We start from the raw sequence: 269716 nt of genomic DNA, 5'->3' as shown, positions 1-269716 counted from the left end.
ATTTAATTCTAATCATTTCTTCTACATATTACATATATTCAGCAATACTGTGATTATACTGATTATGCAGTTTCATATCCTGCTTTTTCTCTTAATTATGTAATGAGAGCATTTTCCAATGTGACCATTTGTCACCAAGGTATTTTACTCTCGGTTACATTTAGACCTAAACAGGAATTGTTTAAAAAATTTATACAAGAAAAAATCAAACCTTCCATTGATGAAAATACGCTTGTTCTAAAGAATTAACAAGTACCTGCTTTACATAAGTACTATACTTTTTACCTTAAATTTAAAACAAATGATAGTGCTTATTTACCTTCACAATAATAAAGTAGCTATAATTTGGCTGCAAGTTACAAGGTACTTCTCCTTAAGACCTCTTCCTAGGTGATGTTTATGTCATCTATACTAGTAAGCTATTTCTTTGTTTGTTTGTTTGGGGGGGAGGTAATTAAATTTATTTATTTACTTATTTATTTTTTAATGGAGGTACTGGGGATTGAATCCACGACTTCATGTATGCTAAGCATGCTCTCTATCACTGAGCTATACCCTCCGCCTACTAGTAAGCTATTCTAAACTTTAAAAATAAAACAAAATCATTTTCAGGTATGAAAAGTCTCATATTATGTACACCAATATGCACTTGGAGTGATTTTTGTTTTTAGTTTGGAAATCCTATTTATTTACAAAACTGACTTTGAGAGAAGGAGGCATAGTTCCATAAAAATTCTGTCAATTGATTTACCCATATAAAATGTTTTTTTAAACCTTTAGCTATTTTAAAGAGTGATTAACATTTAAATTTTGAGGTTCAGGATACTTTATACATTCAGCATATAACCTTAGTGAACTTTTTTGATTAATTTTGAGTTAATTTTTTTTGTGGTAAAGTATACATGTTGCGGAAAAATGTGTTACAGCTTGGTGATACAGCTCAGTTGTGACAGCAACCTGGATCCAGGCGAGAGACCAAGCAGCACTCGGAGAGTTGGACAACTCAGGTTTATTATGCCAGCGGGCCCAGAGGAGTTAACACTTTAAGCTCTGGACCCCATCTGTAGGTTTACACAGGCCTTTTATAGGCTGCCAGTTTTACACTTTGTAACATCATATGCAAATAAAGTGCAACAGAAGTTGACCAACCAGGAACACGCTTTGTAGAAATAGACCAATCAGGAGTGAGATAAATAACCAATCAGGAGTGAGCTCCATGCAAATGAAGTACTACAAATGGACCAATCAGAAGTGAGGGAAGTGGACCAATCAGAAATGAGAGTAATAACCAATCAGGAGTGAAGGAAATAACCAATCAGAAATGAGCTCAGGGAACCAATAGAATTTTAGGTGGAAGTTAGCCACTTTAGAGGCAAAGAGATAGAGCCTCTGGGCCAGGGAACCGGTCGGTGCTGGGAGGAGAGCAGCGGCCCTAACTAGGGGTCCTGCCGGTCTTTTTATGGGGCTCCCTGCCTCATACATAACATAAAATTCACTGTTCTAACCATTTTTAAGTGTAAAACTCAATGGCCACTTGTGTAATCATCACCACTATCTATTTCCAGAACTCTTTTACCATCCCAAATAGAAAATCTGTACCCATAAAGCAATGACTCCAATTCTCCTCTCCCCCAGCCCCTGATATCTTCTGTTTTACTTTTTGTTCCTATGAATTTACTAGGAATAATAATTTTTCAGAAGTCAGGCGGAATGCAATTCCAATTTTTCTGTAAAGAATAAGACTGTTTCTTTTTATTACAGTGTTCTGTTTCTGCCAGTTTGGAAAGTTTAAAAACGTTGCCAATTCTGGATTTTCTTGTGAAGTAATCAATATTTATATTTCCATTTTATGATGTAATACAGTGTATACCAAGACTATCATATTCAAATACCTCCTCTGTGATCTAGGCCATATGAAACTCTAATCTTTCCCAGTACCTTGATTACTCCCTAGTTAAGAATTACATCTGTAGTGAACCTTATTAATTCTTTCAAGTTGTTAAGCTACCATTCAATGAACTGCTTCAGTAATGTTGGAACTGGTATCAAGAACTCTTGTTAACTTAAATTGGCTATCACACAGTTCCTAGACTTAGGTCACAAGTTTGATCTCAATTCAGTTAGTTTATACAAGAGGGGAAAAAAAAAATCTCTGTTACAGGACCACCGTGTCCAAATCTTGTCTTGAAGTCTATCACTAGTCACAGAACACCAGAGGAAAGATGCAGGTAGATATAGTTAACCTTATATGTTGCTTAAATGGTATAAGATAATAGATGCTGGAAAGGTTCTCCTGTCCATTCCCATCCACCCTCCATGCTTCTGTTGGAAGTTTAATGGTAGTAATTTATTGGGGATAATTTGATATAAAATGTAATCATCCTTAACAAAGATAAGGAGGGTCTGTAAGGTATCCATACCATAGTGGCATTTGCTTAATCAGCTGCATTCTTTACAAGATTGGGTGAAGAAGATCAGGGCACTGAGAAAAGGATAGCTGGGGAGGTGGGTGATTAAAACTGGAGGGGGATAAATATAGAACCTCTAGAAATCTTGAAGGAGGCATAACAATAGAGGGCACTAAGTGGCTGGTGGGTAGGAGAGAGGGAATTCTAGACTCTAAAATCTGAAGGTTAAATGTATGTAGAGTAGAAGAATGCAGAGGTTATGGTAGAGTATTGTAGGAGTTAAACATGGGGTCAAATCTCAGTTTTAACACTTATTAGCTGTATAATCTTAGACAAGTTATTTAAACTCTCTGAGCTTCTTTGCAAAGTGTGAATAATAATAATACCTATCTCATGGGGTTGTTGTGAGGAATATGATAACCTGTCATAAAATGCTTAGCACAGTGCTTATCATGGTGCCTAGCACACAGTAAGTCCTCAGTAAATGTTAGCCCAATGCTATTATTATTACTTACAGAAAAGGAGATTGAAGGGATCCAAAGACAATTCCCACCAACCAGTTTTACCTCAGACAGAAATAGCTCAATGCAAATATCTTAGAATAAAAACACAACTTGAACTAATTTCACCTACATCTAGTTTCTTACTAGCAGGGTAGTCACATTTAAAGGACAGCACAATTTATCTGTAGTGTCCTCAGTAGTCTTCTTACTGCCTTAGAGAGTTAATAGCCCTTCCTCACTATCAAAGAGCTACCATGGGAACTGGGGCGAATCAGACACATTATCTTGCAATGAATAAAATATCGATGTCATATAACATATTTCATCCACTTTTATTGATCTATTATTTGTATATGTATAGTTTTATAATCTTATATGAGCCAAACTCACTGTGGAAAATGATATTGCTTTAAACATTCATTTAACTGTTCATATAGCAAATGTTGGCCTCCAGCTTAATGTGTGTGTGTATGCAGGTGAATTTCTGACACAGATTTTTGAAATTATCTGGAGAAATTTTAGATTACTTGCTTTATTTTGGCTTGTCTTCAGTTTCTAATTAAGTGAATCAAAGAACAAATTACTGATACATGCACAACTTGGATGAATCTCAAAGACATTATGCTAAGTAAAAGAAACCAGACACAAAAGGCTACATGCTGCATTATTCCAGTTATATGAGATTCTGGGAAAGGCAAAGTATAGAAACAGAAATCAGATAAGTGGTTGCCAGAGATTGGGGTAAGGAGCAGGACTTAGATAGCAAGCTGCCACAAGGAAATTTTTTAGGGCAATAGAAAAAAAAGTGAATTCTAGTCAGTTATTACTGGTTCTGGAATATGTTAACATATTTTGTTCAAGCACATGTTATTTAACATTTGAAAACATATCATGGTTTTTCTAATTAACATGTTCTATATATACAGATAGGCTTTCTTCCAGTCTATTCATGAACAAATATTTTGCTTTCTAAGGGTTATTCTTTCTAATCAAATGCCATTTGAAAATACTTAGTTCACCCCTGTATCAAGGATTGTACAACCTGTATCTTCACTGGCACATCTGGTCAGAGGAAAAGGCTGTTTACCTTCCCGAAGGCTGTTTACTACATGCAAAGCTCTTTTAAAATCTACTAATATAGGTGCCAGAGAAATTAGATAAAGATTTCAATGGATTTATTTTCTTATATGGCCTTATAAATTTTTACATTCATTTTTCATTTTTAAGCATTAACACATCTTAACTGGAAAAACAGCAACAACAACAATAACAAAAGGTTAAGACATAAAAAGCAGGAGACCTCAGATTCACTCAAATAAGAAACATTGACCCCTTTGGACACAAATGCTTACTGGGAACTGGGAAGGAGGAAAAAAAGGGCTAGGTAAAGGAGTTTAGGAAACTCTAGAACCAAGACAATATTTAGGTCAAAATTAATACAGCTACTTATCCAATAATTAATGTTTTGCTTCATCCTAATTAGAAACTCGTAATATTCTAGGCTCTATCCTCTCCTTTTTTGGGGTCTTTTTGTAGTGCCAACATTTTTAGCAGAAGGGGCTGAAATTCTTGAGATGGAAAGTTCCAGGATCCTAAAACCTATGCCCCAGCCTCTCTTTTCTCCAATAAGACACAATGTAGTGTGGTAGAAAAGAAAGATCACTGTTTATGTGATTTTGCTCAAGCTGTAAATTCTTGAAGCCTCAATTTCTTCGTCTATGTAATGGAAATAATACTTGCTCCGACTGCCTCTCACAGCGATTGTGAGAATCATTAACCAGTTTGAAAAGCCCTTTACAACTTACAAAACACTACAGCAAAAAGATTAATATCTACTAATACTCATTGATTGCCTGTATATTCAACGCTATATAGGTTCTGGGAGACAAAGGGAAAGGGATACTTTCCCTGGCTTCCAGGAGCTTGATGTACTTTGAAAAATTCAGCTTAAACAGATAAAACATAACGTATAAGATAACATAAAATTGAGTGTTAAATATCATGATGTGATTGCTAAGGGGTTGGTGGAGAGTTGTTTGGAGGGGACCTAAACAAGGGGCAATTGTCAAAGGAAGCTTTGTGTGAAAGGGTAAGTTTGAGATGATTGGATCCAGCCAAGAATTCTTCCTTGTTGGTCACCAAAAGATGATGTGGGGAAAAATACATGATTTGTCTCCACAGGTTTAAAGATAGCTCCCAAATATTTCCCTAGCTTTCCTTGAGGCATTGTTCTTTACATATCTGTCACCTGAGAACTGATTTAACTCCTGTTTGAACATGTTTATATTTTCTGTCTGCATTCACATAACTAATATTGAATTCATATTCTGTGCAGGAAATTGTGCTGGGTGCTAGGTTCTGTGGCCTTTTGGAACAAGTTCAATTAATTTAATGTCCCTTGTGTAGATTAATACATGTTAGGGCTGAAGACCTTAGAGTTTCTCTGGATCAAATTTCTCATTGTAAAGGGAAGAAAAGTGGTGCTCAGAGATGACATCACTTACCCAAGATCTCACAAATGATAAAGGGTGAAGCCAAGACTAGACCTTAAGTCTCTTCCTACCCAGGTCAGTGTGTTTTCCATAATATTAAACTATAGAATAGTACCTTATTTTACTAATTTCAAACTGCCTCTTTAAAACAATGATTCTCATACTTAAATTTGAGTAAGAATCACTTGGGAAGGAGCTATTTAAAGGGAAAGTTCTTAGACTTCTGGAAACCTGAGACTTGGGTTTGGGTTGTTTTTTTGTTTGTTTGCTTTCTCTTGCTTTTTTATGTTTTTTTTAAACTTGTGATTTACTCAAGTGATTGTGATGTAAGTGATCCTCAGATCACACATCAGAAAAATTTTATATTAAAGTTTAATAGCTATACATAGTTCCATTGTTCTATGATTTGATGTTACTCTTATTAATAATCTTGATAATTTTAAACATTTCATTGATCTTTGGTCTTTGCATATATAAAAAGCCTGAACTTAAATTTATTTTCTAATGTTGAAGTCTTTCATAGCCTTAGAATTTTTAGTTCCTTCATCATAGAATAGGAAATGACTACCCTATACTATTAATACCACAGCAGTGGCCCCAAACTGAGTAGGCTGCTCATGAATCAATACCTGTCTGGTGTTTTCAGAAAGGATTCTGTGTTAGAACAGAATCACTGATACCTAGCTTAGACCCTAGAACCATGTTGTGATGACAATCAACAGAGGCCTCTAAGGAAAATGTAGGCCTCTAAGGTCACATTAAAATTCTATCTAAAGGAACACACATACACACACATAACAACAATCCACAAATAGGAGTGGCACTCTCTGATGAATCAGATTCTAGGAATATAATTGGGTTACCCGTTGCTAGTGAGTGGGATAACTATGTGTGAAAATATCGTTAATGTTGTTGTCTCTGTTTCTCTCTCTGGAGCTTTTGTATGTCCTCCTTCCATAAATCTAGGAGTGTCAAAAGGCATGATCCACTGATGCCTGCTCACCTCTTCTCAAGCTCATCTTTTGAATTTTCTGTACTATGTAGTCTGTTGGTAGCTGAGCTGACTGATTTGGGCTTAAGGAAAAGACCCCTGTTAGGTTTCCAGTCTAAGCTTCTTCTCAAACCAGTTTTACACAAATCTCAGCTCTAGGAATTTACAAGCCCAGTAAAATAGACAGTCACACTTTACTTTCTTATTTACCATTATTTCTCACATGATGTCTCCTTCAGTGACCTCAAAAGGAAAAGGATGATTGGTGTGGTGGGAATTTGGACATACTTGAGTCTCCAAAGCTCTCCAAACCCTAACAGTAACAGAGAAGTATTTTAGGACCAAATATCATTGAACCTCTTTTATCATGAGAAAAATAACTTGTCCAAGGTCTAAGAGTTACAGGAGAAGTTAGAAGCCAGTATAGAACCCAAGAGTGTTGTACTCACTGTCCCATACTCTTTGTACCAAACAATTACATGCTAAGAAGCTATTCGAGTTTATCTATTCCCACAGTTAGTTGTACTTGTGGGTTTTTTTTAAACACTTCCCAGAAACAAAATGGAATAACAATATACAATGATTAGGAAGCAGATTTTCTCACATTTTATCTCAAGGACTGGAAGTTTTGGGTCTTTCACCAGTATCTAATCAAAAAATTGTGGTGACAATATATCTAATATTAAAAATGACGTCTCTTTCTATCCACAAATCAAATTTTAAATTTTAACGAGCATTTTCCTATGTCAAACAGCCCCAGTTATTTCCAACAATTCCACTTTTTACTTCATAATAACCAAACTTTAAACCAGCCTGGTCACTCTCCTATAGAAGAATATCTGAGATTGTTGCCCCTGGAATGAAATCAAATTCCAGATGCCGTGCAATCAGTCAGGAGTAAAGTAGAACTACTAATGGTGTTGCTTTGGATTTCTATGTAGTTAAAGAAGACTGAGCTACATATTAGAAAAGCTAAAACACTCAAGACATACTAAAGAAGCTCTCACATCTTTTTTTTTTTAAATTCAAATTGGCATCCTATTGAAATAGGAATGCCCAATTATAGTCATTTACATCCATTGAAAACCTCTAAAAACTTGAAGGTTAATGTAAAATATACTTTCTTATACAGTCTACAAATTGCCTTTAAAAAGATGGAGGTTTTAACAATATGACTACTCCCAAAAAAGAATAAACAATAAAGAGTAAATTTTCAATGCTTTAGTTATACAGGCTAAACTAGAAGATTAAAAAATTACTAATGAAGAAGAAAATTAAACTGCAAGCAGTAATTAGTAGTTATCACAGCTGTTTTTAGAGAGTATGGGCTATTTCTAAGGAATAGTGACAATATTGAAAGTAGTAATGGTGCATATTATTGTTCAGTTTGTACACTGCACCTACATATCCAGGCAAGGGATTAAATCCAATTAGTGCGCCCTTTGTTAAGACTTAACCTGGGAATGGAAGGCAGCCTGAAAGGGTCGCCCTTTTAAAATTCACTTGGCCAGAGGGGCCACTGTTTTATAATGTTGATCTTAAATAGACTGCCAGTAATTTCTCCAGCAAAGATAGGTTTATTTGGGATCAGCAAACAATTGCAATTTGGGGTCTGCAACCATGACAACGCTTGTGCTTTACCCCTTGCCCTTCTTCAAACATTTATATTTAGATTTAATCAGCCATTAAACAGAAAACACAAAAAAATGTATAAATTTCAAAGGCTTTGTGGGAGGGTTAGAGGTGGAAAGTTCTTCCCTTTCTTATAGGTTGAAGATCAATGAACAAATATTTACAAAGTATCTACAATGTGCCAGGCATTCAGACAATTCTGAGCAAGACATGAATCATCTTTACCCTTATGGCTATTGCAGTCTATTTACTCTAGTGTGAAAGTTTATGGACCGGATTTAGGCTTTTATTTATTTATTTTTCTTTAAGTATCATCCAAGAGAGCCATCATCTTCTCCCTTATAGTCTCCCTCTATTAGTAATGTCCTAGTTCCTAGAGTGAACACCCCACCCACCCCTCACACACACACACAAATCCCGAGACCTGGAGTAATAATCTCTATCCCTTAGGGGCAGCTCTGCTACTAATGAATGTTTCAAACTCAAAGCAAAACAGATGAATTGGAGATTAGAGGAATAAAAAAAGACCATCCAGAACCAAATATGGCTGACCTGGAGCCAGCTCAATGCATTCCTGTAAATAAGGAGGCTTTGTGGGTTTTTGGTTTTGTTTTGTTTTGTTGTCTTTCACTTAAGATATCTTTTTTTCTCATTAGGTTTCTACAACAATTCTTTGAAAATTCCAGCAGCTTAACTTTAACCTTGATCCTTCTGGACATGTAGACTGAAAAAGAAAAAAAAATCCCTTTTATACCTAAGAGCATTTGGTAATTTAACAAGGGTATTCATATCCATTATTTCTTTTGATTTTTATAACAACTCCACGAGGTAGACAAAAGCAGCCTTATTTTTTCTATTTTAAGATAAAGAAACTGATGCTCATAAAGAATTAAATTATTTGCCTCTGGCCATATGACTAATAAGTTATAGAAGTGAAAATCAAACCCCAAATTCTCACTCTAAGTTCAGTGTTCTTTTTATTGACCATCACTGTGTCAGCTAACCACCAAAAACATCATACTACATATTTAAGAATAAATATAATATATTTTCCTCATTGGAGGAAGGTAGGTAAATGAGCATTTTAATGATCAGATCGCAAGGTTCATTCTAATTCTAAGATTCTTGGACTTCCTTAAAAAGAGAGAGAGAGAAGATTCAATTCAATGATTAACTACAGCTCCTCAAACAAACTGACTTTAAAAAGAACAATTTGTCTTGAAGTAATCCATTCAGTTACTGTGTATTAAAAATAAATAAAAAAATAAATCAGTGTATTGTTAAATGTTTAAAAGCTTTTAAATGGCTCCATCTATAGGTTAATATGTTTGTTTTCTATACTCATTTTAGATTTTGCATGTGGATATACTGAAAATAAATGTAAATTACCTTGTTAAGAGAAAGCACAGTATCCATAGTACCTAACATGATATCTGAAAATATACTTACTCTGTAAATGCTTGTATAATGGACACAAAGATGCACAGATAGATAGATGAATGGATGGATAGATAAACATGGCAGACATCAAGAACCTAGTTTTACATAAGAGTGAGTACACAAGGAGGAGACTATTTACAGCAACTGATCTGGTTTGCACTTTCATTTTTTAAAATATTCAATGAAAGAACAATAAAACAACAGCCTCCATTCCCAAATGTTTTACAGATAGGGGTGTGTGTGTGTGTGTGTGTGTGTGTGTGTGTGTGTGTTTGTGTCTGTGTGTGAAAATGAAGTGAAATTAGAATGAAGAAATAAAAGTCTCATTATTAAGATTTGCCAAAGAAGAGAGCAGTTTTCATGTTCACATATATTCCTGTAAAAAGGCATCAGTACCACCCTTGAAATTAGACAACCAACTGAGACTGACTCTTGTGACCTTTGTATATCTTTCTTTTGAAAGCATTTGCTCAAAATCTCATTTACATTTTCTTAGCCAGAGTTTGATACTATTTGATTTGTACACAATCTATGGAAATTAAAACACGATAAAATACAAGTAAATCTCTGATCAAAGGTATGAAGGCCACACAACAAAAGGAAATGTCTTATTTCTGCTGTTCCCTATTTTACCTCAGACTTTCCATTGCTGGAAAAACACCATTCTCCAATCATGTCAAAACCGTTTTCTATAGGGTCAGAAAAGTTCTTTGAATAAAACTGATCTTTAGGACCCTACCTTTGTTAAAATTGGATTTTAAACTAAAATAACAACACTGGCAACAGCATTAAAGGGTCAGGAAATAATGGGTCTAGGTTGAACTTGTAAGTCATCAAGTCTAATCCCTTGCTTCCCTGCAGTATTGTACAAAACTCCTCTTTCTTCAGACAAGAATATTGTTTGGCTGAATTATTCATGTATTCAAAGCCCTCTCCGGTATGGACTCAACCATTTTCACTTCCTTTGGATCCTATGCTCCAGTTATATTGAACTATCTGGATTTCCCAAGTATACCTGTATGTTCCCACCTTTTATGCCTTTGCTCCTGAAGCTACTTTTGCTTAAAATATTTTCACCTCATCTCCACTCGCCCAAATTCTGCTCATATTTCAAGTTACAGAGCAAATCCCAACTCCATGAAATCTTATAGATTCACACAGAACTTTGCTTATAACTCTGTCACCTTTTTGTTCACACTCTGCCTTCTATATTAGATGTTTGTCCATTTTCTTTTCACCTTTACATCCTCTGGAGTTTTGCTCATTACAGAGTCTTAGTAAATATTTTTTGAATACTGTCTAAAGTTCTATATATCCTCCTAGATATAGCCATTTATTCATTCATTTATTTAAAAAAAACATTTACTGGAGATACAGCATCAAACATACAGACAACATCTCTATCTTTGTTAAAGCTTTCACTCTGGTGGAAGAGACAAAAATAGTCAATATATAATTTTGGGAGTGATAAAGTGCTATGAAGAAGGTTGGAAACTCCTCTAGAGCAGGAAATGTGACAGATTCATCTTTATTTCACTACAGTGCCAAGAAATATGTGTTGAGAGTATTGAATAGTTTTCTTTTAACAACAACAAAAAAGAATTAATATCTTATATTTTTGTAACATTTAGCTATTTCAGAGCATTTTTTCAGCTTTTCCGATTTGGTCGTCACAACATGCTTTTGGACTAGATATGATTGTTAGTGTTTCCATTTCATAGATGTGGCAGATAAGGCCCAGGAAGCTCCTTTATTCAATGTTAAAAAGTGGTTCCTTCTTGGTCATTCATTCAAGAAATATTTAATGATAGCCTACTCTGTGAGAGAGATATAAAGCTAAATAAGACATGCTCATAAGGAGCTTATAATTCAAAGGTGTAGAATTAACTATAACCAAAAACAATATGACCTCAGTGTCCTAAGAAAAGTATCCATGTGGCAGTTCAGAGGAGGGAGGGTTTGCCTCTGACTGAGGAAAATCAGATAAAGTTTTAGGAAATAGTTGGGTATTTAAGCCAAGTCTGAATTTTCACTCATTTATAATGGTAATGTGGATATCACCTCAGATGAGTTCCCACTGAGAGAAACGGTCCTGCCATTTTGTCTCGCACATTATACGAGGCATGACTATAAATTGGTAGGACTTATTTCCTCATGTGGCTCATAAATTGACTGCTGGAAGCTCCAAAAGAGAAGCTCTTTGCATTGTTTAGAGCAAAAGCAGCATCATTAGAGTAAAATGTATAGCTCCTCAAAGTTATTACTTTGAAGGGAGTGCCACTCATTTGACTGTACAATTCCAATATTTTGTAATAAGTTGACATCTTATTTTCAGATAAGGAGTATTTCTGCTTAACAAGGATGTTGTCCCCATGTGTTTGAATAATATACAAGGAGCTGAGAGGGCATACAGTAATAGCATCCTAGGTCTGTAATATAATCTTCTGTATCCTATCACCTTAAAGGAAAAGATAGCGGGGTCTCAGAGGTGGATAGCTATAACACAGACCATTTGAGACTCCTGAGAACCTCCTGAGTAAAATAAAGCTTTTGTGTTCCTAGAGACAGGAGATCAATATAACAGCTTTAGAGTGAGACTGCATAACTATAATAGTGAGAATACGAGATGAAGAAATTTGAATGAATGGTAATTTACAGAAATAAAATAGTTTTACATAGATCATGTGACTAAGCCAAATGTTACAATTAAGTCATGGTTTAAAGACTGAAATAACGTATCTTAGAAATGTATACAAAGATGTGAATTTTTTCCCTTTTATTCATTGAAGTTAGTTGATTTACAATATTGTGTTAATTCAGTTGTACAGCACAGTGATTCAGTTATATATATATTTTCAGATACTTTTTCATTATGAGTTATTACAAAATATTGAATATAGTTCCTTGGGTTATGCAGCAAATCCTTGTTGCTTATCTATTTTATGTGTAGCAGTTTGTATCTGTAAATCCCATACACTTAATTTATCTACCTCCTCTTCCTTTCCCTTATGGTAACCATAAGTTTATTTTCTATGTCAGTGAGCTTGTTTATATTTTATAAATAAGTTCGTTCATCTTTTATCTTTAGGTTCCACATATGAGTGATATCATATGATATTTTTATTTCTCTTTCTGACTTACTTCACTTAGAATGACAATCTCCAGGTCCATCCATGTTGCTGCAAATGGCATTATTTTATTCCTTTTTATGGCTGAGCAGTATTCCATTTTATATGTGGAATATATATATATCTACAGATATATAGGTATAGATATATCTCGCAACTTCTTTATCCAGTCCTAATTGTCGATGGACATTTAGGTTGTTTCCATGTCTTAGCTATCTTTCAGCATTTTGAATACATCTTGCCACTCTCTTCTGGCCTGCAAAGTTTCTGCAGATAAATCAGCCTTATGGGGGCTCCCTTGTAAATGACTGTTTTTCTCTTGTTGCCTTTAGAATCTTCTATTTAAATTTTTCTATTTTAATTATGATATGTTTTAGAGTGTGTCTGTTTGAGTTCATCTTGTTTGGGACCCTCTGTCCTTCCTGTATCTGGATATGTTTCTTTCTTCATGTTAGGGAAATTTTCAACAATAATTTCTTCATATATTTTAGATCAACTTTTCTATCTCTTCTCCTTCTGGAACCCCTATTATGCATAGGTTACATGCTTTATATTATCCCATAGATCTTGTATCTTGCTTGCATTAAAAAAAATTGTTTTTCTGTCTGCTGTGTTGATTGGGTGATTTCCATTATTCAGTCTTCCAGATCACTTATTCATTCTTCTGTGTCACTTAGTCTGCTACTCACTGCTTCCAGATTGGTTCTTACCTTAGCAATTGAATTGTCTAATTTTGATTGGTTCATCTTTGTAATTTTAAATTCCTCCTTTCAGTGATCTGCACTTCTATTGATAATCTTTCTTAATTCCTTTTGTATTTTTATCACCTTCTTTTTAAACCTGGGGTCTAGTAGGTTGGAGAGTTTTGTTTCATTATTTGTTCTTTTAGGGGATTTCTCTTGTTCTTTTAATTGGGAATAGTTCCTCTCCTTTTTCATTTTACTTACCTTTCTCTGTCTCTATGAATTTAGGAGAAATAGTTATTTTCTGTGGTCTTGAAGAGGTGTTTTTATATGGGCGTATCTTTGTTGTAGACTGTGCTTGTCCAATATTTTTGGTGTGAGGCTTGGTTTTGTTATGGATATCAGCCACATCTTTCCTCCAAGTGTGCTGGCCATTATTCCCCCTTTATTTTTTTACATTTTTTTATTGAGTTATACTCATTTAACAATGTTGTGTCAAATTTCAATGTAGAGAACAAATTTTCAGTTATACATGAACATATATATATTCATTGTCACATTTTTTTCTCTGTGAGCTACCACAAGATCCTGTATATATTTCCCTGTGCTATACAGTAGAATCTTGTTTATCTGTTCTACATTTCAAAATCCCAGTCTGTCCCTTCCCAACCCCCACCCCCTTGGCAACCACAAGTTTGTATTCTATGTCTATGAGTCTGTTTCTGTTTTGTATTTATGTTTTGTTCATTATTCCCTTGATAGTGAGTGCGACTGGTGTTGCTAGGGTCTCCTCTTTGCTCTGTGGCTTTTGCCATCATGTTAGGGGTGGGGCCTGTTTCCCAGCTGTTAGAGTAGAAGCCCTGAAGATTGGGCTCAGTCAGGCTCCATTGCCCTTGAGTGTGTGCTCTTTCCCAAAGAAGGTGACTGCTGAAGCAAGTGAGGCTTATGTGATCACAAGAAACCTATGTGCTACCTGTGCAGGTGTCCACAGTTCCACCCAGAAGCAGCCTAAGATTGTGTCCCTTTCTCTGTTGTGTTCATCCCAGATCTAGTGCAAGGTTGTGGTGTGAAGGAGGCTGGGCCTAGGGGCTGGGGCACTGTGGATGGAGGAATCGAGGTGGCTGTGCTGCTCCCTGAGACCTAGGCTGCCTCTGTGGCAGACTAATCCCAGGACCTGTTAACCCCTGATCCTGCAGCAAGCTGAGTTGTGGAGTGGGTGTATCCCTCCAGGAAACAAACCACAGCATACTCTTGCCCAGGACTTGTCCGCCCAAGACTCAGCACCATGCCACTGTGTGTTCCTGGGCACACGGACAATGTCTGCCCCAGCTGGGCCCACCCCCACTGTGTACGTGCTGACCACGAGCTCCATGGCTCCCCCTGGGTAACACCCAGACCCTCCGTGCTTTCTCTGTGTAGCTAGATCGAGTCCTCTCCCAAGGCCTATCTGCTTGAGATTTAGCACCTAGCCACTGCTCGTTCTTGTGGCATTGCCCAGTGTGTGCACTGACAACATCCACCATGGCCAGACCCACCCTCACTGTGTATGCACTAACAATTGTCTTCACAGTTCTTCCTGGATCGCACCCCAGATGCCCTAGTCTGTCTCTGTGCAGCTAGACTGACTCTCTGTCCTGATCTCCTTTGAGGCTATGGTCTGGAGTGAGCAGGGCTAGGGTGTTCCCCCTTTGGATTGGGAAATGCAGTGTGATAGCATCTGCCAGGACAAATGTCTCTCTCCACCCAGATTGTTAACAAGCCAGCGAGCATGCTCCTTGTGAATAGATTCTAGGTTTCTCCAGTCCCTCTATCTGTTCCAGTGGCTTTCCTAGCAGGCAACTAGGCTCCCCAGTGTGAATGTCTGCCTGTGTGGGCTTTCTTTTCCTTACAGATCCCTCCCAGGGGTGCCAAACCTGTCCTGATGCCTTTTTTTCTCTCTGCTACCTGGTTACATGGAGATATTTCTTGAAGCTTTGATTGTATAGATCTTCTGCCAGTTTCCAGTAAATCTTCTGGGAGAACTGTTCAAGGTGTAAATGTATTTTTGATTTGTTTGTGGGGAAAGTGAGCTTCACGTCCTACCACTCCACCATCTTGATCCCCTTCCAAGGATGTGAACCTTTAAAGTACTAATTTAAATGATTTTGGGAGCATATAGCATGACATCCCATGAAAAGGATTTCTCATTTAATTATTGATAAAGTATGTTTTTAAATAAGATGATCTTTCTAGAATATTTTTTTAAATTGTGGTTAAAAGACACATAATATAAACTTCACCATTTTAATCATTTTAAGTGTACAGCTCAGTACAGTGTTAACTATATTCACATTGCTGTGTAGCAGACCTTTAGAACTTTCTTACTTTGCAAAATTGAAACTCTTTACCCATGAAACAGCAACTCCCAATTATCCCCAACCCCCCAGCCCCTAGAAACCACCATTTTATGTTTTGTTTTGAGGATTTTGCCTATTCTAGATATTTCATTTAAGTGGAATCATTCAGTATTTGTCCTTTTGTAACTGGCTAATTCCATTCAGCATAATACCTTCAAGGAGCATACATATTGTAGCATGGGACAGGAGTTCCTTCTCTATAAAGGTTGAATAACATTCCGTTGTATGTATACCCTACATTTTCTTTATCCATTTATCTCCTGATGGACATTTGGTTACTTCAACCTCTTTAGTATTGTGAATAATGCTACAATGAACATAAGCATGTAAATATCTCTTTGAGATCCTGCTTTCAATTATTTTGGATATATATCCAGAAATTAGATTTCTCGATCATATGGTAATTCTATTTTTAGTTTTTTGAGTACCCTCTGTACTGCTTTCCATAATGGTTGCACCATTTTATATTTGTACTAGCAATGCACAAGTGTTCCTGATTCTGCACACCTCATCAATGCTTCTTTTGTTGATAATGGCAGTTCTAATGGGTTTGAAGTGATATCTCATTGTGACTTTGATTTCCATTCCTCTAATGATTATTGATTTTCAACATCTTTTTATATGCTGGTTAGCCACTTGTATATCTTCTATTCAGTTCCTTTGCCAATTTTTAAATTGGATTATTTGGGGTTTTGTTGTTCAGTTGTAAGATTTCTTTGTATATTCTAGATATTAACCTCTTATCAGATATGATTTTTCAATTATTTAATTATTTTATCTTGTTCCATAGGTTGCATTTTCACTGTTGATTGTTTCCTTTGTTATGCAGATGTTTTTAAGTTTGATGCAGTCCCCTTGGTCTTTTTATATTTTGTTGCCTATGCTTTTGATGTCATAGCAAAGAAATCATTAATGATGCTAATGTCCAAAAGCATTTTCCCTATGTTTTCTTCTAGGAACTTTATAGTTGTAGATTTTAGTTTTAGGTCTTTATTCCATTTGGAGTTAATTTTTGTGTAACTTAAGAAGTAAGGTAAAGGTCCAATTTCATTCTTTGCATATGAATATTCAGTTTTCCCAACACCATATGTTGAAGAGACTGTCTTTTCCCTATTGTGTGTTCTTGGTGCCCTTGTCAGGGAACATTTGACCATATACACACGGGTTTATTTCTGGGCTTTCTATTTCATTCCATTGTTCTTTATGTCAGTACCACACTGTCCTGATTATTGTCTCTTTGTAATATATTTTGAAATCAGAAAGTGTGAGGCCTCCAAGTTTGTGTGTGTGTGTGTGTGTGTGTGTGTGTGTTTTAAGATTATTTTGGCAATTTGGATCCCTTGAGATTCCATGTAAATTATAGGATTTTCCCCTCTATTTCCACAAAAATGTCATTGGGATTTTCCTAAGGATTGCAGTGAATCTGCAGATCTCTTTAGGTAGTATGGACTGGAAATTTATTTTGAAAGAGATGTATATAGTACTTAATAGATAAATGATGTACATGTTGGTAAGATGAAATACTGTTATACATGTTATTTCCCTCATTTTACATATGCAAAATCTGGAAAATGAGAGGTAGGTTTGACTACATTTTAAGCAATAAGAAATAATTCTGCCTTCTAGTTCTTTAGATAACTAGACCACGCTACCCCAATATTCTCTCTTTCCAGTTTTAAGCAAAAAGAAATAATGATTCTGCTCTGTAGCTTCCTAAAGGATATAAAGAGGTGATGCACATGAATCTGAGTCAGGAGAGTGAATCCATGGATAGGTTAGCTCTCGGCCTGCTTGTCTGAACTGTGGTAGAATCTTTTTACACTCACCAGCAGTCGTTCCAATAGTATGATCTCAAAGGACTATTGGCTGAATTGAAAGTGACCATATTGAGGATCTGATGCTTGAACAGACATGGATGCATAGCATGCATGGATATTGAAAAATACAACCATAAAATACAATGACATCTTAGTACGGTGCTGGTATGATTTTATATTTTGTAAATGAAGAAAATAAGGCCACTCTAAGGTTATATAACTAACTCAAGGTCATGATAAAAATGGGAAGCTATGCTTGGAATAAAATCTAAAGTTCTTAATCCCCTGATATAAACAGCAGTCATTAGTTCTTTAAAAGATATTTTGTTCTCTGCCTATAATGAAATATTTTCTCTACAAGGTGCTCACTAGAAAGAGTCCCTGAAGATATTTAAACTTAGCCTACTTGATATCAAAATAACCAATCAATTCTGTCAGCTGGGTAAAAAGAATGTCAAACTAGTTGGCTATACGATGCAACTGATCAATCTGCTCAGGAAAAGCAGCCAATCTGATAGCCCTATGTATCTGCAAACTTTGGAAAGGCCAGCAAGATGATGGCAAGTGATTGATCACTGTTCTACTTTTGGAAGCCTAAAGTCTTACATCCCATTCATCTCAAGCATTTGATGAGGCTTGATTTGTGAAATTTAAAGGAATGAAACTGCTGTTCTCCTTAATCAGTTTTCTTATCTGCAGTCACTACAAGGGGGCAGCACAGCAATACAGATGCATTCACATTTCTTCTTTGGAGCTTATAAACATTCAAGGTCTCATTTCCTAAGACCTTCTCTGGGCTTTCACTTCATGGGTGTGTAAAATTTCTACTTGCACTTGAGGTAGGTGTTAAAAGATCAGCACATTTCCAGGATGGCTTTCAGGTTGATCTTTAGTGCAAAGTCAGTCTGATGTTCCGAGAACAACTTAGGAAATTGCATATTCTTTGAAAATAAGGTCAGAGTGTGAGTGGGGTGTGTCATGGAATAAATTTTTCTCCACCATTCAAGGTTCTTCTGACTGGTGTAAGAATTAAATTGACACGAGACATTTAAGATTAAGAGGATAAAATCAAACAAAAGTTTAATAACATATATACATGGAAAAGACCCAGGAAAACTAACTCCCTAAAATGGCTGAAGCCCTCACCTTAAATACCATCCTCAGCTAAAGACAAAAGAGGATGTTGAGGGTGAGGAGTCAGTTATGGGAGCCTTCCAGGAAAAGCATAGTAAATAAGGGTAAGATTGTTATGAAGATTAAAGTCTTTGCCTTTTCTGATGATAGATTTCTAAAGATTTGAGCATTCTCCTCTTTCTGTTACAGTAAGGGAGACATCCTTCCAAATGGAGATTTTTCTTACAGACGTCAATGTTTCTTACAAAAGGGTAACTGCTGCTTGGTTTTCAGAGTCTTTCCCATGTGTCTGCTGTTTCTTAGAAAATACTGGCTTAAAATAATTAACATGCCAAAGAGACATATTTTGGGGTCGCAAATTTTGCTCCCTTACAGTCCTGCATTTGAAATTTTTTAAGAAGTTTCCTGATTCAGAAGCTTAGTTGATAGATAATTAAACCAGTCTCTTAGTCCTGACAATAGGTCGGTCCAGTTAACTTCATTTCAGAATGTGGTGATGCCAGTGGGCTCTCAAAGTTATAAGGTACAAACAATCAGGTATTTAACAAGAGGCATTTCTATGGAGACAAAGAAAAACAAAGGTTAATGGTTGGAGGAAATTATAACCCCAGTGTCTGAGTTCTGAGAGTAGCCAGTTGAGACGTTTTCTAGATTCAGGGTAAAAGCATCTTTTGCAGTTTGAAATGTCTCTGAAGATGTCAATGGGTGTTCAGGTAAAGTTTACGAGTGGCTTACAAAGCAAGAGGCACAAAGATTGTCTAAACATGGGCAACTGTGGTGATCTCTTTTAAGTTTATATCAAGTTCTGCTTCATTTTTCATGGCTTCAGGAAAATTGCAGCTTTAGTTTTCAATAATTCTAAATGAAATGTGGGAGAAAAATCAGAATATTAGTTTGGAGAGTTGGAGCCAATTATTTGAGGAAACTAGAAAAAATTCAGTTCCATTTACAGGTGGAAAAACAAGACTTCAAAGATGATTGACAGAACTAGAATCTAATATCCTACAAATGTGTATTATAGTTTCTATTGAAACAGTTTTTTCCTCTAACATCACCCTCTTTTCTACCCAGGATAACCAAATTAAGACTAATTTGTTTGCAGAAGAAGATTAGCTTCATTAAAAGTGGTCTATTTACATAAGTACAACAAGAATAACGATTGACCACATAAGGCTCTTTCAAATCTGCCTTGCTGGAACCTTTCATAAAGAATCTCCAGATTGAACTTTTAAATGCCTTGAGGCCAGAAAGCCAAACTAAGGACTTGCCATCAGACTTGACTGCAATACCTACCTATAAATTTGGGTGAATTCCCTTTTTTGAGGTCCTCAAAATATCTTGAGTTTCCTGCACCTCCCAGAAAGTGCCCTCCCTTACTTATTCACCAGGTAATGCTGCTGGGTTGTAAGCAAACTACCAGGTTGTTTTTCCAAGAGGCATTATTGATTTCATAAAGTTAACCTCAGCTCCTTAAAGCTGTCTGGTCGTATCTGAGTCTATGCCTGTTCTCAAATATGACATTACATTCAAAGCCTTGGTAATATAACCATTTCCAATTGTGTCCCATTATAATGAGAACAAATTCTTTTTAAACTTAAGTAAATAAATGTTTTGTCATGAAGATAATAAATTTCTGAATTCTGGAGGGATTCAGTAAGGAGAAAAAGATTAATGTCTCAATTCTGTTTTCAAAGGAACAATTTACCAAGTTGCTATAAATCATAGTTAGCTTAAGAGGAAAAGTTTCCTTATATTTGGAAAAACAAAAGATTAAAGGCCAGCAATATTTCAAACAAAAGTCGTAAAAAGTATAATCATCTTCATCAGTTCATTCAGTGCCATATGAATAATTCTTGTTTTGTTTGAATTGAGTTTTTCCATTAGTTCTGCAATTTTTTACCCAGTTTAGTGGTATAGTCTGAAAGTTAGCAGAAAGCTGTATCTGTCAAAAAGCTCTTTCTATGAATCTTCTTGAAGATGAAGCATTTTAGCAGAAGCATCAGAATAAAACAATAACTGTCAAAAATAATAAGACTTAAAATGGTGTCATTAAAGTTGTGATTATAATGCAAATGACAAAGAAATTTGGTTATTTCTGTGTCATATAACATGAAGACAGTAACTAGAATTATGACTGATAACATTATACCAAGATATAGTTGAATTTTAAGACTTTCATACAATCTCTATAATATTTATATTAAATAACATTCATCCATGCAATGTAACCTAAGAATGTTTATCATCACGTATTTGATAACATTTCCCGTATAATTTAACATATCAAATAAGCCTAATTAGCTTACTATTTCTCTTTTATAATGAGAGAAAATTAACCTATACCACTATACCACTAAACTGGGTAAAACATTGCAGAACCAGTGGAAAAACTTGATTCACTGGGTTGTTCCAGGGGAAACCTCAAACTTATTTCCAGTTAATTAATACTTAATTAATTAATTAATTAATTTTAACTTTTTTTTGAGTTATAGTCATTTTACAATGTTTTGTCAAATTCCAGTGTGGAGCAGAATTTTTCAGTTATACATGAACATACATATATTCATTGTCACTTTTTTTTTCACTGTGAGCTACCACAAGATCTTGTATATATTTCCCTGTGCTATACAGCATAATCTTGTTTATCTATTCTGCATATGCCTGTCAGTATCTACAAATTTTGAAATCCCAATGCTTAATTTAGAATTTGATTTTTGGTACATTTGTCAAAAATATCAAAAAGATTGTATAACACTTTGCCAAATAGGATTATAGGTCTCTGTGAAGCAATACTTATTTATCACCCAACTAAAGTGACAAAAGATTGCAAAGGCAAATATAGCAAGTTGCAACAGATTACTTTAAAAGGTAAAGAAACTTTTATAATCTGTTATCAAAAACAGATCAATTGTCCAATAACTTTGTTCTCTCAACAGAGAAAACAAAATTCTAGCTTTGCACCAGTGAATATTAAAATTCACTCACTCAGTTCAGTTCATTTCAGTCTTAGCCAGCTTGCTCATGCATAAAACTCTTTTCTCAAGGTTCCTTTTCCACAAACATTCTGTAACTTTCTTTTCTGCATTTATATTGTGTCCTATGCCTTCCCTCTCTTTTTTTAACCTCTCTTCAGGACAACATTACCTTTTTCCCTTAACAAAATTCATTTCCATTCCTCATATTTTTTCTCTACATATAAAGATATTTTCCTTATTAATTTTAGCAGTTTTAATTACATACATTAATTAAAATTCTTAACCCTTAGAAACCTTAATTTCTAGTGAAAACTAAGAATCAAACTATTGTAAACTGTTTATTATACAAGTTTTTTTAATTGAAGTATAGTCAGTTTACAATGTTGTGTTAATTTCTGGTGTACAGCATAATGTTTCAGTCATCCATATATTCATTTTCATATTCTTTTTCATTATATGCTACTACAAGATATTGAATATAGTTCCTTGTGTTATACAGTATAAACTTGTTTATCTATTTTATATATAGTAGTTAGTATCTGCAAATCTCTAACTCCCAATTTATCCCTTCCCACTCCCTTTCCCCTCGGTAACCGTAAGTTTCTTTTCTATGTCTGTGAGTCTGTTTTGTAAGTAAGTTCTGAAACATTAATGGTAAACAAGCCTAAGCTTACCTACTTTTGTCTTATTACAGAAAAACTAAAAACGCTTAGGTCTGTTAGTGTATGATTTGTAACCACACTGAAAATATTTATGCTATGATAAAATGCTTATTTCTAGAAATTATGAAATGTATTCATTAGCTTACCTATCAAAAATACTGGTAAATAATATCCAAAGACTGACACACCCGTTCTTCTATGTCAGAATATTTTTCTCCCCCTCTGGGTTTGAAACCAGTATTTTTGGATAGTGGACTTTTTTTTGCTACTTCACTTATAGTAATGTGATAACCTATGAACAGATATTAACCGAAATAACTTTGTGAATCAAGCCTTTAATTTAATCCTCACGACAACCCTGTAAGGTAAGTAACATTTTGTTCCCAGTTTATAGATGATGGCAATAGTAGACAGTAAGATATTTTTAAAGTATCTTCTAAAGTATCTTTATTGGTAAGCTAAAAATTAAGCAACCCTGTATTTACACCACACTTTTTTTTTATTAGATCTGAAAAATACAGAGAGAATAAACTAATTATTTAAAAATTAAAGAAACCAAGGCCCAAATAGAGAAAGAAAATTGCCCAAGAACAAATAGCTAACCAATAGCAGAAGCCAGGACTAGAACTCAGATATTTTTTCACCTAAGCTAGCCCTTTTCCCTTGTACCCTAATTTGCCTTGCAAGGGAACTTTACAACTTTGTTCATGCACATGTTGAAAATGTTAATATTTGACTTTTTCCTACTGCACAACTCTGAGATGCTTGCCCTTGCCTCTTATAACAGTTAATTTAAATCCAGGCCCTTAAGCAAAATGTCAGAAAGTAACCCTTCAGACTTTTAGTTAACTATCACTTCCCTATGGGTGAATCAAGGATCTCTCATTCTTTGAGTCTCCCTCAACACACACAGCTGTGCCATGGGTATTTCAAATTATGCTGTCACCCAAAGTATATACCTGTCACTCCTCAGGTCCTGAAAATGTTCTGTTCTGCCTTGAGTCAAAATAGCTTTTATGCTTTTGGAATTTTCTGCTGCAAGAAGAACTCTCTGCCTGGGGCTCTGACCTCCAGGATTTGTGTAAGACACATATTATTAGTCCAGCTTTTCCACAAGTATGGTGTATTGAGAGACTTAGTCGAGAGTACTTTGTCCTCAGCTTTCTTACCACCTACATGCTTCGCATATACACTCTTGCATTTATTTCTGATTTGGGGGAAAGTCAGGATAAACTTATCATCTGTTTGATTTTACTGAACTCATGATCCCACCTGCTTCCTTAAAAATGTTTGTCTGGATTATATTTATTTCTTTCAGTTAAGAATTAAAGATAATTTCCTTTTAGAGAATGCCATGCTGAACCTGGAACCAGTTTGCCTCCCCAGGGCTGAAAAGCCCAACTCTGTGATTTTGAACCTATTACTGGAACAGTGGAAAGAAACAAATAACATATTGACTATGGTGCTGTTTAATTTGTTTGAAGTGGCTTCTAATTTCTGATTTACCATCTCAAAAACTGATTTACAGCCAATATAAAGCAGAAAATCCTATTCTTATGATAGCAACTGAATTATGAAGACTTTCCCTGGTTCACAATGGCTAGAACCACCCACAAAAGAGTTACATGAGCTAAAAATGAAAAGTACCATACATTATGGTTGTTCTCATATAATTCTTAGATGGTGCCCATCCATAAAGGCAACTAAATAGCAGCATCCAGAGTAGGGTAGGTTTGAACAAGCTGAATAATAAATGTTACATTGGACATGATTTTAGCAGTTCTAGAGGAGATAGCAAAGGGATATGTGTATGGGGAGGGTGGGGATAATTTAAGAAAAATTCTAATTATGAACTCTTCTCCTCACTGAATCTAGCCATAGCTTAAAAACTCAGTTTGATACGTTTGTTAGTCTGCATTCTTAACTCATTGTAGCTCTATTCACAGAATACAGAATAGAAAACTGGCTGTCGTGTCCTTCCTGTTAGCACTATCCAGATGGCTTTCCACTATACTGTGCCAGCCTTACTCAGAGTGAAATAGATGGCCAGCTCCATGCAGTGATGTGAAAAGCAGTAAGGGGCATCCCATTCCCAGAGTGTTGCCCCTTCCTTAGCTTGGCACTCCTTTCAGTAAAGGATTAACAGCCCTTGTTAGAATATAAATGTTCTCTGAAATGGGCAACATATTACACATTCATCAGTCTTAACCATCTCAACTAACTTTTCCTTGAGCAGGATTCTGAGAAAATGGGACAGAAGACAGGCAAATGTTGACGGTGGGAGAGGAAGGAACTGCCAGTAGTGGTAAGTAGGAAGAGAAAATTGGAAACTACAGTATTTTCCCCCAGGCATTTCTGTCAATGGGAAAGAACTGAATGAGAGGGCGTGGAAAATTTGGAGACCTGCCAAAAACCAGGAAGGTAACAGAAGACTTTAATCTTGACCTCCTTCACCATATCTGTCCCCAGTTTACCTACTTGGACATACTAATTTGAGGGATACATGCACATCAGCATACAGCCCAATGCTCTGGCTATAATCCTGATCATAAAGCAGCTGCTCCTAAATGGGAGAGTTACAGAGCTAGCTGCTTTTTTCCTCCTCTTTAATAACTCATTAACAACGGAAACCTCAGTGTTTCTTCTGCAGAGCAGCCACAAGGTCTGCTTCAATCCCCACAATTTCTTTGTGCTTTACTAATTGTTATTCATGGCCAGTTTGGTTACTTGGGTTCAAATTTAAATGGATTTAACCTTAGCTTTAGGCATGACAGATGCTATTCCACTGAAAACAGAATCTTAAGATTGACCAGCAAACTGCTTAGAATTCCAAAGGGGTCCCTAGGCCTCCCTTTGACCCTGCAGGCCTGGTGAGCAGTGAGGTGAGAAGATTTCTAAATCTCCATTGCCTCCTTCTCACAATTGTCTATGCTGTGTGCATAAATCTTACCTACACCCATGCAAATGAGAGAATGATATATCGAGGATAATAAAGAGGTTTTTACAGTGAAGAGCAAATTGTCAGATGGGCCTTCAGAGCAGACATAGTCAGTTGTGTGTACAAGGAATAGAAAGTATTAATTCCCAGCCTCTGACTTAATTCTCTCACTCTCCCTCTCTGGTGCCCTGGCCTGGCTTCATGCCTTCTGAGGACAGTATTATTTCAGCAAATGCATTTTTAGAATTCATGTCATCTCTTCAAAAAGGGAAGCACATGATTCTGAGGGAAGAGTGTGTAGGATGGTTATGAAGGCTTTACCTGAAGAGATACAAATGACAGGCTAATTTGGCTTTCTGTTGATTGTTTTGTTTCAGACTAAGGGCTGATTCATCAGCCAATTACAGTCAGAAGACATGAACACATGAGTGGGCTTACGTGAGACTAGAACTTCAGCCCCATCAAAGTTAGCTAATAGGTGGCTACTTGCTACTAGTCACAGAGTACCTTGAAATGGTGCCTCTCTGCCCAATCTTCAATATAAAACTTCATAAGGAAGATAGGAAGGGCCCAGGAAATGAAGGATAGAATCAAAGTATAATAGAGTCTGAGGATGTTAGAAATCTGGAGAAGCCACTGTGAAGATTTCTGTAATGTTTAATGTGTCTGGCTGGTATCACAATTCTTATTTAAAAGTTTCACAATGTTAGAATAGATAGAGTACTAGATTGGGAAATAGGAACTCTAGGTCCTAGTCCTACTGCTGGTACTTGTGTGAGGCCTTAGAAGTACCTTCCCATTTTTCACAGCACTAAAATGAGGTAGCTGGATAAGGAGATCTCTAAGGTACCTTCCGAATCTAGTGATTTGTGGGTACACACCTAGGGTTTTCATGAGCAAAAATTCTAATAATCAAATAATATCCCAATAAGGTAGCCCAAAACAAAATGTGCAAATATGTTGTGTTGGAGCCTAGGGGGAGAGTGGTCTTTGAATTTTCTTTCCTCCTCTGAAGTTTATTCCTGCTATTTCTCTTAGCTTTGTGCATACTTTATCACCTAGCTCCAAATTATACTTGTCAAAATCCTGCTCTCCTTTGAAGCCTAGCCCAAAGATTAATTTCACAATTGCATTTTCTCTGCTACTCTAAAGCAGGAAATAGGCTCTCCTTCTTCTGAGTGCCTGTAACATGCTATCTGCCTTTCTCTTATAACAATAATCACAGATCTTCATCTTGGTTGAGTTTGTCTTTTTTTCCCTATTACACTGAGACCTGAGACAAGATCTTACTCATTTTATGTCTTCCACATTTTTCTGTACCTAGCATATGAGGTGTGTTCAATAAATGAGACACTGAATCTCTTCAAGCCAACATTAGGGAGCATCTCATCTCTCTGAAATGTGATAGCATGTTAATACAGGAACATAAGTATCTGTTATTTTCAGAAATATCAGCCAATTTTAAGTTTTATTTTAATTTTTAAATTTTACATTTTACAATTTCAGACTTACAAAACAGTTGCAAAAATGTACAAAGAATTCCCAAATACCCGTCCTTAGATTCATTGTACATAACCCCAGCACAATTATCAAAATCAGGAAATTACCAATGATCCAATGATAGTATCTAATCTACAGACCTTATTTAAATTTCACCAATGGCCCCATTAATGTGTTTTTTGTGATCCAGTGTCTAACTCGAGATCACATGTTACATTTACAGTTGTCATGTCTCTTTAGTCTTCTTTAAACTTGAACACTTAGTCTTTTTTGTCTTTCAGAGCCTTGACACCTTTACAAAGTATTGGCAGTTATTCTGTGGAATGTTCCTTAATTTACGTTTGTGATCAGATTGTGAATTTTGGTAAATATCACAGAAGTAAGGTGTGCTTCTCAGAGCATCATATCAGGAATCATATGATGCCCATTTGTTCCATTATGGGTGATGTTACTAACTTTGATCATTTGACTGAGAATTTCTCCACTATAAATTTATTATTTTTTCTTTTCACAATTAATAATTATTTTTTATGTAGGGGACTACTTTGATACTATGTTATTATTCTGGTGTTTGTCAAATAGTGGTTTTATATTTCCATCATTTTTTGTACATTTAGTAACTGAAATTCCTCTAGCAGATAATGAGCTTTCTCTTCTCTCCCATTTATTTACTTATTCAATAACTTATATCAATATGGACCCACAGGTTTTTATTTTATATATACAATGGGTTATAATCCAACATCCTCATTCTTTATTTTGCTTGAGCCAACTTTTAAGAGGAAATTCTCTGTTTTGATTTTAGTTTTTTCAATTTTCTGACATAAGAGTAGCCATGTGAAGCTCCAACACTTGATTAGAGTGACACAAAAACCAAGAGACACATTTTTCTTAAATAGTATCAAATCATGGGAACATCTAGTACAAAATCATGCACCCAGTGAATATACAAGAAATGTATTTTTTTTTATTACTGAAGCAGGTAATTCTGAAGCCTTGACAAAATGAAAGCCCAAAGTTCTGTTTATTATGAGTAATTTTCCTTTGGGGCATATGTCCAGGCACTATTCTGTTCGTCATTGTAGATATTGAGCACTGAATCAAGTTCTTTGCATGTAAAAATTGTCTAGAGGCACTGCTCACAGAACAAGGTGGTAAATAATGTTCACATTGCTTCAAAATGAGATTGGAACACTCATGTGTGTTACTGTGCTAAATTTAGCCTTGCTTGAAGGCTACTAAATGCATTCATCTCAATGTAGATCTTGATTAAACACTGATAACTAAGACAGAAAAGAAAACAGAGCTTGGGCCAGGGTCATGACCCTTCCTGTTGGTAGGGAGGGAGCTTAGAAATAGGGAGAATGGTGAAATAGAGAGCTATTTGCATGAGCTGATTCCCTCCCTGTGACTCCAAGGGGCAGAAAACAACCCACAGTTGCCTTCAAAGCAGTCAAGTGAAGAAAATAATTCATTAAGTGAAAAGAGAAGGAAGAAGATTGTTTCTTTTCTGTATATTCTGGCTGACCTTAGAGCTACAAGCTGGAGAGTCACACTTCAGGTAAGTAAGGTTATTCACTCTAAGTGGGATACGGTAAAAAGTGCATCTATTTGAAATCCAGTCCACAAGGTTCTAACTACTTATGAACTAGAAAATGTTTGTGATATGGTAGATGCAGGATGTGTCCAGGTTTTGTAGGGCTTGAACTGTATATAATATGGCATGCTTTATTTAAGAAAAATAATAAGCACAATTTACTTGCAAATTTTATACAAGCATGTGACTATGTGAACACATTGCTAAGGTGCCTCTCAGAGCTTTGGAAGGTACCTATGCAAGCCTGAAGCTTCAACTTTATTATAAGAACAACCTGATGTGAAGCTCCAATAACTTTTCTAGCCTGCTGCAAGTCTATAGGCTTGACTGCCATAGTTGTAACCAGATCTAGAGATGCTGAGAAGAGACTATTGTTTCTGTTGGGATTGCAGATCACTGGATTGCTTTTGTAAAAGTGGACTGTCCTGTGGAAGCCACTGTCCCAAAGCAGTGATTTGGTAGGTCTCCTGTAGCAAAGGAGTGGTGGAGGAGAAAAAGGCGGTAAGTCAATGATATGGGTGGATGATATTTACAAGTGTACTAACAAATATAATTCATTGTGGTCTGTGACTTTATGGTATTAATTACATGAAGATTTAACAAGAAAGGATTGCATCTAACAATTTTTGAACTTTAACCCTGCCTAAATCACCTCTCTCTGTCTTTGTAATCCTGAACTTCTGTGTCCCTCTGAAACATGTGCCGTTGCAAATACTTTGCAGCTTTTAGGAAAAATGCTAAAAGTTTAGGTCTAACCTCATCTATTAGTTTTAACTGATTATTAGCATTTCACAGTTCCTCCACAGGGTTTATAAAATAAGAGGAAAAAAGAGCATTTTATTTTGCTTCATTCCAAGACTGCAAAGAGCTTTGGGGAAAAGAAATGACTAGACTTTCAAACTTTCTGAGAGAGAATGGGTATTTCTCGTAGTATGAGTTACTCCCTGGTTGGAGGATGCAGGCTGATAAACTTGTGATATCAGATATTTTCATTATTTAAGAAACTGAAGGGTGTAATGTTCCACACTGGGAAGCCTGGCATGAGATGTATGACCAGACTATGTCCAAATACACTCAAACTACAAATAAGCACATAGTTTATACCAGTGGTTCTCAAACTGAGGAATCGCTTGGAACTCTTTTGTAAACTCTTGATTCACAGTCACCATGGCTAACGTTGTGGTGTGGGAGGTCTGGAGTGTGGCCCAGGGATTTTTATTTTTTTCAAACATCTTGGATGATTCTCATACAAGAGGAACTTAGACAATAGCATGAGAAACACTAGCTTAAGCTATTGACAACACTAAAACTGGTCTGTGGAAAGTTTGTTTGCCATTTCTAGGGTCCTTTCTATAGCTAATGAACTTCTTTTTCTCACTGATGTGCTTTACTGTAGTAAGGCAATGTAAAATAGTGGTTGAGTGCTGATACTAGAATCGAAAAGACCCATGTGATCATTTCAGCTGAGTGATCTTGAGCATATTAACTCTCTGAGCCTCATGTTCTTAGTCTGCAAATTGGAAAGAAAATACTATAATCTTGCACTACTGGGGACTGTTGTGAAGGGTAAACACATATAGAGCAATTAGCATAGTGCCTTGCACATGAAATCATGTGTGTATTTATAAGTTGTTATTGTTATTATAATAATTTAGCATCAATGTTGCTGGTAGGCTGATTATCATGTAGATGAGTGGAAGAGCATATTGTTTTCCTGTGAACCCAGAAAGGGACTTAGCAATTGTCCCACTGCATGTAAAGGAAAGAATAGAGTCCACAACACATGGGACATTTGTCTATGTGATTTATGCAGTCAAGATGGAAGCTTTCCCCAATCTTATTTCCCTATACTAATCCTATTGTAAAGTAAACCATTTCTTTCCTTATGTTATCAGTTGAAATTTAAAAAATCACCTATACAATAAAATATAAAGCTCAGAAATGGACTGAAACTAGTTTATGTATATATAGGATTATGGATAATGAGAGGCAGGCTTCTCACTGTCAGAGAAATATGTTACAAATAGGAAAAAGAGAAGGGCTAGAATGAAACCTGTTAATGTTGGATCGGAATTGGAGATGAAAGTCAGAGACATCGATATGAATTCATAGTTTGTTTAATATGTATACAGACAGGTAGATACCAAAATACTTATAGATCTGTCTGCCAAGGAGAGCCTAGAAGCAATGAACCTCAGTAACAATGAGTACACCTAGCTTCCAAATCTTGGTTTATAATTACTATTCTCTAATAAAAGGAACCAAGATGCCATGGAGAAATTTCTGACTATAATGCTGGGGCAAGGAATACAAAAGACAAGCCTGAAGCATTTCCTTTCCCAGAAAGTAATGATGTACTCACTAAAGAAAGATGGCATGTCATAGGGACAGAATAGCCACCCTGAAGGAGATCCCAATGGCCAAAACTAGAACAATTTGATCAGGAAAAATAAATAATGATACTATTGGATTATAACCCATAGAATAAAATAAATATTCCTCTGTCCATACTTTGTGGAAACAATTAGATAAATAAATAAATTTGAAAGAAGAAATAACTCTTCCTTTTAGAAGAATTTCAATGAATACATGTAGAAAGAATGAGAGGATTTTTTTTAAAATCACCCATTAAACAAAAATTACAGTAATAATTGTTGCAAGCAAGAATCATAGATGGATGTGTAAACCAATGGGCAAAAATATGAGAAACAGGATATCTGCATAATTTCAAAATATCTCTTCCACAAGATACATATTGGTTACAAAAGTGTGAAGGATAGTAACTATACAGTGTAGAAATCTGTCTGACATCACCTTAACCAAATTATCAAAGTTAACATGACCAGTGTAAGACATATATCTGATGAACAGAGAAGGATATGTCACCTCTGTGGTGTTCATACAAAAATACATGTCAATCTAGCATGACCAAGTCAGGAAAGACAAGGAAAGACTGAGGAACTATCACAGACCAGAGGAGACAGAGAAGACATGACAACTAAGTGGGTTGTAGCATCCTGGAGAAGAAAAGGTGTATTCCTTTAAAAACCGGTGGAATTCATAAAAGGTCCACAGGCTTGTATGTTATATATTGTATAATAAATAATATTGTATCAGTGTTAATTTCCTAGTTTTTCTAAACAAGTATCTTCCATTTAATAAAAATCAGAAACATTTGCTTGATTTCCTATGTGAGTATTTTCCACTTAAAATCCAGTAATTAAACAGATTTCTCCCCTCACAGGATGTAACAATTTTCCAAAACAGATTACTTCAACAGGAAATTATTTTGAACAACTGTTGATTGAAAACTCTCAAGTGAGTTAAACTTAATTTAATAAATTTATCCAGCCCCAATAGTATTTTTCTTGGATAGTATATCAGAAATTCACAACTTTCACATCACTAAAAATTATCACATAAAATGTACTACCACTAGGATTTTCATCTTATGTTAAACAGCAATAGTACATTACACATAAACCAAGGTAATATTTCACATTCTAGAGAAATGTTTTATTGTTATTATATTTTATTTTTTGTTTATTTTGTGTCAGAAGTCTACTAAGGAATGAATAGTTTATGTTTCAGGGAAGAAATCTGTTGATTGTCTACTTAAGTAGAGATTAAAGATTTAGAAAGCAAATTTCTAATCTTCAAATGTTAGCCATCTCAGGCTGAGATTTCTACCACAGGGTAGGTCTTATTTACTGGCATGGCCCTGGAGTATTAATATCTTTGCCTACATTGCCTACTGGTCTCAGTGGTCATGTAAAAAATGCTAGTAAAACCAATGTTGGTCCTTGTGGGAAAGTGTCAATGCCAAAAATGTGTAATCAGTGATCTTTGAATATATTCAATGTTGGTTCACAAAAAATATACTCTGGAGCAATGTGTGCTCAGGAATCAGAAACATGAAACTTGGAGAAAAATCTTGATAAGCTCTGCCAAAATATTTACCTGTTCCCTCATTGCTCAAAGCAGGAGTGCTGAATCAGTTACATGCTAACAACATGGGTGAATATTTAATTACTAAATTAAACTTCATTTACCTTAAATTAGTTGAATTAATAAATTGCTTATTCAACAATCATTCCCAAACCCTAAAAGTAAAGATAGAAAATATAAATGTAAAACATTATTTTTTTCAGGACAGTTCTCTCCCATAACTTAGAAGGGTACTAGTTTGTTAAAAACTATAGTCACCAATTGAACCAGCTAATTGGAACTGTGAATGAGACATATTAACATATTTCCATTGGGACCTCAACTAGAATATCAGAAAATCTGTCTCTCTGAACTTTTTCTTCTCTTGGCAGTATCCCTTTTTCACTCCCCTCCCCTGTTATCCTCAGGTCAGCTTTTAAGTGCTTTTTTACATCCCCCTTTTCTCATCTAAAGATATCCTCAACTTCTTCCACGTTCCTGAGAATATGCCTGGCACATGGTAAACACCGTAAGTGCTTTATTGAATGAATAAACAACAGATATTGGAGCATTAGCAGTTTATTAGAGGAATATGCTTTAAGAAAAATGGTGCTTTCTCACTGTAACCTGAAATCACACCAAACAGGATCCTCCTTCTCTTCTTACTTATGAGTACAGTTTCTAAAATCAGGAGAAACCTAAGTAGATTTAAAGTCCCTTGATTTTATTTTAACTTCCCAATAGTTAGTCTCCTTTCAGATCACAGACTAGACCAGAAATAGATTTGTGGAGGGGAAAGGTATATTGCTTACTTTGGTTCTTAGGTCTGTTGACTGTAAAAAAAAAAAAAAAAAAGCATAACCTAAAAGTTGAGAATTGTGTTTTATTTGGGGCATTACTGAGGATGATAGTCCAGGATACAGCCACTGAGGTAGCTCTGAGAAACTGTTCCAAAGAGGTAAGAAAGGAGCCAGTACATATAGGAGTTTTTGCTGAAAACAAAAACAAGAGGCTAGAGGAATAACTCTCCCAGACTTCAGACAATACTATAGAGCTACAGAAATCAAGAAAGCATGGTATTGGTACCAAAACAGACATATAGAACAATGGAACAGAATAGAGAGCCCAGAAATGAACCCACAAAATTTTGGTCAACTCACCTTCGACAAAGGAGGCAAGAATATACAATGGAATAAAGACAGTCTCTTCAGCAAATGGTGTTGGGGAAACTGGACAGCAGCATGTAAATCAGTGAAGCTAGAACACTCCCTTACGCCATACACAAAAATAAACTCAAAATGGATCAAAGACTTAAACATAAGACAAGATACAATAAACCTCCTAGAAGAAAACAGAGGCAAAACATTATCTCACATACATCTCAAAAATGTTCTCCTAGAACAGTCTATGCAAGCAATAGAAGTAAAAGCAAGAATAAACAAATGGGACCTAATGAAACTTACAAGCTTCTGCACAGCAAAGGAAACCAGAAGTAAAACAAAAAGACAACTTACGGAATGGGAGAAAATTTTTGCAAATGAAACCAGCAAAGGCTTGATCTCCAGAATATATAAGTAGCTCATATAACTTAACAATAAAAAAACAAACAACCCAATCCAAAAATGGGCAGAAGACCTAAACAAGCAATTCTCCAAGGAAGAAATACAGATGACCAATAGGCACATGAAAAAATGCTCAATATCACTAATGATCAGAGAAATGCAAATCAAAACTACCATGAGGTATCACCTCACACCAGGCAGAATGGCCATCATTCAAAAATCCGCAAATGACAAATGCTGGAGAGGCTGTGGAGAAAAGGGAACCCTCCTTCACTGCTGGTGGGAATGCAGTTTGGTGCAGCCACTATGGAAAACAGTATGGAGATTCCTCAAAAGACTAGGAATAGACTTACCGTATGACCCAGGAATCCTGCTCCTGGGCATATATCCAGAAGGAACCCTACTTCAGGATGACACCTGCACCCCAATGTTCATAGCAGCACTATTTACAATAGCCAAGACATGGAAACAGCCTAAATGTCCATCAACAGATGACTGGATAAAGAAGTGGTATATTTATACAATGGAATACTACTCAACCATAAAAACCAACAACATAACACCATTTGCAGCAACATGGATGCTCCTGGAGAATGTCATTCTAAGTGAAGTAAGCCAGAAAGAGAAAGAAAAATACTATATGAGATCGCTTATATGTGGAATCTAAAAAAACAGACTCATAGACATGGAATACAAACTTGTGGTTGCCAAGGGAGCAGGGGGTGGGAAGGGACAGATTGGGATTTCAAAATGTAGAATAGATAAACAAGACTTCACTGTATAGCACAGGGAAATATATACAAGATCTTATGGTAGCTCACAGTGAAAAAAATGTGACAATGAATATATGTATGTTCATGTATAGCTGAAAAATTGTGCTCTTCACTGGAATTTGACACAACATTGTAAAATGATTATAACTCAAAAATGTTAAAAAAACATGTAGTTGAACATCACAAAATTATGGCTAATCAAAAAAACAGATATACAAGTTAATGATTTTAGTCCTTTTCTGTATATGGGAAGATGGGTTCATTGAAATTATTCCATTGATATGCACCTTAACTATCTAGTGCCAGTATCTTGTTTTTCTCTATCCTGAATTTCCCTCATGATGCCCTTTTTTAAGGGTGTGGGGAGGGGGCAGCTGTGGTGGCTGCTGGCTTTATGGCCACAACATCCTTTGTTCACTTAAATGGCAGATGACATTCTTTGTCCACAGATCAGAAGTAAAATAGAACTCATTTTGGAAGAGTCCTGACATGTTAACAGATATTGACACTTCTTCAGAGTCTCAAAGTTTATTTGTTGGTATAGCCATTCCACTGGCTTAGTTTATTGTTTTTCTGGCCTGAATCAGGACAGTGAAAGACTTGAATCCATTTGACAAATATGTCACTTATAGCAGGAACTGCAATTTCCAACTCTCAGGGGAAGTCACACTTTGTTGTAATGACTAAAGAAATGAGAAAGAGGCAGACAGACTTGGAGTGCCGAGGGAAATAGCAATGTGAGGCCAGTGACTCACACATCATAATGGGGGGGGTGTATGTGAATACCATCAATACATTTCCTTCTGTTCAGAGCTCGATTTCAAGTTAAGTCATTTGAAAACAAATCAAATGGTTGAATGTGAGGCACCTTGGATCTCAGTGTACAAAGTACACTTCTCAAAACAGTCACAGCTCTCTTTAGAGAAGTTGGAAAGGAGAATCTTCACATTTTGATTCTTTGAGTTACATATTTGACTGACCTCTGGAACCAGTATCAGCTGAGGAAATGTTACACTTGGGGCTCTTCCACTTCTGTGCTAAGAGCATACTAAATCCTTGAGTATATCCTATCAACAGGTAGATGCCTGAGTGATATCATTTGGAAGGTCCATTCTTTTTAATGGGAATCATAGATGTCTCTAAAAATGAAGAAAATTAATTCTAATAACCTAGCTAGAAATCAGAAACTTTATGCAAAAGAAGTAGAGGGATGTCTTACAGAACATGGGAATCCCAGAGGGTATCTCGCTTCACATAAAAATCCCTGCCCAAATAACTGGCTTGGGGTCATGGAGAGGTTTCTCCTCTCCCTCTTGTAGTTTTCCCTGTGCTCTACTCCCTGCTGGTGATGCTTCTCCTACTCAGCTTCTATCCCTATCTCAGAATTAGACAAGCTGGAGGCTAGAACTCCCCCTTACTTTTACTGCTACCCCTACCTAGATTTTCCAGAGAACTCAATTTTCATATATTCTGATTTATCTTGAGGTGGTATCAAGGTCAATTTTGTTATAAAAAGAAACTTTAAGAAGACAATTTGTTAAATAAGGCACAGTTGTACTCGTGGGAAGAGCAACTCTTTAAGACACCTATACCTTGGGGGTATTTGTTTGCTAGAGGCCCAGAGGGAAGGTGGTATTAAAAGCAGCAAGAATTGACTGGGGAAAGGGGTGCAAGTGACACTCCAGACTAGCCAGTTTTGTCTAGGGCTGGATTTGCTCTCCACTCCTCTACCCTTCTTAATACCCTCCCTTTCTTTTATAACCACCCCTTCCCCCCATGGAGGTGTCCAACATATTTTCCTATGGATTTCTACCTGGGTTTTCATCCCTGATTTTCAAAGCTTGTAGGGTTCTTCAGCCCCTACTAAACTCCCCAGATTCTGACAGCAAAGTCCTTTTTAAATCTTGGGAGCTAGTTTGATTATTCTAACTAAAGTGATAATGACTTAAATGTTCTCCTTCTGAGACAGAGAGTTTGTATGGTAATGGATGACTTTAATGGATTTACTGAAACCTGAGACTTTATCAATATTGAGTCCAGGCCACACTGCCTGCCTGTGGGGAAAGTAGATATTATTCAGACCCTATCCTTGGTAGTTTACTTTAACAACCATGACAGAAGCAGTAAATGGAGTTAAGGAGGTGGTGAGCAAGTGGAGGCAATTATGGTAGTAATAAGAGCTACCATCTACATTGAGTTACTATGTGACAGACACTTTTATATGCAAACCTATAAGGTAAATACTGTTTTAATTGACCTTTTTGCAAATGAGGAAACAGGCATATAGAGGTAGGTTAAGTGGTGGTGTCATAATTTAAACCAAGACAATCTCGCTCCAGAATACACATCCTTAACCACTATGTTATGCTGTTTCTTGACATGTGAATTAGAGATTATATATTTATTATCCTCACAAAAGCTCCACAAGGTAGATATTCAACCTCCATTTTACAGATGAGAAAACCAAGAATTAGAGAGGTTTAGTAACTAATTTGATGTCACACAGCTAGGAAGTAGTACTTGTGGTGTTCAGAACCATGTCTGCATTTCTAAAAGTCCACATTTCTAAAAGTCCACATTCTTTAAAGTGCAACCATGATGGCACATTGCCTCTGTTGGCAGCCAGAAGGCTTGCTTTCCATCTAGGTGTTGCCTCCAGATCACTGTGGTCCCCTAGCCAAGTCACCTTCTCACCTTTAAAATGAGACAGTTTGGCTGAATGATCTCTGGTAACCTTCCAAATTTGAGAGTCTATGAGACTAATTAGCTCATCTCTGTAGGCAATAGGTCTTTGCCCTCTGTGTTGAAACAGAGGATTGCAGGTTACAAAACTGCTTACTTCTCATGAACTCAGTGAAGGACATTCTGTTTAAGCTTCAATAAATGTTGAAAAAACATCCTTTTTCTAATAAGTTACTGTAACGGCTGAGAATGTTTTACTGCACATTACAAGTTGTTAATATGTATATGTATATATAGTTTACTGAGAATGAGGTTATCGATCTTATGATACACTTTCATGTAGTGGCCAAAACATTTCTCCTAGGCTCAATAGATCTTGGTGAATCATCAACAGACTGAAAAGTTGTGAATCTTTTCTTTTCTTGACTGCTTGCCCAGGGAGAGACATCACTTCTCATCAATCCCATTCTCTGCAAGAAAGTTGAAACTGCAAAAACTTTTTATACTTTCTTTCTAGTTATTAACCCTGTGTGTCGATATTTGACCCTGTGAGAATGCAGTTCCTTCACTAATACAAAACCAATGTGTGATTCATTGGACTTTTACCAGCAGACAGATCAACCAGCAAGTTATTATTTAAGTCTTTCACTTTTCTCATACTCCCAATCAGAGTGCTTGTTAACAGTAAGTACACTAGGAACTCAACTTTACCAGGAACTGAAAGTCCTAGATCACATTGTGAAGCAAAAATCCCAGACTGTTAGCCCCTGAAGGAGTTTTGATATTATCTAGTCCATCTCCCTTATCTTAACAAATGAGAAAACTGAGCTCCAGAGAGGTCATATCAAGAGTTTGGTCTTCAGAGCCTCTTCTCCCTCCACCCCACCTTCCCATCCCAAAATGCTTTCTAGTGTCTGTACCTTTTTCTAACACTTTCCTCCACTTTAGATATCCAGTCCATGAATACTGGCTTCTGAGGAACCCATCTCATACCTCCTCCTCCAGTTTCTCCTGGTCTTTGCCACCTCTTCCTAGGTCAACCTTAAATGGAATATTAGAAAAAAACTGTTCTCAGGGTTTTCCTCAGTACCATCCTGCCCTACTGACCACCTTCCCACCAAAAATATCTAAACTTCTGGGGGCTTATCCAATTGCCTCAGGGCCTTGCTCCAAGAAAACCTGCTAAAACTAATTTGAGAAACTAATAAATGTTAATGGTGTGAACTGGTTAATATGTTACCTCTTCTGGCAATGATATTTGCATTTTAACAGAGACTATTGAGACAAAGCTAATGAACTGGAGTGACTCTTTCCTGGGAATTTCAGATCAGGCTAGTGAAGAATAAGGTTCTGAGTGGGAACTCTTTAACCTCAAATCACAAGATAAAGCCTATCACTGTACCTCAGGCTAACAGTGTTATCCACCTCTAAGGATTTGTCTGGCAAATTAATATATAACCAACCATGTGCAAAGGGATTTGAATGTTTCTCTTAAAAAGGCAGTTCTTAAAGATGTTTGAAGACGGGAACAACCTTGAAACCAGCTTTCAGTTTCAAGGAGAAATTTGTATGGGACCCAAGACCTTCAGTGGACCCTATTCCAGGTTAGATACAAAATCAAACTATTTTTTTTATTTCATGTGACGAATTAGAGTTATACTCAGAAAACTGTTTACCTAGAATTCTTTCTCCTTCCCAGTTTTGTTCAATCCTAGTCTCTATTCAATATTTTACATGGCTTAGCCTTCTCTTTTTATTCCTATAAAGTCTCTCTCACTCTGATTAGTTCCTTTCCCTGACTCATCTGTCATTTTCCATATTCATTCTCACATTTTCCTTTTCCTGTAGTCCATTTCCATTATTTTTCCTGCCAGCCTTGGCACCTCAGAGTGTGGAGAAGCCCCTGATGATTTGGTTTTTAAAGCCTCCAGGGACATCCCACTTTCCAAAAGGAAAATTCTGACAACTCCAGAGCCACATTCCTGGTCTCTGGGGAAAAGTACTGCATAGTCCCCCTAATAAAATCAAGACACCTTAAAGATGTTACTACCTGTACTCTCTACAAGTGTAATCTCTTTAACGTGAGTGATTTTTTAATACGTCAAATGTTCGCATTCCACTTTTCCCCTCTGATGATTTGTTCTCATGTAATCTTGTGCTTAACTTCAAGGCTGCTATGTTCTTCAATTGTTTTAACGTTCTATTCCACAAGCAGGGGGTTGTTTTTCTTATCCTGAGTGCCTTATCTCCTCACCCACACTCTTCCCACCCCAGCAAGCACTGTTTTCAAGGCACAGTGATTCTGCTTCTCTCTGTATCTGACATATTCTTGAATGACTCTAACCTTGTATTCCATAATTCTCAAACTTTAGTGTACATTAGAATCAGCTGAGGACATTTATCAATGTGCATTATCATGTGCAGATTTCCAGTTCTCACCTACCCAGGATATTCTTATTCAGTAGGTTGGAATGGAACCCTGTAACATGCATTCCGGGTGATTCTAACGAGAATGACTCCAGGTTACACTTTTTTGAGATGGTGTTGTGTGGGTGATGTGATATAGCAGTACCAAGTACTTGGAAAGGCCTTGTTCAGGATCTAAAGCTGACAACCAGGAGAGTACATACACAAATGGTCTTCCATGATATTTTGCTAAAAGAGCCACATAACAATGAAATAATTAGCATATGCATGTCTATTGACATCACTCACCTAGGCTAATGGGCAGAATTTTATCCTATATTCTCGGGCATGGAAATTCAGTTGATGGAGGTGGAAGAGACCTTAGATAACTTCTAGTTCAGTATACTATTTTACTTATAGAGAAACTATGATCCTGAAGGGGAAAGTAACTTGCCTAATGTAGTAAATATCTGGCCCTGGACTAGAACTCAGGTCTGCTAACTCAAATTTCATTATTTGCTCTTCTGAAAACTGAGATTTCTATAGGCAAATCTTATTTTTCTCCTTACACCTATGTCCTTTCTCTGACCTGTATCAATTTAGAAGAATGATTAGTGCTGGGGTTGCCCAGCCAGATTGGGATATGGTTAAGGAGGCAGAAAACCAGGAGAAAGATTAAGAGCTGAAGAATTTCAAACCCACTGCACCACAGTGAACCTCAGAGTGCTTTGAAATACCAGGACCTAAGCCATATAAGACTATGACTTGAAGATCAGAAGAAGGTATTTTTACATTTAAAGATTTTAACACTTCCTACTTTGATTTTAAGCAAATTCTTGGAACGATCAAAGAGCTCCAGCAAAAATATGTCCAGACAATGTGAAATCAATAACCACTGATATAAAGCATTTGGAGCAAAATAATTAGCTGCTTTCTTATATTAAAATTAAACACAAAAAGAATTGCTTCAATAAACAAATTATACTAGATCACTTTTTAAAAGTCGAATACCATAGAGCAGTACTCTAAAACTGCATTTAATTAGGAACTGGTGATAGTCTGAAGCAAATTTGGACTTCAACAAAATAGCCATAAATCTTGCAGAGGCTACAGCAAAAGTAGAGGTAAATAATTGCTTTCTTTCAAGCTTTCATATATCTTCCAGTATCTACGTTAGATTGCTCATGGACTACTTTTCCTAAAGAAGGGTTTCTTTTTGTCTTTCTTGTTAGTGTTAGAGATTTTTAGCTCTATATAATCCTTATGAAAATATATTAAATTACAGCAATTCATTTCAATTCAGTCTTAATAAGTATATATGAGAAAAGGCCCAGCTCTTTGTGAAAGGAAAATAATAAAAAAAAAATTCACCATTCCTTAAATTCTATAACATCTACCATCTCATCTAACTCTCTTATTCTCTCACCTCAAATACATGAGCAATGCAAAGCATGAATTATCCCCATTTTACAGATGTGAAAAGGGAGATTGTGAGAAGTGATGTAACTAGAGCCCAATCATGTGCATTAGGTTTTTGTTACCCAGGGATATTTGAATTTTCTTAGAGGGCTCAAGGTATCTGAAAATAAATGCCTTTCCAGATGCTATAGAATGAATCTCACATGGTATGATTTCCATCTAGCAGAAAAGACATGTTTTGAGGCCAGAAGCTGTTACCAGATCATTATACTTGGAACCAGGACCTAACCTAGCACCCCAACTCACAGTGCCATTATGCCTTTCCACCCCGGGTCCAGTGCTGTTCTCCTGCTGCTTTTCATCTGTTCAGGGCACCCTCACAATAAAAGTACCACTTGTTCTCTGAACCTCGTATACTCCTTTTTTCTTCCTAATCAATATTGCTGTTTTGTGCTTGTGACCCAGTCCCTCAGGGCACTTTGCACCTTGATAATAAATCTCTCTCTAAGGTGTTAATAAGTGCTAGTGAACTAACACACTACCCTCCCAAGGTACATAATTTGCATTTTAACTGAGGCTTTTTAGAGAACTGTGCTTCATCCTGTTCATGTCACCCCCTGGACAAACTCTTCAAAGGCTCCCACTGTTTATCAAATTAATTTCAAACGCCTTAACCCTGAGGTATAAAGCCCCCCAAAATCTGATTCCAACCTAACCTTTCTCTCCCAGAAATCTACCCTTTGCCCCAAATAGTCACACTTCAAATGTTAACCTCTCCTCTCCATAAATGCTTCCCTAATCCCTCTCCACTGCTTCACCTTCAGCATTTAAACCATTATCAGCTAAATGTTGAAGAAGTTTAGATTAGCTGTTGGAAGAAGTAGGGGTGGAAGTGAAACAAGAAACAAAATTAGAAGTGCCTACAGAATTAGAAAGATGGAAGGGCTCCAGAGATAAGTTTTGCCAACTTCATACTTTTGCCAAGAATTATGCCTGGAAATGGATATCTGGTAGTTACCAATTAGGGAGCTTTGTCCTAGATTCAGCCTAGCTGAAAGAGTGGGCCTGTGGGTATTAGAAATTTATGAATACCAAGAATACCTCCAGAGACAGAAAACTATAGACCTCCAGAGAGGAAGTGATATACATGAAGTCATAGAGCTAGTAAATGGAAAATCAGGATTTGTTTCATATTTCATTCCTCTTGAAACTCCCAATGGGAAGAAATTTGCCCTGTAAAGATATGCCTTCACACAGGGAAGGACACCATCAACAAAACAAAAAGGCAACTAACTGAATGGGAGAAGATACTTGCTCATGCTGTATCAGATAAGGGGTTAATATCTAAAATATATAAAGAATATGTACAACTCAATATCAAAAAAACCCAAACAATACAATTAGAAAATGGACAGTTGACTTAATATAGATATTTTTCCAAAGAAGACATACAGATGGCCAACAGACACATGAAAAGATGTTCAACATCACTAATAATCAGGAAAATGCAAATCAAACCACATGAGATATCATCTCACACTAGTCAGAATGGCTATCATCAAAATCTACAAATAATAAATGCTGGAGAGGGTGTGGAGAAAAGGGAACCCTCGTGCACTGTTGGTGGGAATGTAAATTGGTAAAATCACTAGGGAAAACAGTATGGAGGAACCTGAAAAAATTAAAAATGGAACTACCATATGACTCAGCAATTCCACCTCTGGGTATTTATGTGAAGAAAGCAAAAACACTAATTCAAAAATATATATACACCTCTATGTTCATTGTAGCATTGCTAACAATAGCAAGATATGGAAGCAAACTAAGTGTCTATCAATAGATGAATGGATATATGCAATGGAATATTATTCAGTCATTAAAAATGAAATCTTGTCAATTGTAACAATTGGATGGGCCTAAAGAGTATTATGCTATGTGAAATAAGTCAAACATAGAAAGACAGATGCCATATAATTTCACTTACATGTGCAATCTAAAAAACAAAACAGATGAACAAACATAATAAAACAGAAACAGACCCATAGATACAGAGAACAAACTAGTGATTGCCATAGGACAGGGGTGGGGGGTGAGTGAAATAGGTGAAGGAGGTTAAGAAGTACAAACTTTCAGTTATAAGATAAATAAGTCACAGGGATGTAATGTATAGCATAGGGAATATAGTCAATAATGTTGTAATAACTGTATGGTGACAGATGGTAACTAGACTTATCAAGGTGATCATTTTTCAATGTATAAAAATGCCAAATCCCTATGTTGTGCACCTGGAACTAAAAAGAATTCAATTAAACTTCAGTTTTCAAAAACTATATGCTTGTTTGCATATATACAGCCTTTGCTCATATCACCACCACCCCCATCTAGTTTCTCCCTCTGCCCCGGATTTCGCCCTTTAAACCTATATAAAATATTCCTTGATCATTCTACTGTCAGTAGTTTTCTAATAGTGGCACTGTTTTTCCTCCCTTGCATGCAGTAAGATGTTCTCAAATTACCTCCCTAATTAAGAGGCAGTGCAACTAAAGCCTTTCATTTGTGGATTTAGTGCACCTAAGCCTCTAGTAAGTCAGATTTTCTGTTTCAGTTATTGCTTTTCAGGCTCTAGTGAAGCTGTCAAGTTCTGAGGAATATTGTAGTAATGGAGATGACTAATCAATACCTGACCATGACTTGAAATAAGACATGTCTTACTTCTGTCTTCCAATGCATCTTCTTTGTTTTTCAGATTGGAGATTGGTAACTCTCATAATCATATAGTTATCAGTTGTAGAAATGGGACTATGCATGGAATGTTTGATGAACAGCCAATATAAAAGAACATACAGAATTAAAAACAGTAAAATTTTGGAGGCATGAATTATCAAGCTTTATGCTTCAGTTTTAGACAACTACTGATTTCCTGCTTTGAAAGATGAAGAACATAGCACTCTTATATTTCCTATACTGTCCTCCACCACTTTCTGATTTTTGTGGTATATATAATATAATATATAATTTATAGAATTGTATGCATATATATAATCAGAGTACATGGAATTTAAAACTTAATCAGACTATGTGACTTTTACATTCTATTCTGTAACAATAACCCCTCAGTTTATTCTTAGGTCTATGATTAAATGGAATAAATTGTTCACTACTATTCTTTTTTCTAGATTCTTCACTCTTTTTCAGTTGGCCAGCCATTCAACATTCAGTAGGGTTTTTTTTTTTTAATGAAATACTTCATTATTCAGTTGTTATTGCCCTCTAAAAAATTCTCATGCTTCTTATTTATTCTGAGTTCTCTCATGTTTTAGAATATATGCCTGTTGCATTTACACTTGATCTAAGAACTTTGCTGGTATTCTTGGACCACACTTTCTTTTAGAACATTATATATTTTCCATTGTTTCTGGCATTAGCTGTATCTCTGGAGAAAAACCATATTAACAGTTTTTTTTTCCCTTTGTACATCACTTGCCTTCCATGACTACATGGTTGCCTTCTTTATCCTTGACGTTTAATAATGTAATCAAGATATGACTTGATTTCGATCAGTATCTATCAGATTTACCTGGAACACAGAGTATAGTCTTTAGATTTGCAAATTTATTTCAGGAAATTTTTCTGCTGTTATATCTTCTAATACTTTCTCTGTTTCATTGTAGAATAGAAGTTGTTCTATTTCAGCATTATTCTTACTAGATTATCTTTGATCCCATCTGTATTATTTTGGAACTAATTAGTTTAATTTTTCTTTATTCTTTTCATTCACTGTGATTATCTCAGAATTTTCCTTCATTTTATTTTTAGCAATTTTACTGAGTTCCCTGCTCTTTGTATTAGTTCTTAAATGATGTTTTTAGGTCTCAATTTGTTTCCTTAACTCTATACAGATATCTGTTCAAGTCCCTGATTTCAATTCTTTTAGACATAATCTTAGGAGTGAAATTGCTAGGTCATATGTCAACCAAGAATTTTTAGCCCAGAAAAACTATCCTTCAAAAATGAAGCAGAAATTAAAATGTTATCAGATAAACAAAAGCTAAAGGAGATTGTTGGTAGTATTCCTCCCTTACTAAAGGGAGTTCTTCAGGCTGAAATGAAAGAAAACTATGTGATAACTCAAAGCCATATGAAGAAATAAAGATCTCTGATAAAGGTAGATACAAAGGTAAAAATAAAAGCTAGTATCATTGTATTTTTGGTTTGTAACTCCTCTTTTTGTTTCTTATATAATTTATAAAAAATGCATGAAATGATTATTATAAATCTATGATAATGAGCACACAAAGTATAAAGATTTAATTTGTGACAATAACATAAAGGGAGGGGTAGAGTTAGATGGAAGCAGAGTTAATGTATGGTTCTTGAAGCTAGTTTGGTGTCAATTCAAACTAATTTGTTACAAATTTGGAATATTAACTGTAATCTCCATGGCAACTACTAAGAACATAACTAAAGCATGCAGAAAAGAAAGTGAAGAGGAAATCAAAATGGTACACTAAAAAAAAATGACAAAAAATAGTATTGGAAGAATTGAGGGAGGAAAAAGATATAAGACATATATTAAAATAGTAAAATGGCAGAAATAAGTCCTTCATTATCAGTAATCATTTTAAGTGTAAATGGATTAAACTTGCCAATTAAGAGATGGAGATTGACAGAATGGATAAAAGCCACGATCCCACTATGTGCTGCTTACAAGGGCTCAATTTAGTCTCAAAGACACAAGTAGGTTCAAAGTAGATGGATGGAAAAAGATATTCTATGCAAATAGTAGCCAAAAGATAGCTGTGGTAGCTAAAATAATAAGAGAAAAAGGCTTGACTGTAAATCTGAAAAGTTACAAGAGACAAAGAAGAACATTATACATTAATAAAAGCTTTGGTTCAGTACAGCTAGAAAATATAACAATGATAAACACTTATACAGATAATAACATTCAAAATATATGAAGTAAAAGTTGACAGACTACAAGGGAGAAATAGTTCTACAAATATAACTGGAGACTTCAATATCATACTTTTAGTAATGGATAGAATATTTATATAGAAGATTAATAAGGAAATAACATACTTAAACAACTCTATAGTCAAACTAAAGGTAATAGACATTTACAGAACAGTCCACCCAAAACAACAGAGTGTGCATTCTTCTCAAGTGCAAATGGAACATCTTCCCTTAGGCGACAACAGAAGTCTTACAAATTTAAAAAGATCGAAATCATACAAAGTATGCTCTCCCCTAAGAGTGGGCTGCAGCTAGAAACCAATAACAAAAGGAAAACTGGAAAATATACAAATACGTGGAAATTAACAAAAACATTCTTAAAGAACCACTGGGTTAAAGAAGAAATTCTAGAGAAATTAGAAAATAGTTTGAGATTAATGAAAGAGAAAAAAAACAACACAGCAAAATTTACGGATTGCAACAAAAGCAGTGTTCAGAGGGATGTTTGTAACTATAAATGCCTACATTAAGATCTCAAATCAACTGCCTAACTTTGTACTTTAAAGAACTTGAGGAAGAGGGGCACACTAAAACAAAAGTCAGCAGAAAGAAGGAAATAATGAAAATTAGAACAGATACAGAAAATAAACTATTTTTAATCTAATTGTGAGGGAGGGAAAGGGAATGCATTTTTGAGGTTACTTTATTAACAAGATTATACTTACCAGAATCTCATTTAAAACAACCAGAAAACAACTCCATGACATAGGTAATATCATCACCACTTCACAGAGGAAGAAACTGAGGTTCAAGGAGGTTAAATAATTTGCCCAAGATCTCACAGTAAGCTGTTGAGCTAAATTTAGATCTAGGTACTTCTTACTCAAAAGATCTTTCTTTAGGCTGGTGCCTATGAGGACATTAAAGAGGGGATATATTGAAAGAAATATCAGAGACAATTGATAAGACATAATGAGAAATTACATGTAGGTACCGAGAGGGGGGGAATTCAAAGAAAACACACCCCCAGATTTTTTACTTGATTAAGTAGATTATGGTGTCAGTAATTGATATTGGGAAGTCAGGAAAAGCTGGCCTAAGGAAGAACTTCATTCCGTTCAGAACAAGTTTAGTTTGAGGTACCAGAAGTACGTCTAAGTGGAGTATGTCTAGTATTTAAAAGTACACCTAATGCTGTTTGATCACCACTGTATGCCAAGTGCTTTATATATTTTCATTCACTTATATAAGATGAAAGATAAAGATTTAGAATTCATCAGTCTAGAGATGATGATGTTGAGAATAGAAAGGAAGGAACAGATACAAGAGATCTCGCAAGGGAAGAATCTACTAAATGTATTAAGTGCCTGGATTTGGAGAAGTACTCCAAAGTCCCGGGCCTAGATGCCTAGGTAAACAATGTTGTCCTTGACATTGACTAGGAAAAAATAATAATACTTTATATTTGTACTTGTCCTTATAAATGTCAAAGTATTTTTCTCACTTTATTGTGAGCTGGCATGGAACAGAAGATGATAAAACTGACATTTGATGGGTTTGAAGTGGCGTCTAAATGTCGGTGTAGAAATGTCCAGGAGGCAGCTGTGATACAGATTTGGAGTTAGTGTGATAGGATAGGACTGCAGATATAGATTTGAGAGTCATCCACGTAGATATGATAGTTGAAGCCACGTTAGTGGGCAAGATCTTAAAGGAAGAGAATGTAGAGGGAGAATAACTCCCAGAATAACTCTTGGCATCACCAGTGCTCCATGCCTTTTTGGTATGTCAACCAAAGGCATGAATTTCTCTTCTGGAGTATTACTCCCTGGTAATAATTTTTTTATTTATGACACTGAAATTAATATACCAAGGCTTTCCCTCCTTGAAAGCCAGGCCTCCTGCTGAATTCTCTGTAGATTCAGAGGTCGTTTGCTACATTGTTACTGGTTATCAATTTTTGCAGGGCTGGTCTCTTCCACTCTTGGAAAAGAATGTTCATTTCTCCCCTTCCCAGGCAAATTTACTAGATCTGAACTGAAAATCCACACATTTCTCCCAGTTTTTCAGTTTCCTGATGTAAAGACTAGGCTCTTTTCTCCCTTGATCTATGACTTAAAACATTGTTGATGTGAAGCATTCCTTTGTCTTCCCAGCATCAATACAAAAAGCATTGGCATGACATGGCCTTTCATGTGATGTGAGGGATAGAACTGACTTGGGGTTTGGGGCTTTTGTCTATTATTTTAGCTGCTCCTGGAGATCTCAGTATTCCTTTGATATAAGACTCTTAACCTGTTAGAGCAAAAAGTCACCTTAGAAATCAATCTAACCCCTTTATTTTTATGAATGTGGAAACGAAGCCTCAATAAAATGTTGTAAAGAAGCAGCATTTCCTACCAGTTAAAAGTGTGAACTCAGGAGTCAGATGTACCTGGTTGAATCCTGGTTCTGACACTTATTAGCTGCTTGCATTTTAGTTCTGAAACCCTGCATAGCCTTAGGCTATCTGTAACTTTAGGCAATTTTCTCAACTTCTCTGAGCTTCAGTTACTTAATCTACAAAGTGATAATTATACTAACTTCTATCCTGTAGGGGTGTTGTAAAGATTAAAATGGACTAGGGCATCTAAAGTGCTTCTTTAATTGTTTGGCACATAGTAAATATATGACACACATTATTATTATTATTGTTGCTGTCATTACATGGGGGAAGGAAAGAAACTTGCCCAAAGTTACAAAGGAATTAGATGATGTATCTTGGACTAGAATGGAGATCTCAAGACCTAGCTCAGTGCTCTTTCCTCTACACAAGTCTGCTTCTTTATCAGGAGTTTCTTTGAGGAATCCCCGAGTCCTCCTCAATACAACTGAATTATAGTAATCAATGTTGTTATTATTACTTAGAACATTCTTAATGCTAGACATTTTTTAACATATAGTAGATAAAATACAGAAGAAGAAATGTCCTTCAAATCTCCATAATTCACAATTAGAATAAAGAAAAACACCATTAAGAAACTAGAAAAAATACTAAAGGAGAATGTGGAAAAATTTTCTCAACATTTGGATATGATTTTGATTCTGTCCAGTCTTTCCTGTCAACTTGGTATTTATGGGTTTAGAAATGAACTATGGGCCAAGGGCATCCTGAAAGATCCAGGTTTAAAATGACTTCAGAGAAAGTGAATGGCAATAGCTTTGCGAGGCCAACATATTCCAGGGAGGGGAGGAAAGGGCAAAAAAATAGGGGTGGGGTGGGGGTGTTGGGCAGAAACGGGAGAAGCATTAAAACAGTCAGCAGAAGAGGAACTGGAGGATGGAAAAGGCAGCAAACTTAGGATGGAGAGAAAAAGAGTAAGCTAATCAAAGAGATAGGTCCCAAGGGCTGGCACTAAGATACAGGATAAGACCTTTAAGTGAATACTCTTTTCCCTTTAAGAGAAGAGACCAGGTAAAAAGAGAGGCATGTTATACCATCTCTCTCACTGATTTTTTGGTTAGGGCAGAATTCACCTACAGACTTTTCCTCTGGCTGTGATCTACACCTGTACAACTATACCCAGCAAATAGGTTAAAATTGAGTGGAAACAAATAGATGCTGCCGTCAGATTCAAGCTAATTGACCTTGCACATTTTTGATCCTCTTAATAACTTTCAGACCTCTAAGCCTCTGGACCCTGCTTTCCTCCAGAACCAGCCTATGACTTAACTTAAGCCTGCTAATTAGCCCAACATCTTTTGCTTTATGCAGCAGGGTGTATTAAAGAATTAGAATATTGTTGATTGGGAAAGGAGATTAAATTGAATAGAATCAAGGGAGTTTAGAGAAGTAATTCTTGACTTTAAAATCCATGAATGTATCCTCCTCCTTTTTTTCTTAGACATTGTTTTTTTTGCAGGAATAAGCTTTTATAGTTATTAACAAGGTGAGGGATAGTTCTCTTCCAATCTAAGAAGCTTGAATTCCTTCCTACCTTTGATTTGCTGCCTTCCTCGTTCTTCCATTGCCCACTAATCTCAGCGGGTCTAAAATAGGTTTTTCCCATTAAACCTTAAGGAAACAGTTGTACATAACTGAGGACTTTAAATCATGGGAGGAAAAAAATAAAACTTCAGCTACGTAAAATAACTTTTCAAAGTAGTTGATTCAATATACAAGGAACTTAACTACAACTTCACATCCTTTTAACAGCTGTAATTAAAGAGCTTGGAAAATTTTGCCTGGCTTTTTTAGTGCATAATTTATAATTCTATTCGATCAAAACCATTTATTGGGTGCCTACTATGTGCCAGGCTCTGTGCTAAGTAGGCAACTTGCCAGTTGCTACAAGGAAAACTTTGTGTGGGTGTTATTTTAAATGGAGCCATTTGAGAACAGATTTAGTTCTTTTCCTGTGATTCTCTTTACAAAATCTATTCCAACATCTGGTCACTATTTCACACCTTCAGTCCTTGGCACAGAATTTTGCTACCACCTGGGCCCTACTTTGCCAAATCCTTTTCATCAGTTCCCATTTCCATGGAGAACAGGGATGCATATAGTTGTTTTTATGAATGAGAAGCATGGTCTACAGCAGATATAGTCCCTAGACACCTCTGGCTGGACTAGTCCTGCCAAGAGTTAATACTTGTTCTTGTCCCTTATGGCTGTTGACTTGTGGTGAGGGGTAGATTTACCATACCAGACCTATTTCCTGGTATCTATCCCAAGTCATGAGTTATATTCTGCCACAAACTAGTCTGAACTTGGAATAAGTATGAAGGTAAATGAGCAAGAAGCAGTAGAGAGCATCAAGGGAGGGAGAGAGAAGTATTTTGCCTATAAGCCATCCAGGACTGAATATGAGTTGGGATACCCTAACTTCAAACCAGAAAGGCAATCTTTATATTCTACTTACGTAGGACTTACTTGCCCCAAGATTTAGTGGGACCCAGTATAATACCCCAGAACCCTGTATCCTGCTTGAGCTTCAATCCTGAATCCTTATATAGTCCTACTTCCTACTTTTCTCTAGGGTCCTTGTTTTTCTATACCAGATGAGGTACTGAAAATTGTATTCCCAGCCTAAGAATTTCAGACATATTATGGATTCTGTACTGTGGGGACCTATTTGAGTGTATCAGAGCTTAGGACACTATTCTTAGGCTCAGTTTGTACCCTGTTTTCCTCTGTGTCTTATCTTTAGACTCCACTTCTGTTCATGCCAGTTAGGATGTCAAGTTACCAAATTTTACTTGAATGTTAGGACCCTGCTTTGGTATGTGCTCTTGTGCCAAGCCTGGATCTGTAAGCATTAAACCCACTGTCTATTTTAACTTTGTCCATATCCTGTTCCCTCTGTTTTAATATGACACTCAGGTCCCTGACCTTAGTTTTTCCCTTTGGATCCATTATACACTTGAGCTCCTGGCTCTGTAGGACTTGACTTCTCTCTTATCCTCCTCATGTTGCTTGTGAGTGAGACTTGTTCTCCAGAGGAATTGTCAGTGGATATTGGGGAACCCAGGTACAGGGTACAGACAGTAGGCATGAGACAGCAGCTTCTTGATTTTGAGGCCAAGTCCTGCCCCCAAGTTAGGAAGCTGACAACACTGTTGTAATGTCTACATAAACAGGGTTAAATCAGAAGTGGCCAAAAATTTGGGAATTCTGAACTATGATTGGTGAGAACAGAGATTCCGGGAGTCCTGCCACTCCCAGGAGTGTATAAATGGGCAGCACTGAATTAGAATCTTCACAGGTGATAGAGAGAAGGCAGACACTCAGAGTGGCCAGCACAGGCTCAGGAGCAGAGAGCAGCAATCAGGTAAAATTTCTGATTGCTATGGTGTATAAACCAGCCTGAACCTTTCATTAAGATGGTGTGTGTGTGTGTTTGTGTGTGTTTGTGTGTGTGTGTGTGTATCTGTGTGTGTTCTGGGCACTGAGAGCTTCTCAAGCAAGCTTCACTCAAATCACAGATTTCTCCCCTGGAGCTGTAGATTGCTCCAGCATTCTTTCCTCACTGCTTCACACCTACCATGTGGGTAGGTTGTGGCTGAAGAGTTGTTGGTGTTTATAGAAGGTGGAGTCTTTTCTGATGAAGGATGGACCTCTTGGGGAGAGACTAAAGCTGTTGAAGAATAACTATATTCAGCTGGCCTCAGTAAGGAGGGAGCTGGCAAGAGAAGGCAGGTGAGAGCTCCTGCTTCCAAGCCACGTAGGACTTGGAGTAACCAGGGGATTGGGGATCCTGTGCCAAAGCTGAGGAGGCCTTGAGGGTGATATCAGAAGGTTGTCATGAAATCTATTTGGATAATAATCCCTCACACTTGGTCAGTGCTCTTTGATTTGCAAAGTACTTCCACCTCCGTGATTTCATTGGGTTCTTCCAGTACCTCTGTGAGGTGGTTAGATCCGGTGTTAGAGGTGAAGGAACTTACTCAAGGTCACAAAACAAGTCAGTGACAGAGGTGGAATTAAACACCTGGGCTCTTGCTTCCTCGTCCTGTGCCCTCCCACCGAAGCAGGCTGGCTGCTTCTGAATGCCTGTGAAGGGCCAAGTTCTCTGTGGTGAGTAGTTTTTCAAGAGTGTTCTTAGAACAGGCATGGAAACTCCAGAGTGAAGGACTAAATTGTCACTGGTTATTCCTAGGGACTGGGGCTCATTTTTCTTAGGACACTGGAAGAGCTTTCTAGAACTCAACTTTGCTTTCTTTAGCAGCCATTCTCTCCTCTTTTCTAACAGGGAATTGCTGGTTATGGCTTTCTTTTTTTTCTTCATTTTTAAGAAAATGTTCATGTCTGCTATTCAAGCTGATAACCTTGCCAAACATTTGTTTTTCTTCCTGCAGAGCACCGGAAATAAACAGGTGGGTCTTACATCCTTTGTGAGGACCTCTAGGCTGACTTCTGATTACAGCCAGCCATTTGAAGTGTGGCTGCTCTTTCTTGAGAAGGACGCTAGTATCGACATTCAGAAACAGAGAGACTCAGAGATTGAGCAAATCATCTCTCTTCGAATCATTATCTTCAAGTATCATTCTGGTTGTTAAGGTGAGCTGGAAAACGAGCATTTTCTCTCCCCTAGTCAGTGGGCAGAACTGTTCCTAGAATATGACAAGTGGTACTGATCTCCCTGGGGTTGTAACTTTAAGGTACCCCTGTGTGCAGATAGAAAGTGAGGGAGGCATTTCATCAACTGGTACTAAATACCTGAAATATGCAAAACCAGAAACATCCCATTCCCCCTCTGCAGCCACCCCCACCTAATACTCCAAGGTACAGCAGTCAGGGGTGGCTTTTGTCTTCCCTCTCTTTCATATATGCACCCTCAAGCTGACCTCTAAGCCACTACTCTTTCATTCTCAGACTCATTATTTCTTGTAACATGAGGGAGAACAACATGTGATTTCCCTAGGCCCCTCAATATCCTAAGGATGACCCTACCTTTAGGCAAGTTATTGAGCCCAGACATACCCAGGCAGACTACCTACCCGCTCTTCTTCCCACTGCAGTTGTGACATGGCCCTTCTATCCACTCACAACTACAGGAATAGTTCAGTTTCTCTCCAGAATCAAGCAGCTCCCTGAATATAGAAGTCAATTTGGTAGCTGCCCTAAATTTGAATTCCTCTAGCCCCTGAGATATGCTACTATTGTTTAAAACTCAGTGAGAGCATACAATAATAAAATCTGAAAGAATAAGAGAAAATGTCATAAGTGCATCATGTATATAATCAGGTAGTGACTTAGACTCAGGAGAAATCTGATTTACATTACCTTACATGGGTCTCATGTTTCAGTTATTAAACCACTGAAAGTGCTGTTAACTGATAAGTAAAATACTAGCCTTATCAAAATGAGAATAAATCAATCTTTATTTCACAGACCTTAAAACTTTGGAAAGCTGCTGCTGGGTGCACAATCCTCCTCCCCACCTCCCAACCCTCCTGTCTCTTCCTAAAGGATGGTTTCCTGCCTTTGTTTACATAGAGTTTGTCAATGTCCTTCTTCAAATGTGCCCTCCCTCATATATTTACACACTGGTTATGGTATTATCCATTCAGAGAACTGTGCAGCAGCTTGATCTGGACACTGTACTGTTTTAAATGTCATTAACCTTGTTTTAAATCGCATTAGCTTTGTCTTTTGGTGGCAGTGTTTTCTGTTTCTGGATTTTTTTTTCAGCAGTTACCTTACGCTACTGGCTTATTGTGCTTATGATCAACAACAATAACAACAACAAACCTTCCAGTTACTAGTTTATTCATACTGTTGTTAAGGCAGGTCTCCTTATAGATAATTTTATAAACTAAATTAAGATAGTTTGCATTAATTACTTCTTCCATTTCATGTGGCTAGATTTTACCCATCTTTTCAAGTTGGCATCAGACTCATGTCCTCTCCCTTCTAGTTTTGTCAGCTGTCAATTTAAAAGGCATTTTTTTCTATTTTCATGTTGGGACCCTGATAGCAATGTGAATAAAACAGGAGAGCCTTATAATTTTCCTCTGTTGTTAATAATGAATTAATTAATACATTTGATGGAATGATTGATTACCTATCAATCCTCCGATTACCTCAAGCCTCATTTTGTCTGTCTTAAGAACAAGAAAATTATGTTTTGTTCAATTCAGATATGCTAGCTATAAGGCAACCATCTGATCTTTCAGAGTCTTCACACTATCAAAAAAGGAAATGAGGTTAGTTTGGCCTGACTTGTTCTTCGTGAACCCATGCTAACTTATTGAAGATGAAATGGACTCTGTCTTGCCAGTTCAAGTTATCCGGATTTAACGAGGATTAATTATATGCCCTCAGACTTCAGAGCACTTATACTGTCCTGACCAACCTCAGAAGTGGAACTCAAATTCCAATTGACAGAGCTCATGTTTCAGAAGCAGCCATTTTTTAACACAAAACTGACCTAGAAGTCATGTGTTAGACAGAAATAAAAACTGGATAATTGAGAGAATATGACCTTTGTCTGTTTGGAAAGAAAAGGAGAGAAGTACTAGTCTGTCACTTTTTCTGTTTGTTTTAAGCAATCTTGTTTCTTTCTTCTCTGCAGTTTGGGTTAGAGACCAGGTGAAAATTTAAAGTATGTGTATCAGTAGGAGGATTGAAGCAGCCTTAAAAATCCAAAGGAAGCAAAATGACTTAGGGCAGTTGTGGTCTAGTAAAAAGACAGTAACTTGAGGTCAAAACTAGCACATATTAGCTAAGTGATTGGGTAAGTCATTTAATTCTTTTGGACCCTGGTTTCTGGGTTTTTGCTTTTTTTTTTTCAGATGTATGGTACCTCATGAAGTTGTTATGAAGATTAAAATCCTTCCTTCACAAAATGTAAAAGCAAAGAGAAACTGTGCTCAGCAGGGATTTACTTTCCTGATTTCTATTTTTGACGTCTGTCTTTTTTGGGGAGTCTTAGTTTGCCATTTTGTAAAGTGTCATTAGTGCAAGATGCACATATGCACCTGATAAAGTGTATAGGAATCTCTCTACCTTTTGAATTGATGCCACAACTTGAAATCTAGAGACCATTATTATTGATGAGCATTTTATTATTATTTTTACCTTAGAAATTCAACATATGTTTTTTTTTCTATATCACTAACCTGGGTTGGACAGATAGTTTTTTCCATTTTGCAAATTGGAAAGACAAGGTGCAGCTAACATGTTTAGATAAGTGGTCTCCAACACATACTGTGCAAAACAAGCTATTGGGGTATGGTAAGAAAAACAGTATAAATATTTATAGTTACTCTTATCTCATTATTTTACATTCACTACTTTTGTGTAAGTTTTATAATATATACAATTAGATTGATACATTAATTTGGGGGACACATATCCAAAAATTTATAAAATTAAATTTTTTTTAATTTTATAAAATTAAAAATTTATATATCCTACAAATTTTTGGGACACATATCCAAAATTTACTGACAGGGTGCACAAAGTTTAGAGATAACTGGTTTGGAGGATGATAGAAATGAGAGCAGAGAACTTTTGCTAGAAATTCATCATTCTTGAGATCAAATGCCTCTGTTTCCCCTATGAATCTGCTTTTCTTCTTGACCTACCTAGTTCTATCAGTGACATGATCACTCTCCTAGTCATTCAGACTGGGAGCTTATGAGTCATTCTATACCTTCTCTCATCCACCACATAAAAGTAGTTTCCAAGTTTATTTCTGAAAATCTGTCATATCTGCCTCTCTCTTTCTAATTTTACTGTCACTACATTTATTAATGCTTTAGCTTTGTTGTTGTTGTTGTTGTTTTTAACATGGATTACTGCAGTACCGTAACAGCTTCCTAACTGCCTCCTCTCTCGACCCAATTTAACCTACTCATTTTTTAGTACGTATGCATGTCTTGTCCCTAGTATTTAGAGTATGAGCAGTCATGGTCAATGTCTTTATCTCTTCTTATTTGGTACTTTGCATGTGGTAGGCACTCAAATGTTTCTAAGTGGATAAAATTAGATTGGGATTTGTTTTTCTGTCTGGAACTGAGAGTTAGGGTTCAGACCTTGGGGCTTGGAGCTCACATAATTTTTCTAATTTATACAATCAAGTAAGGTTAGGGTTAATCTGGCACTCTGAAAAAGCAGTGCTTCCTAACATCCTAGTCAGATATTTATTTATTCTTGTTAGCTACTCGGCAGAATCTCACTTTATCTGAGAAAAGCATTTCCTAAAGAAAATAAGCATTATAATGAATGAAATGCCACTTCTCTTTCCCAAAACATGCTCACAGGGAACATTCTCTCATTCTTTCTCCTTTCTTGGGAATCAGAGTTGAATTCTGGGCTGTACTTTATTACCAACTTCCTATGATTACCTGGGTGAATTATTAGAAATCATATAAGCTTGCTATGTTTATAAGAATAATCAGACCTGCCCTCCCTTCCCCCTTTACCTACCTTCATCCAGCTACCTCATAGAGATGGAAGAAATGTGATCCTATATCTGACATGACTTAAGATTCTTAGAAGAAAAAACGTCTATAAATTCAGGGCAATCTGATACAGTTGCCTCTTGGGAAGAAAGGGGAATGAAAATAAGATTGAACTAGCTTATTTCTGTATAATTATGAATGTGCGTTGTTAGCTTGTTCAAAGATCTTCAGAAATACTGTATTTCAAGTAGCCTCCATGCAAAGGACTTATTGAAAGAATAGATAGTAATGCCTATAGCCTTTCATATTTATATTACAAATACACTTGGTGAATTCTGCCCTATCTTCCTCAACCTACCCAGACACCAGCTCTAGCATTTCCCTTTGAGTTCCCCATGGCAATTTCAATTCATTTCTGTATGGTATTTAGAACATAAACCATATTCTTTCTATAAATCTCTCTTGTTTTCACTTTAAGCAACAATTCACCAACATATTTAATATATACATCATTCATTTCTAGCTGTGTATTTCCAGCCCAAATTTTCTTCCTTTTGTTTTTATCAGACTGTTTTAGCACCAAAGAGACTGAGTACTCAATGCTGATATTGGCAGCAGTGGCTTCTGCTTGCTTAAGACTGATTATAGCCAACTCCTTTAGGTCTGCATGACAAAGAGGCTGCGGACATCACCATCGATTGCTCTATTTCTCCCATGCCAAAGCAATCTGTTAAATCAGTGCAAAATTGATTTTTGCAACTGGAAGCTACAAGGATACAATTGGTTTCTAAGCTGCCACATCAATCAGATATTTAAAAAATCGTTAGTGAACCTGGGTGTGCCCACCCATGTGATTAGATGATATATTCTCTCTATCTACAAACATTTTTCCTTGAGGATCATATAATATGTGCAGAATAAAAAAAATGCAGGAAAGTATACAATACTATGTGGGCTACTTTAGGTAGGACACTTGTGAATCACCTCAGAGCAGTTACTATAGAAAATTTCTAAGCAATACTTGAGTGCTGAAGAGAATATGTTCTTTTGATCATTTCAAGCAGATAAAATCCCAGAGGCATTTTCTTGACCAGTTTCTAATTTGGTGAATTAAATTTTGTTGTAGATCTACTGCTTTCAGTAGTTCCAGTTGAGTAAGGTATAATTCTCTGGAGTCATTAGGGCCTCTACAATTATCTCCATTTCGCACATCCTATCAAAGCTTATTAGACCAGTTTGCCTGAGCTTTAGTTCTGTCAGATGTACTCCACCACAAAATTACCTTTCTTATAAAGATGTACGAAAAAATTTTTACAACTGTCATGTTTGTGAAGAGTTTTTAGGCTTTGGAAAGTACAAATAACTTCATAGTACTGAGGAGGATGGGATTCGGGTTTCTTTTCAGTACTGAGAATTTATGAAACTGTCATGTATGTTGGAAATAGGAATTTAGTGTGTTGTAGGGATTTTTCCATGTGTATAAGGAGTGAACTGGAAAGATTCATATAATGGCAAACAAGCAAACAAACAAAAACAAATAAAAACTTAAGACAAAAACTAGGGAGTGAAGTTAATTTATTCTAAAATTTGGATCCCAGAGTCTTTTTTCTTATTGAGTTATAGTCAGCTTACAATGTTGTGTCAATTTCAGTGTACAGCACAATTTTTCAGTCATACATGAATATACATATATTCATTTTCACATTAATTTTCACCATAAGCTACTACAAGATCTTCAATATATTTCCCTGTGCTATACAATATAAACTTGTTTATCTATTCTATGTATACCTGTCAGTATCTACAAATCTCGAACTCCAGTCTGTTCTTCCCAGGCCCACCGGGAACCAAAAGTTTGTATTCTATGTCTGTGAGTCTGTTTCATTTTTGTATTTAAGTTCATTTATTTTCTTCTTCTCTTTTTTAGATTCCACATATGAGTGATATCATATGGTATTTTTCTTTCTCTTTCTGGCTTACTTCACTTAGAATGACATTCTCCAGGAGCATCCATGTTGCTGCAAATGGCATTATGTTGTTGGTTTTTATGGCTGAGTAGTATTCCATTGTATAAATATACCACCTCTTCTTTATCCAGTCACCTGTTGAGGGACATTTAGGCTGTTTCCATGTTTTGGCTATTGTAAATAGTGCTGCTATGAACATTGGGGTGCAGGTGTCATCCTGAAGTAGATTTCCTTCTGGATACAAGCCCAGGACTGGGATTCCTGGGTCATATGGTAAGTCTATTCCTAGTCTTTTGAGGAATCTCCACACTGTTTTCCATAGTGGCTGCACCAAACTGCATTCCCACCAACAGTATAGGAGAGTTCATAACCCTTTTCTCCACAGCCTCTCCAGCATTTATCACTTGTGGACTTTTGAATGATGGCCATTCTAACTGGTGTGAGGTGATACCTCATTGCAGTTTTGATGTGCATTTCTCTAATAATTAGTGATATTGAGCATTTTTTCATGTGCCTATTGGTCATTCATATGTCTTCATTGGAGAATTTCTTGTCTAGGTCTTCTGCCCATTTTTGGATTGGGTTGTTTGTTGTTTTCTTATTAAGTTGTATGAGCTGTTTATATATTCTGGAGATCAAGTCTTTATCAGTTTCATCTTTTGCATATATTTTCTCCCATTCCGTGAGTTGTCATTTTGTTTTGCTCATGGTTTCCTTTGCTGTGCAGAAGCTTATATGTTTAATTAGGTCCCATTTATTTTTGCTTTTGTTTCTATTTCTTGGGTATACTGCCCTAGGAGAACATTTTTGAGATTTATGTCAGATAACATTTTGCCTATGTTTTCTTCTAGGAGGTTTATTGTATCTTGTCTTATGTTTAAGTCTTTAATCCATTTTGAATTTATTTTTGTGTATGGTGTGAGGAACTATTCTAACATCAATTGATTTGCATGCTGCTGTCCAGTATTCCCATTACCATTTGCTGAAGAGACCCTCTTTATTCCATTGTATGTTCTTGCCTCCTTTATCAATGATTAATTGACCAAAAGTTCATGGGTTCATTTCTGGGCTCTCTATACTGTTCCATTGATTCATATGTCTGTTTTTGTACCAATACCATGCTGTTTTGATTACTGTAGTTCTGTAGTATTGTCTTAAGTTTGGGAGGGTTATTCCTCCAGCCTCATTGTTTTTCTTCAGTAATGCTTTGGCAATTCTTGGTCTTTTGTGATTTCATATTAATTTTATTATGGTTTTATTATGGTGAAATATGTCCTGGGTAATTTGATAGGGATTGCAATAAATCTGTAGATTGCCTTGGGCAGTATGACTATTTTAACAATATTGATTCTTCCAATCCAGGAACATGGGATATCTTTGCATTTTTTTAAGTCTTCTTTAATTTCTTTAATCAATGTTTTGTAGTTCTCCATGCATAAATATTTCACCTCCTTGGTTGGATTTATTCCTAGGTATTTTATTACTTTGGGTGCTTTTTTAAAGGGGATTATTTCTTTACTTTATTTTCCTGTTGATTCATCATTAGTGTAAAGAAATGCAAGTGATTTTTGTATGTTAATCTTGTTACCTGCTACCTTGCTGAATTCTTCGATTAGCTCTAGTAGCTTTTGTGTTGTCCTTTTAGGGTTTTCTATATATAATATCATGTCATCTGCATATAGTGACACTTTCATCTCTTCTTTTCCAATTTGGATCCCTTTTATTTCCCTCTCTTGCCTGATTGCTGTGGCTAAGACTTCCAAGGCTATGTTGAATAGGAGTAGTGATAGTGGGCATCTGTGTCTTGTCCCAGATTTTAGTGGGAAGCTTTTGAGTTATTCACCATTGAGTACCATGCTGGCTGTAGGTTTGTCATATATAGCTTTTATGATGTTGAGATATATTCCCTGTGTACCCACTTTGGTGAGAATTTTTATCATAAATGGGTGTTGAATTTTATCAAATGTTTTTTCTGCATCGATTGAGATGATCATGTGGTTTTTGTCCTTTCTCTTGTTGATGTGATGTATTACATAATCTTTCTGTATGTTGAACCACCCTTGTGTCCCTGGGATGAACCCCACTTAGTCATGATGTATAATTTTTTTTATGTGTTGTTGGGTTCTATTTGCTAATATTTTGGTGAGGATTTTGGCGTCTATGTTCATCAGTGATATTTGCCTATAATTTTCTTTTTTCTTAGTGTCTTTGCCTGGTTTTGGTATCAGGGTGATGGTGGCTTCACAGAATGAGTTTGGGAGTATTCCCTCCTTTTCAATCTTCTGGAAGAGTTTGAGAAGGACTGGTATGACTTCTTCTTTGTATGTTTGGTGGAATTCCCCAGTGAAGCTGTCCGGTCCTGGACTTTTATTTGTAGGGAGATTTTTTTATTGCTATTTCGATTTCATTTCTAGTGATCGTTTTGTTCAAGTGGTGAGTTTATTCTTGGTTCAGTCTTGGTGGACAGTATGTTTCCAGAAACTTGTCCATCTCCTCTAGGTTATCCAGTTTGGCTCCATATACTTTTTCATAATATTCTCGTATGATTTTCTGTATTTCTATGTTATTTGTTGTAATTTCTCCATTTTCATTTCTTATTTTGCTTATTTGTGCTCTCTCTTTTTTCTTCTTTGTGATTTTGGCCAGAAGTTTGTCAATTTTATTTACTTTTTCAAAAAACCAGGTTTTGGTTTGATTGATTTTTTCTATGGTCTTGTTAATCTCTGTTTTATTTATTTCCTCCCTAATCTTTATAACTTCCTTCCTTCTGCTTTCTTTTGGGGTTTTTTGTTCTTCTTTTTCTACTTCATTCAGCTGGTGGGTTAAATTGTTTATTTGAGGTTGTTCTTCTTTTTTGAGGAAGGACTGCATCACTATAAACTTCCCTCTTAGCACTGCCTTTGTGGTGTCCCATGAATTCTGTGTGGTTGTGCTTTCATTGTCATTTGTCTCAATGTATATTTTTAATTTCAGCTTTGATTTCCTGATTGACCCATTGGTTTTTTAATAACATATTATTTACTCTGCATGGTTTCCTTTTTTTCTCCTTTGTTTCTCTGTTGTTGATTTCTAGTTTCATGGCATTGTGGTCAGTAAAGATGCTTGAGATAATTTCTATCTTCTTAAAATTGTTGAGTTTCTTTTGTGCCCAAGTACATGATCAATCGTGGAGAATGTTCCATGTGCATTTGAAAAGAATGTATATCCTATTTTGGGGGGATGTAATGCTCTGAAAATATCCACCAAATCTAGTTTTTCTATTGTATTATTTAATTTCTCTGTTGCCTTATTTTTTTTTTTTGTCTGGAAGTTCTGTCAAGTGATGTTAATGCACTGTTAAAATCTCCAACTATGATTGTATTCCCATCAATATCCCCCTTTATCTTTGTTAGTAATTCTTGTATGTACTTAGGTGCTCCTATATTGGGTGCATACATATTAACGAGTGTAATATCCTCATCTTGTATTACTCCTTTAATCATTATAAAATGTCCTTCTTTATCTTTCTTTATGGCCTTTGTTTTAAAGTCTATTTTGTCTGAAATCAGTACTGCTACACCTGCTTTTTTGGCTTTTCCATTTGCATGGAATATCTTTTTCCATCCTTTCACTCTCAATCTATATGTGTCCCTCTCCCTGAAGTGGGTCTCTTGTATGCAGCATGTTGAAGGTTCTTGCTTTATTATCCAGTCTGCCACTCTATGTCTTTTGACTGGAGCATTTAGTTGATTAACATTTACAGTAATTAATGATAGACATGTGTTTATTGCCATTTCGAACTTATCTTTGCAGTTGGTTTGGTATTTCCTGTTTGTTCCTTTCTTCTTCCTTTTGTGGTCTGGTAATTTTCCTTTGTATTATCATGGATTTTATTTAGTTTTTGTGACTCCCTTGTAAGTTTTTGGCTTATGATTACCCTTTTTTGTAAGTCTATTAGCCCATTCCTATAATTGTTTTTATTAAACTGATAGTAACATGATCTTAAACCCATCCTACCAAGAACAAAACATTTAAAAAAGAAAGAAAAAAAATTCTATATTTTCCTGCCTCCCTGTCGCACTCTCAATGATTTGTATGTCTTCTTTTATAATTTTGTGTTTATTTTATTTGTAATTCATGAGTTGTGAGTTTCTCATTTCTGTAGCATCCTGCTGCTTTTCTATTTAGAGTAGGTCTTTCAATATTTCTTTTAGCATGGGTTTAGTGTTGCTAAACTCTTGTAGCTTATTCTTGTCTGTGAAATTCTTTATGTCTCATATCCTAAAGGATAGCCTTGCTGGATAAAGGATCCTAGGCTGCATCTTTTTTTTCATTCAGGACTTTGAATATACTTTGCCACTCCCTTCTGGCCTGTAGTGTTTTTGTAGAGAAATCAGCTGAGATCCTTATGGGCGTTCCCTTATAACTCACTCTTTGCTTTTCTCTTGCTGCCTTTTGGATCATTTCTTTATCCTTGACTCTGGCCATCTTGATTATGATATGTCTTGGTGTGGCTCTATTTGGGTTCTTCCTGTTTGGGACCCTCTGAGCTTCCTGTACTTGGATATCTGTTTCCTTCTTTAGATTTGGGAAGTTTTCAGTCATGATTTCTTCAAAAACCTTTTCAATCCCCTTTGATCTTTCTTCCCCTTCTGGGAGCACTATTATGCGAAGATCGGCATGCTTTATATTATCCCATAGGTCCCTTATGCTATTTTAATTTGTTATTTGTTTATCTTGTAGCTGTTCTGATTGGGTGCTTTCTATTGTCCTGTCTTCTAGGTCACTAATTCATTCCTCTGCATTATCTAGTTTGCTTTGCACAGCCTTTAGATCATTTCTCATCTCAGTCAATGAGTTTACCAATTCTATTTGGCTCTTCTTTATAGCTTCCATTTCATTTTTGACATATTTTATATCTCTAAACACTATCTCTTTTAGTTCCTTCAGTACTTTGGTCACTCCTTTTTTGAAATGTTGATCTAGTAGGTTATCGATGTCTATTTTTTTGATCATTCTTTCAGGGGATTTCTCTTGTTCTTTTAATTGGGAATCGTTTCTCAGCTTCTTCATCTTGTTCATACCTCTCTGGCACTGTGGTTTACGGAGTATCAGTTATCTATTGTGGTCCTTAAGGAGTCTATCTATCTAATGCCTGTGTAGGAATAAGACTTAGAAAAAAAATGAGAGAGATAAAGAATTTTAAAAGAAGGGAGAAAGAAAGGTTTGAAAACAGTGTATAATGAATAATAGAAGAGCAAATTGAAGCAGAATAGCAATCGGGTTGAGACGGCCTTTAAAAACCTTTAAAAAAGGAGAAAAGAGGAAAAGATGTATCTGAAACCTGTGTATAATCAATAACAGGACATCAAAACCAAGAGAAACAAAAATGAATTAAGAAGTAAAAATTAAAATGGTAATAGAAAATAGAACAGGTAAAAACAAATTTAATAAAATAAAAAAAAAAGAAAAAAAAGGGGGTGGTGTCGGTGTTCTCCTGGAAACTGTGTGCTTTTAATGCAAAGTCTTTCTGTCTTCGTCCTGTTTTGGAAGCTCAGCTTGCTGTTTCCAGAGGCCCTCCATTGGCGCTCTCGCCTGTGCTGCTCCCCGTGCCTGTCGGCAAACATACCGCACCTCCTCCCAACACTGGGTCAGGTGCAGCTCTCCTTTGCTGTGGGCGGGTGGGTCTCTGCCACTCCCGATGCTGCAGTCAGATGCTGCAAACTGGCCATGTCAGAAAAGGGGTCGTGCCCCCTCCCAGCACCACAGTCAGGGGCTGCGTTCCTGCCCGAAAGGCGGGGGTCCACCCTCCCTCTCCCGGGGCGGTCGCTCTGCTGCTCTGTGCTGCTGTGCTCTCTGCCTCGGGTCAGCGCTCTGCAGGAGGGCTCGGGGAAGACCGAGGAACAGCCTTGTCCCTGCTCCGGGCCAGAACCCAGATCCTTGTTTGTCTTGGTGGAGCAAGTTCTCTGAGGGAACAGGATGGAAGGATCCTATTTGCCTCGGGCTGTAGACATGTCTCGTCTGGCCTTTGAGGCTGCTAAGTCCTTAGGTTCAGATGCCGGTTTCGCCCCCACCCCCGCCTGGGTGCTAAGCGCCAGAGGATATGGTGGATGTGCCTGAGCTCCACATCTCTTCACCTGAAAACTTTCTGTGGGTTTTCAGAGATGGGGGTATGCACCCTTCCCCCCAGGGCACGTCAATCGTGTTGTTTTATGGAGGGCCCAGGTTGTTCTGCCCTGTGCTCCCACAGCCATGGCACCCAGCTCCCTGCAGTCCCCCGGGGCTGCCTCATTGTAGCCACCCCCGTCCTCCGCCCGGCTTGGGTAGCCTGGCCCTGCCCCCAGCTGCTGGCCTGCATCTCGGGCTGGGTGTTGCAGGGACCCTCTGTGCCCATTTAGCATAGTTCTGTAGTTCAAGGGCTGGTCTGTACAGATCTGAGCCTCGGAGGCTCCCCCTCCATCCTGCTGGCCTCTCAGTTGTAGAGGGGAGACCTAGCGAGCGAGTGCCAGTCCTCCTTTGCCACTCCCTCCCCGTGGGACCCATCCCACTCTGCTTTGACTTTTCTTCTTTCTTTTTTCCTTTTTTCCTACCAGATTTTTAGTATCTCTATCTTTTTAAGAGGACGATGTTCTGTTGGAGTTCTGCAGGTGCTCTGGTTGGCGGAGTGGGTCCGTGGATGTGTGTTTTGGTGAATTTGTGGGAGAGGGTGAGCTACCAGCATCCTTCTACTCCGCCATCTTGGCCTCCTCCTCTCTGTGCATGAGTCTTAATAGCTGAGACCCTTGTATAAGGGTCCAATACTTACTGTCATTTTGAGATTAGCTATACTTATTGCTACTATGTTCACAAGGAGAGGGCGTGCTTTAGTTCTGCCCCTCTTTTCTCCTATTTATGCTCAAGATGGTGTCTCCTCTCTGATTCACAGACTAAGAATTAATTTTATAAAAATGAGATATTACATGCAAAGTATTTTCATATAAGCTATAGCCAATTGTCCTCATTACAATCCCTATTTCGCAGTTGAGAGAAGTAAAGCTTACCTGTGTTAAGTCACTCATCCAAGGTCACAAATTAATAATAGGCAGAATTGTTATTGGAGCCCTTCATCCTCTTGAACCATTAATAATGCAATTGGAAGAATTTACCTCTACCTGGACCCAAATACAAGTACCCGGGGAGAAGCCAGCTCCTAAGAGATGGTCTTAGTTTTTAGCTAATCTGGTGTAAATTCTTCATAATGTGAAATCAGTTGCCCAATATTCTTTCAGTGATTAGCTTTTGGACTGTAAATACCCTGACAAGTTGAAATAGCATTTATAAATGCTACCCTGTAGATTGTCACTGGCACATGATCTATAACCAGGATTTATCAACCCTCTCTAGTTACCAAGCAGATACATGGACATTTCTCTCTCCATTGACCAAAGTTACATTTGTAATTTTTAACGTAAGTTTTAAAAATATGTATCTATTGAAAGACAACTGTGGAACAACAGAATGAGAGTGACTTGGAATCTGAACGTCAGGTTTTGTGTTCTGGCTCTGTTGCTGTGACTTTGGACAAGCTACTTAGTCTATGGGAAACCAACCTTAAATGGGTGGTTGTAATGACTAACAGAGATGATGTTTGTACAAGGCTTTGTAAGCTGTGAAAGTACTATATAAAGTTTAGATAGTGTAATAGCTACATCTGAATATTTCACTATGTTAGAGAGTTTGTTTAGTGGCCAAATTCTTTAACTCCTGGCCAAATTTTACCGGTTTGTTGTTATAGTTTCCTTCCAATGCATCTCATGGTGAAGATCAGAAACAGCCATAGAATTCTTTTATCAGCTTTGTTTGAGAGATAATTATTGATGAACCAAATGTGGTGAGGTCTTGTTTGAAATCAACTCTGTGTTTTCACATGTCAGTCTGTCATAATTTACTGGTGAATCTTGGGATTATTACTTTTTTTTTATAGGTCTTTTTTTTTTAAATTGAAGTATAGTTAATTTACAATGTTGTGTCAGCTTCTGGTGTACAGCATAATAGTTCAGTCATACATATACATACATATATTCATTTTCATATTCTTTGTCCTTATAGGTTACTACAAGATACTGAATATAGTTCCCTGTGCTATATAGTAGAAACCTTTTGTTTATCTATTTTATATATGTTAATTAGTATTTGCAAATCTCAAGCTCCCAATTTATCCCTTCTTATCCCCTTCCCCTCAGGTAACCACAAGTTTGTTTTCTGTGTGAGTCTGTTTCTGTTTTGTAAATAAGTTAATTTGTGTCTTTTTTTTTTTTGATTTCACGTATAAGTGATATCATATGATATTTTTCTTTGTCTTTCTGGCTTACTTAGAATGACAATTGCCAGGTCCATCCATATTGCTGCAAATGGCATTATTTCATTCTTTTTTATAGCTGAGTAGTATTCCTTTGTATAAACATACCACAACTTCTTTACCTAGTCTTCTGTCAATGGACACTTAGGTTGTTTCCATGTCTTGGCTATTGTAAATAGTGCTGATATGAACATTGGGGTTCATGTGTCTTTTCGAATTAAAGTTCCCTCTGGATATGCCCAGGAGTGGGCTTGCTGACTCATATAGTAAGTCTATTTTTAGTCTTTTAAGGAATCTCTATACTGTTTTCCATAATGGCTGCATCAAACTGCATTCCCAAGAACAGTGTAAGAGTGTTCCCTATTCTCCATACCCTCTCCAGCATTTATCATTTGTGGACTTTTGAATGATGACCACTCTGACTGGTGTGAGGTGACACCTCATTATAGTTTGGATTTGCATTTCTCTGTTGATTAGTGATATTGAGCATTTCTTCATGTACCTATTGGCAATTTGTATGTGTTCATTGGAGAACTGCTTATTTATGTCTTCTGCCCTTTTTTGGATTGGGTCAAAACATTAACTAAAGAAATTAAAGATGACTTAAAGAAATAGAATGATATTCAATGTTCTTAGATTAGAATAATTAATATTGTTAAAATGGCCATACTACCCAAAAAATCTACAGATTTAATGTAATCCTTATCAAATTACCCAGGACATTTTTCAACAGAACTAGAACAAATAATCCTAAAATTTATATGGAATCACAAAGGACCCAGTATTGCCAAAGCAATACTGAAGAAAAAGAATGAAGCTGGAGGAATAACCCTCCCAGACTTCAGACAGTACCACAGAGCTACAGTAATCAAAACAGCATGGTATTGGTACAAAAACAGACATATGGATCAATGGAATAGAATAGACAGCCCAGAAATACACCCACAGACTTTTGGTCAATTACTCTTGTCAAAGGAGGCAAGAATGTACAATGGAGTAAAGGCACTTTTCAACAAATGGTGTTGGGAAAACTGGACAGCTGCATGTAAATCAATGATGTTAGAATACTCCCTCGCCATACACAAAAATAAACTCCAAATGTACTAAAGATTTAAATATAAGTCAAGACACTATAAACCTCCTAGAAGAAAACATAGGCAAAACATTATCTGACATAAATCTTAGCAATGTTCTTCTAAGGCAGTCTTCCCAGGCAATAGAAATAAAAGCAAAAATAAACAAAGGGACCAACTTAAACTTATAAGCTTTTGCACAGCAATGGAAACCATAAGCAAAACAGAAAGACAACCTATGCAATGGGAGAAAGCATTTGCAAAAGATGGGACTATTACTTTCATTTTGGCCAAATATAATTTAAGAATCATCATATATATTTCTAACATAAATACGTGCCTCAATCACTCTATCTTTTGAAAACAAAATGACATTTTTTTTGTTTTTCTAAAGGATGTATAGTATTTTAGTTTTATTAATTTCTGAAGAATTTGATCTGAGTGTTAGTTTAATGACCATCACTATCCTAAATCACCAAACCCTTAGTATCACTAAGCAAGCTACCTGTTTTTAGCCTTAAGATAATTAGATGTAGCCTTACACTTAAAATCTTGGCTAAGCCAATATAACTCAGAAGAGTGAAACTCAGTTTTCAAGGCTGATTTTGCTATTAGGTTGTTATAGTATAATCAAGGAACAAATACACCATATCCCAATCTTCATTTTAGTGGTGTAGAGCTAGTCTTTTCCCCAGTATTCTTATATAGATTATAATCATACTTGCTCTAAATGGTTTATTTCAAGTGTGACAGTTTGAGGGCAATTTAAATTTTCAATATTACTTATTCCTCTCCTCTGTCTTCATATGAAAAGCCTATGGTTCAACTGCAGCTTTTAGGTGGGATATGATATTTTATCATTAGTAGTCTGACTTTTCTTCTGTTTTGTCCGTTCCTGTAAGTGGGCAGTCAAGTGTCACCAAAAGAAGTTGAGATTTTTTATAAGCCTCTATCCCATTTCCAAATGATTACCAGTAAGTATCCTTTGGTCCTAAACGCCAACCTCACCGTCAGCCCTTTCCCTTTCAGTAGTTCTTACATTGACACTGCCAGGGAAATATTTTTATAAATGAGCCCTTTTTCTTCTCTCCACCTCAAATCACTATCTTTTTACTTTCTATCATTTCCACATTCTCTTCTATTTATGGAATAAATGCCATTCCTTTATTACATAGCTAACCCCACTTTTTGCTTATCTGTTTTATGTACGGTAGTGGTAGTGTGTATCTGCTAATCCCAAACTCCTAATTTATCCCTCCTCTATCATTTCCTCTTTAGTAAACCATAATTTTGTTTTCTCTATTTGTGTGTTTCATAAATAAGTTCATTTGTATCATTTTCTTAGATTCCACATATAAGTGATATCATATGATATTTATCTTTCTCCATCTGACTTACTTCACTTAGTATGATAATCTGTAGATCCACCCCTGCAAATAGCATTATTTCATTATTTTTTATGGCTGAGTAATATTCCAGTATATATGTACATATACTTCATCTTCTTAATCCAGTCATCTGTTGACAGGCATTTAGATTGGTTCCATATCTTGGCTATTTTAAATAGTGCTGCTGTGATCACTGGGGTGCATGTATCTTTTTGAGTTAGAGGTTTTATTTTTTCCAGATATATGCCCAGGAGTGGGATTGGTGGATCATATGGTAACACTCTTTTTAGTTTTTTAAGACATCTCCATACTGTTTTCCATAATGGCTGCACCAAACTACACTCACACCAACAGTGTAGAAGGTTTCCCTTTTCTCCACACCCTCTCTAGCATTTATTATTTGAGGACTTTTTGATGATGGCCATTCTGAGTGGTATCAGATGATATCTCATTGTAGTTTTGATTTGCATTTCTCTAATAATTAGTGATGTTTATCTTTTTATGTGCCTGTTGGCCATCTGTATGTCTTCTTTGGAGAAATATCTATTTATGCCTTTTGCCTAGTTTTTTAATTGGGTTGTTTGTTTGTTTGATATTGAGCTGTATGAGCTGTTTGTATATTTTGGAAATTAATCCCTTGTAGGTCACATCATTTGCAAATATTTTCTCCCATTCCATAGGTTGTCTTTTCTTTTTGTTTATTGTTTCCTTTGCTGTTAAAAAGCTTTTAAGTTTAATTAGGTCCTATTTGTTTATTTTTGCTTTTGTTTCCATTACTCTAGAGGGGGGTCCAAAAAATTATTGCTGCAGGGGGAGGGTATAGCTTAGTTGTAGAGTGCACAAGGTCATGGGTTCAATCCCTTGTACCCCCATTAAAATAAAAAAATAAACCTAATTACCCCCCCAAAAGGCAATAAATATTGCTGCAATTTATGTAAGAGTGTTCTGCCTATGTTTTCCTCTAGGAATTCTATAGTATCCAGTATTACATTTAGGTCTTTAATCCATTTTGAGTTTATTTTTGTATATGGTGTAAGAGAATGTTCTAGTTTCATTCTTTTACATGTAGCTGTCCAGTTTTCCCAGCACCACTATTGAAGAGACTATCTTTTCCCCATTGTATATTCTTCCCTCCTTTGTCAAAGATTAATTGGCCATAAGTGTGTGGGTTTATTTCTGGGCTTTCTATCCTATTCCATCAATCTATGTATCTGTTTTTGTGCCAGTACCACACTGTTGTGATTACTATAGCTTTGTAGTATAGTCTAAACTTAAGTAGCATGATTCCTCCAGCTTTGTTCTTCTTTCTCAAAATTGTTTTGGCTATTCATGGTCCTTTATCTTTTCATACACAGTTTAAAATTTTTATTCTAGTTTTGTGAAAACATAATGTTATTCTTGTCACAGTTTGAGTAGATATTCTCTAGAATTATTTGTTATATCACAAATGTCTACATGGTGGAATTTAAAGAGGTGCTGCCTACTGCTGGTTTTTACAATATTATCCAGAAATATTTTGCAATAGCTCTGGGTATTGGCATGAGCATCTTGAATTAAAAAATTCTGCAACAATTCAGAACCCAGTACTTTCAGATGGCTAATGGGTTTTGATAGCAAATTTTGTCCAGATAGTCTAGTGGGTAACATTTGATTAATTATCTATTAAATAATTTCCCATTTTGTTTAAAGCACATTGCTTCAGGGCTATGATACTTTGTTGTTTACTAAACGCTTGCCTAAAATTCCAAAATCTTATAATTGTGTGCCCATCCTCCTAATATTCAGTTTGAAGCAGTTGTAATCAGTAATAGATTTTATTTTGATTCTTTTGGCAATGCTTCTTGGACTTACCATGTTAGTACATTTCTAAACAGGTGATTTGTCTTCCCCTTCTGTCCAGCACAGCTCCTGCCCTTTGAGGCTGGAGCTTATGTGAAATCCCAATTTTCAAAAAAGTTTGTGAAGGTTATTCATTAACACTTATTGTAGACAGTGCTGTGATGTCCATAATCTCTACTGTTATGAGACACAGCTTTCTATTTGTAAGCTTTAGGCTAGGCTGTTCTTTCCTCTTTATTACCATAACCTTTAAATAAATACTTAACAGGGAATAACTAGAGTTAAAAATAAATTCACTGTGCTTTCTTTGGAATACTTTTAATACTCGATAAATTCAATGATATGTAACTTTTGGAGGAGAGCATCACTGGAATTCTGTCCAATGGAGCATTAGAATTTTTAAATAAGTTCATGATAGCATGAAGATGATTTTCCATTATGTCAAACAGTTATAGATTCCTTTACTCATAGGCACCAGTTGCTCTTCCATTGTCTTCTTTCATCATTCCAAGCAATAACTTCATCTTCTGATTTATCAGTTGCAAGCGTCCCTTCATTTACTATTTGGGAAAGTTCCCATTCTTCTGCAACCTCCTGTTTAAAGGCATTGATTTTAACTGTAGTTAGCATGTTTCTTCCACTATGGCTTGCTGCCAATCTGTAGTATATTGTTTCATTTTACCTACTTTCCTTTTCTGAATGAGGATGCCAGGGAAGAGGTGGAGGGGAGCTAATGGGATCCATTGCTGGCCTATGATTTGTTTTGTCGGTTTCCAGTTGAGTGGCTTAATAAGAGTAACATAATTCCATTCCACTTGTCTATTTAATGTGAGTCCTGGGAAATGTGACTGGGTGATTGGTCAACTTGTATTTCAACCAATCACCCAGTATTTCCCAACCCCCCTCTGAGACTATTGTATTGAGGCTTTTGAAATCTTTTGTAGTGCCTAATCACTGGATAGTAACAGTCATTCCACTGTTCACAATTTGAGACTGATTTTTGGTGAAAACAAAACTTTCACTTTTGCTTTGCCTCTTCTTATTTTGGTCATAGTAATCAAGACCTCCATGAATGAGCCTTCATCATACTAATTTTAATTTCCTTCTTTTGAGATTATAAAGTCATCTTAAAAGGAATAAAGTGGCAACTATTTCTTGATGAGGAGCCATTTGTACTTGATTGAAGTTTTGTGATTGTTGCTGGCATGCAGGGAAATATGAGTTACTAAGTTAAAGGAGTAGTTCCCCCCGAACCAGAGTTTTACATACAACCTCCCTCCCTGGGGCTTCTCTGTAAGTCTTAGAGGAGAACATGTGGTTGGGGAAACTGACCTACATGTCAGCCTTTCAAACCTTGATCTACATGGCTTGGAGACCACCCAGGTAAGGCTTTGAGATCTACCAGTAGATCATTATCTAATTGTTGGGGACAGTTGATCTAGGCTGATTGGACTATAAGATGTTATATTTTGAGAAGATTGTTATTATTGATATTTTTAATGACTAAGGATTCCACTAAGAAAGAAAAAACAGAAGGAAAAAGCGGTAGAGGAATCAAAGTGCATACTGACTCATTCTGTTCTACCCAAGCTGTTCTTCTTCTCCATAAGGGTTTGTGAATGGTTATGCAAGGTGGATGGTATAACATCTCTCTGTAAATTATGACTAAGTTAATATATCCAGAAACCTTTATCATTCTCTTCCTAACCAGAGGTTCAACCAAAACTTATCCTGAAAAAAAATAATAAAAAGTACTTTAAAGTCAAGTTTATTTTCTTTTTAAAAATTAGTTCTCATTTCAATGAAATGAGTTTTCTTAGATTGAGTGTCTTAGCAAAAGAGTCATAAAACTCCTGAGTAGTAAACAATCAAAGCTTGAAATTACAGGTAATAAAATGGATTAAATAATCGGAGGGTTTCAAGAGTCGGAAAAAATAAGAGATAGAAAGGCTTGTTGCAGAAAAATGTAAAGGTAAATAATAAGGATTCCAAGAACAAAGATGAGAATGATGGTCCATAGGGAAATAGAGATAGACATTTATTGCTTGAAGAGTTACCAATTTTATATATATATATATGGTTTACTAAGCATAGAGGGAAGGAAATAAAGTATTAATGTTTCCTCTCTGTCTACCCCTCCTCCCCCAAATAATTTTTTGGAAGAAAGGAGAAGAAAAAATTATTATTCAAGAAGAGAAAAAAAGGGAAATGAAGCATCTCAAAGCTGTCAGAATTCAAGGACTGCAGACTAGATTTCAAAGGGCCTTTGCAATCATTTCTTTGAATGAGAAGATATTAAATTTGAAAATCGAGCAGAGGGAAGGAGATATGAAAACTAAAAGACAGAGAATGGGGTTGGTGGAAAGCAATGGTATCTGGCAGATCATGGGGTAACACCATTAGGGAGGAGAATGAGCAGGAGAAGAAGAATCAACAGCTTCAAAGTTATTGTTAGAGAAATGGATTTTTAAGACATCTGAAACCTTTGGGCTCTACTCAAAACTTTATACTGCTAAAAAGCTGACCAAAATAAAGTACCTCTGAAGTTTTGAGCTCTTAGTTTGGGCTTAAAAGAAAAATAAACTCTCAATTGGAATCTTATTTAACAGCAATCTACCCACCCCTGCAGTATTCACTTAGAGCAGAGCAAGTACTGAATATGGACTGAGTAGCTCAAGTTTTCTAATGATTCAACCCTCTATTAATGAAAATGCATCCCTTTTTATGACTGCCTTAAGTGTTGAATAATGAATTGCTTTATCTACGTCTCTTTATACCTTCATATCTAGTTACAGTAAACTGTGCTTTTAGGCACATTCAGAAGTAAGGAATTCTGGTTTGTGGACTGCTTTATCCTTAGGTCCTTTTGTTATTGCTGTTTCACAAGTATGAGCCATCTGATTTTTTTTTCCTACAGCTCTAGAAGATAGACTCCATTTGTAATTTGAGAAGACAAAGATGGAGGAGCAAAATGGCAGTGTGAGGATTTGGTTTGGAGCTCATGATTTCCTTTGAAAATTGATGCTCTTGTCAACAAGTATTTATTGAACACATAATGCAGATTGGACTTTTTAAAAATTGTGTAATTAAGATATGGAACACTTTTTTTCTTTTGCCAGTTTATAAAGTGTGAAGTAGCAGGCACAGTGCAGTTAAGTGATTTTCTTCTATTACTCTGCAAGTAGAGGAAAGGAGGTAAGAGTGAGTTAGTAAGCAAACCTGGTGTCCCTATTTTCAATCTAGTATTTCCTTTAGTGCCTCTCTGCATCTTACTTCAGAGTCCACCCTTTAAGTCAGTCCAGGGACTACAGTCATTGAAACAATAAATAAAATCTAGAAACCAATTAAGCATTATATTTACCCCTCAATCTCAAACAACTGTTCCTTCTAAAAGCACAGCAGTTCTTTGCCAGGCTGGATACTTGAATCTTATTCATTACCCAAATAGAGAAACTTTAGGAATACGTTTGTGTGTACACTGAGCTTATTATTGGGATAAAAATTTGAGCCAGGCAATTTGTATATTTTGTAAAGTATTTGTCAAATGAGAGCTTACACCAGATTTCTAATTTTGATTGCAAATCTAAGAGGTCTTACCAATTGTAAGAATATTTCTTCAAGGGAGACAATAAGATTTGCCTTCTTGGCCATAATCTTCCCCAAGAATGTTGAATAGGTTATTAATTTTAAAGAATATTTGGATTTAAATCAGTGCATGCATCAGTAAATGATTCCACAAGCCTGAGTTAGTATATACTGTTTAGAGGAGAAAAACATTACTCATATGTGCATTAGCATTTTCAGTTTTACTGCAGTGATGTATCATTCCTTTTTCTGGATGCTGAGAAATGCTGCTGCAAAATGTACTTCAGATCTCAGGTGAAAGCTCATGGCTAGCTTTTAAGAAGCTGCTCATTTAAATACAAATATCCCCTAAAAGCCAAGGGAAATATGCTTCATCATCTCTGCCTATTTGTTCACCCTCTCCCAAGAGAACTGATAGCTTCTGCTTCTTCTGTGTGATTATTAATTGTGATTTCTGATGCAGTGCTTGGTCAGTAATTAAGCAGATGGACAGATAGGGTTCTAGCACTGCTAGCTGACTCCAATGACTCAGAAAAAACAAGTGGCATTGGTTACAGCAGCTGCAAAGACTGATCATTTAGTCTCTGACAATATGGACTGTAGATGAATATGTAGGTATGAGTATGAGGGAGAAAAGAGACCTAGAGACAGAATGGGAGGTGGGGAGCTAATAGTGATTCATGGCAAGTATAAAAACAGAAGTAATTTTGAAAGCAATTGGTGACGGTCTATAAAATAAGCCTATTTAACTCAATACTAAGGAGAGGTGGTTGTGCTTAATGCTACCAAATATTTTTTCCTTAAAAAACTCTGTTTGGATGATTGTATGACTTTTCATTTTAAAATTTCTATGGTAGTTATTATATAAACCAGAACCAAAGCTAGAAAAATCTGAGGTGAGGTAATAAAAAAATATAAATAAATTTTAAAAAATCTTTCCCATCTACCATTTGAGTTTATAACATCAGAGAGAAAATGGATTTTCTTGACTTGAAATAAACAAAAAGAGCTTTCAGAATTGTGTTTATGGGAAATAATTAAACATACTTTGAACTTTAGTACTTTCAATTGAGCATATGAGCAGTTCTCAAATGAGTTTGGAGTTATCTATGGAATTAACATTTAAAATGCCATCCCTAGCATATATGTAAGTAAGTCACAGAATGTAGCCTAATGATTTGATTAGTGTAGCGGTGAACAGATCTCTGCAAGAGCTGTGCAGAGGCCTGGCTAGGCGCATCCCCATTTGGCCTTTCCTTGCAATGCACAAGCACTAATTGGGTATTGCCAGGAATGTGGGATTGAAAGAGGCACTAAAACCAGAGTGTCCATTTGCCCCTAAGTGCTAACCAATGTGATCTTTTTACTGGTTTATTTATTCTTCCATTTTATTTTAAAAAAAGTGAATTGCAGCAGTCTTGAGTATATACATAATTAGTAACACGGGCCTCTTCATTCAGGTACTTAACCACTTGCCAATCAGGAGGAATCACAATATTAAGGAGGGAAAGAAAGGAGGAGATGTTCCCAGGCAACATTTGATAAACTGTAAAGGTTCTTTACTTTCACTGGTGGTATCTGATAGGGAATGGGATTTGATAGGTAAGAACAAAAAGGAGAGAAAAAAGGAAATGATGGCTGCTATCAATCTTCAAAGAAGCTCAAGGGATTCTGGTTGGCTTCTTCAGGATGACTTAAGGGGTTCTGGAGAAGGCCACAAATCTCTTTCTCAAAAGTCTTTCATAGTGCCTGAAAGCATCACACTTTGGGGTTAAGGCTCTTATCACAGTCCTAATTTGCTACCTTGAAGCAGAAACTCATGAGGCTTTTATCATCTATTAATATCTTAACATGGGTTATTTTCTCAGATAAGTTTCAAGTGCCTAGCAAATCCTTGAGAGAAAAGAACACAATAATAGATGAGGGTAGCTAGTGAGAAACAGGAGGAGAATATCCAGAGCAAAAATGGCTACTCCAGCCAAATAGGTTTGGGTGCGGAACTTAGGCAGTTGAGGGGATAATATAAAGACAACGAAGGCCTAGGCATCTTATGGGCAGGGGCTGGGAAAGAAGAGGTAGAGAAAGAAGACATAAGTACAAGGCCATAAAAGTTCCTCTTTCTCCTTTACAGCTTAGCTGAGCATACTAGCCTAGTCTAATGTACTGTCCTCTGTCTATGACATCTATTTTTTTCAGGCTTTGTTGAGCAGAGGATAGCCATGGTAGTGAAAGAAGACATTCAGTAATCTCAGGCCACCTCCTCACCTTTCTTGTCCTTTTCAAGTTCACAGATAAGGAAGAAATATGAGCCAGCCTGACTCACAGGAGGCTGGGATATTGTCCTTCCTTGTGGAGTAGAGTATAAAGCTTAGGAAAAAAGTCTTGAGAAAGAGTAGAATATCATATCATTTAACTGGAAACAATTTTGTCAAAATTTTTGGGTTGGTTAACAGACATTTTCGTTAAAAGCCACGTATAAAGAAATAGCTTGCAGCAATTTCTTAGTATTAATCTTGCCTTCACATGGAATCTTGTTGAGAAGGAGTGGCATTGATAAAGAGCTAGAAGTTGTATACCATGAGTAATTCATTAGTGTTTTTTAACCCCTGAACACCCTCATTTTCAGACCCGAATTAATAAGGAAAAAAAAAAGACATTGCTTTAGTGTAGTCCTGAGTAGAGGATTGGAAAAGACAATAGCATTCCTGGTGTTTTGTTAAAATGTAGGGTCTCATCCTCTAAGCTGGATACCTCTTTCATTACTATAAAGTGGGTCTTTAGTTTATGGGCTTTTTGGAAATAGCATTGTATTTGGCTTAAGAAAATAAACCAAATTGGAAATTGGAAAAACTGGAGGGACTCTTCAGAAAATGAACTCAGATAATCAACAAGATGGAGACTGGGTCCTAACACAATTAAGTCTACTCTGTCTGGAGAAGAGAAGAATAAGGGGTAATGTAATTCCTGTCTACAAGAAAATGTTGGAGGTTTATGTAGAGAAAAGGGGGATGCTGACCACTTGTCTTCTGTGACCATAAAATAGTATGCAGAGGAATAAAACAACTTAATTTTAAAGCAGGACAGATCTTGGTTGTCCTCAAAATGTTTTTGAGTATTAGATTTAAAAAAAATCCATAGGAATGAAAACTATGTGAGAAAGGTTGAGGAGTCTCTAAGCGTTCTTGTGGAATAATAATCATAAACATACAGGAATTTTCTATAATATTCTTTATAACTTTTGTTAAAATATTTTAAAATAGTCAAAAAGAATAATGATACCATTGTAGATTATTTTCTTTTTAAAATTGATCTGTATTTTCTGATAACCCTACAATGAACACTATATTTTTATAATAAGATGAAAAATGATTAAAAAAGTGTTAATGTTGAGAAAAAATTACCTCTATTTTCTGTAGATTGGAGATTTTTATATTTTCTTGCCAAAACTTCTTTGATATTTTTCTTTAGTTTTTCTTTCTGTCTGCCTTCTTCTTTCAGCTAAGGCTTAAAAAATTTATTCAATAACTTTTAAACTGCCAATGTACTGTATTAAATGCATGCATACAAATATGACTAAGGCACAACCTCTACCTTCACATTACTTACAGTCTTATGGAGGATACAGAGAAGTTAATGAAATAATGTGGTAATTATCACAGCAGAGTTATGAATAGGCTGTTATGGAAACTCAGGGGAGTGAAGTCCTATAGGGGTGCTCAATATCAAATCTGCAAGAGTCAAACTGGGTGAGATAAATAGGAGGTGTCCTAGGTAAAAAGGAAGAAAAGGGAGCATTTCAGGTATGGGAGCACTATTTGCAAAAGCACAGAGTTTTGAAAAGGGCTGACCATGTCTAGAGAATGGTGAGAAGTTCAGTGAAGAAGGAGGAGTCAAGGCTGACATCCAGGATTCTGGCTTAGGACAAGGTAGTTGGTGAGGCCATTTACAGAGAGTAGAAACAAAGGAAGAGGAGCTGTTGCAGTATTTTGCGGTTGGAGTTGGAGGTTGATAAATTCAGTTTTGGGTATGTTGAATTGGAGTAGCCTAAGAAAAGGTCAAGTGGAGACATCTAGTAATTTAGAAGGGAGGTCTGGATTGAAGATGAAATTTGTGATGTATTAGCATATAGGAATAAGATCACACGGAGAAGAGAGTATAAAGCGAGAAAAGTCAAGGGCTGAGGGTGGAACACTAAAAAAAAAACACCAATATTTAAACTACTTTTGAAGGAATTAGAGTTCCTCCCCAAAAAGACAATGAAGCAGTAGCTACATAGATAGGAGGAAAGGCAGGATAGTGTCTTAGAAAGCAAAAGGCAAAGAGACATTTCAGTAAAAGGGAAAGGTCAGTATAGCCATTGGATTTAGCAATAAATTAGTCACTGTAGACTGTGGCAATTCCAATGGATCAGTGGAATGGAAATATGATTATAGTAAGTTGAGGAGTGAATAAGAGGTGTGGACCTTGAACCAGTGAGTGTAGATAAACAACTCTTGGTTATAATGCAGAAGCAGGTAATATTGCAGTAGCTAGAGCGGGGCATCAGATTAAGGAGCTGTTTTTGTTTGTTTGTTTGTTTGTTTAAAATAGAGACTTAAGCATGTTTCGGTGCTGTTGGGAACTAGTAGTGAGGGAAATGTTAAAGATATAAGAGACAGAGAGTTTGGGATGGGCGACTTTAGGTAGAGTGGCAACCCTGAGATACCAGGAAGCAATAACATCAGGAACATATGTTATGCGGCAGTATTAGCCTTAGACCAGAAGTGGATCACCACTTCCACTGTGACAGGAGGGCAAGAGGAGAGACTGAGTGCTGAGCAGGTATGTTTATAGGCATTGTGGTAGAAAAATTGAGGGGTTCTCATGTGATGGTTTTTAATTTCTCCACAAAGTGGGAGGTGAGATCATCTAAAGAGACTATGGGGCACAGGGGTGGCGGTGTTAGGAGAGTAGAGAAGATTTGAAATAACTGCTAAAAGAGAGGGAGATAGGATTACTGGGTGGCATAGAAAGCAAGTTGAGATTAGAGACTAATAATTTGCATTAGCACAATTTGAAAGTTCCTCCAACAGCATTCAGTAGGGCTAGAAAGGTGGACATTTGGGTTGATAAATCTTTTGGGATTTACTGTGTGGATGCTACATAGGGACAATGAATATGAAAGATGACGACACTGGCTAATTGAAGTGATAGATAATGGGATCTAGGCTGGATAGAGCAGGTAGGACAGAGATAGTCTCTTGATTAGTTAACTTTTCCTCTGATTGTGTTTCCAAGGGAGTTGCAGTCTAAGAAAGCACGCAGGCAGTGGAATTACATAGTTTCTGGATTCTTGAACTATGTCAAAACATTAGTAATCTTTATTGCATAGCAGAGTCACCGGATATGTTGTATAGCCTTACCAGAAGAACAAAGATAGAAATTGAGACTTAGAAGAGAAAAAAATGTTAAATCTAAAATATTAAATCTTTGTAACTAAGATTTTAGTGGGAGGGGCTTCGCAGAGGAAAGTGGTCAATATGCAATAATCTGGAATAACAGAGTAAGTAGTACAGTGAAAGAATGGGATTTGGATTTTGTGAGATTCCAAAGGCACAGTGCAAAATACTGCTGGTAGCTTTGAATGTTGCTCCAGCTCTGGCTTGGGCAGGTGTGTCCAATTGACTTGAATGCATAAGAACAGCGGGAAAGGAAGAATTTGATAGGACTTGGTGACTGACAAAATGGGCAAAGGAAAGTGATGAATTGTAAACGTAAGAATATTATAATTGAGAGGGGAGGTGAGAGACAAGAAAGGGATATTTATGAGGAAAATATGATGAGTTCTATTTTGGACTTGAGGAATCTATCGTAATGTTTATTAAACATGTAAACCTTTTTAGTAAGAAGCATGAGACTGAATATTGCCTGAAGATCTAGCTTTAGCTGTCATGAACACAGATGTGATAGAATCCGTGAAAAGGAATGAAATTTCTAAAGTAAAGAGTGAAAAAAGAGCAGGAGCATTAAAAACTAAGTCTATAAAAAGGTGTGGAAGGAATAATAACCAGTGAAGTAAAGACTACATGGAAAAAAAGGAAAGAATCAAGATAGATAATTTTATGGAGGTCAAACGAAGAAACAGTTTCAAGATAGAGGTGATAGGTAACAATGTGCTATGAAGAGGGAATGTGGATTTTTTTAACATTTTTTATTGAGTTATAATCATTTTACAATGTTGTGTCAAATTCCAGTGTAGAGCACAACTTTTCAGTTATACATGAACATATAAATTTTCATTGTCACATTTTTTCCTCTGTGAGCTACCATAAGATCTTGTATATAATTCTCTGTGCTATACAGTATAATCTTGTTTATCTAGTCTACATTTTTAAATCCCAGTCTGTCCCTTCCCACCCCCTGCCCCCTTGGCAACCACAAGTTTGTATTCTATGTCTATGAGTCTGTTTCTGTTTTGTATTTATGTTTTCTTTTTTTTTTTTTAGATTCCACATATGAACGATCTCATATGGTGTTTTTCTTTCTCTTTCTGGCTTACTTCACTTGGAATAACATTCTCCAGGAGCATCCATGTTGCTGTAAATGGTGTTATGTTGTTGGTTGTTATGGCTGAATAGTATTAATTGTATAAATATACCACTTCTTTATCCAGTCATCTGTTGATGGACATTTAGGCTGTTTCCATGTCTTGGCTATTGTAAATAGTGCTGCTATGAACATTGGGGTGCAGGTGTCTTTGAAGTAGGGTTCCTTCTGGATATATGACCAGGAGCGGGATTCCTGGGTCATATGGTAAGACTTTTCCTGGTCTTTTGAGGAATCTCCATACTGTTTTCCACAGTGGCTGTACCAAACTGCACTCCCACCAGCAGTGTACAAGGATACCCTTTTCTCCACAGCCTCTCCAGCATTTATCATTTGTGAATTTTTGAATGATGGCCATTCTGACTGGTGTGAGGTGATACCTCATTGTAGTTTTGATTTACAATTCTCTGATAATTAGTGATATTGAGCATTTTTTTCATGTGCCTATTGGTCATCTGTATCTCTTCCTTGGAGAATTGCTTGTTTAGGTCTTCTGCCCATTTTTGGATTGGGTCGTTTGTTTTTTTCTTATTAAGTCATATGATCTGCTTATATATTCTGGGATTGAGCCTTCGTCGGTTTCATCATTTGCAAAAATTTTCTCCTATTCCATAGGTTGTCGTTTTGTTTTACTAATGGTTTCCTTTGCTGTGCAGGAGCTTGTAAGTTTAATTAATTCCCATTTGCTTATTCTTGCTTTTATTTCTATTGCTTGGGTAGACTGCTCTAGGAGAACATTTTTGAGATGTATGTCAGATAATGTTTTGCGTATATTTTCTTCTAGGAGGTTTATTCTATCTTGTCTTATGTTTAAGTCTCTGATCCATTTTGAGTTTCTTTTTGTGTGTGGTGTAAGGGAGTGTTCTAGCTTCATTGATTTACATGCTGCTGTCCAGTTTTCCCAACACCATTTGCTGAAGAGACTGTCTTTATTCCATTGTATATTCTTGCCTCCTTTGTCGAAGATGAGTTGACCAAAATTTTGTGGGTTCATTTCTGGGCTCTCTATTCTGTTCCATTGGTCCATATGTCTGTTTTTGTACCACTACCATGCCGTCTTGATGACTGTAGCTCTATAGTATTATCTGAAGGCTGGGAGAGTTATTCCTCAAACCTCTTTCTTTTTCTTCAGTAATGCTTTGGCAATTCTAGGTGTTTTGTGGTTCCATATAAATTGTACTATGATTTGTTCTAGTTCTGTGAAATACGTCCTGGGTAATTTGATAGAGATTGCATTAAATCTGTAGATTGCCTTGGGCAGTGTGACCATTTTAACAATATTCATTCTTCCAATCCAGGAGCATGGGATAGCTTTCCATTTTTTTAAGTCTTCCTTAATTTCCTTAATCAATGTTTAATAGTTCTCTGTATATAAGTATTTCACCTTCTTGGTTAGATTTATTCCTAGGTATTTTGTTGCTTTGGGTGCTAATTTAAAAGGCATCATTTTTTTTTTTAGTTTCTTTTCCTCTTGATTCATCATTGGTGTAAAGAAATGTAACTGATTTTTGTACATTAATCTTGTAACCAGCTACTTTGCTGAATTATTTGATTAGTTCTAGTAGTTTTTGTGTGGACCTTTTAAGGTTTTCTATATACAGTGTCATGTCATCTGCATACAGTGACACTTTTACGTCTTCTTTTCCAATTTGGATCCCTTTTATTTCTCTCTCTTGCCCAATTGTTGTGGTGAGAGTGGACAGCTTTGTCTTGTCCCAGATTTTAATGGGAAGGTTTTGAGCTCCTCACTGCTGAGTACTATGCTGGCAGTAGGCTTGTCATATACAGCTATTATTATGTTGAGATACGTTCCCTCTACACCCACTTTACAGAGAGTTTTTATCATAAATGGGTGTTGAATTTTACTAAATGCTTTATCTGCATCTATTAAGATGATCATGTGGTTTTTGCCCTTTCTCTTGTTGATGTGATCTATTACATTCATTGATTTGCATATGTTGAACCATCCTTGTTTGACTGGGATGGTACCCAAGTAGATCATGGTGGATAATCTTGTTTATGTGCTGTCTGAATCTATTTGCTAATATTTTGGTAAGGATTTTTGCATTTATGTTCATCGGTGATACTGGTTTGTAATTCTCTTTTTTGGCAGTGTCTTTGTCTGGTTTTGGTTTCAGGGTGATGGTGGCTTCATAGAATGAGTTTGGGAGTATTCCCTCCTTTTCAATCTTGTGGAAGAGTTTGAGAAGGACTGGTATGAGTTCTTCTTTGTATGTTTGGTAGAATTCCCCAGTGAAGCTGTCTGGTCCTGGACGTTTATTTGTAGGGAAGTTTTTTATTGCTAATTCGATTTCATTTCTAGTGTTTGGTTTGTTCAAGTGGTCAGTTTCTTCTTGGTTCAGCCTTGGTGGACTGCATGTTTCCAGAAACTTGTCCATCTCCTTAGGTTATACATTTTGGTTCCATATAGTTTTTCATAGTATTCTCATATGATATTCTGTATTTCTATGTTATTTGTTGTAATTTCTCCATTTCCTTTCTTATTTTGCTTATTTATGCTCTCTCTTTTTTCTTCTTTGTGAATTTGGCCAGAGGTGTGTCGATTTTATTTACATTTTCAAAAAACCAGCTTTTGGTTTAATTGATTTTTTCTATGTTTTCTTAAATCTCTATTTTATTTATTTTCTCCCTGACCTTCAGTATTTCCTTCCTTATGCTGCCTTTTGAGGTTTTTTTGCTCTTCTTTTTCTAATTTGTTTTGCCGATGGATTAGATTGTTTATTTGAGTTTGTTCTTCATTTTTGAGGAAGGCCTGTATCGCTATAAACTTCCCTCTGGGCACTGCCTTTGCTGTGTCCAATAAATTTTGTGTGGTTGTGTTTTCATTGTCATTTGTCTCAAGACAATTTTAATTTCAACTCTGATTTCATCATTGACTCATTGGTGCTTTAATAGCATGTTGTTTAATCTCATGCTTTCCTTTTTTTCCTCCTTTGTTTCTCTGTTGTTGATTTCTAGTTTCATGGCATTGTGGTCAGTAAAGATGCTGGAGATAATTTCCATCTTCTTAAAATTGCTGAGGTTTCTTTTGTGCCCAAGTACATGATCAATCCTGCAAAATGTTCCATGTGCACTTGAAGAGAATGTATATCCTATTTTTTGGGGGTGTAATGCTCTGAAAATATCCACCAAATCTAATATTTCTATTGTATCATTTAATTTCTCTGTTGCCTTATTTATTTTTTGTCTGGAAGATCTGTCTAATTATGTTAATGTGGTGTTAAAATCTCCGACTTTGATTTTATTCCTATCAATATCCCCCTTTATCTGTTAGTAATTGTTTTATGTACTTAGGTGTTCCTATATTGGGTGCATATATATTAACGATTGTAATATCCTCATCTTGTATTACTCCTTTAATCATTATAAAATGTCCTTCTTTTTCTTTCTTTATGGCGTTTGATTTAAAGCTTATTTTATCTGAAATCAGTACTGCTACACCTGCTTTTTTGGCTTTTCCATTTGCATGGAATATCCTTTTCCATCCTTTCACTCTCAATCTATGTATGTCCTTCTCCCTAAAGTGGGTCTCTTGTATGCAGCATATTGAAGGTTCTTGCTTTATTATCCAGTCTGCCACTCTATGTCTTTTGACTGGAACATTTAGTCCATTAATATTTACAGTAATTAATGATAGATAGGTGTTTATTGCCATTTTGAACTTATTTTTGCAGTTGATTTGCTATTTCCTCTTTGTTCCTTTCTTCTTTCTTTTGTGGTTTGGTAATTGTCCTTTGTATTATCATGGATTGTATTTAGTTTTAGTGACTCCTTTGTAAGTTTTTGGCTTGTGGTTACCCTTTTTTGTAAGTCTATTAGCCCATTACTGTAACTGTTTTTATTAAACAGAGAGTAATATAATCTTAAACCCATCCTAGTGAGAACAAAATATTTAAAAAGAAAGAAAAAAATATTCTATATTTTCTTGCTTCCCTCTCCCACTCTTAATGATTTATATGTGTTCTTTTACAATTTCATGTTTATTCTATTTGTAATTCATGACAGTTATCACCTTTCCAGTTATGAGTTTCTCATTTCTGTAGTATCCTGTTTCTTTTGTATTTAGAGTAGATCTTTCAATATTTCTTTTAGCATGGATTTAGAGTTGCTAAACTCTTGTAGCTTTTTCTTGTCTGTGAAATTATGTCTCATTCTATTCTAAAGGATTGCCTTGCTGGGTAAAGTATCCTAGGCTACTTCTATTTTTTTCATTCAGGACTTTGAATATATCTTGCTACTTCCTTCTGGCCTGAAGTGTTTGTTTAGAGAAATCAGCTGAGAGCCTTATGGGGGTTCCCTTGTCACTCACTCTTTGTTTTTCTCTTGCTGCCTTTACGATCATTTCTTTATCCTTGACTCTGACCATCTTGATTATGATATGTCTTGGTATGGGTCTATTTGGGTTCTTCCTGTTTGGGACCCTCTGAGCTTTCTGTACTTGGATATCTGATTCCTTCTTTAGATTTGGGAAGTTTTCAGTCATGATTTCTTCAAATACCTTTTCAATCCCTTTTGCTGTTTCTTCCCCTTCTGGGACCCCTATTATGTGTTGATTGGCATGCTTGATATTATCCTATAAGTCCCTTATATTGTTTTCATTGTTTTTCATTTGTTTATCTTGTAGCTGTTCTGATCTGGTGCTTTCTGTTGTCCTGTATTCTAGGTCACTTATCCATTCCTCTGCATTATCTAGTCTGCTTTGTATAGCCTTTACAAAGCTTTATAGCTTTATAGCTTTAGATTAGCTCTTATCTCAGCCAATGTGTTTACCAATTCTACTTGGCTCTTCTTCATAGCTTCATTTTCATTTTTTGACATATTTTATATCTCTAAACACTATCTCTTTTAGTTCCTTCAGTACTTTGATAACTCCTTTTTTGAAATCTTGATCTAGTAGGCCATCAATGTCTATTTCATTGATCGTTCTTTCAGGGGATTTCTCTTGCTCTTTTAATTGGGAGTGGTTCCTCTGCTTCTTCATCTTGCTCATATCTCTCTGGCACTGTGGCTTTTGGAGTATCAGTTATCTATTGTGTTCCTTAAGGACTTTACTTATTTTTCTGTCTAAGGCCTATGCCGGAATAAAACTTAAAAAAGAGAGAGAGATAGAATTTTAAAAGAAGGGAGAAAAAAAGTTTTGAAAACAGTGTATACTCAATAATGGAAGAGCAATTTGAATCAGACTAGCAATCGAGTTGAGACGTCTTTTTAAAAACCTTTAAAAAAAGGAAAAAATAGCAAAAAACAATATTTGAAACCTGTGTATAATCAATAACAGGAGATCAAAGCCAAGATAAATGAAAATAAAATCAGGTGAATTTTAAAAAATAATAATATTAAAAATATTGTAAAAGAAAAATTTTAAAGGGATTAAAACTAGGAGCATATAAAATTGTTTAGAAAGTAAGAATTAAAAAGGTAATAGAAAATAGAGCAGATAAAAAAAGATAAAAGAAAAAGAGAATTTTAAAAGAAGGGAGAAAAAAAGTTTTGAAAACAGTGTATAATCAATAATACAAGAGCAAGTTGAAGAAGAATAGCAATTGGGTTGAGACATCTTTTAAAAACCTTTAAAAGAGGAGAAAAGAGGGAAAATGTATTTGAAACCTTTGTATAATCAATAACAGGAGATCAAAACCAAGAGAAATAAAAATTAAATGAGGTGGATTTTTTTTTAAATAATTATAATAAAATTATTTTAAAAGAAAAATTTAAAAGGGCTTAAAACTGGAAGCATATATAATTGTTAAAAAATGGAAATTAAAAAGGTAATAGGAAATAGAATAGATTAAAAAAAAAGAAAAAAAAAAAGGTGTGCTCTCCTGGAGACTGTGTGCTCTTAATGAGAAGTCTTTGTGTCTTCACCCTATTTCATGAACTCAGAGGCCCTCCATTGGCACCCTCCTCTGTGTTGCTCCAAGTGCATATCAGCAAGCAGATCACACCCCCTCCCAACACTGTGGTCTGATGCTGCTCGCCTTCGTGGTGGGTGGCAGGTCACTCCTCCAGATGCCACAGTCAGATGTTGCAGTCTGGCGAGGTAGGCGGGCAGACTGTGCACCCTCCCAGCACCATGGTCAGGTGCTGCATTCTTGCCAGGAAGGCGGATGGTCACCTGCCCTCTCCCAGCGCTGATTGCTCTGCTGCTCTGTGCAGCTGCCAGCTCCAACTCAGGTTAGCACTTCATAGGCGTGCTTGGGGAAGACCGCGGGACATCCCCTCCCCTGCTCTGTGCCCAAACTCAGCTCCTTGTTTGTCTTGGCGGCACAAGTTCTCTGAGGTACCAGGGCAGAAAGATCCTATCTGCCTCAGGCTGTAAACAAGTCTCATCTGGCCTTTGAGGCTGCTAAGCCCTTAGGTATGGATTCAGGTTTTGACCCTGCCCCAGTCTGGGTGCTAAGCACTGGATGATATGGAGGCTGTGCCTGAGCCCCACCTTTCTTCGCCCAAAAACCTTTCACGGGTTTTCAGAGATGGGAGTATGACACCCTTCCGCCCAGGGCACATCAGCAGTGTTGTTTCATGGAGGGCCCAGGTTGTTCTGTTCTTTGTCCCCTCCCAGCCATGGCGCACAGTACCCTGCAGTCCCCTGGGGCGACCTCAGTGCGGCCGTCCCCGTCCTCCGCCCAGGTCGGGCAGCCTGTCCCATCCCCCAGCTGCCGGCTCGCGTCTCGGGCTGGGTGTCGCAGGGACCCTGTGTGCCCATTTAACTTAGTTCTGTCAGTCAAGGGGTACTCTGTACAGATCCAAGCCTCAGAGGCTCTGCCTCCATCCTGCTGGTCTCTCTGTTGGAGAGAGGAGACCCAGTGAATGAGCTCTACTCCTCCTTTGCTGCTCCCTCACTGCAGGACTGGTCCTGCACTGTTTTGCCTTTTCTTCTTTCTTTTTTCCTTTTCTCCTACTGGATTTTTGGCGTCTTTGTCTTTTGAAGAGGGCGATGTTTTGTCGGAGTTTGGCAGGTTCTCTGGTTGGCTGAGTGGGTCCGTGGCTGTTAGTTTTGGTGTATTTGTGGCAGAGGGTGAGCTACAAGAATCCTTCTACTCTGCCATCTTGGCCCCCCTCCAAACATGGATTTTTTAACAGGCCATTGGTGAACCCTGAGAAAGCAGTTGTCCTTGTGAGGTGGAGCAAAGTAAAAACTGAAGTGCTACATAGAAAGCTTACATAGAAAGAGGAGAAAGCTTATGTAGACCATGTGAGTGGTTTGACCATGGAAGGAAAAAAAAATAAGATGATAGCTAGAGACAGCAATAGGATACCATAATAGTTGTTTTCAAGGTTGGGTATACCTATGCTCCTAGAAAGTTGTTCAATATTAAAATATTTAATTTTACATGCCTGTTCTGGTTGTATAATCTTCTAGTTATCTGCCAGATCCATCAAGCTGTCAACCAATGTACAGAGGCAATGATTGTGCATTGGTGCTAGAATATTAATGCTGCAGCCATGTCAGTTCATGTTTAATCATGTATAATATATCCTGACAATGTTTTTCTTTAATTTGATTTTTGGAGTAGAGTCACATGAGTTTATGTGACAGTATAAATGATTAGATTATAAACACTGGCTAAATTTGGGAGACTGGGATACTAATGGCATTTAATGCTTAGAAAGAACAGTTCTAAGGCTTAGTCCTTAGGATTTTTTTTTTTTCCTGTTCCTTATTTCTGGATCTAGGAAAGCAAAAATTTGCATCCATGCTTATAAGTATAATTTATTTAGAAATTGCTCAACTCTGTAAATATATTTTGGAACTGAATAGGGAATCTATATTATTTGTTTTATTGTTCAGTCAGAATAGAGTAGTGGGGGAAAAATGAGTAGCCATTCTATTGGAAATTAGCTTCTGTTTTTGTGCCTCATTTTTCATTATGTTCTCCCTTTACTAGATAGAGTGGTGAAAGATGGAAAAGGCATAGTCTTTGAGCTGAGATTTCAGTTCCATTGTGAATTATACCACTAATTATTTGTGGGTACTTAACCTCTCTGAACTTTAGCTTTTTTTACCTGCAAAATGGGAATCATATTATCTACTTTGTAGAGTTTTGAGGATTTAATGAGTTAACTTATGTAAAGCACCTAGCTCATTGCCTAGCCTAGATGTTTTTCTCTTCTTCTTGCATTTTCTTTTGATTGAAGCCTAAGCACTCTCGTCTATAAAATTGGATCTATTTTCATTGTTTTTATTCATATCCACTACAATGCTTATAGCCAACTATTAATTCAATTCAGGGTCATTAGCAATCATGAATTTGATGGTCTTGGTGACTGATTCTAAAAGCTGATGTAGAGAAATGTTTTCAAAAGATACCGTTGAAGGATGAGAAAAAAAAGGCAATGTAAAATAGCAGTCATATCTACCTCAAATGGGGCGAACTTTACTTTTTTAAAAATCACATTGCATTATTGGAGAAAGTTGAAAAGAAAGGCGATAGGGACACATTAGTTTAATGGAGAAAAATGTTCTGTCACCTATCCATTCCCTAGAATAAAGTTGTGCCCTTTTCAACAATACATTTTGTAATCTTCATAATCACTAATTACTCTTATAAAAAGAATAAAACCATTTTCAACCTAGTTATTTGGGAATATTTAAGTAAAAGTAGGAATGGTGCAAATATACAGAATCTTTTCTTAAAATCATTTGAATGAAATATTTCAATAGTAATTGATGATAGTACATTTCCCATCCAATGTCAGCTGCCTCAAATCCTTTTTAGAAGTAACTGTAGTGAAAATTAGAAATAAATAAAATAAAATTTCAATGTCAGACTCCAGTTGTCCTCTGTCCCCAATAAATCCATGTACTTAAAATTGCAAATTAACTTAACCTACATTTATGCTAGGGAAACTGAAATACCAAGTTTTTTTTTTTTTCAATTGGTAAATACTTTAATCTTCCCAAACTGTTAACACTGGTCTAATCTATTTTAAGTTTCACCACAAACTTACATTGACATAATAATACACTAGTTTATTATAACTTAATACATATTGAATGGTAATGGCATAGTAAATGCTGTCAATTGGGTTCACAGTACAAATTAATTACTCATATTGATATTTGTAGCATCTAAATGCTATATAATTAGAGACAATCGGATTATTGATAGAAGGGACATCACCAGTTGGCTGGTGGCCCAGAAGGTCTGGGCTGAGGTGGAAGGGTATATTTATGCCAGGAACTGCACAGAGATATAGTTCTGAGATGAGAATGCCAGGAATTTAAGTGAGAAAGAGTAAATGAAGTTCCCAGTAGAAAATAGATGAAAAGGAAACAATTCAGCCTATTTTTTCCTTCCCTGCCTGAGGAGTATGTAAAGTGTAAGCTTTGTAGGGAGTAGAGTCTCATTCAACTTTTCTTCTGCATTTTCTTCCTCTTATCTGAGAGAGTTGACCTAAAGAGTTACCTTGTTGTTATTATTATATTATTATATTATATTATATTATATTATAATTATTATTATTATTATTATTATTATTATTATTATTATTATTATTATTATTATTATTATCATTACTACTACTACTACTACAGGCATAAAACTTTTTCTGCATCCCCAGGGAGTAAGAGTTAAGGTAAGATCTCCTATTCTGGGAACTTCTCCCCCAACTCCATCCCCTCCTCCTTCCCATGTATTGAATTTCCATGTTTCTTATCTCCACCACTGTTCCACCCCAGTCACATGTTTTTTTTTTTTTTTCAGGCTGTACTTCAGGGGAACACACTTATTGATAGTATCGACTTTGAGACGAAATGAGTTCTAGAAGGACACATCACAGAGCATCTGGCAGTAGGTCCAACTCCAATTTAAGCCTGAACTGTTGCCTTCCAATCTTTGAACATTATTGGAGACCTGAGAATCAGGTAAGAACATCTAGAAGCAAGGCTTTGGGTTTTATTAGGCTATGACTAAGGGGAAAATTTTAGAGAAATATTGAATGTCTTAGCGTCATGACTGTGGTGAACTACTAAATAGATGTATCGTGTTTGAGACTCTCTAAGGAGCTCATACAAGTCCAAAATATACTGATTTTGTGGGTGTGGGGGATTGAGGAAGTGGGATAAGATTGGGATTCCAAACAATTTTGACAAGCTGAAGTGGGTAAAAATAAACAAGACAAAGTGTATCAAAGGCAAGCTCACTTAGGGAGGAATATCAGATTACAAAAATGAGTACAAGATGGTTCTGGACTGGTTATGTATAAGTATAGGAAATAATTGCCTTGGGACTGTGGGAGTCATAGGTCAAAACTGTCAGTAATAAAAACACCATATAGTTGAAAACATATCTCCTATATCGATACAGATATAGATACAGAGATATATTGATAGCATGTAAGGGCTGAGATGCAATCTTCTTGGTGTATTCTGCATTAAGCTTTTATCATGTCTTCTATGTGGAATAATACATTGTTTCAGTATCTATGGCTTAAATGAGATGTGGAATATTTAGAGAAGGGCCAGGGTAAGCTAGCCAAAGTGATTCCTTTAAAAGACTTAGAAAACTGCCCCTGTAGAAGAAGCCTAAGAGAACTGAAGGGTTAGCTTAACCACAAGCCTTCAAATAGTTGGAAAGATATCATATGAGGAATGGAAGGGGTGGATCAGGCAGCTGTTCAACATATCCGCTTGAGTCAGACCAGAGGAGATGAGCTTTAATTATTGTGGGGCAAGTCAGAAGTTTGTTTTTATGTAATAACACTTCTCACTCTACAGTGGAAAAAGTCGAATTCTTTAAAAGTAAAGATAGATCAAAAAATTTCCGCTTTGAGATTTCTCTGTATAGAGCAAACAACTAACTCTATGAAATGACTTTATTGCAGATTGGCCATATGGCAAAGTGGATCTATTAGTAGATTTTTGGAAAGCCTTTCAGGTAATAGAAATCTGTGAAATAAGGTTCATTTGCCTTGATATCAACAATTCAAAGGAGAAAATTGGATTCCTAAACATCCATTTTGTTTCTCATTATAATTTTGATAGCATTTACCCTCAGGGTTGTTTTTAAACAGCTTCATAAACTTTAAGATTTCCCAGACTTCTTTTACATTTGTAAATATTTAACACCAACCTTTTTCTTTCAGTTCTTAATGTGCCTACACACTTGTCATTTGTTTATCCTAGGTTGTGTTCTCGCAATATAAACATGATATATGTGAAAATATTTCTATTTAATCATCACATTTCTGGTTTATCAGATTATTCTAGCTCTTAGTTTTCTACCTCTAGAATCTTTTTCCACATCCAAAGTAGGAATTTGTGGCAATTGCTGAAATAAAGTGAGTTGCTAAGCTGCCCCTAAACTCATTTTTTATTCTGTACTGACATAATTTCTCATAACATAAACTTATTTTAAGAGATAAAATGAGCGTTTGAAGAAAAGTAAGAATTTTTAGTGTTCTAACTCACTGAGCATATATGATTGAGTGCTGATAAAAGGATGCTTATTTTTCTTTATTCCAATTCCTCCATGGCTGTATCTAAATGCACCAAGGCTGGATAACCAAACAACTGGTAATTTCAGTCAATTAGCAACTTCTTTGAGCTTAAAGATACTGGTTTTTGACTATTTATTTATTTTTCACTTAAATTTTCAGTGGACATTTCATTCAATTTGTTGTTTCATTTAAAGTGAAGTAAAGAATTGGAACAATTATCCACATGATTTAAACAGAAAGATGACCTGTTTGACCTCAATTATAGTACCTGAATATTTTAAGCAAAATGTAAGTTTTGCTGAAAAAATGGAAAGAATGTTGGTGTTAAACATTTACAAAAGTAAAATTTGTTCAGAAACTGCCTAAATCCTCAACATCTGTGTTGGTATATGTGTGTTTGAACATTAACTGCAATAATGTTAATGAATGCAATGCATAGTATACCGTTTCCCAATAAGAAAGGCATTGTTTGAAGACAAACAGCAATTCTAAATTATCCTTGTGAAAACAAGCTTATTTTAAAAAAGAGAAAAAAATGACAGAAATTCTAAGCTATCTCTTATGCTTACTGCTGCAGTATTGTACCAAAAATATGTGATAAGAAAAAGAATCTTTGAAATTAACATTTGAAATGCAGCATGTCAAATAATATCTAGAGCACACACTAACAAGTGGCTACCAACAGTGGTGACTGAATAATTAGAGGGTCTTTTCTCCACTACAAACACACATCATTACTTGAACATCAGTTAATTGAAACCATGAGCAGAAACAAGGCAACAATAGTCATTTATTGCTGAACAGTGCTTTAAAGCAATAACAAATGCAACATAATTAATTTATAATCATTACTAAACAAATCAAGAAAACAGGAAAGCAAATCAACCCAGATGATGTGACTATGGAAGAAGTTGTAAATTCAGTGAATTTAGAATTTTTAAATTGAGGATGTCCATAGAACCATAAAAAACAGACCACACAGTTATTTGAATTTTGGCCCAGTGTAATCAATATGAATTAGTGACAGAATAAACATACATTTGTAATAATTAACCATTAATATGGCACCTTATAGCCCCACCTCCCCATCCCTCCAAATGCTAGTTGGCATTTTCATACATTATCTTTTTTAATTGTCAAACTACTCTACAAGATAGCTTCAATTAAATAAATATAAAAACTGAAGAAATAGAAGTTAAGAGAGCTTATGTAACTTACCCAAGGTCACATAGCCAACATATGGTACAGGCCATAATTTAATCCAAGCCTGTCAGAATCCACATCACACTGCTACTTCTTGATGACAGAAAGGATATATAAATGGAGGAGTAGTCATTAAAACAATTGTCAGTGATTAGATGCCACCATTTACAAATACATTTATTATGCTATGAAGATTTTTTTTTTTTGGAATCCAATTTGTAGTATTTATTACCTGTGTGCCTGTGGGAAAATCTTTTAATCTGGATCCAAATTTCCTCATTTATAGAAAAAAAGCATGCATAAGAATGAAGCCTTTCCTTGGCACTCGCATCTATATCATGTATGTAATTTCACCAAAGCCTCTCTGCTTTAAAGATAGAAGGAGAAATAGACATGTACATAGATAAGTGCAACAAGGGATATGTACAAAGTAAAGAGGTAGCACAAAGAATCAATATTTATTCATCCAAAAAGTGTTGACTGAGCATTTGCTATATGCTAGGTGCTGTGCTGGATTCTGGTTGCTGGAGATATACAGTGGTAAAAAAAAAAAAAAAGCAGATATGGCCTTGCCATCTTATAGCTTACATTTTAGTCGAAGAATCAGGCAGTAATAAAATAATATCATAGCTGTATGTATGTAGACTATAAGTGCTATGAAGGAAGGGTATATGATGTTATCAGAACAAAAAGGAGAGAATTTGACATAATCTGTTGAGTTAAGAAGGCTTCAGAGAAGAGGGGTTGCTTGAAATAGCCTGTGACAGAAACTTAGGAGTCATCTGAGTAGATAAGGAGAGGAAGGGAGAAGTACAGAAATGGCTCATACAAAGATACATAAACTTAAGCAACATGGCATAGTTAAGAAAATATAAGATGTAAACAGAGAATTATTAGATCGGGCTGGAGAGGTATACAGTTGCCAGTTCATAGAGCGTCTTGTATGCAACTGAGTTTAGATTTAATTCTAAATTTCTTGCACAGTCAATGAGGATTTTTTAAGCCAGGAGATGGCATGATCAGACATATGTGTTAGGAAGATCATTTTACCCTTTCTACAAAGTCCAACTTAAATCTTAAATTCTAAAAAGCCTTCTTTGATTTTCTCATTTTCAAGCAAGAATAAATCTTTTCTTTTTCCATACTGACAACATACAATCTGCTTTCTATTAATATTATTGACATATGAGTCTGTCTCCAATATTAGATTGTGAACTTCTAAAGGTTGGGAAATATCTTGATCTCTTCTTCAGGGGAAAGGTGTGTGAAAGAAGCCAGAGAGATGAAAAGAGAAGTCTCAGAGGCTTTACAAGTTAGGCTCCCAGTGTAAGTCCAGAAAGCAAGTGAAGGAGACTACTTGGAGGCTCTTGAAATAGTCCAGATGAAAAGTGATGAGTTACAAGATGGGACCAGTAAAAGATAGAATGGAGAGTAGAGAACAGATCTAAGAAATTCATTTTAACATGCATTACTTTTTTCACAAATATTTATTGAGCACCTTCTATGTGTCAAGGAACTAACTTAGCTGTGGAAGATACAGCACTGAACAAGACAAATAAAGTTCCAGTCCCAATTAAGTTGGATGCAGTACAACATGGTAGCTCAGAGCACTGACTCAAATTGCTCGGATTTCAACCCACGTTCTATTAGCTGTGTGACCTAGGACAAGTTACTTAAACTTTCAAAGCCTCTTCATTTATTAAATAGAGATACAAATGTCATTTGTCCCATACTGAGTTCTCAAGAGATATTGGTAAAATTATTATTAATAAGTGGTACAAAAGTATAATAGAGTGCCTTAAAAGTTCTTAGCAGGAGATTCTATCTAGTAGAAGGGGTGGAGTTAGAAAAAGCTTTCCTAAGGAAAGGAATGGGGCAGTTCCATTGGGCACGCATGGATGAGTAGGAATTAGCTAAACAAAATCTAAGGCATGGGGAAGAAGGTGGGAAAAGGATCAATGTGGCTAGAATTTAGTAATAAAATTAAGGTGTAGAGAAACACAAAGCCTTATAGGCCATTGAAAGGAGCTTAGATTTTATTTTAGGTGTATTGAAGGTCTGGTGAATATTTTCAAGATAGGAGATAGGATGGTTTCATTTGCATAGAACTGACTGAACTTGTCAACTGGAGGTGGGAAATGAGGAAGATAGAGTAGTTGAAGATAATAACAATGTTTCTCACATAAATGACTGTGCACAGGATGATGGGGAGAAATAATGAATTTGATTGGTTACACATTGAATTTGAAGTGAGGGATTTCATGTAAAGATGTTCAGCAGGTATTCAGAAATTATATTCAAAGCCCAGGAGAGTGATCTGACTGAAGATATTGATTTAGGAGTTATCAATGTATCAGTGTATAATGGGATGATTGAAGTTATAGGGGTAGATGATTGATTGTGGGGGAGGGAGAAAGAGAAAGAGAAAGAAAAAGAAAAAAGTCTATATTTTAGAGGTGCTCAGAGAAAGAGGAGTCATCATAGAAGACTGAGGAAAAGTCAGAAAGTTATGAGAGAACTTAAATGGTACTTTGGGAGGGAAGCTGAAATGAAATTTAGGAAAGCCCAAACTTATTTTATAGTCTTTCAGACACAATCTGAAATGGATTACCCATTGAGTGTGTGGTGTGATCACTCTGGCATAAACATTTATAGTATATCTATCTGTGATGAAATCTGTAATACCCAGTTATTTGGAATATTTCAAAAGTCAGTCCAGCTTCAAACTTACCTTTCATTTGGTCTGTTCTGGAAAATGACCATTCATCTGTGAGCAAATAATTTACTTCAACTGAGTGCTAAATACTGCTAATTTCCATCATTGGACTACTTGGATAATTAAATGTGGATGAAAGAACACACGGAAAGAGGAGAACAGGCGATCTACCAAAAGAAAATGGTCAAATTGGTAGAGTAAATTCAATGGACATGAATAGAAGTGACAGCGTTGGAAATCTGTACTTTTCAGTAACATTACTCATCATTCATGCAAAAGTGCAGATACACACAAACTCACCTTTTGTTCCAACACAAATTTTATTCAGTTGTCCTAAAGCAACAGGTTTTCTCATGCCTCAGGACTTTTGCACATGCTGTTTCCTTTGACTAGAATATCCTTATCTCCACTGTTCTTGCTTTTTCCCTGCTCTCCCTCCCTCCATCCTCAGGACACACACAAGCACATTCTCATTAAAGATTCATCTCTTCTAATCTCTTAAAACATCTCTCTCACTCATCCTACCCACTTACTGCTACAACACTGAATATTGTCCTCTTTCTTGCACTCTTACATCACATTATACCTATTTATATTATAAAATTCATCACACAGATGTGCTTTGTTTATCCATTATCCAGTATTCTTCTCCCACTAAACTGTTTCATTTTTAATAAACTTTTTATTATAAAGCACTTTTAGATTTACAGAAAAGTTGTGAAGATAATACAGAGAGACAGAGGGTTCTCATACACCCCATACCGATTCCCTCTATTGTTTACATGTTCCACTATAGGTACATTAGTCACAACTGAATTGATATATAATTACTAACTAAAGTCCATACTTTATTCAGATTTCTTAAGTTTTTATCTAATGTTATTTTTTGTTCCAGGTTTCCATCCAGGATATCATGTTACATTTACTAGACTGTTTATTGGCATGAGCTACTATGTCTTCTTCATTTCACTATCACCACTACCTAGTAGAGTGCCTGTAGGTGCTTAGGAAATATTTATTGGATTGATAGAAGAAAGAATGAATATATAAATTGGTGAATAATGTTATGTAAAATATTATCAGGTGTAGAGTGACATTCTCTCTCTCTCTCTCTCTCTCTCTCTCTCTATATATATATATATATATATATATATATACACACACATATACATATATATATTTTTTTAACCAGAGAATTTAGAGATGAGAGTCATGAAATAATACACTTTCCAAGGACAACTTTTATCTCTCTTGATAGTGGTATAGTTAGAGAATAGATTTGTGACTTAAACTACACCAAGAGTAAAAACATGCATACATTGCAGATTTCATATTGCACTATACATTATTAAATATCCAATTACAAAATCAGATATTGCAGATGACTATGAACATCAACTGGAAAAATGATCTATTGAAACAGAAAATTAAAGAAATCAATGGCATAATAATTCCTTGTATTTCTCTAATACTTTATTCTTTGCAGAGCTTTTCTACATATGTATATTTTACTTGAGTTTCATAGCAACTCTGTGAGATACTTTAATACTGAATATTTAAACTCTGTTGCCAAAAACAGTGCTGTGGTGACACAGATTTAATAAAATTTACAACTGTCAGGCTAGCACAGCACCACCCAGTAAGAGTTAATGAGTATCAAGTATGCTGGCAAGACTCCAGTGAACAGGACAGAATCGAGATGAAACATTTGAGGAGTCCTCTACTTGTGCACACTTAGGACATTGTGAAAGTGAGATCTCATAAACTATGTGGCCAAAACAAGGCTGTTGGCAGCTAATTTCTATTTATACACAGAATAACTGGATGACATAATCTTGCACACTGGATGAGGGCTAGAATCTTCCCTGTGAAGTTGGTCCCAGGCTGGGTCAAGAAAGAGGATAGCATAAAGGAATAATCAAAAGAGTTAGGTTAAATAGAGATTAGGTCTGAGAGAGATTAGGTCTGGAGGGAACAAATAATAAAGGAATCTTCTGTGGCAATAGGGTTTTATCTGGGGAAATGGGCAGAAAGTGAAAGTAAAGGAATGGAGGATGGGATTTGGCAGAGATTTCTTTGAAGTTTTTGAAGAAAGAGCAGATGATCCTGGACCAAATGCTACAAAGAGGGAATTTCCCAAATGGATTAGTTGTAGCCAAATATTTCTGGCAACAGGATGGTTAAGGCCTTTCCTGACATAGAGTGAGTTATCCTGGCTTTAAAGGCTCCCAGCTTTTGGGGACAAGAGTCTATGGCTTCTTTTGTCTAGTAGTTCCTACTTCCTCCACCCCACCCCCCACCAAAAAAAAAATCTGTTTTAGAAAAAAGCACTCTAGACTGGAAGAGAGTTGAAAGACCTGGAAATTGTCACTATTTGATCTGTCCTTTGGGGGTCATGCCAGACTCCTTGCAATGTTGTATTTGACTATGATACTGACAACTCAGGCTTAATGGAGAAAAGTACTGGCAATGTAAAACAAGATTTATATTGTGATATTTTACTTATGATTTTCTTTCTATAAATTATCTTTATTTATTTTATTTGTTTAGTTCTAGGACAGACTAAAGCAGGGAACAGTCATAAATATTTTAGCTGTAAACAAGTTCTTCTTCCAATGAAAAAGAAGACCTGCCAGAATATGTGTCAGTGATGATACACAGTTCATTTCTGTAATGGTTATAAGTTCAGGTTGATTAAATATTTTTTGGCAACTTGATTTTTATCTCTGAAAACAAGATTGGATAATTTATCATAATGAATGAATATTTCTAAATCAAGATCTTTACTCAAGTAAATGGGACCCATCGTATATAGTTGATCTAACTCTAACTTATCCATTAGGCATGTAAATCAAAATGGAGATTATTTTTAGAAGTACAAGTACAAAAGTAAAAGTAATTTGCTTTTAAAATTGCAAGCATATTAGCTTCTGTGCTAGATGGAGATGATCTAATCTAAGCAGAGCCCTGTGCTTCTGATAAAGGTTTTAGTGCTGGTTCTAATCAAGTTGAGATCAATAGTGCATTGCTCCATTTCTATAATTCAGATGAAGTAAATGAGTGACATTAATTGAGGCCTGAGTAGATGGATGGCCATATCAGAGTAAGACAATTAGGACTAATAAATATTGTTATTTGAAGAGTTGACATGGATGCAGGAACTGAATAGATAAATTCTAAAATCTCCATTCACCTATCTAATCATTTGTATAGAGTTTACCAAAGTAGCAACTACCCAAAATCTCTGTAGTTAGAGAGAGACTCTGTGTGCTAGGAAGAAAAGCATACTATGAGTGGGTAAATGGACTAAGCATGTGCTTTGCCAATAGTATATGGTAGCCATGGGTGGGTCATTATGAAGGCCTATTAGTCTGATGACCCCTGATTATTTGTTAGTGTCAGGCTGAAAGTTTTTACTGACTACATGTACTGTACTGTTTCTTTCAGGTTACCGGAGCTCAGTATTGCAAAGACAAATGATTTAATAGAGATTTTATAATAGCTACTACATTTTCAAAGATTTGAAGAGAATGTGACCCCAAGTTGGATTTTTCTTAACACAATTTTTTAGAGCAGTTTTAGGTTTGCAACAATATTGAGAGGGAGTTACAGATTTCCATATATCCCCTACCCCAACACTTGCATAGCCTCCATAATCAACATCACTCACCAGAATAGTACTTTTTTTTAAACCAAGAATGAAATTGACATGTCATAATCACCCAAAGTCCATAGTTTACCTTAGAGTTCCCACTTGGTGTTGTACATTCTACATATTTGGAAAAATGTATAATAGCATGTATCTGTCATTATAATACCATACAGAGTATTTTCTTTGCATGAAAAATCCTCTGTGCCCAAAGATCTTTCTCCTTTTATATAAATTATTGGTTATCTCTGTCCTTTCCATAGCTTAGCTACCACCAATTCTCCACCCCAATGACTAAAGGAGAAATGTATTTAGATTTCACAATGCTATCTTATCCAGGCAATATAAATCATTATCATAGAACATGAGTAGAATTTGAAGATTTCCATATGCAACTTGATATTACACAAATCACTCCTTTATAAGAATCAAGAGTCTTATTGGAAGATGTGATACTTTTTCAAACTCTTATATTGAAAGCATGCTTGCTGGTCAGCAAGGGAATATTACTTTTACCACCTTAATAAAATTGAAAATTGGATTATTTAACATACAATATGTTCTAAATAATCCTTTATCCATTTTATTAAACATATTCAGGTATTCTAGCATCTTATGTTTATATTCTATTCTGGTGTAAGGGAAATAGCAATCAGAACATACGTACAATTACCACTGTTTATGTCAGAATGAGAACTCCAATGATATGCCATGAGAGGCAAGTAACTGGCTAACATGCCCAGTGGGATGGCCATTTTGCAATAAATTTAGTTGCAGATAATAAAAAAGACATTTAAAAGGCAGGTAGGAGTGTTTACAAGGCATAGTGGCAGCTAATAGGTAGCAATCAAAGTAGTATCAGGGAGGTAGTAGATGATGAGTGTTCCCCAAATCAACTGAGGGCCTAAGAGGAGAAGGACTGGAGGGTGGGAGATCGGGAAAGACATAAGGAATGAAAGAGAAGGTTACAAAAGTTTAGGGAGCTGGGCCTGGTGAGAAGGGAATGAGATAGCAAGGAGAGAGAAAGTGTGGGTTCTTGAGGGAAGAAGAATGAAATAAGTGGGTGGAGAGAGTGCAAAGAGGCTCAGGAAGCCTGAACATATAGAATAGGGAGAGAAGAAAGTGGGAAGGCAGAAGCAGGAGGGGATTGGGAAAGGAGGGAAGAGGGTTGAAGATGGGGTATTGTGGAGGCAACCAGCTGGTTATTACAAATTTTATGTATTCCAAGCAAAGAGGATGAATGGCATCTGTGGATAATTTAACTTGTATTAATTTGAGTCATTTATTTAATTCCTATTTCTTTGTTCCAGTGAGCATAAACAATGTGGCTCCTCAAATTGTTTTGGGGCATAGGCAGAATAAATAAATTATATATGTAAACAATGTATTAATAAATAATTCCAACTCTTTCACTACTAATCTGCCTTCTGAAAAAGAGGTACAATTGAGATTAAGTAATGAGATATTTAGCAATGGCATGTAGCCACCTGGTTAAGAGGGGTGTTCATTGCTGAGCAGACTGGTATTATGTCTATCTTTTCTCTTCAAAGAAGTTTAGAATGTTGCTTCTTTTTCTGAAATACTTCCATCTTGAATTCATGATTATGTGACAATGTGCTAATATAATAATTAGAGTCAGTAGCACAGGCCTAAATGGTCATAAGAAACTACAAAAGGCAATATGTAAGATGCAGCCTTAACTTTAAGAAAATATTTCCAGCTTCAGTATTTATTAAAAGTATACACATAGCATATTTATTTATATGATATTGAATATGAATGTTATATTTTAAAGTCATTATCTTTCCGAAACATACATTCTTAACCGTATATATTTCGAACACTTTCCAAAGGAAACAAATCTCAAAGCATTCAAATACTGATTTTTAAAAAATACCTTTCATTTTTGTTTTTGATGGAGGTACTGGGGATTGAACCCAGGACCTTGTGCATAAACTCTACCACTGAGCTGTACCCACCTCCACCAAATAATGATTTTTATTCCTCTTATACAGTATGTTAACTGAGTGAGAGTAAAACACATTTTTAAAAGGTAAATCATCTCTCTGTCATTTAATAAAGCAATTTAAGCTCTACTGTAGCCACATTTTAAAGACACATAAAGTTTAAAATATCTCTATTTGTATGTACTCCTTTCCAAGGGTATCCATCAAAATTTATTTAGGTGAAACAGTTGATCCTAGGGTATAGCATATCATAGCTATCCCTCTGGGCCTCCCATTTTAGGATGCTGTGCATTATTGCAGGGAATATGTTGCTTGCACTGCACAGATACTCTGGAAGGACAGTGACTCAGTATGTTAGTGGGAGGGAAAAATCAGGTGACAGAACAGGCTATTGCTAAAAAGGATTTGAGGTGTTCTTATATAATCAGCACACAAACACCCACACCCATAACCAAGGTAACAAGGCTAGTTTGGTCACAGGGTTTCCTGCCCATTAAATATTCTCCTGAGGCCTCAAAATGCCCTTTTGCAAAATCCACTCTTTGTACTTCCTTACACACTTCCCAACTCTCTTTACATTACCCTCTACTATTATTTATGTTTTGTGTGTCTTTGTGTGTGTATTTCTTTTTTGGCCTGTCTGATGCCCTTTTTAATTTATTTTTATTTTATTTTATTTTATTGAAGCATAGTTGGTTTACAATGTGTTGATTTCTGGTGTACAACATAGTGATTCATATGTATGTGTGTATATATATATGTATATATATATATATATATATATATATATATATATATATATTCCTTTTCGTAATATGTTTCATTATAGGCTATTACAAAGTATTGAATATAGTTCCCTGTGCTATACAATAAGACCTTCCTGTTTATCCATTTTATATATAGTAGTTAGTATTCACAAATCCTGAACTCCCAATTTAGCCCTTCATCTCCTCTTCCACCCTGATAACCACAAGATTGTTTTCTATGTCTGTGAGTCTCTTTCTGTTTTGTAAATAAGTTCATTTGTCTCATTTTTTAAGATTCTACATATGAGTGATATCATATGGTATTTTTCTTTCTCTTTCTGGCTTACTTCACTTAGAATGACAATCTCCAGGTCCATCCATGTTGCTGCAAATGGCATTATTTTTCTTTTTTACGGCTGATTAATATTCCATTCTGTATATATACACCACAGTATATATACTGTAGTATTCCATTGTGTATATATACCACTTCTTTATCTGATCATCTGATGGACATTTAGGTTTCTTCCATGTCTTGGCTATCGTAAATAGTGCTGCTATGAACATTGGGGTGCATGTATCTTTTTGAATTAAAAGTTCCCTCTGGATATATGCTCAGGATTGGGATTGCTGGGTCATATGGTAAGTATATTTTTAGTCTTTTGAGGAATCTCCATACTGTTTTCCATAATGACTGTACTAAATTACATTCTCACCAATAGTGTAGGAGAGTTCCCTTTTCTCCACTCACTCTCCAGCATTTATTGTTTGCAGCATTTTAATGATTCCATTCTGACTGGTATGAGGTGATACCTCATTGTAGTTTTGAGTTTTGATTCCCTTTTTTAAAGTTAAATTTATTGAAGGATACTTTTTATACAATAAAACATTATTTTTAGGGTACAGTTCTATAAGTTTTGATAAACACATATAATCCTATAACCACAACCACAGAACATTTCCATCACCCACCAAAACATCTGGCCCTTTGAAAAAAAACTTTCCCTTCACCTCCAGTCCCTGGCAACCAGTAATCTGTTTTCTTTCTCCTTTCCAAGTTGTTACATAAATGGTATAAAAGAGTATGAAGCTTTTTAAGGCTGTTTTTTCCACTTAAAATAATGTATTTGCAAGTCATTCATGTTGCAAATACCAGGGGTTCCTTCAGTTATATTGCTGAGTAATATTCTTTTCAATGGACGTACCACAGCTTGTTTATCCATTTTCTAGTTGAAGGGCATTTTGGTGGTTTCCAGTTTTTGGAGATTATTATTAAAGCTGCTATAAACATTCATATGCAAGTTATTGTGTGAACCTATATTTTCATTTCCTTGGGTAAATTTAGGAGCAAGGTGCTAGGTTATTTGATAATTATATGTTTACCTTTATAGGAAACAGCTAAACTGTTTTCAAAAAGTGGCTATAAAATTTTGCATTCCAATTTGCAATCTAAGAGAGTTCCAGTTGCTGCATGCTCTCTTTAACATTTGGTATTGTCAGATTTTTCTTGTTTGCTTTTTTAGTCATTTTAATAGGTGCTCTCTTAGTCCATTTGGGTGGCTACAACAAAATACCATAGATTGAGTGGCTTAAACAACAAACATTACTGTTTCACAGTTCTTGAGGCCGGGAAGCTCAAAACTAAGATGTTGGCATATCTAGTGTCTCATGAGGGCCCACTTCCTGGTTCTTAGAAGGCTGGTCTTCTCATTATATCCTCATATGGCAGGAAAAAGATGAGAGAGTTCTCTGCAATCCTTTTAATAAGGACACTAATCCCATTCACGAGGGCTCCACCTTCATGACCTAATTGCTTCCCAAAGGCCCCATCTCCTAACACCATCACATTGGGTATTATAGTTTCAAAATTTGAATTTTGGGAGAAAATAAACGTTTAGTCCCTAACAGGTGTTCAGTGGTATCATATTGTGGTTTTCATGTGGATTTCCCTGATTGCTAATGGTGTCTGACATTTTTTCATATGCTTTTTTTCCATCAGTGTATCATTTTGGTGAGGTGTCTTTTCAAATTATTTGCACTTAAAAATTGCTTTTCTTTCTATTATTGGGTTTGGAGCATTCATTATGTATTCTAGATATAAATACTTTGTCAGATATGTGATTTGTAAATATTTTCTCCAACCCTGAGGCCTATCTCTTCATTCTCTTAATAGAGCCTTACAAGATCACCTATTTTAAATTTTGATGAAGTTCAATTTTTTCTTTCATAGATTATGCTTTTAAGTGTCAAGTCTAAGAAACATTTGCCTTAAAAAAGGTCACAAATTTTTCTTCCTTTTGACATTCTTTCTTATAGTAATTTTATAGTTTTAGGTTTTACATTCATGTTTATGATCCATTTGACTTACTTTTTGTATATACTGCAAGGAATGGATCAAAGTTCATTTTCTTCCACATGGATACCCACTTTTTACATGACCTGCTGTTGAAAAGTCTATTCTTCCTACTCTGAATTGCTTTTTCAGCTTTGTAAAAAGTTAGTTGATTATGTATATGTGGTTCTATTCCTGAGTATATTCTGTGGTCCACTGACCTTTCTCTAATAAACACTCTCTTGATTACTGTATTTTTATAAGTCTTGAAGTATGATACTGTACATCCTTCAACTCTGTTGTTTTGGCTAGTCTATGTCCTTTGCCTTTCTGTATCAATTGTAGAATCAGTTGACAAATTTCATACTGGGATTCTCATTGGAATTGCACTCAATCAACAGATCATACTGGAGAGAATTAACGTGTTAATAACACTGAATCTTTGAACTTGAATCCAAATGCAATCCATCTTTCCATTTATATAGATTTTCTTTGATTTCTTTCATCAGTGCTTTGTAGTTTCATTATACAAAGCCTGAACATATTTTTTAGGTTTATATCTTAAGATTTCACATTCATTTATGCTATTATAAATGGTATAGTTTACTTAATATTAATTTCAAATTTTTATTGCTAGTATATAGACATAAAATAGATTTTTGCCCATTGATTTTGTAGCCTTGCTAAACTCACTTACTAGTTCTAGTACACTTTTAATACATAATTTTGGTTTTTCTAGCAGACACTCATGTTTTCTATGAATAAAGAGTTCTATTTTTTCCTTTCCAATTTATATGCCTTTTAATTTTTTTTTCATTTCATATTGTACTGTCTGGAAGCATCAGTGTAATGCCAATAGCAGTGGTGAGAATAGACATTCTTGCCTTTTTTTTTTTTTTTTTTAGTTATAAGGCATTTCTTTTTTTAACATTTTTTTATTAATTTATAATCATTTTACAATGTTGTGTCAAATTCCAGTGTTCAGCACAATTTTTCAGTCATTCATGGACATATACACACTCATTGTCACATTTTTTTCTCTGTGAGTTATCATAACATTTTGTGTATATTTCCCTGTGCTATACAGTGTAATCTTGTTTATCTATTCTACAGTTTTGAAATCCCAGTCTATCCCTTCCCACCCTCCAACCCCCCTGGCAACCACAAGTCTGTATTCTCTGTCTATGAGACTATTTCTGTCCTATATTTATGCTTTGTTTCTGTTTGTTTGTTTGTTTGTTTTTGTTTTTGTTTTTTAGATTCCACATATGAGCGATCTCATATGGTATTTTTCTTCCTTTCTGGCTTACTTCACTTAGAATGACATTGTCCAGGAGCATCCATGTTGCTGCAAATGGCATTATGTTGTTGGTTTTTATGGCTGAGTAGTATTCCATTGTATGAATATACCACCTCTTCTTTATCCAGTCACCTGTTGATGGACATTTAGGCTGTTTCCATGTTTTGGCTATTGTAAATAGTGCTGCTATGAACATTGGGGTGCAAGTGTCATCCTGAAGTAGGGTTCCTTCTGGATACAAGCCCAGGAGTGGGATTCCTGGGTCATACGGTAAGTCTATTCCTAGTCTTTTGAGGAATCTCCACACTGTTTTCCACAGTGGCTGCACCAAACTGCATTCCCACCAGCAGTGTAGGAGGGTTCCCCTTTCTCCACAGCCTCTCCAGCATTTGTCATTTGTGGATTTTTGAATGACGGCCATTCTGACTGGTGTGAGGTGATACCTCATTGCAGTTTTGATTTGCATTTCTCTGATAATTAGTGATATTGAGCATTCATTCTTGCCTTTCTTATTCCTGATTTTTTTAAATTGAAGTAACATTGATTTGTAACATTATATAAGTTTCATGTGCAAAGTATTATATTTCTATTTTTGTATACACTGCAATGTGCTCACCACCAAAAATGTAGTTTCCATCCATCACCATACAGTTTACCACCTTTACTCATTTCACCTTCCCCCATCCCTTCCCTTCTGGTAGCCACTACTCTATTCTCAGTATTGATATGTTGGTTCTTGTTTAGTTTCATTTGTTAATTTATTTTGTTTTTATTTTTGTTTGTTTCTAATATTTCACATATAAGTAAAATCATAAAATATTTGTCTTTCCCCATCTGACTTATTTCACTTGGCATAAAATACCCTCAAGGTCCATACATGTTGTTACAAATGGCAAGATTCCATCTTTTTATAGCTAAATAGTATTCCATTGTGTGTATGTGTGTGTCTGTGTATCTCACATCTTCTTTATCCATTCATCTCTTGAAAGGCACTTAGATTGGTTCCATATCTTGGCTATTGTAAATAAGGCTGATGGTCTTGGTCCTGATCATAGGGAGAAAGCATTCAGTATTTTATCATTAAGTATGATGTTAGCTGTATATTTTTCATAGATGTCCTTATTCAGGTTAAGGAAGTTTCTTTCGGTTCTTAATATGCTGAGAGTTTTTATCATGAATGGATGTTAGATTTTGTCAAATTCTTTTTCTGTATCATTGAAGCAATATTATGTTTCTTCCTCCCTTAGTCTTTTAGTTTGTTGAATTACATTGATTGCTTTTCCAATGTTAGACTAACCTTTCATTCCCATGAGAAATCTCTCTGGGTCATAATGCATTTTATTTTTCATTTATTTGTAAGCTCTGCTTATATTTTGGTGAAGATATTTGCATCTATATTCTTGAAGTATACTGCTTTGTATTTTTATTTTCTTGGAATTTCTCTCTCTTTTTTGGTATCAGTTTAATATTGGAATTAAAAATAACTTAGAAAGTGTTCTCTTCTTTTATTTTCTGGAAGAACTTGTTTGGAATTGGTATTATTTATTAATTAAATATGTGTTAGAATTCACCAGTCAAACTATCTGGGTCTAAATTTTCTTTGTTGGAATGTTTTTAACTATGAATTCAATTACTATAATAGATAGAGTACTATTCATGCTATCTATTCATTTTTTATTGATATATAACTCACATACTATAAAATTCACCCTTTGGTGTGGAGAAAAGGAAACCCTACTACACCGTTGGTGGGAATGTAGTTTGGTTCAGCCATTATGAAAAACGATATGGAGATTCCTTAAAAAAAAACTAAAAATAGACTTACCGTATGATCCAGCAATTCCATTTCTGGGCATATATCCAGAGAAAACTCTAATTTGAAAAGATATATGCATCCCAATGTTCATAGCAGCACTATTTAAAATAGCCAAATCATGGAAGCAACCTATATGTCCATTGACAGATGAGTGGATGGAAAAGCTGTGGTAGAATACTACTTAGTCATAAAAAGAATGAAATAATGCTATTTGCAGCAACATGGATGGACCTAGAGATTATTATACTAAGTGAAGTAAGTCAGACAGAGAAAAACAACTATCATGATATCACTTATATGTGGAATCTAAAAAACAAATGATACAAATGAACTTATTTACAAAAGAGAAAGAGCTCACAGATGTAGAAAACAAACTTATGATTACCAAAGGGGAAGGTGGGGGAGGTATAAATTAGGAGTTTAAGATTAGTAGATACAAACTACTATTTATAAAGTAGATAAACAACAAGGTTCTAATTTATAGCACAGGGAACTATATCCAATATCTTGTAATAGCCTATAATAAAAAAGAATATGAAAAATGTATATGTATGTATAACTGAATCACTATGCTGTACACCAGAAACTAACACAATATTGTAAATATTGTAAATCAACTATACTGAAATTAGGAAGAAGACAAATTCACCCTTTGAAGTGTAATACTTATGTATGATTGTATCACCAACACCACTATATAATTCCAGCACATTTTCATCACCCCAAAAAGAAACCCAGTACCCATTAGTAGTCACTCATCATTTTCCCCCTCCCCCAGCACTCAGAAACTACTGATCTACTTTATGTCTTTATGGATTTGCTTATTCTGGATATTTAGTATAAATGGGATCATACAGTACGTAGTCCCTTTTTACTGGCTTCTTTCATTTAGCGTAATGTTTTCAAGGTTCATCCATGTTGTATAATGTTTCAGTACTTCATTCCTTTTACGGCTGAATAATATTGCATTGAATATTTATTTAGTCTTGAGTGAGATTTTATTGTTTCTTTCTTTCAAGAAATTGGTCATTTTATCTATTGGATCTATGGGCATAAAGTTGTTTTAAATATCCTTTATTATACTTTTCATATCTGTAGGATTTGTAGCAATAGCCCTTCCTTTTTTATATCTGTAATTTGTGCCTTCTACCTTTTTCTTTTTTTAATTGAAGTACCATCAGTTACAATGTGTCAATTTCTGGTGTACAGCACAATGTCTCAGTCATGCATATACATACATATATTCGTTTTCATATTCTTTTTCATTCAAAGTTATTACAAGATATTGAACATAGTGCCCTATGCTATACAGCAGAAACTTTTTAAAATCTATTTTTATATACAGTGGCTAACATTTGTAGAATCAAACTCTCAAATTTATCCCTTCCTACCCCATTTCCCCAGTAACCATAAGATTGTTTACTATGTCTGCAAGTCTGTTTCTGTTTTGTAGATGAGTTCATAGTGTCCTCTTTTTTTTTTTTTTTCAGATTCCACATATGAGTGATAGCATTGGTATTTTTCTTTCTTTTTCTAGCTTACTTCACTTAGAATGACAATTTCTAGGACCATCCATGTTGCTGCAAATGGCATTATTTTATTCTTTTTTATGGCCAAGTAGTATTCCATTGTATAAATATACCACAGCTTCTTTATCTAGTAATCTGTTAATGGACATCTAGGTTGCTTCCACGTCTTGGATATTGTATATAGTGCTACTACAAACATTGGGGTGCATGTATCTTTTCAAATTAAAGTTCCCTCTGGATATATACCCAGAAGTGGGATTGCTGGATCATATGGTAAGTCTATTTTTGTTTTTTTAAAGAAATCTCCACACTGTTTTCCATAATGGCTGCACCTAACTACATTCCCACCAGCAGTGTAGGAAGGTTCCCTTTTCTCCATACCTTCTCCAGCATTTATTGTTCATGGACTTTGAATGATGGCCATTCTGACTGGTGTGAGGTGATACCTCATTATAGTTTTGATTTGCATTTCTCTGATAATTAGTGATATTGAGCATTTTTTCATGTGCCTGTTGAATAACCTAGAAGAAAAGGACAAGTTTCTGGAAACATAGAGTCCACCAAGACTGAATCAAGAAGAAACAGACCACTTGAACAGACCAATCACTAGAAATGAAACAGAATTAGCAATAATAATAAAAAAAAACTCCCTGCAAACAAAAGTCCAAGACCAGATGGCTTCACTGGGGAATTCTATCAAACATACAAAGAAGAATTCATATTGGTCCTTCTCAAACTCTTCCAAAAGATTGAAAAGGAGGGAATATGCCCAAATGAAGCCATCATCACCCTGATACCAAAACCAGACAAAAGCACTATCAAAAAAGAAAATTACAGGCCAATATCACTGATGAACATAGATGTAAAAATCCTCCACAAAATATTAGCAAACAGAATCCAACAACACATAAAAAAGATCATACACCATGATCAAGTTGGATTGATCCCAGGGACACAAGAATGGTTCAACATATGCAAATCAATCAACGTGACACACCACATCAACAAAAGAAGGAAAAAACCACATGACCATCTCAGTAGATGCAGAAGAAGCATTTGATAAAATTCAACACCCATTTATGATAAAAACTCTTAACCAAAGTGAGTATAAGGGGAACATATCTTAACATAATAAAAACAATTTATGACAAACCCACAGCCATCACAATACTCAATGGTGAAAAACTGAAAACCTTCCCACTAAAATCTGGAACAAGACAAGGATGCCCACTTTTACCACTTCTATTCAACATAGTCTTGGAAGTCCTAGCCACAGCAGTCAGGCAAGAAAAGGAATCCAAATTGGAAGAGAAGAGATAAAATTGTTACTATATGCAGATGACATGATATTGTGTGTAGAAAACCCTAAAAGCTCCACACAAAAACTACTAGAGCTAGAATTCAGCAAGGTAGCAGGATACAAGATTAACATACAAAAATCAGTTGCATTACTTTACACTAACAATGAATTAACAGGAAAAGAAAGTAAAGAAGCAATCCCTTTTAAAATCATATTCAAAACAATAAAATACTTAGGACTAAATCTGAGCAAGGAAGTGAAAGACTTATACATGGAGAACTACACTTTTTCTTGATTGGTGAAGATAGTGACTAATAAATTTGATTCATCTTCTCAAGAAGCATCAGATTTTGCTTTCATTGATTTTCTTTGTTTTCTGTTTTCAATTTTTTTGATTTTCAGTCTTATTTTTGCTATTTCCTTCCTTCTGCTTGCTTTGAGTTCAATTTTCTCTTCTTTTACTACTTGCTTAAGGTAGAACTTTAAGTTATTAATTTGATAACTTTCTTCTTTTTTAATACAAGCATTTAATGCCATCAATTTATTTCTAAGTACTAATCTAATTTTGGGGGGACAAAAACATTCATACCATAGCATTGTTGAATATCTTATTTTTTAAATAGACTTTTAAAAGAGTAATTTTATGTTCACAGCAAAAGTTAGAGGAAAATACAGAGATTTTCTATATATCCCCTGCATATATATATATATATATATATATATATATATATATATATATACACACATATATATATATACAGTCTCTCCCACTATCAACATCTCACCCCAGAAGTGGGATTGCTGGATCATTTGTTATAATTGATGGACCTACATTGAAACATCATTATCATGAAAGTTCATAGTTTACATTAGGATTCACTCTTGGTGGTGTACATTCTAAGGGCTTTGACAAATATGTAGTGGCCTTCATCCACTATTATGGTATCACACAGAATAAGTTTCACTGTCCTAAAAATCCTCTGTGCTCCACCTATTTATCCTTCCCTCCTCACTAACTTCTGATAACTATTGTTCTTTTTACTGTCTCCATAGATTTGCCTTTTCCAGCATGTCATATAATTGGAATCATACAGTATATAACATTTTCAGATTGACTTCTTTCACTTAGTAATATGCATTTAAAATTCTTCCATATATTTTAATGGCTTGATAGCTTATTTATTTTAGCACTGAATAATATATTATCTGGATATACCACAGTTTATGTATCCATTCACCTAATGAAGGACATTTTGGTTGCTTCCAAGGTTTGGCAATTATTTAAAAAATGGCTATAAACATATATGTGCAGGTTTTTGTGTAGATATAAGTTTTTAATTCCTGTGAATAAATATCAAGGAGAACAATTTCTGGATCACGTGTTAAGAGTATATTAGGTTAAAATGACAAACTGTATTCCAAAGTGGCTGTATCATTTTGCATTTCCACCAGCAATGAATGAGAGTTCCTGTTGCTCTACATCCTTGCCAGCATTTGATGTTGTTAGTATTGAATATCTTTTCATGTGCTTATTGGCACATATGTCCTGTTTGGTAAAGTATTTGTTCCAGTATCTTTCCTATTCTTAAAATTGGATTATTTGGCTTTTTTTTCCCTTGTGGGATTTACAGAATTCTTTATATATTCTGGATCAAGGTCTTTGTCAGATATAACATTTGCAAATATTTCCTCCAGTTTGTGGTTTATGTTTTCATACTTTAAACAGAATCTTTTGCAGAAAAAAAAGTTTTTCATTTGGATGGTCTCATTTATCAATTTGTTCTTCTATGGATCATAGCTTTTGTGTCATATTTAATAACTCTTCACCTATGACTTTGACCCTAAGTCACAAAATTTTTTCTATGTTTTCTTCTAAAGTTTTATAGTTTTTAATTTTACAATATGACCTATATTTAATTAATTTGCTGTTGCTTTTTATTTGGTATGTTCTAGCACGGTGGTTGGACAAGGGGATTTCTTGTTCTCCTGGTGTAACCACAGACTTAGACAGGTCTTGTGGCCCTGGTCTACCAGATTGGAGTTTTCTCATCAATATTACCTCTCCTCTGAATGGCACCTAAATTTTGCCTTGTATCTTTGATGGACATTTGAAGGAAAGAGTTTCCTGCCCCTTCTTGTTGGTAGGAAGCGTCTAATTGTCTGGGTCTAGGACAGCTTTCTGCCTCTCTCCTAAAGAGTAGAGGGATTTTTTTTTCTTTTACCCTTCCTCAGAACCAGTGGCTGTTCACACATTTCCTGAGGGGCGACAGTGTGTGCTGCCCACTTCCTCCACCGCCCAGTAGCATTTGTGCAGAATTTTTGCCTTTCCCACAGCCGTGGCTTCCCCCCTCTTCTAGGCCTGAAATGTTCAGAGAAGCTTTACCTGGTGTTCCACCCTGCCACTCATCTTTCTCATAATCACCAGATGTAAGTCTGTGAAGAACAGCCTGAGAGTGGATGCCACCTTCCCTAGTCTTTGCAGTTCCAAGAAGTTTTATAATCTCATGCTACTCCATATTTGGACTTCAGAAAAATCATTTAAATTTTAACTCAATTCTCCTTACTGCTTTATGACACCCTATGTCTTTTACCTCTGTGTTCTGCTATGAGTAAACCAGTGCTAGCATTTTATCTCTCTTTGGAAGGCTTATATTTGGATTTTAGGCTACTGTTTGCCCTGTAACCTCAGCTTTCTTACGGGTTCAAGAAAAGTTATGATTTTGTTATTTATTTGCCTTTTTGGTTGTTATTAAGGTAGAAATGATATACTTTCCATCTTTACTACATCCTAGGCTGGAGTAAAACTCTGGGCAATATCTTCTTTAAAAATCAATTTTTTAAAAGAATGTTTAGGGAGAGATCATATAGGAGTTTCCTTTGGTGTCATACTTCCTTTGTGTATAGGCCTAGTTATCTATTGTAGCTCTAAGATGTATTACTGTATTAATATTTTATTATTTTTAAAAGGTAACAGAATCTCCCCTGAGTTAAGGTATAGTATTTATGTTTTTAATGATTGTTTTCATTTCAATGTTATTTGATAAACAACAAAAGGCTTCTAGGGTATGATATTAGATTCATTCTGAATAGCTATTAACTTAATTAAGACTTTAACTTAAATTATTTTCTTTAAATGGATTAAAACCGATAAGGTAAGAAATGCCACTGTGGAACCTCTAATTAAGGGTAGATTTTACTAAAAATAGAACTACCATATGATCCAATAATCCCTTTTCAGGGTATATCCCCAAAGGAAATGAAATCAGTACTTCAAAGAAATATCTGCACCCCTATTTTCATTGCAGAATTATTTACAGTAGCCAAGGTATGGAAAGAACCTAAATGTCTATTGATGGATATGTGGATGAAGAAAATGTGATATTTGGAATATTATTCAATCATAAAAAGAAGGAAATCCTGACACTTGTAACAACTTGGATGAATCTGGAGGACACTGTGGCAAGTGAAGTAAGCTAGACATAGAAAGAAAAGTACTGTATGATCTCATTTCTATGTAGAGTCTTAAAAAGTTTAATGCATAGGAGCTGAGAGTACAATGGTAGTTACCAAGGGCAAGGAGGTGAAGGAAATGGAGAGATATTGGTCAAAGGGTACAAAGTTGTAGTTATGTAGGATGAATAAGTCTAGAGATTATCTATAGCATTATGACTCTGGTTAATAATACTGCACTGAACACTGGAAATTTGCTAAGAGAATAGATTTCAGGTGCTCTCATCACACACCAAAAATGGCAACTGTGAAGAGGCATGTTAATAAGCTTGACTGTAGTAATCCTTTCACTATGTATATCAAATAATTATATTATACACCTTAAGCATATACAATTTTTATTTTAAAAATAGGTTTTAATATTGCTTTAGTTAAATTTCCACCTAAATATACTAGATCATATTAAAAAGATGTAGAAAGCAGAGAAGTTAGGTAGAAGCGGTGTTGTCTTTAAGTACTTTTCATGGTTATATAGGATGTATTTTCTAAGAGTATGCTAAGGAGTTACAAGATTATTTTGTATAATACTCACTTTGAAAACCTCTTGGAACCAGACTAAAGTCTAGTTTATTCAATTCAATAAATAATTTCGGAGCTAAATGAATTCTGAGTCACTAAATGCAAAAAGAAAATAATGAAAATAATTCTCAGTTTTAGGATGGAAGACCAATTAATGGTTTTAAAAGTCTTGTTTTGTCTAAACATGTCAGGACACTGACAGGCCTACTTGGGATTATAGATGTCTCTGATAAGAGTTCTGAATATTACTTGGGAAACCAAAATAATCCTCCACACCCTAGTACCCAAGGATTCAACTTTGCATATATGTGTGAGCTCCTTGAACATTCAGAATTCTAACAAGGAGTGGGGCTCTAAATACAAAAAAAAGAGTTACTTAGGTGAGGCCAGGCTTAAACTCAAAGCAAATTTTCCCCCAGGGAGCTATCCAGGGTACTACACATCTACCTGAAGTTGTCCTGATCCACTGGACAAGAACCCTCTGCCTGTATCAATGTCTACCTGTCTTCCTAATTTCAACTTGCTTGTCTCTGACTTGTTGACCCCAAGTAACCTAGAAGCCTGTTACCTGCCCCTATCTGTGCCCAATCTGAATCAGAATTTTTTTCCGTAGCCACATCCAAATTTGCCTATTTTTCCAGTTGAACTCCTAAAACAGGGCATCAGAAAAAAGGGACACTTTTATTAGCTTCAACTATTTATACCAATAGTAAGTTGTTATTAGTATATCAACTGCTTTTATATAATGGAGTCTTAAAGTGCTTCAATGGAACTTGCACCTCACAAAAAATTTCCTTGATAGATTCCTTTGCAGTTTAAATTCACATTTACTTTCCAATTCTCTATTCATTTTTGATATGAGTTTTAAAAATCTGAAATTTGAATGAGTCATAGAGGCTTTCTGAACAAAATTACTCTCTAAAATATGTCTCTTACTTTGGCTAATTATAACTTAAAACAGTGGTCCTCAAAATGTAGTCCAAAGACCAGCAGCATCAGTATCACCTGGGAACGTGGTAGAAATGCAAACACTCAGTCCCCAACCCAGATTTAATGAATCAGAAACATTGGGGCTCAGCAATCTCTGTTTTGACAAAGCCCTGCAGGTGACTCTGATGCACAGTTGCCAGCAACTTAGATGTTAATAAGACCATGAACATAAGTTTGAAATTATCTGGTTCTGTTTAACATAATTCCTATTTAGAAACTTTAAATACCAAGGGAACCTAGTGAATAGGTATGGTTGGTCCCAGGGAAATTTTTTATCATTACTTCAGTCATGGGAACTCTGACTACATGTTTTATCGTAGGTGACAACAGTTTTGCAAATTATATGCAAAAAGGCAGTCTGAAACTAGGTAAACTGGTAGATTTTTATTGCTTTACAGATCTATGAGTATGTTTGAAATCTGAGTAGGGTAACATAACTACTCCCATGTCCTTAATCAAAAAATGGTCCACCTTTATCTCAGAAGGAACTCTTCTCAAAAAAGTTCTAAGATTTCCAAGGGACCCAAATGGAAAATTGTGAGTTAGGGAAGAGACATCAAATAACCAGTCAAATTAGTTGGCCCTACTTTGTTGAATAATGCTGTGAAGGATGTGGGCAGCCAGATTATCTTCACATCTGGTGTTATTGCTTTGGCTTATAAAAATGTATCTGTTTTGTCAACTATGGCTAGTTATTAAATTTATGTATGTTATCCTTGTAATTTATGTCCTATTTAGTTGATCCATCATACTAACATTTTGACAAACCCACTAGTAAGATCAACTGTTTTTTGTCTTTTTTTCCCCCAGAAAATATCATTATAACAAATATGTTGGCTAGATTGAAAGAGATTTAGAAATAAAAAGAAAATAAATTTTTACTTTTTAATATTTTGCTTAGCAGAAATCCTTTGTAACATGTGCCATTGTTAAAATTTAATGAATTTGAGTTCTAGCTAAATCACAAAATGTAAGTATCTTTCAAAAAATCTTAGGAGTTAGACTATAAGCAATGGTTACTACTCTTCCCCCTCTCTAGTACTATTAAAGGATCTCATCCTCTGTGTACTATAAACTTTAGTTACTGCCAAACCATGATCATATTTATCATTTATTTACTGTTTAATCTCATTCATTTCAACAAAAAGGCAATAATGAACTTATATTTCACAAGTATGTGTGAATTGCTCCCCTTTTGAAATTTATTTATAGAGGAACCAAAATTATTTAGTATTTTTAGAGAATGAAATTTATCTGACATTCCTAAGGAATGATTTAAAGATAATAAGTACTTGCTAAAATTTAAAAGTTTCCTGTTTCTGTACACAGATCCCATTTTTATATTTTGAATCAGAATATCTCCAAAATAAGATATTTGTGTATTTTTCTAATAGTGATTTTATGCTCTGTGTTGGGTCACCATTTTCCAGCTATTTGGATTATAAACTTTAGGGAAATAGGCAGAGAATACTGAGAGACTATGTAGCTCTTTCCATAATTATAACCTAAATATGCAATACTTTGTATATCAGAACCACAGTGTAGGATCTGTGGGTGGTCTGTGATCTGCTGATCAAAGGCTCTTGGTTCATATTTCACACCCCCTTAGTGGGGCCAAGATGAGTTGTTTTTTTATCTCCATATGGGTCAGTTCACTTTTTTCAGCTAAACTGCATGACCACCCACTTTCACACCTGACCCTGGTCATCCAGTGTATGCCATTTGTCACAGGATAAAGAAGTCAGAGTGGAGGTTTAAGTGTACCCTTTCCCTAGTCCTGGAAATACTCAGAAAACATGCTCTAATTTGGTAGAGCCCATCTTATCATCTTTTATGAACAATACATTATTTAGAAACTAGTTATAGTACATCCCAGTTCCAGAACCACCAAAATATTACCAAATACTGTGTAAATTTTTTAAAAAATTATTTATTTATTTTTAGTTTTTTTTGGGGGGGGAGATAATTAGGTTTATTTACTTATTTATTTTAATGGAGGTACTGGGGATTGAACCCAGGGCTTTGTGCATGCTAAGCAGGTATTCTACCACTGAGCTATACCCGCCCCCTATTGTGTAAATTTTTAACGCTATGCTAAAATAATTGGAAATCTAGAGATACATAGTCATATAGAAATTTTGAGGCTAAAAATGTCCTGCAGACTGAAGGGAAAGCAACAATCTTTGCTGTGTATGCTCTGTAAAATATTTAGAAGTTCAACTCTTCCTTATTACCTGCCTTTGTGCTTAAATAAAGTTATCATGTTTTTCACCAACAATTCAAGGGCTTTTTGGGCTAGAAGAAATTAGATCTAATAGGCCCTGGTTACTAATAACTTAAGATCAGATAATATGTCTTTAATACAGGGACAATGCAGAACAAAAAAGCATTAAATTCCACAGAGTTAAATACTGTCATACATTTTTATATCAGACCACAGCTTTAACACAGTGTCTGGCTAGAGTAATGTTGTTTGTCCATCCAACATACTTATTGAGCACCAGCCATATGCTGTGAATGCAGAGCTTAATAAGCTAATTCAATAACATCAAAAAGCTTAAAGTTTCCTGGTGAAGAAAGATAAAGAAGTGCTGAAATTAGTATATGGAAAAGACATTATAGAAGTACGGAGGAATAGGTGACTAATTTTTCCCAGGGATGAATGGAAGGAGGGTATAGAGAGGGGAAGTTAAGATCAGAGAGGCTTCACAGAGCACCAGAGCCAGGTAGAAAGTTTGGTATTAGGTGGACTTAGTTACAATTCTGAATTTTTCATTTAATATCTGTGAGGTCTTTGAGAAATCACTGAACGTTTTTCAGGCTCAGGTTCCTCACCTGTAAAATATAGGTAATACAAATTTTTACAAGTTGTTATGAGAGCTAAATGAATTAATGAAGAACATATGCCTGGAGTATAGTGGACTCTCAGCAAATAGTGGTCATTAATATTGGCTACTATTAAGAGATAGCTGTCTAGGAAGACTGGGATAGGGAAGAGACAACAACATGTGCATATATTTGACTGGAATATGAAGTGGTAGATGAAACTAGGAAGATAGTCAGAGACCAGATGGTGAAAGAATTTAAACATTTGCATTCAGAGCTAAGGAATTTGGATATTTTACTGGAGATGATGGAAGAATTATTGAAGAATTTTGATTACTGGGCTGCCAGTGAGGAGGGTAGATTGGGAGAAAATAAATTCAAAGTCAGAAAGACCAGTCAAGAGGAATCATTACTATTATTAGTTCAAGTAACTATTTTATAAGGTGAACTGAGACAATAGCCATTGGGATAAAGCAAACATTTAAAAGTATTTGAGATAGAAATAAAAAAGACTTGTTAAGCTGAAAGCTTTGTAAAATAGGAGTCTATTAAAACCATTGAGTTGAAGAAGGGGCTTTAATTATTTTTTTTTAAATGAGAGAAATGTGTGCATGTTTATATGCTAAGGGGAATGTTGAATGAATGAACATATATGAAAGTTAAATTTTATACAGAAGCAAAGTAATACATTCACAGTGAGGAAGCTTCTTAATATATGTGATGTGGTGTATTTATCAAATGAGTAAAACAAGAGAAAAGGACAAATTCATTCATTCAGAAAATATTTACTGAGCCTTCTTATGTTCTGGGCATTAAGCTAGGTGCTGGAGGGAATAAATACACAAATATATCATATACCACATGTTGATTGGTGTTATGAAGAAAAAGCAGGGTGAGGATAGATAGTCATGGGGATGGTGTTTTGGAATGGATGGTGGTAGGAAGACTCTGAGCAATAAACCAGGTGGTTGGTGGAGGTCATTAATTATTTTGGAGAAGATTAAGTGAGGAGTAGGTTGGTAGAGTTAAATCAAGAATTCAGTTTGAATCGGTTAAGTTTGAAGTACCTATTAGATATCCAAGTAGAATAGGCAGTTGCATATACAAGTCATGATTTCAAGAAAGAGTTTGTGGTTGGAGACAAAATTTGAGAGTCCGTAGCATATAGATGGGATTTAAAGCCGTGGAATGGGATGGAATATGGGAATACCTAGGATGTTGGGGAAGGTAGAGGTTGAGGACTGAGCCCTGAAGTTCCAACTTTTAGAGATTAGGAAGATGAGGGATGATCCAGCAAAGAACGCTGAGAAGAAATAGCTGATGATATATGAGGAAAATGAACAATGTTTTGTTCTGAAGGCCAAGTGAAGAAAATGTTTAAAGAAAGAGGGAGTCATGAAATGCATTAAATGCTAATGAGTGGTCCAGCAAATTGAAGTCTGTAACAGCTTGTTTTTTGCTGATGGGAAACGTCAGAGGGAGGAAAATAGATGATGTGAGAGGGGATGGGGGTGGGGGGAGAATTGCAGAACAAAGCCTTTGAGTAGGCAATCAGGGATGAGATCCAACGCTCAAAAGGGTTGGCCTAAGAACGCTGTCGGTTCAGCCAAATGGGTGTTTATGTGCCTGTGCGCACACACTCACATATTTTCACTCTTTTTAGCCCCATGTTCCCACTACTTTCAAAGCTTTCATTTTTACAGAATCATATTCGTAAAGTACACTTTCTCACTGGAATTTTAAGCAGAGTAGGTAGGAGTGCTCTATTAGTGATCTTTGTCTGCAATTCAGTGATAATCTTTGTGGTCCGCTTTACTTTGCTAGTGCTGGACGCTAGATAGTAAAATAAATGCAGGGCACAGTTCAATGTTTTTCTTGAGCACAGCACCACAGCCCTAGGTGTAGTAGAGGGAGGGAGTGCTGTTTTATGTTTACCGTTAGAAACCTCTCCAAGGTACTGAGTTGGCTTAGTCGCTGTTGAAATTGCTCTTTTAAGTTCTTTTAAGTGTCAAATGTGGAATCATTTTTTACTTTAGTTTCTGAATTATTTTCATGAGAAGGATCTTGATCATCTCCCGTGTATGAGATTATTTTATTTGTTTCAGTTAAATCGCTAGTGCCTGGTACCTTGTGTGGCTTAGAGTAGCAAAGCAGTAAAGGTTTGATTAGAAGAAGGTATAAAAATGATAATCAATCACAATATCCTCAAAGTGGGGTGGAAGTGAGATTAGTTGGTACATTCTGCCTCCACTGCCGTACGTACAGTCCAATAAGTGGCGTATGTGTGTGTATGTGAACACTGGAAACACTGTATGTCTTCAATAGTATGAAGACAACCAGTATAAATACCGTGAGAGGGACAAGCGGGGGTGGGGGCTGGGCAGGGAGTTAGGGAGCACAGCTGTACTAATTTATTTTAAACGGATTTTCTTCCTGCCTCCAGCTTCTAAGAGGCTAATGGATAATGGACTGAAACCGCCGCCCTATTTGTCACTTAGTACCAAAATGGGCGTGGCTTGGTGTACAGGGCACCTGCTTTTGTGAGCCCTGCAAGAAGATATTCCTGGAATCCTCCCCTGACACTGACTCCAAAGCTCAGGAGGGTCCGCGATTCCCTCATCCTTTTTGGGAATCCTCCCGCCGGCAAGGCAGCTCCATAGACTTGAGAGGGCCTGCTGAGCATGTGTGAACAGCGCCGCGCATGCTCTGTGGAGCGGGCAGGTTTACCGAGGCACTAGCAGAGGATTTTACTACTCCTCTCCTGCTTCCCCCGCCCAGCACGTCCCCCTCCCCTCCTTCCCACTCCTCACCACGCGGTCCCCAGCATCCACCCCCACCCCTCCTTCCCACCCCCCTCCCACCCCAAGGCTGGGGAATCTCCATTGACGTTCGGGTGACGCGGCTGTGCCGCCGCCGTGGGGGGTTCCAGGCGCCGCACAGGTAACGCCGTCGCTGCCGCCATATTGACAGAGCTGGGAGCTGGGAGGGGGCCCGAGGAAGCGGGGTTGAGGGGGAGTCACCACCAAGCGACAGTCGCGGCGGCAGCAGTGGTGAGCACGAGCTGAGCGGCAGCTCTTGGAGAGGCAGCACAGAGTTGTCTTCTCTATGGGGAGCAGCAGCCTGCGGTGACGGCGACCCCTCGCTCCCAGTCTCTGAAGGACCCCTCGGCGAGGGCAGCTGTCGCTGAAGGCGAGGCTGGGGATCTCGGCGGCGGCGGCAGTGGCAGGCAAGCTCAAAAGACGGGATGCGGGGCCGCGCGGGCGGTTGGCAGCTCCTGTTCGAGTGCTCCTGAAGGGGGGATGCTACCGTTCGCTCCCCAAGACGAGCCCGGGGACCAAGAAATGGAGGTGTTCGGCGGCAGCGCAAGCAGCGGCGAGGTTAGTGTGGTGGCCAAGAGGGGCTGGAGCTACCCCTCTCCTCTCAGGACCGTTGCCGGGGCCCGAGAGAGAAGGGGCGTGGGGCTGGAAAGCGTGGTGCCCAGGCAAGCCCCCTTGAGGCTGCGGGGCGGCGGAGCACGCTCTGCCCAAACTGCAGTTTCGCTCCGGAGTAGGCGGGTGAGTGCAGCCCGGGCCTCGGGCGGAGTGACTGCCTCGCGGGCCACGCCGGAGTTGTAACTAAGTTTCTTTACTTTGCGACCTGAAGTGAAACCGGGGGATGCACCAGGTGCCTCGCCGGGCTCCGCGTGTACCACTTTCTCTTTGGCGCCCAGTTTGCTCGCTGGGAGCACGTTGGGGGACAGCTGCTAACTCCAGCTCTCTGTTGAACCCTGGGTGCTTTAGGAGCCCAGCGCAACAAAAACACACCAAGGTGGCGAACTCTGGGGATATTTGCACATAGGGATGATTGCTCCTTAGTTGTTTAGCTTTTTCTTTTCTTGGTGGCTTGTGGTTCTTTGTAACAACTCAAGCGGAGATAACTGGAGGCCAGGTTTCTTTATCTACATTCAGGTGATGTTCTGCTGCCTCCTTTGCGGTCCTCTGAATTCTACCACCCTCTTCCTCCCGCCCCTTTTCCCTTGCCCAACTGCTGTACCCGCCCCGTTGGTCAGTAAAAGCAGACGCAAAGTAAACCTCAGCCTTTATAAGAAAAATCGTTGGTAAGACAGTGAGGTTTAACCAAGATATTTTGGTTCGCCTCTCTTCCCACTCTTTTTACTTCTGAAACTGTTCTGGTTTGGCTTTGGTCAGCTGTGCAGTGAGAACTTAGATGTGGACAGGTACTTTGTTTTTATTATTGTTGGTTTGTTGTTATTATTATTAAAAGCAGGCAGCATTTAAACACAAAAAGAGCCTTTGGGATAGAAGATTGGATCCTTTTCTGATAACCTAATCAATTGACAGCCTAGTAGTACAGTAGAGGCCATCATAGATCTCCTAAAGATGTTGAATGCCAGCTTGATTCACAGTGGAATATTTTGAGGTAGGACTCGCAATCCTCCACATCTCTCGGTTCAAATTTGTCTTTAAGTACTTGCTTCATCCTTAAAAATACACTTTGGACTGTTGTCTAAGTTCTTTTTTCTTTTCAAATATCCAACTACACTGGGGTTAAAATTACGTGCCAGAACATTTAACAAGAAATGTAGTGGAAATATGGAAGAAGTCTAAAGTTGAACCCCTCTCTGCTAAAAGGAAGTATGTAACTAGTTAACTAAGGAATTCCAAAATACATTTTAATATTCTGCATCCCTTAAGAACAAGATAAATGAAGAGGGGTTTATTTCTTCTTGGAATGTAGGAATGTTTCTTACTTGCAAGAATTTTCTAGAAGACTGTTGAAGGGAAGAGGAATTTTGTTTTGTTCATATACACAATCTGTTGACTTCTAGTTCCAGGCATCTAGTTTATAAAAAGAGTCAAATGCTTGTATGTAAGGTTGGGATGGGAGGGGGGAGCCGTTCGCATGCCTACTATTTATTGTTTTTGTTAACTTTGAATATAGAAATGTTTTAAATTGTAATTACCGCATATGGTTTTTTTTATTGTTTACAGTATGTTTTAGGTATTATAGAGATTTAACAATGGGTCTCTCTACCTCAGCAATTTGGAAAAATACTGGAGTGGAAATTGTTAATCCCTATGAAGTAAAACGAAAGGTGAAGGTAATGTGGTAAAGATAGTATTTCTGCCTTCTTTTTCTAAAATAGTTATGATTGGTTAGTCACTTGCAAACCTGCAAGTGATTTAATTAAAAATATTCTAGGTGAAAACTAAATGCTACGTCTGAACCTGCTTAGACCTTCTTAGTACTTAGAAGAGGTTTTTTTTTTTGTTGTTGTTGTTGTTGTTGTTGATGTTTGTTTATAATGATATTCTTTTGATAAGAAGGAAACAATTTTACTTCCCAGAATTTATATTTATTTTAATTACGTGTTTGTTGATGTTGGCTTTAGAAATGTTAACCTTTGAGCATGAGCTTTGCAGCCCTCAATCATGATAGTTTTTAGGACTAAGGGTGCTTTCATTGTAGAATATGCTTTTTCGAAATGTTTGAATACTTAAAGAAAATGTAAGTAAGAATATGTTAACTTTAATGTCAAGGGAAATAATTTCTGTCCATTTCTGTGTGTGTTGAATCCTGGTAAAATTAAAGATTATATACACTATCATATATTGTGGAGTCTTTTTCAATATCTTTTTACCTGTCTTGTTTCATGGGCAGTTGTTACCCTTTGACTTAGCATTCAGAAGTGTGAGAATTGGTTGTTTAGACTCTTAACATGTTTTTGCACAGGAAAAAATTATTAAGGATAGTTACATTTTTAGACCAGTAAACAATAGTAAGGTATAATGATGAAAAACCTAACTATTGTTTGTAAAAATGTCCTATGGGAAAATGTCAGAGGTTTCAAACAAGAATTAGTTTGGTTCCAGTGCGAGGTGAAGAATGGGCCTGAAAAAGGGAAATACAGGCTCCATTGGCTTCTGGGAAGAGGGTTCTTGGGAGAGGGGAAAAAAGATAAGCAAGTTTTGGTTGTGAGAGCTCTTGCAGGGACTGTCTCAATTAGTTCTAGTGGGAATAGCGACTTAAAAGGGCATCACCCCTCAGGCAGCCATAATTTTCACTGTTGCCTGGATTCTGTCAGGAACAGGGAAGAGGTGTTACTTAAGATGTGATGAGTATTGGCCATTCCTAGGCAAGAGTCATTAAGAATAGGCTGTTTTAGTAAAGTGGACTTTTCATGAGATAGTGCCATGTGTATTACAGTTTGTGCACTTTGTGTTTTGTTGAAAGAGTGCTTGCTTTCTGGTGAAATTTATTATAGTTTTCAAATTGCATATTATATCATTTATTATATTAAATTATAATTAGTACTTTTATATTTCTCTTTAGCACTACTCCCTTTATTCGAGGAAATTCGTTTTGAAAGTAATACAGTTCACTGCTAAAAACAATTTGGGGTTAAAGCCACAAACTCTAGAAATTTAACCAGCCTGGCAAATATATGGCAGATTGGGAAAAACTGCTAGTTTTAATTAATTTCATGAGACTCTGTAGTAGTAGAGGAAAGAACATGGGCTTTAGAGGCTGATTTAATCTGGGTTCCAATCTCACCTCCAGCTCATACAAGCTGTGTGATCCAAGTTATCTAATCTCTCTGAGCCTCAATTTCTTCATCTGTAAATAGGAGGAAAAACTTCTTCAAGGGTTGATATGTAAAAAATAAATGCTGTACTGGGTTTAATTCACTTGGCAAGATGCTTTGCACATAGTAGGTCTCCAGTTCCTATTCTTTTTCCACAGTCATCATCATGCCCCTTTCCCTGCCCCTAAACTCTGAGTTACTGTCAACTATATTAAAATCTTGGGATTTAGATGGCCATGGTCATAGATCTAGATGTCCCTATTATGAACAGTTTTTCTTAAGACCTCCTTAGATCTGATCGTTTCATCTAAGTATAGTAATCACATTTGTAATCACAGAGTAATTAAGGATAAAATATGAGGTCATATTTAGGAACACTTTGGGGGAAAGGAGAGACAATTTACTAACTTAATTTGTAATAACTTGTTAGTGAGGTGTTTCATTGACATTTATTTGTTTTTTCTCCTGTTCTGAACTTTTGTCGTGGTAGGAACTGGTTCAGTTCATCAGGTGTTTATTGGGTATAAGGCAGTGCAGTACATACTACTGTAATGTGGAATGCCAAAAGATACAACATTCTGGGTCCCACTCCACCCTGATGGGTTTACATTCAGGTAAGCAAGATAGATAAATGCAGAAACTGCTGTTATACAAGTCACAGGACCATCAATAATGATGTTGGTTGTGGTGATGATTTAGGGATGGATCTAATAAGGCCTTGTCAAAGAGGTGCAATTTGAGCAGAGCATTAGAGAGATAGATGAAAGGAGCATATTTCTGGTGAACCGGGACAATATTAAAGGTATGGAGGTGTTCTTGGAGGAAGGAGGAATCTGATATTGCTTGGATTTAAGTCTGAGGTGAGAATGGGGATATAGTGTGAGATGAGGTACTCATCGAAAGATAGGCAAGGCCCACATTGTATGGGGCTTTAAAAACCAGTGTAAGGGTTTTCAGTGTTGTTCTGTAAATGAGAGATACTGAAGGTTTTTGAGTTCGTGAATAACATGATCAGATCTGTGCTTTGAAAAGTAATGGATGACAGTGTATAGGATGGATTGGAGTCGGGGGAGAGACTAAAGGTGGGAAATATTAATCAGTGGAAGTAGTAGTTTTTTTTTTTAGACTAGGACAGAAGAGGTAGAAAGGAGAGGATTGATAGGAGAGACCTTGAAGAGTTAAAATAGAATTTGGCAACAGATTGGGGAGTAAGAGAGATTAGGAGTGTTGTGGTAGGACTTAATTCAATATAACAGATATTTAATGCCTGCCTGCCAATAAAAGTGTCTGTGCTAGCCACTGGACTAATATAAAGATAAACTGATACTTGCAGCATAGGGAGATAAAAAGCTAAAATGAACCTCCCTCTCTCTCATATTGTCTTGAACAAGAGCAAACCATGCTAAAGATTTCTGGTTATGCTTAGCTTGCTTAAAATCTTTACTACCAAAAGTGAATGCACTTATTACTGGCTAAGAAATTTTCCAGTGCTTTAAAAATGGTCCTTAGGCCTGTAATTTTTGCTTTATCAATATTCATCTTAAATAGCAACCCTCGGTGCAGAGGGCTGTGCTGAAAATAGTGACTGGTGCTTCTTTCTGGAATGTGGAAAAGAGAACAGGGACATTTGTATTTCTTATATGCTTTCACCAAGTTCATTTAGAATAGAAATGGGGGAGTGGTCAGTAGGGCTCTGACCCCTCCCCATCACTGGTGCCTTCCCAGTTTCTCCAAGACTTTATTCCTTTAAACCAGTCTGATCTGGAAATATTCAGGTCAGTTCCTTGAGGGCAGGGCCTCTGTATTTCCTACCTTGATTATTTCATCAAGAGGGCTAATCATTACCTCACCATTCATAATAAGGCCTGACTTGGTGCTGTTTGTTTCTTAGGCCATATGGTTGTTTCAGTACCACCCCTCTCATAGCTTCTCTTATCTGTAATTTTGAGGGGGAAATATAAGATTTTCTCTCTTCCTGTAATTTACCTTTTGGTGGATGCTGTCATTGTCTCTAGCAGCAGTTGTGAAGATCTGGTAAGCACTTGGAATCTTGAGGTCTTATCTTTTAGTACTTTGTTAGAATTTGCTATATAATGTTTACACATTTATGTTCTTTCCAAAGATTATTTACTGTTCTTGATGTTAGTCGGGTTTTTTTTGTTATTTTGTTTTCTTTTTGTTTGTTTTTAGGTGGGAAGGGAGTTGGATGGGAGAGAGATTTAGAGCTAAGCTTAATCTGGCTTTTGTAGATAATAGTGATGTTTTATGAATTGCCCTGGAGGCATTCTGTGTAACTGATTTTGCTGCTAGATTTTAACCTGTATCTGTACATTAGAAGTAGGTCCTGCTGTGTAAGTGTGGTGTTTGTGTGTGTGTGTGTGTGTGTGTGTGTGTGTGTGAGAGAGAGAGAGAGAGAGAGAGAGATTGAGAGGGAGAGAGTGTGTTTTACTTATTTCTTGCTTCATTTCACAAAATATTGGAGATAGTTTATAGGAAATAAAATCCAATAAAAATTATTTTGGTATTCAGGATAAGGAAAAACATAAACTAGAAGGTATATGGAAAGGATGGAGGATGGGGTTGGAGGGTGAAATGGAACATAGAACACAGGTAAGCAGGCTCTAAGTATCTACTGCACATTTAAAATATAATTGAATTGCAGATTTGGCCTTGGATTTCCTTGGACTGGTTGTTCTCACTTCGGACTATAGATCAGATATACCTGGGAGTTAAAAAAAATTTCCACGCTCGTGCTTCACTCACAGAGATTCATATTTAACTAATCTGGTGGGTGCCTGGGCATCATTCTCCAGATTAGTATGATGTACAGCTCTAGGCCACCGTAAAAAGAGAAATCGTCATATGGTTTTCATTATCCAACAAGAAAAAAGCATATCAGTTTCTAAGCTAGCAGTCAGCTCTAAAATAAATTTTCTATGAGTTGTAATGGTTTTCTATATGTTTTATTCTGTTGTTCTAAGATATGACTGGCAAAGGAATTGTTTGAGTTGTCTTGTGTGCTCTTGCTGTGTAGTTTTGAGAAATTTGCTTTTTCGTAAGAGAAACAAAAATGTCCTGATTTTGATATAGTTTAGCCTTATAATTTAGAAGTTATATGATCTGCATACCTTATTACTAGCTAGGAGATGGTGACTCCGTTGTGAATAAAATATCCCATCACACCTCTAACAAAAATTTCAAAGGCCACAAATAATTAGTCTCACTACAGGACCTGTCTGCCACTCCTGTAAAGGGGATGGGGACAGACCTTAAGAGGAAACATAGTAATTTTAACACCCAATGTAAATTTTTTACCCAAAAGACATTGGAATCCTTTCCATCTTAAATGTATCTCTAAATTTAAGAGAGAAAGATAAGACATTTATTGAACATGTATTATCTCTTCAGTTTTATTCACTGTTCAAAACAGTTTGATAAGAAAAAGTGTATCTTTTTGACAGATGAGAAAGAGACATACATATCAGTGGGAGGCACAGCTGGAATTTGAACCTAGATCATTTTAAGTTTTTAAGTTCATGTTTTTCCCTCTATACATTGTTGTCTCTTTTATAAGGACATTGAAGATAAGGAGAAGATACAGACAAGTTGTTGACAACCATATCAGATGAGTAAATGAGATCAGCTGATTCAATAACTATATTTACTCAGAGGTCAATAAAATCCAACAAGGTTTTTTATAGACATAGACAAGTTTATTCTAAAATTCATATCTAAAAGTATAGGACTAGAATATCAAATAATTTTGGAAAAGAGGACTGAAATGCAAGAAATCACTCTATATGGGATATTAAGGTTTATTATGTTACTGCAAGTAATTAAGACACTGTGGTATTGGAAGAAAAGACACATAGATCAGTGAAACAGAATAGGGAATACAAAATAGATCCACACAAATAGGGTCAACTAATTTCTGAGAAAAGTAAAGAAACAAAATAAAGGTGTTCATATATAAAATGAAAATTAATGTGTTTATGATGATTTTGAGAAGTAAGTAAAATATTTGTTCTTTGCATATAATATTTGACAAGGATAATAAAGTTCTTGTTGTTTTCAACAAAATAACTCTAAGATTGAGTTGTCCTAGACAAAGTATTTCTTTTACCCTGATAAATAACTCAATGGACATTTTAAACTTATTTCACATTCCCAAAGGTATTTTTTTTTAATTTATTTTTAGAAGTACTGGTGATTGAACCCAGGAACTCATGCATGCTAAGCATGTGCTCTACCACTTGAGCTATACCCTCCCCGCTCAAAGGTTGTATTTTAATGAAATTACATGGACCTCACATCTCTAAGAGGTTACTACAGTGAGAATTACTACTAAAGAATGCCATGTATGTACACATCATGTATATATGTGCATTCATCTGTACTACACATAATACATGTATCCTCTGAAAGTAAAATTTCCAAAGCATGTGAGACTGGCCAGATGGCCAGTGCCTTGGCATGGGGAACACTTTGGAGCTATTCAGAATCATTAAAGTCATTAGCTCTGATTTCAAGCAGAGTAAACAAATTCCTGTCTGAACAGTAACCAGGGAAGCAGCTTTTCTTTCATTGGGCCACAGTTTTAAAATGTTCCACAAATATTTTCTAATGTATATATATTATTGATATGCTTAGTTCAACTCATAGTAACCTGTCATTTGCACAACTACCAGTTCTTTTTAAAGTGTGATGATACTTAGATTGGTTTTAATTGGTTCTAAATATTATTTTGTATGCATTCACTCAGCAAATGATTGTTAAATGTCTACTTATGTGTAAGTTTTTGTGTTAGTAGATAGGATTCATTTGGTTATTGTTCCAGGTTTCTACCTTTGATAACTGGAAATCAATTAACTGTATATCCATCCATTCTTCCATAGTCCCAAATAAATGTTTGAAAGGGCAGTATATTATGTCACAAAGACCAACAAATTTAAGCTGATAGAAAGCTTTTTAAAATTAAAAATTTTCTGAGGTATTAATGTTTTAATTCCATACTCCTGTGAAATTGCTCATAGGTTCATTGATAGCTCCTTTCCACTCCTTGCTTTTTTTTTTTTTTTTTTCAATATTGATGGCTTTAAAAACTGTTAACAGATTTCCTCCTATTTAAGTCAACTGTTAATAGTGGAGCCTCAGTATGTATGGCAATTCAATTTACATCTTATTTTTGTCTTAATGTACCTCTCCTTACTCCTGGCATTGGATTATGGCAGTTGGAGAGGATTATTATGTTTGGATGTATGTCTCTTTTGCTTTTATTTAGTGCTCTCCTACAAACATGGGAAAAAGAAACTTATTTTTATTAATGAATTGCCTTTGAATTTGGGTCTCTTAGTTCTTGAGGTTGAAATAATGAAGAGTCTAGAGGTTAGTTTTCTGGGTTAGCAAGTTACCCTTCATTGCTAATGATGATTGTGTGTGTGTGTGTTTGTATATTTCACCTCCAACTTGCTGAGGTGTATGCTAAAGTATGGCAGAGAACAAAAATTGCTATTGTAGCAATAATAGTAAATTTTTGAAATTAGATTATTCAGAATCTGAATAGCAAGATGATTAATAGCTAATGTGACCAATTTTAACAGATACATGTAAGCAATCCCTGGGAAACATTGGCTTGGCTAGATAACATAGGGCAGACTTCAGCCCTTTTATTTAAGCTATCAGGCTGTATCTTGCAGAGAGATTATTAAGAGGGCTATGACATGGCTCTTTTTCTAGAAATAACATTTCTGAAGATAGTGATTTTGAATTAGGGTATTGTTTTGGAGACTCATCCCAATTGAATAAATTTAGTAACTTTAGAGTCATTATTTCTTTTTAACAGAAATGTCATCATTATTTCAGTTTTTACATTTTTAGATTCTGTGTTCTAAAAAGCTATGTACTTGACTTTCCTTGTTTTAAATCCCTGTAACACTTAGTATGGTATAAGTGAAATATTGAAAACAATTTGGTTGAATTACACCAGTTCCAAAAAGTAAATATTCTTACCTATTAGTCTATTGTTGGGATTAACAGCTTCTAAAATCTAATGTACTCTTCTTCCTTCAGGGAGGTGATTATTATAGGTTTCTGCCAATTAAGTTACTGGTTTCAAGAAACATGGAAAATCCATTTTGCTGGCCTTTTAAAAATTTTTGTAAGGGTGCAACGGATGTTGGAGTAAAAGTAAATGGAAAATACAGGTTGAGTGTTACAAAATTATGAATATAATCTGGGTGAACCAATATTCTGTGTGTACTGTGGCAATTATAATCCCACAGAGTAGATAACTTTAGTTTGTTTTTTCATTGCTGAACCAACTTGGACTCTTTTTTGCATTTTAAAAATTTATGCTTATAATTATTAAAAAATTATATAGTTTAGACCAAGGGGTGGTAAACTTTTTCTGTTAAGACCCAGATAAATTATTTTAGAGTTTGTTTGCCTTTTTATAACCTCTGTTGCATATTTTTTTAAACAATCATTTAAATGTGTAAAAAAAATTGGCTTATGGGGCCCAGTTTAGACAAATGGCTTCAGAATGTGGTATGCAAAGTTAAGTTTATACTAATCTGCAGACAAAATTTAGGGTTAGAAATCTAACTGAAAAAAAATGAACTTTTGAAATAATTTCCATGCAAGATATAGAATATTAAGAATTTATAGATACTTTTTTTTGAAAAACATCTTATGAAGCAGTAAGCTATGTATTTTTGAAATGATTTTGAAAGAGCTGAATTTCTGTTGGCTGTCAGATTTTAAAATTGAGTCAGAAATGATAAAATGACTACTGGAAATTCTTTATAAAATTAGGGTTCAAAGTTGATTTTAAATGTTTCAAGTAAGAAAATTAATAAAAACTAAGGAAAACCTATGGCAGTTACTTACTGAATTTATTTTTACATTTAATTCATTCAAATTACAAATTCAGTCATTCCATTCCACAGATGTTTTTCCTGGATCAATTATGTTCTAGATAATATGCTAGATAGTGGGGTTATAAAGAGTCATAAGATATGATTGTTTTCCTCTGGGAGCATACAGTGTGATAGAGGGATTGAACAAATACTTAATAAATAAGACAGTGTTTATAGATAGAAGTCTGTGTGTGGTAAGGTGTAAGGGAAAAAGGAAGATGTGACATTGAGTACTGGTAAAGATGAGTTGATGTTCAAAAGCACAGGTAACCCCAAATGGTAAATATCTCAAAGATCATCCATATTTAAATTTGGACTCCGTTTTTATGCTTTGATTTGAACATGGATATGTTTTATCAGCTAATTTATTTTATAGCTGAGCCTTATAATTGTTTTCAAATACCCAACTAACAGAATAGCTTGGAGGTGTACACTTTTGCCCATTCTGAGACTCTCTTTAAAAGATAATTCTTTCACATCAATTTGAAACAGAATCACCCTTTCTTAAATCTCCCCTGAAGCAGTGACAGTGGTTAGGTGTGTATGTTTCAAAGGACTATCCTATTAGGGTAAAAGCAACAGGAGTATTGCATTAAATTAAAGAGCCAGAAATATCAAAGAAAATCATTTAAAATGAATATTGTAGGTGCTATCAGATTTTGTCTAATCAGTGTGTTGACTGTAGAATTCAATCTAAAAGATTAAAAAAATAAAGATGTCTGCTGGGGAAATGGCCAAGACTATGAATAAACCTTTGAAAATATTTTGTAGTTTAAAACTCAGGATACAGATTAAACCTGCTATGTGGAAAGCGAAACAAAAAGACTCTTATTTTTGGAAATGCCTAACTGAAAGACTGTAAGTGAAATTGATAAAGTGTGTTATAGTAAAAATATACAAAGATACCTTTCGCTTCACTCAATTTGTGATTCTTGAAGTAAGAAATCTATGCATGAATATGTGTGTATCTTTATGGGATGATTTGGAAGATTGGTTTCAAGTTGATCAAAAATGATTCTATCATTATTTAAGAGTAATCTTCCCACAGTGGTATGTTAGAACTAAAACTATTAAATCAGTAGCATATGATGATATAGCAGTAAGTTTTGATTCACAGATGTTTTGTACACAAGTAGCATTATTCAACTTTGGTAAATTATTAACTAAAATGTTTCATATATTTTTTCCTGTATTTTCTTTTTGGCAGGAGAATATTTACACATCAGGCATTTACTGAGCACATGTCAGGCACTGTGCTAGCTGTTTTAAGAACATTATATTAATTCTGAAAACAACATGGAGGTTATGATAATATGTTTTGTTGTTGCACAGTGAGGTAAATGTGGGTGTTTGGAAGCTGGATCTGATGTTTGCTGGATCTGATGTTTCCAGGTAACTGCAGGGTTCCCTTGGAACAAATGTTTCTAAGGAACTGTTGGGAGTTTTGTCTAGTTCTATTGACCAAACAAGGGAAGGGAGCTGTGGATTTGAGTAGACAGACACAGTATGCTGGGAGAATAGATGAATTATGAACAAGACATGGTGGAGGGATACCAGTAAGTTTGGAGATAGCCAAGGCAAGGGGATCCTGGTATTCAGTGAGTGTTCTGGGGCACTGATGGTATATCCAACAGTCTGTTAGATTTCCTCTAGTGGCTAGACTTTGGGAAATGTGGGCTAAGGCATTATTTTCCCAGGCATAAGAGATCTGGATGAATATTAAGAGAGATAATAATAACTCTAGTGAAAGAACTATCCCGAGAAAAGGCAGACATTTTAATATAAAGAAGAGTAAGTGTGGCTCACTGGCCTTGGTTAGTGAAAGAATCATCCCAAGCTGAATAGATTAATTAGATGGCCAAGAACTGGAGCCAGAGGCTTATTCCCAGCAGAGTTCAGGCAAAATCTATGGTTTTCATCGAATTACCATCAATGGAAGATGCCCACTGTACGTAGTAGGGCAAAGAGCATTAATAAACCAGTAGCCATAAAGAGGAGTCCCAAAAGTTTGGTTCTCCAGTCCTTCATAGTCAAAATCAAAGGACAAAAGGGCCAGGGTCACTTCCTCTGAACTGTCATTCCAGGCATAAACCCATTCATGAAAATTTTCACTCCTTGAAAATGTGTCTATAATAAGGAGTATAAGGAGAGTGATTAAATTGATGCATCATCAATTATTACATAGTTACAGAGATATAGTGACACTATGATGGCAACAATTAGAATAAGAGTAATGAGAAAAATTTCATTTATGGGGTTCATGGAGAGTACTGGCCTGGTCCAGAGTCTTGGGAGAGCCATCTGTATCAGGTGTCATCTGCATCACTTCCAGGTCAATTTCAGCTTTAGGTCTACAATGGTTTTAGAGGTCCACTCAAGTGGAGAAGCCTTTGTTAAATGTGAAGCATGAATCCAAGAATCAGTGCTTTTAAGTTTAGCAGCACAGGGGTTGGTTAAAAGTACTTGATAGGGTCCCTTCCATCTGGGCTGTAAGGAGTCCTTTAAAAGATGTCTTTTCCAATAAACATAGTCCTCTGGTTGTAAATTGTGGTGTTCTATACCTCCATCCCCTGGGAGCACACTGTAGAAAGATTTTTCAAACAGGTGCTCATTTTTCTTTAGAGCCTTAGTGAGACTTTGACAATAATGTAAAAGACCTTAATTGACTGGCAGTGGCTCATATGATCCTGAGTCAAGAATCATGAATCTTCTAGTAATTATTTCAAAAGGTGACAGTTTGTGTTTTTCAAAGGGTGTAGATCCTAAGTTTAATAGAACTATGGGTAGCCATTTAGGCCAAGGAAGGCTGAAGGCCTCAGGGAGTTTTGCCAATTGAGTTTTGATTATGCCATTGATCTTTCACTAGACCAGAAGATTAAGGATGATTGGCACAGTGGAAATGTAGTATAAGCCAGATCACAAACAGCATTTAGAATTTCTCCAGTGAAATGGATACCTTTATCACTATGTATTTCCAAGGGAATTCCCCAAGTAGGAATAGTCCTTTCCAACAGTATTTTGGCCACTGCAAGGGCAGTTGCTTGTTTGTAAGGAAAGGCTTCTACCCAATGGGAATACATGCAAATCATCACCTGAACATATTTGTATACTTGAGAGGGAAGCAGCTGGATAGAATCTAGGTGCCAGATAGCAAAGGAAGTAGGAGGCAAAAGAAAGTGGCCTTGAAAAGTATGAATTGATTTTCTGGGATTGTACTTAGGACAGATCTGACACCTCTGACATATTTTGGCTGCTTCTGTAGGAAAAGTTTTCCAAAAGTACTGTTTTCCCCAGGTTATCATTTTATCAGTTCCTCAGTGAGTCATTTCATATGTTAATTTTAATATAGTTTTTTGAGTGACTGCAGAAAGAGCAGGGCCGCCATTTGGCCCATACCAAAGCCCAATATGTTGATCAAATGTGCATCCTTCAGAAACCCACCTCTGTTGTCCTTAGATGTAACATGCAATTGCCCATCTCTGATAATATCCTTTAAATCTTGGGTGTCCTTCCAAGTAGTAGCTAATATGGTGTGAATAGAGTGACCAATAGGAGGAGGTTCCTTTATGGAGCTTGAATCTTGTAATGCTGCTTCCTTAGTGGCTCTGTTGGCTAACTGGTTTTCTTTTCCTTCCTCCATGTTGTCTTTGGAATGCCCTAGGACCTTTATTATTGTCAGTTGTTGTGACAGCAAGATTGCATCCAGTAAGGCTTTAACAAAAGGGACATTTTTAATTTCCCACTGAGGTCAGGAAACCTCTCTGTTTCCAAAGCATTCCAAATTCATGAGCTACTCTAAAAGCATACCTGCATAAATGTGTAAATGTTAGTATGTTTGCCAGAGGCCAAAGTGCAGGCATGAGTGGTGCTTATAGTTCAGCTTGTTGGGCTAAAGAAACATTGGATTCAATTATAGTGAAGGGTGTAGTGATAGCATATCCAGTTTTCAGATGCCCATCATCATTTCCTAGATAGGAGTTGTCAGTAAACTAAGAAGCATCTGAGTTGTCTAAAGGTGTTTCCTGTAAATCTAGACATGGACTTGTCAAAAGATCAGTTGTGGTTATGCAATCATGTGTGGTCTCATATGTTAGTGATGGCAGGATTTAGGGATTTACAATGAGACAAACTGACATTTGGAGAGGAAAACAAGATTTCATAAAATTTCAGCCAGCTAGCAGATTAAGTGTTATGTGTGGTGTGAGTTCAGGAGTGCCTCAACAGAGCGAGGGACAGACACTTGTGAGGAAGACCTTGTAACTATCTCTTTTGTAGCCTGCAGAAGGGCAGTAGTGACTTCTATTGCTCAAAGGCAAGGTGGAAGTCCTTGAATTATGGGGTCCACCTGTTGGCTATAGTAGCTGAAAGGCTTGCATTTGCCCCCCTGGGGTTGAAGAAGCACTCCAGGGGCATTTTGCTAACTCCATACAACTTCATAGTAGAAAAGGAAGAGAATAATTAAGGTTTCCTAAAGCAGAAGCTGTGGCCAACTAAGTTTTTAAGGTTTTAAAAGCTATCTCAGCCTCATTATTCTAAACAAGAGGATTGGGCCCCTTGTCCTTTAAAAGGAAATAAAAGGGTTCTGAATACAAGGAGAAGTTGGGAACCCTGCTTCTACAATGGCCTATTAGCCCAAGGAAGCCTCTCACCTGGCATTTGGTGGCAGGAACGGGAAACCATGATAAGCCCTGAATGTGTGTAGGATCTAGCATCAGCCCTTGGGGTAAACAAATAACTCAAGTATCCTACCTGGGTTTTGTTGACTTAAAGAAAAACACACAACATAAGAGTTGTGAGCTGAAGTTTTATTCAGGGACCTTACTGAGCGCTTTTTTTAAATGCCCAAGAGATAGCCTCTCAGTAGCTCTGAGGGAACTACTGCATAGAGGTAGGGGAGAAGGCAGTATATATATTATTTTTTAGTTAGAGAGTATGTGCAGGCAAGTATACATCTTGCCAAAAGGTTAGTGCTAGTCACAAAGAACAGATATCTCAAATTAATGATTTTAGTGCTTTTCTATGCATGGGAAGCTGCAAGAATCTGGGTTCCTTCAAGTTCTTCTTAAGATATACATCTAACTATCTAAGGGGCCTGCTTGTCCAAGGCACAGAGCATCCTATTATGGTCTTAATTTCCTCTTAGACTATACTGTTGGTCAGTGACTGCAGTGGGTTGTGAGTTAATTCCTATAGGACTGGGTGGTGAGCAGAAACCCTCTTTGCTCTTCTTTGTTTCTATTTTGAACAAATTGGACCTTGTCCCTTGAGACCTTATGTTCTTTGTGTGCTAGCTGAGTGAGGAGTTGTAGACTATCCTTCAGTCTTGCTTTCTCAGTGGGGGAGCATAACAAAAAGCTGTCACCTTATTGGGGTAAAGTAGAGCCATGGACAAAATTTAAATCAGCCAAGTCTTGTCTCAGTATCTGTGAAAAATAAGTAGGGCTTTCTATGTAGCTCTGAGGCATAACAGTCCAAGTAAACTGATGTAATTCCCACGTAAAGGCAATAGTTATCGACTATCTGGATGGACAGGAATGCTGATGAAAGCACTATATAAATGCATGAATGTAAAGAACTGTGTTTAGAGAGATTAACTTGAGAATGCTATGAGGGTTGGGGGCCACAGGATCACATGGTATGACTATAATTGTTTATGGCTTGAAGATCTTGAACAAAATGCCAACTTTGACCATGAGGCTTTCGTCCAGGAAGAATTGGTATGCTATAGGGACTGGTGCATGAGATTATGAGGCTCTTCTGGAGGTATGCCTCAATAGTGAGACGAATTCCTTCCAGAGCCTCAAGCCTGAGAGGGTGTCATCTGAGGTCAAGCAAAGTTTATTAAGGTCTACCTGGATCTTAATTGGTGGTGCTGAATGAATACATCCTATGTCATTTGAAGAGGTGTACCATAGTAGGAAGAACAGAATTTACCAAATCTTTGTGATTGGGAATTGACAAGATAGGAACAAGGAGAAGAATCTCAGTATCAGGACTAGAGTTAGAAGTAGACTTTGAAGGGTCAAGGATTTGTAAGTGTATTTTGCATTTTGGGGAAAAGGAAATATTCATTTTAATTTTTCCAGGAGGTCTTGGCCCAAACGGTGTACATGAGCAGAAGGAACAAGAAGGAACTGGTGAGTTTCTTGAAAAGAGCCTATCTCGAAAGACAAGGGGACCAATTTGCTTACATTCATAACTGTGTTCAGAACTCCCACCACTTATACCTTTTCTATATTCCAAGGAAGAGGGGAGGGCCTTGAGGCTGGTGGAGATCAAGACAGACAAAGTTGCTCCTGTGTCCACAAGAGCAGTACTAGTGTTATCTCCTATAAAAATCTAATTCTCTCAGCAGTTTAAGTGGGAGTATTGGGAAGACCTTGACACTTTCCTTGGAGCATCTGTATTTATGACTGCACAAAAAGTAGGCACTTCTTGAATTTCTCCAAAAGTTTATGAAAAGAGTCAGAGCAAGGGACCTCGGGCTGCTGATACAACCTTCTTTTTAACTTTAGGCAATTTTCCTTCCAATGGCCAGGCCACTGAAAATAGTGGCAGGCACTTGGCTCATGGAAGGGCCCTTATGGGAACTTTGGTCTTTCCATTGAGGTGGCCACTGAGCAGCAGCAGCCAGTTGCTGCAGTTGAAAATTTATGATTTTAGTTGTCTTGCATTTTTCTGTACATTGGATTGTTTTAGATAGCTGATTAGCCAAATTGACTAGATTAGGAGTGGCCATTGTTTCCAATTTAGTTGTGCCCATTTCATCAGTAGTCTGAGTTTCTCACCTAGTCCCCAACAAAGATTGACTTAAAGAGGGTTGAGTATTGTTTACCCCAGCAGATAGATCACAATTTTCCCAGAATACTGTCTTTAGGCGTGAATGATAATCATGAACAGTTTTATCAGGTCTTTGTGTAATAGACTGAATTTTTCCCCACTGACCCAGTCAGTGGCATGGGGAAAAGCCTGAGGAATTGCTTCATGAAGGTCTCCAGCTACCTGAGAAGCTGGTGCCACCACACTGGTGTCCTTTTTGTGGATATCATCTAAAGGGTGAAGCCAGCTGGCAGTAGTTCGCCAGTGTCTGGCTTGATTTTCTTTGACTAAGATTCAGGTTAGTTGATACAAGTCAGTGAAGCCTGGACCATAGGTTTGTATCATAAGGCTAAATTCTGCCAAGTGGAGGGTGTCCTCAGTGACCTTGGGAAATCCCTTGGCTATGACCCATAATTCTTCAGGGGGCCAAGGCCTTTAGTTTACTAGATAGCAAGTGTCATCAGTGTTCAAAGTAGTGACAAAGGGAAAGGTTTTTATGGGAGGGCTAGTAGATATGGGTAAAGATTTTGGAGGAGGAGTAGGAGAATCAGAAAAGATAGAATGGCAGCTCAGCAAGTTCAGGGTAAGTAGGAGCTAAAAGAGAAGGAGGGGAGAAAGAGACCTCTTGAGCCTTTACTGGAGTATTTAGACAAGAGCATAGATCTTTATTTGTAGCAGGGACTTGGAAACAGTATCGTGAAGTGAAGCAATTTTAAAGTTACAAACCTTTTGGTTTTCATGACCTCACTGTGAGGCTTCAATGTACCAATTGAAGTAGGCTTCCCACTCTGTTTGTTTAGTTTTAGACCCTTTAGCTTCTAATTGTGCACACAAAAAAAGACCAATTTTAAAATTTCAAAAGTTCCCCATTGTGGCCAGATCAATTTTATGTCATCTCTGGTATACCATTGCCATTTACCCAGGTAAGCATAAGAGGCAGCTCCATACTTTTTGTACAGGTACCTAGCAGGATTCCCAGATGTGTAAGAATCCAACCCCCATAACAGTCTTAGACTGTGACATCCCGTTGTAATGCACTCACCAAAAGGGAGCAAGCCCTTAAGCAATTGAATGAACAAAAGACACCCAGAATAAAAGTCTGAATCTCAAGCAAGGATGGAGGTTCAGGACCAAGAGGTTACCACTCAGACCAAGGACATCTAGGGAGGCAACAGAGCACAAGGGGCTCATGCAGGTATCTTATTCTAATCCATGGTGGCTTTGGAGATGGGAGGAAGACTGCTTTGGATCCCACTTCTGACACCAAAAATGCCAACCAAAAGGACTGAACTGTAAGGAGGCAAAAACACAGTTTATTTGGGATCTTAGAGTGGCAATTTGGAGATCACAGATTCCAGAGGAACACAGAATAGTGTCCCACCAGAAGAAAATAACAGGATTTTTTTTTATAGTAAAAAAGGAGGGAGTTAACATAGGTTTATATAAGTTTTTTACCAAGAAATTGAATTGGAGGGTAAAATTGTTCTTTACATGATTGGATTATGGAACACATCTCATTCATTAATAAGGAAATGTATGTTTTCTTTAGTCTAGGAAAAGTCCAGTTCTCAACATCATTCTTTCCTTTTAGCAACACAGGAGCTATTCAGCAGTTTTAATTTAGAGCATTCAGTGAAAGTCCAGCATGGACCAAAAACATGGAGGTCCTCAGGTCGTGTCTCATTCATTCCTGACATAGTTCTTTTCACACCTCATGCCAACTTTCTCAAAGTAAACTGGATGATATTTGTAAAAGTTGATCCTGTGTTGATATGTGCCACGAGTGTTATTACCCCAGTCTCCTGGGTGCTTATGGTGTTTGCCAGTGTGGTTGTGGCCATGGCTCACATGGCCCATAAGTTTTTGTGTCTTCCTTAGTCTGGATGGCATGTGGACAGCCGAGACCTGTGATCAGTGATCTTTGACGTTACTACTACAATTCACTGAAGGCTCAGTTGATCGTTAACACATTTTTAGCAATAAAGTATTTTTAAACTAAGGTATGTACATTCTTTTAAAAGACATAATGCTTTTGCACACTTAAAAGACTACAGTATAGTGTAAACATAACATATATGCATTGGAAAACCAAAACATTTGTATGACTTACTTTTTTGCAATAATCATTTTCTTATGGTGGTCTGGAACTGAACCTGCTTTATATCCAAGGTATGCCTATATACAGACAGACCTTTATTTTAGGCATATGTGGACCCACCTCTAAATTTAGATCAGATTTACTTAAGTGAAAAAAAATGAAGAACTCTTCTTTCTAAATATGTCAGCAGCTAACCTGTAAACATGAAGCTTATTTGAGAGAGAAAAATTTCTTTATATTAGAACTTCTTAAACATTTTTAACATTAGGTACTATATAAACATAGTGCTTTAGTTTACTAGGTGGAATTTGGGGATCCTGGAGACTACTTGAAAGTTTATAACACTATCAATTTTTTTGTAAAGACTGGTGTCCTATGTATGTTTTGTTAATGATTTACATCACCACTACTTCTCACTTACCTTGTACCTTGTTCTTACCTGCTTGTTTATCTCTCTACTTCTTTCTTCAGTATATCTGTTAACACCAAGTCATGAGCTCCTTGAGTTTAACAGTGAGGAATAGATATATGCTTAATAGCGTTAGAATGGCCAGATTACAATTTTTTTTTTTTTTTTACAAAACTCTGTGCAATTATACATTCATTTTCCCACACCACCTCCAATTTTAAGGATCTGAAGGGAAAATATTTTGACCCTTATGATTTTCTGAGATTTGGTGAGTACAGCAACTCAGTTTAGTATTTCTGTTTGTCCAGAATATTTTAAGGTGATCTATTTAATTCTTTTCTGAGACAGTGAAAATAATTAAAAAGAATTCTTCATTAGGCTCTGGTATGAGAGAGTATTCACTTGGGTTTTGGAGTATTTGAGTATATTGTTACTACCTTTATAATTGTTGATAAGCTTCTAAGAATTTTCTGTAGGGTTTTTTTTTCTCCCCTATTTGGCACTTAATTGGGGGAAACAGTATGTATGCTTGTCTTTTCCAACTATAAATTTTATTTTTGAAATAAAGGTTATTGTCCCAGAGAATTCTGAAAATAGTTTTGTTTTCATACAGGTGAATATGACTTAAGTTTTAGTAAATATCAGTGAATATTGAGGTTTTTCTATAGGAATGAATATTGTCATATTGAAAACCTGGTACCTTGTTGAAGGTGGATGAGGTGGGAGTAATGGAATGTTCTCTTTTTAAAGGCCATTTCTGTGGACTGCATTGATTTTTAGGATATAATGATCTTTTTGACTCATTCAGATTCGTTTTATTTCCAGTTACTTCAGACACAGCTTCATGATAAATTAATCATAAGATGGTATGAATAGAAAGTAACTAGTAACTGAGATGGCAGAGGAAAGCAGTATTATCTTCCTCTGTGGAAAATCCTGAGAGTCATTTTGTAGTAAAATTTCAATTATCAGGATTCTGTCTTAATATTGGTATTAATAACTCTTAATAGCTTTTTTTTTTTTGCTAAATGCACCTCTCCCTATATGTTAATGATGAATCCATTACAGTTTTTTTTCCAATCCCCCATATTCTACATGCTTTTGAGGTAATATGGTGAATAGTGGTGCTATTTATTAAAATTGGGGACCCTGGAGGAAAATAGATTTATATGCGTGTGTGTGTGTGTGAGTGTGTGTGTGTGTGTGTGTGTGTGTGTGTGTGTGATGCGGGAATCACTAATTTGTTTTTGTATTGGTTATTTTTGAGAGACATGTGAGATGAGCAAGTAGAAATGTCAAGTAGGCAGTTGGTTATATGGATCAAGAGCTCAGAAGAGTAGTGTCTGAGTAAATGTGAGTCAAGTCAGTAAATTAGCTATCTGGGGAAAGAATGTGAAGCAAAGATGAGAAGGGGACCCAAGTCCATTTCCTGAGGATCTGCAGTGTTTCAAGGATACTGAAAAGAGCAAAGAAATTGGAGTAAAAGTTTGATACCACAAAGACTCAAATAGGAGAGAGTGGTTAGTCAAATGCAATATGCTGCAGCAAGATCAGGTAAGATAAGAACATCATTAGTGACTTTATTTGTTCTTGCTGAGTTTTCAAGAAGAAAGATGCTAGTCAAATAAATGATGCTGGGTGAGTTACTCATTAAGTTTATTTTTAAATTTACATACAGTAAAATTAACTCTATTTCATGGAAGTTTCTGAGGTTAGACAAATGCATAGAGTTGTGCATCTCTAACCACCACAATCAAGGTACATATATTAGTCCCAACTTCCTCCCCCCAAAAATTCCCATTGCAGCTTACACCTAGACTTAACGTCTGGCAACTGCTAACCCCTTCTCCATACCTTTTAGTTTTACCTTTTCTAGGATGTCATATAAATGGAATCATATAATATATAGCCTTTTGAGGCTGTTTTTTTCCCCATTTACTATATAATGCATTTGAGATTTGTCCATGTTGTTGAATATATCAGTAGACCATTCCTTTTCATTGCTGAGTAGTATTCCCCTTCCTCTGTCCCCCTCCCCTGGAAACCAGTGATATAAATTCTTTCTCTATAGGCTTGCATTTTTCAGAGTGTCATATATATGTAGTCATACAATATTTAGCCTTTTGGGTTTGGGTTCTTTCAGTCAGCAAAATGCATTTAAATTTTATCCAGGTTATTACAAGTATCAATAGTCTTTTCCTTCTTATTGGTGAGTAATATTCTATTTTTTCCATGTTGAAGAACATCTGGAGTGTTTCCAAAAACAATTATGAACAAAGCTGCTATACATTTTCATGTATAGACTTTTGTGTTAACATAAGTTTTCATTTATCTCAGGTAAATAGTCTTCTGCTGTTTTCTGACCTCCATGATTTCTCATGAGAAATCTGTGGTTACTCAATTTGATATTCATGTAATGTGTTTTTTTTCTCACTGCCTTTAAGACTTCTTCCTTTTTTTCTTTTGAGTTAGAGTAGTTTTACTTAAGATATGTTTTGGGGTGGCTTTCTTTAATTTTATCCTTTTTGAGTTTCACTCTGCTTTTTGAAACTATAAATTTATATCTTTTACCAAATTTGGGAAATTCTCAACCATTTTTTAAAAAGAGCTTTATTGAAACATAATTCACATACCACATAATTCACTCATTTAAAATGTACAGTCTAGTGGTTTTAGTGTACAGTATTCACAGATATGTACAACCATCACCACAGTCAATTTTAGAACTTTTTTGTCACATCAAAAAGAAACCATTTACCCTTTAGCTATCACCCCCATATCCCCATTCCTCAGTTCTAAAGAACCACTGATTTACTTTCTGGCTGTACAGACTTTCCTCTTCTAAACATTTTCTTTGATGGAATTGCCATTATTTATTTAAGTGATTTTTTTTTCTGTACTACTCTTTTCTTTTTCTGGAATATAAATGATATAGATTTGAGATCTTCTGATAACTGTTCTGCATGTATCTGAGGCTCTGTTTATTTGCTTTTAATCATTTTCACTCTCTTCTTCATATTGATTAATTTCTATTGGTCTAGCTTCAAGTTTACTATTTCCTCTGTCATCTCCATTCTTTTATTGAGCCATCCAGTAATTTTTTTAAAAAATCATACATCATAATTTTTAAAAAGTTCTAAAATTATTTACATTTGCTTATTTTTATAGTTTCTTTTTCTCTGCTTAGAACTTTATATCTTCCAATTCAAGTGTATTTGGTTTTACCCAAAAGAGCATAATTATAATAGCTGCTCAAAGTCCTTGTCAGATATTTTAACATTGGAGTTATCCTGAAATTGATAGCTGTTGATTTTGATTGTATCAGCAGACAATTTACATAGTTAGGTTGAGACTTTAAAGTTTTACCTTACCATCTCTGGATGATGGTTCCAATGTTAATTATGTTTTCAGAGTGTTTGGGTCATCACCCTACATGTATCATTCAGTGTCTGTGCTAACTCAGTGGTTAGTCTGAGACTTGAGCAGTGGTTGATACTGCAGCTCAATTTTGTTAGACTTCTTTGGTTCTGTTCCACACATGTGCAGTTTGTTGTTGAGACCAGGACTTGTATATATTCATACACAGAATGATAGGCTCTCCTTCTCCTGTTCTATCTTCTCCATGTTTTCTTCTGTGGACTCTCCTGTTTCCATGGATTTTTTATTCTTGTTCCTCTGACCAGAAATTTGAGTTTCTCTCAGAGTCTTGGCCTTTCATGCTGTTACTTAGCTTTGCATTAGTGGGGCTCTCTGGGTGAACAGAAGGAGAGAGTTGAAAAAAAAAAAACAGGGATTATTACACACTATTCTTATATGGGCCTCTTTTTTCTGGTTCCTTTGATGAGAGAGGTTTTCTCTTGACTGGGGCTTGACTTGGAGCAGGAATGGTAGTCAAAAAAGGGGAGAAAGAGTGGGGAAAAAAAATTAGGGTTTTCTTATGCTCACCAAATGTGCATCTTTTTCTGGTCCTCTGTTCAGAAAGTGGGATTTCTCTTGGAAATTTTGTTTGTGCAGGATTTCCATGACTCAGGCCTCTCCTTGGGTCAAAATCAAGAGCTAAAAGTGGAAAATAAACCCAAGAAATAGGTATTATTCACATTTTTAGATTGAGACTTTCAAGTTTATCTCCTTCCCTAATCTGCTTGATATTATTTAATTTTCAGAGTCCTCAGGTAGTCACTTTCTGTATTTTCTCCAAATTTTATAGTTAATAATCAGAGGAGAGAGGGTTTTATTCCATCTTGGCTGTCACCAGAAGCTCTGTTTAACTTACTTTCATCTTCTCTCTTTCTGTGTTTTTTTCCTTATTTTTTAAAACTATTTTTTGTGAACTCTTATAAATAGGCAGTGGTAAAATTTACTTTTTTAGACCGTCTTGCTGTTGCTTAATTTTTAAACATCTTAGATCAGTGGTTAGCAGACTTTCTGTAAAGGGCCAAATAGTAAATATTTTAGGCTTTGCAGACATAGGATCTCTGTCAGCTGGTAACTCTGCTGTTGAAGTGAGAAAGCAGCCATAGATCGTATGGAAACAAATGAATATGTCTGTATTCCAGTAAAATTTTATTTACAAAAGCAGTGGGCCAGATTTGGCCCATGGTCCACAGCTTGCAGACCATTGATCTAAGTCCTCTTTCCTGAGGTACTACTTGAAGTGTGTTATTACCCATGAAGCTTTGTATGTTGAAATAATTTCGTTTCCATGGTCACTTATATTTTTCTCCTATAGTTTATTATTATGTAGAAAAACTCAAAATTTAATTGAACTGAATGAAAGAAAAGGAATTCACAACAGTGCAATTATGTAGAATTTTTCCCATCCTAACTTGCTTTGAATATATCCCCACAATAAATTTCTTCTGTGGCAGTTTTTCCCTGACTCATAAATATTTGGTTGGGGACAGTCCTAATGCAAGTGTACAGGTCATATGTTTAGTATATGTTCATTCATCATCGCAAAGCTCTAAACAATATGAAATGAAACACATAGCTCTGAAATTCAAGGATTCTCAAAGACTATCTGGAAATCATATTAATAATGTTCTTTTTCTAAGTACATTCTATGTGTCCTTCGTCCTTTTGTGTTTCAGTAAGTGTGGATCTTGTTAAACTGTAAAGGGCAATGCCTAGGGTTATATTTTTCTTTGTTATTACTTTTGTTCTAGTACTCTCGAACTTCAGTTTTTGAATAATATTTTTCAGGTGAATGGTCTTAAAATGGTTGATGAGCCAATGGAAGAAGGAGAAGCAGATTCTTGCCAAGTAAGTAATTAAGTTAGCTTATTAAGCTACATTTTTTTTAAATATAAGAAAAGAGAATAATAGGCGAGGAGAAAATCTTCTGTGAATTAAAGAAATGTATTCAGGTAAGTTAATAAGCAAATCCAATTATTGATAAAACAGCAACAGTTCAAAATACAGGATAGATTTTCCTGCCAGAAATTCTTTTTTAATTATAATTTTAATTTTTAATATATTTTTGAATGTGTGTATATATATATATATATAATTTTATTGCGGTATTGTCAGTTTACAATATTGTGTCAGTTTCTGGTGTACAGTATAATGCCTCAGTCGTACATGAACATACATATATTCATTTTCATACTCTTTTTCATCATAAGTTACTACAAGATACTGAAAATAGTTCCCTGTGGTATACAGTAGAAACTTGTTGTTTATCTATTTTATATATATTAGTTAGTATCTGCAAATCTTGAACTCCCAATTTATCCCTTCCCACCTCCTTCCCCCTCTGGTAACTATAAATTTGTTTTCTATGTCTCAGAGTCTGTTTCTGTTTTGTAAATAAGTTCGTTTGTCTTTTTTCTTTTTTAGATTCCACATATGACTGATATCAAATGGTATTTTTCTTTCTCTTTGTGGCTTACTTCACTTAGAATGTGACAATCTCCAGGTCCATCCATGTTGCTGCAAGTGGCATTATTTTATTCTTTTTAATGGCTGACTAATATTCCATTGTATAGATGTACCACTGCTGCTTTATCCAGTCATCTGTCAATGGACATTTAGGTTGTTTCCATGTCTTGGCTATTGTATATAGTGCTGCTGTGAACACTGGGGTGCATGTATCTTTTTGAATTAAGGTTCTTTCTGGATATATGCGCAGGAGTGGGCTTGCTGGATCATATGGTAAGTCTGTTTTTAGTCTTCTGGGGAATCTCCATCCTGTTTTCCATACTGGCTACACCAAACTACATTCCCTCCAACAGTACAGGAGGGTTCCCTTTTCTCCACACCCTCTCCAGCATTTATTGTTTGTGGAATTTTTAATGATGACCATTCTGACTGGTATGAGATGATACCTCATTGTAGTTTTGATTTGCATTTCTCTGATAATTAGAGATATTGAGCATTTTTTCAAATGCCTATTGGCCATTGGTATGTCTTCATTGGATAACTGCTTATTTAGGTCTTCTGCCCATTTTTGAATTCAATTGTTTGTTTTTTTAGTATTAAGTTATATGAGCTGTTTATATATTCTGGAAATTCAGCTCTTGTCAGTCTTATCTTTTACAAATATTTTCTCCCATTCTGTAGGTTGCCTTTTGTTTTGCTTATGGTTTCCTTTGCTGTGCAAAAGCTTATAGGTTTAATTAGGCCCCATTTGTTAATTTTTGCTTCTATTTCTGTTGCCTGGGTAAACTGTCCTAGAACATTGCTGAGATTTATGTCAGATAATGTTTTGCCTATGTTTTCTTCTAAGAGGTTTAGAGTATCTTGTCTAATGTTTAAGTCATTAAGCCATTTTGAGTTTATTTTTGTGTATGGTGTGAGGGAGCATTCTAACTTCATTGATTTACATGCAGCTGTCCAGTTTTCACAACACTATTTGTTGAACAGACTGCTTTTTCTCCATCCTATGTTCTTGCCTCCTTTGCCAAAGGTTGATTGACCAAAAGTTTGTGGGTTTATTTCTGGGCTTTCTTTTCTGTTCCATTGATCCGTATGTCTGTTTTTGTACTGAAACCATGCTGGTTTGATTACTGTAGCTATGTAGTATTGTCTGAAGTTTGGCAGAATTATTCCTCCAGATTAATTCTTTTTCTTCAGTATTGCTTTGGCAATTCTGAGTCTTTTGTGATTCCATATAGATTTTAGGATTATTTGTTCTAGTTCTGTGAAAAATGTCCTGGGTAATTTGCTAGGGATTGCATTAAATCTGTAGATTGCTTTGGGTAGTATGACCATTTTAACAATATTAATTCTTCCAATCCAAGAACATGGGGTATCTTTCCACTTTTTTAAGTCATCTTTAATTTCCTGAATCAATGTTTTGTAGTTCTCTGCATATAAGTCTTTCACTACTTTGGTCATATTTATTCCTAAGTATTTTATTTTTTTTTAGATGCAATTTTAAAAGAGATTGTTTCCTTCCTTCCCTTTCCTGATATTTCATTGTTAATGTAAAGACATGCCACATATTTCTGCATGTTAATCTCATATCCTGCTGCCTAGCTGAATTCTTTTTATCAGCTCTAGTAGTTTTTGTGTGGCACCTTTGGGGTTTTCTATATATAGTATCATGTCACCTGCATATAATGACAATTTTACCTCTTTCTTTCCAATTTGGGTCCCTTTAATTTCTTACTCTTGTTTTATTCCTATGGCTAGGACTTCCAATACTATATGGAATAGGAGTGGGAAGAGTGGGCATCCTTGTCTTGTTCCAGATTTTAGTGGGAAAGCTTTCAACTTATCACCATTGAGTATAATGTTGGCTGTAGGTTTGTCATTAATAGCTTTTATTATGTTGAGATATGTTCCCTCTATACCCACTTTGGTAAGGGTTTTTATCATAAATGGGTGTCAAATTTTATTAAATGCTTTTTCTGTGTCTGTTGAGATGATCATGTGATTTTTGTCCTTTATCTTGTTGATGTGATGTATCATGTTGATTAATTTGCATATGTTGAACCATCCTTGTGTCCCCGGGATGAATACAACTTGATCAAAGTGTATGATCTTTCTTATGTGCTGTGGGATTCTGTTTGCTAATATTTTGTTGAGGATTTTGACATCTATGTTCATCAATGATATTGGCCTGTAGTTTTCTTTTTTGATAGTGTCTTTGTCTAACTTTAGTTTGAGGGTGAAGGTGGCTTCATAGAATGAGTTTGGGAATTTTCCCTCCTCTTCAATTTTTGGAAGGTTTGAGAAGGACTGGTATGAGCTCTTCTTTATATGTTTGATAGAATTCCCCAGTGAAGCCACCTGGTCCTGGACTTTTGTTTGCAGGGAGGTTTTTTGTTGCTGATTCTATTTCACTTCTGGTGGTTGATCTGTCCAAATTATCTATTTCTTCTTGATTCAGTTTTGGTGGACTGTATGTTTCCAGAAACTTGTCCATTTCTCTAAGTTGTCCAATTTATTACCATACAGTTTTTCACAGTATTTTCTGATGATTTTTTTTAAATTTCTGTGGCATTTGTTTAATTTCTTTATTTTCATTTCTTATTTTATTTGTGTCCTCTCTCTTTTCTTATTGGTGATCTTAGCCAGAGGTGTGTCAATTTTGTTTTCTATTTCAGAAAACCAACTCTTGGTTTGATTGATTTTTTCCTATTGTTTTTTTTTTTTAAATCTCTATTTTATTTATTTCCTCCTGGATCCTTATTATTTCTTTTCTTCTGCTGACTTTAGGTTATGCATGTTCTTTTAGGTGATAGGTTTGGTTGTTTATTTGAGATTCTTGTTTTTTGAGGAAGGAGGCCTGTATCGTTATGATCTTCCCTCTTAAGACTGCTTTTGCTGCATCCCATAGATTTTGTGTCATTTTGTTTTCATTGTCATTTCTCTCAAGGTATTTTTTTAATTTCTCCTTTGACTTCATTGTTGACCCATTTTTTTTTAGTAGCATGTTGTTTAGTCTCCTTGATGCCTTTTTTTCTCATTTGTTTTCCTGTGGTTGATTTCTAGTTTCATGCTATTGTGGTCAGAGAAGATGCTTGGAATAATTTCTGTCCTCTTAAATTTGTTGAGGCTTCTTTTGTGCCCACGTGCGTGGTCTATCCTAGAGAATATTCCATGAGCACTTGAAAAGAATGTATATTCTTTTGGGGGCATCCCAAAAATGTAAAGTCCTAAAAATATCCTAAAAATATCAACCAAGTCCAACTGTTTTATTGTGTCATTTAGTATCTCTGTTGCTTTATTGATTTTCTGTTTGGAAGACCTGTCCAATGATGTAAGTGGGGTGTTAAAGTCTCCTACTATAATTGTATTCCCATTAATTTCTCCCTTTATGTCTGTTAGTATTTGTTTTATATATTTAGGTGCTCCTGTATTGGGTGCATGTATTTTAACAAGTGTAATATCTTCATCTTATATTGATTCCTTGGTCATTATATAGTGTCTTTCATTATCTCTCTTTATGGCCTTTGTTTTAAGGTCTATTTTGTCTCATATGAGTATTGCTACTCCCACTTTCTTGTCATTTCCATTTGCATGAAATAATCTTTTTCCGTCCTCTCACTTTCAATCTATATATGTCCTTCACTCTAAAGTGGGTCTCTTGTGGGCAGCATATTGTAGGCTTTTGTTTTATTATCCAATCTGTCACTCTGTGTCTTTTGCTTGGAGCATTTAGTCCATTGACATTTATAGTAATTATTGATAGAAGTGTGTTTGTTGACATTTTAAACTTTGTTTTCCAGGTGATTTTGTATTTTTCCTTTGTTCCTTTCTTTTCCTTTTTGTGGTTTGATAATTTTTTTTTGTATTAACTTGGTTTCTTTTTGGTTGTGACTCTATTTTATGTCTTTGATTTGTGGTTACCCTGTTTTTCAAATAAGTTAACCCCTTATTATATCTGTTTCCTTTAGACTGATAGTTATGTAGGCTCAAACACATCCTAAAAAGAATGAAGAAATGAGAATAAGAGAGAGGGAAAAAATCTGTATTTTCTTGCTCTCCTCTCCTACCTTTAATAATTTTGATGTCCTCTTTTACATCGTCACGTTTAATCTGTTCAACTCATTGTAGTTATTGCATTTGCAGTTATGTTTTTTCTTCATTTCTTTAACATCCTGCTTCTTTTCTATTTAGTGTAGACTTTTTCAATATTTCTTTTAGCATAGGTTTAGTATTGCTGAATTCTTCTAGTTTTTGCTTGTCTGTGAAATTCTTTATGTCTCCTTCTATTCTAAAGGATAATCTTGATGGATAGTGTATCCTATGTTGCATCTTTTTCCCATTCAGAACTTTGAATATATCTTGCCACTCCCATCTGACCTGAAGTGTTTGTGTTGAGAAATCAGCTGAAAGCCTAATGTGGGTTCCCTTGTAACTAACTCTTTGTTTTTCTTTTACTGCCTTTAGAATAATTTCTTTATCTTTAACGTTGGCCGTCTTAATTATAATATGTCTTGATGTAGGTCTGTTTGGTATTTTCTTGTTTGGGACCCTCTGTGCCTCCTGTACTTGGATATCTGTTTCCTTCTTTAGGTTAGGAAAGTTTTCAGTCATAATTTCTTCAAATACCTTTTCAATTTCCTTTTCTCTTTCTTCTTCTTCTGGGACCCATATTATGCATAGTTTAGCACATTTATATTATCCCATAGGTCCCTTATGCTGCTTTCATTGGTTTTTATTTGCTTTTCTGTCTGCTGTTGTGATTGGGTGACTTCTGTTTTCCTAGTCACTTATTCATTCCTCTGCATTATCTAGTCTGCTTTTGACTGCCTTTATCTTGGCTCTTCTCTCAGCCACTGAGTTTTCTGTTTTTAAGTGGCTCCTCTTTATAGTTTCAATTTTCTTTTTATAGTTTTCTGTCTCTATTCATAGTCTCTCTTATTTCCTTCAGTGCTTTTATTACCCCCTTTGAAGTCATGATCTAGTAGTCTGTCAAGGTGTATTTTGTTCATTTTTTCAAGGGGTTTCTCCTGTTCTTTTAATTGGGAGTGGTTCCTTTGCTTCTTCATTTTACTTATATTCCTTTGGCTCTATGGATTTAGGAGTATCAGTTATCTACTATGTTCTTAAAGGGCTGTTTTTCTTGTTTGTTTTTATTTAAAGTGGGAGCATTCCTGTGTAGACTGTGTGTGTCTGATAGTTTTGTTGCAAGGCTGTTCTTAGTATGGATGGTTGCCGCATCTTTCTTCCATGTGTATTGACTCTTATCCCTTTGATGGGAGGTGTAGTTGGTGTTTTTGTGATCAGAGCCTGCCTTGATTGTTGTTGTTGAGCAAGGCCTCCTTTTTGGTTCTGTTGTCACAGCCTTGACATGGGCTGGTTCTGTTCCCCTGTTGCTGGAATAGAGGCTTCTAGTCCCATTTGTGAGCTGCAGTGTATGGTAGGAAGGATTGGAGGGCTTCAGCTGGGAAGAAGAGTTGCTGAGTATACCTCCGCAGGAGATATCCACTGGGAAGTCCCTTGTTGGTGTTGTCTGTCACTTGTTATGTGGGCTTACAGGGTACTCTTTGTTGAACTGCCTTTGTCCCCACCTTAGCTTGCAGAAATGTAAGCCACCTGCTCTTGTGTTCCTCAGTTTCTAGGATGCCAAGACCACCAGCACAGATTTGCCAATATCAGGGTCTAAGATTTGCCATAGGGAGCTTACACCTGAATCCATGGTGTGCCAAAGGGTCAGTGCAGACCCCAGCCCCACCTCTGCATACAGTACAGTATGCTGGCCTTTTGTAAATACCCCTACTGGGCTTGCCGTGCACCAGAACTCCACTCACTGCCTGTTCATCAGAGAGACTTAGGTTCACAATGGCACCAGAGGAGCAAATTCACCCTCTCTGCCTGGGGCTTTAAACAAATCTCAGTCCCACCTATGAAGTTGCTGTGCCCCTGGGTATGGATTCAGCTTTCAGCCCTACCTCTGTGCAGCAGTGATGGCTATGACCCAGCCCCACTTTTCTTCTCTGGAGAACAAACACACCAACAATGGGAGCCCAGAGGAGGCAGTGACTGTGGGGAAGCTGTGTTGCACACCCATCCTCCCCACACACCATCAGTGGTGCTTTTTTATGGGGGTCCCAGCCTGTTCTGTTTTGCACACACCCCCAGGGAGCACTCACATTTCCCTCCCATCCCTTGAGGCTGCCTTGTGCCATGGGCCCCAGCCCTCTCCCTGGGCTTGTCATTGACCTCCAGCAGCCAGTCCTGGCTTGTCCCTGCTGCTTCATGTCTAGGGCTGAGGATCTCAGGGACCTGCTGTGCCAATTTCTCTTAGTTCTGTCTCCCAAGTGGCTGCCACTTTCTCCTCTGAGCCTCAGAAGCTCGACTTCTGTCCCCACTGACCTCCTGGCTAGAGAGGGGGCATCCCAGCATGAGGGTGCCTTTTTTCCTTTGCTGCTCCTTCCCCACAGGACTGGTCCCTCACTGATTTTCTTTTTCTTTTCCTTTTCCTTTTCCTTTTTTTCCTTTTCCTTTTCCTTCATTTTGTGAGAATCCTCCAGTATTTCAAAATGAGAGACACTCTGCTGGAGTTCAGTAGGTGTTCTGTGAGATTCAGTGGGTTTGTAGATGTAATTCTTGGTGTATTTGTAGGAGAGGGCAAGCTGTGAATTTCTCTACTCTGCCATCTTGGCACCTGCTCCCCCCCAACCTAGAAATTCTTATACAGAAATTTGTCTTACAAAAAAAAATTATCAGGTTAAAATTTACATGTCATGAAATTCAACTATTTTAAGTGTAATGGATGAAATTTTTATTGCCAGTATATGAGTAACTAGATTATTTCAATATAGAATCCTCTGAATTAAATAATATTGTCTTCAACTTTAGGGTATTAAGGACATCTAACATGAAAATATTTAACTATAAGGATAACCTGAGGTCATTTAAAATCTGTTTTGCTTTCAAAAAGGATTGCATATAAATTACTTTAGAAATTTCTAAATAGTTTAAAAGACTGCTTAGCTATTATGCCATTCTGTTCAAGGCCAGTAATCCTAGTCTCTCATTTTACAATATCTTATTATACAGAAAAGTGTTCTTAAGGTTTTAGGGAGGATCTTACTAAAGTAAACATCCCCATTAATGTTGCTATTCTGATTGTTATTTCTTTGGATATTTTCATAGAATTAGAGATATTTTAAGGCTAGAAGGAGCCTCAGAGATAGTATTCTGTAATATTTTCACTTTATTGATAAGTCTGCTGAGACCGGGAGAGTTTCTGATTTATAGTAGGCCATAAAACTAACAAGTAGCAGAATCAAGACTTAATGACCCAGTGTGACTTACGTTAGGTCAGCTGTGTATTGTGTAGACTCAGACTAGTAGAAAATAACCTTGGTGTCCTTTTTTCCCCCTGAAACTGGTTCATAAGTGAATTTTTCTCAGATAGGTATGGGCAGAGAGATTTAAATTGGATTTGTGCAAGACTCTTCTTTGAAATGTTCTATGTAAAAATCAGCTGTCTCTGCACATACTGATGATGTAGCAGTAATCTCAGTTCTGATTAACAAGATGAGAGGTAAAATGTCATTTTAGCTTTTGCAATTTACTTAGTATTAATAACTTTTATGTTAATTTTGAGTACAATTAAATTAAACTTGTATCAAAATCATCTAGAGCTTTATTTATACATTATATGGACTAAGGAATAGAAATATTTATGTCGCTAGTTTATAAAAGACAAAAGAGTATTAGAAAATACAAAGGCACTGGGGAAGGGTGTGTTTCAGTGTTAATAAATTAGCATGGAAATACCATGTCCCATACCACAGGAGGAAGAAAAAATGTGTGTGTGTATATATGTATGTGTACATGTGTAGCCAACATAAACACGTAGACATACATGGGATTATTGTCAAATATTTACCTTTCTAATTTTAGTAAAAAGTGAGTCAACAAGTACAGTTTTAATGGAAAGGCTGTAGAGATACACAATGCTAGATGCTAATGTGATTTACATTAGGCAGGCAACTTCAGTGGCTAGAAAGAGGAATCTAACGTTTTGGAGAATAAGGAACCTAGAATCACTTCCAAGGATTTGATTTAATTTATGACCTGAGTTATCTGGACTTAAAACATAATGTACTTTTGCTGTGTGATAGTTCAGGTATTCATCTGTGTCAGTTAAGTGATATGGGTGATATGAAACATTAACTTCATAAATTTATCGTCCCCCTTTTTAATGTTTTCATATATAATATTTTTTTTTTGGTTGTGGTTGTCTATTCCAATGTGGTGCTGACAGCTGTGTGTTTTCTTGTAATTGGCTTTTAAAAAAATAATAATGGTGGATTGTAGAGACTGCTCTGTGATGCACAGATTCTTTAAACGGTGTTCTTTAAATCTGAACTTTAGGTATTGTCTGTGTGGCCTGATGCTGTTTTGTGATTGACTGATTTAGATAACTAATTTACCCCATCTCAATTATTGTATCTTTAGACTTTCATGGTCATTTGATTTCTTTCCTTCAATTAAAACAAGCAATTAAATAAAATGCTTCCCACTTTCTATATATATCTAACATGATTAGCAAAACTGAATTATAATTAATGTAATTTTAATATATCTAGATTTGTTATGAGGAATTATTCCATTTCTCAAGATAGCCTTCACATTTGTTAAGGTTAAGGTTCACATTTGTTAATAGGTCACTGATAAAAGATACCTGTCATTGTATTTCACCACCTAATCCCCTACTCCCAACTGTCCAGATTAGAAAAAAATATGTTGTTCTTCTTTAGTAGATGACTGACATGAGTTAGTTTTATACATTGTCAAAATAAGCATAATTGCCTTATATTTCGTAGCTTATGACCCATTTATATTTACTTCTAAAGTTCGAATGGAATGGTTATTATTCCCTGAAATAAAATACATATTTGAATGCTACCAATGTTTTAGGAATTTCAAAAGAACATTCACTTAGTGATTAGATTTTTGTTGATTTCATTAGTACAAGATCAGCAGTACATTTTGTCTCTCAATTGATATATATTTTTAGTACCCAGAAATGTAAGCCTTACATTTAACGGAAAATGTACATTCAGAAAAAACAAAACTGATTTCCTGTTATTTTTAAGCCCTAAGTTTCTAATTTTAGAAACCATTCTTGACATGTATCTCTCATAAGAAACCTTTAAAAAATACTCTTTTACAAGTACATTTTATTTAAGTTTATTTGTAGCCATAAGTAGGGAGTATTTTAAATTGGAAGGCCTACTTCCTATATGGTGGATTTTTCCTTCCTCTATCTCTTTCCATTTTGATGCACATTTAGCCTTGCTGTGCTTCAGTATTTTTCTTTCCTTTCAAAGTTGGTGCTTGCGTCTGCTTTTTATTCATTTATCCTTTTTTAAGGAAAAAAATTGGAACCCTTGCACTACAGATGACGTGAAACTCTAAGGTAAACAATTATTGTTCAACTAAATATTGATGGACAGCCACTATAAAGTGGAATTATATGCTGCACCATGAGGGATGCAAAGATTAATAGTCTAAATAAGTTTAATAACTTTAATTTTATAGATGTTTTGTGGTTTTCAAAATTCTCAGTTGACTCTTCTCTAGTAAGAATAAACCAACCCAAGTGGAAACTAGTTTGCCACCCTCTTTGTTTTTCAGTCATCAGTACAAAATGATATAATTTTGCAAACCTAAGTATTCTGCAATTACTTTCCAATGTGTGCATCATTTGATGTGTTTTGACGTTTACATTGTTTTTACTGTTAGCCTTCTTTCAAATTATGCTGATGACTGGCATTGTTTTCAGTGACCCTAAATTCATTACATGAGAAGGGTGCACAAAGATACTTTTCCAGATCTCTGCATGTATGTTTTAATAAATCTGTAGTTTAAATGCTTCTTGGGGATTTCAGTGTGATCAAACTGGCTTATCTACCCACAAATAAAGCAAATGTTTGAACAGATGGATATTGCATTATTACATAAAAAACAAAAATTTAGGCTTTTAAAAAATCCCTCTTTTTTTGTTTTTATGTGTTTTGGGGAGGTATCTACGCTTAGTTCCACAGTCTTATGAAATTATTATAATAGAGTTATATAGTATGGATTCCTAATAGATTGTCATCAACTCTTTCTTCATCTGTTAAAGAGATGATTTCTTCCTCCTAATCAAATCAGTTGTCAAAAAATGGAGCAGTAGTGTATTTGGTAGTTCGTTTTGTACTTAATCAGTATGTTTTTCCAGTGTTAAAGCATTGTTAGCTCCCTGAATTAAAAAGATGATCACAGATTGTAGAGGTTAGAGCATATTATTTTGGTTTTGGTTGAGTCTTCATAGGTTTTCTATTTATCAGCAATTGCTTTGAAGTTCCAAAAATAGCTCATAATCATCCTTGCCTCAGATTTGTCATTTGATGTTGGAAAGAACAGTGGTCCCTATTTCAGAGTTATTAAATCTTCATTTTACAGTAGCAACTTTTTTTTTTACACAGATCAGCTATAATTAGGTACTGTGTATAATTTTGCTAGGGCTATTATAACTAAGTACCACTAAGGTGACTTAAACAACAAATTTATTTTGTCACAATTCTAGAGGCTAGAATTGTGATCAAGTTGTTGGCAGGGTTGGTTTCTTCTGAGGCCTCTCTGCTTGTCTTGTAGATGGCTGTTTTCTCCCTGTGCCTTCACATGGTTTTCCCTCTGTATGTGTCTGTGCACTCATCTTTTCTTCTTATAAGAACACCAGTCATATTGGATTAGAGCCCACCCTATTGACCTAATTTTACCTTAGTTACTTCTTTTAAAGGCCCTATCTTCAAAGACAGTCACATTCTGAGGTACTAGGAGTTAGGACTTCAGCATATGAATTTGAGGGGACATGTTTCAGCCCATAATACATTGTACACCTTTTTGTTTTATTAAATGACATGGTATTTCTGACATTTGCTATCCTCAAGTCCACATTTTATCTCTGTATCCCCAGTGTGTAGCATAGTGCCTGATACATAGCATGTACTTCATGAATGTTGTTGATTTTTTGAGTGAGTGAATAAGGAGAAAAGAGTGTATTATGAGAAGATAAGGTGATACATCACAACTTTATTATACCAAGATAGGAAAATTTTTTGGAAGATGATTGACTCTTAAAAAATAAATGGATCACTGAGAAGTACATTACTACCTTGTTTTGAGCTAGATTGCAGCCATTCTCAAGCTTTTGGAATGGTGCAGAACCAGAAGAAAGTGAGGTGAGGGAAGGAAGGAAGGTTGCAGGTGAGAAAAAAAGGAACATTTTAATAGTAAGCATCAATTAGTGTAGCCTTGGGGAAGCTGAAAAATGTCAGGCAATAGATAAGAATGGGATAAGGAGCAGATGAAATAAGAAAGACCAATATTGGAAGTGATGGTACAGGAGGGTGTCAGATAATTTGATGGTACAAAAGAGGTGGTAGCATACAAATACTAAAACACTTCTGTAATAAGTAGCTATTTGTGTGTGTATGTGTGTATATATTTGTGTACATATCTATCTATGTAACTATATCTATTTACTTTAGAAGCACCTAAACAGTGTTTTCTAATTCTGACCACGTATTAGAATCATCTGGGGACATTTAAAACAATACAAATGCCTGAGCCGCATCCTAGTTCTAATGAACCATAATCTCTGAGAGTGGGACCCAAACATATGTACTAAATATTTATTCTATAAGTGATTTTTATTTGAAACTGGGGTATTATAAACTACTGTCTACTTAAAGGCAAACTAGCCATGATTCAGTAATATAATACATACAGTTGTTTGCCTAGGAATATATGTCTATAAAAGGAAGATGGCCAATCAGTAAGTTAATATCAGCATTTTTTAAAGTACAGATTCTGGGGTTATTATGCTCTTCATTTGTGTTGAGTAAAACACATTGTAATAAAAATACTGATCCTGACTAAATCTGATCTGGAAAAATATTTATATCCCTCATACTCTAAGGAAAAAAAGGCTTATATTATTAAATATAGGTATATTGTCATCACAAAGTCACTTCTATTCAAAATTGACGTAATTCCATTATCAGGAATGAATCTCCTGTGTCCCTATTTCCTTTATATATTAAAAATAAATTCTGCGTACGTATTTTTCTGCTTTTAGAAGGTATTTAAAAATAATTTTGAGGTTTCTTATTGATTAATTTTACCTTTAAAAATCTTTCTTTTTATACTCAGTATCACTAACTATTAGAGACATGCAAATCAAAATTACAGTGAGGTATCACCTAACACCTGTCAGAATGGCCATCATTAGAAAGACTACAAATAATAAATGTTGGAGAGGGTGTGGAGAAGGAGGAACCCTCCTACAGTGTTGATGGGAATGTAAATTTGTGCATCCACTATGAAGGACAGTATGGAGGTTCCTTAAAAAACTAAAAATAGACTTACCATCAATCCCACTCCTGGGCATATATCCAGAAAACTATAATTCAGAAAGACACATGCAGCCCAGTGTTCACAGTAGCACTATTTATAATAGCTAATACATGGAAACAGCCTAACTGTCCATCGACAGATGAATGGATAAAGAAGATGTGGTATGTGTAAGACACACACACTCCCACACACACAATGGAATATTACTCAGCCATAAAAAGAATGAAATAATGCCATTTGCAGCAACATGGATGGACCTAGAGATTACTATATTAAGTGAAGTAAGACAGAGAAAGACAAATGCCATATGATGTTGCTTTTATGTGGAATCTTAAAAAAAAGATACAAATTTTATTTACAAACCAGAAATAGACTCATAGACATAGAAAACAAACTGTGGTTACCAGGGGAAAAAGGGGGAGGGGAAGGATGGATTAGGAGTTTGGGATTAATGGATACACATTACTGTATGTAGACTAGATAAACAACAGGGACTTAATGTATAGCACAGGGAACTATATTCAATTTCTTGTAATGCACTGTAATGGAAAAGAATCTAAAAAATATATGTATATATATGTATAATTGAATTGCTTTGTTGTACACATGAAACTAACATTCTAAATTGACTATACTTTAATAAAAAATAAAAATTAAAAATCTATCTTTTTAAAAGTAAGTTTTTCTTCATTTCCTTTTAATGAAATTGTTTGGTTTTTTTGGCTGTCTGCTCCCATAAGATCAAACAAGTATTGTGCTAATCATTAGGAATGCAGAGGTGAATGTGATATTACCTGGATACAGGAAGCTCACTGTCTAGTGGGAGAGAAAGCCAAGGTAATAAGTTGTTAGGGTACAGTGTAATGATATTCTATGGTAACTATCTACTGGGGGAAGTTGTCATTTCTAATCTATAGCATTTTCATATTGGAAATTTTATAGGATAATGCTGCTGAAAATCAAGACATACTGCATTTTTAAAGGATGGGCATGTGTGGATTTTAATTAAGAAAAAAGGCATTGGACACCCATTTGCATTTGAAGACTTGCTTAGGGTTCAGTGAAACTAAGTAGAATACAGTTGTTTCCTGGCTCTAAACATTTTTTAAAAACTGATGTCATTATGACCCATGTTTATAATGATGATCTTAAACATGGCAGAAACTGAAGTGCCTTCTTAAACATAAAAGTACTGTATTGTGTTCAATATAATATCACAAACTTGGAAAGGACCTTAAAGAACCATGTAACATAATCTGTTTGCCATGTGAGAACACTGAAGTAGAGTGGTTTGTGATTTGGCCGAGGCTGCTTGGCTTATGCATGACAGAGCTAGGAGCAAAACTTAGTCTTTTGACTCTTCTACTAGCATTCTTTCCACTGGAGAAAACTTCCAGTTAGTATGATTTTGTTATCTTCCATGCTTTGAAGATCATTACTACATTCGTAATATGTGGTGTAAAACCAGTTATCCACAATATTAATAATAGTATACAATTTGATGTTGCTTTTGGTGTACATATATTGTATTGCAAAGGTACATACAGATATGCCATACTTTAATTCCAAAACATTGGCTACAAAACAGATGAATTTGCATTTAAAAAGGTACTTGACTTTTTAAGAAAAAGACCCCTTCAAAAGGGGAAACTCACTCTCACAGCTACTTAAAAGACTTGGTGACATACTATTTTGATATAATAGGAAACGTTCACAGACATACTTTTTTTTTTCCAGACATACTTTCGGAAGTTATTCTTCATTTCTGATTGATTAGTGGTTCCGAATACCTAAAACTAAAATTCCTCTGCCAGATATCCCTCTTGAGAGAGTGAATATCTGACTGCCTATGTAACATGGAAGTTATTTTAGCTGCCATGAAGTCAAGCTTACTTGGGACCATGCTCTTGTCCATTTTTGGTCATAGTCATCATTGATTAATCAGTTAATTAATGGGTGAATTGATTGAGAACATTCTTGCTATCCAGACCAGAATTTATATGATATATTGGAAAGCTCCCATGGTATAGATTTTATATGTTCTGTTTACATAAAATTATATAATAGGGGTGATGGTGGTAGTGTATCTCTATGTGTTAGAAGACTGGGGAAATGGGGATACTAGTAGCCTGAAAAACTCTTAAGCTAATATTGAAGGAGTTAGGTATTAAATTATCTCTGATGTGATTTCTAAATGGAGCTAATCATAAGATGTTACAACTATATTTTACCGTTGCTTGGATTTCTTTTTACAGGATGAAGGAGTTGTTAAAGAAATCCCTATTACTCATCATGTTAAGGAAGGGTATGAGAAAGCAGATCCTGCGCAATTTGAATTGCTCAAAGTTCTTGGTCAGGGATCCTTTGGAAAGGTAATGAATGCTTTTTACCACATTTGTTTTTCTTCTAAACATTCAGCAAAAGTGTACACATAGGTAGAAATCTGATAAATGTGCCATTTCTAAACTTGTCAAAGGTTACACACGGAGGCAGCTCTAATTTTACTCCTTTTTATTTCTGTTGTACTTTTAACCCCATTTCTTTATACTTCTCAATAATAATATTTTCTAATCCCCTGGGATCACTGATTTCCCTAGGACAAAATATAGCTTGCTATTAATTAGCTGCCTAAATCAACATAGTTTGAGTTTTGTGAAGATGGTCTTTTCTCTGTTCACATGCTAGAATGATCTCAGCTTGCACTCTCTTGGTGATTTCATCTATATTCCTTAGCTCTATCACAGAATTCACAATGTACATATTAATTCATGTATGAATACATGGATTAATCTATCATCTGTTAAAGCAAGTATGTGTATAAAGTACAACAATGGTAAGTACTGGGTGATACATGGATTATGTGAAACTCCTGCCTTCAAAGGGCTTAAATTTCAAGAGAGAAAGCAAAATTCAGGAAGATAAACTGACATTCATTATTAAAATGGTTTATTAAGTGCTTAATGGCATATGATTCTTGGAAAAGAAGTATGTAGGTCGGGTTCCTGACTTTTGTACCCCAACATTTGAAACATTAAATATATTGCATATACACATTAAGTAACAGCCTATAGGAAACAGCAATAACAGCAATTTAAGGGGAGGAAGATAATGAGAAAATTATAGGGTGGCTGAGATTAATTTCAAAGTGAAAGGTAAGGCAGTTGAGGATTGCTTATTTATTATGCTCTGAAACATTTTAAAAGAAAGACATTTAGGGGTGGGAGGGTATAGCTCAGTGGTAGAGTGAGTGCTTAGAATGCACAAAGTCCTGGGTTCAATCCCCAGTAACTCTATTAAAAAAAAATAAACCTAATTACCTCCTTCCCCCCGAAAAACACCATTTAAAAGAAAGACATTTATTGAACACCTGGTGTGTGCTTAACAGTTTAAAAGCAGCATAGGTGAATATAAAATAGGCATTAATTGTTTAAAAGTAATCTTGTATGTGTGTGGTATAGAATACAATGTAAAATATAGAGACACATTTTCAGGATACTACAAAGACAACCTAAGATGGATTATGGTTTAGTAGTGAATTGGTACAGGTGGTATATGAAGACAAGCAGACAGGACTTGAATAGTTGTGCTGGGGAGAGTAAAACTAGAAGGAGCTTTTAATAGATTGTGTGTCTATGTTGGGGGAGGAGGTATATTTATAGAACTGGCCTATAGAGTAGGCATGTACATTCTACACACCTTTATTTTTAAAAGTTACTAGAAGTACAATAGTCTTTTAAATATTTTAAATTATATTTTTATGATGTTAATTTTAGAACAGTAATGAAGTTCTTTTATATCCCAGTATATAAATGCTTAAATATCGACTTAAATAGAAATCTCACCAGGTAAACATTTCAAGCCTAAAAGTATTTGTTTTGCCATTTGATATGTATATTTATTCATATGTGTATATATTTATATCTAGTTTTGTTCCAGAAAGGATTTAAGACTTTCATAGATGAATACTAAATAAAATTAAAAGTAAGTGGGAAGATTCTGGAAGCAGAAAAATTAGAGCAGGAAAGATTAGATGAAGCCAGGAATACACTCTGTTGTTAACAAGTACATGATATGAAGACCTAGAAGTAGGACCAAAGTGAAGACAAATTTTTGACAGACATTATAAAGAAGCTGATGTATTTAATTGTATGATTATTGACAGTATCTTTTAAGGAACAGAGCAAATAGACCAGAGAAATTTTTCTCATGGGGCTTCGTAAAGAGAATACAGTATAACATAATGAAGTGTCTTCAATAACATCTTGACATTAAATATAGCAACATGCTGACAAGTTGTCAATGCAGTCCTTAAAAAAATTCAGGGAACACTCAGCTTTGTGCAGGAACTTTGGTTTAACAAGGATATCATAGAAACCTTTTTAAAATTCCTAATACTGAAATACAGAATAGTGATCTTTGTGCAGTTCATTAACCAAAGAAATATTAAGGAGGTGGCTTATTTTTATTTTCTTCCTAGGATGTGAACATACTTGCTTGTCAGTATTACATCATTTGCGTAGGCATTGTGTGGGTGGGACTTGTTATATGCTGAACCTATTCAGGAATTTGGCCAAGGCAGTGAATCAGATAAGTGCAGGAGCAATTCCAAGAAACTTTGGGCTGCAGTCTTATTTATAAGTTTTTCTGTAAAAGTTCCATTGTTAAAATGCAATAAATGGAATTTAGCCTACATTAAGCTTTGTGATATTAAATATCTTTAGTGTATTTAATAGGGGAAAAAACCCTACTAGAGTCAGTTGTAAAATTGTACTTTAAAGAAGCATGCATTATCATCATAAAAGATGATATGTAAAAGAAAATCTGTACTAAGTACACCGAGTATAATGCTATTAATGATCATTAATGTGTGGATTGAAATGTAGTATACCAGACAACTTACATTAATTATTTTAAAACAATCAAATAAAACATATGAAAACATGTTTGCAGTTATCAGACTACTCTTAAATTTCACATGTCAAGGCTTATTTACACAAAGCATACATTTCAACATTCATGGATCATAACTTTTTTTTTGCTTTTGTGATAATAAAGCCTTTAACTATAAGACTTAAAAGTGAAGTTTTGAACATTTTGAACCCTTGCCCTCTTAAGTAATTGTTTAATTATCAGAGAGAGTTTTAAAAATGTATGTTTGCACTTAAAGTTCCTTGCAGTTGGTCCTTTCTCTTCAGTCACCGTTAAAGCTATGTAGTTTTTCAGTTTACCTCAACAGACACTTCTTAATGGAAAATATAAAAGTACATATGACAGAGAGAAAAGTATATTGGAGTAACTCACTCACTTACTTATTTCTCTTCTGGACAGTTTTTGAGAATTGAACTAGGATGACTGAAAAGAAACCTCTCTGATCAGGATAGATATGTTTTCAGACACAGTAGTTTGAATTTAATGCAACTTTCTTCTGTAGTTGATCATGGGACGAGAGCAGAGTGAGATGTTGTTTTCTTATGCTAGGAAATTTCACCCATTAGACCTGAAAAGAACAAATCAGGTGATGAACAAATAAACAATTATTTCTCTAGGCTGTGAATGATGGCTTCTATTAGATGCCATATTGAGCTACTAGTGAGTGTTTTATGAGCTAGGGGAAAAGTGGCTGCTTTGTGTGTCTTTCTGAAAGCCTAGACTATCTTTTTCTTTCTTCCTTAATTGCCACTTTTTACCCTCTGTACTCCATTCTTTTCAACTCAACCAAGGGCTGTGCTCTAGTTCTCAAAGTGTGGTCTTATTATCCCTGGGCAGCCACAAGACACTTTCAGGGGGTCCTCAAGGTCAAGACTATTTTATAATCATACTAAGATATTATTTGTAAAACTTTTGACACTTTGGCACAATCAAGGAAGTGATTTTAACCTTATCAGTAATCATATTCTTCACTGTCACATGCTCACAGTTTTAAAAAAATGCAAGTTTTACTTAAGAATGTCCTTGATGAGGTATTAAGTGATTAAATTTATCAAATATCAACCCTTGAGTACACTTTTTAAAAATATTGTGTGATGAAATGAGACATACACATAAAGTATTTTAGCTGTATACCCGAGGAAGATGGTTGTCTCAAGACAGAGCACGTGTGCAGTTTTTTGAGCTGTGAGCTAAACTAGCCACTTTTTTCATGGAACACCATTTTTACTTGAAAGAATGGTTGACAAACTATGGTTAATTAAACTTGAGTATTTGGTAGATGTCTTAAAAATGAATGGAGTGAACCTATTATTTTGTGGAAAACAACTGACAATACTTTTGTCAATATAAAATTTGAGCTTTGAAGCAAAACATCAGGATTTTGGAAAGTTTTTATTTGTCACTGTGTGTTTAACATCTTCTCAGTACTCCAAAGACTTTCCTGATGAGATTGCTGCTGTCAGGGTTTGGAAGAGCTACATAACTCAGTGAACCAATGTTTTTGAGATGACCAATACATGATGTTATCAGACATGAGTACAAAATCCATTCAAAGTATAAGGTAGACCAAGGGATTATTATGTAACAGAATATGGACAGTTAATTGATGTGGTTTCAGAATCTTCATTGCAACTAATCTTTACAAAACTGCCACTTGTCAAATTCTTGTATCGTATCAAAGAATAACCACAATTATAAGAAAAGGCTATTAAAATACTTCCTTTTCCAAATACATATCACCGTGAGGCCTTATTTTCTTATAATTCAAACAAAACAACTTAATTGCAACAAATTGAATGTAGAAGCAGGTATGAAAATTCAATTGTCTTCTATTAAGCCAGATATTAGAGACTTGCAAAAATGTAAATCAGTGTCAATCTTATCATTGATTTTTTTTTGCTTTAAAAATATAGTTATTTTTATAAATGTTTATATTCAGATGTAACAAGTTTATTTTAATGACTCAATATGTAATTATTTTTTCGGTTTTAATTTTTAGTATGATAAATATCAATATATATAACCCACAAAAACAAAAGTACTTTGGAATCTTTGGTAATTTTTAAGATTTGTAAGGTATTCCTGAGACCAAAAGGGTTGAGAATTGCTTTCTTGGAATGGACTGAGAAAGATAGTTTTCCTACCTGTGGTGGAGTCATCACTCATGAAATGATGTGTAACTCCTTTGTTGTCATCATCTTGGTCACATGATATTGATTAGGAAAAAGGTAACTGTTTATCTGCATTTATTTGCCCTTGTCAGTAATATTGAGTGAAAACTTTAAGCCTGGTGCTTAGGGTTAATGCTATCTGCTTAGCTTTAAAGCTTTAATAATATGTGTTATGGCAATTAATTTAGTCTTCTGTTTAAAAAATTGATATAGACTGCTTCTTAAATCAGCTGTACAAATATGTATTAAGTCCACTTGTTGGCCAAGAACTGCAAACTTGAAAAATGCAGATAAGAAAATACGCATCTGGGGTCATGACTTCTTTAGTTTAGTCAGTAGGTTGTATATAACATTTAGAACCCCATGATAAGCCGGTTTGTGTGTGCATCCTAACCCAGGTTGAAATTCTTCTGTGATTAAAAAGCCCGATTTAACACTGTTCGTTTATAAGATACTAATTTTATTTTCTAATGAGTCTATGTTATAAAGGACACTGAGGATAGACTATAGGTGTGTAAAATTTGACACTCTTTACTCAAATGCTTACTGTTTTTATTAGTGAAAAATCATGGATTTTTAGAAATATCCTCTCTTAAGTTTAAATCCACTAAAACTAACTTCATGGAATGAAGCTACCGAAATCTTCTGTTGCAAGATGCACATTTTCTTGGGGTTCTACATTGTTTGGGAAAATCTTGCTGGAATTTAGAGTATATCTTAGACAATAAAGTAGTAACATAGAGTAGTAGTTTTAATTTGTTACCTCTTTCTGTACAGAAGTATTTATGGTGATATGCAAAATTTATGATTTTGTTCAATCCCTGAACTTTTCTTTTCTCCAAAGATAGTTTTATGTTTCAAAAAGCAACCATTTGTTAATATGAGTTCTCTTGATTAGTCTACTCCAAGTGTGGTATGAATTGTTACTGGTTCACAGTAAGATATTCAAAAACTGAGAGTAAGCATTTAGAAACTTTTACAGAAATTTGACAAAGTAATTTTATGTGTAAAATCTCTTAGTATAAAATGCAGTTGTGTTTTATGTGACATTTAAATTTCATTTTTCTAAATAATTAATTTTGGTTATATTTTATAAAACTATGATCTGCAATAGATTTGGAAGAAAGGGAAAAGAAGACTTGTTGGTCTACACAGAAAGTGTGAGAAGTACTACACAAGATGAATGTGAAAACTCTAAACCTGAAATGGTCTTTGAGTTTAGGTCTGATATAAAGGATAGGAGGAGAGATTCCATTAAGTAAATATTCCACACCCCGCCCCCACCTGCCCATTTGGCTGATGTATATTTGAAATAAAGGGTTTTGAGCTCTACCTTAGGAAAGAGGCAAGACAAAAATTACTCAAAAGGTCTCCTATCTGCAATTTTGTGTGAACAAATTGGTTACTTGATCACATTTTAAATTTAAACAACACTTGAATAGAATTTGTTAGAGTTGAGGATGGCAGGTTGAGGCAGTAAACACATTTTACTAAATAATTGTAAAAAATGAAACAACCCTTTACTAATAAATAACTCATAAAACTGTGCTATATTCGTATTTATCTTTATAACTGGGGCTTTTTAAAACTTAGCTTTTAATGAGTCATAATCTTAGTTTGAAAATATGAGATGTTATTACTTAAGCATACTTGGTAACTTTAAATAGTTTAACTTTTATTTGTTTATTGAAATATTTGCCATCTTGATTCTTCTCCCTGGCAGACAGATGAGAATTGTCTCTGATTTCTTATTAGAAAATAAAATACCTGATAACTTCTAAAATGGACCAATAGGAGATAGAAATGAGGGTGTCAAATCAATGGTCATCACGTATGTTTGCACCTTACTAAGGTAACAAAAAGCTTGGGTCTTATAAGGAGCTCTCTTAGCTCAAATTGTCTTTTGTTATATTATTTATCTCTTATATCACAGACTTCTCAAATTTTCTTTATAATTTTCTTTTCTACAATAGTACATAAGGGAGTATGATTTACTAAATGAAAGTGAGAAAATATTAACTAAGTATAATTTATAGAGAAAGAAAAAACAATTATAGAGAAAGGTGTATCTTTCTAAAATTAGAGAAAATGAAAGATCCACATGAATGTGCTAATATGTACATATAGCAGCAATGGCTAGAATGTGAATTTCACTTTTTTTTCAAATTCCTCTGTTAGGTTTTTCTTGTTAGAAAGAAGACTGGTCCTGATGCTGGGCAGCTCTATGCAATGAAGGTGTTAAAAAAAGCTTCTTTAAAAGGTAGAAAATTAGAAAGCTTATTAAAATAAAATTTGGTAAAGCTTGTTTTAAGAAATATACTGTGTATTGCTTGTATGAGTAGACTGTTTCCTTTTAATGTTAGTAATTGTTAGTTTTCTAGTGGTAAGTTATATTTCTAAGTTTGGTATTGGTATATACCCTAATTTAGTGGGAGTGTACCCTGAAAAATTTAATGGGATAAAAAGTAACATATTTTATTTAATTTAAGGTGAACTTATGAAGCTATATTCTTTTATTTCAAGATTTTTATTGTTTCTGCTCCATCTTTGTTGGCATTGCATGTTGAGAAAGCACAACCACTTGCATACACTTATGTACAGTCTTCTAGGGTGTGATAACGATAATACTGTGCTCAATTTTAATTAATAAACTCATTTGAACAATTGGAGACTAGTATATAATAAATACTTATTCATCAAGTAACTTTGTCCCTTTGACCCATTCTAGATCTAAACTGAGTTTGTTGACTTTCTGAGAATATGGTAATTACTGTCTAAGAATATATAGTTTGCAAATTTGGGCACTTACAAAGTTACATTTTATACTTTCATATTGGTGAATTAATTGATGGGGCCTCTACTGAAATTATATATGAGTAATATAGTCTACCCCTCTGTAATTTTTAGTTCGAGACAGAGTTCGGACAAAGATGGAGAGGGATATACTGGTGGAAGTAAATCATCCATTTATTGTCAAATTGCACTATGGTATGTAATCTTTTTTAAAATTATGGAATTAGAGAACTAAGATTTCCTTTCAGACAGTAGTATAACAGGAGATAAATACTTTAAACAGGAAATGAATACTGAATGATTTAATATATTCAACTGTTAAAATGTATTTATCTGAAATAAGAATCAATATCCAGCTTTTAGTTCTGTTTCCTGTATTTGGTGGTTGACTTGTCTAAGGTAACAAGATAGTGTCTTCTGATTACTTGTCTGGTAGTATTTCTGTCTTCTACTAGGCTATACCTCCAGTGATCTTAGGCTATAAATTACTGTGATAATTTATTCAAAACATTCTTGTCTATGGATGTACTCCTCTTACATGTTTATAATGAGCATATTAACTTTATTTCCTTGTTCTGCTGAGAAGAACCATATTATATATTAGTCTCTTTGAGTTATTTTTTCTTATATTTGGTGGGAGAGGAATACCAGTGAGAGCAGAAGATACAATGGAAAGAACATGAATTTGGAGTCAGAAAGTTCTAAGGATTTTTTTTTCTTAATTGAGATATACTTGATTTACAATATTTTATAAGTTTCAGTTGTACAGCATAGTGATTCACAATTTTTAAGGTTGTATTCCATTTATACTTATTATAAAATACTGGCTATATTCCCTGTGTTGTGCTATATATCCTTGTAGCTTATTTATTTTATACATAGTAGTTTGTACTTCTTTTCCCCTACCCTTATCTTATCCCTTCCCCTTCCCTCTTCCCACTGGTAACCACTAGTTTATTCTCTATATTTGTGAATCTGTTTCTTTTTATTATATTCACTAGTTTTATTTTTTTAGATTCCACATATAAGTGACATTATATAATATTTGTCTTTGCCTGACTTTTTTCACTAAGCATCATATCCTTTAAGTCCATCTATGTTGTTGCAAATGACAAAATTTCAGTTTTTTACAACTGTGTAGTATTCCATTGTGTGTGTGTGTGTGTGTGTGTGTGTGTGTGTGGTATATATATATATAGCACACCTTTATCCGTTCCATCTGTTGATGTACACTTAGGTTGCTTCCATATCTTGGCTATTGTAAATAATGCTGCTGTTAACATTGGGGTGCATATATCTTTTCAAATTAATGTTTTCATTTTCTTTGGATGTAATTTGGATATAATTCCCCGGAGTAGAAATTGCTGGATCATAAGGTAGTTCTATTTTTATTTTTTTGAAGAACCTCCATCCTGTTTTCCACAGTGGCTGCATCAACTTACATTCCCTCTGACAGTGTACAAAAGGTCCCTTTTCTCCACTTCCTTGCCAACATTTGTTATTTGTGGTCTTTTTAATGATAGCCATTCTGACAAGGGTGAGGTGATAGCTCGTTGGAGTTTTGATATGCACTTCTCTGATGATTAGTGATGTTGAGCATCTTTTCATGTGCCAGTTGGCCCTCTGTATGTCTCCTTTATAACAATGTTTTTTCAGGTCTTCCCATTTTTAATTGGGCTGTTTGTTTTTCTAATATTGAGTTGTGTGAGCTGTTTATGTATTTTGAATATTAACCCCTTATCAGTCATATCATTGGCAATTTTTCCCATTTTGTAAGTTGTCTTTTCATTTTGTTGATGGTTTCCTTTGCTGTGGAAAAGCCTTAAAGTTTAATTAGGTCCCATTTGTTTATTTTTGCTTTTGTTTCCTTTGCTTTAGGAGACAGATCTCAAAAGATATTGCTATGATTTATGTCAGAGTGTTCTACCTATGTTCACTTCTAGGAGTTTTATGGTTTCCAGTCCTACATTTAAGTCTTTAATCCATTTTGAGTTTATTTTTATATATGGTGTTAGAGAGTGTTCTAGTTTCATTCTTTTATATGTAGCTGTCTAGTTTTCCCAATATCACTTACTGAAGAAACTGTCTTTTATCCACTGTATATTCTTGCCTCCTTTGTCATAGATTAATTGACCATAAGTGTGTTGGTTTATTTCTGGGCTCTCTTTTCTGTTCCGTTGATCTATTTGTCTGTTTATGTGCCAGTACCATACTTTTTTGATTACTGTAGCTTTTGGTATAGTTTGAAGTCAGGAAGTATGATAACCACCAGCTCTATTCTTCCTTTTGATTGTTTTGGCTATTTGGGGTCTTTTGTGTTTCCATGCAAATTTTAAAATTATTTGTTCTAGTTCTGTGAAAAATGCCATTGGTATTTTGATAAGGATTGTATTGAATTTGTAGATTGCCTTGGGTAGTATGGTTATTCTAACAGTATTAGTTCTTCCAAACTATGCAGTTCTGAGTTTTAATCATGGCTCCATTGCTAATTTAATGTATGCATGAGATTGTGGCATTTGGTTTCCCTGGGGAATCCAAAGGCATATACACTGTTAAATCACTAATCTGATCTACTACATCACTTTTAGTGTTCGGGATTTTAAAAGATAGCAGCTATTGATTTTATTCTTAGGTAATTTTGACAAGTAACACATTAAAATATGTACCTAACTCTCTCTATAAAAAACCCTCTAGAATTTCCCACCCATTATTCTTTTAATCTCTTTAACCCTAATGGAATGAAAGTAGTAGTAGAATCTAAAGATCTCCTTCCTTGAATCTCCAGGGTATCATTAGATTAATCACTATATACCAGTTGTGTGCAAAACACTGTTAAATTCAGCGGGCTCTAGAAGTGAAATACTCTCTGAACTCTAGAAATTTATGATCTTTAGGTAACACAAATATGTAAGACAAATTTGTTTGTATAAATCAAAATGGATTAAGTATCATGAGGGAGGCATAAATAAAGTATGATGAGATCTCAAAAGCAGTAGCAAGTAATTTTAATGGGGGAAGAGGATAAGGATGCTGTAGGGAAATGTGAAAAGGAGGAAATCCTTAATAGAAGAAAGCTTACTAGAGAAGTGGCATTTTTGTTGGTCTTGAAAGAATTAGTAGATTTTCAATAGGTAGGGAGGCAGAGTTCAGGCAATTGCAGTAGAAATGGTGCTCCATAAATAAAGAAAATGGTGGTACAAGTTCTATGTAAAGCTACATGCAAGGTTGATTATGTTCTGGGGAGGGGTTTATAGGTTTTTCAACACTAGATTTAATTTGAGATAATATTATCCAATAATGGACCATATGAGTAAATGCTTAATTGCTTTATAGTGTTTAGTGATAAAATTCTAGACAATAAATATTAATTAAAAAGTATACTAAACTTTTGAAGCCTTAAAAATTGTTACTGCATTCTAATTTCTAATTAGCCTTTCAGACTGAAGGGAAGCTGTATTTAATATTGGATTTTCTCAGGGGAGGAGATGTCTTCACAAGATTATCCAAAGAGGTGAGTATTTATAAATTTTTGCTATATTTTATTGAAACAAAACTAAGAAAATTGTTTTTGTTCTTTTGCTAATTACTTTTTTTCTTTGAAAATTTTAAATGAGAATTATTCTGTTTGTTTTGTTGCATAGTATTTAGTGGATATACCAGTTAATGGTATTTTCTGTCTTCCTGTCATTTAGATCATCTCAGTGGGATACTCATTATTCTTAGGCACAAAATCAGTATTAATAACTGGATGAAGTAGTTCGGGGCAAGCCTAGGACTTTGGCTACTCAAAACTACCAGTGCCTCTGGCAGTAGTGTTTAATTTATTAATGTTTAAAACAGCTTTTTGGAGGCATAATTGACATACAGTAAACTGCACATATTAAAGTACATGCTTTGATACATTTTGACATTTATATAAACTTGTGAAGCCATCAACACAATAAAATAATTAACCTATCTATCATCTTCAACAATTTTCTTGTGCCCTTTTGTAATGGTTCCCTCCTGCTCCACCCCTACTGAATCTCCTTTCTGTCACTGTTTGGCTTGCATGTTCTAGGACTTTATATAAATTGAATCATATAGTATGTATTTTTTAATCTGACTTACTTAACATAATTATTTTGAGATTCATTGAAGTTGTTGCATGTATCAGTAGTTCATTTTTATTGCTGAGTAGTATTCCACTGTATGGATACACAATGATTTGTTTATTCATTCACTTGTTGATGGGATATATGGGTCGCTTGCAGTTTCCGGATATTACTAATACTGCTACAAACATTCATGTACAAGTGATTGTATGAGCATATGTTTTTTTTCTTTTCATGGTTAAATACCAAGAGTATAATGACTGGGTTATATAGTAGATATATGTTTTAACTTATTTTAAAGACACTGTCAAACTGTTTCTCAGAGTGGTTATATAATTTTTATATTCCCACCAGCAGCATATGAGGGTTTCAGTTGCTCCACATCCTTACCGACACTTCATATGGTCAGTCTTGTTTTAATTTTGGATATCTGATAAGTGTGTAGTGGTACCTTATTGTAGTTTTGAATTATACTACCCTAATGACTAATGATGTTGAACATCTCTTCACATGGATATTTGACATCTATCTTTTTTGATAAAATCTCTGTTTAAATCTTTGGCCCATTTTTTATTGGGTTGTTTTCTTACTGAGTTTTAAGAGTCTGTATATTTTGGAATGGTAAGTCCTTTGTCATGTATATGTTTGAAAATATTTTCTTCTAGTCTATAGTTTGTCTTTTCATTCTCTTTAACAGTGTCTTTCAAAAAGCAGAAGTTCTTAATTTTGATGAACTCTGATGCATAATTTTTTCCTTTAATAAATTGTGCTTTTTGGGGTCCTGTTTAAGGAATATTTCCCTAATCTCAGGTCACAAAAATTTTCTCCTATGTTTTCTAGAGGTTTTGTAGTTTTTGGTTTTACGTTTAAGTTAATAACCAATTTTGAGTTCATTTTCACATATGGTGATAAGTATGTGTTGAAGTCCGTTTTTTTTTTTTTTTTTTTTTGCATACAGATATTTCATTGTCCTACCATCATCGTTGGAGAAGACTATGCTTTCTCCACTGAATTACCTTGCATTTTTTGTTGAAAATCAATTGACCATATATGTGAAAATCTATTTCTGGACACTCTATTCTGTTCCACTGATTTATTTTTCTGTCTTTATGCCAGTACAACTTTTCTTGATGAGTGTGCCTTTATAATATGTCTTGAAGTCAGGTAGGGCAAATCCTCGAGCTGTGCTCTTCTTTTTGAAAGCTGTTTGGCCTCTTCTAGGTCATTTGCATTTCCATATCGATTTAAAAATCAACTTTTCACTTCCCACAAAGAAAGCCTGCTGGGATTTTGATTCGGACTGCATTGAATCTGTAGGTCAATTTGCAGATAATTGACATTTTCACAATATTGAGTCTTCTAATCCATGAACATGGTTTCTCTCTAGTTTATTTAAGTCTTCTTAAATTTGTCAGCAATATCTGGTCATTTTTAGTGTATGGGTCTTGCACATCTTTTGTCAGATTTATCTCTAAGTATTTTTCTTTTAAAATGTCGTTGTAAATGGAATTACTTTCTTAATTTTATTTTCAAATTGGATGGAAATATGATTACTATTTTTGTATGTTGAACTTTGTATCCCACAGTCTAACTAAACTTACTTGTTTTATCTAGCAGCTTTTTGGTAAACTACAAATAGAATTTTCTATTTGTAATGTGCAAATAAGGAGTTTTACTTCTTATCCATTATGGACATTATTTATTTGTCTTTGTTACACTGGCTTGACCCTCCAGTTCAGTATTGAAAAGTATTGGTAAGAGCCGACCTTCTTATTTATGATCTTAGGGGGGAAGCATAATTTCACCATTAATTACAAAGCTAACTATAGGTCTTTTTACATGTTCTTTATCAGGTTGAGAATATTCCCTTCTATTACTAATTTGTTGAGAGTGTTTATCAGGAATGTATGTTAGATTTCTCAATCACTTTTTTTGCAGTTGTTGAAATGATGATCATACGTTTTTCTTCTTTAATTATTTAATATGATGAATTACATTGATTGATTGTCCAACGTTGAAGCACCTTGTGTCTGAGTGAATCCCATGTAGTCATGATGTATTATCCTTTTTGCATACTATTAGATGATATTTGCTAAAAGTTTGTGAAGAATTTTTTACATCTATTTTCATAAGGGGTATTTGTAGTTTTTTGTGTTGTTGTTTATGTCTAGTTTTGGTGTCAGAGCAATCCTAGTTTCATAGAAAGAGTTGGGTAAAATTTTCTCCTCTTCAATTTTCTGTAAAAGTACAATATCAAATTGTCATTAAATGATCGGTAAAATTCACTAGTGAAGCCATCTGGGCCTGTAGTTTTTTTTTTTTTTTTTTTAATGTTATGGTGTTTAACTATAAAGTCAATTTATTTAATATACTTGGCATTATTCAACTCATCTTTCTTTTTCAGTGAGCTTTGGTATTTTGTGTCTTAAGTGATTTGTCCATTTCATCAAAGTTATTGAATTCATTGGCATAAAATTGTTCATAATATCCCCTTATTATCTTTTATTTATAGCTATAGAATCATTAGGGATGTTGGTATCATCATTCCCGATGTTGGTATTTTGTGTCTTCTTCCTTTTCTGTCCTGTTTAGTCTTGCTAGAGGTTTATCAATATTATTGTTCTTCTCAAAGAACCAGCCAGCTTTTGGTTTCATTGATTTTCTCTATTGTATTTCTGTTTTCTATTTCACTGTTTTCCACTTTAATCTTTGTTACTTTATTTTGATTTTTTCTGCTTAATTTGTGTTTTACTAGCTTTTCTGGTTTTTAAGATGGGAGCAGAAGTTACTGATTTGAGACCTTTTCTTCTTTTCTACTATAAGTGTGTAGTGCTATAAATTTCTCTATATACACTGCTTTAGCATCATCTTGTAAATTTTGATATGTGATGTTTTTATTCTCTTTTAGTTCAACATGTTTTCTAATTTCCTTTTATTTCTTCTTTGAGTCATAGGGCATTTAGAAGTATGCTAATTAATTTACAAATATTTAGGCATTTTCTAGATAACTTTCTATTGCTTTCTAATTTAATTTTATTCTGGTCATAAAGCATTACAGAAACAATATAACTTCAAATGCTGATAAGTGTAATCTTATGGTATAACTTAGTCTTAGTTTTCCAGCTTTATATTGATAATCTTCAGTATAAAGAATAGAGAGGGGTGGTCCTGGGAAATGGGGAGGTGTTGGTCAAAGGGTAAATACTTCCAGCTATAAGATAAAGAAATTCTGGAAGTCTATTGGATAGCATGGTGATTACAGATAATAATACTGTATTATATTTAAAAGTGGCTAAGTGAGATCTTAAATGTTCTCACCAAAAAAAAAGAAATGGTAATTATGTGACATGATGGAGGTGTTACCTAACCCTACAGAATCACTTTGCAATATACATGTATCAAATCAACACACTACATACTAAACTTACCCAATGTTATATGTCATTTACATCTCAATAAAATTGGAAAAATATATAAGAAAAAAAAGCATGCTGTGTATGACTTGAATTCTCTTAAATTCACTTAAATTGTCTTATGCTTCAGAATATGGTGTATCTTGGTGTATGTTCATGTGTACTTGAGAAGAATGTGTATTCTGTTTTTGAGTAGTGAAAGGTTCTATGAATGTCGATCAGTTTAAGTTGGTTGTTAGTGATATTGTCTACTGTATTCTTCCTAACTTTTTGTCTGCATGTTCTATAAATTTTTGAGAGGCAGGTATTCAAACCTTTGACAATAGTTATGAATTTATCTATTTGTACTTGAATTTCTGTCAAATTTTGCTTCATCTACTTCAAAGTTCAGTTATTAAGTGCATAAACCTTTAAGATTATCATTCCCTCTTGGTGAATTGACCCTTTCTCATTTTGAAATGACTTATTTTATCTCTGCTAATATTTTTTGCTTTAAAATCTACCTTGATATTAATACAGTCACTCCAGCTTTATTTTAATTAGTATTAGCTTGGTGTATTGTTTTTCATATTTGTACTTAATCTATTTGTCTTTACATTCAATGTGCAGTACTTAAGGTAGCATTTAATTGTTCTTGCTTTTTATACAGTCTGAAAATCTATGCTTTTTAATGGGGATGTTAGATTTAATATGATTATTGATATAGTTGGATTTAAATCTTTTTCTATTTATGGTTTTTGTGTCCCACCTTGTCTTTTGTCCCTCTTTTTCTGCCTTATTTTTAATTATTTTTCACAATTTCATTTTTATGTCTTTGGTTGGCTTTTTATCTATAACATTTTGTTGTGTTATTTTAGTAGTTGCTTTAGGGTTTGTAGTATAAACCTTAACTTCAGGAGTCAGGAATCTATACTCCCAGGCCAAATATGGCCTATTGTTTTTTAAAAATAAAGTTTTATTGGAACACAACCATACCCATTTGGTTAAGTACTGTCTATGGTTACTTCTGTGCTTCAATAACACTTAATTGTATGCTAATTTTTTATTGTATTGAAGGCATTATGAATTTAATTTTCTTGTACTCTAGATACTTCTGTTTTCTTATACATAGTATTTAACTGCATGCCAGAAAAAAGCTAACCTTTTGAATCTTGCTATTAAGTTTTGTTATGTAGGACCATCGCAGAATTTAGAATTGATTTTTCCCAGTACTGAAACATGACCCTTCTTAGTACTCTAACCAACACCCTGCCAATTATAAGATTTTTCACTCTTTTTTTAAAACATTTTTTTATTGAGTTATAGTCATTTTACAATGTTGTGTCAAATTCCAGTGTAGAGCACAATTTTTCAGTTATGCATGGACATACATATATTCATTGTCACATTTTTTTTTTTGCTGTGAGCTACCACAACATCTTGTATATATTTCCCTGTGCTGTACAGTATAATCTTGTTTATCAATTCAACATATACCTGACAGTATCTACAAATTTCAAACTCCCAGTCTATCCCTTCCCACCCCCTTCCCTCTTAGCAACAACAAGTTTGTATTCTATGTCTATGAGTCTGTTTCTGTTTTGTATTTATGTTCTTTTTTTTTTTAGATACCACGTATGAGCGATCAAATATGGTATTTTTCTATCTCTTTCTGGCTTACTTCACTTAGAATGACATTCTCCAGATTCATCCATTTGCTGCAAATGAGGTTATGTTGTCGTTTTTATGGATGAATAGTATTCCATTCTGTAAATATACCACTTCTTCTTTATCCAGTCATCTGTTGATGGACATTTAGGCTGTTTCCATGTCCTGGCTATTGTAAATAGTGCTGCTATGAACATTGGGGTGCAGGTGTCTTTTTGAAGTAGGGTTCCTTCTGGATATATGCCCAGGAACAGGATTCCTGGGTCATATGGTAAGTCTATTCCTAGTCTTTTGAGGAATCTCCATACTGTTTTCCGCAGTGGCTGCACCAAACTGCATTCCCACCAGCAGTGAAGGAGGGTTCCCTTTTTTCCACAGCCTCTCCAGCATTTGTCATTTGTGGACTTTTGAATGATGGCCATTCTGACTGCTGTGAGATGATACCTCATGGTAGTTTGATTTACATTTCTCTGATAATTAGTGATAATGAGCATTTTTTCATGTACCTATTGATCATTTGTATGTCTTCCTTGGAGAATTGCTTGTTTAGGTCTTCTGCCCATTTTTGGATTAGGTTGTTTGCTTTTTTCTTACTAAGTCGTATGAGCTGCTTATATATTCTGGAGATCAAGGCTTTGTTGGTTTCATTTGCAAAAATTTTCTCCCATTCCGTAGGTTGTTGTTTTGTTTTACTTATGGTTTCCTTTGCTGTGCAGAAGCTTGTAATTTTCATTAGTTCCCATTTGTTTATTCTTGCTTTTATTTCTATTGCTTATGTAGACTGTTCTAGGAGAACATTTTTGAGATGTATGTCAGATAATGTATTGACTATGTTTTCTTCTAGGAAGTTTATTGTATCTTGTCTTATGTTTAAGTCTTTAATCCATTTTCAGTTTATTTTTGTGTATGGTGTAAGGGAGTGTTCTAGCTTCATTGCTTTACATGCTGCTGTCCAGTTGTCCCAACACCATTTGCTGAAGAGACTGTCTTTATTCCATTGTATATTCTTGCCTCCTTTGTCGAAAATGAGCTGACCAAAATTTTGTGGGTTCATTTCTGGGCTCTCTATTCTGTTCCATTGGTCTATATGTCTGTTTTTGTACCAGTACCATGCTGTCTTGATGACTTTAGCTCTGTAGTATTGTCTGAAGTCTGGGAGAGTTATTCCTCCAGCCTCTTTCTTTCTCTTCAGTAATGCTTTGGCAATTCTAGGACTTTGATGGTTCCATATAAATTTTATTATGATTTGTTCTTGTTTTGTGAAATATGTTCTGGGTAATTTGATAGGGATTGTATTAAATCAGTAGATTGCCTTGGGCAGTGTGACCGTTTTAACAGTATTGAATTTTCCAATCCAGGAGCATGGGATATCCTTCCTTTTTTTTAAAGTCTTCTTTAATTTCCTTAGTCGGTGTTTTATAATTCTCCATGTATAAGTCTTTCACCTCCTTGGCAAAATTTATTTCTAGCTATTTTATTGCTTTGGGTGCTATTTTAAAGGGGATTATTTCTTTACTTTCTTTTTCTGTTGATTCATCATTAGTGTAAAGAAATGCAACTGATTTTTGAATGTTAATCTTTTAACCTGCTACCTTGCTGAATTCTTCGATTAGTTCCAGTAGTTTTCGGGTGGACCTTTTAGGGTTTTCTATATATAGTATCATTTCATTGGTATATTGTGACACTTTTACCTCTTCTTTTCTAATTTGGATCCCTTTTATTTCTCTCTCTTGCCTGATTGCTGTGGCTAGGACTTCCAAGGCTCTGTTGAATAGGAGTGGTGATAGTGGGCATCGTTGTCTTGTCCCAGATTTTAGTGGGAAGCTTTTGAGTTTTCATTGAGTACTATGCTGGCTGTAGTTTTGTCATATATAGCTTTAATGATGTTGAGATATGTTCCTTCTATACCCACTTTGGTGAGAGTTTTTCTCATAAATGGGTGTTGAATTTTATAAAATGCTTTTTCTGCATCTATTGAGATGATCATGTGATTCTTGTCCTTTCTCTTGTTGATATGATATATTACATTGAGAGATTTGCGTATGTTGAACCACCCTTGTGTCCCTGGGATGAACCCCACTTGATCATGACGTATAATCTTGTTTATGTGCTGTTGGATTCTATTTGCTAATATTTTGGTAAGCATTTTTACATCTATATTCATCAGTGATATTAGCCTGTAATTCTCTTTTTTGGTAGTGTCTTTGCCTGGTTTTGGTATCAGGGTGATTGTGGCTTCATAGAATGAGTTTGGGAGTATTCCCTCCTTTTCAATCTTGTGGAAGAGTTTGTGAAGGACTGGTATGAGTTCTTCTTTGTATGTTTGGTAGAATTCCCTGGTGAAGCCGTCCGGTCCTGGACTTCTATTTGTAGAGAGGTTTTTTATTGCTAATTTGATTTCATTTCTAGTGTTCTGTTTGTTCAAGTGGTCAGTTTCTTCTTGATTCAGTCTTGGTGGACAGTATGTTTCCAGAAACTTGTCCATCTCCTCTAAGTTATCCATTTTGGTTCCATATAGTTTTTCATAATATTCTCATGATATTCTGTATTTCTAGGTTGTTTGTTGTAATTTCTCCATTTTCCTTTCTTGTTTTGCTTATTTGTGCTCTCTCTTTGTTCTTCTTTGTGAGTTTGTCCAGAGGTTTGTTGATTTTATTTACTCTTTCAAAAAACCAGCTTTTGGTTTGATTGTTTTTTTCTATTTTTTTTTAATCTCTGTTTTATTTATTTCCTCCCTGATCTTTATTATTTCCCTCCTGGTGCCTTTTGGGGTTTGTTGCTCTTATTTTTCTAATTCTTTTAGCTAGTGGTTTAGATTGTTTATTTGAGATTGTTTTTCTTTTTTGAGGAAGGCCTGTATCGCTATAAACTTCCCTCTGGGCACTGTCTTTGCTGTGTCCAGAAATTTTGTGTGGTTTTCTTTTCATTTTCATTTGTCTCTAGATATTTTTTAATTTCAGGTTTGATTTCCTCATTGACCCATTGGTGTTTTAATAGCATGTTGTTTAATCTCCATGCTTTCCTTTTTTTCCACTTTGTTTCTCTGTTGTTGATTCCCTGTTTCATGGCATTGTGGTCAGTAAAGATGCTTGAGATAATTTCTATCTTCTTAAAATTGTTGAGGTTTCTTTTGTGCCCAAGTACATGATCAATCCTAGAAAATGTTCCATGTGCACTTGAAGAGAATGTGTATCCTTTTTTGGCGGGGTGTAATGCTCTGAATATATCCACCAAAGCTAATTTTTTTTTGTATCATTTAATTTCTCTGTTGCCTCGTTTATTTTCTGTCTGAAAGATCTGTCTAGTGATGTTAATGTGGTGTTAAAATCTCTGACAATGATTGCATTCCCATTTGTTTCCCCCTTTATCTCTGATAGTAATTGTTTTATTTATTCAGGTGCTCCTATATTGGGTGTATATATAATAATGAGTGTAATATCCTCATCTTGTATTACTCCTTTAATCATTATAAAATGTCCTTCTTTATCTTTCTTAATGGCCATTGTTTTAAAGTCTATTTTGTCTGAAATCAGTACTGCAACACCTGCTTTTTTGGCTTTTCCATTTTCGTGAAATATCCTTTTCCATATTTTCACTCTCAATCTATATGCGTCTTTCTCCCTCAGTGTGTCTTTTTTATGCAGCTGGTTGAAGGTTGTTGCTTTATTATCCAGTCTGCCACTGTGTGTCTTTTGACTGGAGCATTCAGTCCATTAACATTTACAGTAATTAATGATAGATGTGTGTTTATTGCCATTTTGAACAAATTTTTGCAGTTGATTTGGTATTTCCTCTTTGTTCCTTTCTTCTTTCTTTTGTGGTTTGGTAGTATTCCTTTGTATTATCTTGGGTTTTATTTCGTTTTTGTGACTCATTTGTAAGTTTTTTTGCTTGTGATTACCTTTTTTTGTAAGTCTATTAACCCATTACTATAACTTTTGTATTAAACACATAGCAATATAACCTCACACCCATCCTACTGAGAACAAAAAATTTAAAAAAGAAAAAAAATACTCTGTATTTTCTTGCTTCCCTCTGCCACTCTTTATGATTTAGATGTCTTCTTTTACAATTTTGTGTTTATTCTTTTTGTAATTCATGGTAGTTACCACCTTTCCAGTTGTGGGTTTCTCATTTTTGTAGCATCCTGCTTCTTTTCTATTTAGAGTAGACCTTTCAGTATTTCTTTTAGCATGTGTTTAGTGTTGCTAAACTCTTCTAGTTTGTGCTTCTCTGTGAAATTGTTTATCTCTCCTATTCTAAAGGATAGCCTTCCTTGATAAAGTATCCTATGCTGAATCTTTTTTTCATTTGGGGCTTTGAATATATCTTACCATTCCCTTCTGGCCTGTAATGTTTGTGTAGAGAAATTAGCTGAGAGCCTTCTCGAGGTTATTTTGTAACTCACTCTTTATTTCTCTCTTGCTGCCTTTAGGATCATTTCTTTATCCTTGACTCTGGCCATCCTGATTATGATACATCTTGGTGTGGGTCTGTTCGGGTTCTTCCTGTTTGGGACCCTCGGAGCCTCCTGTACTTGGATATCTTATTCCTTCTTTAGGTTTGAGAAGTTTTTGGTCACGATTTCTTCAAATACATTTTCAGTCTCCTTTGTTCTTTCTTCCCCTTCTGTAACCCCTATTATGTGTAGATTGGCACACTTTATATTATTCCATAGGTCCCTTATATTGTTTTCATTGTTTTTTATTTGTTTTTCTCTTAGCTGTTCTGCTTGGGTGCTTTCTGATGTCCTGTCTTCTAGGTCACTTATTCGTTCCTCTGCATTATTTGTAAAGCCTTTAGATCAGCACTCATCTCAGCAAATGAGTTTACCAATATTACTTTGCTCTTCTTTATAGCTTCATTTTCATTTTTGACATATTTTATATCTCTAAACAATATCTCTTTTAGTTCCTTCAGTACTTTGATTACTCTTTTTTTTTGAAATCTTGATCTAGTCGGCCATCCATGTCTATTTCTGTGATCAAGCTTTCAGGGGATTTCTCTTGCTCTTTTAATTGGGAATGGATCCTCTGTTTCTTCATCTTCCTCATATCTCTCTGGCACTGTGGCTTATGGAATATCAGTTACCTATTGTGTTCCTTAAGGAGTTTATTTTTTTATCTATCTAAAGCCTATACAGGAATAAAAGTCAAAACAAAGAGAGAATTTTAAAAGAAGGGAGGAGAAAAAAGTTTTGAAATCAGTGCATAATGAATAATAGAAGAGCAAATTGAAACAGAATAGCAGTTGTGTTGAGATGTCTTTTAAAAACCTTAAAAAGAGAAAAGATCAAAAAACAATATTTGAAACTTGTGTATAGATAATAACAGTAGATCAAAACTAAAAGAAATAAAACTGAAATGAGGTGGATTTTAAAAAATAATACTAAAAAATATCTTAAAGGAAAAATTTTAAAGGGATTAAAACTGGAGACATATACAATTGTTTAAGAAGTAAAATCTTTAAAGTTAATAGAAGAAGAGAGAAGCAAGATGGCGGAGTAGAGGATGCTTGTAGCTCACCCTCTCCCACAAATACACCAAAACTCACATCTATGGATCTACTCAGCCAACCAGAGCACCTGCCAAACTCCGACAGAACATCACCCTCTTCGAAAGACAAAGATGCCAAAAATCTGTTAGGAGGAGAGGAAGAAAGAAAGAAAAAAAAGCAAAACACTGATCCTGCAGGGAGGGAGCGGCAAAGGAGGACTAGCACTCGTTTGCTGGGTCTCACCTCTCCAATGGAGAGGCCAGCAGGACAGAGGGGGAGCCTCCAAGGCTCAGATCTGCCCTGAGCACCCCTTGACTGACAGAACTGAGTGAAACGGGCACAAAGGGTCCCCGTGACACCCAGCCCAAGACGCGAGCCGGCAGCTTGGAGCTGGGACAGGCCGCCCGAGCCAGGCGGAGGACTGGGGCAGCTGCACTGAGGCAGCCCTGGAGAAATGCAGGGTGCCGCGCGCCATGGCTGGGAGGGGATACAGAGCAGAATTTATTGGTCCCCCATAAATTGCAAAAAAAAGAAACACGGCTGGTGTACCCTGGGGGGAGGGGCGCCATAGCCTTTGTCTCATCTGACCTGCGCCACCATTACTGGCACTTCTCACGAGAAGAGAGGCGGGGCGCAGCCACAGCTGCCATCTCCTCCTGTGTGCAGCAACCAGGCGGGGGCAGGGCTGAGACCTGAATCCGCACCCCGAGGGTTCCATAACCTCCTAGGCAGGACTGAGGCTTGTTTACAACCCAAGGCAGATAGGATCTTTCTGCCCTGGTCCCTCAGAGAACTCGAGCCACCAAAACAAACAAGGAGCTGAGATTTGGCCCGGAGCAGGGGTGGGGCCGTTCTGAGGTCTTCCCAGTGCCCGACTTCAGAGCTCTGACCAGAGGTGGATTGGGCAGCTGCACAGAACAGTGGAGTGACCGGCGCCGGGAGAAGGCGGGTGGCCCCCCACCTTCCTGGCAGGAACACAACACCTGACCGTGGTGCTTGGAAGGGGCACGATCAGCCCACCTGCCTCACCAAGCCCAGCATCTGACTGCAGCATCAGGAGGGGGAGTGACCCGCCCGTCCACTGGGAAACAGCTCAGCACCTGACCCAGTATTGGGAGTGGCACAATGTGCTAGCAGACAGCCACTGGGAGCAGCACAGACGAGGGCACCAACAGAGGGCCTCTAGAAGCAGCAAGCTGACTATGTGAAATAGGGCAAAGACACAAACACCTCTCGATAAAGTCATTAAGAGCACACATCTCCAGGAGAACTAGGTAACTGAGACTCCTTAAGCCACATTGCCAGAGAGATATGAGCAAGATGAAGAAGCAGAGGAACCACTCCCAATTAAAAGATCAAGAGAAATCCCCTGAAAGCATGATCAAGGAAATAGACATTGATGGCCTACTAGATCAAGATTTCAAAAAAGGAGTGATCAAAGTGCTGAACAAACTAAAAGAAATAGTGTTGAGATATAAAGTATGTGAAAAATGAAATAGAAGCTATAAAGAAGAACCAAGTAGAATTAGTAAACTCATTTGCTGAGATGAGAGCTGACCTAAAGGCTGTGTAAAGCCGACTAGATAATGCAGAGGAACGAATAAGTGACCTAGAAGACAGGACAACAGAAAGCCCCCAATCAGAACAGCTGAGAGAAAAGCAAATAAAAAACAATGAAAACAATATAAGGGACCTATGGGATAATATAAAGCATGCCAATCTACTCATAGTAGGGGTTCCAGAAGGGGAAGAAAGAACAAAGGGCATTGAAAGGTATTTGAAGAAATCATGACTGAAAACTTCCAAAACCTAAAGGAATCAGATATCCAAGTACAGGAGGTTCAGAGGGTCCCAAACAGGAAGAACCCGAACAGACCCACACCAAGACGTATCATAATCAAGATGGCCAGAATCAAGGATAAAGAAATGATCCTAAAGGCAGCAAGAGAAAAGCAAAGGGTGAGTGACACGGGAACCCCCATAAGGCTCTCAGCTGGTTTTCTACACAAACACTCCAGGGCAGAAGGGAGTGGCAAGAGATATTCTAAGTCCTGAAAGAAAAAAGATGCAGCCTAGGATACTGTATCCAGCAAGGCTATCCTTTAAAATAGAAGGAGAGATAAAGAACTTCACAGACAAGCAAAAACTAAGAGTTTAGCAACACTAAACCCATGCTAAAAGAAATATTGACAGATCTACTCTAAATAGAAAGGAAGGAGGATGCTACAAAAATGAGAAACTCATAACTGGAAAGGAGATAACTGCCATGAATTACAAAAAGAATAAACACAAATTTGTAAAAGAAGACATCTAAATCATCAAGACTGGGAGAGGGAAGCAAGGAAAGCCACTGTGGAAAACAGCATGGAGATTCCTCAGAAGACTAGGAATAGACTTACCATATGACCCAGGAATCCCACTCCTGGGCATGTGTCCAGAAGGAACCCTACTTCAAAATGACATCTGCACCCCAATGTTCATAGCAGCACTATATACAATAGCCTAGACATGGAAACAGCCTAGATGTCCATCAACAGATGACTGGATGAAGAAGAAATGGTATATTTATACAGTGGAATACTATTCAGCCACAAAACCCAACAACATAACGCCACTTGCGGCAACATGGATGTTCCTGGAGAATGTCATTCTAAGTCAAGTAAGCCAGAAAGGGAAAGAAAAATATCATATGAGATCATTCATATGAGGAATCTAAAAAACAACAACAAAAAACAAAAACAAAACAAAACAAAAAAACAAATATAAAACAGAAACAGACTCATAGACATAGAATACAAACTTGTGGTTGCCAAGGGGGTGGGAGGTGGGAAGGGACAGACTGGGATTTTAAAATGCAGAATAGATAAACAAGATTATACTTATAGCACAGGGAAATATATACAAGATCTTGTGATATCTCATAATGAAAAGAAATGTGACAATGAATATATATATGTTCATGTATAACTGAAAAATTGTGCTTTGCACTAGATTTGATACAACATTGTAAAATGACTATTACTCAATAAAAAATGTGAAAAATAAAAAAAATGTTAATAGAAAATAGAACTAATTTTTTAAAAAGATAAGAGAATTTTATACAAAGGGATCAAAAAAGGTTTCAAAACGGTGTATAATCAATAATAGAGGAGCAAGTTGAAGCAGACTAGCAATCGATTTGAGACGTCTTTTAAAAACCTTAAAAAAGGAGAGAAGGACATAAAGATATTTGAAACCTGTGTATAATCAATAACAGGAAATCAAAACCAAGCAATGTAAAAATGAAATGAGGTGGATTTTTAACAATAATAATAAATTTAAAAAAATGTTAAAGGGATTAAAACTGGAAGCATATACAATTGTTTAAACAGGAAAAATTAAAAAGGTAATAGAAAATAGAACAGTTAAAAAAAGATTAAAAAAAAAAGGGATGTAGGGATGTGTTCTCGTGGAAACTCTGCACTCTTAATGATTTTATCGAGTTCTCTTTCTGTCTTCGCCCTGATTCGCGAACTCAGCTTGCTGTTTCTCGAGGCCCTCCATTGGGGCCTCTCATCTGTGTTGCTCCCAGTGCCTGTCAGCAAGCAGATCGTACATCGCTCCAACACTGGGTCAGGTGCTGTGCTCTTACATTGTGGGCGGACAGGTCACTCCCTCTTCTGATGCTGCAGCCAGATGCTGCACTCTGGGGAGGTAGGTGTGTGGATGGCTTCCCTCCTAGCACTGCAGTCAGGTGCTATGTTTCTGCCAGGAAGGCAGGTGGCCACCCGCCCTCTCCTGGCACCCATCGTTCCCCTGCTCTGTGCAGCTGCGGGTTCGCCTTGGGTTTGTGCTCTGTAGGCGGGCTCAGTGAAGTGGGCGGAACAGCCCCGCCCCTGCTCCTTGCCAAAACTCATCTCCTTGTTTGTCTTGGCGGTGCAAGTTTTCTGAGGTACCATGGCAGGAAGATCCTATCTGCCTCAGGCTGTAAACAAATCTCAGTCCTGCCTAGGAGGTTGCGGAGCCCCCAGGTAAGGATTCAGGTCTCTGCCCCGCCCCTGCCCAGGCGCTTTGCACGGGAGGATATGGCGGCTGTGGCTGTGCCCCTCCTCTCTTCTCCTGAGAAGTGCCAGTAATGGCACCGCAGGTCTGAGGAGACAAAGGCTATGGCACCCCACCCCCACCCCAGGGCACACCAGCAGTTTGCTTTGCTGTTTTTTTTTTTTCATAATTTATGGGGTCCTCAGGTTGTTCTGCTCTGTATCTCCTCCCAGCCACGGCGTGCAGCACCCTGCAATCCCCCCGGGGTTGCCTCAGTGCAGCCTCCCCAGTCCTCCAGCTGGCTCGTGTAGCCTGTCCAGTCCCCCAGCTGCCAGCTCGCATCTTAAGCTGGGTGTCGCAGGGACTTTTTCTGCCCATTTAATTTAGTTCCGTTGGTCAAGGGCTGCTCTGTACAGATCCGAGCCTCGGAGGTTCCCCCTCCTTCCCGCTGACCTCTCAGTTGGAGAGAGGGAGATTCAGCAAATGAGCACCAGTCCTCCTTTGCCGCTCCCTCCCTGCAGGAACATCCCGCACTGTTTTGCTTTTTCTTCTTTCTTTTTTCCTTTTCTCCTACCAGATTCATGGTGTCTTTGTCTTTTGAAGAATTCGATGTCCTGTTGGAGTTCAGCAGGTGCTCTGGTTGGCTGGGTGGGTCCGTGGATGTGAGTTTTGGTGTATTTGTGGGAGAGGGTGAGCTAGGAGTGTCCTTCTACTCTGCCATCTTGCCCCCGAGTCCAGATGTTTCACTCTTACTTTTGGGAATACGACTAATCTTGGTCCTTTGAGCTCTGTGGGTTTATTTTTTTTTAATCCTTTAAGGTTATTCTTTTCCTGGGCTTAAGTAGTTTCCTCAGATCTCTGATTGGCAATTTTTTAATCATGGATCTGATTGGATGGCAGACATCCTGCAATTTACCTTGTTAGGTGATAGATATTTTTTATTCCTATAAATATTATTGAGCTTTGTTCTAGTATATTTGTGGAACTAGTTTGATTATTTCAGGTTGTTTAACTGGATCAGAGCAGCATTTAATCAGGGGTTGATTTTGCTCTATTCTGAAGCAAAACCCTTCTGACTACTCTATCTGACACCCTGCGAATTATAAGGTTTTCTGCTCTGTTTGTGGGTAATAGGAACTATTCCTGGCCCTGTGTGAGTTCCATGGATTAGCCCCTCTAATTCTTCCATTGGTTATCTTCCTGGCTCAGGATAGTTTCCTCTCTCACATGTGCTGAGCATTTCTCCGCTGAATACCTGAGGAAGACCATCTACATAACTCTACAGTTCACCCTCTGTAATTCTCTCCTTTGTATTCTATCTTGGGAGTTCCATCCTTCTTATCTCCCCAGTCTCTTAGCTCCATCTCATCAACTCAGGCGTTTTGTAGGCTCTGTCTGACTTAGCACTCTCTGCATTACTGCTTAGAAACTCTTTCCAGGTAGTAAGCTAGGACAGTTTTAGAGTTGTTTGTATCTCTCAGTATTCACTGTTCTTTGTTGCCTGATGTCCAGTGTCTTGAAAAGTCTCATTTCACTTCATATATTTTGTCCTGTGTTTTAGTTGTTTCAGATTAAGTCCTATCCTTGTCTACCTCATTTTTTCTTAAAGTGATAGTCTGGGAGTAGCATTTTAATTGGGTGATAGTGACTCAACATCTCACTTCCAGAATTAAAATGTTGAGTGTGGGAGAGCTACTGTTGATTTCCAGAGCTCTGGAACTTCCTGTGAGAAAGGAACCATGTGCTTTGGGGATGCTAGCCAGTGCTTAGGTGGCTAAAGTCTCAGGCTTATATCTGTCTAGCTATAGTGCAGAACATGCCATATGTGAACATAGACTGTGACCTTAGTATATTGTTTACTCTAAAACAGTATGTGTTAGGGTCTGTCTAGGACCCCTTTCCAAAGTGGTTCCTTAAAAGACCTTAATAAAAGCTGGTTCTAAGATATAGGGGGACAATAGTGTAACAATTATTCATGATTTCTTGTGTTAGATTGTAGAAGTGTCAAGAATATGTTTGAAAAATTCTTACTTTTAGTCATTTCTGATTTTCTTTTAAACTCTTCAGACCTCCATTCTCAATGTGGGACTATCTAAACCCATATTAGCACAGAGATGCAGTCAGTAAGTTTTGATTCCTAAGTCTAGAATGTTAGGTAAGAACAAGCATTTTAAATGCATTTTCTAAAAGACAGTACATTAGTATTATCATTGAATAGGCTTCTAAAAAGTGATTTAATGGCTACTTCTATGGACAGCTTATTGATAAGAAGTTTTTTAGTGGTTATATTTCATTTATGTATACAGAAAAACTACTGCATCATCCAAAATAAGGGTTTATTCTTTATGCCTTAGAAAAAGACTAAAAATACATTTTTTGAAATCCCGTTTATCCCTTCCCACCCTCCACCCCCTTGGCAACCACAAGTTTGTATTCTCTGTCTATGAGTCTGTTTCTGTTTTGTATTTATGCTTTGTTTTTTTTTTTTTAAGATTCTACATATGAGTGATAGTTAAACAAGATTATACTGTATAGCACAGGGAAATATACACAAGATCTTATGGTAACTCACAGAGAAAAAAATGTGACAATGAATATATATACATTCATGTGTAACTGAAAAATTGTGCTCTACACTGGAATTTGACACAACATTGTAAAATGATAATAAATCAATAAAAATGTTAAAAAATACATTTTTGTATGCTGAAGAATTTTATACTGTATGTCATATAAGTTTTAGAGGGAATGATACCTCCCCAAATTTCTCTACTCCCCCAATACACACAAAGACACACATACACAGGAACAAACACACAAAACTCTTAAGCCATGCCATATTTTGCTAATATCAAAAAATATAATGGGATGAATGGCTGGTAATCATAAAGCTTCCAGTTCTTCCAGAGTTAATTTATAGACTTAACAAAATTCCAAACAAAATCTCAATAGAATTCTTGTTTGTTTGAAATTGACTGATTTCATCAGCATACCTGGAAAAGCAAACAAATGAAAAGAACTAAGACATTTTCAAAATAAAGAATACCTTTTCATTGCCCTACCGGTTGTTTAAAATTTTATAAAGCTGCTGCTATAAGCAAAAAATCATAGTTTCAACACCAGATTAGACACAAATTGTGTAGTCCATGAATATTCTGGAATATATGAATTACCATATATTATTATAATAGAGGGAGAATCACAAGTTAATGGCAAAGAAATTGATTGTTCAGTAAACAGTATATGAAAAATTGGTAAAATATTTCAGAAAAAAACATTTTAAATTGTCATCACTACCATATAGAAAGATAAATCTTGCTTACATTATAGAGCTAAATCTGGAAAAAAGTTTATCCTAAAAGAAAATGCAGCTGAATATGTAGTTGACTATTGAATGGAAATCTCCTTAATCATTAAAGTAATAGAGGAAAACCATAGAGAAATTATATATAAATTTGACTACATAAAATTAAGAATTACTGGACATCAAAAAACAATACAAAGTAGGAAAATATTTACAAATAATATAGAAGACTGACATTTTTAATATTTAAAGGGCTTGTACCAATTGAATAATCAGTAAGTAAATAATGGAAAATAGACAAAAATATTACTGATAATTCACTAAAAAGTAGAAAGGTGACCAGACATGGAAAAATGTATAGCCTAAGAATCAAAATTTAAAACAACTGATGCCATTTTTGTATCAAATTAGAAAATATCTTTTAAATGGTAATATTCAGTGCTATCATGGATATGGTGAGACATGCTTTCATAAGCTGCTGTTGGGAGTAGAAATTATTGTACTTACCTTTTGGCAAATAATTTTGTTGTGTATGTCAAGAATCTTAGACTATTTATTCTTCTTGACCACCTAGCATTTGCTGTTTTATTTCTCAGAAATCCATTTTCCATGCATATCAAAAATACGTATGTGTATTACAGTTATTTATAACACTGAAAAACTATAAATAACCTAAATAAATATTTAAGTAAATTATAGTAAATTAGTGAATTGATATTGTACAGTTATTGAAAACTCTTTATAAATAAGTTTTGAAGATATAGAAGAAAACCTATCTACTTTTATTTTATTTGTTTAGATTTGTCTGTTTAATGGTTTTTAAAGAAGAAAATTTAAATAAATTCAACATTAAAAAATCAAGTAGTAAATTATTATTTTATTCTAGGTTCTGTTTACAGAGGAAGACGTGAAATTCTACCTCGCAGAACTAGCCCTTGCTTTGGATCATCTGCACCGTTTAGGAATTGTATATAGAGACCTGAAGCCAGAAAAGTAAAGTTATATTCTCTTTATGTGTCCCTGTTACCGGTAGTTCTATAACTACTTTTTCCCCATTAAGTCTTTTATTTTAAATATTATGTGAAAATATATATGAATTATACAATTATATGAAACTTATAAAAAGTAATCTTCATAAGATACTCATTGATTTTAAATTAGTCATTTAAAAATTTTCCTGCATATCAAATATATATTGACCTAATTTATGATGATTTTTATGTAAATGTTGTATATAAAAATATTTTATCCCATGTTGTTGAATGTGAATTTTGATTTACAGCATTTTGCTTGATGAAATAGGACATATCAAGTTAACAGGTATGCAAATTTTCTCACTCTTTAAGCCTGTTTTATATTTTTTGTAATTTTAATATATATTTGTCTAAGCCTGTTTTTTTCCTCTTTCTTGATTTAATTTGCCTTTTATTCATCTCTCTGGTAAACTAAAGTTCCTTTAAAGGGTAGATAACACAATATGTTCTAATTGTAATACCAAAAAATTATATAGGAAAGTCGCTAAATTCACTAGGAAATGACATTTGGTTTTCTAGGTAAAAACACATCATCTTCATTTCAGTTTGAACTGAAAGATTTATCATAAGTAGTTATCACATTTGAAATATGGTGAATTATAAACTTTAAACCAGATGTTTCATAATCAGGTTCATTTTATTCTTTTTTTTTAAAAACATGTTTTATTTTACTTTATTTTCAATATTGAAGGCTTACCGTATGTAACATACTGTGCTAATTTTCACAGGCCTCTTAGGCATAAAGTATCCTTATTATACCATTAAAAAAACTTTTTATTTTCAAATAATTGTAGACTCACGTTAGGTTTCAAAATTAGTCCCAAGAGGTCATGTGTACCCATCACCCAGCTTCCCCAAGGTGACATTTTACAAAATTACACTACATTATCAAATTTAGGGAATTGATTGGTACAGTAAAACTAACTGGACTATATACTTTACTTGGATTTCACCAGTCTTTTGCATGTATTCATTTTTTTATTTGTCTTTGTGTATAATTCCATAATATTTTATCCACATATATATATTTGAATACTGTCACCACAATCAATAAGCAGAACTGATCCATAATCACAAAAGAACTCTCCTGTGCTGCCCATTTATAGTCACACCCTCCCCCACTTCCCTCACTCCTGGCAACCACTTACAAGTTTTGGACCTCTAAATTTGTTATTTTAAGAATATTGTATAAATAGAACCATAGTGTAATCACACACCTGAACATTTATCTCAGAGAAATAAAAGCTTACATACGCACAAAAAACTATACATGAATTTTCATAGCGGCTCTATTTGTAATAGCCCAAGACTGGAAATGTACCAAATGTCCTTCAAAGAGTGAATGGATAAACAAACTGTGATTCATCTATACAATGGAATACTACCCAGCAATAAAAAGGAAAGAACTCTTGATAGATGCAACAACTTGGATGGATTCAAGTGCGTTATGCTGAGTGAGCATAATCAGTTTTGTCAAAAATAGTACAGCAAAGGACCTTTATGGAGTGGTGTAAATCTCTTAAAGGTAACAGAGGATAAGAAAATTCTCTTCCCTTCTTCCTTCTCTCTGGAATGGCCACAGAAGCCAATGTTCTGCTCTACAAGGTATGTTATATTAAGCTGGACTAATCTCAAAAACTAGGTTTTATTACATGTAATTTTGAAATAAAATTGCAGAGTTTAAAAGCCTTAAAGTGTAGAGAAAGAACATAGTAGCACATTGAAAATATTTTTTAAATTATGCTGAAAATCATAATGCATTTAGTTATTATACAAGGATAAGTAATTTTTAACTGAAAATACTCAGCATGGTTAGAAAATCAATTTCAAGGGATCCTAAAATTAAGTATTAATGTTGTACTTTATTTTAAAAGAGAAATACAGGACTTACAATGTCTTTATTTATAGAATTAAGGTATAATTTACATAGAGTAAAACTCATCCTTTGAATTCTTGTGATAATAGAACTATTCCATATCTTGACTGCATCATTGTCATTATTGTGGTTGTAATATTGTAATATAGTTTTGAAGATATTACCATGGGGGAAACTGGCTGAAAGATAAATAGGACATCTGGAGTATTTCATATAATTGCATGTGAATCTGCAGTAGTTTCAAAATACGAAATTTATTTTTTAAAATATAACTTTTTGTGTATAGTTCTGCAAGCTTTGACAAATGCATATAGTCTTATAACCACTGCCAACATCAAGATATAAAATAGCTCCATCACCCCCCAGAATTTCCCCCTTATAAGTCACTTCTCCCTTTACCCCTTGACAACCGCTGCTGTTTGGCCCTATGGTTTTGCCTTTTCCACAGAATAATATAGAGGAAGACAGTCTATAGTCTTTTGAACCTGGCTTTATTAACTTAGTATAGTGCACTTGATATTCATCCATATTGTTGTGTGTATCAATAATTTTTTTAATTTCTGAGTAGTGTTCCTTTTATGATGGTACCATGATTTGATTATCCAGTCTCCAAGTAAGGGGCATTTAGATTGTTTCCTGTTTTTGACAGTGACAAATAAAGCTGCTATAAATATTCATGTATAGGTTTTATGTGAACATAAATTTTTATTTCACTTCAGTAAATACCAATGTAGTGGGATTGGTTGGTTGGTCGTTTGGTAAGTGTATATTTAATTTAATGAGAAACCTCCAAACAGTTTTCCAAAGTGGTTTTACTATTTTGCATACCCACCAGTGATGCCTGAGAGCTCCAGTTACTCTGCATCCTTGCCATTACTTGGTTTTGTCAGTATTTTTTTGTTTTAGCTTTACTAATAGCCATATAAAAGTATCTTTTGGTGGTTTTAATTTGCATTTCCCTAATAACTGACGATATTGAGCACCTTTTCATGTATTTATTTCTTTGGAGAAGTATCTGTTCAGATTTTTTGCCCATTTAAAAAGTTGGATTGTTTGTTTTCTTATTTTTGAATTTTGAGGGTTTTTTTGTAACATACTCTAAATACAAGTCGTTTGTCTGATATGTGATTTGTAAATGTATTTTCTCCCAATCTGTAGCTTCTTTTTCATTTTCTGTACAGTATCTTTTGAAGAGCATTTAAAATTTTGAGAAAATACAGTTATCAACTTTTTTCTTTTATGAATTATACTTTTGTTATTGTATCTAAAAAATCCTTACCTCACTCAAGATCACAAAGATTTTCTCCTATATTTCTCTTGGAAACTTACAGTTTTAGGTTTTAGGTTTTACATTTAGTTATATGATTAATTTTGATTTAATGTTTGTTTATGGTATAAGATGGGTTTTTGTATATTGTTATCCTATTGTTCTGGCAATATTCATTGAAAAGACTGACCTTTCTCCATGGAATTGCTTTTACACCTTTGTCAGAAATCAGTTGGCAATATATAGCCAGTTCTGTTATAATTCAACACATATGATCTTAAAAATCACTGTACTATGCATAATTGCATAATAAAAATACAAGACATGGATAAAATGGGGTTAGGAGTTTAACGCTAAAATATATACTTGGTGACACATTAAAGAAAGATAGGAAAAATAATGGCATTGTTCTAAATATGTTCTAGATGATTAAGAATATATAAATACTACAATAAATATGATACTTTACCTTGAAAAAAAATCCTGAAATTTGCTTATAGAATTGGCATCAGAAAGATTGCAGTTTGTAAGTTATTGTGAAGTAGTGGGAGGTAGATTATCTGGAATTGGGAGTTATAATACTACAGGTGGATAGGAGTGGCTTGAACACACCTGATGTGCTGAAATAGCTGATAGATGTTTGAGGTGTGTGCATATATGTATTTCTACTTGGCTTGATTCAACTAGGTGCAGTTTTTTAGTATTTCACCTAGTGTTTCTTGCAGACAAAATTGTACATAAACCAACCTGAAATTTGAAATTCATGTTATGCTCAAATTGTTTCCTAATATATGAATCACATAACAAACTTGCATTTTCAAAACAAACATCATAGCAGAACTGACTGTATGTGTCAGTGTATTCTTGGACACTCTTCTGCTGCATTTATATATATATATGTGTGTGTGTGTGTGTGTGTATAGAGAGAGAGAGAGAGAGAAAGAGAGAGAGCGAGTGAGCAAGCACCTTTCCCTAGTACCACACTGTTTTGATTACTGTAGCTTTATAGTATTATTGAAGTCAGGTAGTGTGAGTCCTTGAATTTTTTTTTTTCCAAAATTGTTTTGGCTATTCTGTTACCTTTGTCTTTTTATATACATTTTAAATTCAGATTGTTGATTTTTATAAAAGAAATCTTGCTTGGATTTTCACTAATGTTTCATTGACTCATAGATCAGTTTTGGGAGAACTGACATCTTTAACAGTATTGAATCTTCCAAACTATGACCAGTATGTCTCTCCATTTACTTAGATCTATTCTGATTCTTTTCATTGGTGTTTCTTGTGTTTAGCATACAGCTCTTGCATATAGATACTTTGTATATTTGGATACTGTGGATTTCATGAGGGGTTTTTTGGTGATGTTATAAATGGTACTTTGAAAATTTCACCTTTCAATTTTTCAATGCTAATATATAGAAATAAAATTGATTTTATGTATTGATGCCTTTTAGCTCTTTGAAGACCTTAAACAAAAATGGAAGCTCGCCAAAGCAAAATTTGCTTTTCTAATATTTTAAAAAGTGCAAATTACTCTTTTTTGTCTTAGTCTATTTTATTTTTATTTTTAAATTTTAAAAATTAATTATTATTGAAGTATAGTTGATTTACAATGTTGTGTTTCTGGTGTACAGCATAGTGATTCAGTATACAGATATATATATTTGTTTCATATTATTTTTCATTGTAGGTTATTGCAAGATATTGAATGTATTTCCCTGTGCTATACATTAGGACCTTGTTGTTTATCTATTTTATACATAGTAGTTTATATCTGTTAATCCCAAATTCCTAATGTATCCCTCCCTCGCCCTTTCTCCTTTGGTAACCATGAGTTTGTTTTCTATGTCTGTGAGTCTCTTTCTATTTTATAAATAAGTTCATTTGTATCATTTTTAAGACTCCACATATAAGTGATGTCATATGATATTTGTCTTTCTCTGACTTAGTATGATAATGTCTTAAGTCTATTTTAAAACGTAGATCACTATGACAGCTTTAATTTGTTCTTTCAAAATTGTTGCATAGTATTCTGTTAGACATGAAAACGTGTATTTTGAGTATGAGGTTTAACTGAGCAATTTTAAATAGTCTTAAAGAATACTATTATAAAATGCAGGCTGTTTTCCATTATTGGTCTCACAGGAACTTTCTTAATGGTAATCATAGGCCACTCATGAATAGGTTTAGTTCTTAGTTTTGTTTCTTTTTGTATTTTCTATTTTCTGAAGATCTTCAGATATGTCTTTATGTAATATTGTTACAGATTTTGGACTCAGCAAGGAATCGGTTGATCAAGAAAAGAAAGCCTACTCATTTTGTGGTACAGTGGAATATATGGCTCCTGAAGTAGTAAATAGGAGAGGTCATTCCCAGAGTGCTGATTGGTGGTCATATGGTGTACTTATGGTAAGTACTGTTTTTTTTTAAATCATGCCAATATAAAATTAATATTGTTTATAATGTTAATCTGAGTTTTGGGATGTGTTAGGTGAAGATAGGGTTCTGAAAGTTCTTGACTGTCATTAAAAACTTGTGATTGGCTAGCTGTTATATAATAAGAGTTAGGATTTTGGTGTTCTGATTTCTTCTAAAGTTGCTAGATTAAAAGGTAAATGACAGCATTCTTTTATAAATTATTCAGATTTAAAACTTAGAAAAAGGCCTACCAGATTTTAGATTTCAGAATGCTGTGTTTAGCAGTTACATGGTATTTTAATTAGATATCACAGAATTTAGCACCTTACTGTATAGTCTTATTGTCGCATTGTTTCAAGCATGTCCCTAGAAAGACTTTAAACCTCTTCAGGAGATCAATCCTGTTTTCTACTACTTTTCATCTCCCACAGTATCTAGCATAGTAAGCATATGGACTGACTAATTTGCTTGAAGATTAAGCATAGAGTTTGTAGTATTAAGTAGGGTGATAAATGAATAGCTATTGAATCAGATATAATTTGCTTTCGAAGCCTAATAATCCATCTTTGCCTATTTATCACTGAATTACTGTATGATACATCGATATATTAAGTGGCTGTTGTAAGCCTGGCATTTGGTGAGGGCAGTGTGGTGGGAACAAACTAGGAGTACAACATTTGGCATTTTCTATGACTTGAGAAGGCATGCTATCTGGTTGGAGAAACAAATGGAATAGCTAAATAAACTGTCTGGAAGTACCTTGGGAATTCAGGCAAGGATTCATATAAGTTGACGTAGGAAAAGCAGAACTGGTAGAACTAAAATCAAGCCCTGAAGGATGGGTAAGATTTAAATAGTTGCATGTCAAGAAGGATTGTTCTGTGGTAATATTAGGAAAGACCTGGAGAACCAGTTTGACTAGAGTGGTAGTGGAAAATGAGGGTAAAGGTGGAGGAAATGAGGCTATAAGCTTATAAGCATTTACATACAATTCTCTGGGTGGTAGGAAACTTTTGTAGATTCTTTTTTTTTTTAACATTTTCTGTTGATTTATAATCATTTTACAATGTTGTGTCAAATTCCAGTGTTCAGCACAATTTTTCAGTTATACATGAACATATATATATTCATTGTCACATTTTTTTCTCTGTGAGCTACCATAAGATTTTGTGTATATTTCCCTGTGCTATACAGTGTAATCTTGTTTATCTATTCTACAATTTTGAAATCCCGTCTATCCCTTCCCACCCTCCGCCCCCTTGGCAACCACAAGTTTGTATTCTATGTCTATGAGTCTATTTCTGTTTTGTATTTACACTTTGTTTTTTTGTTGTTGTTGTTGTTTTGTTTTGTTTTTTAGATTCCGCATATGAGCGATCTCATATGGTATTTTTCTTTCTCTTTCTGGCTTACTTCCCTTAGAATGACATTGTCCAGGAGCATCCATGTTGCTGCAAATGGCATTATGTTGTCAGTTTTTATGGCTGAGTAGTATTCCATTGTATAAATATACCATATCTTCTTTATCCAGTCACCTGTTGATGGACATTTAGGCTGTTTCCATGTTTTGGCTATTGTAAATAGTGCTGCTATGAACATTGGGGTGCAGGTGTCATCCTGAAGTAGGGTTCCTTCAAAAATCCACAAATGACAAATGCTGGAGAGGCTGTGGAGAAAGGGGAACCCTCCTACACTGCTGGTGGGAATTCAGTTTGGTGCAGCCAGTATGGAAAACAGTGTGGAGATTCCTTTTGTAGATTCTTAAACAGGATGGTAATTAAAGAAAAAATGTATTTTAGGAAGATTAGCCTTGATAGCATTATATAAATGGATTGGAAATGTAGGAAACTAGAAGTAGGGAGACCAACAAGTTCTCCTTAGAAGACAGTTGTAAGGTTACACAATAAAAAAGGGAAATCTTAAAGACATTTCAAAGGAAGAAGTAGCTGACCTTAGTCACAGATTAAATGTCACAGATGAAGCCGAGAGGAAGGGTCAAAAATAAAGATACATCTAAAATGTATGAATTTTAGGGGATTGAAAGAGTGGTATTTCAGTGGAAAAGAGATAGCTGGGAAGGACAGCTGGTTTTGGAAGTGGGGAAAGAACTTATTTTTAACATGTTCCATAGGTTACTATAGGTTAGTCTTTAACCTTGTGGTAGTAATGAATTAGGAGAGGGCAGTGAAGAGAGCATCAGAATCATCAGGAGACCTTAAAAAACAAACAACAAATAAACAAAAACAACAAAACACTACTATGCCAGCCAGCATATAGTTTATTTGAGGGGAAAATGTGATTTGAATATACTATCCTTCTCTTTTTCTTTTTATTCTTGCCATTTCCACCTCTTACTCCTCCAGTCCCCAGGAAAGAATCATTACTTTAGGTTAGAGATAGGGTTCTGGAGCTTGAGAGAGATGTCCCACATACACCATACTTCCCTTCTTCTTCATTACCTTTTTGTGACTCCTACCCCTACTTCTTCATTCTCCAGTTGAGAACCATTACTGTCAATACGGAAGGGAAGACTTCCGTTTCCCTTCCCTGAGATAGACTGAAGCTGGAACTGATTTTGAGAGTCATCAGAGTGTAGGAAAGAGTTGAAAAGATAAGCTAATTAAGTTTGTGAGTTCAAATAAATGAACAAGGACTGAGGCCAAAGCCATTATTCAATATAAGCTGAAGATTTAAATATTAGGGATATAAAAACTTTTCTCTTTAATGAACTGTAATGATCTTCATTTTCAGACTTACTTTTTAAATTATTTAATGTTCTGGATATCTGCATTGCAATTAAATCTCTTAGGGAAAATATTTTTGTGCTGTGTACAACCATCTCAGATTAAATATATATATATATATATATATACATAGTGTGTAGTGTGTGTAGCTTCTTGTTTGGTTCCTTTTTTAGGGGAGTGAATGGAATGAGAATGATTATCCTTCCTGAGCGTGTGTGAATTTGAAATGGTTCTGTGCTTATTTTTACTTTTCTTTCATTGTCAAATATTTGCTTTAAAGGCTTATCTTTGTTTTAAAAGAAAATGCCTTGTGTATTTCCAAATTGCTTTGGTTTGGGGAACTTGGCCAAATAAGAACTGAAAAAAAATTGATTGGTTTCATTTGTTTCAAGTCAGCTTTCACATATAGTAGGGTATCTGAAGTCTATTTCCTTAAGTCACCTAGTTTTCTGGTCATATTTTGACCTACTATCATGTAGATCCTGCATAATTTGATGATCATGTATTATAAGTCTCCTTTTTTCCTAAAGATTTTCATTGTATATTCTAAGTTGTGCTAAATGGACTTGTACTGTTTTTTGTTTTAGTTTGAAATGCTTACTGGTACTCTGCCATTTCAAGGTAAAGACAGAAATGAGACTATGAATATGATATTAAAGTAAGTGTAAACACTGTTTTTTTTTCTTTTGGGAAAAATTTCTTACTTTTGGTTTTGAGAAACTTGTTACAATTTTCATTTGATACAAAAGAACGTTTTTCACACTGTCTCGTTCCCTTCTCCTGCCATATAGGGAACATTTTATGCCATTGTGGAAAGCATTCTTTAAAATTCTTTTTGGGATTTGTCAATTTGGAAGTATGGCTAGATTTAAATGAAATTTTCTGAAATCCTCTTTTCCAGAGCAAAACTTGGAATGCCTCAGTTTCTTAGTGCTGAAGCACAAAGTCTTCTAAGGATGTTATTCAAAAGGAATCCAGCAAACAGATTGGGTATTGTTTATTTTGTTAGCTTTTATAACAATATACTACATGCTTTGGGAGGATAATTGTAACTTTGTTTTCTGGCTTAAGTTCATTTACTGCTGCTATATATTTATACCTGGAATTTTGCACTTTGTATATGCAAAGATTCCAGAAAACTGTTATGTCCATGATAAAAAATGGAGTGGTTTAGTTATTCAGAACTTCTGTTTAATATATATCATTATGTATATCATATGAATGTCTCTTTTGACATAATTCACAGAATTTTCCCCTGTGTAGGTAATCCTTTTAGATATTTGAAGATAATTATTTTGTCCCTTCCAATATTCATCAAGGTAAATATTATGTTTCCATAACTGCTCATTATTTGGCCACTTTCTAGTAGCCTTTCCCTGGATCCAAATGTGCTCCTATTATTTGTGTTCTTGTATTAAAATTTTAGTGTCACTTTACTTGTTGCATTTTTAAAATTTCAGCATATAGATATGAGGTCATAAACTGAATTATGAAGAAAAGAAAAAATATTTAAATTTTAGTGTTATGTTAAACATGATTTTGATTTGATTCAGAAAGCATTTCAGTATTTCATGATACTCTACATGCTTCAGTATGAACATCAGCTATTTTTTTATCATATTAAATTCAAAGGACCAATTAGAACATCAGATAATAAGTCACAAACTTTTCACTACATGGAATCTATGAAATGTATGTACTTCTGTTTATGAATGATAGCCTGAAAGCTAGGTAGGCAGATTAAAAAAAAAAATCATACTGGTAAAAAATTCTTTCCGTTTTTATAGGTTCAGAAGGAGTTGACGAAATCAAAAGACATCTTTTTTTTGCAAATATTGACTGGAATGTAAGTTCAGTAGAAAGTTTGTTACTGTGTACCTTTAATTAGAGCAAAAACTGAAGAGTAAATGGTAATATATGGACTTTACTGATAAACTTAATCCATTTGTTTTATATTTAGTATTAGATTTTTATTTATAGGTGTAGCATATCATGGCAGTTACCTTGAACCAGTAGGTGTGTAGATGGTATTAATTAATTTTTGTTTCTCATTTGTCTTACCTGTTAAGTGTGGTTAACGTTCTCTCCTATTCTAGGTTGAGGAATGTAGGGGGAAGAAGAGAAAGGAGAACAGGGATGAATGATAGGGCAGATTCTTATAGAAAAAAATGAATTCTAAAGCATATGAAATGTTATTTAATTTCAAATGGTTCTGTGCCATGTATTTGAATAAACAGGTTGATCACCCACTGTGAATTGGGTGCCCCTGAGGAAATACAGCTGATACCCGGATTTGGGTGCCCTGATGATCATGTTAAATTTGTTAAGAAGTGAATATCATTGTATAGGTATTTCACTAAATTTTGAGAGGACATGAAAACAGAAACATTGAGACATTCTGCTAAGTCATGTATTGAAATTTTTTAAGCTTCAACTCCCAGACTAATGAGCTTTTCTTAGAAAAGCTTACTTTTTGATGTTGTTTTTGCAACACAACTTTATGTATTTTATGTACAATTAATCATCATAGGTAAGCTTTTCTGATAACTTAGTTCTAGCATTGATACTGAAAATTTTTCCGAAAGAGAAAGTGTCTCTTTTGATCTATAATAAAGAGGTAGAAAGCCCCTGTTCACTAACCAAATTATTATTTCATCTGGCTTATAGAACAACTTTCAGAAGGCAATATTTTGATTTATTTTTTATAATTGGAAAACCATAATATAACATAAGCCATTAGTATTAATAACCTAAAATGCTACTCAGTGGACGTGCTGCATGGGAATCTGTTCTTTGTCATATCTGTATGCATCCTTCTTTCAGTATTGTTGCATCCCCTTGTCATTTTTTTCTACTGCTTTTCTACTCTTCCTTTTCCCTTAACTAGACAAACTGGAAATTATTTTTCCATCATTTTTATATCTAAACAGTTTATGTTTATTGTCCTTAAATAACAAAGGAGCAGAATGTTTACATATTTAAATAAATGAAACTTACTTTAAAGTAATCCTCTATTAATTTTCCCCCACTTCGGGTCTGTGAGCTTTTAAAAAAATAGATTTCCCCCCAAAAGTAGGTTTTTTTATATTATAAGATATTTTATTTTTTTCAGAAACATAAATTTTAGGAAGTTAGATTGTTAGACAAGTTTAAGTTTCTGAATTCTATAAAAGAGCTCTAAACAGTGCATTTGATGCATATTTTTATGTGAAAAAATATTTTAAGTATAATACATACTTCTTGGGGATAGACTAATTATTAATTTTGAAATCCTCAAATGTTATTAGTTATTTCTGCATGGTAACATTGTGATATATTCTGTATGGTTATTTTACCAGTGAGAATTCAAGTCAGTTTTTGATATCCAAAACTGAACAGCATTCTTCCTTGTGAATGCAAACTGTGACATCACTGCTGCTTTTCCTGGTCTCATTTGATTCTGTATATTATCTCTCAAATTTAGATAATATACAGAATTTGGTTAACAGGTTAGAATTTAGAACTTGGTTAACAGGTATCTGAAGGTTGTTGCAATTTCATTTATGAAATTGTGAGCCTTATGTTAAGGACTGAATATCATGTTCTGCTTCCCCTTATGAAGTTTAATAATTTTTAAAGTATTAATATATTTTAGTGTTACCCTGTTGTTTCTTCTAGAAATTATATAAAAGAGAAGTTCAGCCTCCTTTCAAACCTGCTTCTGGAAAACCAGACGATACTTTTTGCTTTGATCCTGAATTTACTGCAAAAACACCTAAAGGTAATGCATGTGTATGTGTAACATCAGAGCTTTTATTCAATTAGATGGTTAAAAAACTACACTAGCTTCTTAGGTAAAAACTAAAAGAATTGTAAGTTTGCAAAGGGTGGTTTGGCCTGTATGGAAGTGTGGATCCTAGGTACAGCATTGCTTGGACACCTTTCAAGTAGAGGCTTTAAATGGGAAGTATTTATTAAGGAAGCAGGAACTAGAGCAAAGTGTGAAAGTTTTCTTTTTTTCTTATTTTAAAACTTTTTTTGACATGCTGATGCATTAGCTGATGGGGGTAGGAGGTAAGATATGAGATATATCACTCTGACTAGACTTTAATGGGGTTTACTTTTATTGGCATGTGTTTCATACATTAATTCAACAAATATTGAATACGTACTATGGCCTAAGCAGCAAGGTGCAGTAGTGAACAGAACAGACAAAAATTATAATACACATGGAGCTTGCATACTAGTATGGGGAGATAGATAATGTACAATAAGTCAAATAATATAGTAGTCTGATAGTAACGTTTAATGGTTTCCTCTATATTCAAAGAAATGCTGACATTTCATATCATGGAAGTCTGTGTAGTTCTAATTAAATAAAATTATTTGGACATTAGATTCTCCTGGTTTGCCAGCCAGTGCTAATGCTCATCAACTCTTCAAAGGATTCAGCTTCGTTGCAACTTCCATTGCAGAAGAATATAAAATCACTCCTATCACAAGTGCAAATGTATTACCAATTGTTCAGGTAAATTCCACTTAACGGATTATTCAGTTATTTACAGTGATTTTGAAATGATGTTTAATTTCATATTTATCTCTTTGTATAATAATGAATTGAAGATGACTCTATATGTTTTAGAGAAAAGGATTAACCTTGAATTATATTTGTGCATTTTTGTAATCTCTTTTGGCGAGAAAATGTAATGGGTGATATATTAGCTAGTTGCTGTATTGTATTGGTTTTGGGGATCTAGAAAGTCTACAATTTAGGATCAGCTCAGAATCTGTGTAAGCCATTTATAAAAACTGATAAAACTTCTCTAGAATTATTCTTAGATTTTGTAAAGATTTGGGAAGAATGTATACTTAGAAGATAAAAATTATGAAAATTTATCATTCTCTTTCATATTTTACTTTTTAACAAAAACAGATAAATGGAAATGCTGCACAGTTTGGTGAAGTGTATGAATTGAAAGAGGATATTGGTGTTGGCTCCTATTCTGTTTGCAAGCGATGCATACATACCGCTACCAACATGGAATTTGCAGTGAAGGTATTATCTCTGAGCCTGACTTTTTGTTTGTTTGTTTTATATATGTGTAGGTTAAATTGCAGGTTAACTGACAGACATTTTTCAGTGGAGCAAGTGGAAAAAGCAAAGATAAAATGATTAGGAAGAACTCTTTAAGACTTCATTTTCATTTTGAATTTCTTTCCAAGACTTTATTTTGTTCAATAAAAAAAGCCTTTATTTTGGAGGAACAGTGTATTTCATGAATGTCTTGGCTTTTGAATAATTTTATTTTAATGTAGTATGTTACTATCGAGCAAATGTGACAATTACTATCACATTTCAATCACATATTCAGTTGATATAGTTTCAGTTAAATGGAAAATAATGTTAAAGAACATTCTTTTTTTATTAAGTTTTAGTTATAGGAAATTTTTAAATGTTAAAGTAATGTGAGAAAAATATCACTCTTGAGTTTTCTGTATTTGTTTGAAAATAGAATCAAATTGAAAATATGTCATTTATTTTTAGACAAATAAAATTATTTTCTTCTGAGATTTTTATTTGTTTTATTTCTTAGATCATTGACAAAAGTAAGAGGGACCCCTCGGAAGAAATTGAAATTTTAATGCGCTATGGACAACACCCCAACATTATCACTTTAAAGGATGTAGGTATTTAAAATCTGTGTATCAGCTAAGCTAATGAAGTTATGACTTGGCACTTTATTTTCTTATTGAAACTTTTCATGTCCCTAGTATATTTACTTTCATGCCACAAAATCTTAAACCTCTTAAATTTGCCACTTCAGTTATTTCTTTCCCCTATGGTGCAATACTCCTACCATTTTTATAGAACATCAGAAAGGAACTATGATGTTTGGAAAATGAGAGTGTCATGATTACTTGAATGTATTCCGGCTGGTTAGTTTGTTTACCTTAGCACCAGCTCCATTCATTATTTTCTAGTACTACAAATATAGAAGATAAAGGAGACTGGGATTCTGCCAAATTCTAGGAGATTTTACTTTCTTGATTGTACATCAGTTGGCTATAGCATTATGGATTGTTGCTTGGGTGAGATAGTATTAGTCTATAGTTTGTAAAATGAACATATAACTCATATTAATAGATGTTACTGAATACAGACTTTTCACATTAAGAAAATAATGCTCTTTTCTCTTTAGGGAAGGCAGGCAAGTGAACCATCACCTTGATCAGTTTGTTTCAGATAATATGATACGCATTTGGATTTGTAATCCTTAAATAGTTGTCTATATATATATATATATACATATATATATATATGTAAATATATACATATATGTATATAGACATATACACACATATGTGTTTGTATGTATAGATATATAGATATACATGCCCTCCAGTAAAAAGGTGTATATATTTTTAATTTATTCTCTTTGATATAATATTTGAATTCAATAAGTATTTAAGACACCATGTCAGATAATGGACTGTGATGACGATATTAAAAAACGAATAATACATCTACTGCTAGAAGGGAGCTTACTACTATTAAGGGAGAGAAGCTTTAATATAGTTAAAAATGAGATAGATGCCATTTGAGAGACAAGGAGTTCTATTTTTCCATTTATATTCTTTGATGAAGTATAACAAAAAACTTCAAAAGTTAATAAAATTATATATTTAACATGGTCTCACAGACAGTGTAGGAGATTGTTTAGCCAGTTTAATCTTCAGTACAGCCTGTACTATATTAATATTAAAAGAATAGAAGTTCATTAGAAAAGCAAAGTAAATATAATTTAAATATTTCAGAATTATAATTATAAACAATAACATTTAAATAATATGTTCTTTTTTAGGTTTATGATGATGGTAGATATGTTTACCTTGTTACGGATTTAATGAAAGGAGGAGAGCTACTTGACCGTATTCTCAAACAAAAATGTTTCTCAGAACGGGAAGCTAGTGATGTACTGTTTATAATAACTAAGACAGTTGACTATCTTCACTGTCAAGGAGTAAGTTGTAGTTATATTCTTCCTTTCAATTCTGGGACTTATAACTTCATAAAATTATATATAAGAGATAACACTTGAAATACTTTTCTATCACATATTTTTGTATAGAATATTATAATAAAACTCATAATGTAACAGTTATAGATTTAGGAAATTGAGTAATACCTTATTAATTCTCTTCACTCTGCCTGTTAGCCCTAATTTAATAGCATATTAATTTTAAAAGTTGTTTGAATTATATAAATGTGTCTAACTTTGACTTTGAAATTATTAAACCTAATCAAACTTAAAAGTGAAACAGAAAAGAATTATCCAAGAATATGTTGTTATGAATATTATTCAAATTATACTATGCCTAACATATAAAATTCTGGCAGTAAAAGGACACTATATCTTGACTCTTGCCAACACCTCCCCCAAATACAGTAAGAAATTTGGATTCTGAACATTTGAAGTAGTAATATATTAAAATTTCTGGTGTATGAGCAGGCCTGTTATTTTGCTTCCTGTCTCTTCATAAAAAAAGCAAATGAATTGAATTACCAAAAAGCTCACTATTATCATATATATAGCTAAACAAGGAAAAAAGTAACAAATAATTTAAAAATTTAAGTTCAAATCAGTTGTAATAGTGGATATGTACCCACTTAAGTATAAACAATTAAAAAAATGGACAACTCAGAATTGGCAACTCAGAATTAGAAAGTTCTACGTGGGCCCCTCTTATAATTAAGAAAAATAAGCCAACAGTCATTTTTGACTGTAGTTTAATAGAGTATATTTTCAACATTTTGAAATATAAACTGTATAATGCTAAAGGAGTAGTTCTATTATAATTTAATTCCTTGATTATCTTTATCAACACCCTTTAAAATAAAGGATGACCAGAATTTTTGAAAAGAGGAAAATAGTAAGCATCTTTTCTTTAGTTTCTTATTTTAGAAATAAAATAATATATGAATTAAGTAAATTAATGACAGTCATGTATTGAGCATTTCTACATGCCAGACGTTTTAAAAGGTGTTGCAGATTTAACCATGAGTTTAAGACTTGATCCTTGTCTTTAAAGAGTTTTCATTGTGCTAAACTGCTTATTAAAGATGGGACTAGATTAAATGAAGTGAATGGTATCAGTAGAAAAATCATCACATAGAGAATTTTAGAATATTTTCCATTTCTAGCATTTCACTTGGTTCTTACTCATTGTTCTTTTTCTTCTGCTGAGAGTTTCATGCATTGAAAGCATGTTTTGTTTTACTTCACTGAGTGTTGTTACAATAGCCACTTTACTTTTTAAATTTCTTTTATATTTATTTAGTCTTGTGAATTTTGAACAATACATTTTTGTTGAGATATAATTGACATAACACTGTGTAACTTTAAGGAATACAATATGCTGATTTGATACATTTATGTATTTATATACTACAATATGCTTACCACCATAGCATTAGCTAGCATATCTAACATGTCACATATGATAATAGCCACTTTAAAATCCTTGCTCTTAGGTCCAACATGATTTATCTTGTAGTTGGAATTGCTTTTCTTTTTCCTTGAAACTGTGTTCCATTATTTTTTAGTTTTTCATATACCAGATAATTTTGGACTGTGTACTGTACATTTGAATATTAACTTATGTAGATTTGTTATATTATGTTATTTTCTCCAGTGATTATTTTTGTTTGTTTTAGTGGGTAATTTTGTTACCAGGGTTTGCACTGAAAACTCTGCTTTCTGGGGAGCAACTCTCGTCTCTGTTTATGTCTTTCGTCTTTATGGACTACCTCGAGCCTCTTCTACACATTTTTGATTCAGGGATCCGTTCTGGCTCTTTCCCTTACAGTATACCTCCCCTCAGCATTCACGGTTTCTCAGCATTACTTCTCTGTTTCTCCAGGCCAAAGAGACTGTGGGCTTTTCCACATGTTTTCACCATCACTGTGTACCATAGGGACTGTACTTAAGCCTAGGCTAAAAGCCAGAGATATAGGGACCTACTCATATAGCTCCCTCCTTCAATCAAGTATGTACTCCCCACCAGGGTCTTTTTTTTCCCACCAGAGTCTTGTCTCCTTTTGCTCATTCCCCAATACTTACAGAATAGTTGATTTTTGTACTCAAGTTTTGTAGTTATTTATCATGGGGAGGGGAGTGTTGAGTAGGGCCTTAGTCTGTTATGTCTACAAGTGGAACTGCGAATTGAGTTTTGATATCTTGAAATTGAAAGTGGTTAACAAAACTGATGGTTTAAATAAAAACTATCACAACTATCCGATAGAGATAATTTCCTCTGTATGCTTCAGGTTGTCAAGGCTATCAAGGTTGGAAAAAGTGTCATTTTCAAAATTTTATGATTGAGACAATTCCTTTCCTTGGAAACATATTAACTTACAATGTTTTATTTCACAGATATTTAGTTAGCTATAGAAACATAATGCTTTTTTTTCCTTTTATGTTCAAGGTTGTCCATCGTGATCTTAAACCTAGTAATATTTTATACATGGATGAATCAGCCAATGCAGACTCCATTAGGATTTGTGATTTTGGGTTTGCAAAACAACTTCGAGGAGAAAATGGACTTCTCTTAACTCCGTGCTACACTGCAAACTTTGTAGCACCTGAGGTAGTCTTTAAAATTTTAGTATTTGCCTTTCATTCTTTTCCTTTAGTTGAATGTATTATTATGTCATGTTTGGTAGGTAAAAACTGAGTTATCTTGTCCTTTACCAATAATAAATCTCTTTAAATCATTAAATTCTGATAACTCCCAATATAAATATTCAGACTAGTAACTAACATCTGAAGCCAGCCTGAATAATCAGACTATTCTATTCTGTTGGATTATATACTAGTTTCAGAATCATGCTCTTTTAGAGCTGGGAGGGAGAGTAGAGATAACCCCACCTTCAACATATTAAATATTCCAAGTGAGGAAACTGAGGCTCAAAGTACTTAAATTAACTTTTTCAAGACCAGGCATTCACTGAGTAAAAAAACCAGGATAGATTTTTCAGGTATTTTGATTTGTTTATGCTGAACATGAAATAATTTATATTGTTTAGCTTTACACATAACATAGGCAATGCCATCCCTAATTGTCTTTAAGATCTAATTCCTGGAGAAAACAAATTCACAGGAGTTTTTGTAAGCAGTTGGGTTTTTCTTGGCCAATAACATTTGTATGTAGATCTTAGATAGAAGAGTCAGGAAAGGTGAGGCTGAGGAAGTCAAGAGGTACATGTTTCACATTTGGCAAGCTCCGGCAATCTGTCAGATCTGATAATGAGGATGGGAAGTTTGACAGTTGCAACTCTCACAGCAGTGAAAGTATGGATGATTAAAAGATGAATCAGGGATAGCATTGGCCATATAGATTCTCTATATAAGTTTTGTTTGTAAGGAAAGAACTGTTCTTATATGTAATGAATAATGCTAACTCATATGAATTACTATATGTTTAACACAAATCAAAATACACAAAAATCCTCAGGTTTGAAAAATTGAATTTTCCAAGTCAGAAGAAAAATAAAATAATTTGAAGATGAATTTCTATCTCATATACATGTTTTTATTTTATTTTTATATTAAATACTAGCCCTTTCTGGATAATACTGCACATCAGATATAAGATACAACATATTTCTTACATTTAAATATCAACAAATCTGTATTTTAATGCAGCTGTTAGAAAAATATTGTTTCTAGTAATCAAAATAGAAATGTAGAAATATGAAAATAACTTTCTAACTATGAAAAATTCCCATGTTAAAATGTATTAAATCTTCCTTTAAGATGTTAATATTGAAGAAGAAGCATAACACTTACTTTACAGGGCTTTTCTAAGATTTGCCTTACAAGAAATTATGTACATATTCATAGAATGTGCATTAATCTATATTTTAATTACATTCAGAGCATAATGAATGTACAAATTTTTATCATATTAAAATACATAGAAACTTTATTTCCCCAATCAAAAATTGGCATACATGCATGATCCCAAAAGGAGTTATTGTACTATCCCAGGTGTAAGAGATATAGCTTAGACATTAAAAAATTAGCTTTTCTAGGACATTTCAATGGTTTTGTAGGAAAAGAAGAAAATACTTGAGATTAAGGCTCTTCTGTTAAATATAGGATATATAGTCATCATAAATATTCTAACATATTTATGCAGTAGATACAACAAAAGAGTATAGAATAACCATTTTAATGTCCACTTTCTTAATAGTGACTTAATCTTGTGGACCCCTTGGTATGATGGAAACTTCTCACTAGAAAAAGTTAAGGGTGAATGTGTCCCAAATGAGAATCTTAAAAACAGACATTAAAATGAAAAATATACAGTATGTCTGTGTTTAGATTAATGGTTAGGTAAACATTTTTAGATTAATGGCTAGGCAAACATTTTCAAATGAGTGTAAATCTGCAGAGTAGAATACAGCCTATTGATGCTTTTTATCCTAACAGACTTTCATTGTAGTAAGACACTCTCACCATTGTAGAAGAGTGAAGGTTTTCAACTGGGCATATGGAGACGACTTCTCTGTAACTAATGTCTCTAGTGTCTGAACTATGTTTGGCTAGGCTTGTATTTGTATTTTCAGAATGCTTTGAAAAGTTTTATTATCAAGTGCTGAAGTTTCTGCTAGTGATCAATGAATACTTGTAATTTGTTATGAATGAAATACAGATAAGATTTTGGATAAGATTTGTTTCTAAAATTTCAGACCCTTTCAAAAATTATTAATGAAGTGTATGAAATGCATTATCTTTTAAATTAGAATCAGGAAGATTCAAGTATCCATGTAGATATTTGAATGAATAATAGCATTTATGAGGATATAAGTTCATTGTTTCATCACAGTGCATAAAGGGCCCTTATTTGCTAGGATAGAAACTAATTAGTAGTACAGTTTCAGCTTAACAGGAAGGAATATTCATTCATTTTTTTGATATGCATCAATTTGGTTAACCTCTTAGGGCTTATTTACTTAGTAGGTGTTTTCTATTATACCTATGTCACAAAATTAATATATCTCTAAAATATTTTATTCTTTTATAAAAGCAAATCTATCATATTATTCAACTGATATTTGATGCCTACTGAGTCTAAGAATGATCCTGAATTAGAGGAATTTACAATATATTGTAAATCGGATGAATGCTGTACCTACAAATCTTTAAAAAATAAATGTGAAATTACCCTGCTTTGCTCTGGCCTTGGGCTGCCATATGTTTTGCTCCAAATATGAAATAATTTGAACTTTAGAGCAAAGGGAATGAGAATCTCTGTCTGTGTTACATTTTGCTAATTTGAGAAGCCAAATGAAAGAGAAGGTAATGTTGTTAACTACTTTAATTCTGACTTCTATCTTCTTTGTATTTAACTTGATATAAGTAAGAAGGTATGAAACACACCTGCACTGTACTTTTTCATTCATCTCACCACCTTGCCTTGTTTCTTTCATGGCTGTATGTTCTTACTATCTATAATAGTACCCACTATTGAGACCCACTCTAGAACAAAAGGGCCTCTTCTTTACTCATACAAAATGGGTTTAAGTGTGTGGTAAATCTAAAACAAGTTTTTCATGGTTGGACCTAATTAGGCAAATGATTCCTCCAGTGCCTTCCTTCTCATTTTACTAGAAAGGTTATGGGAGTATGAAATACCTAGAGCTGACTCACTGATTAACCCTTGCCTGTCTAACTAGTTCCTAAGCAGTCCCTAAACCTTGTCTATGCATTGGATCATCTGTGTAGCTTTAAAGCTACTGTCATAAGGGAACCAAGGAAAATACGGTGATGCCCAGAGCTGTAAGAAGTGAGAAAAGGAAAGAGATGAGGGAAAAGAGGAGGAATGGTTTATGTTTTACTAGAGGATGCCAGGTTAGGTGTACTGTGATGTGAATTGTTTAGCTCCACCTCATTATTTATTAGGGGCTTTGTAGTCTCCATTTGTGTTATTTACATAAGCCAGTTATATAGGTATTTTGATAGCCTCTTCAGCTTCTCAAGTTTGCACACATGTGTGTTCTTATAAGTATACTCTGACTATGAAAAAAAATTATATCTTGAATTTTAAATTAGATACTTATTATTTATGTCTGGTCATTGTCAAAACCGAACATTAATATTTTTTAGCCTTTATAAATGAAATGTCTATGCTTATGGTTATGTAGTCCCCAGTGTTAATGCATTAGTAATGTTTCTATTTTCTTCCTGTGTCTAAGGGCTTTAGCAGTGGGCTTGTTTTTCTGAATGAAAAAATAAAGGCCTCATTTCATCTCTTTATTTTTCTAACAAACTCTATTAACTTCACAGAGAAAACACATGAATATATAATAAACGTTATTTGATTTTTATTAATACTAGTCACAAGAGAAAAAAACAGCTACCTAAATTATTGCATAAAAAATAATGAAACCATTCAGTATTTACCAAATGTATGTGTGTGATCCAGAAATATACTAATCTTTTTTAAGACATAAGACTTGTATGTAAAATATAAGTTCATCTTGCTTTCATAAGATTATATATAATTTTACCATCTCTTGTGTAGTCAGGAGGCAGTTATAATAGATATTAAAAGTGTAGGCTTTACAGTAAGAATACCTGCTCACCACTCACTAGTTTTGTGATATTGGGCAAATTATTTAACATTTGCCTCAGTTTCCTCATCTTCAAAATGGAAATATCTATCATATAGAATCAGTGTCAGGGTTAAAAGACCAGACTATGTGTAGGATATATTAATCTCTCTGTACATATTATTTTAAATTTTGATGTCTGTGTCTGGTTTTCCTAAGAGGAGGACTTGTGAAAGCTCATTGAGGTCAGGAATCATATCTTATGAGGTGGTTTTTTTGTATCATCCATGTTATTTATTCACCTTATTAATAGTCACTTATTCAGTGTTTGTTAATTGCAGAAGACTTTGCCTTTAACATTAAGTAAATCTATTTTTGAAAATATTAAAATGATCTAACTTTAAAAATTGGGAACGTTTGTGAGATTATTAGAAGCACAACTTTCTTCTAGATGAGAAAACTGAGTTTATACTGAGTAGTACCAGATAATGAATATTTCTTTCTCAGGTTCTTATGCAACAAGGCTATGATGCTGCTTGTGATATCTGGAGTCTAGGAGTCCTTTTTTACACAATGTTGGCTGGGTAAGAAATTTATATACTCAAAACAGTTCACATAATTACTTGAATTTCACGTGTATATTTTTATCTAGAAAGGTGACAGATGAAAATAACCTTAAGGAAAATGCTACCAACATTTCAAAACATTATGTATTGTTTACTTAAAAAACAAAGGTGTTGAATGAGGCATTATTCAGATATATAATTAAGAGATTGTTCAACTGGAACTAAAACTTTTTCAAATAAAGCATATATTTTTATTTTGACACTTTACATTTGAGTGCATTACTTGTTGAAAATGTTTACTTGAGTATAAAATAATTTCACAGTTCAACAGGTGCTTACCCACTGAATTTGCTGATGTTGAGTTAATTTTTTTAAGTACTTGAATTTTGGTTCTCTTGGCAATAGAGATTTAGTAAAATTGAGCTTTATAACTGAAATAAAATAGTAGCAGAACACTAAACTACAGAAACACACAGCTGTGTTCTCTTAAAAGGATAAATACTTTAAAAAGTAACAGTTGGATTATGTTAATATTGTTAGTTTATAAATAATAAAAGTGCTGTTTTACTCTTAATAATGAGTAGCACTTTTATTTAGGAGTAGAAATTTATGGCTGTAGAAAAAGACTAGGTTTAGAAAAGTCTAATGCATAGAATGGAATTTGAAGAATTATAATGTAATTATAACGTACTTAGGTGTGACTTATTTTTTTACCCTTGTGAGGTGGACAAACTAATATGGAACATTATTTTAGATTGTTTTAAAATATACTTGATTGTAAAACCCTTTGAAATATCTTAGTGTTCCAACTTGTAGTGTGTAAAAATATTAATATTTGTGTTGTTATCCCAAAATGTCCTAGATAGTATAAAATTTTAAATAACATTAGTTTTAGGTGTGACTTTTAAAGAGGGAATTTAGTGTAATTAAATATACTTGACATAGCAGGCACTTTATAAATATGTTATGAAAATGGTGACTAAATTATTTATTGGCTTGGTGCTAATCACATATATCAGGATATTCCATGTACTTTTAGACATATGCAGAATATTTAGTTATAGACCACAGCAAGTGCCAAAGTTAAGGGTGGCTAAAGTTTGCATATGAACTGCAATCAACAGTATTGGTTTTCAAACCATGGGATACCACTTCTTGATTGCTGCTTTCAAGTATTTACTTTATGACTAAATAAAACATTTTGTGTGTGTGTATATGTATGTGTGTTTAATGTTATCTCAGCTTAATTGTTACATGAGGGAATTAACACATTAACATATTGACATCTTATAATTTTTAACCATGTTGTTCGATTCCCAAATTTGAATACCATTTTTATTTCCATTTGTTAAAATGGTACAAAACTGATCACTTGTCACTGTATAATTATTTTTTAAACTACTTTAACTTCATAGAATGTATTTGTCTTCCTGTCCATGAATATTGATTCACATAATGACTTTAATGGCTATCAAGGATTTTTCTGTTATATTGATATAAATATTTAACCCATTTTTCATAGACATTAATTAAAAAATATTAACTTGTTCTCACTGGTTATATTGTTAAAGTGCTAATGAATAAATTTGAGCCAATACAATAAATACATTATGAATATATAGAATTAACAATTTCTTCATAGTGAGTATATTTGGTTTGCTACCTTATGCCTGTGAGAATACAAAATTTGCATGTTTTATTCTAGTCTGATTTTCAGACTGTAGCTTTACATAAAAAGCCACCTTTATTTTATTTTGCATTGATTAGCTGATCAAAGGCAAAAAAAATACTACTGATATAGGCAAGATTTCATTTTATTAAATAATTCATTAGGATTAAGTTCATTGTTTTAAATGTAAAGTTTGATATGAACAGTAAATGGAAATTTTAGGTAATATTCTTAATTTGCTATAGTAAATATTTGCATGTAGTTCTATACTCATCACTTTCAATTAGATTTGATATATATGTTAGGCCTGCATGTTTGTTAAAATCTTTTTTATTAATAGCTACACTCCATTTGCTAATGGCCCCAATGATACTCCTGAAGAGATACTGCTGCGTATAGGCAATGGGAAGTTTTCTTTGAGTGGTGGAAACTGGGACAATATTTCAGATGGAGCAAAGGTATAAATTATAAATATGTTTTGTTTTGTTGCATTCCTGTTAATTGCTGAAATCTCTTAAGTTATAGCCTAGGCTGCATAACGGAGTATCTCATGGTATTTTATGTCAGTATTTGTTTTAAGTCACAGTATATATTTTTAAATCAATTCATGTGTATGTGTGAATTGAGGAAGACAAAGGCTGACTTTTTTTCTGCCATGCTTCTGGGACACATTCCTCTCTTATCAGTTCATATATGATCAGGGAATATAAACTAGTTTCAGTTTTAACCAAAACTAAAAATGTAAATCTACTGAGCAAAAATACAAAAAGCCAGCTAAAGTTGATTTCTGCATTCAGTGTGTTTTTACATCACTTCTTTTTTAACACAGATATTGACTAGTGATTATGTAGGTGATTTTTATAATTTTAACTTATTCTTAGAGAATATACAAACTTTCTATCAGTAACACCTAGATATTTACAGTTGATGGTTTAGAGCTGTTCAATAGAAATGTAACCAAGCCACATGTAATTTTAAAATTTCTAGTAACCATATTAAAAAAAACAAAAAAACAGGAGAAATTAATATTAATAATGTATTTTATTTAACATTGTATATCTAAAGTATTTCAATGTCTAATTAATATTTTAAAAATTAGTGAGATATTTTAAATTTTTTTTTCACACTAAGTTTTCAAATTCTGGTGTGTATTTTATACTTATGGCCTGAATTTGGATTTCCCTAAATTTTAAAAATGCTTGATAGCCACGTGTGGCTAGTGGCTGTCATATTAGTGATGTTTCAGAGTAACCGACATTATTCAATTTAGGGAAAAATAATTGTTCAAGACTTGATTACTAATTCTTACATTTATAATGTGAAAATTTTAAGTTTTCAAACAAAACCCAAAGGTTGTCAGCATGTGATTTATAGAGCCCTGAAGCTTTTAATCTGCTTTTGAAGTAGATAACATTTTAAGAAAAAAGGATTTGCTTATATTTAATATCTGCTAATGATAAAACCTAATTGTCTGACGGACATTAGCTAATCTGTAGGATTTATTATGCAGTAAAACTTGTATTCTTATCATTGTAGAATAAATAAATCAGGGATTTCATTACCATTACCTTTTCAACATTTAAAAAACAGAAAAGGGATTTTGTTTGGCTCTTAGCCATAACACAAGTGTGCTGTGTGATGTAGTAAAAGGAACAACTGATTGGAAGCCAGGAGAACTGAGTGCTAGTTTTTGATCTACTAATTAGCTGCCTCAGTTTTCTCTTCTGTAAAATTTGGGAACTAAGTTCTCCCTTTGGTTCCTTCCAACTCCAAAATTCCATTTCTATAGAATTTGGTTTATTTATAATTTATCAGATTTCCCTTTGTAAAGTGATTGAAACTACTAATATTATTCATTAAATATATGTATTTTCTTGTCAGCCAGTTTTTGTGTCATAAAGTACATTTTTCCAAGGAACATTTCCAGTGTTTAAAGCTATACAAATAATCCTCTTGTGTTCTTTTTTAAAAAAAATAACTAACAACAGTGAATATAATGGTGAAATAGAGATACATATGCCAATTGTGCTTAGATTTTTGATTTTCTATGTTCTATGTGTTCTGTGGTTCTGTCTAGTTATTAAAGAATACTACATATTAAAATTTAGTTTTATTCTCACCTCTTTTGGTCTGACATTCTGGAGAAATTAACATAGAAAAAAATACTGGGAGATACGTTGAAATATTTCACAAGGTCTTTCATGCATTCCTTTTTTATGGGTTAAGTGACTAGTTCTGTCTTTGACATTTTTCTGAAATGGTGGCAGATTACTGTGCAAATAAGCTAGCTGAACTTTTAAAAAAAAACCATCTCCTGTACATATTAACAGTTCAATTTTTTGTTTGTTTTAAATTAGTGATGGAGGTAAACTATTGTTGATTTGCTCATAACCCCTTATACTAGTGTCCTTTAGTTGACAGAACTGTAACATTTGCTGTCACCTTATGACAATCATTTTACTTATAGTTCCTTACAAGTTACTTTTCCCTTTTAAATGCTATTTTTTTTTTTTTTTACCATTGATGAGTGTCATTACCTGAAGCATATAAAAGGTGATTCTGTTTGCCTCCTGTCGGTACATAGTTCCTAGACTTTGTTCATTCAGTTAAATGGAGGTGGGAGTGAGGGTGATAACGGAAGTCATGTTAGCTTTGTGTGTCTTATTGCTGCAATAGTTTCAGCTAACTCCTCACCTTGAAACCCTAGGCTTTGAGAACATTGACACTGCTGCTTCCTTTTTGGCAAACAGTGGGGACAAGGAGAGGAATCTGGTAAACAAAGCAAAAGTAGAAGAGGCAAGAGAGTAATGAAAATTTCATGGTGTCACTCTATATTAAAAATAAACACAGTAATACTTTATTACTTAGAAGACATCTCTATCTAAATTTTATAATGTTTTAAATAAAGTGTTACTGATTTCAAGTACATATACTCTTGACTAACAACGAATTGTCCAGTAGAATTTCTTATAAGAGAGTTATTTAGGCTTCTTCCCTTGCCTCCTTTACAAAGAGCAAGCAACTTGTACTTTTCCTCAACTGAGTTCCCATTACTACATTGTATGCACTTTATTAGAGTATGAGTGCTTACCACTGTTCTTTCTGGTTACATATTCATTTGTATACATTTTTATTCTTCCCATTCAGGGAACTTCAAATGTCATGTTCTTTTTTGCACTTCCTATCACACCTAGCATAATAGATACTTAGTTGAATACTCTTTTCACAAACTAATATTTTCTTCAGATATTCTTTACATTGTTAATTTACATTGTAGCTTTTTTGTCCAATATATAAAGATAAATCTTTTCCTATTGTGAATGGCTATAAATTTTAAATAAGTAGTCAGGTTTTATGTAAATATTTCTTTTCCATTTTGACTTGAAGTTGCTTTTAATTGAAGTCTTTGTCCATGTATTTACAAGTGATAGATTTCTAGAGCTAGATGGGATCTGGTCTGTCATTTTGCAGGTAGTTAAACCAAGATGCGTAGAATTTATCTTGTCCATGGTCACACACTGAGTGGCATAGCTGGAACTTATTTTCAGTCCTGTACTCTTTTCAGCCTACCGCATGTTAGGGAAGACTTTCTGGAGGCAGAAAGGCTTTATTTGCTTGGCTTATGTGGATGGAATGGAGAAGAAAGAGGTTTATAACCCTTTAATAATAGAAGGTTCTAAGGTAAGGTGTTATTGTTCACCCACTTCTTTTCTATAATATGGAAGTGAAGCATACTGAAGCTTAGTACCCTTTAAATAATCTATATTACAGAGCAGCTTTACAGTTAAAACACTATATTGAAATCCTTCTGTAACTTCAAGTACTATAGCTTTCAAAATGTCTGAACAAAGCTAGGAAGATGTACTAGCAAATTCAGTAATTAGAGTTATGCTCTTAATCATGAGGGATAATTGTTACCTATAATCAAGGCAGAAAGTGTTACTTAAGTATGTATGGAACTCAGTCTTTTATGAGAACTTCCTTATACTGGAGGGGGTATGACTTGTAACATATTTTACAAAATTAAAATGCTTGCAGTATAATTAGTAATAACCGCAATGAAAAAAATGGTTTATCTCAGTCACATTATTAAAATTGGAACAGAAGCGATGAATTATTAATCAGTAGTTTCCAAATTTTAACGACTTGCCACCTGTGTACTGTGAGAATAGGAAAATTGCTATTCTCCTGTATTCATGTTTGTTCAAGGAATATGGAGTTTTGCTGGCATTTACTTAAAATGGGTATAAAAAAATAAGATATCTTTGAGGTCTAAGTTAGATTAGGTGAATTATTTTAATTAGTAATGGTTTTCTTCCAATTAGATTATCTAACTAAATACCCAGCTAGTTGTATATCTTGTCATAGCTCAGTATCTTTTTTCCAAACTGGCCAACACTGCTATATCTACTTTGATAAAAATGGAATTATTCATATGAAAGTGACAGATTTTTGCAAACTGTGGGTGAACTCATTTTCCTCTTAGCTATCAAGAAAATTCAGTGAGTATTACTTAAGATAATGATATTTTTGCTCTTTCATTTGTCGTCCATCTTCCTGTCATTCTGTCAAGGACAACTTGCTACTTATTTTCGAGGGAGACGAAAAGAAATAATATAAATTAAGTCCTATTAAAACTGCTTCGAATTCTTTAAAAGAAAGTAGCAAAACGTTGATACTTTGGCTGTGAAGCCATTTGATGTCAAAAACTAATCAACATCCTGTTCATGTCTTTCCAAGGAAACAATTATTATATGTTTTGTAAGCATTTAGGACATGGCCGTATTTACTGCATTTTCATTTTAATTTAAGGAGAATCTACTTTGCTTTTGGAAATCAGTCTTTATCTCCAAATATAAATTGACAGTCTCAGTCTTATATAACTTAGCTGAATTTTGCCATAGAAATAATTACATCCTTTTTGCTTTAACACGGTTGACCATACATCGCAGTTTGTATGGGACAGTCTTGGTTTAGGTGCCTTTGGCTCTTAAGTGTCCCAGTTTGGATAACAAATTATATGGTCATCCTAGCTTTAGCTGTCCTTAAATTTGGTTAAATTTTTTCAATGAATATATAATAAAATTTAATATTGTTGCACTTTGTTATGAAAAACTGATTTTTTTCTGAAACAGGGATTTTGATATTTTCCATGAATACTTACTTAGTGCTATAAACATTGAGCACTCATCGTGTTTACATGATAGTTATTACTTTAAAAAGAAAGCAACAATTAATTATTTAAAGTTCAGACATCAACATTGAGTTTAATAGAGAAGATTGGAAGGTAGCATAGTTTAGTACTTATGAGCCAGGCTCTTACTGACTGCCTGGATGCATATCCTTACTTACTAGTTATGTGTTACATACTTACTGGCTATGTGACCTTGGGAATGGTGCTCAACATCTTTGTGCTTCAGTTTCCACATCTGCAAAGTGAAGATAGTAATGGTACCTACCTCAGGGATGTTATGAAGATTAACCAGATTAGTGTATGTGGCACATAGTCATAATAAATGTTCACTTAGTGTTAGCTGTTATCACTAAGAATGCATAGAGCACTCTGATGATCCAATGTTAATCTTTGAAATTCCTATTGGCAATAAAAAACCTTCATGAGTAAAATTAAAACCATAGTAGTGTATTTCAATATTTGTATAGGCCCACCTCCTGAAATTCTTTTTCATTCTCTCACCATCACTCTCTGTACTTTTCAGTAAACTTTCAGAATCCTCAGGAAAGTACAAAAAAAAGATAAAGTTTAATGTTGAGCACAGTAGTGTTTTTTTCTTACTAAATTTTAGTACGTATGGTTAATTTATTTATTGAAACATACTTTGGTGGGTAGGAGTAAAGGAACCTATTCTTTTGGGCTAGACCATTGATTTTTTTTTTTAGCTGAAGTATAATTGATATACAATAAAGTATACATATTAAAAGTATATAATTTAATGTATGGCATATTTACACACCAGTGAAAATACGTTATGGCATATTTACACACCAATCAAAACCATCACCAAAATCAAGATAACAAACATATGTATTACCCCTAAAATTTTCTCTTTCTAATCCTTCCCTCTTGCCCCATATCCCCAACTCACAATCCCCCACCCCTCATTCCCTGACAGCCTCAGACCTATTGTCTGATACTACAAGTTAGTTTACATTCTTCTAGGCATGTTTATAAATGACATCATGCAAGTATATATTCTTTTTTGTCCCTTTCTCTTATAATTATTTTGAGATTCATCCATGTTGTTGGAGTGTATCAATAGTTTGTTGCTTTACATTACTGAATAATATCCATTATGTGGATATTCCACGGTTTTTCCACGTACCTGTTGATAGACATTTGGGTTAGTGGTAGTTTTGTGATATTACCAGTAAAGCTGCAGTGAATATCCTTGTGGAAGTGTTTGTATGGATGCATACCTTTCATTTTTTTATATAAATACTCAGGAACAGAATGATTAGGCCATAAAGAAACCACCAAACTGTTTTTTAGAGAGCCTATGTCATTTTACATTTCCAACAGCAATGTATGAGAGTTTTAGTTCTTAGATATCCTTGCCAATACTTGATATGATCATTCTTTTAAAATTTTAGCTATTTTTAAGGTATGTAATAGTATCTCATATTATTTTTAATTTACATTTCCCTAATAACTAATGATGTTAAGCATTTTTCATGTACTTACTTGCCATCTATCTTCTTTGAATTATCTATCGAAATCTTTTGTCCCTCTTTTTTATTTTGGTCGTTTTTCTTATTATTGAATTTTAAGAGTTCCTGACATATTCTAGATGCAAGTTCTATAGCAGAGCTATGCCTTGCTAACATTTTCTCTCAATCTATAAATTGTCTTTTAATTCTCTTAAGTGTCTTTTGAAGGGCAGAAGTTTCTAATGTTGATAAAGGCCAGTGTTTCATTTTTTTCCTATGTATCATGTTTTTGGTGTTATAGCTAAGAAATCTTTGCCTTACCCCAAACTTCAAATGTTTTCCCCAGTGCTTTTTATTGGAAGTTTTATAGTTTTAGGTTTTACCTTTAGATCTATGATCCATTTTGATTTAATATTTGTATATGGTAAAATATATGGTTCACATTAAATTTTCCATACAGATACCCAATTGTTCCAGCACCATTGGTTGAAACTGCCATAGTTTCTGTATTGAATTACATTATCTTGATCAAAAATCAGCTGCCCAGATATTCATGGTTCTACTTCTATACTTTCTGTTTTTTTTTTTCATTAACCTACTTGTCTTTACTCCATTACCTCACTGCCTTCATTACTATTTTTTTATAATTAAGTTTTGAAATTAGGTACTACTGGTCTTCCAACTATTTTCTTCTTATTCAGAGTTGTTTTGAACTGAATCCTTTACATCTTCTTATGAATTTTAGACCTTTCAGTCTCTACCAAAAAAGGCTCTTAGGATTTTGATTGAGATGAGTTTGGGTCTTCAAATCAGTTGCGGGAGAATTGACATTTTAACAACGTTGAGTCTACTGATCCATGAACACAGTTACCTCTGTCCAATTAGTTAGATCTTTAATTTCAGCAGTGTTTTATAGTTTTCAGTGTACAGGTCTCGCACGTCTTTTATTATATATTTTACCTAACTATTTCCTGTTTTTCTTGCTATTGTGAATGACATTGTTTTTTTTTAATTTTTTAAAATTGTATTTTATTGAGTTATAATCAGTTTACAATGTTGTGTCAATTTCCAGTGTTGAGTACAATTTTTCAGTTACATATGAACATACATATTTTCATTGTCACATTATTTTTCGTTGTGAGCTACCACAAAATCTTGTATATATTTCCCTGTGCTATACAGTATAATCTTGTTTATCTATTCTATATATACCTGCCAGTATCTACAAATTTCGAACTCCCAGTCAATCCCTTCCCACCCCCCACCCACTTGGAAACCACAAGTTTGTATTCTATGTCTGTGGGTCTGTTTCTGTTTTGTATTTATGTTCATTTGGCTTTTTCTTTTTCTTTTTTTTTTTTTTTAGATTCCACATATGAGCGATCTCATATGGTATTTTTCTTTCTCTTTCTGGCTTACTTCACTTAGAATGACATTCTCCAGGGACATCCATATTGCTGCAAATGGCATTATTTTATTATTTTTATGGCTGAATAGTATTCTATTGTAGAAATATACTACATCTTCTTTATCCAGTCATCTGTCGATGGACATTTAGGCTGTTTCCATATCTTGGCTATTGCAAATAGTGCTATTATGAACATTGGGGTGCAGGTGTCTTTTTGAAGTAGGGTTCCTTCTGGATATATGCCCAGGAGCGGGATTCCTGGGTCATACGGTAAGTCTATTCCTAGTCTTTTGAGGAATCTCCATACTGGCATTGTTTTTTATTTTCATGTTCCATTTTTTTTTGCTGCTAGTATGTAGAAATACAGTTGTGTTTTATATTGATCTTGTATACTACAAGTTTGATAAAATCACATTAATTCTAGTAGCTTTTTTTTGTAATTTCATCAGTTTTTCAATATAGACAATCATGTTATTTGTGAATAAAAGCAGTTTTAATTCTTTCTCATATGGATATGTTTGTTTATTTTCAATGGCTAGAACTTGCAGTATAGTGTTACAGAAGTGAAGAGGGCGGACATTTTTGTTTTGTTCCTGATGTTGAGGGAAATCTTTTTTTTTTAACCACTGAGTATGATGGTTCACTGTGGTTTTAAATGGATGCTTTTGATTAGGTTAAGGAGATTCCATTCTGTTCCCAGTTTGATGAACATTTTTGTTGGGAGTGGGTGTTGGATTTTGTCGAATGCTGTTTCTGTATCTTTTGAGATAAATCACATGGTTTTTTGTTTGTTATATGCAGAATTACATTGATTTTCAGTTGTTAAACCTATCTTGTATTCCCAGGATAAACAACACTTGTTCATGATATATTATCCTTTTTATGTATGCATATAACTGAATTTGATTTCCTAATTTTTGGTTACAATTTTTACATTTATGTTCATGACGGATTTGGATTTGTAGTTTTCTAGTAATATCTATCTGATTTTGGTATCAGGGTAATACTGGCCTCATTACATGAGTTCTGAAACATTACCTCTTCAGTTTTCTGGAAGAATTATTTAGAATTGGAATTGCTTCTTAAATGTTTGTTCTGTTGACCTTGAAAAACCAGAAGAGCCAGTTATTTTACCAGCAAAATGAGTTTATTTTGGGAATAGGAGAGAATTACACTTTGGGACAAGCAAGCTAGGGTGACCTATAGGCAAGTCCTGAAGGAGAAGGGCTTGCTTTTATAGGTAAAGTAGGAAATTGGGGAGGGCTGTGGTGATTGTTTATTGGCTGCAGGTGGTGGGCAGTTTGTTGTTGCTGGGTCAGAAGGAAATGTTCTTTCTTCTTGCTGGGGTCTGTAAGCTGAGGTGAGTGACACATGAAAGCTCCCCCTTTAGGTCTTCCTGACTCCATTTTAAATGAGGTTTCCTTTATTTATTTTTACAGTTACAATTCACCAGTGAAATCTATTTGGGCTTGGAGCTTTCTTCATTGGAGGTTTTTAACTATAAATACAAAATATTTAACACCTAAATGGCTATTTGGGTAGTGTCTCCTTGAGTAAGCATTGGCATTCTTTTTCTTTCAAGGAAATTGTTCATTATTGAATATAATGTCATAAATTTTTTTTCATAAAACCTCCTTACTAATCTGTTATACCTACTTTCATATTTCAACCATAATCTATTTCTCTTTGCAGATATATCAGTTTTTGCTTCATGTATTTTGAAGATCTGTTTTTAGGTACATAAATTGTTTATAAAGTTGACCTCTTGACTGGCTGTCCCCCTTATCATTATGAAATGACCTTTCTCTCTGTTAATTTTCCCGATTGTTGTTGAAACATATTTTCGCTCATTATAAAATTCTAGATTTTCACTTTACTGTTTTTGTTTTTTGAATCTCCCAATTTTACTGAAATATAATTGACATTCAGCACTGTATGAGTTTAAGTTGTCCAGCATAATGATTTGATTTATGTACATCATGAAATGATTATCACGAGTTTAATGAATATCTATAATCTCATACTGATACAAAATTAAAGCAATAGAAAAAATGTTTTTCCTTGTGATGAGAATTCTTAGAATTTATTCTATTAACAACTTTCATGTATAATATACAGTGGTTTTAATTATATTTATCACATTGTACATTATATCCCTAGTACTTACAACTAGAAGTTTGTATTTTTTGGCTACTTTCCAATTCTATTTCCCCCACACCTCACCTCTGGTAACCACAAACCTGATCTCTTTTTCTATGAATTTGTTTGTTTTTGAAATATAATTGACCTACAACACTATGTTAGTTCCTCTTACACAACATTAGTGATTCAATATTTCTGTACATTTCAAACTGATCACCACGATAAGTATAGTTATGATATATCACCAAAGGTCTTAACATAGTAATTGACTACATTCCCCACACTTTATATTTCATACCTGTGACTCATTTATGTCACAACTGAAAGTTGATACCTCTTAATCTCCTTTACCTATTTCTTTTTTCACCATACCCCCACTTCCCCTGTGGCAAAACCTGTGTGTTCTTTGTATCTATAACACTATTTATTTATTTATTGGATTTTTTAAATTGAAGTATAGTTAATTTACAATGTTATGTTAGTTTCAGGTGTACAGCAAAGTGATGGTTACATATACATACATATTTTTTCAGATTCTTTTCCATTATAGGTTATTACAAGATATTGAACATAATTTCCTGTGCTGTACAGTAGGTCTTTGTTGTTTGTTTTATGTACAGTAGTGTGTATATGTCAATCCCAAACTCCTAATTTATCCCTCCACACTCCGCATTTTCCTGTTTGGCAATCATAAGTTTGTTTTCTATGTCTCTGAGTCTATTTCTGTTTTGTAAATAAGTTCATTTGTATTTTTTTAGATTGTATGTATAACTGATTTCATATGATACTTGTCTTTCCCTGTCTGACTTACTTCACTTAATATTGATCATCTAGGTCCACCCATGTTGTTGCAAATGACATTATTTCATTCTCTTTTATGGCTGAGTAATATTCCATTGTATGTGTATCTGCATTTTCTTTATGCAGTCATCTGTCAATGGATATTTAGGTTGGTTCCATGTCTTGGCTATTGTAGATAGTGCTGCTATGAACATTGAGGTGCATGTTATCTTTTTTGAATTAGAGTTTGCTCCAGATACTTGCCCAGGAGTGGGATTGCAGGATTATATGGTACTGCAGACATTGTTTATGTTTTGTTATATGTGTTCATTTGTTTTGTTTTTTAGATTCTACATATGTGAGATCATGTGGTATTTGATTTTCTCTTATTTCACTTAGTATAATAACTTCTAGATTCACTCATGTTCTCACAAATGGCAAGATTTCATTTTTAATGGTTTATTAATAGTCTATTGTGTGTATATACATATTATATATTATGTATATTATATATGTATTTTATATATATATATACACACACACACCACATCTATATCCATTTGTCTATTGATGGGCATATAGGTTGTTTTCATATCTTGACTATTGTAAAAATTGCTGCATTGAACATTGGAGTGCATATGCCTTTTTGAATTAGTATTTTTGTTTTCTTCAGGTAAATACCTAGAAGTGAAATTGCTGGATCATATGGTAGTTCTATTTTTAGTTTTTTGAGGAACCTCCATTCTGTTTTCCCTTGTGGTTGTACCAATTTACAATCCCAACAACAGTGCGTGAGAGTCCACTTTTCTCCGTATTCTCACCAACACTTTTTGTTGTCTTTCTGATAATAGCCATTCTGACAGATGTGAGGTGGTATCTTACTGTGGTTTAGATTTTCATTTCCTTGATGATTAGTGGTGTTGAGCATCTTTTCATTGTTCTGTTGGCCATATGTAGATCTTCTTTGAAAAAGTGTCTATTCAAGTCCTCTGTCCATTTCTTAATCAGGTTGTTTGGGTTTTTTTAGTGTTGAATTGTATGAGTTCTTTGTGTACTCTGGATATTAATCCATTATCACTCATATTATTTGCAAATATCTTCTTCCATTCTTCCTTTTCATTTTCCTGATAGTTTCCTTTGCTGTGCAAAAGCTTTTTAGTTTGTTGTTGTCCCATTTGTTTATTTTTGCTTTTGTTTCCATTTACTGAGGAGACATTCAAAAAATATTGCTATGTCTGATGTCAAAGAGTGTACTGCTTATGTTTTCTTTTAGGAGTTTTATGGTTTCAGGTCTTAATTCTGTAATCCATTTTTAGTTTATTTTTTGTCTGTGGTGTGAGAAAGTAGTCCAGTATGATTCTTTTGCATGTATTTTTTTAGTTTTATCAACATCTTTTATTGAAGAAGCTGTCTTTTTCCCATTGTATTTTCTTGTTTCCTTTGTTGGAGATTAATTGACCATGTGTGCATTAGTTTATTTCTGAGCCCTATTCTTTTCTATGATCTATGTGTTTGTTTTTGTTCCAGTACCATACTTTTTTGATTACTGTAGGTTTGTGGCATAATTTGACCTCAGGGAGTATGATATCAACAGATTTCTTCTTTTTTCTCAAGATTGCTTTGGCAATTTGGGGTCTTTTTCTGGTTCCATACAAATTCTAGGATTATTTGTTCTAGTTCTTTGAAAAAATCAAGGGTTTTTTGATAGGGATTGCATTGAATCTCTAGATTACTTTGGGTAGTATGGACACTTTAACAATATTAATTCTTCCAATCGAATCAAATGGGATAGCTTTCCATTTCTTTGTATCATCTTCAGTTTCCTTCATCAGTGTTTTATAGTTTTCAAAGTATAGGTCTTTCACCTCCTTGGTTAAGTTTATTTTTAGGTATCTTATTCTTTTTGATTTGAGTTTAAATGGGATTGTGTTCTTGCTTTCTCTTTCGGATAGATGATTATTAATGTATACAAAATCAACATATTTCTGTATATAAATCTTATATTCTGCAACTTTACTGAATTCATTTATTCTAAATGCTTTTTGGTGGAGATATGAGTTTTCTCTATATAGTGTCATGTCACCTGCAAATAGTGACAATTTTACTTATTTCCTTACAGTTGGATAACTTTTATTTCTTTTCCTTGTCTGATTGCTTTGGCTAAGACTTCCAATACTATGCTAAATAGATGTGGTGAAAATTGGCATCTTTGTCTCATTCCTGATTTTAGAGGAAAAGCTTTTAGATTTCACCATTGATGTTAGCTACGGATTTGTCATAAGTGGCTTTTATTATGTTGACGTATATTCCCTCTGTGCCAACTTTGTTTAGATTTTTTTTATCATAAAAGGATGTTGAATTTTGTCGGAAGCTTCTGCATCTGTTGGGATGATCATATGATTTTTATCCTTCACTTTGTTAATGTGGTGTATCACATTGATTAATTTGTAGATATTGAACCATCCTCTAGATCTCTGGGATAAATCCCACTTCACCATGTTATATGTTCCTTTTAATGTATTGTTCAGTTTGCTGACATTTTATTGAGGGTTTTTACATCTGTGTTCATCATTGATCTTGGCCTGTAATTTTCTTTTTTTGTGGTGTCTTTGTCTGGTTTTGGTTTCAGGGTCATGCTGGCCTTGCAAAATGGGTTCAGAAGTATTATTTCCTCTTTAGTTTTCTAGAATTTGAGAAGGATGAGTGTTAACTCTTCTTTAAATGTTTGATAGAGTTCGTCACTGAAGCCATTTATCCTGGACTTTTGTTTGTTGAGAATTTTTTAATTAATGATTCAATTTTATTATTGGTATTTGGTCTGTTTGCATTTTATATCTCTTCCTGTTTCAGTCTTGGGAGATTATAAGTTTCTAGGAATTTATCCATTTCTTCTAGATTGTCCATTTATTGGAGTATGATTGTAGCAATCACTTATGATACTTTGCATTTCTATGCTATTAGTTATAACTTCTCCTCTCTCATTTCTGATTTTATTGATTTGGGCCCTTTCTCTTTTTCTCTCAGTGAGTCTGGCTAAAGGTTTGTCAATTTAGTTTATATTTTTGGAGAATGAGCTCTTAGTTTCAGTGTTTTTTTTCCTATTGTGTTTTTAATCTCTTTCATTTATTTCTGTTCTGATCTTTATTATGTCTTTTCTCCTACTTACTTTGAGTTTTGTTTTTCCTTCTTTCTCTAGTTCCTTTAAGTTTAAGGTTAGATTGTTTCCAGTTGTTCTTGCTTGCTGAGGTAGGCTTGTATCACTATATACTTTCCTCTAATAAATGCTTTTGCTGTGGCCCATAGATTGCGGATCTTTGTGTTTTTGTTTCCATTTGACTCTAGTTATTTTTTGACTTGTTTGATTTCTTTGGTGATCCACTGGTTGTTTTGTGCATATTATTTAGACTCCACAGCTGTGTTTTTCTGCAGTTTTATTTTCTTGTTCTAGATTTCTAGTCTTATGCCATTGTTGGAAAATATGCTTGATGATTTCAATCTTCTTAAATTTATTGAGGCTTATTTTGTGGCCTAGCATGTGATTTATCCTTGGAGAATATTCCATGTGCCCTTGAAAAGTATGTGTGTTTTGTTGTTTTTGGACCAAATGTTCTGTGTATTTCTGTTATTTCCATCTGGTTTAATGTGTCATTTAAGGACAGTGTTTCCTTATTGATTTTCTCTCTGGATGATCTGTCCTTTGATGTAAATGTGGTATTTGAAGTCCCCCTACTGTTACTGTGTTACTGTCAATTTATCCTTTCATATGTATTACTATTTGCATTATATATTTAGGTGTTCCAACACTGGTTGCAAATATGTTTATAATTGATATACCTTCTTGTTGGAGTGATCCCTTGATCATTATGTAATGTCCTTTTTTTTTTTTTTCTCCTGTTACAGTCTTTGTTTTAAAGTCTATTCACCTAATGCAAGAATTGCTACCCCAGCTTTCTTTTTGTTTCCATTTGGGTGGAACACCTTTTTTATCCCCTCATATTCATTTTTTGTGTGTGTTTAGATCTGAAGTGAGTCTCCTATAGGAAGCATGTAGATGGTCTTGTCTTTTTTTAGCCATTCAGCTACTCTGCCTTTTGACTGTAGTATTTCATTCATTTTCATTTAAAATAATGATTGGTAGGTATGTACTTATTGCTATTTTGTTCATTGTTTTCTGATTGTTTTTGTCATTCTTTTTTGTTCCTTTTTTTCTTTTGTTCTTTTTTGATTTGATGACTATCATTATTGTTATGTTTGGATTCTTTTTTCGTGTGTGTTTGTGTCTTACAAGTTTTTGCTTTATGGTTACCATGATGTCATTTAACAGCATATATGATCATTTATAGTTAATTTTCTCTTAAGTTCAGACTTATCTAACAACTCTGCATTTATCACCCCTTATGTTTAATGTTTTTAATATTATATTTTACATCTTTTTGTGTATATCGCTTAACTGTTTAATGTGGATATAGATGATTTTACTACTTTTGTCTTTTAACCTTCCTAGTAGTCTTATAGTGGTTGATCTTTACTGTATCTTTGCCTTTACCAATGAAATTTTTACTTACATAATTTTCATATTTCTAGTTTTGGTCTTGTCTTTTCTACTTAGAGAAATTCTTTTTAAGATTTCTTGGAGAGCTGCTTTAGTGGTACTGAACTCTTAGCTTTTCCTTCTCTGTAAAACTCTCTCCTTCAAAGTTAGTGATACCCTTGTCAGGTATTCTTGGTTGTATGGTTTGTCCTTTAAGCCCTTTCATTACTATATTGTGGAACTCCCTTCTGGCCTGCAGGTTCTGCTGAAAGACTTTGGGAATTACCTTGTATGTAACTAGTTGCTTTTCTCTTGCCATTTTTAAGATTCTCTATCTTTAATTTTTACCATTTTAGTTACAGTGTGGCTTGGTGTGGATCTCTTTTGGTTCATCTTATTTCTGTCTCTGCTTCCTGGACCTGGACATCCATTTCCTTTCCCAGGTAGTGGAAGTTTTCAGCCATTATTTCTTCCAATAAATTCTCTAACCCTATCTCTCTTCTTATGAGACTCCTGTAATGTGAATGTTAGTACTCTTCTTATTGTCCCAGAAGTCTCTTTAAAACTATCCTCATTTCTTAAATTCTTCTTTTCCTGTTCAGCTTGAGTGATTTCCACTATTCTGTCTTCCAATTCATTGATCCATTTCTCTTTATCATCTCATCTACTCGAGTCTGTCTAGTGTTTTTCTCTTTTTTTTAAATTTCATTTATTGTATTATTCAGCTCTGTTTGGTTCCTCCTTATGTTTTGTAACTCTTTATTAAACTTCTCACTGTGTTCATCCATCCTTCTCCCAAGTTCATTTAGCATTATTATGGTCATTACCTTGAAGTCTTTATTGGGTAGGTTGCTCTCCTTTACTTCGTTTAGTTCTTCTAAGGTTTTTGTCTTGTTCCTTCATTTGGAACATATTCCTCTGTCTCCTCATTTTCCCCAATTCTCTGTGTTTATTTCTATATAGTAAGTAGATCAGTTGTTTCCTGATCTTGGAGAAGTGGCCTTGTATAGGAGTCATCCTATGGGGCCCATCAGCTTACTCCACTCAAGTCACCAGAGGTATATGTGCTACTGGTACCCCATGTGTGTGCTGTGTGGGTCCTTCTGTTGTGGTGGAGCCAACTACTATGGGCACACTGATAGGCAGCACTGACCCCAACCCAGCTGGCTGCCAGGCCCTGCATTGTGTGGTGGCTGCTGGCTCTGTGTTGGGCAGAGCTGGGTCCTGGCATGGCTGGTTGCTCAGCCTGAGTAGTCCCAGTGCTGGTGCTGGCCTGCTAGTAGGACAGGACCAGAAGCCAGGGTGGCAATCTGCAAGGCTTGGGGGAACCTAGGGCTGGTACCCCACCATTGGTGGGTGGGGTTGTATCCCAGTGCAGCTTGATGCATATACCTGTGGGGTTGTTATTTTTATCTTTGTTTCACTATATGTAACATGCCTTTTTTTCTTTTTTCTAGTTACTTTTAAAATTTTCTCTGTCTTAGGTTTTGAGCAATTAGGTTTGATGTGCTTTGATGTAATTTTCTTTATTTCTTATACTTGGGGTTCATTGAGTTCTTAGATCTGTGGTTTCATAGTTTCCATAAAATTTGTAAATTTTAGAGGCATTATTTCTTCAAATATTCTTTTCTTCTCTTTCCTCTTTTTTTCTGGGACTCCAGTTGCACTTCTGTATGTCACTTGAAGTTGTCCCATAGCTCACTCATGCTCTGCTCTTTGCTTGTTTGTTTTACACTCTTTTTTTTTTTTTAATGTATCTATTGCTATGCCTTCACCAGTCTTTTTACCTGCCATATTAAATTTGCCATCAATCCTATTTGATTTATTTTGTTGTCTCACATTTTAGTTTTCATCTCTGTAAGTTTTATTTGTGTCTTTTTTATATCTTCTCTGTCTCTACTTAACTTTTGAATATATGTGTCAATTGTGGGTCAATTTTGATTGATTGATTTTTCCTTTTCATTATGCATTGTATTTTCCTTCTCTTTAGTATGCCTGGTAATTTTTGATAAGAAGCTTGACATAGTGAATTTTACCCTGGTGAGTGCTGGATGCTTTTGTATTCCTATTCTTGAGCTTTTTTCTGGGCCACAATTAAGTTAGGGGAAACAATTTGTTACTTTTGGGTCTTCCTTTTAAGATTTTTTAGACAGGAGCAAAACAGTGTTTAATCTAGGGATACTCATTACTCAGGCAGGTTTCTTTCAATTTCTCTACCAAATACTCTGTGAATATAATGTTTTCCAGTATAGCTGGTGGGAACAGGCAGTATTCTTCACCCCACGAACTCCGATTTCCCTCTAATCCTTTCATATGGTTCATTCTTCCCATAACCTTTGTTATTTTTTTCACCATATAGTGGTTTGTCAGTGATCTGCTGAACACTTGAAGGAGACCCCATACAGATCTCTGTAGTTCTCTCTCTGCTTCTCACACATCTTTGTTAGTTTTTCCTGCTAACTCTGTCTGCCTTGGTCTCCCCTGACTCTCAGTTCTGTCTCCTTAACTCAAGAAATCTGCCAGGCTCTGCCTGGGTTTTCTTTACCTGTGCAGCATCCTGAAAACTCTCTTAAGGTTCTAGGCTGGGGCAATCATAGGACTTACTTGATTTGTTTCCTATCTTTTAGGGATTACTTTCCTTCATTGCCTAATATCTGCTCTCTTGAAAACTCTTGTTTTCTATATTTTATTTTATTTTTTCCTTTGGAAGGGCTTGATTTCAAACAAGTGAGTGAATCCAGTCCCTGGTTTTACATTTTAGCCAGAGGCAGAAATCCTTGGACTGTTGAACTTTTATCACTTTTATGATTATCATTTATGTCTGTTTTATTGAAGTAATTCACTGTTATATTCTTTTAAATTTGATTCTATGCATATGTTCTTTTTCCAATAGACTTTTTAGATTGGTTGTTCTACTCTTCTACATAGTTTCAACCAGTTACACTATTCTTCAAATTCTGATGTTGCTATGTAGAGTCTTTAGTTTCTCACTGCTTCTGCTATTGATAAAAAGTTCACAAATGATTTATTTCTATTTTAGAAGATGCTTGTTAAGGAAAGTTTAATTTTCCTTTCTATAAAAGATGCTTGGTAGAGATAGTTTATTTAAAATTGTTACATCATTTAATAGATTTAAAGTTGTGTTTTACTATGAAGTTATATTACATTTACAAGTTTTTATTACAACATAGAGAAAATAAGCATATTCACATTTACTCTGATGAAAAACTTACAATGTTCTGACCACTGCTATGCTAACCATCAGCTGCTAATCTTGGACTTATGTTTTGCATTCTTTAGTATTTTATACAGTAAACCACCAGTTACTGAGTATATTAACAACATGAGACCCCCCCCATGTTGTATCTATATACAGATACTCTTATAATTTGGGATCCAGATTACCAGCAAAGATCAGTAATTACTTTCTCCTCTTGACAATTTAGCACATTCCAGTGTAACTCCTGCTACTTTACATTTCCCTCCTCTCTCACTAACCACTTACCAGTCCACAGATTTGGTATCCCTGATTTTAGAATGATAAGTAAGAATTTATCTATTGTACTTATATATAGAGAAATCTGTTTCAAGATTCTCTTTTAACAGTTAACTGCAGTGTATAGGTTTTGTTTTCCCTAATGGTAGGTCATATAAAACAGATTGCAAAGATATTGATGCTTTCATATTTTCAGAAAACGTGAAATGGTATATTTTACTAAACCTTTCATGTTATGTAGTTTCATATATGTATATATATATTTTTTTCATTTTAATTTAGGACTTGCTTTCTCATATGCTACATATGGACCCACATCAGCGGTACACTACAGAACAAGTATTAAAACACTCGTGGATAACCCACAGAGATCAATTGCCAAATGATCAGCCAAATAGAAATGATACATCACATGTTGTTAAGGTAAAACAAACATACTTTTATGCACCTTCTAAATACTTGATACCTAATAAAGCCATTGCATGCCATTCACTGATGACACATATAATTACCTTAAAATATCTTTTTTTTTAAAGGTATCTTAATAGATTTTTTGTTTTGGTTTGTTTTTTTAAATAACAACCATGGAATCTTCTTAACCTTCTTTACCTACTGCCTTACTAATGATAAATAAAAATTTCTTGATTGTATTTGACTTGCTCTTAAAAGACACTGGGACTTGAAGCAGACTAAAATGCAAGTTTCATATAGAAACAAAAGATTACTGTTGGTTCCTATGTATTTGGTGAAAGTTTCCATATGTATAGACATTGAACTTAGATTTTATTTATTTTGTATTTTTCATTGAAGTATAATCAGTTTACAATTTTCTATTAATTTCTGGTGTACAGCATAGTGATTCAGATATATATATCTGAATTTCATATTCTTTTTTATTCCTTTTCATATTCTTTTTCATTATAGGCTATTACAAGATATTGAATATAGTCCCCTGTACTGTACCCTAGGACCTTGTCGTTTATCTGTTTTATATATAGTAGTGTGTATCTGCAAATCCCAAACTCCCAATTTATCCCTCCAGCACCCCCATTCCCCACTGGTAACCATAAGTTTGTTTTCAAACCTAGATTTTAAATTTTAGTGTTTTATACATTTATCGGTTGATGGACACTAAGGTGTTTCCATATCTTGGCTATTGTGAATAATGCTGCAATGAACATGGGAGTGCAAATATCTCTGAGGATAAAGTAATTGTGTGTAGGTGTGTGTATGTGTGTGTGTGTGTGTATATATATATATATATATATATATATATATATATATATATATATGGAATCCTATATGTATAATGTACATATATATGAAATATATATAATAGAATATTATTCAGCTTTTTAAAAGGAGGAGATCCTGCCATTTGCAACAACACAGATGAGCCTATAAGACATTATGCTAAGTGAGATAATCTAGACACAGAAAGAAAAAAAAAACACATTATCTCTCTTATATATGGAATCTAAAGAAATCAAATGTGTAGAAGCAGAGAGTAGCACAGTGGTTACTAGGAGCAGGGAGGATGGGGAAATGGGGAGATGTTGGTCAAGGCATAGAAAGTTATATTTATGTAGGATGAATAAGTATAGAGAGTCTAATGTGAAGCCTTGATGACTATAGTTAATAACACTATATTGAATACTGAAAATTTGCTAAGAGTAGATTTTAGGTGTTCTCATCACACACAAAAGTGAGAAGTACGTGTGAGGACAAATTGTTAATTAGCTTGACTGTAGTAATCATTTTACTATGTATATCAAAATAACATGTTGTATGACTTAAATATATACAATTCCTATTAAAAATTAAAATTAAAAATAGTTAAAAGCAAAGTAGATGAGTTATGAAAGGCTGATAAAAATAATACATTTTAGTGTTTAAAAATTCGTGAGAAACATAATTATTGAAATAAAAATATACTAGTAATCAGGTGTTAATTAATCAAGGGAGCATCAATACACAGATAAAGATTCTCAGTTATTTTCCTGGGGGGAAAAGGTTGCATTCTGGTTAAACCTCTCGTGATATACTGTGGAAGTTTTTTTTTTTTTTAACCTCCAGAGATTGTTATTCAATTTGTGATATTTCTCATTGTTTTAGGGAGCAGTGGTTGCCACATACTCTGCTCTGACTTGCAAGACCTTTCAACCAGTCCTAGAGCCTGTTGCTGCTTCAAGCTTAGCTCAGCGACGGAGCATGAAAAAACGAACATCAACTGGCCTGTAAGATTTTTAGTGTTCCTCAGGCAAACTGGATGAAGAGAAAATTAAATGTGTGGCTTTTTGTCTAATCTTATATCAAAGGCATTGTTTTCTGCTACATTACTTGAATATTCTGTTTAAGCTTCCTTTTTTTAGGGGGAGTGAGGTAAAAAACATATGCAGGTCCACAATATTCATACTATGTTGTTTTTCAGCAGTGTCCACTTGTTTATTTAAGTATATAATTGGTGTCTACAAGGTCCTAACAATTCTTCTGCACACTAACTTCTTCCTTTCAAATAAAGTTACTTTAATAGTTTTTCTGGTTTTGTAAAATAATGGTTTGCGGAATCATTACCAAGAATCAAGATGCAAATGTAATAGTATAATTCCAAGCAGTGTCAGTATTTTTTAGCATTAGATTCTGAAAGGATAGATTTTTTTTTAATAAGAAAAACAAAAATGTGTTGTAGAAGCTTGTTATTGTGTACAACCAAAGTTCTCCGTTCATTTGACTCTGTAATTACTAAAATGTAAACAGTAGTTTGGTGCCAGAACAAAAATCATTTGTGCTAATATGTGAACTCCTGTTATGGTTGGTGCCAAAGTTTTACAGAAGAATTAAATCACAGATAATGTGTTCATACAAACCTATATATTATCCATAAGTGGCCTCATCTAGAAATAAAGGTTTCCATAAGGCTTCTGTAAATGTTACATCTAATGGAATTGTAGTACAAGTGAAGAATTTTTTAGCCAAAGGCTTTATATTAGTGTTGTAATCTACTAAATAGGTCATAGTTAAGCCTTTGAAAATAAAGTACATGGTGTTGGCACTTCCTTGGTGTTATGTAAGCTGACTTTCAAGTTAACCAATTGGATTTAATCATCATCTGTCCCGTTTATAATGAACTACACTGTTGTTTTTTAGACTTCATGTGCTTTGAATTACAGTGTAGCATATTAATCTAATTTGAATCCTTTGGTCATATAGTTGAAATTTTACTGTAGTGGACTTGTGGGCTTAGCACACATAATATAATTGTAACACATTTCGGTAAACTTTGGACAATGATACATAATAGTAATACTTCCATAAGATAAAGTGTCTTTTTAAATAGGCAGTAATATTAATGATCTACATAAAATTTGAACACATTTTAAAGTCTTATTCATTGAAAAAAAGGTCTGGCCAAATTGGTCCTATTATTAAATTTTATGATTCAGAACCACTGCATAGTATGTATTGTTTTATCTAAATTATGGAATTTTTAGGAATCTTTTTGTGTTATTGAAGAAAATACCATTACTACTAACTACTACTGCTGCTGCTGCTGCTACTGCTACTGACAGAAAGAATTCATGAATGTAAACTGGAGGATATTACACTTTTGTTTAGTGAATATAAGCAATCTACTTGTGTGTGCTTTATACACTGTTGTGTATTTTATTTTGCTTAATTCAGAGAGAGAGGTGATTAGTGAGTGCTGAAGTATACAGTTTAGGGAAAGAGACTTGTAACTTGCGTATATAATAAAAGAAACTATACATAATTCTCTTTATAATGTAAGTGATATATATTCCATGCACAAAGATCTGTTTCTTGTGTGTGATGTATAAAAGTATGTATCCTTATTTTGAGGTGTCTTTTTGCAATAAGTGAAAGACACTAAAGAACATCTAATGTTACATAGAAAACATTACTTAGAAGTGTAACTGGGATCATAACTTCTGGATTTTTATGTCCCAGTCTGGCTTTTTATTTTCTCATTTTGCTTTATTACTAGAAGTACTTGCATGTGACAATTTATGTCCTTACATTCTGACTTATTTCCCTCTTGTCATTATCTTGTTTGTGCTGTTATGTCTTCTTATCAGAATTGGTATGACAAAGTCAGAGGTATGATTTTGGTGTTCAACTTTTCAGAACAAAGATACTATTTCCATCTATGCTTTTGTATTAATAGAATTAGAGTAAGTGCAGTTGGAAAATGAAAAATGATCACAAAGTAACTTTCAGTTTTTCCATAATCAGTAGTTTTTAAAAGTAGATGATCTTAATTTCTCAATGATTTTTCTTTGAAAGGTTGTGTCATACAGTCCTTTCATGAAAGGAACATTATCAGAACTAAGTAATGAACAGCATGATTCTGTATCACTCAAGTGAGGATTGACAATGTGGAAAAGACACATATATGCTAGTGGATTTCCCAATAATTGTGTGAGAGTTTTCTTCTGGAAAATTCAAATATGGTAGCTTAACAACAGTAATAGGGGGCAACCTATTATAAGGGAAAGCTTGATATTACACCTTCATTCTGTAGAACGAACCCAGGTACAGATGCCTAATCATGTCCATTTTGGCTGAAACTAATTTAGAACAACAAATCAGAAATGAATGAGACAATTTTTGATGGGACTTCTATAAATGCTTAACCAGTAAAAACAAATCCTTTCTATGAGACTTTGCAATACTGTAGTTTCTGATGGATTTGTGAACACTTATTTTGCATTGTTTTTCTTTTTAATTGATGGTTCTTGGTAGTATTTAATGATAGCACAGTTTGGGGTTATTATTGTTCTGGAGAGGAGAGGATATTGTATCTTTTTTCCTCAAAGGGAAAACACCCGGTTTGCCCAGATAGGCAGAACTATCTATTGTCCTAAAGCACATATTATCATGAATAAACTCAGGAAACCATTTGTAAGAAAATTAAAGTGTAGTGCTTGTGTTGGTGATTTTGTGGGAAACAATAATGGTTTTAATTCTTTTATGAAAATCAAACTTTAGCCTATTTTCTTAGATTCATGAATGCCTAAACATTGATTTTTGTAATGTATTGCCATTGGTAATTAAACATAGTCAAATATTTTGATAGCACCTCTAGTTAGCCCAAAGGGATTTCATATGTATAGGCAACTCAAATCTTGATGTTTGTAATGTCTTCTCTTTGAAACATCACGTTAAAATAATAGTACTTCCCGCAGAAACTTATTTATACTGATTGAATAGTATTTCCTGACAGTAAGAGGCCCTTCATTTATGAAGAAGGAAAAGAACCACTTACTTTGGCATTAAGATCAACTGAAAAGCTTACGCTTTAAACTAGGCAAAGTATGTCTTTGGTATTCTCTACATTCTCTTTCTCCTGGCTTTCCAGCTCCCACATGCTATCCTACTTGAGTACTTCACAGAGGACTCCATGATTAAAGCTTCCTCCAGAAGGATTCTGTGCTCCAAAAGAACCTCCCACCCTTCTCCTTCCCTGAATCAGAACTTCATTCTCACAGAGCAGCTATTTTCAGCAAAAAAAAAAAAAAAAAAAAAAAAGGCGAAAGGAAAGCTATCTCAAATTAATTCACATTTTTCTGTCAGTGGCTAATAGATAATTGGCATTTTTCAAAGAAGATGTCCATTAATCAGATGAGTTTCTAGTTGCTGCATTTTCAGGCAGTCTAAACAGGTGAGAATAATTTTAAGTTCAGTTATTCTCAGGGAAGATATTTTGGGCAAGAAATTTATACAGTGTACCCTAGGATCAGATTATCAGAAAAATTTGGGGTTTTTTGGTTTTTTTTTTTTTTGGTTTTTTTTGGTTTTTTTTTTTTTTTTTTTTTTGCACAGCTTCCTTGCTACTTCTCAATCTACATTTTCTTTTTAAAACTTCCAAGCTTTTTAATCAGAATGAACTTCACAGTGAACTTCTGTGACAGAATGGTGTGGAGGGAGGCAGTTGTTGTTAAGCCCATATTTATCTGGTATTCTTGTTTATCATAGTACATAGTGCATATAACATAAGGAGTCTCCCTGGCCTCAGCCCCTATTCCTATTTTATTGATAAAGAAACAAGAGCACAGAAAAATTGAATGCAAACCATCAGTGTAGTCGAAGTCTCCAGATCCTTTGTCTAGATTTCAGAACACAGAGAGCCTGTTTATCACAATGTGATTTCTTAACAAGAATGCAAGCCATATTAAGTATAGATTGGTCAACTACAATTAAACTCCTTTAGAACAATTTCTTACATTTCAAACCTCATTCAGGTATTTTTGGCATGTATCTCAAAATGAATGATTACTGAAATTAACAGAAAATTTCAGTACTGTGCTATCTGCCTTCCTATGCAAGAATGTAGTGTCATTGATAGTGATTATTTGTAAACATATTATACTCATGGATGCACTGTTTCTTGTTTTAGTCATACAGTATAGTGAAGTCCATATAATTTGAATGAAATGATAATGCTTGATCATCTAATATTCAGTTTGGTTGCTAATAGTTGAAAGTATAGTAAGCCCTAAGTTATAAGCAATAAGTTTCTTTAAAATATGAAGAAAAACACAAAGGAAATAATTTTTAAATTACAGAAATTCAAGATTGCTTACTTATGTAATATCCCACAAATTATGTACCTTTTAGTTTATTGACTAACAAGAAATCTTAGCTAAATGCTTAGGAATATATATATATAAATAATATTTGATTTTATCTTATATATATATATATATATATATATATGATTGCCACATTATTGCTTTATATTCACATTTCTAAACCTTGTACAATGGAGCTTCTTTGGATGACTATTTTGCTTTCATTCTATTTGTCTAATTACATGAACTAATTTACTCTTCAGAAGATATCTATGATATCTATTAAGCATCTAATTTTATGTGGGACAGTTCTAGAGAATGTGTTAAGTCCTTTAGTTTCTTAATAAATTGTCATAATGTGACCAATTAGATTTATTTGCTTTTTTTCTTTCCTATCAACTAATACTGTGCAGGTGTCACATTTGAGTTCTCTTTTCATATTCAGTCTCTCTGAAATTGAGAAGACTTATAGCAAAAAATGTGTTTTTTTTAGTATGGTAAAATTCTTAACATCATGAAAGCAGTCGAGCAAGAAACGACCATTTTTAAAGTTATATAAGAAACTTTAACTAAATATCCAAATGGCAGCATGGTTTGGAAATGAGAATTTATTTTACATTAAATTCCACAGTACAAAAAAGGAGAATATGGTTTTTCTGTGTTTGATTTTTTTTTGAAACAGTAAGTAGTGTTGGAAGTTATGAGTTACATAGGGTTTATGCAAGGAGAGCATAGTTTTCTAAAGCCACACTGAAAAAAAAGAAAAAGCCTTGCCAACACTTCTGAAACACTTTGGGATTCCTAAACTTATTTTCTGGTATAGAAAATATATTTGCTGACTTTTTTTGCACTTCTCAAGACAGAAACAGCATTAAGTAGAAGTTGTGTGTAAATTTGATTCATATGTACTTTAAAACTTAAAAGCTACAATTGAAAGAAAAGGTCCCCAATAGTCAGATAACTGTATTGTCTTTTTCTGACTACATTATGAAGTTTATGCCATCATTATTATATAATTATTTTCTTTAAAGCACTGTTCCTTTCGACATTAAAGATTTCATTGTACAACATTTTTCATGTAAGATCAAATCCAGTAGTGCATTCTACGGTGTTTTTGTCCCTCACAGTGCTGCTAAAGAAATGGCTGTCATTTTGAATTTATAACATGCCAAAGATGACATCGAAATTTTATTTATTTTTGTTCTTGTTAAAACTCTGTGGGCAACACTTATCAAGATATCATGTTAAATTACTGGCATTCTCTGGGTATTAAATAAAAAGGCTGCAACTTTCTAACATTTTATATTTGACCTTGCTTGATCATTTATGGATATAAAACTATGTCTACTTTTATAAACACATACATCTACTTTTCATATTTCATTGAAAGTTTCTATAGATTGTTCAGGTGCCAGTTGTAAAAGTGTTTCAAAAGACAATTTGTTTATGCATATACCTTGATATTTCCTGAACTGTAATATTTTCTCACTTTAGGATCACTCTTCTAATGTTCTTATAAGGCAAGGAAGTCAGGAAAATGAAGAGCTTAAAATATTTTTAGGACTTATCAGGAGAATGTATTTGCCTTTAAGTTAAGATGGTAACTTAACCTTTTTTGCAGTAAAGACAAATGAAAATCTTAATCTTTAAGTATTGGAAAATTTATTTTAAGCTTAGAATCAATTAGAATAATAGAAATTCTACCCCCAAAAAAGCAATCATACATTTATAGGCCATGTTAGGTGATAGCAGCTATGCATACACATATAGAAATTTAATTTAATATGAGGTTCAGAAATACATCTGGAGCCCGGCAATCAGAATCTCCATGTACCTCTTCTGTTTTTCTCAACTTCTTATATAGGATAGACCTTAGTGCAACTTTGGAAAGTCTGCAAAAATTGCTTTCCCACCAGCCACCTCATTTTCATCTCTCTTCTGCTTTTTCTTCTTTCATATTCCACATCTCCCCAAACCCTTAGTAAAATATCTGATCATTATTTATACATCATAATACTTAAACAACGTCTTCCACTAAGGTATTACTTCATTCTGCATTTGCCTTTTAAACATTAGCTACCGAGATAAGGAATGCATTTTTGTTGAGTGGGGCCCTAAAATAATTTAGTCCTACCAGGCTAAACCTGATTTAATCTTCTTAGGTTGTCTTAGAGGGTAGGGTGAGGGGTAAAAGAAGCAGACCACAATTTACTTCTCTTATGATTCCACCAGTTCCTTCCTCTTTATTTGGAGAAATAGATTGAAAATGTTGGGGACCTATTTTTGAAATTAGAATTTATGTTCTTTTTACTGCTGGCTTTTTTTTTTACTTTTTTTTTTTATTGAGTTATAGTCATTTTACAATGTTGAGTCAAATTCCAGCGTAGAGCACAATTTTTCAGTTATACATGAACATACGCATATTCATTGTCACATTTTTTTCGCTGTGAACTACCACAAGATCTTGTATATATTTCCCTGTGCTATACAGTATAATCTTGTTTATCTATTCTGCATATGCCTGTCAGTATCTACAAATTTTGAAATCCCAGTCTGTACTACTGGCTTTTTCTTGAATTAGAACCTACTCCATTCAAGCCTACAACAGCCTCTCTTCCTTTATCTCTCTTTCGTCATCCCTGTTCCTCACCTCATTACGTAAGCACAGGTTAGGAGCCAAGCGTGCCCTTTCTCTTGTGCTTCAAGACTCTCAGATACATTTGTTATATTTTCTGTACATAGATATTTTAGATTTTCTTTTAGTATTTTTAAGTAAGCTACTGTATTTGACTTCTGATTATTCAGATTCTGACAAAAATGCATTATCTTTGTTAATAGATGCATTTTTTACTTAACAGATGTATATTGTGTTCTTGTGCCAGACACTAATTTTATCCACTCTTCTTCTAAAAGAGATTCAAGGTTATTTATAGTAACAGACATGTATGTAGTAAGGCTGTTAAAATTGAAACACAAAAGCAAAACTGTGAAAAATGATAAGAAAAGCATGCTGAAAGCCAGGGCTAACAGATAATATAATTGAGCATTAAATTTAGCTGTGAGCTTCTTGTCAGGAAAGACAAGAAGAGAAATGCAGCAGATTATATAATTATGTGACAAGAAGCATGCCAATTCTGCAAGAGATACATTTTTGCTGATGCTAACATTTTAAAAGTATTTAACATAAGATAATCTTTTACATGGGGCATTGAACTAAATAATGTCTTTAATCGTGGTATTGCAGCAAATCCATTAGGAACCTTTTTAGTTTCAAGTGTTAATACCTAACTCAAACTGACTTAAACAAAGGGGATTTGTTAATTGGATTCATGTCTTAGGCAATATCATGAGGATATTTTTCTCCATGTTTCAGATCTATTTTCAGTGCTGGCCCATGCTCAGACTCTACATGATGGCAGGATGGCAGCAACAGGTCCAAAGCCTGCCTCCTCTCTCATGTTTAGCTCCTGGGACTAGAGTCAACTCAGTAAGAAAATACTTGAACAGGAAATGGGAAGAGGAGTGATCCCTCTAATGGAAATTGATGTAACCATTATAAGGTCAAATTGATGCAGCATAGCAAATCATGTCCGCTATTCTCCTTTTGGCTACCCAATATCCCTCCCATATACACACTTTTTTAAAATGCCTGTGTCTACATAAAATGCACATACCACTCTTCCCCAAAAAGAATACATAAATTCTCATTCACTTAAGTAATATACTTTCTTGACCATGAACTCCAGGTGATGTGCAGGTAGGGGTGCTGGATGACTTATGACTAAGTTTTGTTGTTGCTCTTTAGTGTGGTTATGTTTTTCATTTGAGATTCATTTGGGTTTATTTGTTTTAATTTCAATTCAGCTTTAGCCCCCTCTTCCCATTCTTATCATCTAAGAACTTATTTGAAATGCAGATTTGCACTCTTACTTCAGACCTACTGAATCAAAAACTCTGGAGTTGGGACCTGACAATTGGGGGTTTAACAAGATAATCCTTTAGGCAATCTGATACATGCTCAAGTTTGAGAACCACTGGTTTAGGGTTGAATAAGCACAGGATTTTATCTGTGAAGCCTGGGAACTCAGATTTTATGGCACCTTTAAAAGTTTAGCATACTTTCAGTTATTTTCATTTGCTGAACACCATGAATTAGTAATCAGACCCAGAGAGTTTCTTGAGTCATAATCTTTGAACATAGAATATATCCTGGGAATTTCCATTTCTCAACAAAAACTTCATCCCTCCCACTGTCAATTCAGTGTCCTCCATTTTGATCTCTGACCATCCAAAACAATAACCTCAGTGAGGAGGCATAATAGGGATAATTGTTGCCTTTTTCAGAAAGAGAGCTCAAGAGCTCAGGAACAGGAAATATTTTAGAGAGGCCTAGGGATTTTGTTTCTCTAATATTCCAATTTTATCTCCCATTTTTTTCCAACACCCTACCCTTCTGATCATTAATTTAACCTGGAGCAGGAGAGTTGGCTCTCCTAGCCTTACCAGGATCTAATACTACATGATACTCAGCCATTCCAATTTCTGGTTAAAGGAAGAAAGGTATTTCAGGAAGACTGGATTTTCTTCCCTCTTTGCTTTCAAATAAGCCACTTTTAGCCTCTGTTTTTTATAGGACCTTATCCAGAGTGAAAAGAAGTAACTGTCATGCTCCAAAATCCGAAGCTTTTCATATCTAGTCCCTTAACTTTGCAGCCTTGATAGGTTCATCTTTTTGAGTCTTAACCTAAAACAGGTGAAGTTTTAACCGTCTCTTTTGCCACTACATAACAAAGATTGCCAGTCAGCAGATATTTGGTCCTGTCCAAAATGTCCGTAAAACATACTGGTCCTGTCCACAACACCCATAAGACATTTGGTCCATGCCAAAAGGTCCTTGAAATTTGGTTCTGTCCAAAATGTACCTTAGTATATTTGGTCCATGCCAAATCATTTTGGACAAGACCAAATAAATCAAGGAACTTTTGGTGTAAACTAAATATCTTATGAATGTTTTAGACAGGACCAAATGTCCTGCAAGGAGATTGCCAATTTTCCAGCTCAGGAGAGAGGAATCCTTAGTCTTGTACCTTTGCTCAAGTCAACCAATTCTGTGTTTTTGGGCTCTCTCACTTGAAAACTGTACTTTCTGTTAACAGTTTTGTTTGCAAGTGACAGAAAACTCATCTAAAACTGGCTGAAATGAACAAAAGATACATATTATGTCGTATAACTAGAAACTCCAGAGGTAGACCAGTTTCAGGGATTACTAGATACAAGTTCTAACAATGTTGTCAGAACTCATTTTCACTCCATCTCTTGACCCTGCTTTCTTCCATGGGGGTTAATTCTCAGTTCTCACATGAGGGCAAATTGTCTACAAAGTCTCCAAGCCTCTTTTGTTAACATCCACTAGGAGACAGCAGCAGTGCTAAAGTCCTGGCAGAAGTAGGGTCACTGGGTTAAATACAAGATGCCTAGTTAAATTTGAATCTCAGATAAACAATGAGTATTTCTGTATATGTCTCAAATATTACAGGAGACACTCTCATACTAAAAATTAACTGGGCATCCTGTATTTTATTTGCTAAATTGGTAAGCCTGGACAGAAATCTTATTTCCTATCATTGGTTCTAAATAGGTTACTTGCTCACCTCCAAATTAGCATTATGGCCTAGTGAGTGTAATGATCTGAATGACCCAGCCTGATTCATATGAACACCTCTGTGGCCAGGAGGGGACTCCACCAGGAATACATAGATGGAAAGTGAAAAAAGCATGGTCTAGAGGCAGATCAAAATCAAGGTATGGTTACCAGAAGGTGAATGGTATTAGGCAGCAAAAACAATAGCTGTTATTCATAAGGGTGTTTCTTTTACAGTAGTTTCCCCTGTCTGCAGTTTTATTTTCTTTGGTTTCAGTTACCTGTGGTCAACCACCATCTGAAAATATTAAATGTAAAGTTCCAGAAATAAAGAATTCATAAGTTTTAAATTGTGCACTGTTCTGAGTAGCATGATGAAATCTTGTACATCCTGCTCCATCCTGCCTAGATAGTGAATCATCCCTTTGTCTAGCATATCCACACTGTATATGCTACCTGCCCATGAGTCACTTAGTAACCACCTCAGTTATCAGATAGACTGTCATGGTATTGCAGTGCTTGTGGTCAAGTAACCCTTGTTTTACCTAATAATGGCCCCAATGGGCAAGAGCAGTGATGCTGGCAATTTGGATATTCTCTTACTGTGCCTAATTTATAAATTAAACTTTATCATAGGTATGTATGCATAGGAAAAAAACATAGCCAAGTATAGGATTCTGTATTTGTGGTTCCACACATCCACTGAGGGTCCTGAAACATCACCAGCAGATAAGGGGGGACGACTGTATCAACCTATAAAAGATGATAAAATATAACCCATAACAATGAACTACAGTGAAGTATTTATTTGGGAGCTAACCCAATAAAGTCCAGGTTTAAAATGTTCTAGTATGAAAAAAAAAAAGGATGATAGCATGTCCTTTATCTTCCTTAAATATTATGTCTCTTAGCAAAGCTTTTGATAAGAAGTAGACATCAGATAATTCAAGGATATACTCTCAGAAGAATTTAGGGAGTTCTGATATTCTTTGTTGCTAATTGTGGACAGTTAATATTCAGTCTAATTTGTGTCTCAGTAGTGTTGCAAAATGGGAAAATATACCAGCTGTTAAAAGTTTTCCAAATATCAGTTAAGCAACTCTAAGGCTAAAGTGCACAGAAAATTCACTTTTATCTTTTTTCCTAACCTTTGGATTGTTTGCTCTTTTCAATGATTAGCACTAGCAGGAAGTACCTTAATCTCTCATTCAAATTCTTGTATTGTCCTTCTGCTGGTCACTAAGCCTCTGATCTCTTAGCCCATAATGCTATCATCAACCAACTCCACCTTAGCTAAGATGTGAGCCTTTCTGTTCGTACTTTTTATCCCATACCTTATGTAACTGATGATAAGTGGCAGTGATTTGGAACTTATCTGCCTGAAATGATGGTATACTTTATTTTCAGACAGTTGTAATTATTAGGAAGTTTTCATTATATTGAATCAAACAATGCTTCCCTATAACTATTCTACGCGTTAGTCTTCTGGGTGAAATTAGGATCAACAAACAATAAATATACTTTCTCATCCAAATCACTTAATCCTTTCAAGTATTTAAAAATAATGTTTGCATTGTTCTCCTCCACCCCCACTTTAGGTCTTTACTACTTCCCTGGCTAAATATTACAGTTCTTTAGATTGTTCCTTATATGACAATTTTTTTTTTCTGTTTCTTTACCAGCACAACCACTCTTCCTTGACCTTCTTAAAGTATCTGTTTCAGGAGTAAGTACCCAGATGTGCCCACTACTAATTTTGTCTAGATTCTGTACTTCCGTTGCAGAGTAGAATGACATTAAAGTTTTTACTGGTTAGGTCAGGTTTTTAGCTTATATTTGGCAGTGGTAGGATTGTTTTTCTTCTCACAAACTACCTTCTAGTCAGGTTGTCTCCTCCTCCTCCTTAGTCTGTAGTCATACAAATGGTAAATCTAAGACCTTACTTTGTAATATACTTCGACTTCCTCCAGGTTCACATTAACCCTTCAATTTTTTTAACTAGATGTAGAAATACATAATAAAACTATTATTCAGCCCATAGTTATGCACTTTTTTCACTGAGGTGTAGAGACTTTGTCAAATGCTATGCTGAAATCGAGATCCACAATTTCTACAATTCTGACTTTCCAACTCTAACAACCCTATTAAAAGTAAATTAGCGTGACTTGTTCTTAGTGAACAAACTCTGCCTCCCAAAGACCCGTACTTTCTTATTAAATGTGTTATATTTTTTGTTAAATTATTTTTGAACACTGATAGGGATCTAAAGTGTACTACTAGTTTATGATTTCTGGAATCCACTTCTTCCTACCTTTTTAAATACTCAGACCATATTGACAACTCTTGGCTTCTGTTAATTTTCTTGTTTTCCATAATTTCTCTTATTTTCTCTAATTTCTCATGGATTACTGATAATTTTGTCGTCACATCTGGAAGTTATTTTAGTGCCAAGGAATGTAAATCACTCGAGGCTTGAGGCTTACATTTATTTAGGTACTTTTACGTGTTATCTTTATTTTTTTTTCATGTCTCCATAACTACGTTTAACCTCAGCTTCCCAATGCAAAGCTTATTCTCTTTGGTGGACAAAATGGAAACAAGATGTGAGTTAAGCAATTTTGTTTTCTCACCATCATTTCTTAAAATCACAAAATCTTCCTTTAACTATGTGTCTCTCTTTTACTTTTTTCTTTTAATTTTAAAACAAACCAAAATAAAAGAAGACCCCTATTTTTGTCATTAGCATTTTTCTAACTTTGGTTCATCCTCATATATAGTCTGGTTAAACCATAACTACAGATTTGTAGCACTCAAAAAGTTAATCCTTGATTATTTTCTTTAATCTTTAGTTATGTCATTTTGTTTATATTAAGGCTCATCAGTAAGCTCTCTCTCAGCAATCAAATCCTTTTAAATTTTGGATTATTTTAGGTGGCTCTCTTCTAGGTTACTTATTGCATTGTTTGTATTATATTCATTTCTTTTTATACTCTTTGGATTACACCTATATAACATGACTTTTTTCAAATTGACTATTCTTAAGTCTGGGTTATGTCCTGACTATCACCATCATCCTCTTCATATATTATCACAAATTTCAACATAATATGATCCTTTTTTCTTAAGATTTCTATTACTTTCATATCACCAAGCTGTTTTTCCCTATTGATCAAAACTTAGCTTAGAGTAGCAATTTTCTTGTGTTTTTCTGTCTTCTTGAAAGGTGAAATTTTCAGCAGGTCAAGTAAAGAATTTTTAGGAGCACTGTTCTTGTCAAAAATGAGATTTAATGTTTGAAGTCTTCATGGGAGGTGAGAGCCTGTCAGGATTACATCTTTCCTTTGTGTCTATTGTTTAATCTGTTTTAAGGATATTAGGAAAGCAGCACCAATGTCTTTGGTAAGGATGATCACTTTCTAGTGTATTACTAAAACTTTATTTAGGATTCTCTCTCCTTTGATCATTACCCACATATTTTGTCTCACAACTGCCTCATTTTTTGTTTGTGTGTTTGTTTTGCCTTAGAGCTGTAAAAAATAAACAACTACTAAGTCTCTTGAGATTAGTTGTCTATTACTAGAAGTATTCAAATGAAAATTGATGACCACTTGTCTTCTTAAAGAGATGGTCAAGCATTGAATAGGGATTTAGAATGATGCTTAAAGTCTTTTCCAAAACTAAGTATATGGTGCTGAGTATAAATGTAATATTAGTATCACTACTTTCAGCTGAACCTATTCTTCTAATGATATAGTTTTGTGTGGGGACCCAATTCCTTCGTTACATAAATTCTTCAGTTTACATGAGTCATTACCCATATTACAAAGAATGATAAACATACTATGTTTAATTCCAAACTCCTTAGTCTTATCCTCAAAATCACTTGGAATTCACTTGCAATATCTTCTATGTTACTGAGTTTTAATTTGGGCATTGTCTTTTCCTCAAATTTCAGTTTAAAGGAATTTTGACCAGATTTGTCAATCTCCTGCTAAATGTACTCTTCCTGCAATGCATTCAGTCCCTGGTCCATCTGTTTGTCATTGTAGATTATAATCCAATAACTGAAATACTGTTTATTGATACCCTTGGCATAAACAGTTGATGCTGCCCCAAATCTGCTTTCTGTTCCAAAATTATAATCTTTAACTAGAAGAATAAATAAAATATAAAACCCTACTCCCTTCTCTAAGCCACTCAGTTTATTTACTCAGCCCTTCAAAGTAATATAAAAGTGTTGGAAAAAATCAGAATACATTGTATACCAGCTATTAAAATATAAATTTCAGATTCCGCATTGGTAGTTGATTTTTCACTAACATCATGGAATTATTATTGATAGAGGATTAAAATCTTCCATGGCACCATAGAGGAATTAAAGCACTTTATGGAAATAATGTCATAGAATAAAAATCTGAAAATTAAATCAGCATTTTCCCTCATCCAGCTTTCCAAGGAAAGCATGATAATACCTCACCCCACCCCTTCAAAAAACGACAGCACAGTCTTCAACCAAACCAGATGTGAAAGGAATATTTAAGAGAGATCTCCACTTCTGGAAAGATGGAGTAGATGTAGTTTTCACTATTTCTTCCACTAAGTACAACTGAAAACACTGGACATTATATGTAAGATAAACGTAAGGTGACTCCGAACAAGTGGAGAAAAATCAGATAGGGACTTCGGACCTGAAGAACACTGTAGTGAGTTACCTGGATTTTCTTTTTGTCTCACATATCCCAGACTAAGTGTGGAAGAACCTAGAAACTCACAAATGCCCAAGATTGCAAGGGAAAAAAGTCCCAACAAAAGCCTGCTCTCTATAGCCAAAGTACCACAAAAGGGGCAGCTTAGCAAGACAGAAAAAATTTAGACAATAATTGCTCTACTCCAGCCAAACAGCACAAGAATAGCTGCAAAAGCATCCTTACCCCTGCCAGCAAAAGCCAAGTGGAGATCCTAGACTCTATCCTCCCTAGGTTATAATGAGACATCCCAAATTCCCTTCCAAGATGGTTTCAAAGAATGTAGGGTAGAGAGATAAGACTTTCAGCCTTGCTGAGTGGTAATGAACATCTCCCACCTCCAGTGTCAGTGGAGACCATAAAAGGGTGATGGAGAGGCTGGACTTCCACTCACATATGGCTGTAAAGAGGAATCCCTCAACCTCTACATTGGAGTAATGTCAGATGAGACAGAGTGGAAAGTTAGGACTTTCACCATCACCCAGCAGTAACAAGGCAACTCCACCTCCCTTTTGGTGTCTGTGAAGGCCATGTGGGAAAATAGAAATGAGGCACTCCTACTCCAACCAGCAAGGGAAGTATGAGAGAAGGACTCTCAGAGGACCTGTAACACTCTCAACCAGCAGTAATAAGGATTATGCTCTTGGGTGCCAACAAACAGGGTTTTTGTACCTGTAGATTCAAGAAGCTGAGCAAACTCCACACTGAATAAACTCAAATTCACATTAGGGTACAAAATAAACTTCTGAAAACTAAAAACAAAGAAAAAAATGTGAAAGTAGCCAGAGGAAAATGCCATCCTTGCCTATGGGGGAAAACAATTCAAATGACAAGAATATCTCATCAGAAACCGTGGATTCCAGAAGAAAGTAACACATTATTCAAGTGCTAAAAGAAAAGAACTGTCAATTCAGAATCCTATACCCAGTGAAATATCCTTCAGGAATAAAGGGAAAATCAAGATATTCTCAGATGAAGGAAAACTAAGAGTTTGTTGCCAGGAGACTTACCCTAAAAGTCTTTAGATAAGGTTGTTTTCCCTTATCTAAGTAGAAAGGAAAAGATATAAATGAACACTAGGAAGAAACAAAGAATACAACAAAAATATGGATAAATACAATACACATTCATTTTCCTCAAGTTTTCTAAATTATGTATGATGGTTGAAGCAAAAATAATAACACTTGTTGGATGTGATTCTAAATAGGTAGAGGAAATACTTAAGACACTTATAAATGGAGGAGGTTAAAGGGATGTAGGAAGTTAGTTTTCTATACTTTATGAGAACTGCTAAAATACACCACCAGTAGGCTGTCACATGTTTTGTATATATAATGTAATGCCTAGAGCAACCTCTAAAGCAATGCAAAGATATACAATCATGCTGTAAGTTAAAATGTAATTATATAAAAAAGTACAAGTAACCCCAGTAATGCTGGGAAAGGGAAACACAAGATAGAACAAAGAGAAAACAAAAAATAAAATGGTAGTCTTAAGCCCTAACATATCATTAATTAGAAATACACCAATAATAAAACAGATTGACAAAGTAGATTTTAAAAATGACCCAACCATATGCTGTCTATAAGAAACTCACGTCAAATAAAATGATACAGGTGGTTGAAAGTAAAAAGATGGAAAAAAATATATCATGTAAACCTTAGTCAAAGGAAAGCAGGAGTGGCTATATTAATAGCAAAAAAAAGTATCCTTCAGAGATGCTGGCTTGGTAAACACGTTGAGATTTGGGGAGAGTGGGGCATGTGGAGTAGTCATGAAAGCTCCATGCCCTTTCCCTATATCTTGTCCTATGCATCTCTTCTGTCTGGCTGTTCCTGAGTTTATATCCTTTTATTAAATGTGGTAATTTAGTAAGTAAATGTTTCTCTGAGTCGTCTGAACCACTTCAGCAAATTAATTGAACCCAAGGAGGGGGTCGGTGGAACCTCTGATCTATAGCTGGTGAGTCGGAAGCTCAGGTGACAACCTGGGCTTGCGAGTGTCCTCTGAAGTGGGGGATTTCGGGAGAGGGCAGTCTTGTAGAACTGAGCCCTTAGCCTGTGAACTCTGACTCAATCTCTGGGTAGACAATGTCAGAGTTGAGTTCAATTGTAAGATATCCAGGCTGTGTCACAATAACCACGTGTTGGATGTATGGGGGAACAGCTCACACACACACCCATTGGAACTGGGTCCAGAACCCAAATGAGGAGAATGGGGATAACTGCCAGGGGTATAGAGCTTCTTTTGGAGGTGATGAAAGTGTTTTAAAATTGGTTGTAGTGATTATTTAACTCTGGATCTACTCAAAATGAATGAATTGTACACTTTAAATGGTTGAATTTTACAGTATGTGAATGATCTCAATAAAGCTCTCACCAAAAAAGAAAAGAAACAGTATCCTTCAAAGCAAAGAAATAGGGAATTATACCATGATAAAAGTAGAAACCCCCCAAGAAGACACAGCAACCCTAAATGTGTATGCCCTAAAAAACAGAGCTGCAAAGCATATGATAAAATTTAAAGGAGAAATAGAAAAATCCACAATTGTAGTTGGAGACATCAACATATCTCTATTAATAATTAATTGAACAACAAAAGACAAAATTAGCAAGGATATAGAAGAACTCAACAACACCATCAACGATAGGATCTAATTTACATTTGTACACACTCCACCCAACAATTGGTGAATACAGATTTAAGTGTCCATAGAGCATATACCAAAATAGACCTTATCTTGAAACAAACTTCAGCACGTTCAAACAAACTGAAATCATACAGTGTGTTCTCTGACCATAGTAGAATCAAACTATAAGTCAATAAGAGAAAGATAATAGGAAAATTTGCAATCATATTAATTAATACATTTTTAAAAAAGTCCTGATTCAAAGAATGAATCAAAAGGGAAATTTAAAAAAATCATTTAACTGAATGGAAATGAAAATACAACATACCAAAATTTGTGGGACACAGCTAAATAAGTGCTCAGGGGGAAATGGATAGCACTAAATGCATACATTAGAAAAGAGGAAAAGTCTCAAATTGATAATCAAAGCTCCCACTCCAATAAACTGGAGAAAGAAGAGCATAAATCCAACCCAAGCAGAGGAAAGAAATAATAAATACAAGATCAGAAATACAAGGCACAGGGGTATACCTCAGTGGTAGAGCATTTGACTGCAGAAATACATGATATTAGAACAGAGAAACAATGGAGAAAATCAGTGAAACAAATAGAAATTTCTTTGGAAACATCAGTAAAATTGACATATCTCTAGTAAGACTGCCAATGAGAAAGAGAAGACACTAATATCAGAAATTAAAGAAAAGATACAAATACAGACTTTATGTAGATAGTAAGAGAATACAACAACCAACTGTACAAACATAAATTTGACAACTTAGATGAAATGGACCAATTCTTTGAAAAACATAAATTACCGTATCTTACCCAATGTGAAATAGTTTGAATAGTCCTATAACTACTCAATGAATTAAATTAAGTTTGTAATTTAAAACACATCTCAACTCATTTTATGAAGCTAGAATTACTATATCAAAAACAAAGGCAGTTTTGAAAAACCTACATACCAAAATCCTATGTTAATATTCATGCAAAAAAAAAAAACTCTTACAAAATATTAACAAATGAAATTCAGTGGAGGAATAGACATACAGATCAATGGAATAGAACAGAGAATCCAGAACCCAAAGCACACAAATATGCCCAATTGATTCTTTTACAAAGGTGCAAAAGCAATTAAGTGAGGCAATTATATGCTTTTCAACAAACGATGCTGGAATCATTAAAATTCCATAGGCAAAAAAAAAAAAAAAAAAAAAAGGAAAGACGATAGGTCCCCCACCTAAACCTCACACATTATATTAATTAATTTAAAATGGATCAAGGACTTAAGTATAAAACATAAAGATATAAAACTTTTTAAAAATATGGAAAACTTCAGATTCTAGGGCTAGGCAAAGGATTCTTAGGCTTTTCACCAAGAGCATGATTTTTTAGAAACATTTTCTTTTAAAATGTTGGGACTGTAGAATATTTGTTTGTTTTGGAGAAGATCACAATGATCAACTCTTAGTAAACTTGTGAGAGTTTGTCTTCAGTGGCCTTCCTAGGCTGTGCTTCTCACTGTGCAATGTCTCCACCCCTTCAAACCCAGTGCCCTCAGCTACTAGAACTGTCTGCCTAGGGATTCCATCTATCTATGTAACTCCTCAAGCCAGGCCTAGACTTTTATCTCCTTCTAGTCCTCCAACTAAACCACCAATCCATATTCTAGTCTCATTAAATAACTGATTAAACTGACAAATGCATCTGCTGTAATTTCTTTCTAGCACTCACTTCTAATTCAGTCTTAATGTTTGCATTTCAAGCACCTGGTCTGGCCAATGTTTTATCAAGAAATGACCTTTCCTCCTTTCCTTCTCTTTCTGTAATTCCATCATACCATTTAGGCAGCCATTGTTGCTTATGAATAAGGATTTCTGATTATTATCTAAGTTTCAGATACCATAAAAAGTAGCGGAGCTGTTTATCTGTTTCTGATGACCCACGTGCCGTCAGTAAACTTCAATAATCAATAATTACGTTTAATCTTCTCCAAGTCCTTTTGTCTTGCTTCTCCTTTCTCCAGGATGTTTGCAAAGTTTGAGCTGTAGGAAACAATGAGGTAAAGATATCCAGCAGGTAAATGCATTATTTTAATTTCAAGACCAGGCATACACATGAAAACAGCACTTACCTTACCTATAGCTATTACACTGGCAAGATTGTATCCTTTTTGTTCAGACAGTCTTTATAAATGCTTTTCCCCAGTTATTCTTTGGTGAAGGCCTTAAAGTCACTGGGTTGTTGCCAGGCCAATAAGCACACAGTAAATCACTCATTCTAGGTTTTCCCAAGAAAATTTCATATCAAAAAAGACACCACAAAAGGAAAACTTGTCCAAATTTCTGTCATTGCACATGGGCTTACAACACCAATTTGTACTTACTTGGATGAATCAGAACTTAAAGCCCTATCACAACTTCATCCAGACAGGATTTTTTGTTTTTTTTACATTTAATACAGAAACAGAAGATGATGCAAGACAAGATATAAAAAAATTTGGAACTGAAAAAATTGTAAATAGACATGGATGAGCAGAAACCTTGTAACAAAAACAACAGACCTGTAACTTGAATGAATAACAATAATGATAACCATTTATTAAGGGCTTTCTACATGCCAGATATTGATCAAAGTGCTCCTTATTCTCATTGTTCATTTAAACAACATAGCATCCCTATAAATTAGGTTCTGTTATTATGCCTATTTTTTCTGATATGGAAATTCAGTCTCAGGTCAAATAAATCACCAAGGGGGGGAAGGTATAGCTCAAGTGGTAGAGCACATGCTTAACATGCATGAGGCCCTGGGTTCAATCCCCAGTACCTCCATTAAAAATAAATAAACCTAATTACCTACCCCCACCAAAAAAAAATAACACAACAATAAGTAAATTAAAATAAATAAAATAAATTTTTAAAAAATCACCTAGGGTCACAAAGCTAATGAGGGACTGAGCTGAGATTTGAACTCAGTTTTCTTTGATACCAATACCATTGTGCCCCAACCACCCACTGTCCCATATGACCTCCCTCGTGCAACTTTGACAACATATAAAGGACAGGGAAGAGTTTTACAAAGAAAATATGAACAATTCTGGGAAGGCATAAAGGAATATGAGTGTGTGTGTGGTGTGGAGTGGTGAGTGAGGAGTGAAGAGAGCCAGCCTGAGTGACGTGGTTGTGAGCACTGATCCCTTTTGGCAGGACAGTTCTCAGGGACTGCATAGGAGGCTCTGCAAAGGTTACCTTTTCTCTGTTTTCCTTCCACAAGAAGTGAGTAAGGCTACTGCTTAAGTTTACTAGCAAAGAGGTAAAGCTAATAGAGTGGTAACGCTTGTGTTTTAGGTTGAGGTTTTAGGGCTAAAAGAAACTCTAGGTTCTCACTATATCAAGACTCACAAAATAAAATTAAAATGTACAGTCAAAATCTGAATTAGTCAATTCCCTTTCAAGTGATTTAAAAAATGCTATTACAGAGCAAAATTTAAAAAAAAGATGTTAAGTGACGTACTGTTTTAATTTTTTAATTAACTTATAATAATATGCTTTATCTTATTCATAGTCTGTTCATAGCTAGGTTTTTTTTTTTTAAAGAAAGCACTTTTCATTTATGATTCCAGAAATTTGTGATAAATCAACTCGGGCTCTCTCTCTTTCATATATGCAATTAATTAATTGCTGCGACTTAAATTCCACTTAGAATTCTAATACAGGCCTTTAAACTCACTAAGCTACATGATAACCACAAGATTGGAAAGACCCCTTACCTTCTTAGTTTTCTAAGGAGCTAACTCCCTTCACTGAAATGGTCTGAGGGAAAGAAAAATACCATATGAGATCGCTCATATGTGGAATCTAAAAACAAAAACAAAAACAAACAAACAAACAAAAAACAAAGCGTAAATACAGGACAGAAATAGACTCATAGACATAGAATACAGACTTGTGGTTGCCAAGGGGGCGGAGGGTGAGAAGAGATAGACTGGGATTTCAAAATTGTAGAATAGATAAACAAGATTATACTGTATAGCACAGGGAAATATACACAAAATCTTACGGTAGCTCACAAGAAAAAAATGTGACAATGAGTGTGTATATGTCCATGTATGACTGAAAAATTGTGCTGAACATTGGAATTTGACACAACATTATAAAATGATTATAAATCAATAAAAAATGTTTAAAAAATTAAAAAAAAGAAATGGTCTGAGGGAATCTTTTTTTTAACATTTTTGAGATGTATGTCAGATAATGTTTTGCCTATGTTTTCTTCTAGGAGGTTTATTCTATCTTGTCTTATGTTTAAATCTTTGATCCATTTTGAGTTTATTTTTGTGTATGGTGTAAGGGAATGTTCTAGCTTCACTGATTTACATGCTGCTGTCCAGTTTTCCCAACACCATTTGCTGAAGAGACTGTCTTTATTCCATTGTATATTCTTGCCTCCTTTGTCGAAGATGAGTTGACCAAAAGTTTGTGGGTTCATTTCTGGGCTCTCTATTCTGTTCCATTGGTCTATATGTCTGTTTCTGTACCAATACCATGCTGTCTTGATGGCTGTAGCTCTATAGTATTGTCTGAGGTCTGGGAGAGTTATTCCTCCAGCCTCTTTCTTTCTCTTCAGTAATGCTTTGGCAATTCTAGGTCTTTGATGGTTGCATATAAATTTTATTATGATTTGTTCTAGTTCTGTGAAATATGTCCTGGGTAATTTGATAGGGATTGCATTAAATCTGTAGATTGCCTTGGGCAGTGTGACCATTTTAACAATATTGATTCTTCCAATCCAAGAGCATGGGATATCTTTCCTTTTTTAAAGTCTTCTTTAATTTCCTTGAGAGAATCTTTACTAACCTCAACCTGCCTCTTGTGAGTTTTGATCTCGAGCAGACTGTAGGCCTACCTCTTTTTCGCTCAGCTTTGTTTCTCCAGTTTAGTTTGATTGATAGATATGCCTGAATTTGCACATTTCAGAATAAAGGTACATAATAATACTATTGCCTCACTCAGTTTCAGTTAGGCTGGCAAATTAGATCTGTAATGTCTCTTCTATCTTGAAAGTTCTGAGATGCTCTTAGATTATTATAATTTGACTGTTAAAGGGCTACACTAATTCTAACAGCAACTTTAATGCAATGCCATGTCTGAACATAGTATAAATTCTATAAATGTTAACTATTGTTTGGAAAACTAAACATGCCAAATAGATTTCTTTCCAATGGTGGTCTTTAACCATGTGTGATAAAGATTCTGGTTTATAATGAAAAGGCTTTTGTCTTAGTGTGGGACTGAATCCTACTGCCAAATCAAAAGAAATTAAGCAGATCTGTATTCCAGTTAAGGGCAGCACCATCCTATCAATTAGTAAAATAACTAAGCTGAAGGTAGTGTTGAAGGTCACTTATTAAGCTTTAGAACACAGATGCAAATAAAAAGGGTAACTTATAGTCATATTTCTTGTTGCCAGTAATATAAGGAGGCAATATGAATAATTGTGAAAGCTTTAGTAAAACATTTCATGAGAAATTTAGGCTTTTTTTAAAAAACATATCTTGGAGAAGATTTGAACAACATTATAGCCAAACTGACCTAAGACCTAAGAGACATTGATAGACCACTCTACCCAACAATAGCATAATGCACATTCTTTTCAAGTGCACATTGAGCATTCCTAATATACACCATATATTAGGCTACATAATAAGTCTTAATAAATTTTAAATGATTGAAATCATACAAAGTATAATTTTGGACTGCACTACAGTGAAATTTGAAATCAGTTAACAGAAGGAAATTTGGGAAATTCACAAATATTGTGGAAATTAACACCTAAATAATCAATGAATCAAAAAAATCAAAGTGGAAATTTGAAAATACTTTAAGATGAATGAAAATAAAAACACAACACATCTGAACTTGTGGATTCAGTGAAAACAGTGCTTAGGAAGAAATTTATTGCTTTAAAACACATATTAAAAAGAAGAAATATCTCAAATCAGTAACCTAATCTTCCATCTCAAGACCCTAGAAAAAGCAGAGCAAACCACTAACACCAAAGCAAGCAGAAAGAAGGAAACAATAAAGATGAGAGCAGAAATAAATGAAATAGAGATTTTTAAAAAAGCAATAGGGAAATAAAAAAAAAATAGTACTTGGAAAACTTCAACAAAATTGGCAAACCTTTGCTATACTAAGAAAAAGAGAAAAAAATCAAGTTACTAATAACAGGAATAAAAAAAAGGAAGATATTATTTCTGCTCTTCCCAAAATAAAAAGGAGAATAAGGGAATACTATGAACATCTGCATGCTGATAAACTAGATAACATAGATAAAATGAACAAATTCCTTTAAAAACACACTACTAAAATTGGATCAAGAAAGAACAGAAAATCTGAATAGATCTATAATAAATATAAAGGTTGAATTAGTAATCAAAACAACTTCCCACAAAGAAAAGCCCAGGCTCAGATGGTTTCTCTAGTGAATTCTGCCAAAGATTTAAAGAAGAATTAATATTAGAGTGTCGTCACCAAACTGGCAACATAGGTTGTTCCTGATTTCACTTCCCCTCACAAGAAGAAAAACTAGCAAATATTCATGGACAGACACCCCTAAGAAAATTCTAGAACATGGGCGTGCAACTGAAGCACCCTCATGCACCACAGAGACCAAGACAGACTACATGAAAATGGTAAGAGAAGTGGCTACATGCTAACTGCATTGCTCCTCCCCTAGATGAATGCAACACTGCAGTGAGATGCTTCCCCTGAGTCTGCATTTCCTCCAGTGGGAAAAGAGAGCCCAAGGGGGACATCCATATCCCCCAGCATTGTGTGTCACTTCTGTGGAGCACCTACTCCAGTCCTTCCCCACAGGGATTGTGGGGGAAACACTGGAAATCTGATTGTGATGGAGAAGTTGGGAAGGGCTTGAAAAAACCAGCATTCAGACCTTGGCAGACCAAGTTCCTACCTGCATCACCCAAGTGGTAGTCCCAACCAGCAGTTTTGCTCATCAGCAGAGTCAAGATGGTGGCAGTCTGATCAGAGAACTTGGAAGAGTGAGGTCTACTTGATTCAGATCTTCAAACAAAGAGCATTTTTAACCCTGGAATCTGGTTGGCCCCCACCAAGACAGGGGAGCTGAGTCATAGCTGGGCAAATTGCTGAGTGTAGTTCCCAATCCCACCCGACCAGAAAGGCTGGCTAGAATACCTGGAAGCTGTGTAGCCCAGCAATGCTCAAGCAAGGAGTACAACAGGCAGAACCGATCATCCACAGAGCAAAACCTGTTCAGCCAGGGAACTTGGAGAGCAGGTCTGCTTGAGTTAAGACCACAAGCAAAGAGTCTTGCAAGACTTGGAGTCAGTTCATCTGCTCCACTCAGAGAAGGGAGCTGTCATAATCCCATATACTGCTGAGTATAGCTCCTGGCCCCTCCTGACCAAAAAGTCTGATCTGGAATAGCTGTTAGGTTGCTTGGAACTAGCCTTCCCACCCCTCCCAGGCAGGGAACATGAGTCATAACCTGGTCAAATGCTAAGTATAACTTCTGGCCCTGCCAGAACAAAAAGGCTTGTGAAGACACTTGGAAACTACATAGCTCAGTGACATTCGAACAAATTTCAGCAAGCAGAGCTGATCATCTGCAAAGCAGAGCCAGTGCCACTGTTCGACCAGGCTACTTGAGGCACAGGTCGGCTTGAGTCAAGACGACAAGAAAGACCCTTCCCAGTCTTAGAGGTTGTTCTCCCCCTCCACCCAGACAGGGAAACTAATTCATAGCTCCCTCCATTGCTGAATACAGCCTTCGGCCTGCTTGACCAGGGAACCTAGCCAAAGCTGTGTAGCCCATCCAACAATCCTGTTTACAATGGCACTTGAACAGAGAGCACAACCTGTGGCTTTCCCCATCTGCAGAGCAAAACTGGTGGTGATGTCTGACTAGGGAACTCAGTGCACAATCCTACCTAATTCTTCTCTTTAAACAACAAGATGTGCAGGCTCTTGTGTCTGTCTTGCTGCCCTGCCACAGTAGGAAAAATAATTTATGCCCTACATAGCTCTGAGTATAGTACCCTCTCCCAACAGTATAGAAAGCCTGACCAGAGAACCCTCTGCTTTTTAATTCAGCTGTATATTATTCTTTCCTTTGGATTTTATTTCTACCTTCACAAAGAAGAAAAAAACTTGGCAAAAACATCTAAAATACCACAACATTAACAGTGGGTATGCTAGGGCAATGGGTTATTTTGTTCTTTTCTTTACTTTCCATAATGTAATACTACTACTTTTGCAATAAAAATACATTTATAAGAAGACACACACATGCACACAGGTGCATGTGTGTGCACAAACACACACCTACTGAGTAAAACAAATCTAATTAGTTTACTCTGAGCCTTAGAGGAAAAAAAAATGGCCTGAAATTCAAACTTCCAAGAAATGAAGTGTTTAAAACAGTAGATTGATCTACCAGCCACACATACCCCTTAATCACCCACTCACACACACAACACACACATCTACACACACCAACTGATATGCTCATTTGGCTATAAGAGCATTTTAATTAAAAACAGCAGCAGATTTGACTCATTCCATTGGAAAATAAATTTAGGAAGGAGGAGGTTGAATGAGGGCAGTTTCAGAGTGGCCATAACCAGATAGCTTCCTCATGATTATAGAAGTGCTACTGAGCATACTAATAAGAACATCGTAAATGTCCATTGTGCATCATGATTTCGCAGAGTAATTTTATGTTCTCATCCATTTTGCTCTGGCACACTTTCAGCAACTTTGTAAGCAAGATGAGAAAACTGAGATCTAGAAAGTTTGGAAGACTTCACCAGGGTCACAAAATAGTTGATATCTTGAGACTCCTAAATGCTGTGTTCTTTGTAGCTGATGAAAAGGGCAGAAGGAAAAGAGCTTGTATTTGTTGGGTACATATTCTCTTCCATGAACTTTGTAATTATAATTTTGTTGAATTTTCAAAATAATTCTATGAAACAGGTGTGAGTACTATCTCCATTCTGCATGCTGCGAAAAGGAAAATCAGTTACTCATGGCTACAGAGCTAGTATGTGGCAGAGTCAGAATTTAAATCTTCATCAGTCTGATTCCAAAGCCAGAGCTGATTTCTTCATGCTGTCTTCTAGAAACAAAGGAGTTAAGGGATGGTGACCATCTGTCCCAATGATTTGAGGAGGAACAGACAGATAAAACTTGAACGTTTAATTGCCTTTATGATGAGACACTGACGCCCACCAAATGGTGGTCTGTGGTCTGCTTTGTAGTGCCATTAGCTTGACCTGGCTTGTTTTTCCTTTTTATCCTGAATCTTTTGCCATCCATAGCTGGTTATAGCTGTGAGTGTTTTGCTATTTGTGCATATGGGCTGCATGTGCTATTTCAAAAAATCCTCAAAGCACTTGACACATTGTTAGTCATCTAGAAGCTGTGCCACAAATGTTGACTGGCTCTTAAGATATAAAATCCTAGAAATGAAATACCTTCTTTGGAGAGGAATTATTTGTATAAGAATTTATTTGGCAACTGATTATGATGAATCAAACTTCATATGTATAGGAAAACTGGCCCGTTAAGCTTTTATAATAAGAAAGCATCCATGACTATCATAAACACTGGCAGTAAAGCAAAAAAAATTGTATAGTATATGGTACTGTATTTTTCCTACCAACTTCCATTTTTAAATTAGGGAAACCAGATTCAGAGAAAGAAGAAATACATGGACAACAAACATAATGAATTCAAATTTAGGAATGAAAACAACAACAAATGAATTAAAATCCCCAAATGCCACTTCCAACCCTTTTTCCACCAGTTTGGAGAAAACTGACAAGAAAATATATGGTCAAAAGGATCACAAATGTCATAAAGTCCACAAATGTCAATCTGAGATGCTCCTCATGGATTCTGGAGCTGCTAGTAACTTCGTGGTGGCAGGAAGGAACTTTATGATTTGCTTCACTCTGTGAGTTACCTTCAGCCCTATGGCCCCTGCTTCTCTTGATCTCCCAGAACACACACTCTTTATGCTGTCTGGCTAGTATAATTGTTATTTATGTAGCCACCTCTGCTTCCAGACTGTGAGCTCCCTTGTCTCCCCTACAGGCCAAGCACAGTTCTCCACATAATAGTCACTCAGTAAAGTTTTGTTGAATAGAACAAATGAATGAATGAAATATGAATGAGTGATTCAGACTAGGCAACCAGGGTAGGAAAAAGGGGGAAGTTCTGTGGTTTTCTCTGTATTTGGGCATCTCAAACAAGTTTTTGTTTTGTGTTTGTTTTACTCGCTGTAACTCTACTGCATCTTTATAAAACTTTTGGCAAGATTTTTTTTTAACCTATTCTTGCCTGCTCACTTGCTTTACCTCCCTTTCTCTCCTACTTGGCAAATTAGTTGAAAAATATTAGTCCGAGAAACTTTAAGCTTTTAGGACCATGATTACAGCAGAACCACCTTACATATACACAGTAGGTTCTCCATAAACCTGTTTTGGTCAAATAAATACATTTCTTAAAATATTCTCGGTAATCTTTTTATCTTCTTCTTAGACTGTACTCAATAGCCCCCTACTTTCTGCCAAAACAAGTTAATATTGGAATTCTGAGAAACAAGCCCAGGAATTAGTCTTCTTTCTAGCTTTTCAGTTGTAAATACCAGAATTTCAATTTAACAAGTTGATATTGAACACCTACTGGGTGCTTAGCACTAGAGGACAAAGGAAGGAGACAAAGTCTCTGCTTTAAGCACCTTGTTGTCCCATGGAGAATAACACAGTATACAAAGTACTGCAATTTATCTATGGGGAGGCACTAAGTACATCCATTCATTCAGGGGACAAGAACCCTTACTTGGACTAGATGGCATTTGAGTCAGATTTGCATGATTTTTGCTAGATAGAGATGGAATAAAAGGCATTTCAAGCAAAAAAGAATAGTATGAGTAAATATCTTAGCTCAGGTTGCCATAAAAAAACACCATAGACTTAGGTGGCCTAAACCACAAACATTTATTTCTCACAGTTCTGAAGGTTAGGAAGTCCAAGATTAAGGTACGAGTCAGTTTTGGTTTGTGGTTAGAGCCCTTTTCCTGGCTGTATCCTTACATTGTGGAAAGAGAGGAAGCTCTGGTGTCTCTCCTTCTTCTTATAAGGGCATTAATACCATCATAGGAGTTCTACCCTCATTAACACATTTACTTAAACTTGATTACTTCCCAAAGGCCCCACCTCCTAATACTGGGGGATTGGATCTTCAACATATGAATTTGGGGGGAACACAGATGCTTAGTCAACAAGAGTAAGTATGTGGAGAAGTGATGGTGATGTGTACATTCACAGAGCAGCAAGGAGTCCAGGTTGGGAAGAGGCATAGTTGTAGAGAAGGCTGGAAAGGTAATCTGAAATCAGAAAGTTGAAAGATTTCAAATACTAGGCCAACTTTGGACTTAATTTAGTAACTGATGGGGAGATAGTGGAGGGTTTTTTTTTAACAGAGGTGGAGATATATTGTGAGCAAATCTGTCGTTTAGAAGACTAATCTAGAAGTAGTGTGGAAAAAGGAATAGAGATGGAAAGTGATTTGGAAACAAGAAGAGAATCACAATCTTGGTGAGAAGTGGGAATAATTAACATTGACTGAGCCATTACTGTATATCTGGAACTTTAAAAAGTTCTTTGTAAGTATAAGCCATTTAATCATTACCAAAACTTTTTGAGGTAGACATTCTTATTATCTGTACAGTGTAGGTGACATAATGGAGGCATAGATAAGTTAATTAACTCACTCAAGTTTACAAAGTTAGTGGTAGAGTCAGAATTTAAACAAGATCTATTTGACTCAAGAGTACAAGGTTTGTTTGCTTGTTTTATCTTTTTTTAAATACAGAATTTATACAAATCAGTAAAAGAAACTCTAAGAGACAGAATGTATATATAAACACATATGTACATTTATATATATATATATATATATATATACACACTTTGGAAAAACTATAAACATGATCAAGTAAATTCAGTTTGTAGCAATGAGATACTATAGTGGTAAATTAAGTCTTTTAATATAGAATTTTTAAACTCTAATAATAACTAGAGTTAAATTCGTTGAGTGCTTACTATATGTCAGACAATATTTTAGGATTAATATATTAATCCTTACAACAACCCTAAAATGTCATATTATTATTAGCTCCACTTTACAGATGATAAAATGAATACATAGAGAGGTCAAGTAATTTGCCCAAGCTCACACAGATACTAAGAGGCAGGGGAGAAATGCACACCCAGGTAGCTCGCTTGAAATTACGCTTTCAGCCATTAAACTACATCATGACAAAAAGAGGTGAGACAACCATTATCTAATAGATTGTTGATTAGATTTTGTTCAATCATTTATTTAAAAAAACATGTATTAACCATCTAATATGTGCCAGGCATTGTCTTAGGTGATAGTAATATACTGGTATGGTAGGCAAGACAGACATGATTCCTGTCTGCATAACTTTCATAAAGTCATAAAATTATATAACCTTCCTAATGAGATATTTGGCAAGTTATATTAACAACCTTATAATGTTCATATCCTCTGATTTAGTAATTCCACTCTTAATCTACGCAAAGGAAATATTGAGAAAAGGCAGATTTAGATATATATTTCAAGTTTTTTGTTAAAGCATTATTTATAATAGCTTGAATTGAAGATTGTGAAGGTTACACACACACACACACACACACACACACACACACACGTGCTGTATTCTCAGTGATATATACAGTGCCTGACATATGGTAAACACTCATTAAATATTTGTCAAATGAATGAATCAAGAGCAAATATCAAGGAAAAAAGACTGAATGGTCAACAAGAAGTCTTGATTAAGTGTATTTCAGTGTATTGACATAATGAAGAAAACTATTAAATAAATATTGAGAAGGGGATAAAAATAATAGAGTAGGAGGATGTGGAGCTCACCTCTCCCCACAAACACATCAAAATACTTCTATATGTGGAACAATTCTCATGGATAACTAACTGGAAACTGGCAGAAGAAGTCCTATACTACCAAAGCTGCAAGAAAGATCTCCATGTAACTGAGTAGGATGGGAAAAAAGGCATTAGGTCTGGATCCGTCCCCCTGGGAGGGATCTGTAAGAAGGAGCAGGTTCACACAGGCAAACCCTTACCCTCTGGAGTGAGCAGTTTGACTCACAATCTGTACATCCCAGCCCTGAGGCCCTGCATGGAAGAGACAAGCCCCATTGCCTGCTGGGAAATCTGCTGAGACAGATAGAAGGGCTGGAGAAGCCTAGACTCTACTCATGAGGAGTGTGAACATGCTG

The 269716-nt window shown here is 35.0% G+C and overlaps 1 protein-coding gene and 1 non-coding gene across 8 annotated transcripts; both read left to right on the top strand.

Moving 5' to 3' along the window:
* The first annotated feature begins 27981 nt into the window (after positions 1-27981).
* Positions 27982-244627, top strand: RPS6KA6 (ribosomal protein S6 kinase A6). Of its 7 annotated transcripts, none has more exons than XM_074358873.1 (24): positions 27982-28260; positions 28689-28797; positions 91394-91554; positions 147563-147622; positions 162931-163047; positions 169954-170035; positions 170683-170763; positions 174000-174079; positions 193429-193535; positions 193825-193862; positions 198986-199128; positions 202469-202539; positions 202783-202871; positions 203669-203727; positions 205539-205641; positions 206258-206388; positions 206794-206916; positions 207455-207544; positions 208724-208882; positions 211347-211508; positions 215986-216062; positions 218054-218171; positions 237019-237159; positions 238852-244627. In XM_074358873.1, exons 3-24 carry the CDS (start codon positions 91444-91446, stop codon positions 238975-238977), a joined length of 2268 nt encoding a protein of 755 aa, XP_074214974.1. In that variant the 5' UTR covers positions 27982-28260; positions 28689-28797; positions 91394-91443; the 3' UTR covers positions 238978-244627. The 7 variants fall into 7 exon arrangements, with proteins under 7 accessions (XP_074214974.1, XP_045368623.1, XP_074214976.1 ...); XM_074358872.1 differs by lacking the exons at positions 27982-28260; positions 28689-28797; positions 91394-91554 and adding exons at positions 122165-122471; positions 122681-122908; positions 139121-139171; XM_074358874.1 differs by lacking the exons at positions 27982-28260; positions 28689-28797; positions 91394-91554 and adding exons at positions 122166-122908; positions 124523-124632.
* A 14471-nt stretch (positions 244628-259098) lies between these two features.
* On the top strand, positions 259099-259172 carry TRNAV-AAC (transfer RNA valine (anticodon AAC)). The gene has a single exon. It is a non-coding gene; the product is annotated as a tRNA-Val (tRNA).
* The last annotated feature ends 10544 nt before the right edge of the window (positions 259173-269716 follow it).

Source organism: Camelus bactrianus, chromosome X (assembly GCF_048773025.1).
Source record: "Camelus bactrianus isolate YW-2024 breed Bactrian camel chromosome X, ASM4877302v1, whole genome shotgun sequence".
Taxonomy (NCBI): Eukaryota; Metazoa; Chordata; class Mammalia; order Artiodactyla; family Camelidae; genus Camelus; species Camelus bactrianus.
Note: the sequence above shows the minus strand (reverse complement) of the source record. Positions and strands in the feature narration are given on the sequence as shown.

Bases quoted from the DNA above. Each gene is read 5' to 3' on its own strand.
- RPS6KA6 (XM_074358872.1), top strand. From the start codon at position 122,831: ATGCTACCGTTCGCTCCCCAAGACGAGCCCGGGGACCAAGAAATGGAG. The intron at 206,389-206,793 runs GTAAATTCCACT...TAACAAAAACAG, and splicing joins ATGTATTACCAATTGTTCAG to ATAAATGGAAATGCTGCACA. The intron at 207,545-208,723 runs GTAGGTATTTAA...GTTCTTTTTTAG, and splicing joins ACATTATCACTTTAAAGGAT to GTTTATGATGATGGTAGATA.